We start from the raw sequence: 288358 nt of genomic DNA on the forward strand, positions 1-288358 counted from the left end.
GAGGTGGAGGTTGGGGCAGGAGAGTTGCTCTTGTAGGAGAGAGAGAAGGGGATTTTTGGGGTGGCACACCTGAGTAGCAGAGAGGGCCAAGCTCCACTGAAGATTTCATCCATGGTAACAGGAAGGATGTGGGCAAGAGTCAGGTAGGGAGGCATGTAAGGGGCTGGAATCTCGGGGTGGTAGGAGGCTCTTCTGATGAGTTTTCTCAGTGAAACAGGAAGTCAGGAGAGTTAGCTGAGAGTGAGGCCAGGGGAGCTGCCGTTGGGAACTGGCCATCTGGGGGACTGGGAGAGCAAAGGGCCCGGAGAAGCACCGAGTGATGGAAGCACGGAGGCTTCCCCTCGCTCCCAACCCCCACTCTGAGATCTGGGGCATGGATTTCAATGAGGCCAGCCAGCACGGTGGCATGCTTTTCTCTGGCCAAGTTCAGTTGCACACATGTGGGTATGAAGTAGGTGGAGAGTTGGATCCAACCAGCGCTGGGTCTGCCAAGGGAGTGCAATGGAACCAGAGTGGGCAACACAGTTGCCCTAGACCCTGCCCCCTCCCCCGAGGTCCCATATCCGTGTGATTCCCTGGCTTACAACCCTCAGGTCTGCACCCAGTGGTCCCTCCTCCAGGAAGTCCTTCTCAACTCTTCTCCATCCCTGTCCCCACCTGACGTGGCAGGGACTGTCTGTCTCCTCACTGTGATGCAAACCTCCCCAGGCTATGGGTCATTGGCCCTTCTGTTCATTGTTATGTCCCGGGAGCCAAGAACAGCACCTGGCACATGGTAGCACCCCTTCAAAATGCTTGGTAAATAAATGAAGGGGTCACATTAGAAAAGGGAGTACGGGCATTATCATCTACAGGTGGAAAAAAATGATTGGACTTAACCGTGACCTAGATTTGGAGAGACAAAGAAAGGAGGCCACGTTATTACTCTTGGGACTTTGTGTGTCACTACAAACCTTCTGTAGAGCTTGGTGATCACCTTGTACAAATATTTGATCAACATCATACATCCTCTATCTTGCTAGTCAAGAGTATGGCTAGATATAGATGTATGTGTGCATGTGTATTTGAATGTGTAAAGGATATTTGATTTAATAATATCTATTTGCGAGGACGCCGACTCGGGTGTCCGACTTTGGCTCAGTCGGGTGGGACACTCGGGTGTCCGTCTCACGGTTTGTGGGTTCGAGCCCCACATCCGGCTCTGTGCTGACAGCTCAGAGCCTGGAACCTGCTTCAGATTCTGTGTCTCTGCCCCTCCCCTGCTCATGCTCTGTCTTTCTCTGTCCTCAATAATAAATAAACGTTAAAAAAAATTAAAAAGAGTATCTGTTTGCAGAGTGCCTGGGTGGCTCAGTCGGTTGAGCGTCCAACTTCTGTTCAAGTCGTGATCTCACGGTCCGTGGGTTCGAGCCCCGCGTCGGGCTCTATGCTGACAGCTGGGAGCCTGGAGCCTGCTTTGGATTCTGTGTCTCCCTCTCTCTCTGCCCCTCCCCTGCTCATGCTCTGTCTCTCTCTTTCTCTCTGTCTCTCAAAAATAAATTTAAAAAAGAATACGTGTTTGCATGCATGCATGTATATTTCTTATATAGGTGTACATACAGAATTGTTGACAAAAAGGCATTCAAAAAACCCGAATCCAGGAGACTGCAGCAGGCTGTAAACGGTGCCCGGCCAGCCTGTGAATTACCAAGGGGCCCATGAGGCAAAGGGCCCCTGTTCTTTAGACAGAGCCCTGCTTATTTTGCAGTTAACTGAAAGGGCCTTTCTGTCGCTTTTGCTTGGCTACAGGGAATGTCCCTGCACACAATGCCGTGTGTGTCCCAAAGCTGGAGGGCCACTTCAGGGAGAACGCTGAAAAGAATCTTTATATTTCAGCTGAACAGATGGATGAAGACTTAAGAGCCCAGGTTCCTCTGGGCTCTCTCCATCCCACCAGGGCCCAGAACAGGCCAGGAAACCTTGGCCCCTCCCAGTCCGCTTCCCGGAACCCTGGCGGCTCCAGCCTTGAGTTGCACTGTGGAACTGGCCCGTGGATGGAGACAAACAGATGTGACGGAGGCCTTCTCCTGGTGCTTTGTGTCGTGACCGTCTGCCCTGGAAAGCGGCCCAGGCCAGACCCAGATATCTGGACCGTGACCTTGCCGTGTGTGCGCGGCCTCCGCCAGGCTCCTGGAACCCACTCTCCACTGGCCTCAGCCCCGCACCCAGGGCCTTGCGCCACACAGGAAGGCCCAGCTGCAGGCATGTGCCTGGCCGCAGGGCCCCACGTGGCTCCCGCACACCCACAGGGGAGGGGGGCTGCCCGCTGGCCCCGGCCCAACCCGGCCCGCGCCATCCGCTCTGAGAGGCCCAAAAAGATGTTCAGCGGGACACAGTGGACCGAAGTGCTTCTCTATGAATCCGCTCCGATTTCTGCTTGCTCTTTCGTATTTTTTAATAAGCGACACACGCATGTCGCTTCAGATTCAAAAGGTGTCCATGAGCGCGGAGTGAAAAGTGTGTGCCCTCCCCCCACAGAGCAATAGCCGGCCGGGGCCCCCTCCGGAGACAGCCACCGTCACATCACCAAAGTACACGGGCATGTCCATTTCTTTTTTGCTTGCCTTTTTGGTAACACACGAAGCACTTTTTTGCACTTAACGCTTTTTTGCACTTAACGATCCTCTGGGAGATCTTTCCCCATCATTTCACTCGCAGCTGCCTTGTTCTTTTTGAGGGCTGATATTTCACTCTCTGGGGAGGTCACAGATTTTTTAACCCATCCCTTATTCACAGGCCTCCAGGCTGCTTTCACACTTAGCAACGGCTGACTCACAAGCCATCTCCCACCCGTGCAAGCATCTCCACAGGGTAAACCCACGAGGCAGGCACGTTCTCGAACACTCCACTGGGCTGCTGGAAACGACTGGTTGCCTGGATCTCTTTCTTCCCTGACATCCTGGAAGGTCTGCCTCACTCTCCCCCGGTTGCCACCACGCTGGGGCCAGTGTGGGAGCCGCGCACGAGCCACGACAAGAACCGCGCTCGCTCACGTGTCACGGCGCCTCCTCTGTGCCCGCTCAGCGCCACCCTCTCCATCTACGGCTGTGACAGCTCATCAGAGAGGCTCCGTTATCCACCCCTTTGTGCTGGAGGGGAAACTGAGGCTGCCGCCCGCCACGTCCGAATGGGAACCACGCCTTCTGTTTCCAACACCACCGTGTGCCCACAAAGAGGCCGGACTGGACTGCAAACTCTGTGAGGGTGGAGATCGGGTCTGCCTCGGGTCCACCTTGGACCTTGCGCACCACTCAAGTACTGGATGAAGGGCTATTGTACCAGGCGATGGCAATGGTAGTAAGAGTTGCATCCATGGAGCTCCAAGAGGTGCCCAAGCGGCCTCATTTGATCTTTGCAACGGCTCTGCGATAAATCCCATTATCCTTTCCACTTTACACATGGAGACACAGAGGCTCACAGAGGTGCCCACGGCGGGCAAGCAGAGGGCCCGAGACCGAGTCCAAAACCGTCCCGAGAGACGGAAGAGCCAGAAAATGAGGGTGAGGTGAGTGGCGAGGGAGGCTGGAAGAGGAGAGAGGAGAGAACGTCTGGGAAATTGAAGCAGGAAGATGGAAAGGTGTCCGCGGGCCTTGCCACGTGGAGGTCATTGGCAGGGCCAGCTTCAGGCTCCTGGCTCAGGCCCGCACCTCTTTTATGTGGGTAATAAAGGAGTGGGAAACTCCAGACGGGCAGAGGACGTGGGGACATTTGCGCTACCTCCAAAAGGAAAAAGTGCTGGGGCGCCTGGGTGGTTCCGTCACATCAGCGTCCAACTTCGGCTCAGGTCATGATCTCCTGGTTCGTGGGTTCAAGCCCTGCATCAGGCTTTCTGCTGACCGTGTGGAGCCTGCGTGGGATTCTCTCTCTTTCTCTTTGCCCCTCCCCCATTCGTGCTTTCTCTCTCTCAAAAATAAAGAATTAAACTTTAAAAAAAAAAAAAGGAAAAAGGGCCTGGGACATCTTCATTCATCGGCATGGGCGGGTGCGAGGCACCTCCCAGCTGGAGGGTGGCCCGGGGAGGCCCCTCGATGCTGCCAGGGGGACTGGACCGAGGACCTGGGAGAGGTGACGGCCGCTCGGAGAATGTGAACCCTGGACGCAGGAGAGAAGAATGCCCTGCTTATTTTCACCTGCGTCACTTCACACCGACTTCATGCCCGCTCGGCCCCCTCCTTTAAGCTTCAGCCAAAAATGTAGCCTGAGGGCCAAAGCCCTGTGTCATGCTCAGTCAATCAGGCACAAGCAATCTATGCGGAACTCAACATGGGAAATACTGGGAAGTTCAAAATGCTCACAATTCCCAAAGCCTGTTTAAAAAAAAAAAAAAAATTCAGGGGCGCCTGGGTGACTCCGTCGGTTAAGCATCCGACTTCGGCTCAGGTCATGATCCCACAGTTCACGGGTTCGGGCCCCGCGTCGGGCTCTGTGCCGACAGCCCAGAGCCTGGAGCCTGCTTCGGATTCCGTGTCTCCCTCTCTCTCTGCCCTTCTCCCCCCACCCCTCTCAAAAATAAATAGACTTACAACAAACACCCAAAAACATGGAAAAAGCTTTGCTCCATGCCGTCCGAGAGCTGTGGACGGACCACAAGGCATAGCGGGCGTCCACGGGGCGCTCGCCACATCTGAGGGCTGCTTGGAGCCACTATTTTTTTTTTTTCCTTGTCAGAATAAATGGGCCTTTTGTGTTGAAAAAGATTTCATGGTTTGGTTTCCTCTGAGAACAGCTGACCCTCGTTGACATTAAAGCACCTCATTGAAACTCCCACTGCCATGGGCTGGCTGTCCTCGGGTGACCTCCACCCTAGGCAGCCCTGCAGGTCCAGGTGGGGACGGCTGCCTCCCCCCTGCACCCACCAACCACTTGGGAACTGGTCTAGGTGGGAACCCCGGGGTGCCCGGCAGGCCCCAGGATAGGCGGCAAGCTGACAGCAGGGTGAAGAGAGGACTGGGCGTCTGGAGCCTCTGGCGAGCCCTCCCCGCTCCTACTGTGGGGGGCGCAATAGCCTGGTGCCCAGATGCCACCCTCTGGACGCAGGTGCACCGAGGCCACCCATCCCGGCTGCTCCCAGGCCCTTTCCTGCGAGATCCACCCTCCCCCTGCAACAGGTGCTTTGACGTGAGGACCCCTCTGGACGGCAGTCTCCAGCAGGGCTCAGTCTGGGGGTTCTCCCGCCTTCCTTCATCTCCTTCCTATTTCCCCCCATAAGCCCCTCGCACATCCCATCTCAGCATTCGCGTCTCCGAGAATCCAAAAGAACACACCCGAAGCGTCTAGAAATCGATGGGAGCGTAGCAAACAGCCTGGGCGTTCACTGCCTGGAGGGTGAGGTCAGTCTTCTAGTCTCATGCCAGTGCCCGGCTGTAACTGGGGTCGTCACTCTGCCCCCTTCTGAAGAGACACGGACGCCCTCCCGAGAGGTGCACGGCGAGCCCCAGCCTGTATCAATCCCATCCCCCCGGGCGACTGTGTGTCCCCGTTATGGGTACCTCGGCGGGCTGGCCGTTCCCATGTTCAAGCGTGAGGCGACGGCGATACCTCACAAGGAGAAACCGAGAGCACTGGGGCACAGCGGGCGGTTCCTGCTCTTGACCTTGCTGACCCTAACCAGGGACTCTGGGTGCCATGAGGTCAGAGGGCAGGGAAGAGGGAGAGGAAGGAGGGTGCAGGGGTGGGGGGCAGCGGGGTCATTTTTACTATTTACCGAGAAACTGGTGCTGCCTTTTCTCAACGGGTCGTGAAGTCCCTGTCAGCTGAGGGGGGAGGGGGGTGTCTGCCAGACCCCTCCTCAAAGAGAGGCATGGGGGCCGCAGAAGTGGAAAACGGGCAGGAGGTTAGAGAGAGCAGCCAGGAAAGAAGGGCGGGAGGCCCGTGCCGGGTGGCAGTGTTCCCCCCAAAAGTCACGCCCTTCACGGAGCCGCACAGGGTGGCCTCGTTTGGAAACGGGGGTGTCTGCGGCCGTAACCAGTGAAGGTGAGGTCGCGTGGGAGTAGGGCAGCTCCAGGGTCCCGCAGGACCCGCGTCTTGATACAAAGAGACACAGAGACGCGGGAGGAGAAGGCTGCGTGACACTGGGCGGAGGTCTGTGTAATGCAGGTGCAAAAGCCAAGAAGAACGAAGAACGCGGACTCCCCAGGAGCTGCAGAGGCAAGGAAGGGCCCCCCTCCCCCTCCCTCTCCCCCTCCCCTTCTCCCCCTCCCCCTCCCCTGCCCCAGGAGCCTCCAGGAGGGAGCAGGGCCCCGCCCACACCTCGAGGTGGGACCTCTGGTCTCCAGAATGGTGACAGAAGGTGCCCTCTCTCTCTCAAAATAAATAAATACGCTTAAAAAATAAAAAGTAACCCAGGAGGGTGCTGTGGTGCAAGGGCACGGAGGTGCCCCCGCCCCCCGCAGGAACTGAAGGAGCGTGTGGCCGCTGGGGCAGGACCGAGGGTGCAGGAGGCAGCCCCCCAGGGGTTGGTCAGGGGTTCTGGACTTATTCCAGATTCAGGGAGGAACCCCCGCCAGTGAAACCTTCATCCCGGCTGGTTATTCTCACGAATGGATTTTATTTTATTTTATTTTTAAGTAATTACTGCACCCAACACAGGACCCCAACTTACATCCCTGAGGTCAAGAGTGGCATGTTTTGGGGACGCCCGGGTGACTCAGTCCCACTGAGCGTCTGACTCTTGGTTTCAGCTCAGGTCATGATCTCGCGGTCCCTGAGTTCAGGCCCCGCGTCGGGCTCCGTGCTGACGGCTCAGAGCCTGGAGCCTGCTTGGGAATCTGTGTCTCCCTCTCTGTCTGCCCCTCCCCCACTTGCACTGTCTCTCTCTCTCTCTCTCTCTCTCTCTCTCGGTCTCAGAAATAAATAAATATTAACATATTAAAAAAAAAAAAAAGAGCCACATGTTTTGCTGACAGAGCCAGCCAGGCGCCCCTCTCACAGATGGACTGCAAAATGGGGAGACACAGGGCGCCAGGGTGGTTCACTGGTTAAGCATCCATCTGAATCCTGATTTCGACTCAGGTCCTGATCTCACCGTTCGTGGGATCAAGTCCCTCGTCGGGGTCAGCGCTGCCAGCGTGGAGCCAGCTTGGGATTCTCTCTCTTCCTCTCTTTGTGCCCCTCGCCCTCACCTCTCTCTCTCTCAAAATAAACACATAAACATAAATAAATGAATAAATAAATAAATGGGGAGGCGGAAGGGCCTGGATAAGGCCCTGGTGAGGCACTGTCGTCCCCCGGGGAGCAGTGGGTCACTTGGGCTGAAAATGTGCCCCCCCACCCGCCCCCGTGTACGTACAGACCTCACACTAAGCCTGTACTGAAAAGCAGGCTCGCATCTGGATCCCAAATTGAGAGGAAAAGGAAGGAAAGCAGGGGGGGCAGGCATCCGAACCCAAGACGTCGGCGCTGAGGGGGGCACGGCGGCTCTGCGTGGATGCCCACACACCCCGGAGGGCCTGACTCCGGGGAGGTGTTTAGGGAAAAACCCTCTGTGGGGCTCGTCTCTCTCTCAGGGCCGCCCTGGGTCTCAGAGACCCGTTGCTCGTGTGTCTGTGGGTGTCTCTTCCTCGTCCGGACAGCGGGAGCCCGGGAGGAAGGCGGAAGGGGCAGGAAGGGGTGAGGGGAGGGGAGGGGAGGGGCAGGACAATGCAAAGCCCAGGTCATCCCAGCGACGACCCGTGACTCTTCATGAACCCCAAGCGGGGCAGATACAAAGAAAACCACATCTAAGCAGGTCCAGCTCAAACCACTGAAATACAGGGTTAAAGAGAAAATCTTGTTTTTAAGTTTATTTATTTACTCTGAGAGAGAGAGAGAGAGAGAGCAAGTGTGTGTGGGGGCAGGGGCAGAGAGAGAGGGAGAGAGAGAGAGACTCCCTAGCAGGTTCTGCACTGAATGTGTGGAGCTCGACGCGGGGCTCGAACTCAAGAACCGTGGGATCATGTCCTGAGCTCAAACCAAGAGTCAGACGCTTAACGGACTGAGCCGCCCAGGCGGCCCAGGGTTAAAGAGAAAATCTCAAAAAAATAGCCAAAGGCCAAAGGGCGTCTTCAGTGGGACAACAAAGGTGACTGATTTTCCTCAGAAACAAAGAACCAGACCTCAACGGAATATGGCGCCTAAAATGCTGAAGGGAAAACGTGTCAACCCAGAAGTCTCTAGCGAAAGTATAGGGAGAACATTTTCTTCACACAAAAGCTGAGAAAACCTGAGAATTTACTGCCAGTAGAACCACGATAAGAAACACTAAAGAAAATGCTTTAAGGCTAAAGGGAAATTATCTCAGATGAAAGGTCAGATCTCCAGGAAGAATCGAGAACACCAGAATTGGTATGTGTTTGGGTAAAAATAAAAGACAATTTTTTCTTAGAAAAAAATATTCTTTGGGGCGCCTGGGTGGCTCAGTCGGTGAAGTGTCCGACTTCGGCTCAGGTCATGATCTCACGGTCTGTGGGTTTGAGCCCCACGTCAGGCTCTGTGTTGACAGTTTAGAGCCTGGAGCCTGCTTCGGATTCTGTGTCTTTCTCTGTCTCTCTGTTCCTCCCCCACTCGTACTCTCCCTCTCCCTCTCTCTCTCAAAAGCAAATAAACATTAAAATAACCATTAAAAAATACAAAGAAATATAATAGATATATAACCTATTGGATGCTCATGATAACTGGGTAAACCATTCTGGGCAGACCATTACCATCCAACTTAAGGAAGATAAAGATACTCAGGCTTGGAGAGTCTAATGCTTTGCCCAAGGTCGCCAGGTAGGAGAAAGGTGCCCCAAAACTCAACCCAAGTTTTTAGACCCTCCGAGACTCTTCCATCATTCCAAGAGTCAAGAAACTTTCTCTGTACAGTGCCAGACAATAAATATTTTAGGTTCCGTGAGCCATAGAGTTTCTCCCACAGCTTCTCAACTCTGGGCAAAAGCAGCCACCGATAAACATATAGACGATTAAGCATGGCAGTGTTCCAATAAAACTTTATCTATAAAAACAGGTGGTGGGCCAGATTTGGCCAATGGGCCACAGTTGGGCAATCTCTGCATTATTCCACCATCCAGTGGTCTTTAGTTCTGGCCCACAGAGGATCGTTCTGATCCACAGCTAGGGTCTGGAACCACCGACATAGCCAATGGGCCATATTTGAGCCAAGACGGTTGTCCCCAACCCTCTCCCCTTCCTGACTCTCTTGGGTTCTGGCCCCAGCATTAGGGTAAGTAGAACACTTAGTTCCTTTTCATTCCTGCCTCAGGGGAGATATCCACGCAAAGGCCAGGGACTTCTGGGCCCTGATTTCTGCACCGTATGACGCTCCCTCAGCCTTCCTTCTTTCTAGACTTAAAATAAACCAAAGTGCTTCCTCTGGCGGCTTTCTCCACGTGGCCTTTTGCCTTGAAGCTGCCTCCCCCGCAGGCTTCCAGCCCTTGGGATCAGCCTGGTGCTTGCCCATCAAGACTTAAAACACACACCAACTATATTTGCAACATATAGGCCGCTGCGCTCCACCGATGCCGTGGGACTGACCCCCCAAACCCATCCTGTGGCGACCCAGGCACAAGGGGCCAGAACCAAAGCCTCAGCGGAGACGCTGCAGGAAACCCACTTGTTAGGCTGTCAAGAAATCCCCAGGCTGTCATCGAGGGCCGCACGTGAGTTTTCAGTTCACAAGACACCCCCAGGCTATTTTCAACAGTTTTCCCTCCCAGGGCGCCCATCTCACCTACCAGCTGGCGTCGCCGGGTCAGTTTGGTAATTAAGGACACAAACGTCTTGGCCGTGTTGTAGCCAGAGTGCTCAAGGTCAAAGAGCCCGCGGAGGGCCTGAGTCAGAACGCAGAGTTGTACTGCACCCCCAAGCCTCACCCAGAAGTCTGTAAACCACTTCTCCGCCCTTGGAATCACATCAGCGCTTTGGACCAATGTTGAAGGTCAGTGTTTGAGCTCATTCTGACCTGATGCTGAGGACACCGAAGCCGAGAGGCATTGGTAGGAAAGAATTTGCTTAGGGGCTGAGGGGCAAATCCACTGATCCCCTCTGTAACATATTTATATGAATGAGAAAAACTGCCTGCTCTGGGCAGTTATAGTCCTGCGGGCACAAGGCTTGTTCCCCCCGACTAGGTATCTTTGTGCAGTGTGCAACCTATACAACCATACCTGTAACCTTACAGAAGAGGCAGCCTAGGCATTTTAAACTCTTTCCACTCTCCTGGGGGGGGGGGGGTAGGGAAGCAGGCACCTTTGTGGCTTGTCTATAGGAGCATGCCGCCCCCCAGATGCACGGATTGTTAGGACATTACCAAACTGCCCACAGAAGCCTCTCCATGGGCCGTGCAGGCTGAGACACTCTTGCGAACCACTTTAGCAATCATACCCCGGTGGAACGGACGTGTTGCCAGGAACATGGGGAGCGGGGAGGGGAAGGGAGCTAGTATGTGCTAAGCACTTACTGTATACCAGAGCCCATTCATTCCCTGCCTCAGCCTGGTGGTACCCTGTGGAAAGGGAAAAATTGTGAGGAGGTAGATGGTACCCGATGCCACACTGGGTGGGTCACGACTGGCTTGTTTTGGTTTTGTATCTGGTGTTATACGTTTTCAAAAAAGGAAACATCTGAGGAAAGAGATTCAGAAAAGGCACACGTACTGAGCGCACAACACAAATAACTCACATAAAGTCTGCAGTCAGCACCCAGATCATGAAACAGAACTCAACAGCACCCACCTACGGCCACTTACTAGCTGGTGATCTTGGGTTACCTGACACCTCCCAGCCTCAGTCTGCTCGTCTGTGAAGTGGGGTCCTGCTTGTTAAGCCCCCCACAGTGTGAGGATTAAATGGGATCAAGCGTATCACTGTAAGGGTACTTGGCTAAGCTCTGAGCCTTTTTATACACACCAGAATCTTCATGACGATGTCAAGGTTGGAACTGTCACCGCATTGGCACAGGCGAGGAAACGGAGCCTCGGGAAGGTTAAGTCACCTGCCAAGTTCTCAGGGTCAGGAAATGGCAGAGCTGGGACTCTGACCAAGGGGTCTTGTCTCACCTGCCAGCCCGTTTGTCGAGCTCCGTGTCTGGCACGAAGGCAATGGTTAATCTGCAGCGGCCACTAGGAATGGTGTCCTGATTACGGTTACTGTGCTCTGATTACCAACACGGACGCCTCCCACCCTAGGTGGGTGCGGTCGGAGGAGGGAAGCCTGTGCCATTCGATGTCTCGGGTGACGGGGTCCCACCTGAACACTGGTGCGGATGGGGGACCTTCACGCGTAATGGTCCACTGTGACAGCTGCCTCAGGCACCTCCTTGACCGAAAGCTGTGACTCTGATCCATTGTCAAGACTAAACTGCCCTCCCCACAGCCCCCTCGTCACGTGGCTGTGAAGTCTGCCCTCTGTCAGGCAAAGATAAATGGCCTTATGCGTTTCGTGTGTGTGTGCTATATGTATGGGGTGTGTGTGTGTGCGTGTGTGTGTGTGTGTGTGTGTGTGTGTAGGTGGGGCGAGGCGGGGGGGGGTGAAGTGCAAATCTCCAGGACCACAACACAGCGACACATTCAGGGATGTGTCACATTTCCACTCTGAATGAACAAATGTGACCCTTCAGAAGCAGGAATCTGAAGAATTTCCCAGGTTTCCTGCAGGGCATCTGGAAAGCCTGCCTTTCTCTACCTTTCAAAATGTCCCACATCCTTCGGGGCGCCTGGGTGGCTCAGTCGGTTAAGCGCCCGACTTCGGCTCAGGTCATGATCTCACAGTCCATGAGTTCGAGCCCCGTGTTGGGCTCTGTGCTGACAGCTCGGAGCCTGAAGCCTGCTTCGGATTCTGTGTCTCCCTCTCTCTCTGCCCCTCCCCCACTTATTCTCTCTCTCTCTCTCTCTCTCAAATATAAACAAACATTAAAAAAACAAAAATTAAAAATGTCCCACATCCTCCAAACACTCACAGGGGAGATTTGGGGACCAATCAACCAAACTTTACAGTCATTTACGAGATGGCACGGGCAGGTTGCAATTTCATGCATTTCCGTGGAGTGAGGCCCTGACAGAGGGCAGAGCGGGCATCAGCTGGGCAGGGGAGGAGCGGGTCTGTGACTACAAGCAGTTTTGGAGCCACGGCTAGCAGCTCTCACGGATTTAGAAGGTAAACAGTGGTCACTCAGGAGATGCCTGTGAGTGCACGGGGTAGCAGATGGGGAAGATCTCGAAGATGCACACTGATGACCGAGAGTTTGGACGTGAAGACGGTGACGGAGGCAGCTGGCTGCCTCCACACACAGGTTCCCCTTCCCTCGTGCAGAGTTATGGCCAGGAAGGGGCTGCAGCTGGGACCATGCTTCCAAGATCCCCTGAGGCCAGGTGACCGCATTCTGGCCAGGAGAGAGAGGCCAGAAGAGATGTATGCCCCTTCCAGACCTGGCACGTAAAAATCTCCTTGGGAGGGGCGCGCCTGGGTGGCTCAGTCGGTTAAGCACCTGACTTTGGCTCACCTGACTCTTGATTTGGGTCCTGATCTCCCGGTTCGTGACTTCAAGCCCCGAGTCGGGCTCTGTGCTGACAGTGCAGAGCCTGCTTGGGATTCTCTCTATGCCTCGCCCTCTGCCCCTCCCCCCCCCCACACTCTGTCTCTCTGTCTCTCTCTCTCTCAAAATAAATAAATAAATGTAAACCACAACAAAAACCCTTCCTGTGAAACGCCAAACCTCTCTCTCCTCATCTGGATGTCAACGTCCAGAGCAACCTTGAAAGCCAGGAGTTGAACAGGACAGAGCCCGCATCGACCTGGGTCCCTCTGTCAAGCTGGAACAGAACGGAACGGAACAGAATGGAACAGAACTTCCTCCCCTGCTCCTTCTGCGGAGGATTAGATTTATGGGAATGAGGAATAAGGAGGTTTGCTGGGAGACCACGGGGGTTTAGGGGCTTAGGTGTCACAGTTACATTATCAGTTAGCTGACAACTAAAATGTTTCATTGCTAAAGATGAATCGAGATACTAACGGTCGGTCAAGGTACTTGTGCACCATGAAGGTGTTGCAGATAATAATGAAGTAACTGGTAGCTAAGTGGTCTAGTACATTCTCCAAGAGGGGAACTGGGAGATATACCATATTCACGAAGATGTCCGCACAGTGTCCATTATACCCTCTCCAGACCTCCCCTCGGCTTCCGGTCCGAGGAAGGGGAATCCCTCCCCAGGATGCCGTTCTCTCTGGGTTTTGCAGGCAGCTCGTGAGGGTGCAGCTGCAGGGGTGAGGTGGGTGAGTTCTCCTCTGCATGGGGCCAGGCCGGCCAAGCTCAGTACTCCCAGATGAGGTTCTTCTGTCGTGCGTGGAAAGGATGACCAGGGGAAGGCACTGTCCTCGGCTGCCATGAGGGCTGCCCAGGCCAACTCTCCTCATCTCCGTCCGTGAGATTTTCCCAGCAGTATGTGGCGTTGAGCCAAGCTGGCTCCCTGACTTCTAGGTCCCAGTGATGGCGCCCCACGGAGGCTCTGTCTGTCTCCCAGAGGTGATGGCCCTCTGGGACTGGTCAGTCCCAGGCTCAGAGAGAGCCCAGACCTCTCCCCGGGCACGCGCTCACCCAGGTGTGCACCCGCAGCGAACTGACCTTCCCAGCCACAGATCAGGACGTGCGGGTTTGGTAGGTTCTAGGGTGCTTGGGGGACAACTGGAGAGAAAACAGAAACCCGGGCCGTCATGGAAAATCCAGGAAGTGCGTGGGCCATTGGGAAGCGATTCGGTGGAAGAGTGTCAGAACCACAGCTCTGCCGTGTGCTCTGCGTAGAACGAGCAAGGCCCCTTCTGTGGTGAAGCACTTAGAACAGCGCCTGGCACGTGATTAGTTCCCAGTACAAGGTAAACATTATTGGTGCTGAAATCGAGGGATCACAGGCCGTGGGTCCCACGCACTGGGCGTCTGGCACAGGCGATGCTCTTCCGGAGGCCAACAAGAACTGAAATTCAAGCTCAGGGCTTGAGGCTGGGGGAGGTGAGTCATCAGTGTTGGGTCGCAGGCCAGCTGGGTGACTTCAGCAGGCCCGGCCACCACCTCCCGCCCAGGGCCTCACCATCCCTGCGCCCCTCCCTCCTGCGGGCCGGTCCAGAGACGGGGGAGACCAGGTCGATCCTTCCGGACGACTTTGGCCCCACCCTTGGATCTGGGGCCTCTGCCTCCAGGACTGGCCTTTCCCCTTCCCGCCCACCCTCGGGGGGCTCCCCTCTTGCTCACTGCCGGTCATCCCAGATTCCAATCTCCAGACTCACTGGCTTGGATGAGAGCCTTTGGCCGCCCACCCTCGGATGGTCGGACAGGGACCCAGCCCACGAAACAGATGTTTGCTGCTCCTTCTTTCCGCTCCTTTGTCTCGCAGGGAGAAAGGGGAGAGCAAACCCTTCCCATTTTGTCTACCCTGCGCCGTCCCTTGACCTTCTAGGGCGCGGTGGGGCTCGTCCATGGGGACGATTTACGTCCTGCGCTGAACTGGTTGCCAGAAGCGTCAGGCTTGTCCTACGAGGGAGGGGCGGGCGCTCTGAGCGGAATGGGCACAGATCGGAGTCTTCACTGCTCACGGTCACGGCCTCAAACAAGTCCCGGCCTGTTGGAGCCACAGTTTTGTCATCAGCGGAAGGGGGATGATAACGCCTTCCGGTTGGTCTTCTCCTCGGCCTTGAGGCCGGCAGCACTGCCCCGAGCCGCTTGGCACACTGGCACGAGGCGGGTCAGAGGCCGCTGGGCTTGTTCAGACTCCAGCCCGCATTCCACTCCTCTTGTGTGAGGCCGGCTGCTGTCTAGAGCCTGTCCTCACCCACAGACTCGCTGCTTCTCAGGCCTGGACGGTTGCCCCCTCTCCTCGTGGTGGTCCCCTTGGGTGCTCCACCCTGATGAGTCCTCTTCCAGGCTGGCGGGCTGCTCAGCTGTGCCCTTCTCCAGAGATTTCCCTGAGCTGACGGGAGCCCCCCCACCCACATGCCCAGGAAGTTATTTAGCACCACCACCCCCCAACACACAGCCCCCAGAAGTGACCCGCAGCCAGTGACGGACAGATTCAGGCACAAAAGCCCAGCCCCTTGTGCAAGGAAGGACAAGTCTGTGGGAGCAAGAGCTCCGGTTCAGAATTCTCCAGATAGACAGAGCAAGAACGAGCTGTACCTCCTCCCAAGACATCCCCCTTCTTGCCTCCCAGGCAGGCAGGTTGGTCTGTAGAGAGAGCATGAGCTGGGAACAGAAAGGCAGATGTGGGGCTGACTCTGGCTTTAACAGTCCCTAGTGGGTACGACTTAGGTAGTTCACTGTGCCTTTCTAGGCTTCTTATTTATAGGATGTGGGTTATTATGTCCACACCGTGGCTCCCAGGTGGGAATTCCGAATTCCAGAGCACCCGCAAAGCCCCCGGAATGGTGTTTGGGGCACAGCCCTGTAGCCGTGGCTGCCCCTTCCCTTCCCTCCCAGGAGGAGATAGGCTGAGGGGGACCGCCGGTGTGGGAGCCATGCCCTAACTCGGCCTTGGTCTGTGGTAGCCAACGCTGGCCCAGCAGGAGTGTTGGAGGCCAGCTGCGCGCTGTGGCCTGTCTGTGGGCCCTGGTGGCCTCATAACTCCTCTGCGACTCAGTTCAGGAGCCAAACCGCCTGTAAATGAAAACTTCTGACGCCCAGCTTTTGGTCTGGAGGCCATCTTGTCTGAGCACTGGCCTGCCAAGAGGCCCCCTAGGCCACGGAAGGCCTGCCAGGGTCTCTGGTGGACTTCTCCACGTGGCCCCAGACCTCCTCCATCTGACACCACTGGGCCATTGCTCCCAGCAGCCTCAGGCCACCGATCAGTAAACCCCAAACCAAGGAAGCTGACTCAGTAACAAAGACGGCTGCTCCAGTGAGTCAAGAGGTCGCCCCTAGCAAGTCACAGGCTCCCCTTCCAATAACTACTATCGAGGAAAAGTTGCAGAGGCCGCTCGTAACCTGCCGCTCTGGGCACCACAGGCAGGCCGCCCAAATCAGACTTGATCTAAGGGCTGAAGCGAGGCTCACGTGTACGGTCTCCAGCTCTTGGCTTTTTGTCCCTTGCTCCATTCCTTGCCATGTCACAGTCCTGTGTGCCTTGGGACAGAAGCGCATGGCCACAGTGGGGCCCGAAGAAGGTTGGGAGCTTCCCGGACCCTCGTCAGACTGTGCCCTGAGCTACCACTTAAGGAAAAGAGGGTGTCCAGCCCCAAAGAGGTATCACTGTCACCCAGATGGAGCTCCAAGAAACTAACCAGCATGCATGGGATCAGGGAAGCAGGTAATACTAAGGTTTCCGGACACGAGGTGAAAATACCATATAAAAGGCTGATTCTGCCAACAGGATTAAAATTCCTCCAAGTTTACTGCTTCAACCTTTTTCCTCAACAGGCCTGGCTTGCCTATTTTTTCTAAATGTTCCCTTTTTTTTCTGACCAAAGATAATCCCATTCTAGACCATGAGCCTATTCTTAGTCGGGCAAGATTACTCATAACAAGCCGCTCTCATTTATTGAGAGCTTATTATGTGCCGCGTGCTTTACACAATCTCCCTTTGTCCTCATACCCCAAGGCATTATTTTTACCCCTGTTTTATAGTTGAAGAAACAAAGGCTCAGAGACATTCCCATGGCTTGCCTAGATCACTGAGGTGGCAGGTGACCTGGTCTCTGGGACACACAGTCCCAGAACCTTGGTCTGGCTGGCTCCGGAGCCCACGCCCTCGGCTGCCACAGCAGTTCATCCGCTGAGAACAGGAGAGTTCCGTGAAGGGAATGTTAACTTTTGTCCTCAGTCTGCGAGATGAGAAGGAGCTTCCCACAGCTGCCCACGCGGAGTGACTGACTACAAACAGCAAGCTTACGGGGGCTGCTTTTTGCTTTGGATTCCACATCACATGACAAAGGGCCAATGTCTTCCTAACCGGGGTGCTCCCCAGTGGCAACTAGATACTGTGAGAGGAGGAAAAAAAAGAAAGAAAAATCAAGGGGTGGGGGGTAGGCCTTTAGCTCATCCGGATCTTCAAAAATTGTCCATTTTGATATCCCCCCCATTAATGAAAAACCCCACAGCCAATACAAGTTAGAAAATGAAAAAAAAAAATAAAAAAAAAAAAGGAAACAGAAGGAAAAAAATTACGTGTAGGACTCTTCAACCAGTGATTTGGGGGCAAATTTCCTTCGGTCTTTGTAAGGGTGGGAATTTAAAAACATCACGGTCAGGATCGCACCGCGTAAGTATACTGATTTATTCGTGAGAAAAATTTCATCATACATGTTTTTTAGAAACATCCTTGGCCTTACATCCTTTTATAAACCATGCTTTGTCTCCGGCTGCACCCAATTTTCCTTAACCAGCTCCCGGGGTGGGGGGTGTACTTAGGTTGGGACGAAGCATGTCTAAGTCGTTTCTCGGCTCATCTGTTGCTTTAGGGTCTCCGAGATCAGTTTCGTTTTCCTTGGCAAACCTAGGTGCCTACCGTAGTGGCACCTGCCGTGGGGCTTCCCGGCACCACTTTCCTTGTGGACAAACTCTCTTCACTCTGCCCCCTGACAGATAAAACCCTGCCATCGCCCCGTGAGCCTGGATCTCCCACTGGCTTGGCAACAACTTCTGCCTCCAGCCCCGTGGACCCCACACCGTGCCCTCGGACAGTCAGCCACTACCTGTCCCTGCATTGAGGCAGTTAAGAGAGCCCTGAGAGGCTTCCCCACCCCTCCTCCCTACCCCCAGGGATTAGCCTTTCGTTCCTTTCTTCCTCTATACCAACCATCTCAAGGAGTACCAACGGAGCTCTTGTTTTCAAAAGATTTATCCTCTTGGAGAAAAAGTTCTCCAAAGCCACAGTGGTTAGTGCAGCAGCCCTGAGGCTTTAATGGCCCATTGCTCTGGCCAGATTATGTGCAGATAAAGGACTTTCCCCACTACCCGTATCTTGTTGTTCAAGGCCACTCAGCTCACTTTGGGGCCAAACAGGACAACCAACCAAAACCACTCACTCCTCCCTCCCTCCCTGGATCAAATAAATATCTTCATCCACTCGCTTATATTTAACCCACAGGTGCTAGTCTGTGGAATGGGGCTGTGTCTACCCAAGTCAGCTCCGGGAACATCTCAAGTACCTGCTGGAGAGTTCTGGCCCCTGCTTCCCCTTCTTTCCCAGCTGTCCTCCTCCAGATGTTTTGGTCCTACACCAAACTCATCCCAGCGAAGCTGAAGATAGGGAGAGGAGGAACTAGTTAAATATTACGGTTCAAATCCACCGACTTAATCCAGTGGTTCTCAGGCTTTGCTGTCCATTAGAATCACCCATGCAGAAGCACCTGCGTGGCTCAGTCGGTTAAGCCTCCGACTTCGGTTCAGGTCATGATCTCGTGGTTCATGAGTTTGAGCCCCGCGTCGGGCTCTCTGCTGATATCTCAGAGCCTGGAGCCTGATTCTGTGTCTCCCTCTCTTTCTGTCCCTCCCCTGCTCTCTCTGTCTCAAAAATAAATAAACACTGAAAAAATAAATAAAAAAGAATCACCCATGCAGCTTCTAAGATTCCCTGATGCCCAAGTGCACCTTAGACCACTTAAATCAGAATTTCTGATTTAATGGGGACCAGAAACATATTCAGTTGAGCCACATTCAAGAACCAGTAACTTAACGGCTGTTACTCGTATCTCTGAATCAGTGTTGTCTCCCATGTCTGTAAGTCCTACACGTACCTCACTTTAGAACTTTCCATGTGGAGTCAGGCATACGGCCAAGGCTTCCGACGATGATAGAATACCTCAGTCTGTTCCTGATTAACTCCTAGAACTGGAATGTGGTGGCTATTCCAAGATCACACATATGTCCCAAAGTCGCACATGACAAACATTTTATTACGTTAAAAAAAAAGTCATCTGTTAGCTGTTCAACTGCAGGCTACCTCATCTGAGGTTACCTCAGAAAAATGGCATCAGAAAACGAATACAGATTTTCAGCATCACAAAATGGCCAGATTCTCCTCCATTTCCCCATTGAATGTTAATCAGTGGCTTTGGCCGCTTCTGCTCAGAGCACCCAATTGCTGACATCACATAGGACCCGGTTATCCTAATGACACCAACGATAGGGGTCCGTCCCCAGCCTCCTCCCCGGCTTCCAGACGGTGGCGGCCTGAACAAGAAGGCAACACCCGGTGGCTCTGGGCCACTCCTCCCCGGCGAGCTCACGCTTCTCACGATGGGCTCCGGGGGCCACATCGACGGCGGTGGCGGCATTTGGGGCCCACATAAGCAGACACCGCGCGGGGCTGCGGTCGGCCCTGCGATTGCTTCCATCTGAGGTCCCACCCGGCGTGGTCCTGCCTCACTGCGCAGCAAATGTCACACCCCGAGAGAGGGTAGGAAGTGGTGCTTCACCCCAGGAGGCGGGGACACCTGTAGAGGGACCCGCCCCGCTTGCCTTCTGGTTCCTAGCGGCTTCTGAAGACCGCAGCGTCCACGCCACATTCTGGGCATTTGGACACGACCCAAATGCCGTGCGTGGGTCCTCAGTTCGCCCTCCCGTTCCCGGGGTGTGTCGAAGGCTGTGCAGCTTCTGGGGGTCAGAAGCTCCCAGGCTGCTCGAGAGGCACACGCGCATTCTCACTTCTCTTCTCGCCTTCCTGCAAACACCCGGCAGTACCTCTGGTGGCTTCGCGCGGGGTCAGATGGCTTCCTCCACCTGCAGGGGCTGCCCCACCCCTCCGCCTTCGAGAGTCCTTCTGCTCTGCCCACACCCATCCCCACCCCTGCACCAGGCCCCGCCACAGAGGCTCACCACCCATACCCGTCCGTCAGAGGACGAGGGTGAGCGTTCAAGACATCCGTCGTTTCCCCACCCTGGGCCAGCGCCCCCCTACCCCTACCCCTTCCTCCTCCCTGCCGTCAGTCCTGCACCAGGAAGTTGATGAGGGCCGTTCTGGGGGAGAGGAACGCTTTCTTGATGCTTCGCCCCCGCAAGAGCCTGACACCCAGCTCGCTTTGGAGGACGAGTTCGTGGACTTTGTCCTGGTCCCGCGAGACTCGCTGGGGCACGGGGATTTTGCCGCAGGCTTTGTTGTTGATCTGAGGAGAGAAGCCGAGACAAGCGATGAGGAAAAGTCCTGAGAGTGGCAGGCGCCTTCCCCGCGGAGGGGTGGCGTCCGTGCCCAGCCTCCCAACACACCCAGACGGGCAGGGAGAGGCTGGGGGCCCCCGGCACCTGCGGCCAGTGCACCTGTGCTTCCCGAGCGTGGCCCCGTCCCAGCTGCGCAGGAAGTTAGGTCACACACCCTCAGCTGCTCCCCGGGGGAGGGGAAGGGCTGTGTCACCCAGGATTCTACCCAGGCCGCGGGTGGGCTGACTCGTGCGGAAGGCAGGCAACCTCCCTGTCATGGGCCTGGCTCCTGTGAAAAGGGGGCGCCCGGGCACGGCGACCGGGAACCTGGGCCCACATCACTTTAACTCTCCTTGCTGAGAAGGGGCCGGTACAGTTGCAGACGTCGGTGGGTATTCACTGAGGATTTTTCAACACGGACAAACTTCACATCAAGTATGAACTGATGTGGGCACGGGGGAAAGTGCTCTCATGGCCCTGGTGGCTTCTCAACAGCCATGCTTCAAATCCCCAAGCCCACTGCTCCCATAAGAACACTCGCTTCTTTCACTGATGCTCCTGTTTTTTTTTACCGGGAAAATGCAGTCACTGTATTATGAAAAGTTACCAGGAATAAGTCTCTGAAGTTTCGACCAAAGCCTATTAGGTGTCCCTAATCACCCGCCTCATTTTTTTCAGATTTATGTAGAACTTGGTGGCATTTTTCTTGGTTGCATCACCCTGTATCACTGTGCGGGAGCCAAATATGGTAAAATAGTACGTCCTGAAATGTTCTAAAATATGGTTCTTTTTGGGGGGGGTGCCTGGGATTGGTTCCATCCAGTGGCTCAGTCGGTTGAGCGTCCAACTCTTGGTTTTGGCTCAGGTCATAATCTCGAGGTTTGTGAGTTCGAGGCCAGCATTGGGCCCTGCACGCAGCACGGAGCCCGCTTGGGATTCTCTCGCCGCCCTTCCCCCGCCACTCGCAGGGTCTCTGTCTCTCTCAAAATAAATAAACTTAAAAATAAATAAACGAACAAATAATTAATTAAAAAACGTGGCTCTTTAAAAGAAGCGTGAGTCTAGGGGCGCCTGGGTGGCTCAGTCGGTTGAGCGTCCGACTTCGGCTCAGGTCATGATCTCGCGGTCCGTGGGATCGAGCCCCCCGTCGGGCTCTGTGCTGACAGCTCGGAGCCTGGAACCTGCTTCAGATTCCGTGTCTCCCTCTGTCTCTCTCTGTCCCTCCCCCACTCATGCTCTGTCTCTCACCATCTCAAAAATAAATAAACATTAAAAAAGAACAACTAAAAAGTGTGAGTCTCGGGGTTGGGGGTGGCTCAGCCGGGTTAAGCGTCCGCCTCTGGATTTCAGCTTCGGTCGTGATCTCGTGTTTTGAAGAGCTGGAGCTCTACATTGGGCTCCGTGCCGACAGTGTGGCACCTGCTTGGAATTCTCTCTCTCTGCCCCTCCCCCGCTCGCTCTCTTTCTCTCAGAACAAATAAACTTAAAAAATAAAAGTAAAATGAAAAAGCATGAGTCTCCTGGACGCAGGGTTTTGGTGTCCTAAAACGGCAGAGCTAGGGCTGCTGCTCAAAGGACTGTGCCCCCCACCACCCGCCTTCTCGTTTCTAAGCCATCGGGAGCTACCTTCTTCCACCGCCCTGTGCTTGCTTTGACCGAGACCTCCCACCCTGTCACACCAAAGCCGTGCCCCCCGTGAAGTCCTGGGGGCCCCGGACACGGCCTTCTCAGAACTTGGTAATGAGTCACACAGCTCCAGCTTCTGCTTCCGGATCTTACCCAGGGAAGAGGGGCCCGGGGCAAGCGAGAGAGTGAGTGCTTTTGCGCAGACAGACTCAGGCTTGATTCTCAGGCCTGGACTCACAAGCCGTGGGACCTTCAGTTTTCTCTTCTTTAAGGATGGAATCTTCCGGATTGTTGAGGAAGATCACCTGTCCGAAGGGACCAGCTCACTAAGCCTTACACCTCCTTACTCCCGGCCACGATGGAAGGGGCCGGTGTGGGATGTGCTCGGCACAATGACCCTACTTCCAGACCCAGGGCTTCCCTGGGGACCTGGGGGCTGGCCCCTCTGGTGAGGCCTGTCCAGGGAGCTGAATCATTCTTGTCCCCAGCTGGGCTGGGGAAGGGGGTCCCGTGACCTCAGGATGTGGCCGGGGAACCCAGCAGACCTTCCCACACGGCCCCAGGCACCCTCTCATGGCTTCTGGAGCCCTGGGACTCCCCTGAGTCGCCTTACCCAGGGCAGTCCCTTCGCGGCGGGTGGGTCTCTATCATGCTCCACCTCCTGGCATGAGGCACCAGTTAAATGGACAACAGATGCCCCCGGACTTGGCCTTCAAGGGCCCAAAGGGGAAGAAGCTCTCTTTGACTTTAGAAGAATCTTTTGGTCTCTGGTGGCTTCATAAGCTTCTGCCCCTCCATCTTTGCCACTGCCCCCCCCCACCTCCATCACCCACAGCCTCGGGCCGGGGCCTCGGCATTGTTCTCTTGGACTTTTCCAACTGAAAAGTTGGAAACCATGAGCACTGCCCTCGCCCCACCCGCGGCTGCTCACCGACACGGAGGCAGCCCCGCAACAGCGAAAAACAAGGAAAGTCCCCACCGACTGAGCTCTCGCTCTGTGCCAGGCGCTGGGCTACGCAATCCACCCGAGCAAACCTGCTTATCCTCCTGCAGCCTCATAAGGTACATGCAGGACCACTGCGTGCCCATTGTACGGATGGGAAAGCCGAGGCACAAGAGGTGAAGCCACCTGCCCGAGGCCCCACCCCACAAGTGGAGACGGGATGACCTCATGGATCCTCTCTCCCCCTGGTCAGCCCCCTGCCAGCCCCCGGCCCTGATGCCCTGCTTGTGCCTGTGCTCTAGCCCCCCTCCGTGGCTCACCGTCCCAATGTCCCTGAGGGCGCTCCCCCCTTTGCTTCTGCCGACCAGGCATCCTCTTCTGCACTAGGGAAATGCTGCTCCTCTTTACGGCCAAGGTCCCATGTCCCCTTCCGTCAATGTCCTGACTGAGCGAAGCGGTGATCCCGACACGAGCACCTAGCAAGCAGGACCGGCAGGAGCCTGTCATTTAGTCATTTATGTGACATGGGTAAAACAGGGCCCGCTCCAGGGCAGCTGTGTGGGGGTAAATGAGTCAGGATCTCGAAAGTTCTTCGGGCAGTGCCTGGCCCGTAGTCGGTGCTCACTGCTTGTTAGTGGGTTTTGTCACTAGTGTGTCCAGAAGCAAGCTAAGCGTCTCCTGGCGTCATCCGATCTAATTCTTTCAACAACTAGACAGAGCAGCCACTGTGTGGCCCCCATTTCGCCGTTGAGGAAACCGAGGCTTATGGAAGTATCTTGTAAGATGGAGACTTACGGGCAGGAGAGTCTCGTTCCCAAGCTCCATGTGTTAACCTTGAGTCTCCAGAAACTCCCTGTGTGTGTGTGTGTGTGTGTGTGTGTGTGTGTGTGTGTGTGTTTGTGTGTGTGTGTGGCATTTGTGTGCCCCCTAGACCGTCCCTCGTGGGCGCCACGCTGCATGGAGAGAAGGCGGTGCCCCTGGGCTCAGTATCCCTAGTGTTGGGCACGGCCCTGCATGCCGTGGGCACCAAGAACTCGAGCTGGACCGAATCACGCTGAATTACACTGCATGGTGCTCAGCTCCCATTTCCGGCCAGGGCGCCAGTCAAGATCGCATGGACACAGAACGCAGGCCTCCACAGGAGGTCTGTCACACGGCCCGGTGCCCCGAGCCCGAGGTGCTCAAGTTGGGTAGACCCGCAGGGAGTCCCATTTGCAAACATTTTAAACTCTGAGTTTTCATTTCAACGACAATCTGAAACCATTTCGCCAATTACCAAAACGAAATTTCTTTTCTGCAGTGATCAAAGTGGAATGATACTGCATAGGCTAAACCTCTAGTTCCTCAAGCTGGCATTTCTCAATGTGCGGAGGACGTGTTCTCAGGGGCCCATGAGATCTTTCTTATTTAAAAAAAATTTTTTTTTAATGTTTATTTATTTTCGAGAGAGAAAGAGAGCATAAGTGGGGGAGGGACAGAGAGAGGGGGAGACAAAGGATCCGAAGCAGGCTCCAGGCTCTGAGCTGTCAGCACAGAGCCCGACGCGGGGCTCGAGCTCACGGACCGCGAGATCATGACCTGAGCCAAAGTTGGACGCTTAACTGACTGAGCCACCCAGGCGCCCTGAGATCTTTCTTACAGACATTACTTAAAGTAAGAAACGGCTTCTCTGTGCCACAGAGCTGTTTTTGACTTTGAGAGTTTTGGAAGAAGCCCTCCAGACCAGGCCCATGTCCTCCTCTCCGTGGGGGAGGCAAAGCGGGGTCAGTGCGGAACCAAGCGCCAGGGGAGGTGGTGTGGAGACAGAGTGGCTTCCGAGGGGCTGAGCCTCCTGCATGAAGCCGTTTCTCCACACATCCACCCACCTGCTGGGCCCAGGGTTTGCACAGACACAGAAGGGCAGGGTTTGCACCTGCCTGGCAGACCGGGGCCCTGGGAGGCTGTGCTCTCCCTCAGCCCCTGGGTGATGTCTTCATGGCCTTTTTCACAATTTGCAGTAATATTTTTCTTTCCTTTTTCTCTTTCCTGTCTCTCCCACTCGGCTTACAGCTCTGTAGGTATTTGGGACCCTGTGTGTCCTGTTTGATTTGTATCCCCAGGGCCTAGCACTGTGCCTGATGGTAACGTGAGAACTACTGATGAATCAATAAACCTGGGCAAGGCGACCAACTTCTCTGATTTCTCCACTGCAAACACTGAGAATGGAAACGGCTACTTCACTGAGTGAGAAGAGTTTACTTCGATTTTGGATGTGAATGACCTGGCCCCATACGTGGTTCAGAGACGTGTGTGCTAAGAGGTCCCCCAGTTCAGCCACATCAGCTTACATATGTAACAATCATATAAAAGATAAACTATTAGAGTTACCTGCTCTATAAAAGGTTGAAATAAAAAATGTCTTTTATGTACCTACAATGATGCAATTTACCAAAGAAAAATTCCTTTTTTTTTTTTTAAGTAGGCTCTATGCCCAGCACGGAGCCCAATGTGGGGCTCAAACCCGCGACCCTGAGATCACGAGTTGGAGGCTCCACTGACTGAGTCACCGAGGCGTCCCCCCCTGCAAAAGAAATTTGATGTAGCCTTTCTGAAAGAGATTTTTCAGTGAGGTGCTCCTGTTCTGCCCACCTCCTCACTCTCACCCTCCTCCCTAAATGAACCAAGAGCAGCCGAACGAAACAGACAGAAGAGGAGACTGGAACACGGCTGGAGAACAAGACGATCAGAACCTGTAACGCAGGACAGGGTTCTATTTTCCACTTTCTAATCCCTGGAGGGCCCTGAGTATTTTATGCTCACAAGCTTTTGGTACGCGGTGACCTCAAAACTGAAGTGTGCAAAGCAAAGACGGGTGGGACGGTCAGGCTGAGGGCGGGGTAGGCTGGAAAGGCCCAGGCAGTGGCTGTGGGTCTCGCGCGGGGCCAGGAGACTCCCAGACTCTGGGGCTGCGGGAGAGACTCACCAGGACGGCCATCTCCACGACGTCGGGCTGCTGAAGGAACTGTGGGTCCACGGTCGGCCACGCCTGAAGCAGCACGCCGGCATCCCAGGCATAGTGGGCACACAGCTTCCCGGGTACCTGTTGCAGGCCTGCAATGCCAAGGCACAGAGGGTCACTGAACACGCAGGGCTCACGGCGGGGGGGGGGGAGTCGCTTTCGCCCGGGCACAGCCTGGCGTGGAGCTGCCTGAGGCTGCACTACGGCTTTTTCACAGCCTGCCAGGTGCCCCCCCACCTACTCTGGCCTGGGTTTATGGGTAGCCCCCCCAACTATTTTCAACAGCGCCCAGAGCTGTAAAGATGGGTGGACACGTGGTTCTAAAGTGTGCATTTTGGGAACAACAAGGCCGCTGATCTGCCTTAGTCTCTGCGGTTCTGTTGATGAAGGAATGTCTTTGTGCTCCTGAGAGCGGATCCCAAAATAACGAGCTGTGCTCGCTTCCTTTCCTGCCTGTGATTACTTGTGGTCCGCGAGGCCCTCCCGCCGGGTCCTTTTACTCATCATCACTGGAGCCCACATGCTGAGAACAGCACGGCGTTCCTTCTCGACCTTCTCAGAGGGATCTCAGCCTTCACACTCGACCTCTTCTCGAGAGGGGCTCCTGCCAAGGGCTGAACTGGAAAGAGCTGGCCTTGGCTCGGGTGGGTGGAACCCGAGGAGGCGGTGAGGAATCAAAGCCCACAAGTCTGCGTCCCAGAGCGCGTCGTGCTGCGGCCCCAAAGCAGGCACAGGCGGGCTCCACACCTGCAGGGTTGCCCGGGGACTTCAGCCGGGGGCTTCTGAGCAGGAAAGGCTTGGCCTGCAAAGTCGCTGCCGATCTCATGAGCACAAGAGAGGCCCCCAAACGTGCAGGAAAGACACGCGTCAGAAAGCAGATCCCTGGGCACTACCAGTGCGGCCGCACCCTGACCACCTCCTCGTCCTCCTGGAGGCGGGCCCTGGACGGGGGATGGCAGGGAACGTGGCGGCTTTCCTCACGCTGTGATTGGCTTTTCCGGGGGTGGCCCTTGCACACCTCCTCCTCGTCATTAGCCTTGAGCCCAGAAGATGCGTTTGAGGGAGGAGCCCATGCCTCAGCGAATGGTCTGAAGCCAGCTCTGACACAGAGGGAATGAATCCCACCAACACCAGTGTGCCAGGAGCCCTGTGTTGGGACCGACGACGTTTTATTTTCCCTGATGGCAAAAGTAATGCCCACTCCTGGCAGAAAAGGTCAGACTATAAAGAAGAAAATCATGTTCATCTGGACAGCATTTTTCAAGCTTCTTGTTTGGGAAGACAGTAATGTATTTAATGGCTAGGATATATGTAAACCAACCCCACCAAAACAACCCACTACCGTCAGGATCATGCTGTATATGGAGTTCTGTATTCCTTTTGTTTCACTACTTTAAAATCATAATTAATTAGAGGGGCGCCTGGGTGGCTCAGTTGGTTAAGCGGCCGACTTTGGCTCAGGTCATGATCTTGCGGTCCGTGAGTTCGAGCCCAGCGTTGGTCTCTGTGCTGACAGCTTGGAGCCTGGGGCCTCTTTTGGATTCTGTGTCTCCCTCTCTCTGACCCTCCCCCGTTCATGCTCTGTCTTTCTCGGTCTCAAAAATAAATAAACGTTAAAAAATTTTTTTTTAAATTAAAAAAAATAAAATCATAATTAATTAGAGAGCCTGGGTGGCTCAGTCCGTTAAGCGTCCGACTTCAGCTCAGGTCATGGTCTCACGGCTTGTGAATTTGAGGCCCGCGTCGGGCTCTGTGCTGACAGCTCAGAGCCCCCTTAAGATCTTCTGCCCTCCCTCTGTCTCTGCCCCTCCCCTGCACATGTGTGTGCTCCTTCTCTCTCGCTCTCAAAAGTAAATAAACATTTAAAGAATAAATAAAATAGTGATTAATTTCATGGGAAAGGATGGTATATAATAGCACACATAACACGACTCCAGTTTTAGTAAATGTTTATACGAACGGACAAAAGGTCACAGGGAATGGAACACAATACCAGCAGTGACTGTATCTTGGAGGTGGGAGCACAGGTGATCTTTCTTTCTTGAAAAATTTTTCCTTAACATTTGTTTATTTTTTGGGAGACAGAGACAGAGCGTGAGTGGGGGAGAGGCAGAGAGAGAGAGGGAGACACAGAAACCGAAGCAGGCTCCAGGCTCCGAAATGTCAGCACAGAGCCCAACGCGGGGCTCGAACTCAGGAACCACGGGATCATGACCTGAGCCGAAGTCGGATGCTTAACCGACTGAGCTCCCCAGGGGCCCTTTTTCTTTTAATGTGTTAAAGATTCTCTACCAAAAACACTGAATACTTCAGTAATTTGAAAGGGTATTTTGAAATCAAGGTTTCCCACACTGTGAGATCAGTTCAAGATTTTTCTTCTGTTTTTTTCTAATTTTTTTTGTCTTTTTATTTTTTTACCTTTTAAAATTTATTACTTATTTGAGAGAGACACAGACAGCACAAGTGGGGGAGGGGCAGAGAGAGAGAGAGGATCCCAAGCAGTCACAGCACTGTCAGCACAGGGCCGGGCGCGGGGCTCGAACTCGGGAAATTGTGAGACCGTGACCCGAGCCGAAACCAAGAGTCAGACGCTTAACTGGCTGAACCACCCAGGTGCCCCTCTTCTGGTTTCTTTGTAGGGTTTCTCTGTGTTCCCCGTTGAATCAGCTGTGCCTTCTTTTGTGGGTGACGTGAAAGAACATTACACGGTCAAGTTTCCAAACCTGGTTGGCAGAGTCAACCTCCCCTTCCCTATCGGTTTGTGATTTTTCTTTTACAATACCCTGTAGTCGGGATGGTTTCTGGATTCTCCAAAGCTCTTACAAGTAGCTCTCAAAGTGGCCGTCCGGGATTCGGTAGAGCTCGGCCAGAGCGTGGACCAACGTGCGGCTTCCTCGAGAGGGTTTCGCTCCTGAAAGAAACTGGTCGGCCTACCCCCCGGTGTGTGCGTAGAGGCAGAGGTGATCGACCTTGTAAGCTCAGGCTGCTTATCTCCTCGTGGGTTGTTCCCAGACCGGCCCCGGGTCCACGGCTCACTCTGGAGCGGCGCTGACCCATTCTACTCCGGGCACCTCTGTCGTGATTCTTGTGCTGGTATCGCGCACTTATGTGTTGCTTATTGTATGTTTCACTCTCTGGCACTCTTGCTGTAACCCCGTGCTGCCAGTCGGTCTGAGGGAAGTGAACGCCTGCCAGAGTCTGAGAATCGAGCAGCATCAAAGATGTATTCCTGGGGCCCAGCTGGCCCCTGTGCCCCGGGGTTCCAGCACTTGCCAATGGACCTACTCCATTCCTGACAGATGTGCGTTTTGGCCGAAGCCGAAAGGAGCTTCCTGCTTGTTCCTCAGAAGGGGTGCTATTATGACTCCTATCTAAATACAAGACAGAGGTCACAGGAGGGAGATAATCACGTCTTTATTTTAGCAGGCTGGCCCAGTCTACCTTGTCCTGTGACCCAGCTGCAGCGGGACGGATTCCAGACCCTCCACATGGTAATTGTACAGGATGCCTGGGAGATGAAAGGGCCTCGGACACAAATGTTCTGGGCAGAAGCTGTTACAAATTCCACAATAAAAAAAAAATGAGGAAGCCCAGCCTTCCTGGAGCGATCAGGATGCTTATTTATAGCAGCCTGGGTCCCTGCCAGGGTTTCCCTATAGACAGGGGTGGGGCCATCCTGCTCAGCGGGGAGGAACAGAAACTCCCGGCGGGTTCTAGGCCCTGTTTTTGCCTCTCTACTCTTTAGGGAGGTAAAAATACCCAACATTCGCATAGCAAAAACAATGGTTTCTTTACATGACACAGCCCGGGTCCGAGAGCTGGCCTCTGGGTTAGCACCTGGACAAAGTCTGAACACTTTGGGAAGTGTCAAGGCCGTGGAGCACAAGGCTACCATGCGGGGGCCGGCTGTTGCCTACGGCCCACCCCCTTCCGACCCCTCCTCTGGGAGAGCTGTCGTCACTGACCTTCCAGGCAAGTGACCGAAACAGCTGAACCGAGCCTCCTCTCATGCGCGGAGCACTGGCAAGGTCACCACGCCGGGAGCGAGTGCTGGGGCGGTCACGGTGTCTGTGGCCGGCGGCCTCTCTTGCTGGCCGTCACCAGGCTGGCTGCCACCCCGGCCCCGTGCTCTCACACACACGTAAGGGTGGGCTTGGGGACTCCATGGCCTCTGATCCCCCCCGAGCCTCATCCAGCCCTGGCGATTCCAAGGAAATGGACAGGATGTGATGCCGCTAGATTTTGGCTTTTGCCCACAGAAGGGGTCCTGCTGACTTTCTTTTGAAATAACGACGCTGACACGCACATGCGTATTCGTATGTAAAATGCCCTCAGACCACCAGTGAGAACTTACTCTCCTTTACAATGGACACAAACACACACACACACACACACACACACACACACACGATTTGTACGTTTGTAATTTTGTTGAAATTGAGGAACAAAACACATATGTGTGGCAAAATGCTACCCTACACTTTTTTACAGCCACTTTTACGAGGAAAAATGGATCCGTGGCGGCAGCCTGGGGCTTTGAGGGTTGCGAGTTACTTCGGAACGCCTAAGCGGGGGGGCACAGGGTCACCTTGCTGTGACCTCACAATTAAGGTGCTGATGAAAGACCTGAAGCCCCCACAAGGTAAAGCCTGAGGCAGGAGTCCAGACAGAAACCTCCCTGTGCAACCCTAAAAATGGCCAGAAGAACAGAAACAGAGAGCTTACCGCCACATTTTAAATAACTCGTAGTTTGGACAAGAGGCTAACCCCAAAGCAGCACAAAAAAATAGCAAAAGAAAAACCACCCAAATGACTTACAGAGCCTTCATAGGGTGGGACACAATGTGGCTGGTAAAAAAAAAGAATGGGTACGCCCGCCCGTAAGTGTCGATACAGAATGCCAACATCTGCATAGAAACAGATACACATTTCACGGACTACATGCATGGAGTTGTAGTGTCAGATTAAATTCTTTTTTTTGAAGCTTATTGATTTATTTTGAGAGAGAGCATGAGTGGAGGAGGGGCCGAGAGAGAAAGAGAAAGAGAGAGAGAGAGGGAGAGAGAGAGAATCCCAAGCAGGCTCTGCACTGTCAGCAAAGAGCCCATGTGGGGCTTGAACTCATGAACCGTGAGATCACGACCTGACCTCAACCGACTGAGACACCCAGGTGCCCCCTTGTGTTCTCCTTTTCATGGCCACCACGCCCTCGGCCCAGTCCCTAACCCCCTGGCAACCACTACTGTGTTTTCTCTCTCTATAAATTAGTTATTTTGAGAACGTTATGTATAAATGGACTCAGAGTATATAACCTTTTGAGACTGACTTTTTTCACCCAGCATAATCCCCTTGGGATCTATCCACACTGTTGCCGGTTAGAAAAGTCATTTTTCAGGATGATGAAATTAGATCTCCAACCGCAGTACCACCAAGAAGCTCCCTGGTGGGTGACCTTCTGCCTTTTTACTGTCCACCACCAAAGGAAACCTTGTGTCCTTCGTCTGGAAACCGTATCAGTGACTCCAAATACACAAAATTGCCCTAAGCGAGCAGCCACCACCCCTTGTCTGGATTAGGACAATACCCTATTATGGTGCACAAAAGAGAACTGTGTAAATTCAGACGTGGTGTCTTGAGCTTCTTAGATCCAAAACTTCAGGAAGGAAAAAAGATTTCCTCATCCTGTTACAGCTTTCGCCCACTGCCAAGACATTGGTTCTGTTTCCTACTGAAGGTCTTCACTGGCTCTTGAAGGGACTGGTAGGGGACTATTCAAGCTCCTCTGAAATGTTTCCTTTTTATCCACAGCGGTGGCGGCCATTCAGCCCACAGGGCTCCGGACCTCCCCTAGGGGACCGGTCTCAATTCTACCGCTCTCTGGGAGAGAACCTGTCCTGTGAAAATCTGCTTCTCTAGGGAACTCTGGGAAATGGCCATTTCTGACCATCCCGCCCCTTGCCGCGTTCCCTTTTATAGCCATTCTGAGTTACCTTCCAAAGATGCGGGAATGAAACCTGAAGCCAACGTGAAAGCTGAGTTTTCTGGAACAGACACGTGCGTGTGAAAACCGTGCAAAGCCTTGGCTCAAGAATGACCGGCGGTGTGAGATGGCAATAATGAAGCTCCTCGAGACACAGGGCTTCTGTCTGCAAAGGACTTCCCACACCTGGAGACGCTGGCCCTCTTTAGTTCTGGGAGGGCCGGGGAGGGGTCACATCTCCATTCTCTCCTGAGGGCACCTGACCCGCGCCTGTGAGTCAATGACCAGACTGCCACACCAGGTGCGGGGACTCCTCACTTGACTATGTTATGGCCCCAGCTGCTCATTCAGAGGGGGCCACACACACACACAGGGGGAGAGCCCGGAGACAAAGGCTTCCCATTACTTCTTTGAATTAAAAAAAAAAACAAAATTAGGGGGCACCTGGGTGGCTTAGTCGGTTGAGTCTGACTCTTGATTTCGGCTCCGGTCATGATCTCACGGTTCGTGGGTTTGAGCCCCGCGCGGAGCTCTGTGCTGACAGCACGGGGCCCAGTTGGGAGTCTCTCTCTCTCTCTCTCTCTCTCTCTCTCTCTTTCTCCTGCTCTTGTGTGCACACACACACTCTCTCTCTCGAAATAAATTAACAAACATTAAAAACAAAAACAAAAACACAATTAGTTGCCATGAATTTGTAAAGCTTGAGGGAAGACCTTAACTAGAAGGCCCTCGCCAGCTCTCCCACAGATGCCCCAGAACGGAGTGTGGCACATAATACATGCTCTATAAACCGACTGAATGAAACTCTGTAGCAAAACTAAGATTCAAGCTATACGTACTTGTAACACAGCTCACAAAAGCCACGTGTGCTGTGTAGGGAGAATCATGGAGCAAGGTCTAGAACAGGCCTTTCTATCCTAGTACTTTAGCATATGTCTGTTGAGGATCCTGTCGCATAGCTGAAGGACAGACTGGCAGGGCCACGCCCACGGTGCAAACTCGTATCCTAAGACCTGCTGGGTAGGGAGGGGGCCCTGGGGAGAGTAGATCTGGTCTGCCCCCTCCCCCTGGCAATGCAACTGAAGGGGCACCCAAGGAGGGGGTTTCAGCAAATCCCACTGACCTTACTCTTTTGTGGGAGAAATGAGATGAGGGAGGAAAACAGAGAATGCGGAACAAAGAAGATAAAAGAGACATGTATATTCCAGGATAAGAGGGAGTTTATTGCAAGTTAGATTGGTTTGCTTTAGAGCAAAGGAAGACTAGGAAAGAGTGAACAGCACGCCATTTAAAAACGTAATGTGGTCGCCAAGGCTAAATGAAAGAGCCAGGTTTCCTTCCCCAGGAGATAAGAAAAGGCTGCATAATACGGCAACAGCATAGCAGGGCCTGTACCAAACTCCCTTTGGGGCACTCTGTCTATTCCGCAAAGAACGGGCAAACGACTCATCCTTTATAGTCTAAGACAAGGCAAAACACAGAAGGAAACCAACACAATTCATCGGGTGAAGTCGGTGAAACCCTCATTTCTAAACCTGACCACGCCTACTGAGAAAGGCTGGTCTTCCTCAGGAGAATAACGGCCAGTTTCTAAATAAAACTCTAGCAGATAGAATTTAACGGTACATTAAAAGTCCACAACACCACGGTCAAGAGAAATCCATCCCAGGAGAGCTTAATATTAGGCAATCAATTAACTGGACCTAAGTCATATCAATGGGGCAGAGGGGGGAGTTAAAAGCAAATGATACAAACACCTTAACACTGGAAGAATGGATGTTAAGTAAAACACAGCTCCCACTCCTAATATCAGTTCTGGAAAACAAGGATGGAAAGCTGTTTCCTTAACATTATAGGGAATATCTATCCTCAACCCACAGCCAACATCAAGCCCAACAGGGAAACGTGAGTTTCCTTGCTTAAAAAAAAAATTTTTTTTTAATGTTTATTTATTTTTGAGAGACAGAGACAGAATGCGAGTGGGTTAGGGGCAGAGAGGGAGAGGGAGACACAGCATCACAAGCAGGCTCCAGGCTCCGAGCTGTCGGCACAGAACCCGATGCGGGGCTTGAACTCACAGACCATGAGATCATGACCTGAGTCGAAGTCGGATGTTTAGCTGATTGAGCCACCCAGGCGCCCCGCATTAGTTCCCTTTCCTTCTAGAAGTGAGACAGGGCTGTCTGGCACCAGCATTCTTGAACGACCTGTAGGGTTTTCTAAGCAGTACGTACACACACACGGAGACCTTTCTAACCGTTAGAAAGGAAGACAATGCTTATCCTTATTTGCTGATCACAGCATCCTAAAAAATCTAAGAGGATTTTAGCCCTTACACAACGTATGAGAAATTGGAAGGGAATCTGGGTCAGAGAATAAGTATGCAAATAAATTTTAAAAAATTACATGCCAGCCATTACCAGTCAAAAATTGTAAAAGAAAAAATATTCCAGTCACAAGAGCGTAGATAAAATACAAGAACAACGACAACAAAAACCCACTTGAGAATAATCTTAAGAAATGCATGGGACTGGGCACCTGGGTGGCTCAGTTGGTTAAACACCTGACTTCAGCTCAGGTGATGATCTCATGGTTGGTGAGTTCAAGCCCCACATCCCCTACATCAGGCTCTCTGCTGTCAGCGCATAGCTCACTTCAGATCCTCTGTCCTCCCCCCCGCCCCGCCTCCCGCCCTCTCTCTGCCCCTCTCCTGCTCTCTCAAAAACAAACATTTTAAAAAAAATTTTAAAAAAATGCATAGGAGTTACATGAAAAAAACTACAAAACTTGACTCAGCACAAAGGAAGTCTAGAATAAAGGGCCAGACAAGGGCAGGGGTGCCTGGCTGGCTCAGTCAGTAGAGCCTGTGACTCTTGATCTCAGGGTTGTGAGCTTGAGCCCCATGTTGGGTGGAGACATTACTTAAAAATAAAATTTAAAGAAAACGGGGGAGGGGAGGGACAGACCAGATGGAAGTCTGGAAGGGGTGAAAATGGGAGACCTTCCCAAATTAATTCTAGGTTTAGCCAAATTTCAATCAAGATCCAAGCATTTTAATAATAAAATCAGGGGCACCTGGGTGGCTCAGTCAGTTAAGCGTCCAACTTCAGCTCAGGTCATGATCTCATGGTTTGTGGGTTTGAGCCCTGCGTCGGGCTCCGTGCTGACACCTCAGAGCCTGGAGCCTGCCTCGGATTCTGTGTCTCCCTCTCTCTGCCCCTACCCCACTAGTGCTCTGTCTCTCTCTTTCTCAAATAAAGAGTTTAATGAATAAACATTAAGAGTTTAATGAATAAACTCAAATAGTTTAATGAATTAAAAATGTTTAATGAGTAAACATTAAAAAAATTATACCAGAGTTCTACTGAGAAGAAAAAACAGGTGAGAGGAGCTAAAAAAATTATGAAAAAGGAATGAAGGGAGGCTAGCCCACCAGATGTTAAAACTGTATGGAAAAATCCAATAATTAAATCAGTGAAACAGAACATATGCTTGAAAAACAGGCGTGGAGTGGAAACGGGGATAACTTTTCAGGAAAATAATCTGGCGACATACATCAAGAGTCTTAAAAACATTCCTAACCTTCCCGCTTCAAGGACATCCTGTGAAGCGGGAACACAGATTTATGCACAGAATTGTCCACAGTGGACGATGGGAACGAGTGTTAGACACGTGACTGGAACAGTTACCAAAGTTATGCCTGTGGACAATTAATGCAGTCATGAAAAACGTTTACGGGTTAAAAAAAAAAAAATCAAAATGTTGACAGATGTGTCTTGTTTTCAAACTGGAAATACTCGGAAGTGAATTTTTTGTTAACCCGGGGAACTCTCATTGGAGGAAGCCCGTGTAGAGGGTGGCCAACCTGTGCCACATACTCCGTCTTGAGTCCGTCCCCGCAGGCCACACTAGGCCTCTGACACTGAGGCCGAGGCCCGGGGGCCCGAGCCCCTCTAAGACTTAACCACCCACACTGGCCACGGAAGGCGTGCAGCCCTGATGCTCACCCCCGCGGCAGCCAAGGCTCAGCGAGGGTGTCACTCAGGATTTCCGGGGGACGGAGTGGGCCCAGGCGGGGCTGTTCCAGCATGCGGGATGAGTTCACCACAGAGGCACTGCAAAGTCCTTGCAAAACACCGGGAATCGTGATGGATGCTCTTGTCCGAGCAGCTTCGCCAGCGCTCCAGAGAATTTTTGGAAGCGGATCTGAAAATGCGTCTCGAAAGCCTTCGTAGTTTGGGGCGCCCGGTGGCTCAGTCGGTGGAGCATCCGGCTCCGGCTCAGGTCACCATCTCACGGTTTATGGGTTCGAGCCCCACGTCGGGCTCGCGGCTGTCAGCACAGGGCCCGCTTCCGATCCCCTGCCCCCCTCCCGCTTGCGCTCTCTCAAGGGGTATTTTATGTCCCTTCGGAGCAAGCATTATGTCTAGATATGTGTTGCAAGGAAATGATTTTGCATGTGGACACAAACATAGCTGTTCAACTTTTAAAACGATATTGTATAATTATAAGTGGTCTAAGTGTCCAAAAATCGAAAATGGGAACCCACGATGAACCTCACATACCACCTGAAGAGGTAATCCCGTATCAAAATTAACAAAAAATAGAGATGAGTACAAGGAAAAGAAAGAAATAACTACTGAAGGCAGCTTAGTGTGAAGAATGTTTAAATTATTTCTTTTTTAACGTTTTTTTTTTTTTTTTTTTTTTTGAGACAGGGAGACAGAGCATGAACAGGGGAAGGTCAGAGAGAGGGAGACCCAGAATCTGAAACAGGCTCCAGGCTCTGAGCTGTCAGCACAGAGCCCGACGCGGGGCTCGAACTCACGGACCGCGAGATCATGACCTGAGCCGAAGTCGGCCGCTTAACCGACTGAGCCACCCAGGTGCCCCTAAATTATTTCTTAAAAGGAGAGGACATAAGTGTTTCTAACGATAGCCTTTGAGAATGACCAATGGGCCCTGAAAAACGTTCTCATGGGGCTGCCTTACGAGAGGAAAAGTGCATGAGGTCCTACCTTAAGCTTTCATGTGAGGGCCAGGTCTTAACAGCAGAGGGCCACAGTCCCCCCCCGCTTGCCCGCACATCAGAATCACCGAGCAGGTGGTTAAAAACAGGCCCTCCAGTCACTCCCCAAGGCTCCAGAACTAGGACCTCCAAGGGGGGCGGGAGGGGCAGAGGCTTCTGCAGCTGATTCACCTGAGCCTCGGGCAGGGGGACACGCCTCGGTGCCCAGTTCAGCAATAATGGGCCGCTGGAGAGACTGAATCCCCGTCTAAGCGACTAAGGTTTAGATCCGCAACCATAATTCCAGGTGCCCTGCTCTCCATCCATAAAGTGGGACTAAACCCGAGTTTCCACCTTAAAAAGATAACATGGGGTCATGGTATAGGGAGAGCGGGATACTGAGTTGTGAGAGAGTGTCCCGTGGTGACGCCAATATTCCCATTCGTCTGGGCACAGAGTGCTGAAGCGGAGAAGTGTCCTCCCCTTTGGCGGGGGTGACCATGCAGAAGTCCCACCACTCCCACTACAAGACAGAGGGGTCCCAGGTACGGACGCCAAATGTCGGACCCCACGCCTGAGGACATCTGAGCCCCGGGTCGTGTTCAAGAAGAGGCTGGAGCACGTCCTGGTTAGCAGTAACGGGTCAGGCGAGGACACGCCCACCTACCTGCCCAGAGCTCCGAGGTGATGTGAGGGGCCATCGGGGCAGCCATCACGGTCAGGGCACACACAGCATCCTCGAACTCGGGGCTGTGGAGAACGACTCTCTGCGAGGCTTGCTGGGGAAGAGAAAAGAACAATGTGAGAACACCAAGGCACACAGAATAAGCCTGGGGAAGGAAGGCCATCCATGTATCTGAAGTCCAGAGACACAGGCAGGCAAGCAGCAACCCTCCTGGCCATCCGTTTGCTCTGGACGAAGAATGTCCCCCATCTAACCCTAGTATGACAAGGAGGGCAGCAGCAGCAACAGCAAAGACACCACTCTTAACTGAGCACGTACTACACCCTCAGTCTGAGGCTGACTCATTTGATTCCTACAGCTACCGCTGGGGGGCAGTGTTCTTTCCCCCACCTGGCGGATGAAGCAGCTAAGGGTCACGGAGGGAGAGTAACCTGCCCCCAGGTAGGTGGTTAACCAAGCAACGCAGCTCCCACGAGCATCCAGCTTTGTCTGAAATCAGAGTGCAACTCCTAGCTGCTCTGCTGGGTTTCCCAGGTGCTTCGGAGCCCATGAGACACGCACACGGGCTTGCTCACGGGTTTCGCAACGTGCAAATGTCTAGCACAGGGGTCCCTCTGCCCCCTCGGGGGTCTCAGGGGTCCTCCTTCTATTAAACAGCTTTGCCAGTTACTATAAACACCCAGTTTCTTCCTGCAGTGCAGCTAGCCAGGTGACCCAGCCACGCGCCCATCTAATTTACGGGGTACCTACCCTATGCTGGACTTTGGGGATAAAACATCCAGAAAGGTACAGTCTCTGCTCTCAAGGGGTTTACTATCAACTGGGGAGACAAGTGACAGAGGAATTAAGGGTGTCACAGGGTGCAGGGGAGGAACGGTGGTGAGCAAAGCAGAGTGTGAACTGGCGAGTGTGGTCCAAGGACGGCGGGGAAGGAAAGGGGCCATCCCGACGTGGCTGTGGGAAGGACATCACTGAGTTTCCCAGAGGCTGGCGGTTGTCAAGGCACGCTGGGCGAGTCCCGATAAAAACCAGCCTGGCGAGATGGTGGCACTCCAGTCTATGTTCACAAAACAATTGTGACAAAAACAATTTTGGTTTAATTTTATGAGGTTTGCTAAAATTAAAAGTAGGAAGCCCCCATGATATATATTTTGCTAGGTAGAGAGAGGCCAAAAATACTATACATTTAAAAAAAAAATTTAAGTTTATTTTGGAGAGAGAGAGCACGAATGGGGGAGGGACAGAGAGAGAGAGGGAGACACAGAATCCGAAACAGGCTCCAGGCTCTGAGCTGTCAGCACAGAGCCCGATGTGGGGCCTGAACCCACGAGACGAGAGATCATGACCTGAGCCTAAGTTGGATGCTTAACTGACTGAGCTACCCAGATGCCCCTCACAAAATACTGTACATTTAAAAAAATGTTTATATATTTATATGGAGGGCGGGGGCTTGTGTCGGGGAGGGGCAGAGAGGGAGAGAGAGAATCCTAAGCAGGCTCCAAGCTGTCAGCACAGAGCCCAATGCGGTGCTCGATCCCACAAACCGCGAGATCATGACCTGAGCTGAAATCGAGAGTTGGATGCTCAACCGAATGAGCCACCCACGTGCCCCTATACATTAAAAAAAAAAAAACATGCCTCTATGATCTTTGCAAAACAGCCTAAGAGATTGGAATCTAATTCCACGGGTGAGGGTACAGAGAGAGTCAACCAGAAGGGCTGTAGATGGAACGGTCAGCGAGTAGACATTTCATTTTTAATTTCTTTTTTCTATAATATTTGCCATTTTTTCCCAATTAAAAAAATCACACACACTCGGCAAAGAAAATTTCGGAAACGCGAAATCACTCATGTGTTGTCCAACCCAGAAGAAAACTGATGTATTTTATCCCGGTCTCCAAAAATGCAAAAATACGGGACTTTCCACATCTGCCCATATACCCTTTGGCTTGACTGGAGTTTTTATCACATAGACACTGTTGTATCGTGTGTTCTTCCTTGCTGTTGTATCGCGAACAGTTTCTGAAACTAAGTATTCCTGGAAAGCACAGTGTGAATGGCGGTGGTGTATTTCCTTCTCATTGATACGACCGGAGTCATTTCCGGATTTTCCCTTCTGAGGACAGCTGGGGTTCTATGTCTCCGTGACTGCGAGTCACTGGCCAGTGGGCACCCCTGAATCAAAGGACATAAACAACTGCAGGACTACTGACCTCAAAGTCAAAGCGCTTCCTGGAGAAGTTACATCAACCATGGCCACTGCTGATATGTAACACGGTCTCAGTGCCTTTGTAATAGCACAGACTTTTATGTTAAAAAGTCTCCGCAAATTTGATAGGCAAAAAAAAAAAAAAAAAATAGCACCGCGTTTTTAATTTGCATTTCACGATAATTAGTGAGGCAAATACTTTTTTCTGCCAAGTTTACAGGTTATTTCTATCTTACCTTCTGTGAATTACCTCCTTTCACATCCTTTGACCGCTTTTAGGTTAGGTATTTCATATTCGTATGTGAAGAGCTCTTTATATATTGAGAATCTTAAGCCTTATGTCCGATATTTTTGTTATAAAATGTTTTCCCCAGTTTTTAATCTACCTTTGAACGTGGCACGTTTTAACACACTAAAAGTGGTAAGTTTTATGCAGTCATGGATTTGTCACTAAACGACCAGACACGTCATCTAACCTCCCTGGGCGTCAGGTCCTCACAGGCAAACCATGGTTGGGGGGAGGGGGGGGCAGGAGGGAAGGGAGTCGTTGGGCCAGAAAATTTTTTTTTTAAGTTTATTTATTTTGAGAGAGAGAGAGAGAGAGAGAGAGAGAGAGAGAGCACGCAAGTGGGGGAAGGGGCAGAGAGAGAAAGGAAGAGAGAGGATCCCAAGCTGGCTCTGCACCATCAGCCCAGAGCCTGATGCAGGAGGGTTTGAACCCACAAACCGTGAGATCATGACGTGAGCCGAAGTCAGCCGCTTAACCGACTGGGCCACCCAGGTGTCCCCCTCCCTTTTTTTAAAGTTATTTTGGGCCCATCTTTAAGAACCTTCCAGCTCTAGGGGCGCCTGGGTGGCTTGGTCGGTTGAGCGTCCGACTTCGGCTCAGGTCATGATCTCGTGGTCTGTGAGTTCGAGCCCCGCGTCGGGCTCTGTGATGACTGCTCAGAGCCTGGAGCCTGTTTCAGATTCTGTGTCTCCCTCTCTCTCTGCACCTCCCCTGTTCATGCTCTGTCTCTCTCTGTGTCAAAAATAAATAAACGTTACAAAAAAAAATTAAAAAAAAAAAAGAACCTTCCAACCCTAAAACTAGGTTGTGACTATGGGGAAAAAAATGCTTCTTTAAGATAAGAGAGCCGCACCGAGGGGATGATACCACGGTGCTGCTCTCTGTCCACAACCCGGCACCCTGCAGGCCACCTCAGCATGTGGCGGGAAGCCACCTGCCTCCTGTGCTATCAGATGAGGACAAGAGGGCCACTTACCAGGAGGGCATTGCTGAATCCCATCAGCTGAGAGATTGCCGAGTTCAGTGAGAAGTCCTCTGTGAAATGGGCGGTCACCTACCGGTAAAAGTTGAATTATACACTTTCTTCAACATCTCTTTAAGCTTTCCACCAAAAACCAGCACAACACGACAATGACAAAACAGACGGATGACCCCAAAAATGTGACCTGCATGAAGCTTGCAAAGGTATTTACAAATGGATTCACTGTCTCGAATAATCACGATAATGTTTCATCGGCACAAAGATTTTTTAAATCGGGGTCAATGCCGTTTCCACTACTCAGCACGTCCCGCTCCCCCACATCTGGGCCGTGCTGGTCCTCGCAGTGGGGACTTTAAACGCTGCTAACGAGCCGAGCAGGAGGCAGGACCCGCTGATGAGGAGGCCTCAAAACAACAGCAGACCGGAGATGGGGTGAAGGATGTCACTCCTCTGTGGCTCCGTGACTTTCATTCACAATAAAGGTTATTAGGAGACAGGAGAAGGTGAGTTTTGCATTTTCAAATGTGGACTCAACATAAAAACACTAATAGGACTTGTCAGCTTCTTCCTGTTTGTGCGTTTTTCAATTTTGACCATGGCCAAGAATATAGAAAAACAACACATCTAAGGATGTTAAGAGTTTCCAACTTGTTTAGGTGACCCAGTTCTATGATCTGACAGAACCGAAGAATGTGCCAGATCCAGAGAGGAAATATGTGGTATGAAAACAATCATTCAGGCACCACTCACATCATGGGATTCAATTCCGTGAGCTCTGTTTCTCTGCACTAGAGAAGAGGGGACAGGAAAAAAGTTGAAGAAGTGTCACCAAATGAGACCATGCTGGACCCAGAGCCTCATGAAAACCCTGTACCTTCAATGTCATCAGTTACCAGAGTCCGGAAAAGTGACCTTGGCTGACTTTATAAGTTCAAATCAGCAATTCTAGAAAGGGAGAAAGAAAGAGATAAAGAGAGAAAAGAAAGGGAGAGAGAGAGAAAGAAAGAAAGAAAAAAAGAAGGGAGGGAGGAAGGGGAAGGAAGGAAGGAAGGAAGGAAGGAAGGAAGGAAGGAAGGAAGGGAGAGAGGGAAGGAAGGAAAGGAAAGGAAAGGAAAGGAAAGGAAAGGAAAGGAAAGGAAAGAAGGGAGGAAGGGAAGGGAAGGGAAGGGAAGGGAAGGGAAGGGAAGGGAAGGGAAGGGGGGAGAAAGGAAGGAAAGGGGGGAAGGAGGGAAGAAGGAAGGGAGGGAGAGAGGGAGGGAGGAAGGGAAGGAAGGAAGGAGGGAAGGAGGGAAGGAAGGAAAGAAGGAAGGAAGGAAGGGGAGAAGAGAAAAGAAAAGAAAAGAAAAGAAAAGAAAAGAAAAGAAAAGAAAAGAAAAGAAAAGAAAAGAAAAGAAAAACTTCAGCCTAAGGAGTATTTGGGGTGTCTCGTACCCACTAAAAAATGCCTTTGGATCTCCTAAATGCCTTCTTTCAAAGACATGTGACATTTCTTTCCACAAAGTTCTTAAAAAGGCAAATGCCACAGTGTTGTAGCAAACTTCTAGATAAAACATTTAAAGGGATTTGTTATCAGTGAAGCATCCTTTAAAATGAATTCAGGGGCGCCTGGCTGGCTCGGTCAGTAAAGCACGCAGCTCTTGATCCCGGGGTCGGGAGTTCAAGCCCCACGCTGGGTGTGGAGATTTCTTAAAAATAAAATCTTTAGAAAAGGAAAAATAAAATAACGGTGGCTTGGACAATAAAATATTATTCTCTAAGAAGGTAACACGAACAAATCACGTGTGTGCAAAAGTGAAGCCACAAGAGCTCCCACAGATGCCGTGTGACAAAGTGCCTGGGCGCCCAAGTCCCCCCTCTGCTGGGCGTCTAGCCTGGAGGAGCCCGGTCTCTGGGCCTCAGCTCTGCCTCCATCTGTGGAGTGAGGAGGCCAAAGAAAGGTCTCTTCGGGCCCCTTTCAACCTTGAACCTCTGTTTCCGTTCGCCTCGCGTGTACTGCATCATCAGCGCTCCTGCCCAGAATGAACCAGCATCCCCGGAAAGTTCCTCACCTCAGAGATGACCGAGTTCTTGTGCTCCCAGAGCTTCCTGCCCTCGGCTCTCTCCTCGTTACTCAGCACTTGGGGCCGGGGAAGTGTCCCAGAAGCCCTGGCCTCGATGAAGCGGGTCACCAAGGCCCACAGACGCTGTTGCCATCTTAGCACCCCGGGGAGGGCGTCAGCTGTTTCGAGCCGGGAAGCGAGAACGGGAAAGACACACGCACGAGTGACCCATCTAGTTGTGCCCCAGCCCAGAGTCGCACTTGTGCGTTGAACACACACTTCGCGGCGCCCTGACGGAGTGACCCGAGGGCAGGTTGCAGGGGCCACCCTGGCTTGCGGAGTCCGGGAACTCAGACCGGCACTGACTCCACCACATCCCAGAGCGCCAGGCGTTCAGAGCACCGGACAGCAGGGCCCCTCAGAGTGGCCACCGACGGCCCCCGGCCCACAACAAGCTCAGAAACCTGGGCCAGGCTGTGCCTCGGGGCCCAGCTGCCCCGCTTCAGAAGACCTGCGGTCACAAAGGTGTCCCCACAGAACCTAAGCCTCGGCACCTGCACTTCGTAGGTCCCGGTGATTCCAACGCACCCAGTTCCGGGACCGGCACCTGTGACTACTGCTCCAGACCACACGTATCACTGGAAACGGCTCACCGAGCAAGGCAGTGATGGGGGCGCCTGGGTGGCTCAGTTGGTTAAGCGTCTGACTTCGGCTCAGGTCATGATCTCGAGGTTCATGGGTTTGAGCCCCACATTGGGCTCTGTGCTGACAGCCCTGAGGCTGGAGCCTGCTTTGGATTCTGTCTCCCTCTCTCTCTGCCCCTCCCCCACTCGTTCTCTCGTTCTCTCTCTCTCTCCCCCCATCCCAAAAATATATATGTATTTTAAAAAGACAATGATCCAGCGCCTCTGATTTCTCCTTTCCAGAGCGCGTGGGGCAGGCCACAGGAAGAAAACTGAGTGACCACTGGACCGTTGATTCTGGGATAGCCAGATACCCTAGAAGATTCTACCTCATGCCCTTTCAGATCTAAACAGCTCTGGAGAGACAAATCTCCCCTAAGGGGGACGGGGCGGCGGCTGTGGGTGGTGAAGGAAGTCCCAGGTAACCCCAGGAGCAGGCCCCGGGCAGGGTTTTCTGGACTCATCCGCCAGAACAAACCTTTCAGGGCGGATCGAGAGGGGACTGACCTCCGTGGGCCACAGAGGGCCTCAGGGTTGCCTGGAAGCCAGCGTGGCTCCCAGGCAGCGTTCTCAGGAGGGGTCCTGGAGGAACCTGAGTCAGAACGCCACAGACTTGGCGGAGGCGGGTTCCTGGGCAACTCCCCCCCCCCCACCACTGATGCCGTCAGCGGGTCTGGGGCGAGGACTGGGAAGCTGCACTTGCTGCGAGCTCCTCCAGTGACTGTGAGGCCCGTCACCTCCGGGGACGCTGGTCTGAGGACGGTACAGGATGTCGGACAGACCGCTCCTCGCTTTACGGGGCGGATTCCTAGAACCCTCGCTGCTGTCTTCGGCCAAGACGTTTCTTTCCTCGAAACTCCTTGGGCGACCGAGGGCGAGGACACGGGAGGTGGGCCGGGAAGGGGCAGGGGACTTACACTTCACATCCCACAAGATATCCTTCTCGGGAGGGGCGGCGAAGAGGATGTACAGCCGGATGGTGTCGATGCCGTAACGCCCTACGACCTCCTGGGGGTCCACCCCGTTGTGTTTGGACTTGCTCATCTTCTCCCACGTCACCTCCACCGTCTCCTTCGTGTTTGCGTGAACAGGAACAGACCCTGGACACCAAAATCACACACGGGGACGGCACGTGAGGCTCGGAACGGGTTCCGCAACAGCACGTCCACTAAGAGCCATTAAAAGCGTCCACTTGAAGAATCCCACTCATTCACTCGACACGCCTCTTTCTCCTCTTTCTCTCCCTCTGCAACACATCGTAGAAAAAGGGAAGGGAAGGGAAGGGAAGGGGAAGGGAAGGGAAGGGAAGGGAAGGGAAGGGGAAGAGAAGGGGAAGGGGAAGGGGAAGGGGAAGGGGAAGGGAAGGGGAAGGGGAAGGGGAAGGGGACGGGGAAGGGGACGGGGAAGGGAAGGGGACGGGGACGGGGAAGGGAAGAGGAAGGGGAAGGGGAAGGGGAGGGGACGGGGAAGGGAAAGGGGAGGGGAGGGGAAGGGGAAGGGGAAGGGGACGGGGAAGGGGAAGGGGACGGGGATGGGGAGGGGGGAGGGGAAGGGGACGGGGAAGGGGGAGGGGGAGGGGAAGGGGAAGGGAAAGGAGAGGGGAAGGGGAAGGGGGAGGGGAGGGGGAGGGGAGGGGAGGGGGAGGGAGGGGGAGGGGGACGGGGACGGGGAGGGGGAGGGGAAGGGGACGGGGAAGGGGGAGGGGGAGGGGAAGGGGAAGGGAAAGGAGAGGGGAAGGGGAAGGGGGAGGGAGGGGGAGGGGAGGGGGAGGGGGAGGGGAGGGGGAGGGGGAGGGGAGGGGAGGGGGAGGGGGAGGGGAGGGGGAGGGGGAGGGGAGGGGGAGGGGGGAGGGGGAGGGGAGGGGGAGGGGAGGGGGAGGGGGAGGGGAGGGGGAGGGGAGGGGGAGGGGAAGGGGAAGGGGAGGGGGAGGGGAAGGGGAGGGGAGGGAAGGGAAGGGGAGGGGAAGGGGAAGGGGAGGGAAGGGAAGGGAAAGGAAAGGAAACAGAGGCCCGCACATTCTGCTGTCTCCTTCAAGGATTCGGAGTCTCCCCTGGAAGCCGGCAGCTGACCGGTCAGGGTCTCAAGAGCAGCAAAGCGCCCCGAGAGGTCACGTCAGTCACCGAAAACATGCTCTCGCACCATCGGGACCCGCAGGCTCACCTCACCGGGCTCTTGTATGCGGTGTGCCCTGTGGTGCCCGCCTGCCACGGCCTGCTGTCCGGGAGTGTCTCCTCCCCACCCACACACCACCGGGCCAGACAAGGCCTTACATGGCTAGGTTTGGATGAGGTGAGAGTGTGGCCGAGCCCTGGGGGCTGGGACAAGGAAGGACATCTGGGAAGGCTAAGGGCTCTCCCAGGAACCGCAACTAAGAGACAGAAGCTCCCGTTTCATTGTTGTTGGGCGCTGGAACCATAAAGTCCTAAGGAGATGGGGCAGGACGTGGCATCACGGGTCCCCGAGGTCACCTTGTAACCTGAAGTCAGGGGGAACAGAAGCCCAGCCTGGAGGAGGAGGGACAACAGGGCAGAAGAACAGAGAGGAGGAGGAAGAGCAAACAGGGGCGGGGAAGGAGAGAAGAGAAAATTCTAGGCCCGGCATCTGGGTGGCGCCTGGGGACTGCCTGCACGCGGCGAGGCCTGGCTGGAGCCCCTACAGCTGGCTTCGGGTGATATCCCTACGTCTTGTGTCCACCTGCCTTTGGGCGTGTTTCTGTTCCTTCTAGGCAAGCACTCCCAGACTCTGACCGCAACCAAAGTCCCAAGGGGCCGATGTGTGTACCCAAAAGCTAACTCCGCAGAAGCACGTCCATTAAGGAGAGGGAAGGCTGGCCTCGCTGACCCAAGTGTTTTTTCGAGGGGGCAAGTCCACGTGGGAAGGGAAAAGGAGCTCACAACACTGCCTGGCCCCATGACATCAGAGCAGAGGGAGACTGAAGTTGCTGTATCCAGGCTGCGGTGAGGCTCAGGGAACCACTGCTCCTTTTACCCTGCACGCCTCCTCCGGGCTTAGCTGCTCTTTCCAGCACTACTGTGCAACTTACGAAAGAGGCATCTATCCGGGCAGAACAGTTGAGAAGTTAGAAAAAGGTGCCCTCTCTTGGCAAATGTGGCCCTGAGGTATATGGTTTGGCAAGAGGCTGGATCTCGGGCCCTGCTCCCCCCCTAGGCTGGGTGCCTTTGAGCAGTGCACGAACTGCACAGCCGTACAACGGCAGCCCTGCCCATAACACAGAGAGCACTTCACTAACAACTGAAATTTATATGCCCCCTGGATTTGGCTTCTTTCTCCTCTGGTCCCTGTTGGAGAAATATTGTCAATTTCTTTTCAAGCTTTTTTTCTGTCCCACGGACCATTCCAAACCCTGATAAATTACTGCATAATTAGGTAATTCCGTTGATGGCTTCCACCTAAACCTTCTCTCTAGTGTTTGGTTTGGAAAGCTGCCTACCATTAGGGGGTTGTTGGGTTTACATGATCTCATCCATTGTGCACTGGGTTTTCTAAATGTAATGGCCAGAGTTCTGGGGTTTTCTCACAGTTGCCTCTCTGTCTCCCCAACCCCCCGCCCCTCCATTTTCTAACATGTCATTGATTTCAAGGGTATGCTGGGTGCACACGACATCCTCACCGTGCCACCTAAAGATCTGGCAAGGGGAACTACCCCTGAGGAAGAGTGAAAACACGGATGGCAGCAGAAAGCCTCGGGAGCACTGGAAGAAGAGGGAGGTCCGGCGATCGGGGAGAGGTGCTCCACAGGGAAGTGCTGGGTGGGGCTGCTCCGGGGTTCCGACACGTGCCTAGAGACCACCTAGAGAGAAACGCTGGGAGCGTCCCAGGCTTGGAAGAGTGTCTCTTGGCCCTGGGGACTCTGTCCCTGAGACGGGCTGTCAAACACAAGCAAGGGCATGAGGTGATGCCCGGGCTGACTCTGTTGTGTACAAATGAAAACCCTTCCAGAAGCGAACGGACTGTGGATGGGGCTGGGGCTGAGGAGCAGGTGGCCATCCCAGCCCCAGCCTTCAGAGGGCACTGGCCACCAGGCACAGCAGGCCTGGAGACCTGAGACCCACGGGGCCCTCTCCGGGATTTCCCACCCCACCGAGGCCCGGGCGAGCACCTGCCTTGTCAATGGCTCTCAGGCCTGGCCTCGTTCTCCCCGAGTACCTAGAAGGGACCGATGGGCCATTCTCACCTGTGAGATCTACTTCCTCTCTCTGTAGATATTGTCCAGACAGCAGGCGGAATGTCTGCCCCTTGATAAGGCCTTGGGCCAGCAGCTTATGAAAAGGCTCTCTGAGAAAAGATAAAGGGAAAAGAAATCGATTGGTAGGGATTTGAAGCATCCAGAAGACAGCAATAGAAGCCTTTCCGGCTGGTGGATAGAGACAACTGCTCTTCATAAAAGCAGGTAGTCTGGCCAATGCCACTTAGAAATCCAACTGGAGCAAACAGCTCCTTATAAAGAAGTGACTGAGAACATGAAGTCAGATCGGCAGGTGTTAGCTACTTTCCACTTGTCGAAGTGGAAAGAACACTGGGCTTCAGATTCAGAAGGCCTGGATTTGAATCTCTTTCCTCCTCAATGAATTCTATGAGCCAAGGCAAGTCCCTTACTTGTTCTTAACATCAGTTTGCTTATCTGAAAAGTGGAAACACTAAAAAATCTGTCAAAGGCTTGTTGGTAAGATTACAGTAAATGATTGCATGAAAATACTTGTAAATTTTATTTTATTTTTAAATTTGCTGCCGTTCTTTTTAAAAGAATTTTTTTAATGTTTATTTGTATTTGAGAGAGAGAAAGAGAAAGAGAGAGCACAAGCAGGGGAGGGGCAGAGAGAGAGGAAGACAGAATCCAAAAGGCTCTGAGCTGTCAGCACACAGCCCGACATGAGGCTTGAACCCATGAGCTGTGAGATCATGACCTGAGCCGAAGACCGACACTTAACTGACTGAGCCACCCAGGTACCCCAATACTTGGAAATTTTAAAGAACCACACTAATGTCAGCTACAGGCCGAGTCCGGCATCAGGAGGGGCTCGAGAGGACACAGGGAGGTTTAAGTCGGGGCTCTGCGCAAGCAGGCTGCTTTTCCATCAACCTTGTACACAGTGACCGCTTACATTCTTAAAAAAAAACCAACACTGACTCCTACAGATTAACCACGCATATAGACTTTCTGTTCAAACTCAAACATGAACCTCCTCTTTTTAGGCCTACCCCCCTCTGAGGAGGTGGTTGTTATTAATAGCATGGTAAATACACCTGGAAACGTCTGGAAACTTTTCTGAATGCCTATGTGTGTATATACATATATATAGTTTTGTATAATTTTGGCAGATTTAAATAGATCATAATTCACATATATGACTCTGGTATTTCATTTAACTATATGAATGGATTTTCCACAACAGTCCATAAAGACCTATCTCAGTTTTTTTTCCTTTTGTAATTGTTTTCTTTTTTTTTTGTTTTATTATTATTATTATTATTTATATAATTTATTGTCAAGTTGGCTAACATACAGTGTATATACAGCGTGCTCTAGGTTTTGGGGGGTAGATTCCCATGATTCATCGCTTACATACAACACCCAGCGCTCATCCCAACAAGTGCCCTCCTCGATGCCCATCACCTATCTCACCGCCCCCCACCCCCATCAACGCCCTGGAAAACAGTCTGGAGGTTCCTCAACAAATTAAAAATAGAACCTGCTACGACCCAGCAGTAGCGCTACTAGGAATTTATTCAAAGGATGCAGGAGTGCGGATTCATTAGGGCACACGTACCCCAATGTTTATAGCAGAGCTTTCATCAATAGTCAAATTATGGAAAGAGGCTCAGTTTTTTTTCAACGTTTATTTATTTTTGGGACAGAGAGAGACAGAGCATGAACGGGGGAGGGGCAGAGAGAGAGAGACACAGAATCGGAAACAGGCTCCAGGCTCCGAGCCATCAGCACGAGCCTGACGCGGGGCTCGAACTCACGGACCGCGAGATCCTGACCTGGCTGAAGTCGGACGCTTAACCGACTGCGCCACCCAGGTGCCCCAAGGCTCAGTTTTTTTAATGTTTATTTTTGAGAGAGAGAGAGAGAGAGAAAGAGGCGCGTGTGAGCGAGCAGGGGAGGGGCAGAGAGAGAGAGAGGGACAGAGGATCCGAAGCAGGCTCTGTGATAACAGCAGCAAGCCCAATGCAGGGCTCAAACTCCCAAACCATGAGATCATGACTTGGGCCGAAGTCAGGCACTCAACCGACTGAGCCACGCAGGCGCCCCCAGACCTATCTCGGTTTTAAACGGCTCTCTAGTAGTCTGCGGGGCCCATGGGTTATAATTTGTTTATAGTGCCCGTTTTCTAAAAAATGGTTTCAGTCACTTTCACTGGATGAATCCTGCAATATAAACTTTTTCTCGGAAGGGGACAAGGAGAGGCTGACCCTTACACTGAAATGACGGGGAAATGACGTGATTTCCGATTTGAAACGGTTTATTCTGAAGAATCCACCTGATCCGGTTGTAAAGCACAAGAGCAAGAGCTATTCCAAACTCCAAGAATGATTTGCGGAGACAAGTCCTGGTAACGCGTGCGCGTTTCGTGTCTGTTGAGAGGTAGGAACGTTTGGCGGGAGCCACGTTCTTCCCAAGCATCACCGGCAGCACGACGCACCTTTCAACAGACAAACCCATTGGTGCTTCAAGGTCACTGACGCGAGGCAGCTGCTATTTAGAAGTTCAAAAAAACCACACGACCTCAGAGGCCCAGCAGACTACAAGTGTTGTTCTGGCGTCGTAGGCAGGAGCTGGCTTGGTCAAGTTAACAGGACCCTTGTTTCTCACACAAGGCCGTGGGATTTCGGTGACCCGTGATACTGAGTAAGGCTGCTGGGCGGGCCCCTGGTTTGTATCTGTGTGGCCCTTGTCCAATGGCTGTGCGGACAAGTGCGGTTTAGGGGAAACGTGCCAGGGGATTCAGGGGGTAGCATGGGATAGACCGACCGGAAAAGAGATGAGGGCCAGTTTGGAAAAAGGGATTCTCAGCCTTCATATTTTAAAATCTTAGGAGTGTATATCGTGTATACACGCAGGCATACGCGAGGGTGGGGGTGGTGGTGAGGGATTTTCTTATCCTTTTTTTTTGCCCAACGCGGGCCTCGATTGCACAATGGTGAGATCGGACCCGGAATCAACAGCCGGACGCTCAACCAACCGAGCCACCCAGGCTCCCTGAGGTTTTTTCCACGGTGGAAAAGACCCACTATGCATAACATTCAAGTCGAATGTTACACAACTGTGCAAATTATTCAGTGTTATTATTGAGCGTCACAGGGGCCATCCGGCATGCTCCCATGTGAATTTGGAACAAACCCCACATGTGCACAGAAGTCATCATATCATTGTCCAGCCTCTAAAACCCATCTTCATAATAGACCCATTCGACTCAGAAGGCTGCCTTCCTCCCACCACGCTCATGACATTCCACCGGCAAAGTCACAATGGCAGAAGGGCATCCTTTGGTGCCACAGTTTACGTCCCATCAAGACTCCTAGGAAACAGGAGTCTTTTGTACAGAAAAACAGGACAAATTATTTAACAATCAAATGCCCTTGGATCTTACACCACATTTGAATAACTAAGCGCCTTGAAGGGAGAGCAGTTGTGTCTGCGGCTTCCCGGAACACCTGCACAAACGCCACAGGGACCTGTGTCCTCGGGCTACGCAGGCTTTATCCAGAGCAGGCTGGGGTTCTGATGCCCAAGGACCCACATCTGCATTCTCCTCAGGAAGCTCAGAGAACCGCACCCCACAGACTGAGCGCGGGGTTTCCTCTGCCATCAGCCCTGTTTACCTGCCTGGTGTCTCTGACACTTTAAACCCACTTGCTTGTTCCTCGCAGAGGTCATGCGCACACTTGGCTGTCCCCAGAACGGGTCACGCTCCCCAGGATCAGGTGCCCCCTGGCAGGAATGCTGTCTCAGCCTGCGTTCCCGGGGAAACCGGGACTCGCCCTGCACCTCTGAACTCAGGCATTCCGTTTTCTGGGTGGCCGCTTCTGTCCCCTGCACACGTCCCCAGGCCCTCGTTTGTATCCTGCGGCGTCTGGGACACACCACGTGAGAAGCGTGTCCGGGCTGTGCCGTGATTACAACGTAAAGACCAGTCCACATCCGGCCCTATGCCCATCACGGTAAGGACTTTTGCTCCCTTGGTCTTCCCCTCTGTCCCCGGCACTGAGTGCTGTGCCCAACAGGCAAGCTCAAAACAACAACAACAACAACAACAAAAGGAGACGTGGTGAAAACGTGGACGGGTGAATGAACGCATAAATATGCACATTCAGACAAAAGGACGGTGGGGCACAGGTGGAAGATGCGGGTGGCTGCTGTTGCTGGCTCTTGAAGGCATCTTTGCCTTCCATCCGATTCCAGGATTTTAACCCCATCCCATCCGCTCTGCGGCAACAGTTTTAAAACAAAATCAAGTCATATGGCCACTTTTTATCGGGCAGGTCAAGAAACAGACTGGACACAAACACATTCGAAAGCACCAGGCACACGGAGCCAGTATTCCCCAAGGAAGGGCTGCCCCCGCCAAGCTTCGCGGAGCATCGGTGGGGTCAACGGGGCCGATCTGCGCCTGCACTCAGGGTGCACCGGGTCACCTCTTAGGCTGGAACCTTCCTCAGATTAATTTTTCATGCTGCAGCCTCACAGGAAACAGAAACAAAACAAAAACAAACAGACCGTTGCTTTCTCTCCTCTGTGCCTGGTGCCAGTGGGATGAATTTCTGTTACTGTCTGCACGAGTTTTTGAGATTTTTCCTTTCCTTTCCCACTCTGAGTGCAACGGCTTTGGTAGCTCTTAGGGGAAATTAAAAATCAGGGTGGAAGGAGGGAGGGAATAATCTGGACCCCAAAGACAAAGCTGAGCAGTATGATGAAAATCCACAGAGCTTTTAGCCTCCAGAGGGGGCCGGGGGGGGGGGTGGGTGAGAACCCAGGAATCCTGTTCTGGCCTCTGCAGGTTATCAGGTGGCTCAATGCTGCCACCTTCTGGGAACGGACGGCACTGCACCTGCCAGCACGTGGCCCTACTTCCAGAAGCTCTTCGGGGCCCCATGGGTTCCAATTCTTCTTCTTCTTGTTTTTTTAAGTAAACTTCGAAATCAAGTGCCGCGCACATATCGAAAAGTACACGGATCCTGGGAGTAAAAGCTGATGAATCTTCACAACATAAGCACACCTGTGATGGCCACAGAGCGTCACCAACCTCCCAAAGGCCCCACCTCCCCACCGCGGTCACCACCAGCCTGGCCGCTGACACCATCGATTAGTTCTGCCTGTTTCAAAACCACTTCTAACCCTTTCCAGGTGAGGGCGAGGGATCCCAGGGGCCTGTACACATTGGAGGCTGTCCCCAGAGCTGGCCGTTGGCGGTGTGTCCGGTGTGGTCCTGGCAGCTGGGCCCGGCAGATACTAAATTTTATTATGTATTCAAGGAGGCTGCTCCTCTGCCCTCCTCCCGCGAGCCTCCTTCCGGTGCTGAGTTTATGGTGGGTGCTTGATATCGTTCACTGGTTTGAGCTAAATGAATGCCGTTTCCACCAGAGGAGAAATAAAGCTGCCAGCAGCAGAGGCAGGGACAACGTGGAGAGGGACACGAGGTGGAGGGAGAAAGGCCGATAAAGGGCAGGCACGGGACATTATGGCTCCCAGGTGGGGCCGTGACTTTTCTGCAGGGAGAGGCGCGGTGAGCGGTTTCAGACTCCATCCACTTAAGCTCGCAGGAAGGTGGGTGGGAGCAAGGGGACGAGTTGGGGGGCGGGGGTAGGGTCCCAAGAGCCCAAGAGCGTTTACACTGGATTTCACGGTGGAAGGGGCACTTCCCTGCTCATTCCCCGGGGTCCCCCCATCCCCCACTCTTCAGGGCTCCAGGGAATGATCCACAGGACTTTGGGAATCCGGTTCTCATTCTCGTGGCTGAAGCCGGTCACATCCACCCACAAGTAGTGTAGCTCGGAATGAGGAACCACACTTGTGTATTCACTCAACGTGTATTTGAGCCACAAACGGGTACAGAGCACTCTGCAGTTAGAAGGCTTACAGTAAAACGGTGGGCCAAGACATGCTCAGAAATAACCATCAACGCCATGAGGAGGACGCTCTAGTGTGATATGGAGGCGCGAGGTGCATGGGAATGAGGGACAAGGACGTCAAGGGCCCCACTGAGCTCGGAACCCGGTCCCGCGGGAGCAACGGTCACACCACCGCCAAGCTCATTACTCAGATTCACAGCCAGTGTAACGTATTCCCTACGTGCTCATTCATTCACTCGACAAATGGCACCAGGGACAAACTTGCAGAAGCAACTGAGTTACTCATGCATCACAGTGACCGTATACAGCCGAGGGCTTTATAAGGAAGTGAAAGACCTGAAACCACCCCCAAACCCCTTTGGCGTAGAAGCATCAAAGGTGGGCGTCACGCAGGGTCTCTGCCTGCGGGGGCCCGGCTGGTTTCACTGCCATGGAGGCAACGCCGCGCTCTTTGCTCTGTCCCCGCTCTCCTGCTGCGCCTTTAATACTACCCCTAGAGGGGCGCCTGGGTGGCTCAGTCAGTTGAGCATCCGACTCTTGATTTTGGCTCAGATCATGACCCCAGGGTCGTGGATTGAGCCCCATGTCAGGCTCCGTGCTAAGCGTGGAAACTGCTTAAGATTCTCTGTCTCCCCCTCTGCCCCCTCTCCCCTGCTTGCATTCTCTCTCTCTCTCTCTAAATAAATAATACAGTAAAAAAAAGAATTAAAAAAAAATACCACCCTGCGTTTGCTGCAGCATGCGTATGTGCGAGCAGAATGACAGGGAGTGATGTTCTCTTCGGTACTTCCTTGACGGCTGGTCATGGAAAGCCACCTTTGTGCCACCAAGGTGGGAAGGGGGGGGGGCAGGTGGAAGGGCAGAGTGGGGAGGGTCAGTAATTATTAGAATAAATAAGGAATTCCAGAACATGGATTGATAGGCTATTTTAAGTGCCCTTATAAAAAAAAAAAAAAAATGACTGTATGCAAAGGAATGTACTAACTGGGATGTGGCTAACAGAATCCCAGGATTCGTCAGAGCCCCAACTAGCCACCGCAGATGACATTTCACCTACTCAGGAGGCCCTGGACAGCCCGCTGCCCACTCCCTGGCCTGGTCAGCCGGCCCCTGTATAGATCTGGAAAGAAGAAAACAGAAAACCCTGGATTTCTGAAAACAATCTCTAACAACTTTTCAGACTGATTTTGCAAACTTCCTCTTCCTTGCCCTGTGCTGAGGGGCCGTCAGAATCACATAATTAGCCAGGGTCTGAGCATTAAGCAATAGCTCATTCTTAAAATACTACCATTTCTAGGGGCGCCTGGGTGGCTTGGTTGGTGAAGCGTCTGATTTGGGCTCAGGTCACCCATGATCTCCCCCCGCATCCGGCCCTCTGCTATCAGCATGGAGTCCGCTTCAGATCCTCTGTCCCGCTCGCTCTGCCCCTCCCCTGCCTGTACTCTCTTTCTTTCTCTCTCTCTCAAAAATAAACATTAAAAAAATACTACATTTCTATTTCTTAGCAACCAGCTAGCAGCATGGAAGGAGCCCTTACTGATATGGTGAAACCCAAGGTAAGTTTCTCTTCTCTTCCTTTTCCCCCAAGGCTCATTTCTGGTGTGATCAGAGAGACACATAAAAGCTTGGGGGACTCGGGGCGCCTGGGTGGCTCAGTCGGTTAAGCGGCTGACTTCAGCTCAGGTCATGATCTCGCGGTCCGTGAGTTCGAGCCCCGCGTCGGGCTCTGTGCTGACAGCTCAGAGCCTGGAGCCTGTTTTGGATTCTGTGTGTGTCTCTCTCTCTGACCCTCCCCCGTTCATGCTCTGTCTCTCTCTGTCTCAAAAATAAATAAACGTTAAAAAAAATTTAAAAAAAAAAAAAAAAAAAAAAGCTTGGGGGACTGGAGCCCGTGGCGTTCTCAGTGATCAGCAGGCCACTGTTCTTGGTTGACAACAAACCACAGGGAGAATGTCACTTCGGGGAACGTTGTGTCTCCCCAGAGTTGCAGTTAAGAGCAACAAAACCTGACAGGATTCCTGGGCCTACCGCCGTCCCTCACCACTGTCCCTTACAGAGGGAGAGACAGGCTTCCTTACTGCAGTTCAGGGATGAGCTGGGTACGTCCCTCTCTGCAGCGTGCCCCTGCGGCTTCCGTCCTGGGGACGTCCAGCCACAGCCAAAGCCCTCCCCTGGGTACTTCCTCCTGGGTACTTCCTCCCGGGTACTTCCCTGCTTCTGAATCTAGGCTGTAAATGACTGCTTTTTTTTTTTTTTTTTCATTCTTTTTTCCTATTATAAGGTTATACAATCACTGCAAAAACTCTGGAAAAAAAGCAGGAGTGCCTTAAAAAGTAAGAAAATCACCAATAAGTTCACCTTCCAGAGAAAACTAGTGTTAACATGTTGGCATAGTTTTTTCTAGTCTTTCCTCTTGCTCTGCGTATGTATATATATGCGTGTATACATTTAAATACAGAGATATAGCCAAATTGCATCTATGATTCTGTATCATGCTTTTTTTTTTTTTTCAGTTCTAGGTACTTCAGATGCATTTCTCCGTGTTACTAAACATTCCATGTAATATAATTTTAAAGGGGCTAAACTTTAGCCCCTTTGTACAGGGGCTAGACTTCATTCACTCTTTCTCAGAATGTGGGGGCGATAGGGCATATCTAAACATGTAGCTACTTGAAATAACACATGTACAGTTGGGTGCATAAGTTTGCATTTCTGATTATTCCCTTGGGCTAGGTTTCTAGAAGTACAATTAGTGTGTCCAAAAGTGTGAATGTTTCTAAGGCTCTCGTCGTATATCATGAAACTGCTTTTCGTAAAGGTTGTTCCAAACAGCCTTCCTGCAGCACAGGGGACGCTGTTCATCCCAGCCTCTCCGCTATACGGAAAATGGTGCCTCACTTCTGTTTCACTGTATTTCTTTGACTACCAGCGAGGGAAGCATTTTAGGGTAGGCCTCTTCATCATTTGCGTATCTTCTTTGGCAAATCTCCCGGGGACATTAATTCTGGCTTGATCAGTAACCTGGTATTTCTTTCTTTCTTTTTTTCTTTTTTTAATGTTTATTTATTTTTGAGACAGAGAGAGACAGAGCATGAGTAGAGGAGGGGCAGGGAGAGAGGGAGACACAGAATCTGAAGCAGGCTCCAGGCTCCAAGCTGTCAGCACAGAGCCCGACGCGGGGCTCGAACTCATGAGCTGTGAGATCATGACCTGAGCTGAAGTCGGCCATTTAACTGACTGAGCCACCCAGGCGCCCCAGTATTTCTGATGCACAACAGCACACGTGCTGTCCCATGTGGGGGCACACCCAGCTCGGAGGCCAGCTTCTGGTGGAGGGTAAAGAGATCCATGAAAAGCTCAGAGTACAGACCTAAATATGCAAGTGTGAAAGAGGGCCAGGACTCACTTAGAAAGCAGGAAAGAGTATTAGAACTACATAAGACTTTGTGGTAAGTTGATGAAACTTAGCCAGAATTACAGAGCGAATCCAGTGCTTAGAGTCGACAGAATTCCTTGCACGTGAGGCCCCTGAGAACCAAACAGGTTACGTGTCCACACGCGAGGTAGTGGCCCACATGGACATGAGACAGAGGCCTCGGGCTCCCAGGCTATCACTATTATATTCATTTGCTTGTTTGTTTATTTTTAAAGTAATCTTTACACCCACCATGGGGCTCAAACTTGCGACCCTAAGATCAAGAGTCACACGCTCCACCGATGGAGCCAGCCAGGTGCTCCTAGAGATAACTATCTTAGATGGTGGCCAGGGGGTTGAGAAATGAAAACAACAGGGAGTGGCAGTAGCCTCAAATCCCTCCCGGAAGGACAGGGCTAACCAAATGCTAACCAAGAGTAATACAGAAATAGACGTAGCAATCCCTGTCAAAAAAACACCAGCATTCTTCACAGAGCTAGAATAAACAATCCTACAATGTGTATGGAACCAGAAAAGGCCCCAAATAGCCAAAGCAATCCTGAAAAAGAAAACCAAAGCTGGAGGCCATCACAATTCTGGACTTTAAGAAGTATTACAAAGCTGTAATCAAGACAGTATTTGGTACCGACACAGAAACAGACATTCAGATCAATGGAACAGAATAGAGAACATAGAAATGGACCCACAAACGTATGGCCAACTCATCTCTGACAAAGCAGGAAAGAATAGCCAATGGAATAAAGACAGTCTCTTCAGCAAGTGGTACTGGGAAAACTGGACAGCGACATGCACAAGAATGAACCTGGACCACTTTCTTACACCAGACACAAAAATAAACTCAAAATGGATGAAAGACCTCAATGTAAGACAGGAAGCCATTAAAATCCTCGAGGAGAAAGCAGGCAAAAACCTCTTTGACCTTGGCCGCAGCAACTTCTTACTCAAAACGTCTCCAGAGGCAAGGGAAACAAAAGCAAACATGAACTATTGGGACCTCATCAAGATAAAAAGCTTGTGCACAGCAAAGGAAACAATCAGCAAAACTAAAAGCCAACTGATGGAATGGGAGAAGATATTTGCAGATGACAGATAAAGGGTTAGTATCCAAAATCTATAAAGAACTTATCAAACCCAACACGCAAAAAAACAAATAATCCAGTGAAGAAATGGGCAAAAGGTATGAATAGACGCTTCTCCAAAGAAGACATCCAGATGTCCAACTGACACATGAAAAAATGCTCCACAACACCCATCATCAGGGAAATTCAAATCAAAACCACAGTGAGATACCACCTCACACGTGTCAGAATAGCTAATATTAACAACTCAGGCAACAACAGATGTTGGCGAGGATGCGGAGAAAGGGGATCTCTTTTGCACTGCTGGTGGGAATACAAACTGGTGCACCTACTCTGGAAAACAGCATGGAGGTTCATCAAAAAATTAAAAATAGAACTTCCCTACGACCTAGCAATGGCACTACTAGGCATTTATCCACGGGATACAGGTGTGCTGTTTCGAAGGGACACATGTACCCCCATGTTTATAACAGCACCATCAACAATAGCCAAAATATGGAAAGAGCCCACATGTCCATCGATGGATGAATGGATAAAGAAGATGTGGGATACATATACAATGGAGTATTACTCGGCGATCAAAAAGAATGAAATCTTGCCATTTGCAACTACATGGATGGAACTGGAGGGTATTATGCTAAGCGAAATTAGAGAAAGACAAATATCATATGACTTCACTCATATGAGGAATTTAAGATACTAAACAGATGACTGTAAGGGGAGGGAAGCAAAAAGAATATAAAAACAGGGAGGGGTCAAAACAGAAGAGACTCTTAAATATGGAGAACAAACAGAGTGTTCCTGGAGGGGGTGTGGGAGGGGGGATGGGCTAAATGGGGAAGGGGCACTAAGGAATCTCCTCCTGAAATCAGTGTTGCACTATCTGCTAACTCACTTGGATGTAAATAAACAATAAGTAAATTTTTTAAAAAAGAAAGAATGAAAAAATAAAGTTCTGATTTAGATACGTGTCAGCAAAAACAGCTAATAAATAAAGAGACATAAATACACATGTGGTTGACAGGTCTGTTTTTCCTCCTAGGCCAGCTTGAAAAAGTTGTTTGAAGGTTTTCAAACATTCTGACTGGAGAATCCTGAATTTTACCACAGAAGGCGGGTGACTCTCATTTAATTTGAGGCTGACTGGTTTGTGGAGACACCCCTGATGAAAAGGCCATGTTCAGAGGCCGTCCTGGCCCCGATGTGATTTCACAGGAGAGTGACCCTAACAACTGCGTTGAGACACGGAGATAAGGGGAATTCCTGCAACTTCTTCAAGGTCAGATTTTGAGTACTTAAAATAAATGTCTCTTTTTTTGGCGGGGGGAGGGCATGGAATAGAATCTTACTATCTCGTAAAGAACTTTTAAAAACGCACACAAAATACTGCACAGATATATTTCGAAGTACACCGGACAGCTGTCCCTTAAGTCTGATGGAAAAGCAAGTTCCAGGGGTGTCTGGAGGCTCTGTGGGTTAGAAATTCATTTCAACAGACACCAAGTCCTACCCCAAACGGGACTTGACAATTACATCCGAACGCTGCAAACATTTTTTCTCCTCGAATATAGTTCTCAAACCACTGTACAGGAGTCATAAAAATAGCCAGGCCTTGTCTTATAGTTTAAAATAGTTAGCCATTGACTCACTTATTGGTTTGTTCACTGCTCCTGCAAATAACTTCAGAAGCACAAATGGGCCTTGGGGCCAGAAATCATTTATGGTCTTTGTTTCTAGACTTGCATCAGAAGGAAACGTTTCTCATGGTGTATTTTCTCTCTAGCCCAAGGAGGACACTTCCTTGTGGAAACATAAACTTCTTTCGTTTCATTTTTTTCTTTTAAGTAGGCTCCACGCCCAACATGGGGCTTGAACTCATGACCCAGAGATCAAGAGTCGCACGCTCGACCGAGTGAGCCAGCCAGGAGCCCCAAAAAGCATAAATTTTTATCTGTTTATATCAAGGGCTTAAACTCAATTTAAACAAATATCCACTGAGAATGTACAGTCTCTATGATACTGTCACAGCAACAGGACACAATTCCCATCCTCACGGGGAAGTTTTATCTGATGACGTAAAGAAGTTTCCACAGAGAAGAAATTCAAGGCAGAATGGGAAAAGTCTCAAGGCACAAACATTCCGACTGAGGCTTAATGCTGTTAATGTATTCACTGTCCTTCTGATGCAATCAGTTTATTTTGACACATGAAGGGCTCTGGGACTAATGAGAAGAAAATTATTTTCAGCATTTAATTTGATGTATAAACTAAATGCGTTTTCTGTACCATAGACTCTTAATCTGTGTGTGTGTGCACAGAGAGAGGGAGCAGGTCTGAGGGGGGGTGAAGGGAGGGGGCTTTCATAATGCTTCATTTTGCAGAAACTAGACTGTAGTCTGCGTTACTAGAGATATTTATTTATTTTTCATGTTTACTTGTTTTTGAGAGAGAGAGACAGAGCATGAGCAGGGGAGGGGCACAGAGAGAGACACACACAGAATATGAAGCAGGCTGCAGGCTCCGAGCTGTCAGCCCAGAGCTCAGTGCGGGGCTCGAACCCACGAACCATGAGATCACGACCTGAACCGAAGTTGGACACTCAACCGACTGACCCACCCAGGCACTCTACAAACAGATATGCTTAAGTCAAATATCCTTTATACATTCAAATACACACGCACACATACATCTATATATAGCCATGCTCTTGACTAGCAAGATAGAAGATATATGATGTAGGTCAGATATTTGTACAAGGCGATCGCCACGCTCTACAGAAGGTTTGCGGCGACGCACAAAGTTCTATTAACAGATTTTAAATAAGTTGGTCTTTTTTTTCCCCTTAGAGTCTATTCAGACATTTCTTTCCTTTCTCTTTTTTCTTTATTTATTTTTTGATTAAAAAAAATTTCTTTTCGTGTTTATTTATTTTTGAGAGAGACAGAGCATGAGCGGGGGAGGGGCAGAGAGAGGGGGAGACACAAAATCTGAAGCAGGACAGAGCTGGACGCGGGGCTTGAACTCACGAACCACGAGATCATGACGTGAGTCGAAGTTGGACGCTTAACTGAGCCACCCAGGAGCCCCTGAGATTTTTAAAGTGATATATTTTTTATATATCAAAATTTTAAAAACACATATCCTTTGACTCAGCATTTTCATGTCGGGACTTGGACTTACAGATATAAACCCAAATACCAGCTGAGAACACAGACAGTGAGAGTCACCTCTTTTTTTTTTGTAACAGCAATTGGAAAAATAGGTGATTGCTTACATAAATCACGGGAGATCCATTATGATGGGGTACTGTGCGTAAATTACAAAGGATGGGGGGTCGGCACATGCTGATGTAGAAGGATCACTAGGATATATTATTAAATCAAAAAAGCAAAAAGGCATGTGTGTAATATATGTCACGTTTTAAAAATAAGTCTATCAACAGAAACATGGAGGTAATGCAAAATGTTTTTCTGGAAGAGACCAAAAGAAGCCATTAACAGGTTGGGGGGAGCGGGGAGGGTGGCCTGCAGGGAGTGAGACTTCAATGTTCAGTTTCTGTGCAGTTAAGAAAAAAACTCTTAACCTTAGACATGCATTACTTTATTATTTTGTATTTTTAAGTTGTTAACATGGGTTATCTGGACAAAGAGATCATCAGATTTTTTCCCCCTTTTTTTCTCTGCAATTAAAAAATAGTCTAGGGGGTGCCTGGGTGGCTTAGTCGGTTAAGCGTCTGGCTCTTGATTTCAGCTTAGGCTGTGATCTCACGGGTTGTGAGTTCGAGCCCCAGGTCGGTCTCTGCACTGAGTAAGTGTGGAGCCCGCGTAGGATTCCCTCTGTCCCTGCCCCTCCCATGCATGAGTGTGCTCTCTCTCTCAAAACAAATAAATAAACATTAAAAACAAATAGCATAACAGATGCTAAATTAAAGACACAAAAAACAAAATACAACCGTAATTGAAAAAAACCCAGGAATTATGCTCCTGATGGTATGGCAGACAAAATAACCTAAATTATTGTCCTGCTGATAAATAAGTGAAAAAGCCAGACAAGTTATAAAAAAAGAGTTGTTTTAAAGGTGTCACTGAGCTGGTAAACTAAGAAATGAGGTTGAAATATCAAATAAAAGCTAATAGATGGACCTTCACTAAAGAGCATGAAAGATATTCTAAAATATATATTTCAGATAAAGGAAATGATTTCAGATGTTAAGGTCAGAGACATAAAAAGGAAGAGTGAGGGGGCACTTGGGTGGCTCAGTCGGTTGAGCGTCCGACTTCGGCTCAAGTCATGATCTCACAGTTGGTTAGTTCGAATCCCGCGTCAGGCTCTGGGCTGACAGCTCAGAGCCTGGAGCCTGCCTCAGATTCTGTGTCTCCCTCTCTCTCTGTGCCTCCCCTGCTCATGCTCTGTCTCTCTCTTGCTCAAAAATAAACATTTAAAAAATTTAAAAGAAAAAAAAGGAAGAGTGAGAAAAGCTATCAGTAAGTATCCAGACTCAGTGCAATTGCATTAAACTCCCAACAGATATTTTTGTGGAATGTGACAGGGTGAATCTAAAATTCATATGGAAGGGCAAAAGATTTGATCACAGCCAAGCTATTCCTAAAGAAAAAGAACAAAGTAGAAGGACTACCCTTACCAGACAGTAAGACTTGTAAAATCAAAATAAAGCCAATAAATAACGAGCACAGCAAAAAGCAAACGAACCAACAGACAGAATAAAGATCCTATAAACAGGCCCTTGTATATATACGCAGAAACATGACATTGATGGAGAGGCAACTAAAGATCAGCAAGGCAATGCGTGGACGGGTCCACTGAGGGCACTGAGACACTAAAAGCAACAAACAGCCCTAAAGGAAAAAAATCATTAAAATTTCCTGCATTAACTTCAGAGTTTCTACTCGTCAAAAGACACCATAAAAATTAGAGCAATTGAGACCCGGGAAAAAATAATTGCAATACATATAGCTGGAAAAGGATTAGCATCCAGAATATTTTCAAAGTTCCTACAGTCAATAGAAGACAACCCAGCAACGCATAAAGGACGCAGATAGGGATTCACCGGAAGGGAAAACACACCGGTCCCCTAGACACGTTGATAACTGCTAAGCTTCACTGAGTGTGCAATGTCTCTCATTTCAACCGTGACCCACAAACGGATCCATCACAGCCGCGCGGTAATGGGGACCTCATCTCTGCTCGCATGAGCACAGGTTTATGTGAGCAGTCTGAAAACAAGCAGGGTGTTCCTGAGTGAGGTTGGGCACGTGCATACCCCGCAGTTCAGGAGCTTGGCTCTTAGGGACACACGCCAGACACGTGCTGACACTGTATGTCAGCAAATACGTACCGGAACACTCACCGTCTGGCTTGGCTCATCGTTGCACAAAACACTCCACCGGCCACGAGTGGCGGATGGACACATAAAACGTGTTCTGCGCTGGAAATTCCACGCCACGTGAGCGAATACCACACAGCGGAGAAACAGAAACGCAACGTAACTCTGTGCACCAGTGTGGGTGAGCCCCCAAAAATGCTGAGCGAGGAAAGCGAGAGGGAATACACGAAATATGATTCTACACGTATAAAGCTCACACACAAGAAAACCAAAAAACACACACTGTTTCAAAACTACATACAGAGGTGATAAATTTATAAAGAGAAGAAAGTGAATAATGCAGGATAGGGGTTGGCCAGGGGAGGGGCGGTGAGTAGGGGCAGAGTAAGACTGGGTAGGGGACCCTGGGTGTTCTAAGGGACTGGAGTACTCTTTCTCAAACTGAGAAGGAGGGTGCAGCGATGTTCACTTTATTCTTTGAATTGTATAAGACATTATACAATATATACATACATATATCATATGTACATGCAATATTATATATACATATGTATACGTATATACATATACATATATATACATGACGTATATACATATACATATATATATATGATGTATTTCATGGGGGGGAAAGCGCACATATACCTTGCTGACCATAATGGGGAATAGGTTATAGGCCAATAGGAAGAAAATTTATCAATGGATTTACAATGGGATTCCCCAGCTTTAATCCATTATCTGCTTTTCCCAGAGTCATCTATCCAGGCAGGATTCAGTCAGGCTTAGAAAAAGAGCTTACATCGAGTGTGGCCAGATGATAAACACCACCTGAAACGAGACACTGTAAAAAGCCATGCAACATTATGAGCCGCTTGTCTCTGCCTCACAAGTAAACGGCTCAGTTACTTAACTCCGCTAAACAGACAAGAGCTGAGGGCAAGATTCTGTGCAAACCTGCAATCTCACAGGCTAGAAGTGAGACGAAGCAACAGAAATCGCACTTCACGTGGCGAAGGCTGACAGTGACCTCCGAAGTACACTTGAAAACCGGAAGTCTGCCACGACCTCCATTTACCTTGGTCCCCGGAAGAACTGGCACCTGCTTTCGGTCGTCGTTCACGGAACCAAGTTCTTTTGCAAAGGGGGATACATGCTCACCTGTGCTTGACCATGTTTTGATCATGGCAAAAATGACTGAAGAATCTCGCATAGAACAAGTGCATGACAGCGTGTTCCTTCCCTCCGATGTACAAATCCACAGGCATCCAGTAATCTGCCAAGGCGGCGTTAAAAGGGCTGGAAGAAAGAGAAACGGTCGTTTTTTAAAAACCCACTTTGCCACAATTACATAAATCAGACAGACCCACTGTAATCTGCATACGCTCTGAAACAGATTATGTCAGAGAAACACTTGTTTTCTTTTCAAAAATATTGTAAGAGAAAAACTTATCTACTAAAGGAAAGTCAGGTCCGTGTTAAATTCAGAAATTTATAAAAACTGTTTCAGAAGTTGCTGCTGACAATTTAACAAATGCCGATTTCCATATAAAATGGAGACAAGAGGAAAACATAGCAGCAAAAAAAGGTATTTCCGGGAAAGAGGTATTTCTGTAAAATGCATATTTGAATATGTGGATTTATGTTTTAGTTTTTATTCCGATAAGGCAATTGGGATGTGTGAGTTCTTACCAACAGGGGGCAGTATGGCATTTACGAGGAGATTAACAGGTAGACACTACATGTACATTTTAAAATAGGAATTCTATCTTACTTTTAAAAGCAGCGTTAAAACACAGATAGTCAGCGAGAGCCTGTATACGGTCTCCTGCGTGCAAGGAGCATAGTTAGGGTAACCATCACAAAATCGGGCCAACATCTCTCTCTCACCTAACAGATGCTATCAGTGACAAAGATCCTACACGAAAGGCCTCCTCATACTCCCTGGGGAGTAAAGAAAATACTACTTCCCTCTATTTTCTGGCTGGGACCCTGAAGGGGGGAGTCTGTGAGTATGCAGAGGTGTGTGCCGGTGTGCGTGTGTCGTGGGGAGGGGAGCAGAGCTGGCTGAGGACCTTTACCTTTTTTGAATGTTTATTTATCTTTGAGAGAGAGACACACACAGAGTGCAAGGGGCAGAGAGCAAGGGAGACACAGAATCCGAAGCAGGCTCCAGGCTCTGAGCTGTCAGCACAGAGCGAGACACAGGGCTCGGACCCACGAACCACGAGATCATGACCTGAGCTGAGGTCGGACGCTTAACTGACCAGAGCCACCCAGGCACCCCTGGCTGAGGACCTTTAACCCCAAGATAATGTGCTTCCTTGAGCTCATCCAATGAAGTAAACCTCTGCCTTCGGAGGATCTGTACTCCGTGGTTTCAAATATGGGTGAATTCTCTTCCCTACACCTCAAAGCAATTTTTTCCCCCAGCACAGACTCGGCTCAGGCCGCAAGACAGAGCCTGCCGCTCAGCAGGTAAACCTGGCCAACTGCCCGCATTCGCACCTTCATGCAGCCGGGTTTTCTCCAGTCACCGTGCCAGAATTCTGGTAAAACTCAAACAATTTTTGTTCTTTGTGAGTAACGGTTCCTCAGAAAAATCCAGCTGCCGATCCATGTGCCAGAAGAGAAAGGGAGGTCAAGGGTGAGACTCCTCGGGAACACGAGTGTGGGGTGCATTAAGACATGGAAAGTAGCCATTGACCCAGGATTTACCCCGGAAGCCAGGCGGTAAGCACTCAAGCTGTGCTAAAACTAGCAGCTGCATTTTTATGATGTGCTAAAGGGTGTTCCCAGATCGGGGGGCTGTGAAGGCCCCAGAGGCATCTCTCGCCAGTCAAGGGTCCGCGCTGATATAGAGCTTTCATCCTCTGTAAGAAGGTGTTCCTTGAAGCATTCTGACAGGTAGAGCCTGACGGCCCTGGCATTCTGAGCAGCTGCTACCGGATGGATGGTGCCAACAGCTCCTTCTAGAAGGAAGAGCCAGAAAAGGGGCCCTCTTCCCAGAGGGCATCGTGGCTTTGCCGGCTATGGTTTACTCAGGGTCCGCTCATTCCTGGATGGCCTGAACTCAAATTACAGACTGGCCATCTCGCAGGGCAGGACTCTGGCACGGGGAGGGCCAGAGCACCCACCTCACTGGAAATGTATTCTTTTGCAATGATGAAGGAAAAGGGGGGGGGGGGGGTGCGTTCTGATATGCAGACTACGGGGCTGGAGAGCAATGGTTCTCTTGAGGATGACAGCAGGCTGCCGAGGTCTTTGATGCATGGTGGGTGCGATCTTAAGTGCTCTGCGACAGCCTTCTTTCGCTCATTCTCTTTACCCTCTCTCCCTACGGCTCTTTCCCTTATTCATTTATTTCTCTTTGCCTAAGAAACACGCACAGGGCTGAAAACTCAGGCAGTACCACCGAGAGGTCTGCGATTTCAACACTGGTCTCCAGCCCCCTGCCTTCGTGAGCACCACCCCGCCTCCCCCTTAGCCACTTGGAATTCTTGTAGCCGTTTCTTCCGGCAATTTCACCCTTTACTGATTCATCGATTTTAGAAATTACCGAGTGTATGTGACCAGAGGCAATGCTCCCTAGCTCTCTCACACTCCCTACTTCCTTCCCTCCCATCATTACTTCCGGTTAAGTAAAACATTACATCTTAATAACCCTACAACGCGGTTCACCACAGGGCCAAGAAGGGTATTGTGACAGAATTTTCTTCCTTCGTCTGTTTTTTAATTTTTCTTGTACTTGGGGCTTGCTTGGCTGCGACGAATCTAATTTAATAATCTGACACACTCGCTTATGAGAGCCGGCGTCAAGGTGAGCAGTTGACTAGCGGCTTCCAGGCGTTGTGCCTTTGGGACCATTCAGTATCCCTACAGCCCCTGCTCTCCCAGAGGGAGGGGATGTAAGAAGTAAGGGAGAGGATTCAATACCAAATAAAAGCTGTGCTGTCTAGCTAACAGTAGGTTTACAACCTACTGCAAGTATATATCAGCCCCCCACCCCCACCCCATAATGGAGTCCAAACCCTTGGACACTTCACTTCCGGGTTCTTCTTCCCTTCTCTGTTTCTCAGGCTTATTTTTGCGGGCTTTGCAATGAGCATGCTCCAAAGAACAAAGAAGGGACTAAAAGTCTCTGTGTCACTTCAGAGAAAGTACGTTTGTTCCAATCAGAACTACTTTTTGCCTTACATGGGCATACGCCCCACCCCCAGTAAGGGGGTAACTTCTGTAGAACTCAGCCAATGAGGAACCAGGGGAGGGACTTGCCTCTGTAGTGCTCAGCCAATGAGGAACCAGGGGAGGGACTTGCAGGCTAGGAGATAAATTGTCTGCTGTGACCGCCCCCTAGCATGCCTTTCTATCAGACACCTGCTCTTGCAAAAACGCTGAACGTTGATTAAAGCCTCGCTTTATGGTGCTCCAAGTCTCCGAGTGCCTCCTTTGATTGGGTCAGTGGGCTTATTTCTCACTGACGGACTTGGGACTTTCTACTGGATAACCTTTGCTCGGGGCTTCCTGGCAGCCTGGCTAAGACTTTCTCAGAGCTGCACTGTGGACTGAGACTCTTCCGACGCAACCCTCCTTCCTTCCTCCCACTCACCTCTCGGGCATGGTACCCGCACTGTGGTCTATAAGGGCTCTCCCCACCGGCTCCTGCTCCCCTTTCCCCCCAACCTTTCAGGCGCTGCCCTCAGTAAATCTCTTGCACCTATGACTCTATCTTGGTGTCTGCTTCTTGGAGGACCCAAACTGACACATGCTGAAAGGATTCAGCAAGGCTTTACCTGTGAGCATTCTGCGGGTCGGTATATCTAAAGTAGTACCAAGCAGAATCAACAAAGGTATCCATTGTGTCTGTCTCTCTCTTGGCGGCTCCCTTGCACCTAAAAAATAAAGGAAGTTCATCAGTTTCTTTTAAAATTTTTAAATTTTAATGCAGTTTTTCCACCAGCTTTTGGGAAAGCGATGACAACTGAATACCAATTTAGAATGTCCCAAGAACAATGCTTCATCACGGATTGGTAATTCAGAGGATACTCTGCTTTTGTATTGTTCGGTACATGATGTTTTGAAGAAATTTACAAATAAAAATGTAAACCTTCACCAAGTAAAAGCGTTATTCTCCACTTGTCTGAATTTTACCTGGTAGAAAATCTAACAACCTAAGAGGATAAGCCCGGAGGGTCTCTTCTGCACGTTAACTTCTATTTTAGGCGTGTCAAGATTGCCTTCAGCCAATGCCTAGTTTATGATACTTGTGAAGGAAATCGACTTATAAAGAGAAGTTGAAAACCAAATGTAGATGTGCTAAAGAATAAACTTGGGTTTTCCCTATCTCTACTAGGGCCAGGGGTGCAGAATTCGAAACCTTGGGAAGAGAGGTCACCTTGGAGGTCCAAAGGCAGTGGCGTGCTGGGGCCACCTCTCATACCGGCTTGTGAGAATCAACTGTTCACACGTCTTCCCGGCTCGCTGACAAGTCATGTCGAGACAGTAGCCCGAACCTAGCCCTTGCAGAAGTACGTACACTATAGAAATTGGCAAACGCCACAAATCAGAAGCTCCCCTCCAACACACCCCCTGCTGAAGGATGGGATACAGAAGGGTAAAGATAGCCCTACCATTCAAGAAAGCAAATGAAGTGAGATCCTTGGAGTGTGAAGGGCTGAAAAGAAAAAGCAGTCCTCGAGATGGGGATGCCTGGGGAGGACTAAGGTTCCACAAGGGCCCAACGGCTGAACCAGTTCCGAAGCACGTGCCCAGTGTGATGGGCCCACGGAACCACACAAACCCGGTGCAAAAATCCTACAACTTGCAGGAACCCGAGAGAGGGCGCCCTTAGTCCGGCCTAGCCTAGGAAGGGCTCAGCCTCCCTGCCCCCACCCCCCGAAGACTCCTCCAGGCTTGGATCAGCAGTGATGGGTCGCGCCATTTATCACCAGCTGCGAACAGGGGCCCTTTGTGGCAGGGAGAAGGACTGCTGGAGAACACAGTTCTGACTCCAGGCTCTGCCTTTTGAGACACAGATGTAGGACCAACCACCCTTCTAAAATAGCCGCCCTTTTGGCAGTCGGAGTCCTTGGGGGTTCTTGGAGATTTTGAGGAGGGACGTGAGGAACCTCAAGAGGATCTGATGAATCTTCTGCTCATTTTGCATGCAAGGGCATGAGTCTGCTTTGAATTTAAAAATAGAAGAAGGCTTGCATTTAGAGCTTGCATCTGTGAAGCAGTTCATACTGCCTTTACAGATAGTACTGAAGGAGACAGCCATCACCACCACCACCCCCCCCACCCCCCAAGCTCCTGCTTATTAAATAGAAGCTGAGCAGAGAGACAGAAGCCCCGGATCTGGCGGGGCTCTGGGACTCACAGGGGCCTCCCTCTGGGGACAGCGGTGGGCCCTGGGGGCAGATGTTTAGGGGAGGGAGCCCGAGGGAATCCTGTTTCCTACCGCCCGGGGCTACTAGAAGCCGCCGAGCTCAACAGCACATCTCTAAATTAAAGCCAGATCTTTTTAGTTGGAAAGCAATCAACCAGAACGTAGACACTATTTGGGGAAATAATTACAACACAAAAATTCCTTATTCTCCCACACTATTAGTGCAGGTGTACAAGTCAGGAAGAAAATTCAGGGCTCAAGTGATCAAAGGAGGAATGTCCGCCTACAACTTGCCAGGTTGATTTTCTTTTTAGTGGTCACGTTGGACTTGAGGACACCAACATATTTTACGACCGACACGAAAAGCTGGTGATGTGGCCAGGCTACTTGGTAAGTGGGAGAGACAGGTGCTGGTGACAGTGACAATGGTATTGTCATTAGGAGCGCCAACGGTACTAACGAGGGCGGGGGTGGGTGGCAGGCAATGAGCCCAATGCTTCGCAGGCATTCTCTCATTTAATCCCGGGAACCCTGGGGATTATGAGGTAGGTACTACTCATGTCCCCATTCTGCAGTAACCGAGTAACTGAAGTCCAGACAGGTTAAGAAATCTGCCCAAGGTCTTGGAGCTCAAGAGTAAGGACTCCACACCTGTTGGACTCGGGCACCCGCGGTCCTTACCACTGGACACGCTGGTTCCGTGACTGTCAGCCCTAGATGCTCACTAGAATCGTCCAGGGAGCCTGGACCGATACCAAAGACCTGTGCTCTGACCTCCAGGAATCCACAGCCAGGGGAGGAAACCTTCTCCCCACCGCAAGGGCCCTGGGCTGCTGCAGCTGGTGCGCTGAAGGCCACCAGTGTCTCCGGCAGAGAGACCCTTTTGTCACCGCTTATCAATACAGAGGGTGTGCTGGCTTCTCCTGGAGCCCACGTTTCTACCCCAAAAAGACCCAGAGCTCCCTATGTTCCTGCCCACAAGCCTTATCTTAAAACCAGCTGGGTGAGGACCCAGGAGGACAGTGGTAACACGTCCATTCACTGACTGGTAAGGGTCACTGTGCAGGATTACATGTCTCAATTCTAGTCTCCCAAGTGGCCCTTCGAGGGGGTTTAGTTTCTGATAAGAAAACCGAAGCTCAGAGAAGTTAAGTGACTTTCCCAAGGCCGCATGGCTAGTTAGGAGGCAGGGCCAGGCCTTGGACCCGTTACTGTCCGACTCCCCAGCTTGGGCCTTGCAACTGCACTATGGTTCCCGGATTACCAACCTCGTAATTCAGCTCTGTACTGGCAGAGGACTACATTTTAACACCCTCATCGCGATCTGTAAGGCCCAGAAAAAAATGGCTTCTCCACAGAAGGAAGCAGGAAGATACACAGCCGGTACTCGTTACTTAGTTGTTTAATCAGCCGGTCTGGTATCACAAGAATCACATCTGAGATACGCCGGGGAACGGACGGTGAAACAATCCTACTTCCAAAACGAGCAGGTGTTTCAGTATATTAAAGAGCGAAACCCCTCAGCATACACACCCTCGTAGCTACCACGCTGCTACTTATGAGAAAATCTCCATTGTTACCAAGCCTCTAGGTGGGGAAACCAAGGCAGAGAGGAGACACCATTTTCTCTGCTTCCAAGAAGCTCTCTGGAATATGAAATGGGAGGAAGTGGCCTTTTACAAAGCTATGCTGAACACGTGCGGCTTTCCATCAACGGGACCAGGGGTTTCTGGCAAGGATGTGAATGGACACCCGCTGCTGCTTCTGGCTCAGAGAGGAGAGGAGAGGGTGCTCATCCCGGTGGCCAGGCCTCGGATTCCAGCCCCTTCTCTCCAACGTCCCGAAAGACCTAGCATATTCTTTCCAGTCTGGTCGAAGTGCAAGGGAGCAGAGAGTCTGAGACTCCAGCAGGGTGCTGGGGACCCCTTACCTCGGACAGGAGCAGTTCACCCAGTCCGAAGCCGTGGCCAGGGGGGAGCCTCCCTTGCCGGTAAAAGCTGTGATGTGGGGCAAGGTCACGGGCAAATCCTGCAGAGGCACCGGCACGGGGCCACAGGCCGGGCAGTGGACCATGGGGATGGGCGTGCCCCAGTACCGCTGTCGCGAGACCAGCCAGTCCTTCAGTTTGTCACTCGTCACGTCTCCACCGACTCTCTTCCTCCGGGCTTTCTGGGTCAAGGCTAGAAACGCATCCTGCCGGTTCATGCCTGTGAACTGCAAGGGGAAAGAGAGAAATCCTAGTCTTCCCTCCCCAGGGACAAGGTGTCACCACCCCCATGCCACCAGACTGCGATTTTCGTGTGTGGTCTGTGCAGGGCCATGTTGTGTCTTCACGAGCCCCGGGTGCCTCTATCTTTGTGGCCCCTTCCTCCCTAGGATAATACCAAAGACTGTATTTTATGGGGCACCTGGGTGGCACATCGGGTTAGGCGTCTGACTCTTGATCTCGGCTCAGGTCACGATCTCACGGTTCGTGAGTTCAAGCCCCGCGCTGGGCTCTGCACTGATGGTGTGGAGCCTACTTGGGAGTCTGTCTCTCTTTCTCTCGGCCCCTCCCCTGCTTGTGCTCTGTCTCTCAAAATAAACAAACTTGAAAAACATTTGTTAAAATTGCATTTTAGGAGTGTGTGGAATGAAAACGAATGAAATTTTGAAATCCTTAAAGTTCGCTTTTTCCCCTCTGGTTTTAAAAGAAGTGCAAACCTTGTTGAGGACCCCCTAAAAGCTCCGTCAGCCCCACGCCCTGTGTCCACTGTGTCTAACGGGGAAACCGGCTCCAGTTCCGCGGCTCTCCTCATCACCTGAGCCCCGAGATACTGCAGACATCAAATGCTTTGAGCTGCCAACAAAGAACTGCATGATATGCATTTCTAATGACCAGTCCCCTGTTGGGGGAAACATAATCTGGAAGAGAAAAGGTTCAATATCCTGAAGCCGAAGGCATTTCAGGCAAGGCAGGGGAACGAATCGGAGCCACAGCTGGAAGGACCAGAACCACTTCTTCTCTGTTTAAATGCTCTCGATTTAGAGACAGCGGAGTGAAACACAAGTAGAAAAGAGAGGGGCGCCCGGGGGGGGCGCAGTCGGTTAAGCGTCCGACTTCGGCTCGGCTCAGGATCTCCCAGTTCGTGGGTTCGAGCCCCGCGTCGGGCTCTGTGCTGATGGCTCGGAGCCTGGAGCCTGCTTGGGATTCTGTCTGTCTGTCTGTCTCTCTCTCTCTTTCTGCCCACCCCCCCCACCCCCCACTCACGTTCTATCTCTCCCTCTCTCAAAATTAAACATTAAAACAAATTTTTTCTAAGTTGAAAATAGAATTTCTCTTTTCCATCAATGGGGACCAGAACCAAACTAATGGTAAGAATGGAACCGGCATGGAATGCCAACGGGGGGCTTGGGGTACCCTGGAATCGGTTCACTGAAGACGGCCTGCATACCTACTATGTGCCAGGCTCCTGCCAGGCACTGGGGGCACGAAGACAATTATGCTCTGCCCCCCGCCTGCAAGGAGCTTACGAGCATGAGGCATATGCAGAAATACACGCAGCTGTTGATCAACAGCAGCCCCGTCCTTGGGGTCTGCAGGGTCTCCCGAAGAACACGCAGTGCTCGCGACCGCGGCAAGGCCCGCACTCCACGCTCCACACCCCCGCCATCACACGATGACGGGGCAAACGATCACAAGCTCTCTTGGAAGTCTACCTCCTCCACGTATCACTGTCTTTACATCCCAGAGGCTCACGGATGACAGGAGCCTCTCACCACCTGTTCTCCCTCCACCTGCCAAAAAGCATTTGTTGTCCTAGATATTCAGTCTAGAGCCTGGAGAGGGTTCAATGGACCACCTGAACCTATCCGAACAAGCCAGGGAGCATTCATTCACGTCAGTCCCATACTAAAGAGGGAGTATCTCTCTGGGCACTTCAGAAGCCTAATTTTGGCCACGAGTGCCTCCTTTCTTGCCCTGCTGAGACATCGAGGGCACCTTGGTTTTGGCTCTGCACCTCCTCCAGGGAGCCTGCCCCAACACGGTCGAAAAGAAGGTTTAAGGTTCCGTATCTGAGAGCATGACTCACATCTGGGGATACCGTTTACGAAGTGAAGGCACAAACACGAAGTCAGAAAATGTCACTCGCATAAGGAAAAAAAGTTGGCCACACTCTTATTCTTTGTATATGTCTATCTGTATACATATCTACAAATAGCCCATAGCCAGGGACTCCCAAACCTGAAAATCCCAGAATTCCAGGTCTAACTGAATCAGGATCACCCAGCCTGGGGCCAGTAAGCATCTCCTGGGCGACTCAGAGACACGGCCAGGGAGGCACTCACTAGGTGACACTGGCAGTTCCCAGACTCAGCTGCACAAGAGAATCACGTGGGGAGCTCTGAACACGCTTGATGTTCAATCCATGCCTCCCACCCCATAACCCTCAAATCAGAATTTCTGGGGTGGGACTCAAGCATCAGTAGTTTAAAACACTTTCCAGGTATTTCTGAAGGGCGGCCAAGTTTAAGAAACAGCGCTCTAAACCAGAAGAGTCAAACCTCAATAAGCACACAGATCTCATGGGGAATCTTATTAGACTCAGGGGGCTCTGAGAGGCTCCACATCTAGCAAGTGATGCCTGTGCGGCCGGTCCGGGGACCACACTTTGAATAGCAAGGTTCTGGGCCAGGGATCCTCAAAATATGGATCCTGGATCAGTAGTAGCAACAGAAGCACCTGAAACTTACTAGAAGTGCAAATTCTTGGGTTCTACCTGGGACCGCTGAGTCAGAAGCTGCCAGGCACTCTGGGTCCGAACAAGGCGCCCGTCGACTCTGGGGTGCGCTCAAGTTCGAGAAGCACCAGCTCTGCTGTTTCCCACTTAGCCCTCACCCTACCTCCTCCATCATACTCCCTGGCCTGGGGCAACTGCAAGGCTGAGGTCAAATCCTGCCAGACCTACCACCTGTCAAGAGATAACCTGGACCAAATGAATAAACGCGATTTAACTTCAGTGTTCATTTCCATAGGCGAGTTCAACTTGAGGGAGAAACAAGTCAATAATCTGGGGAGAACAGCCAATTTCAGTCACTCTCCCAGGGAATCAGTCTTCCCGGAAGGGGAGATTTTTTTTTTCCAGCAGGAGAGTCCCAGAATAGAATGACTACGATAACCACGAACCTAGGATTAGGCTTGATTTAGAGGTGACAAATTTCTAGATCTTGAAGAAAATGTTTTGTTTTCAAAGATTAAAAAACGAGGCTGCAAGACCATTAAGTGTAGGGATGAGTGAAATGGCAGGTTGTAATCTGCACCTGAAGGAAAACAGCTCATCAGATCCAGGCCAAGGTCATGATCTGAGAAGCTGTCAGGCCCGCGCCATGGGGAACCCACCTCAGCAGAGCAGCAGAGTCTCTCTGTGCCATCCGGCAAAGTCTCGATGACTTCGGAGTAGGGGAGGCCCAGGGTTTGGGCTAAGCTGGCGTCCTCTGGGCTGGTGCTGGGAATTCCTATTCAGAAGGGGAGAAGCATAGAACACCTTCTTTGCAAATGCTCAAGTCACAGAGATATCGACAGCACTAACACCCTCGGCTTTAGCTTCCCGAGGGAGACCCTCTTTTAGCTACAGAAGTTACAAAACCACGGCGCATTCCTCAGGAAAAAGGAGCACCGTCTTGGAGAAACCCACCCTCCTATTTCTTAAAGTCTTCATTCTGTGCTTCAAAAAGAGTTGTAATTCTGAAACACACGACTCGGGGTGCTTTGTGTCACCGAGACAGGGAAGCACAAGCATCTGGAGAAGCCTCTTGTCTGAATTCCCTCAGTGACCAAGGACCGTGGCATTCTCGCGAGACGCAGGGCACCCTGGCATTTCCGGGCACCCTGGAAAAAATCCACTCGGTCCGGAAGTGGAAAGCTGACAACTGTGTTTCTGCACGCTGGGCTCTGTTCCCAAAGGCAAAGGTACCTTCATTCCCAACAGAAATTTATTCTTCAACCCACATATGCCCTGGAGACGGAGTTGAGCATAAGTAAATCACTCATGCAGAGGGCCAAGGCCTACTATCGGCTTCAGCTATTCATACACACAAGCTTGCCCGTGGGTTCTCAATCCTGGCATTGCTGGCCTCCTGGACTTAGCTGTGAGGCTGTGCCGAGGACTGTAGGATATTGGGGAGCGTCCCTGGTCTCAGCCAGTAGCATTCCCCGAGTGTGACAGAAAATGACGGCAGAATTGCCAAACGTCCTCTGGTGGCCAAATCGCCCCTGGTTGAGAGCTCCTGCTGGAGGGTCAGCCGTGACACCTGCTAACGTCCCTGCAGACATGACGCGTCACGTGGCCACTGGGAGAGAAAACTAAGGGCAACACATACAGTGCTTTCGGTCACATTTCCACGGGCGACCTCCTTGGAACACCGCCCTACGAGGGTGATTTAATGTTTGGGAGACATGTCCTAAAGCTCCCTGGCGAGACGGAACGCTCCGTGGTGTGATGGAAAGTTCTGTGGTGTTCCGGCTGAGATTACTGACAAAAAGCACCTAACGAGGCAGACAAATGTTCAGAGTGGACTTGAAGGAAGGGTGAGGACAAATGGCAAGCAATAAATATTACTGGAAAGTGTCCATTTGTTACCCTCCCAAAGCATATGGTTTGGGGTAATGAGGAGAAATGTTTGAAAGGAGACACTGTGGTCAAAAAATTCATGTGACCACATAAAGAATGCCCTGGACCACAGTGTGGGTTATGTGGGGCTCAGCAGGATGTGAACTATTTTATTTTTAATCTTTATTTTTGAGAGAGAGAGAGAGACAGAGTGAGAACAGGGGAGAGGCAGAGAGAGAGGGAGACACGGAATCTGAAACAGGCTCCAGGCTCTGAGCTGCCAGCACACAGCCTGACGCGGGGTTTGAACTCATGAGCTGTGAGATCATGACCTGAGCCTAAGCCGGGCGCTTAACCGACTGAGCCACCCAGGTGCCCCGGACATGAACTACTTTGTAAAGTGCAGGTGAAATGGCAAAAACACCACTTTATCTCTTTTTTATTTCTATTGCTCTTCTTGGAAGGCAAGAAGCAGTAACTTAGAAAATGTTAATAATGTAACTGTGGGAATTCAAGACAACAGGAGAAATTATTTCCAGGCACATCTTAAAAAAAAAAAAAAAATCAGACTTTTTTTTTCTTTCAGAATTTTCAATACTGTGCCAGTAATTTGACTCAAAATACACCCCTCCCCTCACCCCCTGTAAAAGCAAAAAGCCACATCAACAAGAGGTCCTTTTATTGTTTATCTTGGCTGATTGTATTAATGAATCTTACTAATTATAAAATATGTAAGAGTAAATAGAGGGAATTATTTCCCTCAAGCAACACATTTTCCAGGTTCCAATGGTCAGAAGGGAATGGCCTGAATGCCTTAATATCCATTTTCTGTTTGGCTGGTTCTTCAAATCTCTTTGCCAAAAACCGATCTGGGAATTGGGAGGGAAAACGTGATGTTAATAAGAAATGCTATTTCTTCTGGGTGCCACGAAACTGAGAGTGGAAGGAACTTTCTCTGCAGATTCTTGGCACTTTGAGAGCGGCTGGGATCTGCAGCCAGAATACTGGAGAAGAGGGGCGCTCGGGCCCATCCAAAGGGCGGATTTTGCACGCGCTGTCATTAGTTTTCAGCCTGTGGTTCACCCCCGAGCCCCGCTAGCTGACGACACCTGAGGATGAGCGAGGGATGAGCGAGGCCGCAGGGGACATCCAACGCACAGTTCTAAATGCACCTCCAACCCTACTGCTGTGTCACGGTCCCTTCCCTGGAGGGCTCAAGTTCACCTCCCCCACAGACCTCTGCCAAAACCCAGCCCAATCCATCATGCGTGCTCAGAACCCCCATCCCCACAGTTGCTGTTGGTTCTAGGAGCTCCGAAATCAGATTTCATCTGAGCTGTATTATTCCCCGTACCATACGTATGCATCTCACAAACTAGCTCTACTGGCCGGATACTTTTTATTACTCTCAATAGCAACTAGCAAGGTGTGGACTCTTGGGTATATTTTCAAGATGTAGTTATTAAATAAGGGGTGTTTAAATGACGGGCATATCATTTTTTTCCAGAGGCAAAACAGACCATGGAGTCAGCAGGGAGCAATTGCAGTTGACCGCGACAGCCTGGGGTTTTGATCGGAAGCCTGCTAAGTATATTATCCTGATTATATTTTAATAGCTACTCACCTATTTTGGAATCCAGAGAGCCCTCAAAGTCAGCTTTGGCCAAGATAACGACAGGGGCCTCCCGCTGGGTGAGCATGTTCACGGCCGTCACGGGCGTGAGGCAGTCTGAAAATGAGAGCAAGTGACAGCTGGGGTACTCACACCATCTGAGTCTCAGAGGAGATAAGTGAGAAAAATAAGCACTGGGACTTCTGTGTCTTGTGCTAACGGTTTAAAAAAAATCTGTTCTCCGAAGTTATCAATGGATAATTCACACCAGTAGAAAGTCAAAAGGTGAAGCAAATGCACAAAAATGTTCATCTATGCTCACAACCAAAGAAGTGAAATGGCGTGTTTACTTTCCAGATGGTAAAAGATGTTCCCGCCACTCCTTTTTCCTTTTGAAAAGTACCTCAGGGGGCCCCTGGGTGGCTCAGCCGGTTAAGTGGCCAACTCTTGAGTTTTGGCTCAGGTCATGATCTTGCGGTTTGTGGGGTTGAGCCCCTCTTTCCCTCTCTCTCTGCTCCTCCACTGCTCATGTGCTCTCTCTCTCTCAAAAATAAATAAACATTAAAAAAAAAATACCTCAAATATACAGAAGAACAAGCAACACAAACATCTACGATGACTAGGAGATGTCTGGAATTCCAAATCCTTACACCTGAAAACGGAAGTGGATAAGAGAGTAGAGAATAACTAAGCAGAGAGCAGGAGAGATCCGGACATATAAAGACAGAACAGTTCTTCCCACTTACTCTTTCTCAGGAGACAGCAGAGGATGTGTTCCAGCAAAACAAAGGGGTAAATTAAGAAAGACACAGAAACGGGATCTAGGAAACAGAGGATCCAACAAAGGAAAGAGGGTCAGGAGACTCTCAGAACAAAGAGAGAGGGAAGCCCTAGGCAGCAGATGGGCAGCAGAGGCCTAGAGAGTGACCAGGTCAGGCCTGAGCAGGATAGAGGGCCCAAGAAGCATCTTCTGGGGGGAAAAGAGGGATCAATACATTTGATCTGACAGGTTGGAATGTGTAGAAAATTTGTATTGAGAGGAGTTTCAAAGAGCCTCTAGGAGGGTGTGGGAAGACTTAGAAATTCAAAGAACACAAAGCAGATGAAAAAAAAAAGAAGACATCATTAACTTCAGGCAAAACAGAAAGTACTACCAAAAGGAAAAAGTAACCATAGTGTCCTTGGCTCAGTTGTGAATGGTATTTATGTGGTCGTAACAAAACGCTTAATTTGGAATTATCCAAACAGTGTGCCATCTTAAATGAAGCTTGTTACAACTACCACAGCAGGGAGACAAGCCAATAATAGATGAATCTTCACTGACGATGTGCAGGAATGGAAGCATGAAGACGCAAACGCAGTCCCAAAGGAAGAAGGGATGAGGAGTGGTAAACAATTAGCGAGCTCACTTGCGCTTACAGCAACATGAGCAACTGACCGCAGTTATAATTTGTGAACTCTTACTACCTGTATTTGCCGTGTTTTAAGACTTTCTATAATTTATCTGAAATATGTTTTACAAACCCCAAAGTCAGAATATGCCCAGGAAGTAAGATTTATTTATTTATTTTTTTGATGTTTATTGTATCTTAGGGAGAGAGAGTGCGTGTATGTGTGCGAGCTGGGGAGGGGCGGGGTGGGGGGGTGGACAGCGGATCTGAAGTGGGCTCTGTGCTGACAGCAGACAGCCCGATGCAGGGCTCGAACTCACAAACCGTGAGGTCATGACCTGGGCCGAAATGAAGAGCTGGACGCTTCACTGACTGAGCCGCCCGGGCGCCCCTAGATTTATTCATTTCAAAGAGGGAAAGATAGGCTCTGTAGGCACCTAAACCGGCTCTTCTCACCTTTCACCTTGGCGGCAGGAGGTGGGGGGGGGGGTGAGGAAGCAAAGGGTGGGCTAGGGTGGGGACAGAGTGACACGCAACCCAAACGGGTCTCCAGGGCAGAGGTTCAGCACCCACGGTACCACAGCTGGGAGGCACCTGCTGCCCGAGCCGCCTAAGTGCTGCCATTTCCCAAAGGGGAGACCCGGGTTTCCGATTCCGTACTGCCCCTCCTCAAAGAAGACGTGCACACGCGTGAAGTCTGCGGTCACGAGAAAACGTGAGGAGGAGGACGGGAGATGAGGTGTGACAGTAAAAGTCGCAAGGTAATGTCGAGAACTGGTGAGCTGAGGGGAAGCAGGGGAGGCCCATTACCCAGACACAGGGAGGGCTGTACCAGAGAAACACGTGGGGCACAGGCTGACTCCGGACCTGCCTCTCCCTCCGACTCAGCAACAAAACACTTAGCTGGACGCTCGGCTGCACAGCTCACGACAGCACTGCTCCGCCTCCCTTCCACCGGTGTGGCCACGGGGTACGTGCCGAAGCGACTTCTAGGTCATGCTCTCAGAGGGAAGGAGCATGCCCTTCATTCTCCGCTGGTTACTTAACGCAATGCAGACGATGTGCTGAACGTCTCAGAGCACACAGGGAAGGCCAAGAGCCTTGAAGGGCACAGTGGGACGGCCGGAAGAGCCTTGGCCGTGACTGACTCATAAAGCAGACTTGTTATACTCGCTCTGAGATTCATGCGGGCAAGAAACAAACTTCTGTCTTTTTAAGTCACCGTGTTGTCAGGACTCTGTCATAGCCACCAAACTCCTAGCCTAAGTAACACACCTAAAAGGATTCCACGGGGCCGGGGAAGGAAGCTCCTGCTGTTGCTAACACTCTTTGACTTTGACTTTCATGTGATATACATATATTAATTGGATCTTACAAAACACTAATTAATTTTTAAAAAGAAAGATGGAGGGGCACCGGGGTGGCTTAGCCGGTGAAGCATCCAACTCTTGATTTTGGCTCAGGTCATGATCTCACAGTTTGTGAGTTCGAGCCCTGCGTCGGGCTCTGTGCTGACAGCTCAGAGCCTGCAGCCCGCTTTGGATTCTGTGTCTCCCTCCCTCTCCCTCCCTCTCAAGCCCCACCCCTGCTTGCTCTCTGTCTCTCAAAAATGAATAAATGTTAAAAATGCATATATTACAAAAACGTGACCACATGCAAAAGAATGAAGGTGGATCCTTACTTTTGCCATATACACAAATTAGCTCAAAAACGGACTAAAGACCTACATGGAAGATAGGAAGTGAAAAGACAACCCCCAGAACTGGAGAGCATCTTTGTAAATCATATATCTGATAAGAGACTTGTACCTAAAACATGTAAAGAACTGTTAAAATTCAACGACAGAAAGACAACTCAATTAAAAAATGGGCAGAGGATCTGAATAGACATTTCTCCAAAGAAGATACACAAATGGGGGCGCCCGGGTGGCTCGGCTGGTTGAACATCTGACTCTTGATTTTGGCTCAGGTCTTGATCCCAGGGTCATGGGTTCCAGCCCGTTATCGGGCTCCAAGCTGAGCATGGAGCCTGCTTGGGATTCTCTCTCTCTCTCTCTCTCTCTCTCTCTCTGCCCCTCCCCAACTTGCGTGCCCGCGTGCGTGTGTGCATGCACACACACACTCTCTCTCTCTTTCTCTCTCTCAAAAAAAAAAAAAAAACCAACATTAAAAAAGAGGGTACACAAATGGCCAATAAACATATGCAAAGATGCTCAGCAACGTCAGCCACTGGGTAGATGCAAATCAAAACCACAGTAAGACACCACTCCTACCCACTAGGATGATCATACTCAAAAAGAAGGACAGTAACAAGTGCTGGCAAAGCCATGGGGCAATCGGAGCCCTCATACGCTGCTGGTCGGAGCGTAAAACAGTGCAGCTGTTGCGGGAAAGTCTGACACTTCCTCGACTAGTGAAACACAGAACTACCATATGACCCAGTAATTCTACTCCTGGATACATATACGAGGAAATGAAAACATACGTCCACGCAGAAATCTGTACTTATGTGCACAGCGGCATCATTCATAGCAGCTAGAAAGTGGAACCGACATGTCCATCAACCGATGAACGGATGAGTACAATGCGTAACATTATCCTGAAATGAAAAAGGAATGGCGTACGGACACAGGCTACAACATGGATGAGCTTGAAAACATTACACTAAGTGAAAAGAAACCAGTCACAAAAGGACAAAGACCGCACGATTCCATTTATACAAAATGTCCGGAATCGGCAAATCTATGAAGCGAGTAGACTAGTGGCTGCCCAGGGCTGGGGGAAACTGTAGGATTGGGGGCAGCTGCTACGAGCTGTGGGATCTCTCTGGGGTGATGAAAATGTTCTAACACTGACGGACGGTTGTACAATTCTGTGGATAGACCAACAACCACGGGATTGTGCACTTGAAGGGTGAAACAATGAAAAAAGGAGGGAGGGGCGCCTGGGTGGCTCTGTCGGTTAAGCGTCCGACTTCGGCTCAGGTCATGATCTCATGGTGTGTGAGTTCGAGCCCCACATCGGGCTCTGTGCTGACAGCTCAGGGCCTGGAGCCTGCTTGGTCCTGTGTCTCTCTCTCTCTCTCTCTCTCTCTCTGCCCCTGCCCCGCTCACGCTCTGTCTCAAAAATAAACACGAAAAAAATTAAATTCAGGGTGAATTTCATGGCATGTGAATTATATCTCAACGAGGAAAAACAAATCAGTCTGTGAACTTAAGAACTGGCAGACCTGTAATGATTACAGACCAGCAACTTGCATGCTGTCCCTGGTCCAAACCTATTTCTTAGAAACAACAAAATCAAATAAAATCTGAAGCTCTCGACCAGGTCTAGAGCTCTCCGTCCTTCTCCTTGATCAGGCGCTGGCAACGCAAAGCAGGAAGACAAGGAAGCCACGGAGAAACCCCAAGTCACCGAAGCATTTCCTGCAGTGGCTCCCTAACTCCCAAACACATCAGTGCAAAGGAAATGTCCTGGGCAGAAAAGGTGCCCACTGCTCCCCAGGGCCCGCCGCTAAAGCCAGCAGGTCTTTCGCGCCCTCTGGCAAAAAAACAGGCAGATGGATTCCCTTCGGTGTTCAGCAAAGCGGGCTCCGTGCAGGGATACTCTGCGGAAAACAGGGCTGTGTGGTCACGTAAGTGTGAAACACGCCATCTGCTCTGCTCTCTTAGGCAGTCACAGTGTAGAGCAAAGGTTCCGTCCCCACACAGATACTAAGCAGAAAGAGGGGACGACGACAGCAAGTATGGAATGCTCCGGGGCTCCCGGGGAGGTGGGGCTCTTGCTCTCTGATGCTGTTGACAACAACAGCGTTCTGAGGAACCCTTTGGGGAGACCTCATTTACCCTTTGGGCAAAAACACGCATCACGTAGACCACTGGTGACTCAGCACTGAAATGTTTGGTTCCAAAGCCTCAGGGTTTGAATATTTTAATATTAGAAATGTAAGAAAAGGCGCCAGGAAAAGACGGAAAAGCTTCTAGAACTCTGGTGATGTTTCCCTATTGATGCTTTTTATGGTTTGTGGCTTCCATCAAGTCAGAGCTTACATAACACGACTTAAGTCAGAGGCGGTCAGCTGAGGGGAGGCGGCAACGTCAATGATGAAAATAAACTCAATTTCAAGAACTCTGGAGGGAAGCACCTGACTTTTTGCTCTCTTAAAGGAATCTATGCCAAATTATAGGAGGCTGAGTGGAACACGGTACTTTTCGTCAATGACATCAGCAACCCAGTCGGCCCGGCCAGGAATCAGGACGGCGTCCCCAAGCCTCTGCCCTCGCTGCCCTCCAGACACTTCTGGGAGCTGCTCCGGCCCCTCCATTCTGACCACCGCTCTTCTCCTGTCCTCACCGTCTCTTACCTGAACTCATGGCATGCCACTCCTCTGTCACCCAAGCATCACCCCATCCAAGTGTGTCGCCCTCCTCCTCCGAGCCCCTCGGGGCTCCTTCTGTACCCGCAGGGCCTCCGCAACCGCCCTGCCCGCTCCGCTGGGAAAGCCAAACTCACAACGGTCGAGTGTCCTTCCTTGAGTCACAGGACGGCTCTGGGACCAGAACCTTGGCCATCCTGTGCCAATGCAGGAGCTGACAGACAGAGACCCCCTTAGCGGCTGCAGGGACTCGTGTAGGAAAACGTCAACTCCTGCAGGGGATCCAGTGCGTCCAACTGAGTGCTGCCCTGGCTTTCAGTGGTCGCTAGTCACCCTCAAAACCGGACGGACGCTGGATGGAAAAAACAAGCCGCTCGCCTGATTTGAGCCGGCCGGCAATGGCAAATGACAACAGCGATGTGATGTTTGGGTTTAGAATGTAACCTCAGAGGCCAAAGAAGGCACAGAGCCATATTCGTGTGGTGACTTTAAGTGTGAGTTTTGGAAAAACCCTCATACCCAAGGCACCGCGCTGGCCTGACATCACTAGTGAACGCCACGCGTCAAAATCCAGAGACTTGACGCGCAAAATAACCTGGAGACTTGGAATACGTTGATATCTGCAAAGAGGCTATTACCACGCTGGAAATTAGAACTGGAACATTGAGCGCTGAGCGGAATGTTCCATTTGGAATTATTTCAGAGATTATTAAGAAGAGGTGAGAAGGAAGCTAGTGAACCATTCTTGGTTAAAATACGACGACGATCATGAAACAATGATCACGAAAACATCACTCTTTGCACCTGCTAAAATAGGTTCTTAATTTCTTACACATTAAAATGTCTGGAATTGATGCAGTGCCTCTCATGTCAGGAACGCCATCTCCTATATATACATTTTTTCAAAAATTTTTATTTTAGAGAGCATGCACGCATGAGCAGGGATAGGAACAAAGGGAGACAGAGAGAGAGAGAGAGAGAGGGAGACAGAATCTTAAGGGGGGGTCCATGCTCAGTGCCCAACCCAGGACTCGATCTCATGACTCTGAGATCATGACCTGAGCCGATACCAAGAGTCAGACACTTAGTGGACTGAGCCACCCAGGCACCCCTCCATCTTTTATAATACGTGATCTCATGAAGCCCCTGTTAATATGACCTCATTTTCATTCGTGTCACTAGATTAACCATAAGAAAACAAAATCCAAGAGCTAGATATTTACCTTTTTTTTTTGTCTTTTGATTTTAGATATCATTCAACCATCACAGCCCACAAAGAATCTCAAATTGCTCCTGAGAGTTAAAAACTCGGAGTTTTCCCTGTAAACGAACAGTTGAAAAGAACCCAGTGTTTCTTGTGAGTAGGTAGAAAGTAAACCAGAGAGAGCGACACTGGACCGAAATTTTAACACAAGTCTTGTTTTCCATTTTGATGTAACAAGAGATGACAGCAGATGAGATCCGTCTTGTGCCAGAGTGAATCGCACGTGCATCTGGCCCTCCTGTCGTGACCCCGCGGAAGAAGGCGGACCTGCGGTCCTCTGCGCGTCCCTGAGTGCTTAGCGCAGAGCAGGCTCTTCCTGAGTGCTCACTGATTTGACCCTGGCCTTATACTGGAAGTAACCAGTTAAGTCTCTATTCATTTTTGTTTTTTAAGTAGGCCCCATGCCCAGCATGGAGCTTAAACTCATGGCCCTGAGATTAAGAGTTGTGTGCTCTACTGACTGAGCGAGCCGGGTGCCCCAGCAATTATATCTCAAGCGAAGGGAGGTTGGGATGACATTGTCTACCTTTCCAGCCTGGAAATTTTTCATTCTGGTTATTTTAAGAATAGCAATGAAAACAAACACACAAACGAACAAACAGAAACTTGACGTCACCATGACTATCGTTTCTGTAGTCAAATAATTCAGACCCTGATAATTCAGACTGTGTGCTCTGGGTTGAAATTTAGTCTATGAAAAGAGAACAAGGATGAGATCTTTACAGAAATATTTACATTTCTCCAGAGACCTACTTCTTTTTTTTTTTTTTTCAACGTTTTTTTATTTATTTTTGGGACAGAGAGAGACAGAGCATGAACGGGGGAGGGGCAGAGAGAGAGGGAGACACAGAATCGGAAACAGGCTCCAGGCTCCGAGCCATCAGCCCAGAGCCTGACACGGGGCTCGAACTCACGGACCGCGAGATCGTGACCTGGCTGAAGTCGGACGCTTAACCGACTGCGCCACTCAGGCACCCCTGGAGACCTACTTCTAACAGATGGGGGACTTCCTTTCGCCTGCCCAGGGCCCGTACCGCCTTCCTCTAGTAAGAGCCTCCGAGTTTGTTGAGGGGGAGCTACCCCTCCTCACTGGTTATAGTCTTGGTGGTCTAACAAGGAATGTGTCTGCCCTTCCCTTGCCCGAGAAAAAGGCCAAGGGCCTCACTTACACCACTCAGACACCTTTCCCCGCAACAGAAATCTTGGACCAAGTGCCCCAGCACTGAGGGCGAGGTGGGAGCAGATTCACTCAGTCAGTGACGCTCGGCAGACTGTCAGCTCCAGCTGCCAAAACCCTCGGCTGCCCTGGGCCAAGTCTTCTTCCTGACTCGTTCCTGCCAGTCAGCAAGCTTCCCACAGCCTCCAGCTTGTTCCCTCTGTCCTCTGGGTTGGCCAGGGATGGATTCTGTTGCGTGCAACCACAGAATCCGGACTAACGCACAGGAACTCCCCAAATCCACACTGACCGATAGCACCTTCTGGGCCGATTCCAGGTCAGCCTGTCCCACAGACTGAAGGCGTGTACTGAGGACCGCTCTGCTCATCTGCCCAGATTACGGTGGGAATTCTTTAAAATATTAAAATGAACTTGTTGAAAATGGTTCCTCTGATTCACACTGGCTTCCTCCCTGTCGCCGTCATCAGGAGAGTTGTATTTGAGGACGGAATTGTACATTACGCGGGAGATTCGATTCCTATCAGAAAAGGGTTTTAAATCTAGATTATATTTAAAGAGAATTGAGCTTTTGGTCAGAAACTCAAGAAGCAGGGGCGGCCTGGGTGGCTCAGTTGGTTGAGTGTCCGACTCTTAGTTTCAGCTCAGGTCATGATCCCAGGGTGGTGGGATCGAGCCCTGCATCGGGCTACGTGTGGAGTATGGAGCCTGTTTGAGACCCTCCCAGTCTGCCTCCCCTCGCCCTTCCCGCCCCTCCCTTGCTCACGTGTACCCCCTCTCTCTCAAAAATAAATAAACATTAAAAAAAAAAATTTTAGGGACACCTGGGTGGCTCAATGAAGCATCCAAACTTGATTTCAGCTCAAGTTATGGTTTTGTGGTTCGCAGGTTCAAGCCCCCCATTGGGTTCTCTGCTAATGGTGTGGAGCCTGCCACGGGGCATTCTCTCTCCTCCGGCTCTCTGCCCCTACCCTTCTCTCTCTCAAAATAAATAAACCTAAAAAAATTAAAAATTTTTGACATTAAAATAAAATAAAATAGTACCAAGTCAGGCCCAGGTGAAGGGCAAATTACACAGGACGACGTATGTGAAAGGACCGTGAACCTGGGAAGCACTGTCCCTCAGGTGTAATCCCAGCGGTGGCCTGAACTTGCCAGCTAACCTTGGCCAGGGACGAGTGCCTTCCGAAAGGTTTCCTTCAGAGAGCTGTGCCCGTGCAGGAGTCTGTGGCTGGGAGAGATGGCGACGTGGGAGGTGCCGTAAATGGCCTCGGGGGTCGCCGTGTAGGCCGTCAGCTTTTCCCCCGTGACGCGCCCGTCCACCTGGCAAGTGAAAACAGAGTCATTCCATTCCCCAGTGCTCCTTCCGGGCTGCCATGCTCCCCGGCCACATCCCCTTCTCCCTCCCCTCCTGTCCCTCCCGAGCACTGGGGCCAATTTTTGGCTCCAGTCCCAGGCACGTGGGGCCCTGTGATGGCCCCTGGCAGGGGCAGAGACGGGCAGGAGAGGGGAGGATCGAGTTCCTCTTGGAGAAGCCCTCCCTGGTGCCCCCTGCCAGGCATGCTTGGCGGCCCCCGAGCGCAGGTGGTCAAAGCATGCTAGGAAAGAGCCCCCCCCCCCCCCCCCCCCGCCGTTCCCTGGCTCCTTTGCTCACGAATCAAAAATAACTATCAACACTATGTTGTTTCTGTCCTGACAAAGGGGCTATACTTTCCTCCAGGGCTTAAGGTAAAGGAAAAAAATTAAAGGCATCTTTTTTTTTTTTTTTCCTAATCTATTTAAGTCTTATGCCCATTTTATGATCTGATTAGTTGGGTTTTTTTTTTTTAATTTTATTTACTTATTTATTTATTTAGTGTTTGCTTTTTTTTTTTTTTTCAACGTTTATTTATTTTTGGGACAGAGAGAGACAGAGCATGAACGGGGGAGGGGCAGAGAGAGAGAGGGAGACACAGAATTGGAAACAGGCTCCAGGCTCTGAGCCATCAGCCCAGAGCCCGACGCGGGGCTCGAACTCCCGGACTGCGAGATCGTGACCTGGCTGAAGTCGGATGCTTAACCGACTACGTCACCCAGGCGCCCCAATGTTTGCTTATTTTTGAGAGAGACAGGGAAAGCACAAGTAGGGGAGGGGCAGAGAGAGTGACACACACACAGAATCTGAAGCGGCTTCAGGCCCTGAGCTGTCAGCACAGAGCCCGACGCGGGGCTCGAACCCACGGACCGTGAGATCATGACGTGAGGCGAAGTCACCTGCTTAACCGACTGAGCCAGCCAGGCGCCCCGAGGCATCTACTTTTCTACTCAAAAAAACAGTCACTGAGGCTAATACCATTTTGAAGAAGGAAGGAAAGGACAGCTGAGCTCATGACTGAGTGTTCCCAGGGCTGCTTAAATGCCTTTTAAGGAAGAGGCATACATTAGGCATCAACTGAATGCAAATTATATGACCTAGAGGGGACAGATGCTCCCCCCTTTACACGATCCTTCAAATGCGCTCACTGCACGCCAATGACATGCAAGTCGACACTATGGCCTGAGTGCCAGTCAGGTGTTACCTATGGAGCCAGGCCTGTCCCCTCTCCTGAGCCATCTCATTTTTAGGCGGGTCCAGGAATGGAGACAGAAACATTTTCATAAAAAAAATGCTGGGAAAGGGAGAGAATACGGAAGACATCCCATGTAAGCGGCCGAACGGCTCAGAGGCCCACGGCCTTCACCCTGGCTGAGGAGCAAAGGCCTTCGACACGGGGGCCAGACCCAGTCGAATGCACGGGACCCTCAAATGAGATGGCCCTGAGAGCTGGAACAAAAGTCGCAGCTGGACTGAAATTCAGAAATCTGACCACCTTCTCTGAAGAGTGCTAAGAGGATTTGGTCGTTTCAGGATTTGTTTTTCAAAGTCCCGGCTCTCTTATGGGGGGCTTCTCGTGTCTGCCATTGGGGTGAGGGGGACCACTTCCGTGGGGGAGATGGCACAGGGCAGCGTGAGCTCCACTCCGGGGACACCACTATGGCTGCCGGTAGGAAGACTCTAGAAAGGCAGGTCAATTTTGCGTCTTGGCTGCTGTCCCCTCCTCCAGATCTGGCCTAAGGTGAGGGATGAGTTTGGAGCTAAAGGAAAGAGCACAAAAGCTTTGAGCAGGAAAGAGACATCAGAAGAATTAAAAAACAAACACAGAACCCACCAGGTGAGACACGACAACATGACAACTATCTAGTCTGTAGGGACCACGAGGAAGAGGTTTGAGGGGCACCTTCCAGAGTAGGTGGGCCCTGAGTAGTGACCTTTGAGCAGCATTTCCACACAGGCCAGCTCTCTGGAACCCTGGGTAAGCCCCAGTCCTTACCAGCGTCAAGGGTGCCCAGTTCCGAGATGGCGGTAACCTTGGCTCTGTCGGCTTTTAACCTGCTTTGTGACATGAACCCCTTGGAGCCCTGGGCCCGCTGCTCGGGAAAATGCCCACACGACATGGCACATGTCATTTCCGGGAGCTCGTGGACCCGCAGAAAGCTCTGTATATCTGCGCTGTCCAGGAGGGTGGCCACTAGCAGTATGAGGCCATGGGGCACCTGGGAAGTGGCCAGTATTACTGAAAGTGTGAGAGCACAGATCTCAAAGACTTTGCACCAAAACCAGAATGTAAACTTAATCCCTCAAGAAACGTGTTACTGGTCACATTCTAAAGTGAGAATTTTCAGCACACAATGGGTTAAGTAGAAGCATGTGATCAGAGTCCGTTTCTGTTTCTTTGCGCTTTAAAAATGCGGCCACCACGAAGCCTGGGATTCTGCGTGCGCCCGGCAGTGTTTCTCCACGCGACAGGGCCGTGGCGCTGTCCCGAGCCGCTGATGGGCTCAGCGGCTTCTGAGACCGCAGAAGGGCATCTGGGAGCTTTAATGGATGGGGACACTATTGCCTGATCACCTTCAATGTGAAGTCCAGATGGCAGCCCACACAGTCCCCGATCCAGTGGGCCTGCATGCCTTTTATTCCATACCATTCTGGAAGGTCTGCCAGCGCGTCCTGCATGGCCTGTAGGGGCGACAGGAGGAAGGAAGGATTACTTCAGAGACAGCACACGATGGGGGGGTCTGGCTGAGGCAGGAAAAGCGCGACACCAACAGAGGCCCCGGATGCAGGGCCCTTCTTGTCCACCTGCCAATCCGAGGAGCTCGAGGAGCTCGGCAAGGGTCGGAAACAGACGCACTCAGCATGACTCAATTCAGTGAGATGGGTTTCACTGCTTTCTCTATTCGGAGGGGACCAAGGTTTCAAGGAAGGAAGGAAATTAAGGAAGAAAGACCTTAATTAACATCTTTGATGAATGTAGTGAGTGCGTTTTTCTCTCCCACCGTCTGGGAAGTACGCAAAACAAGTTCAAGTTTGTGAATTTTGAAACTCTAAGATAAGCAGCTCATGGGGATGGGCATTCTACAACTCACCTGTATCAGAAATAGAACACTATATATTACATCTCTGCATTAAAAGTATCAGCATAAAGGAAACCATCACACTGATTTGTGTAAATATTTGCTATTAGAAGTGTGTATCTAGGGGCGTCTGGGTGGCTCAGTCGGCTGAGCGTCCGACTTCGGCTCAGGGCATGATCTCGCAGTCCGTGAGTTCGAACCCCGCGTCGGGCTCTGTGCTGACAGCTGGGAGCCTGGAGCCTGCTTCAGATTCTGTGTCTCCCTCTCTCTCTGCCTCTGCCCTGCTGGCTTGCTCTCTCTCTCTCTCTCTCTCAAATATAAACATTAAAAATAAATAAATAGGGGCACCTGGGTGGCTCAGTCAATCATCCAACTTTGGCTCAGATCATGATCTCATGGTTCATGGGTTCGAGCCCTGCAGTGGGTTCTGTGCTGACAGCTCAGAGCCTGGAGCCTGCTTCGGATTCTGTGTCTCCCTCTCTCTCTGCCTCTCCCCTGCTGGCACTCTGTCTCTCTCTCTCTCTCGAAACTAAACATTAAAAATAAATAAATAGGGGCGCCTAGGTTGCTCAGTCAGTTAATCATCCAACTTTGGCTCAGGTCATGATCTCATGGTTCGTGGGTTTGAGCCCCACGTCAGGCTCTGTGCTGCCAGCACGGAGCCTGGAGCCTGCTTCGGATTCTGTATCTCCCTCTCTCTCTGCCACCCCCCTCCCCCCCAGCTCACACTCTGTCTCTCTCTCAAAAATAAACATTAAAAAAAAATTTTTTTAAAGAAGTGCGTATCTATTTTCACTGTTATTTGTTTTGTCTACTTTTACTCCTAAATGCCTATAAAAGGGAGGCTTTTCTATAAGTTACTCTCTATGGCTTCAACTACATGCTGTCCCTCAGCGTTTGATGATGAGACACATTCCTTCAACAGATGGGTTTAAAAGCAAATCACATACTTACATTGTGAAGAGTCTAACTTTATTTATTTATTTTTTTAATTTTTTTTTTCTTAACGTTTATTTATTTTTGAGATAGGGAGAGACAGAGCATGAACGGGGAGGGTCAGAGAGAGGGAGACACAGAATCCGAAGCAGGCTCCAGGCTCCTAGCTGCCAGCACAGAGCCCGATGTGGGGCTAGAACTCACAGACCACGAGATCATGACCTGAGCCGAAGTCGGCCGCTTAACCGACTGAGCCACCCAGGCGCCCCTTTATTTTATTTTTAAATGTGTATTTATTTTTGAGAGGAAGAGAGACAGAGAGAGAGACAGAGAGAGAGAGAGAGAGAGAGAGAGAGGCAGAGAGAATCCCAAGCAGGCTCCACACCATCAGTGCAGAGCCTGGCACAGGGCTCGAACTCACAAACTGTGAAAACACCACCTGAACTGAAATCAACAGACGTCTAATCGACTGAAACACACAAGCGCTGCCAAGAGTCCAAGTTTAAATTCTTAACTGTATTACGATTAATAAAGGCAACACAACAATGCTCTACTTGTCCAGTGTTTTGTAATTCATACGGTGCCTCTACACATCTCTTCCCACATACTCGGGGGTAGGGTAGCTCACTTTCAAATCAATGAACTTACGCTCAGAGAGCTTATACTTTCTGACGAGAGGCTGTAGGAGCAGACGAGCCAGAACTACAACCCACACTTACTAACATTCTTTCCCCTCCAGCACAGAGATTCGCACTCAGTCATGCGATAAACAACACAGGGCATTTCCTATACCCGTCATCTGGCTACCCATCCTGTGTCATCTATGTGATAGAGTCTGGAAGCTTCAAGATCCAGACATTTCTTCAGAGCCAGAAACTGTATATAATGGACCCCATCAAGCTGGCCAGCCATGCTTTCGTTCGTTTCTCTACTCCACCACAATGTATTAGCCACCCACCCCTCTACACCGGGACCCCATCTAGGCGCTGGGGGCCTGCGCACATGCAAAGCAGGACGTGCCAGAGTCTACCGTGAAGTCTAAACAATGCACGCACACAGCCTGCTGCTGGTAGTCGGGTAACTGATCAAAGTTCAATGCCAGATGCAATTAGCATCACGGAAGGTGAGACATGGGTCCTGGAGATGAGGCAAGGAAGCAGAAAAATTGCGGGAAGGAAAGGAAGAGAAGGAGCAGAGTGAGACACAGGGACAGATACGAGAAGAGGTGGGTGGATGAACCCCCTGAGAAGGAGAAGGAAAGTCACAGGAGTGAGTGAGGAAAGCAAGGCTCCAAAAAGGACAGACAGGGAGAGTGAAGGGGAATCTGAAAGCAGACAGGTAATGGAAAATGGAGCAGGTGAAGGAACGAAAGCTGGGGACGAGCAAATCCTACCGCGTATGGGGTGACAGGGTGTGTGCCCACAGCAGGGCGCAAGGAACAGCGAGTGCTGTTCTGGAACAGGGCTTACTGGCTGCTCAGTGACATGGTGAGCCTTCCTGCGGCAGGGCCATCAGTCTCGAGTGACAAGAAGGGGAAAGAGGAATAGAGGTCGACACTGACATGAAAACCGAAGTCAGACATGTGCGTGCCACACGGAAGGGGGAGAGCACCGGAAAGCCTCGGTGAGTTCAAGCTGTCCTTCGAACACGACAAGCGCACAAAGGCTTAATAGAGGCAGGCCCCCTTCCTTTCTGCCACCAATGAACCTAGTGATGATGGGACACTCAGCACGATCCTCAACGCCGAGACCCAACCACCCTGCTGGTGTTTGGAGGTCGTTTCCGACGACCGCTCCTAGGCTTCTCCCGTTTCTGGACTGTTCCTCGTGAAAGATGAAAAAAATACCTTTTAATAATGAAATGTAATCCAGCAGAAACTGTGCGTATTTTAACGCCCACCTGGTAATGTGGAAAGGAGATCCGTGAAAACCAAATAGCTGATAAAGAAGATACAGAAAAAGTGTAATAAGGTAAGTTTTAGAACTTGAGAGTTCCCGGTGATCTGTGCTTGGGACACTACAGGATGCTGATGACACTCTCTTGTACTAGGAACGCGTGCCCAATATCCTGGGACACGATCAAGGGCACCTAGAGCTGCTCGTTTTAAGTAGAATCAGGAGCAAATCAACCATGTTCAAATGGCATACATACATTCCAACTTCTTGTGATCATAGCCGGGGGGAGGTTTCCAGGGGAAATCTAAAATACTTAATAGTTCCGCATCAAGTTACGCATAAAGAGTGAACATTTGACAAGGTGGCAGAACTCTGGCTCCGACTGTTCATTATGCTTCAACTAAAGGGATGTGCTTTCAGGGGCACCTGGGTGGCTCAGTCGCGTGAGCATCCGACTCTCGGTTTGGGCTCAGGTTCGTGGTCTCACAGTTTCGTGAGTCTGACCCCTGCATCAGGCTCTGCACGGACAGCGTGGAGCCTGCTTGTGATTCTCTCTCTCTCCCTCTCTGTCTCTGCCCCTTCCCCACTCTATCTCTCTCAAAATAAATAAATAAACTTAAAAAAAAAAAAAAGGGACATGCTTTCAGTTTCTCAAAAACCACCCAGCCTGCCCTACGGCCTGGGCATGGGCAATGCTCCGGCCTGGCCCAGCCGCCCTGTCTAAAGCACCCCTTCATTTCTCCTTATTCCACTTCCCTCATCACCCATCTCTTCTTTGGTCTGCTTGCTTATTCCTTGACAGTTGGGCCTGTCCTCTGGATTGTAAGCTCCCAGAGAGCAAGGACCGGGCTCGTTTGGGTTCACCACCGGGTACACAGCACCCACAGCTCTTGGTGGGTAGTGGACCCTTTGAATCCATGAAAAATATGCATAACTGGGATATGGGCCTCCTGTCAAGGTAATATAGAGACCAGCCCCCTTTCCTCTGTTCCCCCTCCCCCCGAGAGTAAAGAGGAAGCCCGTCTCTAACAATCTGGAATAGCCAAGGCTCTCTGCTTTCAGGAGACCCGTCCCAGTGGCCATGCGGCCGATAGTGCACACGTGGCCTTATCCTCCCAGGGGCTTGGCACCATGAGCCTGGCTCTTCAAGGGGCCCTTTGGCAGCCTTTCAACTTCATTGGTGTCCCTTCCTTTTCCTCTCTTAGGGATCTCAAGAGGCCTCAATCCCATGACTAACGCAGCAAGCGTTCTAATCGAAGAGAAAGTTACAAAAGACCGCAAAAAAAAAAAAAAAATTGATATAAGATGTATCTTTAAAAAAATTTTTTTAATGTTTATTTTTGAGAGACAGAGTGAGAGAGGGACAGAGTGTGAGTGGGGTAGGGAGAGAGAGAGAGAGAGAGGGAGACACAGAATCCGAAGCAGGCTCCAGGCCCGGAGCTGTCAGCACAGAGCCTGACGCGGGGCTCGAACTCACGAACCATGAGGCAGGTCATGACCCGAGCCGAAGTCGGATGCTTCACCGACTGAGCCACCCAGGTGCCCCTGATACCAGATTCATCTTTAAATGTGACTTCTGGGGTGTCTAAAACTCACTGATGGTGATGGCTTGAGGAAGTATAAGATCCTGACTCATCAAAGCAAAGTTCAACCATAGGCCACGTGTAGTGTGCATGTATCCAGTTGGATAAGGATGCTTCGGGAACTGATTAACCATGCACATCACGGGCACAGATGAACGCTCCGCTGGCTGGAATACTGACCCGATGGAAAGGGCCTGTTTCCTGACGCTTTCAGATAAACAACGGTTTCCCCACCTCTCCCTTTCCTGACCGACATAAACGGAACACGAATTTGCACAGCTACGTATGTGCACATGGTTTGAGAAAGCTCAAAAGCAAGTGTTAGAAACCCGTAAGAGTTTCTGTTACTGCCAGCACAGACTTGAGACACGGAACGACTAGTTTTAGAATAACCCAGAGAGTAAGGTGAATTCCAGGATTCGGTCTTGGATCTACAGTCCTAAAGATGCATGAGAGAGAAAAACGAGTAAGTGGGTTAGAACTGCAGTGTATACTCCATCTAAAAGCAAGGTTCTCTGGGGCGCCTGGGTGGCCAAGTCGGTTAAGCGTCCGACTCTTGATTTCAGCTCAGGTCATGATCTCATGGCTCGTGAGTTCGAGCCCTGCCCCGGGCTCCGTGCTGAGCCTGCTTGGGATTCTCTCTCTCTCTCCCCCCCTCTCTCTTGCCCCTCCCCTGCTCATGCTCATTCTTTCTCTCCCTCAAAGATAAATAAATAAACTTAAAAAAATTTTTTTAAAGAAAAAAAAAATGAGGCTTTCCTAGAAGTCAGTTGTTTCAAAGTAACCAGCGGCTCTGGAAATTAGGAAATGGAATGTGGTATCTCAATTATGAATGAATCATGTACCAAAGATTCCACGTACCCATCAACTTCAATTACAAAATGGTCACCGAGCTCCTTCCTCTATGGAAGACATTGTGTTTGGTGTAATAAAAGGAGCCAGGGGCTCCAGAGGACACAGGAACATGTCACACTGCCCCATGAGTGTCCAATCAGCAAAACCCAGGAAACTCTATGGGCCACACAGCCTGGCTATTCAACTGGTAAATTATAAGAAAGAGAAAGGGATAAAGAGGCAAACCTGTAGACTAATACACTTAAAAGGCATCATCAGGGGCATCCGAGTGGCTCAGTCAGTTAAGCTTCTGACTTTGGCTCACGTCAGGTCTGACTTTGGCTCATGGTCTGTGAGTTCAAGCCCCGCATGGGGCTCTGTGATGACAGCTCGGAGCCTGGAGCCTGCTTCGGATTCTGGGTCTCCCTCCCGCTCTGCCCCTCCCCCACTGTCTCTCAAAAATGAATACACACTTAAAAATTTAAAAAAAAAAAAAAAGGCATCAAAAAAAAAAAGAAAGAAAAGAAAAGGGAGAGGGGCATCTGGGTGGCTCAGTCATTAAGCATCTGACTCTTGGTTTCGGCTCAAGTCATGATCTCATGGCTCATGGGATGGAGCCCCACATCAGGCTCTGTGCTGTCAGCACAGAGCCTGCTTGGGATTCTCTTTCTCCCTCTCTCTTCGCCCATCTCCCCCTCGTGCTGTCTCTGTCTCTCTCAAAATAAATAAATAAACTAAAAACAATGTTTTTTATTTAAACACATTTTTTTTAAAGGGAGGGTAAGAATAAAGCACAGAGTACAGGGAGGCACACGTGGATGACACAACTAGGGAAAATGGCGAGGAAGTGCCTATCCTAAAAGTCAGGGCAGTGGCTACTTGGGAGGCAGAGAAGGACATTTATTATTGGGAAGGGGCGTATGGGGAGGTCTTTGGGGTGCTGGCAAAATTCAGCATCTTGACCTCCAAAGGAGGCTGCTTTAAAATAAATGGATAAGCTATATACTTGTTTTATATGGTGATCTGCGTTTCGTGTTGCAATGGAAACGCAACAGCAAAACAACAAGTTACTAAGTCTGGCACTGCAGAAGTGGCAGCTGTAACCCCCAGGAGGCTCCCGGAGGGCAGGGCACAGGGGAACGCCAGCCTGTAAGCCCCGTGACTCAACTTCAGACTCCCTGGGCTTTCTGTACAACCCCCGCGTGGCCGGGCCCAGAGCCCAGGACTGTGCCTTGTGCTGGACAGGTGCTCATTAAATTCCCACGTCACTCCCTCCACTGGAGGGAGAAGCGGGCGAGCAGCACTGCAGGGCCAGGCCCCCGGCCACCAGGCAGGGGGGAGTAACCTCCAAGTAGCCTCCCATGGGCCGGGCGTTTCTACGATCGATGCCAAACTCCCTCTTCACAACAGCGCAGGTCCAGTGGTAGTATCTCCACCTCGCAGATGAGGATACAAGTCCCCAGGATCTTCCCCGGGTCACCCCGCAAGTCCGTCCCTTCCCACACCTGCTGTGGAATGACCACCTGGCCATCAACGCACTTAAGTGCAGCTCTCCCGTGTCCGGGTTTCACATAGTGTCCACTTACCATCCTCTAACTTTGAAGAGATGCCTATTACGACTCTGCCTGCTGTTATTATCTCATTTATTTTTTAAATTTTACTGCCGGAAAGAAGTCTCTGGTTATAGGGTCATAGGGCCGAGGATGTCACTAAAATTCCCTCTCTGCACAGATGAGGACACAGAGGCCTCCAGAGGCTTAGCAATCTGCCCATCCTCACTTAGCTAACTGCAGCCAGGACAAAAATTCTGGTCCTTAGTACATTCCTCGGCCCGCATTTAACTACGAAGCCTCTTCCTCAACTGTTCTCCCCAGTGGCACGGTGAATTTCTATTGCATCAGCTGCCCAGCACCCACAGGCTCTTCTTTCTTGGGGACAATCCGAGATGGTGAGTGCCACCAACTGTGGAAGCTTTTCCAGTCCCACTCTCCCCCTCTGTGCAAGCTAAACATTGATTGTAACCTATCACAGTCTCGGAACACTGTGGGGGGACCCAGAGGCACAGGGGCACTAGAAGGGAGAGGCAGGAGATTCTGGGACTCATAGGGGTCAGACCTTTTCCTGGGCACAATCTCAGCCCTGCCCTTTTTCTCCCTGATTCCTGCCAAAGCCGGCGTCTCCAGCCTTCCCACCCAAAGGTGAGTAACCTGATCCTCTTCTGATCAATTCCTTTGTGGCTGAAATTAACCGGAGCAACTTTAGGTGGTTTGCAACTGTGTTTCCTAACGAATACCAGTGGATTTAAAAAGTTTCAACATCTCCATAGTTATCTCTACCAGCGGATACTGTACTGTCTTGACACATCACCATAACAAAAGTATAAAATCTTGAATATAGTAATCACATATCATAAAACAATATATTAATAAACTAGTAATCAATCTTCTGGTGAAACTGCATGTTCTACAAAGCTTTCTAATTTATGGAACAATTTAGGGGGTTCTTAAATGCCTGCAAGCACCTAACCAGTGCATGATAAACTCTGAAAACGACCCACGGCTTTTCCTCTCCAATAATCAATAAATTCCATTTAACTTCCAAGCAAACGCGCATGTGGTCTCATGGGAGCTGGTGTCTTTCCATGTGGTAAGACCTACATTACATGATTTGAAGATCATCTCCGTATCCCATTCTATTCCTTCCTGCCACGGAAAATTCTGAGTTGACAGGTTCCAGTGGTGACTGCACGTGACACTCAGCCTTCCTCTGCATTACTGAGTCACTAGGATGTAAGTCCTTTCATCGTGTTTTTCTTCTAGATTGAATTGTCAAGGCTGAGATACTTTTGGAAGAGGTGCTTTGCTTGAAATATTCGAATCTCAGTGAGGACAAAAGGTTTGAATAGAATGAAATATGAAGGTTTTGATGTGCTAATTATGGGGGGGGGGGGGCGCCTGCTTAAAACCTTACCAAATCTATGAATATTTTTAAAAACCAGAAGAAATTTTAAAAATAAACCAAATGAAATCAACATCTTGAGAACAACCCAGCAAACCCCGTTTGGTTCCCGTTGGAAAACAAGCGCGTTACACGTCACTGATTTTTGATGAACGGGGATTTAGAGAACGCAGCCCAATGACCCCCAAGGACCTCTCCTGCATCCTGCCCCCCGCCCCCATCTCCACCAGATCAGGGACAATGTGGGGAGTGTTTTATACTATGCAGCTGTTCAATCCAAAGGGCTATTTTTGTTTCTCTGGGGTCTTTTGTTGAGTTCATGTACCCTTCCTTCTTTTGGGGGCAATTACGGTGGCAGTAGCTGGACTTCATCTTATGTCATGTCCTGTCCTTACATCTGGCAAACAGCTGGCAGTGCCTCCCTTCCCCACCTTGGCCAACCCCAATTTGTAGAAATCTTACAGGTTCGCAGAATCCCAAACCTAGGAAACTAGCAGGTTTTGAGACTCTTCTTAAAAGTGCTGTGAAATCACTTTTTTTTAAGTTTATTTATTTTGAGAGAGAGACGGAGTGAGTGAGGGAGGGGCAGGGAGAGAAGCCCATGCAGCCTCTGCACTGCCAGTGTGGAGCCTGACACAGGGCTCGAACCCACAAACTGTGAGATCATGACCTGAGCTCAAACCAAAAGTTAGACGCTTAACTGACTGAGCCACCCAGGTGCCCCAATATCATCTTTCCAATGAAATCAGAGGAAACCTGATATATATGTAAGAGCCGAATGCTGAACCATTCCAGGAGATGCCCTGCTCTCTCCTCCGAGCCCTCTCCATCAATACCAAGGCTTTGGCACAGTTTGGCCACCATTAATTTATTCAACTCCCATTAATAAATGAAAAAAAAAAATGGCTCATTCGACTAAGTCAATGGCAGACCCAAATAATGAATTATCCAGATATCGTTCTGGGCCCCTATACTGTTTTCAGGTATCTTTATTTTATTTTTATTTTTTTAATGTTTATTTTTATTTTTGACAGAAAGAGCACGCACGGGGCAGGGGCAGAGCCAGAATCCGAAGCAGGCTCCAGGCTCCGAGCTGTCAGCACAGAGCCCGACGCAGGGCTTGAACCCACACACCGTGAGATCATGACCTGAGCTGAAGTCGGCCGCTTAATCTACTGAGCTACCCAGGCACACCTCAGGTATCTTTATTTCATGAAACAAAAGGCAGCTTCTTCCAGCTGCAAAACCTAGGAATTAACCACATGAAGGAGCTTCTCATTCAGTTTTTATCAACAATGACTGTACTAATACTCACCTGAAGTCAAATGGTAACATTTCCCTGTGGTTATTACGTAGCATACATATAAGCACTGTTATTTGCAAAGGGCCCTTATGATCATTTCCACCAGGATGGTCTGAATGTACAGCCACCGTTGCCCCGTAGGTACACCATCGGAATGAAGATGCTTTGAGAAGCTGAAACACGACTGTGCCTTAGTGAATCTGAATAGGATCCAGAGTTTAAGAACGTGAACCAACAAGAGATGGGCTGACCTGCACATCCAATCAAAAAAGCTTCGAGGATACAAAGCACCATCGGAAATAAGAAAGACAAAGCTTAAACTGAAAGGGCTGGGGATGATAAGAGAATTAAACATGACATGTCTGATCGGACTCCTTCTGCAAAGCAGCAGAAATAATGCTGGGAATAAACCCACACTTCCCAAGAGAGGACAGTACATGAGCCAAAGCATTAAGCACAAGGTGCGACAGGACCAGAAATAAGAATTCCAGAAGAAACTGTTTTAAAAACATGATACACTAGGGGCGCCTGGGTGGCTCAGTCAGTTGAGCGTCTGACTTCGGCTCAGGTCATGATTTCAGTTCCTGAGTTCGAGCCCCGCGTCAGAATCTGCGCTGACAGCTCGGAGCCTGGAGCCTGCTTCGGATTCTGTGTCTCCCTCTCTCTCTGCTCCTCCCCTGCTCATGCTCTGTCTCTCTCTTTCTCTCAAAACAAATACATGTAATAATAAAAAAAATTGTTTTTAATAAAAACATGATACGTTTTATAAAACCTTTGTAAAAAAAATTTTTTTTAGGCAGAATGAGAAATAAAGTGCATTTATTAGCTACTAAGAGGGAGTTCAGAAACCAGAGCCCTGAGAGCTGGACACAGATTTGAGGGAGAAAGAAAGAGAAAGATTTAATAATAAGATTTAATTAAAACAGACACTTTTTAATAGTCTTAACACAGCCTACTTCTAAATCAGTGTGACCTGATTTAGCAATTATGTTTGAATTAGAATTTGTATTTATTTTTTTCTAAAACTTAATCTTGTTGCCCAGATTTCCTTATTCTTTTTCTGAAATCATTTCAAAGTAGTCCCTCCAAAGACACAGCATATATGAGTTGTAATAAAGGAAAATAGATTCTGAAGGCAGTAGGGTGTTCATAAAAAATCTAGATGTCCCCTCTAGAATATTCTAGAGGAATAAACGGTCCCACAGCCTAGCCCCCCTCTCCTGCTTTGACTCTGGCATGAGGTCGCACACGAGGATTTCTACATTGAAAGTTCACTTGGGGGCGCCTTGGGGGCTCAATTGGTTACGTTTGACTCTTGATTTTAGCTTAGGTCATGGTCTCACCTTTTGTGGGATCAAGCCACGTGGGCGTCCCTCTCCCCGTCCCCTGCTCACACTCTTTCTCTCAAATAAATCAACATTTAAAAAATAAATACATAAAAAGCTCATTTGGCATAATATTTACCTTGTTCACCTCCCTCTGATAGCTGTACTTTATAACCTCTCTTCTGAAATGTGATCTGTATTTCTAGCAAGATCCATTTGTCATGGTAAAACAGTGTTGCTATCCAGGAATCTTAATTCCAGCGAAGGTGTTGCTAACCCAGAAGGGAAACGATCATTTCTGAGCAAGATATCCTGCTGATGGTATGTGACTTGCCAACAAGGTGTGCATACCTGGGACCGCAGGGGTCGAAGGAAAAGAGGCCCCAAGCAGCCCACGCGTGTGCATCTCAGAGCCAAGTGAAAGAGGGACACCCCAAGTGCTATCAAACAGCCTCCAAGTGGCTGGAAAGAAGGAAGCGCCTTCCGGGTACAATCACCAGAGACGGCCACGTGGGAAAGGACGTGGGGAAGGAAATCAGCTGGTGTGGCGGCCACCAATTTGGCTAGTCTCTTCTTATCTAGGTATCCTCACATTAACTCAGGCCACACCTAGCCGTCTTCCCCCCCCCTCCCCCCTTTCAGGCCCAAGCAATGCACTTTTCTGACAGCGAAGCAGTTCTAATCACACGAAATTTCAAGGGTTGGTAACTACGGGTTCTGAAATGTCACCACCACGCCCCTAAGAATGCAGACGACGGAGGACAAACTCCCCCAATGACAGTCACCTGTCTGGACGAGGCTGCTTCTGATTCCCAGAGCCACTCAGGTGACCTCACTGCCCCTGGGTTGAGGGGCCAAAAGAGAGGCTGCCTTGCACCCCACGAGAGGGGGAGCAAGCAGGGAGACATCGCAGCGTACTCGGCCCAATCTGCGGCCCTGGGATACCCTTGCCTGAAAAGGCAGTTTTGTTCCGGGAAGGCAGAGTCTTGGGAGCAAGACTGAAAGCTTTTAACTGGTCTAATAAGGGGGGAAAAATGGGGACAGCGGTCCCAGGGAATATTCCATTAAATTACCTTCAAGTTGGAAGCCTGCCTATAAATTAAAAACTTGCAGGAAGATAAGACCATCCCTTCCAAGGCACTCAGGTCTACAGAAGATATGTAAATAAATGCTGACATAACCCTGCTATCAGGCTGTTCTGTTTTCTGACTACCAAAATGATAACAGTCATTATGGAAAATATGGAGACGGATGAAGAAAAATATCAGTTTCCCACAATCAATATAAACACCCAGGTCACGATTAATATTTTATTCCATATCTTTCCAATCCACTTATACCCTATCTTCCACTAATTCAAAGAAGCTCATTTTCCCCCACAAACTCTGCAGTGGGGACATATCTTACAACCAGTGGTGCCTCCGACACCATTTTTCTTTGTTAGCAGAACATAAAACGTACTGCCAATGCCGTGACGGCTGAAAAAACGTAGTTTCACACAGTTAAGATCATGCCATTAGTAAACTCTTTTTGAACTAGGAGAGTTCGCAATTTATCAGAGTTCGCAACTTCTTACAGCTGTCGACAGGATTAAATCTTCATTTCGAGCCAAGCTGACACTCAAAATTAGCCACCCTGGAATAGTAAACAAGATACAGGGAGAAACGGAAGGATACTGTGGAAAACCGCCTCCTTCTATTAAGAGGGACCCTTCTTTTGACTAACACAACAATACCGTATGACCACAGATGTGGCTGCCAACGCCTGCTTCCTTCAGAGCGCGGCAGTCACGGATCAGTGTCCCTGTTCTCCCAGCAGCTGGGCTCAGAAGGTCCAGGGGACGGACAGGACGTTGGGGCAGACAGAGATGGTGACAAAAAAGACACAGCTTCGGCTCAGAGGCCAGCAAGCCAATGCCAGCAAGAACAAACCAGAAAACCGCCGACCACGGCGCTTTCCGTCGCCTGGCCATCTGTGCCCTCTCCCTGTCCCCATTACAGTTCCTACTGTGCTCATGGCCGGCTTTCCCGCAACACATGCCCTCCTTCTGTACGGGGTGCTTGGAAGCGCCTTGCTTAAGAGCTGGCAGACCCGGGTCCCAGGAGGCTCAGGTTGGGCCCTGGCTTTCTTGGGCTTGGGGGCCTCAGTTATAAAATGAGGAATGGGCCGGGTCTGTAATTTTCCAGGACACCTGGAGCTGGCCACGAGTCCCCTGGGGGAGCGGGAGGAGGACGGGATGTACCATGCTTGAGGAAGCAACGCCTGATCCCTTTCATTTGTCTCTAGGTATCATATTGATTTTGTAATTTCAAAAGCATGAGGGTTTTTTGTTGGCATTTTTGTTTTTCAGATTAGGGCAGGGATTTAAAAAGCAAGGGAGAACGTGGGCTAAATGTGGGGGACCTGTGCACTGTTTGCTCAAGTTTCTTCCAGCTTTAAAATCCAAATGTCTCCCTGAGTTGATCAGTGAACTCCCCAGCCCTCCCTGGCACACCCAGGGACCACCCTCCACAATGAGGTGCTAAGAAATCTCTTTAGTCCCACGGGGTCCGGGCTAACACTTCAAGAAGGAAGGAGGTCTTTACCCGCCCAAAAGCACCTGGCCAGGAGCACAGAAAGCCCACTCAGGGTTTAAGGGCAATACATCATGTTCAGTTCTGCCTTCATTGTTTCCAAATCAGATTTACAATTTCTTTCATTGTCAATATAATCTAAGAAGTATATTACAGCTGACCCCTGAACACGGGTTTGAACTGCACTGGTCCATACAGCACAGCACCATAAAACGTATTTTCTCTTCCCTGTGATTTTCCTTTCTTCCTTAACATTTTCTCTTCTCTGGCTTACTTTATTGTAAGACTACTGTATATAACACAGACAACATACAAAATATGTGTTCATCAACTGACTATGTTATCTGTTAGGCCTCCGGTCAACAGTAGACTATTAGTAAAGTTTTTAGGGACTCCAAAGTCACCTGTGAATTTTCAACTGCATGGGGGAGGGGTCAGGGGCGCTGACCCTCGAGCCACCTTGTCCGAGGGTCAACGGTATTATTTCTCTCGTTCTCCCTTTGCAGTCATTCCTTCTATCTTAGAAACAAAACCCAAAAAACAACACAAACACAGAAGCTTCTGGCTTGCCGACCGTGCGTGCCAACCGGAAGCCTGTGTGTCTGCTTCACAAGTGCTTTGGAGACGCTGTGCAGGCAGGGGTGTCCTCAAGTCCCAGACGGGAGGGACACAGGGTGGGCGCGAGGCCCCAGGGCCAGGGGAAATGGGAGCTCACAGGGTACTGGGCTCATGGAGAGCACATACAGATGTGACCGGCCGCTGGCGGGGGGCCTTCTCGGGGTGAACACGAAGGCCCTGGGTTTAGGAGGAAGTCTAATTGCCAGTGTCACCCCGGCACGATCCAGAAACACTGTGGCTTCGCGAATCTGAGCCAGGGCCCTGCGCTGCACCGACTCTGGTGAACCCTTCCAAGCCCAAGTTCCCTCCAAGGCCTGCACAGAACCAACCAGCCACCCCACCCCCCGGAAGTGTCACTGTCACCCCTGGCTGTGGCTGTGGTGGGGACACAAGTCTCCTGATCCACTCCAGACAGCATGAGGCTTGCCCGGGGACCGCTGGGGAATTGTCAGCCTCTAGTCGTCTGCCTTCCTTTTGCCTCCGTTCCCCCACCTGCCCCGAGCCCTGCCCACCACCATCCCCAGAAGTACTTCTGAGGGACGCAGGGGGTGGCTTTCCCCGTAAGAAGGCCGACGATCGGAGTGCGGACAGGACAGCATGGAAGGTGGGGACTTGAGTTCACCTTACAGCTTAGGAGAGGAAAGATCCTGGAGAGGCGTGGAATACAGAGAACAGAGAGAAGTAAGAGATGTTACGTAAGAAGGAGCAGATTTAACAACGAATTGGTTTTGTGAGACAGGGTGTCAAAGCCAGATCCTGGGGACGAGAGCCGAGCCTGCGGTTTCCAGAAGAGACAGCCGGGGTCTGGGGGAGGACTCCAGCAGGAAGCTGGCGCTCAGGGTGTCCTGGGTGCTGCTGTCCAGGCTCCGGGGCCCAGAGCCTGCACGGCTCAGACACTGCTACCCACCACTTAGCAGCTGATAAAACATTTTTTTGAGGTGGACGCATAAGGCCACGCTCAGGCCTGGCTGACCACAGAGGAGCACGGTGGGATGACCCAATAATAGCTTGAAAGCCACGGGGCTCTTCAGAGAAAACCCCAGCATCATCGTTGAGTGTGGCCCCGGCTGGTGTCCTCTCAGCTTTTTATCCCAACGGCCTTGCAGAGAAGCTGACGGCTCATTAGATCTTTCTCACTTGTTCCTCCTGGTTCCCGGAAACTTCGCCTCTGCAGCCGGCCTCTAATCTGCGTCTACACCCGTGCCGTGAAGGCCCGGGCCGCACATACAGGAGGCGGCCCTGGTGCCGAGGGTCCCTCTCGGGGGCAGGGAGCAGGGTGCGGCCCAGATGCCAAACCCCACCGACCAGCCCCTTTGCAGAGCTCCCGGGGCAGAGCAGCACGGGGGTGACTTGGCTGGTGTCACGGACAGGCATCTTCTGGCGTCACCTGTGAGCCAGCCTCTTCTCTGGGGCTGACGGCAGATCTGAGGGCAGAAAGCCAGGCTTCCGGAAGACAGCCAAGTGCTTTCACAAGCATCTCAAGGCCTCAGGACTGGAACAAGGGTGCCCAGGGGTCCCCATTCCAGAGGGCAGGGGACCCTTAAGCACCCAGGGGCACATGCTGGAGACTGGAGCTTTGCACCTCGGCTCCTCTCTGGGGCGGTCTTTCTGCTCGGGTCTGCTCCCCGCTCCCCGCAAAGTTCCTGTTGTAAACCCCACCCCCCCTTCCTTCACCCCCTTGCCTCTCCGACCCCATATTTTTACTCTCTGCAGGCTCAAACGCAAACAGTGCGTTCTGGCAAAGGCACCTCCACCTTTCCCCGCAAGCTCACAGGTGAAATCGGGAGAGGAGGGGCACAAGGGGGCAGGGAGGTGGGGCCAGTCCCTCCCACTTCCCTTGATTTCGTGAAGGCTCATCGTTGCTCAGCCGCCTCTCGCCAGCAGAAATTCTACTTGGAAATACTTGTGAGACGTGAAGTTTCCTGCCCGTCGGGAAGGCGATCAAATGTTCCCCAACAGACATTTTGCACTTCCCGCCCTCCGTCACCTCTCGGAGCACAGGGCCAACGTGGGGCTCCTCCTCCTGGCCCCGATGTGCTCTCCTGCGTCAGCACAGTGATCCCAGGGAGCCGTGCCGGCTCAGTCTCAGACTGTCTCCCACACTGGCCTCCACGCCCCCTGCTAGCACCTAGCCCAGGTCTGGCCAGGCGCTCAGTAACATCGGGGGAAAGAACAAATAAATTCACGCTCCCTGAGAAGTGGAACAGACTGCCGGTTAAGAGCTCAAGCACCCGATTTTGAATCCCAGGGCCATTACTTATTACCAGTGGGAGCCTCAGTTTCTACGTCAGTAAAATGGGGATAACAGGCACACCGGCGCTCAAAGGAACAATGTGAGGGATAAGTAAGATGGGGAAGGTAAAAGCCTGAGCACCGATCAGATCGGGGGCAAAAGCAGGTAGGAAACGGGAGGGGGCACACAGACTTGCTTCATATTCTAGCAGCTGCCAGGTATCGCCTGGAAATGTGGAAAATATACCCACCAATGTGATGTGGTGGTTGACTAAGCACCATCAGGGCATGATTATGTCCAAAGAGGAACCTATGAACAGTGCCCCAGCGGCCGCGGGCCTGCGGGAGGCAGCGTCTGGGGGCTACAGGAGGCAGCCGCAGAAATCAAAACCACAAATCTATTAGACAAGTTCCAGTGGGAAGCCGGCTCTCGATTTGTCTCGCCTCCCAATTGTCACCCTGCTGGCAGGAACTGAGGCGATCGCTCCATCAGACCCCGAATCCCTTTTGCGTTCTGCGCGGAGGCCTGCAATCCTCCCTCCTCCCCCTGCTCTCCCCTCACGGTGCTGCCCACGAGATACCGCCCACACAGCTCTGCCCAGACTAATTCATGTGCCTTGGATACTCCTTCTGCCAGTTTTCTCAACATTTCACGAAGCAAACAGTCCTAGCAAGACCGGGTAGGGGCAAGGGGAGGAGGGGAGAAAAATCCAATAACATCACAGAACAGCCTTAATAAAGGACTTCGGCATTTCGGGGTTCCCAGTGATTTGCGCATCAGGCATCGTTTTCCAATCCGGAAGTTACATGAATGAGAGGAGGGCCCCTTCACAGCCACGCTCCCATGCAGACCGCCAGCCGTTCGGCACAGAGGCAGCCCCCAGCACAGCAAAACCAGTCACACATACAAAATTCTAAAGAAGACAATGTCAGGCACAGCTCACTGACCATCCCAGCACCCGCTGGCCATCCCCTTCCGTCAGGCAGCTTGACCAAAGAAGCTAAAAAGACTGAACCTGCTTTCCTTAGCTTCTGTTGAAGCTGGGGAGTAGCCACATGACATAACTGGGGCTAAAAGAACCTCAGTGGGATTTAGTTGGGGGAGTTGTGGGAAAGTTCTTGCTTTCCAGGTAACAGAAACAGTCACACTGCCCCCCTTCTGCTTCTCTCTGTCTTGCATGGAAATGTGATATCTGGAGCTGCAGCAGCCATCTTGCCACCAAGAGGTGTGATAAGGCAGGAAGGAAAAGGCTGAGAGAACCCCCAAGATGCCAACTCAGAGCCCTATCCTGGTTCAGTCCCAGCACCTTGGGCCTTTTTATATGGGAAAAATCAACTCCCATCTGTTTAAGACACCCATAGCTCAGGTTTTCAGTTACTTGCAGCTAAAAGCATTACCAGTTGATCTGAGACCTCATCCTTAATCTATATAGCACGATCTCCTTACTGATTCAACGCTATTTCTATCATACCAGGTTTTAAGGTAGATGTCTTATCACTTGATCCTTAAAGTTTCTTTCTTTCTTTTTTTTTTTTTTTAAGTTTATTTTTGAGAGAGAGAGCACACTGTTAGTGCAGAGACTGATGCAGGACTCGAACCCACGAACCGTGAGGTCATGACCCGAGCCAAAATCAAGAGTCGGATGCTTAACTGACTGAGCCACCCAGGTGCCCCTCATCTTTGAAGTTTCAAACCCACTTATCCGAGCACCTATTATTACTTGTACACCTCCACTCAACAGTCTCAGGGCCACTCCGACTCAAAGGGTCAGGACTACGTCTCTTCCAGACTCCCTACCGCAGTCAGTAGCTCAGTCATCTGCTTTGTGTCCAGGTCAGGGTCCTTCCTAATGACACCGTCTCCTACACACTGTCATCCAATAGGTAATGAAGTGCTGCAAATTTCACCATCTGAGTATTTTTCTAACCTACCCATCTCCCCCTACTACTCCCACCCATAGCCTAAGTCATACACACCTGGACTATTGTCATAGCCTCTTAGCAGGCCTGCCTGCATCCACACTGCCCTTTCCACAGTGAATTTAGAAAAACCACACATTTGACCGTGTCATTCCCTTTCTTAGAGTCCTTCCACGGTTTCCCATGGCCTCCATGATAAAGTCCAAACTCCTTAAGACCTAAAAGGACACGCCTGATCTGGCCCCTAACCCTCTCCAGCTTCTCCAGCCCTAGTTAGTCTTTCCTCCTGGCTCTCTGTTCCAGTAATACTGTCGTTCTTCCAGCTTCTCAACGTCATCAGATACATTTCTACTTTGGGGCCACCACGCATGATGTTCCCTTTGAAAGAGCTCCCCTCCAGCTTTAATGGCTTTGCTTTAACCCTTACTCATCCCTCTGGAGCCCAAACAGTGACTTTCTGTTTCAGATATTATGCTTTTCTGTTCTAGATTTCCAGTTCTTTTTTTTTTTTTTTTAATAGTTTCCATTTCTCTTCTGAGATTCACCATCTGTTCCCTCATTATGACCACCTTTTCCTTTAAGTCCCAGACCATTTATGTAACAGATGTCTCTGGCTTTCTCTCATAATTCCAACATCTGGGTCATCTCTGAATCTATTTCTACTGGGCTGTCCCCTCTCCCCTCCCCTTTTTCTTTCTTGATTGTGAGCCACAGTTTCCTGATTCTTTGCAGGGCTAGTACTTTTTTTTTTTTTTTAATTATTATTATATGTTGGACACACAAGTAAAAAACCAACCATGTAGGGAGTCGAGATCATATGGTCTCCTCTAAAGGTGTTGAGTTTTGTTCTGAGAGTTCCTTTTGAAACTGTCAGGCTTACTTCTATTTTTTATTAAGTTGAGTCTATTCTGATTTTGTCTTTGGTTCTAGGGGGTCATCCCTACTTCTCACATATGGCCTTTTGGGGCTCTCAACTCCATACTGCTGGCTGGGCCATAACCCCAAGATCTCTGAGCACCGTGCAGTCTGCTCGTGTCTCTGGTCTCCTCTCAATCTTGTTATAACCATTTTCTATTAGGCCTTATAGAGTCCTGCTTTGTGCACATGCAGCCCTCAGCAGAGGCCCTGCAGTGAACACAGATTTCTGCTCCCCCGCACCACTCTCACACCACACCCTGGTCTCCCGATTTTCAGGGAAAACGAAGTGCTGACCTCCAAAGACAGCTTTTTCAATAAACCTGTGCAGGAGTTCAGCGAGAACCAGGTGAATCACCATGGTAACTAACAATTTCCACTGAACAGTTGAAAACTCACAGCTGATGAGTTCAAGAATAATGTCCCTCGGTGAGATTATAACATTTTCAGCTGGAGGCAATGGTCAAAAAAAAAAAAAAAAGAGCTAATTAGATGGCCTTCCCACAATGCCTAGTACAGAGTCAGCTTGGGGTGACCTGGCTTCCCTCCCAGTAACACAGTGGAGTAGACAGGGGCTCCTATGGCCTGGGATGTTATACAAAGCAAGGTCCTCAGCTTTGTTTTTCCGTCTCTCAATATTCCTGGGTGCTTAAAAGGAGCAAGGCACTGTGTTAACAAGTTCTAATGGGTAGTTTTCCAAATCCATATGCTATTCTCTGCTACCTTCCGGATTAATTATAATGGGAAAACTGCCTCGTTTGAGACATGTCTTTTGAGTGAGAAAACTGGAGGTCACATATCCATATGGCACTGGTATTGTGAGTTGGTGTGCTGAAGTTCTAATTCAGCCAAGTTTTGCAGCGATCGGGGGTTATTTTTAACTTTGTGCTTTCTTTGCATATAAGAAGTACAGTATTGCGGGGGGGGGAGCGCCTGGATGGTTCAGTCGGTTAAGCATCCGACGCTTGATTTCAGCTCAGGTCACGATCTCAGTTCGTGGGACTGAGCTCCGCGTCGGGCTCTGTGCTGACAGCACGGAGCCCGCTTGGGATTCTCTCTCTCCCTCTCTCTGTCTGCCCCTCCCCTCCTCAAAATAAATAAACTTAAAAAAAAAAAAAAAAGGAAGTACAGTATTGGATCTGACCCAAAGTCCATTTCAGCCCACTATCCTGTCTCCGATAGAGCACCTCACGGGCTGCTACGGATGGAAAGAACTAGCCGTCTCGTGATGTCTTTAACTTTTTAAATCCTGTTTACGTCCAGTCTTGAGCCGAAAAATATGGAGATGATCTAACTGCCACGGGAAACATCCCTGATATGCTCTAGTCACTTGTCTCTGGAGTTTCCGGGAGCGATCCCTCAATCCCATATCCTGAAACTTGGTAACCTTGGAGGGGATCTTGCACGGAGTGGTTCTGGCATACCCAGAACGGGTTCTTCTGCTCAGGCTAGTGGTGATTTAATAAGCAGTCTCCCCCTTTCAATGGCTGGCTTTGCCTTGAATCCCCGACCGCATGAAAAGCCAAAAGGCACTTTAGAGACCACTTGGTCCCACCGTCTCCTTCTAATGATGAGAAAACAGAGCCTCCCGACTCACACCAGTTTATACTGTTAATCAGGGACACAGGAGTTAAAATCGGAGCTTTGGCTCCTGGCTTAGTTAATTTTCACTCTGGCTTTGCTTCCTGGAGACCATCTCTTCATGCCTTTTAGACTGTCTTCTCTGGACCCTCTGAAATGTCATTCTATCTGGAGGTTTTACTAGTACTATACCAATGAAGATGCCTTTTTTTTTTTCCTTTCTCGCTTTACAATTGCAAATAAAGTCATATGTTTTTTGGCCTGTATGGCAACACAATGATTGAGTGTTGAAAGGTCAGCAAATAACAGCCAACGATGACCTCCAGGGGCCATTCTGGAAGTACCCCTAAAACACTCAAATCCATCACCCTCTAAATGAGCGGTCCTGAGTCTCATGTGCCACACCTGTGGCTCTAAGAGCCCTTGCCAGAGTTCATCCTCAACAGCGAGTCTCTGTAATACCCAGAAGACCTTGGCATTGCCTCCCAACACATGCGGCACTAACTGGGGCACCTCCAGGCTGACACTCACCTTTGCATAAGCAGTTGTCTTAATAAACCACTGTCTGAGGTACTTCTGTTCCACCTTTGCTCCAGAACGCCACGAACAGCCATGCTCATCCACCTGCTCGTTGGCAAGCACCGTTTGATCCACTGGGTCCCAGTTGACCAAGGCCTGTTATAACCCATAAAACAAAATGGTAAAATCTGGTGAGCATCCTGAAGAGGGTCATTTTCAGCTTCTTACATGGGAGAAGACCCATAAGTGCGGTATCTCTGTATCTCTGCTCTGAGGCTTGAGGGCATCTCCTTGGAGTACTGCTCGGCAAGGAAACCCCTAGCAACCCATAACAAGGAAGAGCACCTCTATGCTTTCATCTTGGAACAGGCTCCGGAGCCTGGGAGTTGAGACGGCAGAAGAGTAGGGAGAGCCTAAGCGTGTCTCGTCCCTCGGATGCAGCTAGATGGTTAGCGAATCGTTCCGAACACCCGAGAATCAGTCAGAGGTCTGAGAGAACAAAAACTGCCAGTCTGCAGGTAAAAAAGCGACCACCTTGTGGAAGGTACGGCGTATGGAGAGTTGATCTGGGGGAGACAAAGCTACAAGTGTGGCAGCAGGGAGGAAGCCTGGTTACGGAGGCTACCGCAAAGTATTTTAAGCAGCAGAACACAAAACTTTAACTTTCAGAAGTCCGTTACGGTGGGGGGAGTGCCTGGCTTAAAGGCGCTCGGGTGGCAAAGCGGGAGGAATGCTAGGGTGACAGCAAGGTCTGAGGGTCCCCTGGTCACAAGAGGGATGGGTGGCACCAACATGCCATGCTGCTTCCAGGCACAGGAGTGGGGAACTGAGGCTGTTTAGGGTAGTAAGCAGGGGTTCTGGCTTTCTGCTGTTTTGACGTAAACTGAACTGCTACGCGGTCCTGTGGCCGCTTTCCTCACGCGAGCTGGCAAAAGCGTGGTGAGAGCCTCTCTCAGAGGCACAGAGCCCCACATCTGTGCTGTCAGCACAGAGCCTGCTTACATCCTCTGTTTCCCTCTCTCTCTCTGCCCCTCCCCTGCTCTCTCTCTCTCAAAAATAAACATTAAAAAAAATAACAAACATAAAGAATTGATAATAATAGCAGAGGGATTTAACATCCCACTTACAGCATGGACAGATCACCTAAGCGGAAAATCAATAAGGAAACAATGGCTTTGAATGACACACTGGACCAGATGGACTTAGATATATTCAGAGCATTTCATCCTGAAGCAGCAGAATAAACATCCTTTTTTTCTAAATGCTTATTTATTTATTTTGAGGGGGGAGGGGCAGAAAGAGAGAGAGGAAGAGAATCCCAAGCAGGCTCCGCACGGTTAGCCACAGAGCTCAATGCAGGGCTCGATCCCATTGATGGTAAGATCATGACCTGAGCCAAAATCAAGAGTTGGGCACTCAACTGACTGAGCCACCCAGGCACCCCGTGAAAACACATTCTTTCTGAGCACACATGGAACATTCTCCAGAATAGACCACACACGGGGTCACAAATTAACCCTCAACAGGTACAAAAAAGATCAAGATTATACCATGCATGTTTTCAGATCATATTGCTCTGAAACTTGAAGTCAACCACAAGAAAAAATTTGAAAAGTTCTCAAATACATGGAAGTTAAAGAACATCCTACTAAAGAATAAATGGGTTAACCAAGAAATTAAAGAAGAAATAAAAAAAATACATGGAAGCAAATGAAAATGAAAACACGACAGTCCAAACCCTTTGGGATGCAGCAAAGGCAGTCCTAAGAGGGAAGTATATTGCAATTCAGGTACATCTCAAGAAGTAAGAAAGGTCCCAAATACCTAACCTTATACCTAAAGGAGCTAGAAAAGGAACAAATAAAGCAAATAAAGCCTAAAGCCAGAAGAAGGGAAATAATAAAGATTAGAGCAGAAACAAATGATACTGAAACAACACCAACAACAACACCAACAACAAAAAACAGTAGAACAGATCAATGAAACTAAGAGCTGGTTCTCTGAATTAACAAATTGATGAACCTCTAGTCAGACTTCTCGAAAAGAGAAAGGACCCAAATAGATAAAATCATGAATGAAAGAGGAGACATCACAACCAACACCACAGAAATACAAACAACTGTAAGAGAATACTATGAAAAATTATATGCCAACAAACTGGGCAATCTGGAAGAAACAGACAAATTACTAGAAAGTCACAAACTACCATAACTGAAACAGGAAGAAATAAAAAATTTGAACAGACCCATAACCATCAAAGAAACTGAATCAGTAATCACAAATCTCCCAACAAACAAGAGACCTGGGCCAGATGGCTTCCCAGGGGAATTCTACCAGACATTTAAAGAAGAGTTAATACCTACTTTTCTCAAATAGAAGGAAAACTACCAAACTCATTCTACAAAGCCTTGATTCCAAAACCAAAGACCCCACAAAAAAGGAGAATTACAGGTCAATATCCCTGAGGAATATGGTTGTAAAAATTCTCAATAAAATACTACCAAATCGAATTCAACAGTACATGAAAAGAATTATTCACCATGATCAAGTGGGATTTATTCCTGGGCTGTAGGGCTTATTCAATATTCACAAATCAATCAACACGATACACCACATTAATAAAACAAACGACAAGAACTATACGATCCCGTCGATAGATGCAGAAAGAGCATTTGACAAAATACAGCATCCATTCTTTCTTTTTTTTTTTTTAATGTTTTTAATGTTTACTTATTTTTGAGAGACAGAGATAGAGCATGAGCGGGAGGGTGGGGCAGAGAGAGAGGGAGACACAGAATCCAAAGCGGGCTCTAGGCTCTGAGTTGTCAGCACAGAGTCCAACGTGGGGCTTGAACCCACGAACTATGAGATCATAACCTGAGCCAAAGTCAGATGCTTAACCAACTGAGCCACCCAGGTGCCCCATACAACATCCATTCTCGATTAAAACCTCAACAAAGTAGGGATAGATGGAACACACCTCAACATGATAAAGGCCATATAAGAAAGACCCATAGCTAATATCATCCTCAATGGGGAAAAACTGAGAGCCTTTCCCCTATAGTTAGGACCGGGACCAAGGATGTCCCCTCTCACCATTACTATTTAACGTAGTACTGAAAATCTTAACCTCAGCAATCAGACAACAAAAAGAAATAAAAGGCATCCAAATCGGAAAAGAAGAAGTCAAACTCTCACTATTTGCAGACAACATGATACTCTGTATAGAAAACCCAGAGGACTCCACCAAAACACTGCTAGAACTAATACACGAATTCAGCAAAGTGGCAGGATATAAAATCAATGTGCAGAAATCGGCTGCATTTCTATATACCAATAACGAAGCAGCAGAAAAAGAAATCAAGGAATCAATCCCATTTGCAATTGCACCAAAAACGGTAAGACACCTAGGAATAAACCTAACCAAAGAAGTAAAAGATATGTACTCTGAAAACTATAGAACCCTTATGAAAGAAATTAAAGAGGATACAAAGAAACGGAAAAGCATTCCATGCTCATGGATTAGAAGAACAAGCATTGTCAAAATTATTACTACCCAAAGCAATCTACGTATTTAATGCAATCCCTATCAAAATACCACCAGACTTTTTCACAGAGCTAGAACAAACAATCCTAAAATTTGTATGGAAGCACAAAAGACCCTGAATAGCCAAAGCAATCCTGAAAAAGAAAAACAAAACTGGAGGCATCATGATTCCGGATTCCAAGCTATCCTACAAAGTTGCAGTCATAAAGACAGTATGGTACTGGCATAAAAACAGACACATAGATCAATGGAACAGAAGAGAAAACCCAGAAATGGACCCACAACTATATGGCCAATTAATCTCTGACAAAGCAGGAAAGACTAGCCAAAGGAAAAAAAGACAGTCTCTTCAACAAATGGTGTTGGAGAAACTGGACAGCGACATACAGAAGAATGAAACTGGGCCACTTTCTTATACCATACGCAAAAATAAACTCAAAATGGATGACAGACTTAAATGTGAGACAGGAAACCATCAAAATCCTAGAGGAAAAAGCAGGCAAAAACCTCTTTGACCTCAGCCACAGCAACTTCTTACTAGACACGTTGCTGAAGGCAATGGAAACAAAAGCAAACATGAACTATTGGGACTTCAATAAGATAAAAAACTTCTGCACAGCAAAGGAAACAATCAACAAAACTAAAAGGCCGCCTACGGGATGGGAGAAGATATTTGCGAACAACATGACACAGGGTGAGTATCCAAAATCTATGAAGAACTTATCAAACTCAACACACAAAAAACAAATAACCCAGTTTAAGAAATGGGCAGAAGACATGAATAGACACTTTGCCAAAGAAGACATCCAGATGGCCAACAGACACATGAAAAGATGCTCAACATCACTCACCATCAGGGAAATACAAATCGAAACCACAGTGAGATGCCACCTCACATTTATCAGAATAGCCAAAATTAACAACACAGGAAACAACAGGTGTTGGTGAGGATGAGGAGAAAAGGGAACCCTCCTGCACTATTGGTGGGAATGCAAACTGGTGCAGCCACTCTGGAGAACAGTATGGAGGTTCCTCAAGAAACTGAAAATAGAACTAGCCTATGACCCAGCAGTTGCACTATTAGGTGTTTACCCAAAGGATACAAAAATAAGGATACAAAATGGTACATGCACCCCAATATTTATAGCAGCATTGTCAACAATAGCCAAACTATGGAGAGAGCCCAAATGTCCATCAACTGATGAATGGATCAAGAAGATGGGGTATATAATAATGTGGTATATAATGGAATATTATCCAGCTATCAAAAAAGAATGAAATTCTGCCACCTGCAATGATGTAGATGAAGCTAGAATGTATTATGCTAAGTGAAATAAGTCAGTCACAGAAATACAAATACCGTATGATTTCACTCGTGCAGAATTTAAGAAACAAAACAGATGAATATATGGGAAGGGAAAAGGAAGAGGAAAGAGGGAAACAAACCACAAGAGACTCTTAACAACAGAGAACAGGGTTGATGATGAGGGTTGATGGAAGAAGGTGGGTGGGAGACGGGCTAGATGGGTGATGGGTATTAAGGAGGATACTTGTGATGAGCACTGGGTGTCGTATGTAAGTGATGAATCACGGAATTCTACTCCTGAAACCAATACTGCACTGTATGTTAACTAAAATTGAAATTTAAAACCAGTATCCTTTTTATCATTTCATTATTTTTTAATGTTTATTTTTGAGAGAGAAAGAGACTGTGAGTGGGGGAGGGGCAGAGAGAGGGAGGGAGACACAGAATCCGAAGCAGGCTCCAGGCTCGGAGCTGTCAGCACAGGACCTAACGTGGGGCTCGAACCCACGAACCGTGAGATCATGACCTGAGCCAAAGTCAGACGCTTAACCGACTGAGCCACCCGGGTGCCCCCCAAAATATATCTTTAAAAAAAAAAAAAAAAAACAGGTTTGGGAGGAAGCCTGTGAGTATCTGTCTAATCAAGTTTGGTATCTTCTTGTGCCAAAAGATGAACCTATGTGATTGGAAATTTTAATAAACACAGGAAAAGAAAAAAACATGGTACCTGGAACTTCGTAGAATCAGGTTGTTTTAGGGGAAACAAATATATTTATTTGAATAGAAATAGCTAACATTTACTGACTGATTGCCATATGCTAGATGCTGTGCTTAAGGGCCAAACTAAGGTTGGCTCTTCCAATCCTGCACAACCACATTTGGAGGTAAGAATATTATCTTTATTATTTTTACTTGCAGCAAGAATTACTATCAAATGCCACTCACTGGGCGAGAGACCTTTGTGGTGTTAGTAGAAAACCTGCCCCTCATGCAGCACACTATCTACACTTGTGAGTTCATAGACCAGCCAGTGGAGGTAAGAATATTATTCCCCCCAGATTGCAGAGGAGGAAATTGAGGAAGAGAGAGATTAAATAACTTGCCTGAGGTCACGCAGTCAGTGACAGAGAAAGGGCAGGAACTCAGGTCTCTCAAAACTGTAAAACTTTTTTGCAACTTTTAAAAACTCCTGTTTACGTTCAAGTAGAACATACAGAGAGCAGTGTGGACAAATCTGAAGTGTACAACTCAACAAATTGTTATCATCACGCATTATCAAGATAAAGAACATTCCCAGCATCCCAGAAAATTCCGTGGTGCCTTCTCCCAAGTCAGTATCTGCCCCCGAAAGGTAACAATATTCCAAGATCTATGCCCATACACATGTCTGGCTCACTCTGAACCTGCAGTCTTAGCCACTATGAGGCTTCTCTCCAGACTTCTAATTAGTTCCTATCGTCATTTACAATAAATCCCTCTGCCGTCAAAGTTCACTCCTTTATGACGTTAAGGTAAATCATAATACAAAGAAGGCAATGAATACGGGGAGATGTGTCTGGGCACTGAAATACCCTGACTTGAGACACATTGTTTTCAAAAAACTTTTTATTTTTAATTTTTTTAATGTTTATTTATCTTGAGAGAGAGAGAGGGAGAGAGAGAGAGAGAGAGAGAGAGAGAGAGAGAGAGAAAATGAGTGGGGGAGGGGCAGAGAGAGAAGGAGACACAGAATCCAAAGCAGGCTCCAGGCTCTGAGCTGTCAGCACAGAGCTGGACGCAGGGCTAGAACTCAGGAACCGTGAGATCATGACCTGAGCCGAAGTCGGCCGCTTAACCGACTGGGCCACCCGGGGGGGCCCCTCAAAAATTTCTGAGAGAAATAAAATTTTACTAAGCAATTCTAAGACGAGATGATGCTGAGCATTGTCCGTTTCCCCCTCCAAATCCTCTTTCCACCGTGGTCTGCACCCCAGAAAGTTGACCTCTGCGGCGGCATTAACTTGGACCCTTGCCCTCCAGCTGTGCTCAACCAGTGGGAGGTGCCTCCGGGCGACTTCGCAGTCAGGCCTCCTCTAATGGTACCAAAGGCCACACCCTCTATCACAGAGGCCTCTGCTACTGTTCTTCCAGTCCTAGTATCGGCCCCCTCAGCCTGGGGTGGCAAAGGCTTCCCTCTGGTGCCAATGTCAGGTGTTTGATCACCCCTTGCTGGTTTCCCTAAACTCTACACAAAAACAGTCTTTTCATTACATCTTCTTCAATAACTGCTTTCCGGTGTATTCCCTATTTCCCACCACGACCGTGACTGATCCAGAGATATGTCTAAAAATTAGGAGTGGAGGACAGACTAACCCATCTGTGGGCTGTGCTTTGACAACTGAAACGTAGGGCATCCAGTTGAAAAGCTTAATAAGCCTGCAAAGCGTGGAGGCGGGATGGGAAAGATCTGTACGGAATGATTTGTCCTTCTCATTTCAGGGTCCGGAAAAATCTTGAATCCATAAATATAGAAAGACAAAATAGAGGACAAAAGTGCCTTAGACCTAAAAACTTTAGGCTGATAAAGTAAGGATGAGTATTATAGCTATTATTTCCTGTATTAGGGGCTAGAGAGAAGGGTACCACTTAAAATAAAAGACAAAAAAAACAACAAAAAAAAAGACCAAGTATTGTTTAGGAACATAGACAAGTCTTTCATGAACCGCCCCCAACCCGCAAAAGAGGCACAGCTAAAACTGTATAGAGAACAAAGGAAAAAAGCCCGGGGCACCTGGGCGGCTCAGTCAGTTAAGCATCTGACTCTAGGTTTCTGTTCAGGTCATGATCTCATGGTTCATGAGTTCAAGCCCCGCATCGGGCTCTGTGCTAACAGTGCAGAGCCTGCTGGGGATTCTCTCTCTCTCCCTCTCTCTCCGCCCCTCCCCTGCTCCCTCTGACTCTCTCTCTCTCTCAAAATAAATAAACTTAATTTTTTTTTTTTTTTTACTTAAAAAACAGAAAAAAGAAAAAAAGCCCTTCATGCAGCACTTCTGCATCCGGCCCCCAGCAAACCCCCAAGGAGACAGGAGAAGCAAACAGTACCACAGACTGCAAAAACAAACAGGACTTTATTTTCTTATCAACATTTCCCACATGGCCTGGCATCTCTCAGGCTCTAGGTTACAAAATGCAACGAGGGAGATGTGCTCCTAAGAGGCTTACACATTATCGTAAAACCCCGGTGTTGAATGAAAGACAAATAAATACAGGCAAAACGCAAAACCAATTTTCCCCCCAGTGAAAGTCTTGGGGGGAGAGCAGAAGCACCAAAGGAAATAAGATCTGAAATCGAAGAGGCATCAGCTGGGAGAACCCATTCGCATTTCTTCCCAGGACCACAAGCCAGCCCACCCACAGACCTGCAGGGCTCAGGCTCGGCCTTTCCACAGCTGGTCGACCCAGGGGTGGGCCACATGCAGGGCCGCTGGGGTCCTGGATGCACAGAACCTGCAGCCTTGTGAAGCCCTCAGGAACTACTTCCCAAATCCCTTTTATCGGGTCTCCATTCTTTTTTTTTTTTTTTTTTTTAATGTTTATTGTTATTTTTTTAATTTTTAAAAATCTTTATTTATTTTTGAGAGAAAGACAGAGTGCAAGCAGGGGAGGAACAGAGAAAAAGGGAGACACAAAATCCAAAGCAGGCTCCAGACTCTGAGCTGTCAGCACAGAGCCTGATGCGGGGATCGAACCCACAAACCGCGAGATCACGGCCTGAGCTGAGGTTGGAGGTGTCAACCACTGAGCCACCCAGGGGCCCTAGTGTTTATTTATTTTTGAGAGAGAGAAAGAGAGAGATAGAGTGTGAGCAGGGGCGGGGGACGGGCAGAGAGAGAGAGGGAGAGACACAGAACTCCAAGTGGGCTCCAGGCTCCGTGCTGTCAGCACAGAGCCGGACGCGGGGCTCGGAATCATGAACCGTGAGATCGTGACCTGGGCCGAAGTTAAGACACTTAGCTGACTGAGCCACCCAGATGCCCCTTGGGTCTCCACTCTTATAAACTGTCTCTATCATACAGCTTCCCTTGAAACCAGGATCTTCTCTTATCCAGCATTCCTGATTTTCACATCTTGAACATTTACTTGATGGACATCCGGGTTTGTAAGCAAGCACAGTCTGGCTACAATTACTATTGTTTCTGGACAACCTCCTTGACTATAGTCATTTCCTTCCCTTTTCCGGTTGGCCCTTCTGCTTGCTATCACCCCCTAAAAGTCAACTCTGTGTTCCTTTATAGTTAACTGGCCTTATTTGTAAAATACAGCCTGTACTTGTACTTTGAAATCAACCTTAAATCAATAAGTAATTAAATCAATACATGAAATCCTTAACACATCTGCAAACATGCTGAACTCTAACAGATCTTGCTCGCTGCTTCCCTCACTTAAATTATCTCGCAATGTCACAAAAGGAGCCGTTCCAGATCAGAGAATTTCCCCAGTTGATCAAGGGTTAAATACCAGAATTCCTATTTTTTTGTTCGTTTGTTTGTTTGAGTGATCTGTGGGAAGCTTTCAGAATGTCTTGTAGAAATGCACAACGTGGGGCACCTGGGTGGCTCAGGTCATGATCTGGCGGTTTCATGAGTTTGAGCCCCGCATCGGGCTCTGCATTGGCAGTGTGGAGCCTGCTTGGGATTCTCTCTCTCTCTCTCTCTCTCTCTCTCTCTCTCTCTCTCTCTGTTCCTCCCCAACCTGTGCTGTCTCTGTCTCTCTCAAAATAAACAAACTTAAAGACAATTTCTTTAAAATGCATACCGTGACCCAATCATAAACATCAATCGGCCATGTTCACAAGGATCGATTCTGGGCAATAACGGTGGGTGTCCCATCATTTTTGCCTCCTCCCCCCTCCCCTTCTTGGCCCGTGGGTTCTCAGAGGTGTGGGCAACTACGGGCTCCGTTGGAGATTCTTGGGGCAATTTCTCCTCGAATTCTCATGTATCATTTCTCCTCTCTGTGGCACGGCAGCTGCGTGATACCTGCTGCCCCAATGTGCCTCCTGTTCCAAACCTCCTGCTTTCTAATCTCCTCCTTCCCTTTACTAGGATGCTCCTTCCCTTTGCCCCTCCTGGGTCTTACCCTTCACACAGGGTGCCAGTCCCTTCTAGATCACATCCTCCATTAGCACCCTTCCGTCTCCTGACCCACACATCACTCCTCGGGCGCTTGGCTACTCTCCACTATTTCCCTTGCTTCTTTCTCCTCGGGCTCTGCTTTTACACTACCCAAAAACCTTTCCTGAGTGTGCTCTCAGGCAGCTTCAGGCTCCAGAAGGATGTTTTAGGGTATTGATTTTCTAAGGTCCATTAGCTTTTTTCCTGACCAAACGATGTGTAATTAAGGAACGCCACCTAGATCGCATGAAAAGGTTGAACTCTCAAAATCCATCTCGCTCCATTCCATCCAGGAGGGGCCGGGCCTGGGCTTGGACAGAGTCCGGAGAGGACGGTTTCTAAGGCTACCGGTTATTTACCGTCACCGCCTTCCAAAGCCACGAGGGGGCAGAGCGGGACAGGCTGCCCGTTGGTACAGTGTTTCCTTCAGTAGCTCCCCCACCACGAGGCCACACGGCAAACCCAGCGCAGGTGGGTGCCATCAGCACTGTCACCAGCCGCCTCCGAAATCACGGAGGAGGCCAAAGACAAACCCACAGATTAGGTGGCCTCCATAATTCCCCAGAATGCCCAAGCATAATACAGCACCCTCCCCGCTAACTGCATCCACCACATTTTTTTTTTTTTTTTAAACCAGAGAGGTGAAACTCACGTTCTGCCAAGCGGAGGTCTTTATATTCATATTTTTGGCTGGAAATATTTTTGTTTGGCAAGAGCAAGAAGAGATTCCTTTTGCAAAGGAAATGAGCATTTTGATGGATGGGGTGAGTCAAGAACAAAAGACTGCAACACTCCAGTTATGTTTAGTAATGCTCTGCTGAAACGCTTTCCCTAAATCTAAGCTCATTTGTGCAGCTTCTAAGCAGAACTGTCTTTAAGGGTTAAGGCTATTTCTTATTTCAAAAAAAGTTACAACAATGCCATTAGAGGAAAGGTATTAATATGCGGGTTGTTTTTGGCTAAATATGCTTTACAGAGTATGCTATGTGCAGGCTTTCTAAAGTCAATTAGCTTTCTGATGTTAATTTCAAAAGCTTGTATTTTGAAATAAACCCTAGGAATGGAACGCCAACGGACACCAAGATGTGTTAGGTGTTAAAGCCAATTTGAAAATAGCTTTCCAATAAAAGGAGACCCATGGAATAATACCCTGGATTGGGGCTAACACTGATCTTCAAACAATACAGCAAGTGTGCGTTTTTTGTATTCTATTTATGATTTTTTTCTTAAGATCATGACAATTTAGTGGACACAAAAAAAATCAATACACCAAAAGCCTTTCAGTCCACAACCAGCAACAAAACCACTATCTTTCTAAAAAAAATAAACATTAAGCAACTTTTCTTAAGTCTTTACTTTAAAAGAAATTAAATTGACCCAGGAGAGTCCACAGTGGTTGAACATCAGGATGGCCCAGTAGCACAAAATTCTCAGTCAACGCATCCCAAATGTTAATGGGGACTCAACACTTTCTCCGAAAAAGTACAATCTATTCAACAACATAGTATTTTAAAATAATCAACATTTTAATATTCTTAACTTAAAGATGGGAGCCGGGGTAGGGGCTGCCTACTTTGTACAATGGTTCTCCAAGTGTGACCTCTGGGGGTCCCTGTGGCCCTTTGCCAGGGATCTGCAGATCAAAACTCTTTTCGTTACAATAATAAGACCCTGTTTGCCTTTCTCCTTGTGTTCACATCTGCGACAATGGTGCAAGCGTGATGGTGGCTGAGACCTTCGGCCCTCAGCATGAATCAAGGTGGTGGCACCAGACTCTGCCAGCAGTCACTGGATCCTTCCCTACTGTGCACTCAGCAGAAAGGGGGGAAAGTCGGTTTCACTAATACTGTGCTTGACAAAGCCATAAAACGTATTCACATTCTTTTTGTTTTTAATTTTTAAATGTTTATTTTTGAGATGGAGACAGAGCATGAGCAGGGGAGCGGCAGAGAGAGAGGGAGACGCAGAATCCGAAGCAGACTCCCGGCTCCGAGCTGTCAGCACAGAGCCCGACGCGGGGCTCGAACTCATGAACTGTGAGATCATGACCTGAGCCGAGGTCCGACGCCCAGCCGCCTGAGCCACCCAGGTGCCCCCCTGTATTCACATTCTTAAATTTTAACACTTGAACACACGTCCTCTTGGTATTTTCTGCGACGCAATGGGACGCAGGCATAAGAAGTGCGGCCACACAAAGTGACAGTTGTCTCGGGGAAAAAGCACAGCCACAACTGTCTGAGTGGTGAACAGGAAGGAGTAGCCAGTTTTTTCAATAACTTGTGTTTCCATGTGAAAGAATGACTAACGATAAACTATGGTTATTGACACGTAGGAGTCTGACAAACGTTTTCTCAAAATTAAACAAAGCAAGCCTGTTGCGCCAAGGAAAACCACGGATGGTTTCTGCTGCCAGTGATACAATCTGAACTATGAAGTGAAAATCAGAATTTTAGAAAACTTGTATCCGGCCACCATGAACTTCACAGCTTCCTACCACTTAAAAACTCTTCTGATGATATTCCTGGGGGTGAAACATGTCAACATTTGGAAGATCTACGTCACTCACTACACCTACCGGTGTTTTCCAAGTGACCAATGTGTGATGTTACAAGAGTATGTGTGGGTAAAAAAATAAAATCCACCCAGCGTGCAGGACAGACGGATGCATCATAATGGAAGAGTACAAAAGTTCACTGATGTTTCAGATTTAACACCGCAACTCACCTTTAAGAAACCAATGCTTGTTGAGTTTGGGCGGAGTATCAAAAAAGAACATTCGTAATGACCTTAAACGGGTATTAAAATATTCCCCCGCTTTGAGCAGCTTCCACGCAGTTAGTTCTTCTGGTGTTTACCATCGTAACTTTAATAAAACTACACTTCAGTTTTGACAGATTATCTTTAGACGGTTCTATTGAGCCATGAAACAAGATACCCCGCATGGTCATTCAGCCCTCCTCCCACCCCCAACGCCTCTTCTCATTCTTGGGTCTTTGCTACCTTGACCTTTCATAGCTACCTTTCTAACTATAAGAAAATAGACGTACAGCTCTAGTTCCTGATCTATGCCTCCTTGTTATGAACCATAAAGGGACCACCTCACGCTGGCTTCTACTTCTCTTCCCCAGTTTCACCTCCTGATTTTGGTCAGCCATACGATGTTGATGTCGAGGTTTACGGCATTTTGGTTTTATTCTGAACTTCACCACGAGGCTTCTGCGTTGGTCTCCCTACCGACCCTAAAAACTGTTCAACTTCAAACAGAACACTTACGTAAGTTCTGTTCACCGCAAGACCCAGCTGTGTGATGTGACCGCAGAAAAGCAAATGTGATTCTATGTCATGAAATCCCTCTGGTCAGAGGAGAAGGACTCAAGCGTAAAGGGACAATGGATTTTCTACTTGTTACTTCTGAATTGGCTAGACCGGTGCAGCTGGTAGGTCATTCTGTTTCGATGGAAATGTTCCGTGTCTGTGCTGTCCAATACTAGCTTCCTAGCGCATGAACATGGCTGGTGACTGAGGACCGTTATTAATATTATTCCATCTGAATTACTTTAAGTATCAACAACCACACGCTGCTAGCAACTACTATACTGGAGAGTACAGCACCCGGCCACACTATGGCAGTGTTTCCCTCTCTCTCACCATCTGAGGCTTATCCACCATTACTGAGCCCCTGCAGTAAAAGCCCCTCCGTTTCTTGGGAAACCACGATGTGCAGGCACTATCATACAGCTGTTCTTTAAACAGAACCTCTGGGGGCGCCTGGGTGGCTCAGTCGGTTAGGCGTCCGACTTCGGCTCAGGTCATGATCTCGCGGTCCGTGAGTTCGAGCCCCGCGTCGGGCTCTGGGCTGATGGCTCAGAGCCTGGAGCCTGCTTCCGATTCTGTGTCTCCCTCTCTCTCTGCCCCTCCCCCGTTCATGCTCTGTCTCTCTCTGTCTCAAAAATAAATAAACGTTAAAAAAGTTTTAAAAAAATTTAAAAAATTTAAAAAAATCAACAGCACCTCTGATCTTCCCAAGGCCATGTGAGGGAGATGCTATCACCCCTTTTAGCAGATGACAAACCACAATTCCTGGAGTGAGGTCGCCCAGCCGGCACTCCTAGCTGAGCTAAGAGTAGAGAAACTTCCGCTCTTCCTATGCTCCCTGCATGATATCATTATCGGCACCAGATACTCTGCGGTAGAATTAAGAAGCCCCAGCCCCGTTCTGGAGGCACCATGCTAAGCCAGGCAGTAGTTACTCTCTGGGTCTGCTAAAAATTCCATGAACTTGAGGCAGTGCTCATTTTCATTGCTCCTGTGCAAACAGGGTCTGTATGTTAATTAACAACGATGTGCTCTAGTAAGACTGAGGAGATAAAAAAATTCTTTAATGCAGGTAACTTTGGATGCCTGGGTGGCTCAGTCATTAAGCACTGACTTCGGCTCAGGTCACGATCTCATAATTCGTGAGTTCGAGTCCCACGTCGGGTAGAGCACAAGCCCCACTTTGGGTAAAACACAAGCCCTGTTTCTCTCTCTTTCTCTCTCTCTCTCTCTGTCCCTCCTGGGATTCTCTCTCTCTGCCCCTCCTTACTCACTTATGCTCTCTTTTTCACAATAAATAAATAATAAAATTAAAATTAATTAAAATAAAATAAAATAAAATAAAATAAAATGCAGCTATCTTTAACTTACCTCCTTTTGATAGGCCAGTCCAGCCTCATAGAGTTTAATAAAGAGGTACTGAGTCCACTTGTAGTAATCTGGCAAACATGTAGTTATTTCCTGCCGAAGAGGAGGAAAAATCAGTCACAGGCCATTGTAAACATTCCCCCTCACATCAGTATCAACAGATGCGTTGGCCTCGCGATTCAATTTTGAAAAGCGATCACACCGCAAAAATATTCACCAACTTACATATTTTCTACCAATTCATAAAGTGAGGGAAGAAGCAATTCATTCTGGAAAGAAAGGAGTTGCTGAAACGCCGCCACCCCTACCTTTCCCAGGGTCAGTTTAATGAAAAGAAACTGAAAGTTTTCTGCACACCTCTCCCCCCTATCCATGCCAGTAACAGATGAGTTACATTGTATGAAATTGGGTATCACCATTTTTGTCAGCACGTATTTTGGGGATCGTGATGCTAATTCGTGAACACAGTTCATTTTAAAAGCAATCACAGAATTCAAGACGAATATCTGCCTGCTTCAGTAGGACGCTCATTTGAAAACAAATCTTGTGTTTCTACATATAACTGGGACCTGGAAGCTCCTTCAGGCTCATTTATATTCCGTGACTCAGGCTGTTGCCTGGTTTAGGAAGACCCATTAAAATCATTATTAGAAATTAAACTTAGTGAGAAATCACCTGGCTTGTATTTCCAAGCCTAAATCCAAGGTTCCAAAAATCTGTTTTCTGCCCTGAGAACACATTTGCTACAGAATCTTTAAAAACAAGTTACCGATTAACCAAGCTCTACGTTGATAAATTCAAGTAAGCGTAAAACCCTTACACTATACCACATTGTTTCTTTTCTAGTGCTCTTGAACTTCAAGAAAATAGCTAACATAGAAATGAATGCAGGGTAGGGCCAAATTGTTCCATTTGGGATGGACTACTGATACAAGGCATACTTCTATCAAAAGTGCATATAACTCCATCTTTCTTTGAATGAATGAATGAAGAGAGAGTTGAAAAAACTCAGGATGGGAGGGCCAGTGTGACAGGAACCTGGCAAGGTGTCAGCTAATCTCCTGGGACCCCCAATGGGCTATTTTTTCTCATGTAAGATTCCTGGGTCCTTTTATGTGCTAAAATAGCACAGTAAACTCTGAGAAAACAAGGAATTCAACTCTGATCACTCTTCCACTCCCAGTTGCAAGGCGGGTAGTGAATAACCCACTGGTGTAACGGCTTTGCTCACACTAGAGCTGTCCCCTGGTGGGCTGGCCCCATGCCATGCCAAGGCTGTGACCCACACAATACAGTCCCAAGGCCCTAGGACACCAGGTCTGCAGGGACATCATGCACAAAGCACTCTGCCAACTCCAGAATGGGACCAGCACACTATGGGAGGGCTTGTTCCCCCAAACCTCCAAATTCATCTGATATTTTATTATCTTTTGTCCACCCCGCCACCTGCCCACCCCAGACCTTGCAGGCGTGGCACACACAACCCATTTTCCTCAGTTTTCCAGACAAGCCACCTAAGAACTCCCATTTTCTAACAAAACCCAGGGCAGGAGCAATGTTCTAGTACGTTTCATTTTGCTCAGGTTGAGGCATCCCCAAAGCACTGTTGAATGAAAAATAAACTACACAGACGCCAAGAACGCTTGCGTGCTGAATCAAATTTGTATCCCTCATGTAGGTTTCACAAATTAAATTCAAATCACAATGGTCCACAAGATGAACTGGGGCAGGGGGCGGGTGGGGGGTGGGGGAACTGGGTAAAAATATTCCCAGACCTTGTTATTGTGAACGTCTTTTAAAATTCTTATCCATTAGTTTAAGGAAAGACATAAAGCAAATGTGACCAAGATAATGACAACTGTTACACTGAGGGAAACAGAGTTCTCTTTTCTCTATTAATTAATTAATTAGGGGAGAGTGGAAGCAAGGGAGGGGCTGAAAGAGGGGGACAGAAGATCCGAACCCGGCTCTGGGCTGACAGCAGTGAGCCGGATGTGGGGATCAAACTCATGAACCGTGAGATGATGACCTGAGCCGAAGTCGGACACTCAACTGCCTAAACTACCCAGACGCCCCTCTATTTTTCTATATATTTAAGTTTTTCATAATAGAATATCAAAATACTTCAAATGAATATATATACATATACATGTGTATGTACGTGTGTTATGTTCTCAGCCCCTGAATCTGCCTCCATGTTGAGAGAAAAATTAAACAGCAATGGAACATCATTATTATCTTCATCTTGGTTTATGGTTTTGAAAATTACTTTTACTAGAAAAAAAGATAATAGATCCAGTCGGGGGGGGGAAAAAGATCACTATCCAACCTAGCACTAGCCTTTCAGTCAGACGAGTAACGCAAGGCGTGTTCTCAGAAATGAGGGAAGGTGAGGTGAGGTGAGGCGAGGGATAAGGGACCCTGGGCCCCCTTCTTGCGCCCTTGGCCTCAAACTTGGCTCTGATCCATTTTATTTATATTGGGTTTCTGCGCATATTGTTTGAAAAACAAGTAACGTCTGCTGCTAAGCGTACAGCTTGAAAACCACTGCTCCAAGGACCATAATCCACTCCCGACAGTTGGATTTCAACACGTGTTCACCTCGTTCCCACTGTCCCCCCGCGTCGCCTGCCCAGAGGAGATCCTGAGGACAGGATATGCCCTCCTGCCCGTTTACTCCCATCTGCTGCCCACAGGGCCCGGCCGGCACCTTCAATAGCATGCACTCTGCTTGTGAAGAGACACCAGAACCAGCACTCACCAGGCTTCCCCAGGAGCCAGGCCCATGAGAACCACAAACATGCTGAACCCGGCTCAGAAACACATTTCCTGAGGGGCGCCGGGGTGGCTCAGCCGGTGAAGCGTCCGACTTCGGCTCAGGTCAAGATCTCGCGGTTCATGAGTTCGAGGCCACGTCGGGCTCTGTGTTCACAGCTCAGAGCCTGGAGCCTGCTTGGGATTCTGTGTCTCCCTCTCTCTCTGCCCCTCCCTCACTCGTGCTCTGTCTCTCTCTCAAAACTAAATATAAGAAGGAAAAAAAAAAAAAGAGAAATGCATTTCCTAAAAAAGTCACAGAACCCTTCTGGAACCTTTCTTGATTTGCTAATTTAAAAGACCCCGTCCCCCCCCCAAATCCCAGTAACTATTTCTGGGTGTCTGATGCCTCATCTCAGCGAAAATCATCAAAGACATCTTGATGGAATTAAACCGCTTTAAAAACTTTGACTTTGGCCAACCAGCTAGAAATTTCATGTTTGGGGAACTATTTACTTAAATCCCACTCCTGCAGACAAAGGTCTTCTGGGGGGGTTGGAGTTCAAGGGGATATAAAAGTCGACACCTTTATGTAGATCTATGTGGAGTACGGCTGAATTGCAGTTGTTAACAGCCCTTGCTTCCTTCCTTTTCCTAAGAAAAGAGTTGTCAACACAGACCATCCTCTCTTCAGGGACATCTGATAATGCCTGGAAACATCTCTGGCACTACTGTAGTGTGGTAGCAGGACCCTACAATGCACAAGACGGTCCCCAGAACAAAAACTTATTTAGCCCAGAAGGTCACCGGTACCAAGGGGAGAAACCCTGTGCAGGCAGATGAAGAGACAGTGAACAAAAGCAACTCTCGACTGGGCATTCCAGAAAGAGCCCTAAACGTGGAAACACAAGTAAATTAACTTGGCTTGCCCTCTCCAGCTGGTGGGAACGCATCTCTGTGAAGTACGTCTCGCAGGTACACGGGAATTATGCGGTGGGACCCAACTCCCCACCCTTCTACCAACGCCAAGACCAACAGGCAGAGAGACCTATCAAGTCTGCAACCCCGCTTTGTATGCAAAGTGCTACTCACCGGGAAGCGAGTGATTGATTCTGCGATCTAAATTTCAAATCACGTGGTATGCCTCCAAGTAGTTTTCTGACTTGGCAAATCTCACGTCATGACTTCATGTAATAAATTTCCTCTTTTGAAATTGGAGACGCAGACAGTTTTTCTTGATACAACATCAGTTTACCCCCTCCCACGAGACAGTTGCTGAATAGATAAGAGTTTAAATAAACGTCTGTTGGAATCTGGCCCCCCTCCAGGCCCAGCGTTGCCAGTGACCCCAAGGGGGAGCCCTGTGTCCATGGGCCTGTCAACCATAGATGCCCGCAAGCTGGGGGGGCGGTGCCAACCTGGTAAAAAACTCCCCCCCCCCCCCCCCGTGAGACCACCGGAGAGGTCAAGCGAAGGATGTTCACCGTGTTCCAAACCCCTTTTCGTTCCCCTGCTTTCCTCTGCCCTGTTTTCCAAACAAGCCAACACCCATGTTGCTGTAAACTCGTTTTTATAACAAAACCAAGTAATTCAAAGTTATAGCTCCAAAAACAGCTGCAATTCAACCATACTCCACATAGATCTACATAAAGGTGTTGACTTTTATATCCCCCTGAACTCCGGAAAGCACAATCTAGCTGTCAGGAGACTAAATTTATGAATCTAGGATCTCAACTGGACTCATTCCTCCATGCCACAATTTTCCATTTTACGATACCGGGTTTTTAGCATTAAAGTATTTTGCACATTCACAGCAAAACAGAGAGCCCAATGCAGGAGGTGTGCTCCCTCAGAACACAGGTGAGGCTCCGAACATCATCCTTTGGGGCGCCTGGGTGGCCCAGTCGGTTAAGCGTCCGACTTCAGCTCAGGTCAAGATCTCACGGTTCCTGAGTTCAAGGCCCATGTCGGGCTCTGTGCTGACAGCTCGGAGCCTGGAGCCTGCTTTGGATTCTGTGTCTCCCTCTCTCTCTGCCCCTCCCCTGCTCGCACTCGGTCTCTCTTTTTCTCTCTCTCTCTCGAAAATAAAAATAAATAAATAAGTAAACATTAAAAAAAATAAAAAATAAAAAAAGCAAACATCATCCTTTGAGGCCTGCCTCCCATACCTCACAAGGCGCACGAGTTAATAACAAAATCGGCCTTGCCAGGAGCTCCTGTTACACACTGATTTAGCCATGACGAAGCCTAAGAAGACTGGACCTACTTTCCCGTCTGTTCGTGACATACACCAGCTTTTGGTCTGTAAAGGAAGAATCCGGGCAGCCAGTCACCTTCCACGTACCTCACGGAAGGTCTCCTCAGGCTCACGCTGCTCACTACAAGTAGAGTCTGAGAGAGCCTGATCTACGGGAAAGACGTACCACTTGGAAGCCAACCGACTCGGGTTCGAGTCCTCATATCGACATTAGCTTTGTGACTCTAGCCAGGTGTCCCCGTCGAGAACACTGGGGTAACGGATCCCACCTGAGAGGACAAACGCAGTAATGTTTGCGGAGCGCGTGCTGGCCACGTGGGTGAGGTGGCCGATGCCACTTCCCTTGGCTTGGCCCAGGGCGTGTCGTGGAGCAGTGAGACTGGCCTCGCTATCACACGCTCAGAGGCGGGGGCCGCTGGGACAAGGCGAAAGGGAGAGTGGAGGACCTAAGTCACTGTCACTCACCATCGCTATCCCTTCCCGAATATCGGCCTTGTGACTAAAAAGAGGTGGCCTTTAAGAGGGGAAGGGCCAACACATGACCAGATGGAGTACTCCACACGTGGCCGTTTCCATCACCTCTAGGGCACATCCACCCCAGGCAGGGAGAGCCAGATAGGTCACCTCCCCAATGCCCCTCTGCTCCAGCAGGGTTTACTTGGGTCTCTGTTCCTTGGTCCCTTGGCGTCCCTGACAGACATCGGTCGCAGATCACAGAACAGCTGACATCACGCAAAGCCATCACGCATTGTCTGCCTTGCAACCTCAACTTATTCAGGGTAGCTATCAGGATCCAACAAATGAAACAAAAACCTAAGGCGGCATGTTCGTCCATCGTTTGGAGGCCACGTACGCTGGTAAGAAAGGCAAGCAACCACCACGCGTCACGCTTTCCAGCGACAAGGCATTTGCCACCTCTCCCCGGTCTGTGGGCCTCCTGCCTTCAAAACAATGAAGGCTGGAAATGGAGGACAGAGGGGCCCATGGCCCTTTTGAAAGACTGATCTTTCCTACCAGGCATTTTTGTCCTCTGGTCCTTATTGCAACGGAGCCAAGGGAAATGTATGGTAATGACCTCATCTTTTTTATTCCTTCTGTTTCTCCAGTTCTAGAGGGAAGGGGTTCTGAAAGTATAGCATAGCTCAAAGGCCAGAGGAACCAGCCTCAGGATTCATATTGTGCAGCTTAAGACAAAAAAAAAAAAAAAAATCCAGGCTGTATTAGATGTTCCTCACTGGTGCTGGTTCAAGGCTCCAGTCCACAGTTCCGTGCACCTGCCGTGCTGGCAAAAGGAAGAGGGGGGAAATCTGCCCAAGTGGGACATTAACAGCCACCCCTGTAATTAAGTCCACTAAACTTAGCACTGGTTCTTGAACTTGGCGGCACCGTGGGAAGGAGAGTAGCAGCTCCTGGTGCCTGGGTCCCACCCCTAACCCGGAAACTTCACGTGCAGCCGGGATTGAGAATCCCCACAAAGAGGTTCCCCCCCACCCCCAACACATCTCCCTCCAAAATGCTGCATGAGAGACAGGATCCAGTCCTGCCTTCCTGTCTTCACAGAATTTAATCAAGCGTCGACGGGAGCCAAGGGCACAATCGAGTCAATAGGAGATTTCTTTTTTTTTTTTAATGTTTATTATTTATTTTTGAGAGAGAGAGAAAGAGTGGGAGCACAGGAGGGGCAGAGTGAGAGAGGGAGACAAAGAATCCCAAGCAGGCCCCAAGCTGTCAGCACAGAGCCCGACGTGGGGCTTGAGCCCACAAACTATGAGATCATGACCTGAGCTGAAGTCGGATGCTTAACTGACTGCTGAGACACCCAGGTGCCCCTGGATAGGCGATTTCTAGCAAGGTCTCCAGTGTCCTTTTCTAAGAGGGATCTCTCCACCCGCCTGCCTGGATGCCCATCCTGCCCACAGCAGATACCCTCTGTTCTCAGTCAGTGCTTGCCCTCTCTGCCTTCCCAAGACAGACACAGTCGGGACACAATAAGAAATGACCACCTGAAACCCGCCTTTGTGACAACAGGCACGGCAACCAGATTGGGTAACTAGCTGCGCTCAATGGTCGGCTGCTCAAAAACATGTTGGACTCAGGGTGCCTCGGTGGCTTAGTTGGTTAAGCGTCTGACTTCAGCTCAGGTCATGATCTTGCGGTTCGTGAGTTCAAGCCCCGCGTCCAGCTCTGTGCTGACAGCTCAGAGACTGGAGCCTGCTTCGGATTCTGTGTCTCCCTCTCTCTCTGCCTCTCCCATGCTCATGCTCTGTCTCTCTCTGTCTCTCAATAATAAATAAACGTTAAAACATAAAAATAAAAAAAAGAGAAACGTTAAAAACATGTTGGACTTTCTGACAGCTCACTTCTCTGCACGGAGGAGAAACGCTTCTAGGAAGAAAGGCTGTGCCAAGCCAACAAGGGGAAGAGAGTGACAAGGAAGGTGCCCAAGTCCTCGCTTAGATGCTTCTAACAGGGACCTCAGGCAGGAGCGGGGCAGAGAAAGCGGATTCAGATGGCACAGCACAGCCCTGGCCGGGGGGGTGGGGTCTTACTTAGCACATGACAGGACACGTCTGTGCACAGCTCTGTGCTCCCCACACTGGTCTTTCCTCCTCCTCTCATCTCACTCCCCACGGCAGCTCTCTGAGGTGGGCGCTGTGCACGCTATTTTACACACTCGGCCAGGGCAGGGGGGCGGGGGGGGGGGGGACTGCCCAACTTGGTGGGGGGCGTGCAGAAGGGAAACTGAAACCCAGGCCTCTCGACTCAGAGGGACATCAGGGAGTGAAACGGCACCTTGAAAAGTACGGCCTGGCCTGCCTGGCTGTGCCTGGACGGACTTGAACACGCGCTCCCAGGAGGTCTGGGTAAAAGGGGGCGGAATGAGGGAATACGTAAGGAATCACATCAAGGAATCAGGGTGACTGTCCTTTCAGGAGTAACAACAGCGGGCAAGCATTTCCCTGGCCCTGACGGAGTACCGGACTCGGTCTGGGCCGTTCAGGAGCCCGTCGTTCGGTTCTCACTACGATGCCAGGAGTCAGTCTCTCTGGTTACCGCAGCAGGGGCCTGAGCCCCCTATTTCAAACTGCAGTTCACTCCTGGTCCTCGTGTCTGCCCTTGCCCTGTTCTACCTTTTTTCTTTTCATAGCACGTATGGCCTTTTTTTTTTTTTTTTAATGTTTATTTATTTATTTTGAGAGAGAGAGAGAGAGAGCAAGTGCACAAGCAGGGGGAGGGGCAGAGGGGGGTGGAGACAGAGAATCCCAAGCAGGCTCCACACCATCAGCACAGAGTCCGACGTGGGGCTTGATCCCGTGAACTGGGAGATCACGACCTGCGCTGAGTCGGATGATTAACTGATTGAGCCACCCTGGCGCCCCCACTTAAGACCTTCTATCATACTTCACTACTTATTTATTATGTTTATCACCCATTTTGTCTCCCCTCCTCCCCTGACCCCCAGGCCACTGGTTTCAAGGTTCCTCTGTGAAACAAAGAGTGTTGTCTTTTTCCCTCCCACTGATGTATTCCAAGCGCCTAGAACACTACCTGGGGCAGTGGATATTTAGTAAGTGGCTGTTGAGTGAGTAAAATAATCATCTTACAGACCAGAGAATGGAGACCCACAGTAACCCGTTTAAGGTGGCGTGGCTACAAGGAGGCAAAATGACGATGCAAACACGGGTCTACATGATTCAGTATCTGCACTGCTTCAAATGCTTTCTTCCTCTCAATGTCACCTTGACTTTTTATTTCATGTGTATTTATTATTGAGAGAGAGGGATACAGAGCGCGAATGGGGAACAGGCAGAGAGAGAGAGGGAGACAGAATCTGAAGGAGGCTCCAGGCTCTAAGCTGTCGGGACAGAGCCCGATATGGGGTTCGAACTCACAAACCGTGAGATCACAACCGAGCCAAAGTCGGACACTCAACCAACTGAGCCACCCAGGTACCCCTCAATGTCACCTTGACTTTTTTAACAAGACATTCATGACGAGTGTTTTCAAAGCAGGGAGAGCTATATGAACCAAACATGTTCCACATATATTTAAACTTGTGTTATAAATGTTTACATAAGATGTCTTTCTATCTGAATATCTGTACAAGGTGCACTAAAGCTAGAACAAATGAAATGGCTTAAATATTATATCCTTACATAAACTCGATGTAACGTTTAATGACATGAGAATATGATACTTGATACAAAATTGAGTGTATTTTATGGCTCCAATTATATAATGAAAAAAATAAAAAGAATACCAGGGGAAAAAAACGCCAACATAAACAGACATGGGGTTGTCTCAGGATGACACTGACCATGGGCGATGTTCTCAAAACTATAAACAGTTTTCTAAACTTCACCAATCTCAAGGGCGCCTGGGTGGCTCAGTCAGTTAAGCATCCAACTTCAGCTCAGGTCATGATCTCCCAGCTTGTGAGTTCAAGCCCCACATCGGGCTCTGTGCTGACAGCTCAGAGCCTGGAGCCTGCTTCAGATTCTGTGTCTCCCTCTCTCTCTGCCCCGCCCCTGCTTGTGCTCTGTTTCTCTCCCTCTCTCAAAAATAAATAAAGATTAAAATAATTTTTTCTTAATTTCACTGATTTCATACAGTGACTGTATATTACTTAGAATTAGCCTACAGGTTTAAAAAAATGTTTTTTAATCTTTATTTATTTTTGAGAGAGAGACAGAGCACGAATGGGGGAGGGGCAGACAGCGAGGGAAGTACAAAATCCGAAGAAGGCTCCAGGCTCTGAGCTGTCAGCACAGAGCCCAACACGGGGCTTGAACCGACGAACTGCGAAATCATGACCTGAGCCAGAGTCAGACAACACTCAACCGACTGAGCCACCCAGGCGCCCCTAGCCTACAATTTTACAGTTCTTGAGGAGACCTCCACTTTGGTGACAGCCTTACAAGGAAACCTGTGCCAGAGGACCCAGTTAAGCCACACCTGGATTCCTATCCCTCAGGAACTGTGAAGTAACTAATACTGTGTTAAGTTGCTATATTTGGGGACGGTTTGTTATGCGGCAATAGCTAACTAATACATTGGTATAAGGGGTCAATAACCGGACCAAATCCTGGGATGGACATGAGGACTAAATCAGAAAACACAGGTGACACACCAGCCAGACGCCCAGCACAAAGATGAGAACGTGGGTCCCCAAGCGCATCCAAGAATCACTGAGTCCCCCTCCCCACAGTGTGGGGGGACAATCGGTGGGCTTCCCAGGCCACGGGGAACGCCAGGGAGGCTTAGTGCCCTGTATTCTACCTGACTCTGAAATGCCAAGTATATATCCGTCCCTCTTTTAGGACCTAACCGACTTTTTGCCCCTATGAGTTTGGTCCTCGAGTTTTGTTCACTTTCCCAGACAGGCTGTCAGCTCCTGACGGCAGATGGAGGGTGCTATCCAGCAGGAGCATGGGGTTGGCAGGCTGAAGCCCGCAGTCTGAGCCCCGGACTCTGTCCATGGGTCTGCTGTGGACTCGCAGGTGACCCTGGACAAATGGCTCGTCCCCCTGGGTCTCACTTTCCTCATCTGGAAACTGTTGTGAGGATCAAGGTTATCTGAAAAGGGTCAGCTTGCCTTGCCAGTACTGTCTGGCTCAGGATGGGTGCCCAGCAGGTACTCTGTAAACCTTCATTACAGCAGGGCCCCTGGGTGACTCAACCAGTTAAGTGGTTAAGCATCTGACTCTTGATCTCCGCTCAGGTCAGGATCTCACAGTTCGTGAGTTAGAGCCCCGTGTTGGGCTGTGCGCTGACAGCTCGGGGCCTGCTTGAGCTATTCTCTCTCTCTCTCTCTCTCTCTCTCTCTGTGCCCCTCTCCCACCCACGCACACATGCGTGTGCTCTCTCACACTCTCAAAATAAATAAATAAACTTAAAAAAAACATCTTCATTAAAGCAACAAATATAACAAAATTCAGGTGGTCAAGTGTCACTATATTAAAAAAAAAAAAAAGAAAGAAAGAAAGCCTTGAGACAGAGCCCTTGCTAATTTTCTTAAACATAATAGGCTTTCTAAAAGAGTAGCATATTTATTCTTAGAAGCAGTCTGGTTTATTCATACTAAATTTTGCTAAGTATGGGTTCACACGAGAAATGCTCCAATTCCCACCACACGAAGTGCTCTAATAAGATACCTGCATGCAGAACCTTCCAACTTCAAAGGCAAAACAAACACACACACCATGTTTATTTCCATTAGCAACATCCACAATGTCAAACAAATGACGATTTAAAAACAAAAATTCCATTGAGATTGGTTTCTCAGCTCCCTGCTATATAAGGCTGGCTCTGAATTCTATGTTTTTTTCTCATTTGATCCACCCGTGAAAAACCATTCGCTAAGGGTCTCCGACCCAGCCCTTGTCCTAAGGGACTCGGTAATCGGCCAGAGCGACAGAGAGAAAATGGTGGGACAGAGAACAGAAGGGATGGATCTTCCACCCCACGGAGGTCCCATTTGTTCGTTCGCTCGCTGAATTATTCCACAGACGTTTACCGGGCACCGGCTACCCACCCGCACTGGGTTGGCGGCACGAAGCCCTCTCCTCCGTCGCTCAGAAGACTGGGGCCACCTACAGCGGGCCTCCTCATGGCCTGTCCTCCCTTAACACAAAGTGTCTCTCATACGTCATCCCCGCTCATTCCCATTTGCGTGGGGGGATAAGGGAGGCAGTCCGCCACCCACCCTCACTCCCTGCGCATCGTCCCTGCCAGCAGGTTCTGCTTGATTTCCATTCCTTCACCCGTTTCCCATCACCAGGGAAAGGCCGGGGGTCGTGTACAGGCCTGGCCGGTGGCTCCCCCTCCTCGGCTGCAGGGCCGCCCCTTCCTCCTTGCCAGACTGTTATTCCCCAAGACGCCCGCTGGCCACTCCCTCTCGTTCCTCTTCCTTCGACCATCTGTTCAATTCCACCTTTGCCCAGCCTCCACCTCTGGCCTCCCTTGCCTTCCCTGTTCTCCTCTCTGGTGCAGAGTTGAGGGAACAGGTGTTAATATCAGGGTAATTAATTAATCACGAACCTACCATTTGCCTAAGAGCTCATTTTTCGGGTAATTATGCTCCTTCATCGCAGGGCTCACTTTACACTGGAAATGAGCACTACATGAGAACTGGAGATGGCAAATGCTAGGTAGGCCCTGTGCTTTTCTAGAACACGCGTTTTACGTGGAAAGGTCGTGCTTTTCAAATCTAGGGCTGCGCTAAAGTCTCACGTAATCTGGAAGGCTCACATTCTTCGTGCTCTTGAGGCCAATTTAGGGAATGAGTATTAACGGAAGCAAAATCATGGTCTTTGCGGTTTTAAAGACAACTCGCACTGTCTTTCCGAACCGAAATCAGCTCGCTCAGTGAGCTCCTCTTCTAGCTTTTCTTGACCATTATTTTCTGAGCGCTATCATTTTCATGGGGAACCTGAATGCTGTCTCCCGACACAAACCACTCAAGGTCCTGACAACTACCCATAGTCGGGCGGACAAGAAGCAACAATTTGCTTAACTTCTGGGTAATTGTTCTTTGTCAGCCGACAAGGGTTCCGTGGTGGCGGTCTAACAATCCAGACAGCTTTTCTAACTAGCCAGTTGGGAACAGAAAGCCCTCCATTAAACTGCAGATGAGACTAATGGGTTTGAATTGCAATTTGTTACCCGTCTGCTTGGTCAGCTGCCAGAACTTCAACCATCCGAGCCAAACCAGCTCCCAACAACTGTTCCATTTTCCCCGGGACGAAAGAACATTAATTTTATCTGCAACGGTTTTGAAAATTTCAGGATTCACAGGACAGAGTTCATCTGAAAGGTATTTTGAGACATGGCTTCTCCAGGCTTCCTGAATAATAGGAAGGCTATTTGTTAGACACGGGCATGGGTCCAGAGAAAGAGGAAATATCAATTCATCAATTCCACGGATGCAGCACAGTGACGGCAGTGTGCAAAATGAGCTGTTCTGCTGCCCACCAGCTCCAGAAGCAATGAGCAGTAGCAGCCTGTCACAGCTTGACCCCTGTCACATGTGGCACAGACCAAGAAATAAAGCCATAAACTTAGAAAAAAATAGTGTAGCAAATTATCCTGAATACCTTTTAGTCCGATGATTTTTAAGGGAAGGGTAAGGGGCAGGGAAGCACAGATCAGAGTCTCACAGGAGGTGGGGAGATTTTTAACACTCCATACACCATCTCTTGTAGGAAGATGGCACGGATGTACTTTTCCCTATTCTTTTCACGAGGTACAACACCCTGCTCATTACATATATAAAACAAACATAAGACTCTGAAAACCGAAAAAGAGAAGGCAGAGCAGTTAAAGACCTTAGCACCCGAGGAATGACGCGGCGGGGAGCTCCGTGGATTGTCTTCATGCCTCGTAAGTCCCAGAATTGCAGCTGACTAAACCAGTAACCCAGAGCTGTCGGGGAGTGCCAAGCAAAAGTTTAAAAAATTTAAAATTAAAAAAAGAAACAGAGGAAAAACAAAAGCCCGCTCTCCCTAGCTGGAATACCAGGAAGAGACCACCCAGCAAGAAAGAAAATGTAGACAACAACTGCCCTACTCTAGCCAACACCACAGAAAAAAATGGCAGCCCCACCTGCACCAGCAGAGGCTTAGTGGGGAGCCTGGACTTACAATGTTGGGGGGCTACAGCAAGGCACCCCAAACTCTGTGGCAGGGTGGTGTCAGAGGAAGTTAGTAGAGAGCCGAGACTTCTACCCCTACTGGACATTAACGAACATTCCTCCTTGGCGGTGACAGTGGAGACCACAGAGGGTGTCTGGACTTCTACCCCAATCAGCAGTAATGAAGTATCCCTCCCTCTCCCTGAGGGCAGAGTGTCAGAGGAGTCAGGAAGACTCCTGGAGAGTCAGGAAGTCCATCCCCGCTCAGTGGTGTCAAGGCCACCCCTCCATGATGCCAATGGAGTCCATATGGGACAGTAACAATGTCTCCTTTCCCAGTCAGAGCAGTATCAGCAGGGGTCTAGTGGGGAGTCCATACTCCTAACCCTGCCTAGCTGGAACGAGGAGGTCCTCCTTCCCCAGGGTGTCAGTGAGGGCCACCTGGAGATCCTAGACTTCCACATCTACCTAGAAGTAGAGAGGCAGTGCCCCACCTTTCCCCACGGGAGCAGTACCAGAGAATATCCCTGTTAATATACAAGGTAAATAAGATCCAGGCTCTTAAAGGAATTCTTCAGGGGCACCTGGGTGGCTCAGTTGGTTAAGCGTCTGACTTTGGCTCAGGTCATGATCTCACGGTCCATGGTTTCAAGCCCCACATCAGGCTCTCTGCTGTCAGCACAGACATGAACAGACACTTCTCCAAAGAAGACATCCAGATGGCAAACAGACACATGGAAAAATGCACAACATCACTCATCACCAGGGAAACACAAATCAAAACCACAATGAGATACCACCTCACGCCTGTCAGAATGGCTAACATTAGCAACTCAGGCAACAACAGATGTTGGCGAGGATGCGGAGAAAGAGGATCTCTTTTGCACTGCTGGTGGGAATGCAAACTGGTGCAGCCACTCTGGAAAACAGTATGGAGGTTCCTCAAAAAACGAAAAATAGAACTACCCTACAACCCAGCAATTGCACTACTAGGTATTTACCCAAGGGATAGAGGTATGCTGTTTCGAAGGGACACGTGCACCCCAATGTTTATAGCAGTGCTATTGACAATGGCCAAAATATGGAAAGAGCCCAAATATCCATCGATGGATGAATGGGTAAAGAAGATGTGGTATATTTATACACACACACACATACACACATACACACAGCGGAGTATTACTCGGCAATCAAAAAGAATGAAATCTTGCCAATTTCAACTACGTGGATGGAACTAGAGGGTATTATGCTAAGTGAAATTAGTCAGAGAAAGACAAATATCAAATGACTTCACTCATATGAGGACTTTAAGACACAGAACATATGAACATAAGGGAAGGGAAGCAAAAATAATATAAAAACAGGGAGAGGGACAAAACATAAGAGACTCTTAAATATGGAGAACAAACTGAGGGTTGCTGGGGGGGTTATGGGAGGATGGGCTAAATGGGTAAGGGGTATTAAGGAATCTACTCCTGAAATCATTGTTGCACTATATGGTAACTAACTTGAATGTAAATTTAAAAAAATAAATTACATTAAAAAAATAATTTACCAAATGGAAATTTTAGGACTAGAAAATAAAAGAACTGAAATAAAAAGCTCAAAGGATGGGTTCACCATCAGAATGGAGGGGACATAGGAAAGAATCAATGAACTTGAAGACAGAACTTATCTAATCTGAACAAAAGAGAAATAACACACTGGAGAAAAATAAACAGAGCCTCCCTTCCCCGAGCCCTCAGAATGAACAGGGCCTGAGGGACATGTGGGAGGATAACAAAAGATCTAATATTCAAGTCATTGGCATCTCACAAATAGAGAAGAAAGAAAATGGAACTGAAAAAGTATTTTAGGAAATAATGGTTGAGATCTTCTCAAATTTAGAAAAACAACTTAAACCTCCATATTCAAGAAACTGAATGAAACTCCAAACAAGACAAATTCAAAGAAATCCACTCCAAAACAGATTATAATCAAATGTCTGAGAACTAAAGATAAGGAAGAAAACCTTGAAAGCAGCCTGACAGAAATACTGCATTACCTATATGGAGAAAACAATACACAAGACAGCAGATTTCTCATCTGAAACCATAGAGGCCAAAAAGAAATGGCACATTTTTCAAGTGCTGAAAGAACTGTCAACCTAGAATTGGATATCCAGTGAAATTATCCTTGAAGAACGAACGGGAAATCAAGACATGCTCACATTAAGAAAAATTAAGAGAATTTGTCATGAGCGAAACTACACTTAAAGAATGGTTGAAGGAAGTTCTTTGTGTAGAAAGAAAATGATAAAAAAGGGAATCTTGAAACATCAGGAATGAAGAACAAAGAAAAAAGCAAAAAGATGGGTAAATACAATAGACTTTCTCTTGAGTTTTCTGAATATATTATAAATGGGGAAGAGTAAAGGAAAGTAAGGTTTCTACATTTCATTCAAACTGGTAAAATGATCATACCAATGAACTGTGATACATTATACATGTTATATAACACCTAAAGCAACAACTAAAAAAGCTATACACGCTACACTAAAGACAAACAAAAAACTATAGATAAATCTAAGTGGAAATCTAAAAAACACTCAAGTAATTCATAGAAAGGCAGAAAAAGAAAACAGAGAAACAAAAAAATGGAAGAAACCAGAAAATAAACTGTCAGAATTGAGTCACAACATACCAATAATTACATTAAGTATAAATGGCGCAAATATACCAATTAAAAGAGTTTGGCAGAACTGGTTTTTAAAAACGAAACAACTGTATTCTGTTAAAAAGTACAATGAAAATCAAAGGATTGAAAAAGATATACCATGTAAAACTTGATCAAAAGAAAGGAAGAAAGGCTTTATTAATGTAAGATAAAATAGACTACGAAGAGTGGCGAGGGGCAAATGGGTGGCTCAGTCAGTTGAGTGTCTGACTCTTGATTTGGGCTCAAGGTCATGATCCCAGGGTCATGGGATCAAGCCCCACACTGGGCTCTGTGCTGACCATGGAGCCTGCTTAAGATTCTCTCTCTCTGCCCTTCCCCCACTCACACACTCTTTCTCTCTAAAAAGAGAGAGAGAGAGAAGAGTGACTATATTTTCAGTATATTTCACATACTTCAAAGTAAAATGTAAAGTGGAATTCAGAGCAAAGAAAATTAGCAGTGACAGAGACGGGCATCACACAATGATAAAAGGGCAAATCACCAAGAAGACATAGCAATCCTAAATGTATATGCACCAAACAGCAGAACTGTAAAATATGTGAAGAACTGCCAAAACCGAGAGGAGAATGGAAAAATCCACAATTATAGGTGAAGACTTCAATGCTCCTCTCAAAACAAATGACGGAATTCAACAGGAACTGGAAGAACTCATTATCATCCAACAGAACCTAATTGATATTTGCAGAACACTTTATCCAACAATAGCCAAATCCACATTATTATCAAAACAGATGCTAAGACAGATCATATTCTGGGCCCTAAAACAAACCTCTAGAACTGAAATCTGTGATATAATAAGAAATATATTTGTGGGGCGCCTGGGTGGCTCAGTCACTTAAGCGTCTGACTTCGGCTCAGGTCACGATCTCGCCGTCCGTGAGTTCGAGCCCCGCGTCGGGCTCTGTGCTGACTGCTCAGAGCCTGGAGCCTGTTTCAGATTCTGTGTCTTCCTCTCTCTCTGACCCTCCCCCGTTCATGCTCTGTGTCTCTCTGTCTCAAAAATAAATAAACGTTAAAAAAATTTTTTCTTTTTGAAAAAAAAAAAAAAGAAATATATTTGTAAAATATCTGTCCCCAGTGTTGGGACAAAGCTCCAAAAATCCTTAGAATTTCCTGATAGTTGTTTTGTTTTGTCATTTGTAGCATAAGGGAGTTTATGCTAATGAGGTGACTGGGAGGGGGAGGGGACCCTAGATAGCCTCAGGATGGGGAAGATAGAGGGCTAGGACTTTCAGCCATACAACCAACCTCTGGAAAGGAGAAGGGATGGGGGGAGCTGGAGATTAAGCTCCACAAAAACTCTTGAACAAGGAGGTCCCATGAGCTTCTGCGATGGTAAACATGCCAAAAGACTGGCCCATTCCAGTTCTATCAGGACAGAAACTCCTGTGGCTTGGACCCTTCTGCTCTCACACTGGCAGAATTCAGCAATGAAGCCATCCAGACTTTTCTTAGTTTGGAGACTTTTGATGACTGATTCAATCTCCTTCAGAGTCAGAGGTCTATTGAGATTTCCTACTTTTTGTGTGTGTTCAGTTTTGATAGGTTTTGTTTCTAGGACTTCATCCATTTCATCTGCATTATCCAATTTTAGTAATCAGAGTCTTTCTTTTTCTTTCTTAACCAATTCTTACCAAAGGTTTGTCAATTTTGTCAACCTTTTGGAAGACCCAACTTCTGGTTTTGTTGGTTTTCTCTCCTGTTTTTCTATTCTCTATTTCATTGATCTCCGCTCTGAACTGTATTATTTCCCTCCTTGCGCTAGCTTTGGATTTAGTTTGTTCTCCTTTGTCTACTTCCTTCAGTTGTACGTTTGACTGCTGATCTGCCATCTTTTTGATGTTTCTTTTTTTTTTTTTCTTCTTTTTTTTTTTCAACGTTTATTTATTTTGGGGACAGAGAGAGACAAAGCATGAGTGGGGGAGGGGCAGAGAGAGAGGGAGACACAGAATCGGAAACGGGCTCCAGGCTCCGAGCCATCAGCCCAGAGCCCAACGTGGGGCTCGAACTCACGGACCGCGAGATCATGACCTGGCTGAAGTCGGACGCTTAACCGACTGCGCCACCCAGGCGCCCCATCTTTTTCATGTTTCAATGTAAGCACGTGTAGCTATAAATGTCCCCCTGGGCGCTGCTTTTGGTGCATCCCAGAAGTATCGGTAGGTTGTGTTCCCTTGTTCATTTGTTTTGAAGTATTTTCTAATGTCTCTGTGGTTTCTTTGACTCACTGCTTGTTCAAGAATGTGTTGTTTAATTTCCTCTTGTGGCCGGAGAAAATACCTCGCATGATATTTATGTTTTAAAATCTACTGAGACTTGTAATGTGGTCAGTAGAATGTCCACTCCCTAACCCCTTGAACATGTGAACATGTTAGCTTAGTAGCTGAAAGAATTCTGCAGGTGCAGTTGAAATAGGAAGAGTATCCTAAATTATGCAGGTGAGCCCGATGGAATCACATGGGCTGGTAAAAGGCAGAGATCTTTCTTTGGCTGGAGTCAGAGACACAGCAAAAAGGGAAGTCAGAGGGACTGGAAGCATGAGAGGGACCCAATCACGTTGCGGGGGGAGCCACATGGAGGGAACAGGAGGAGTGTGGGCAACCTCAAAGAAGAAAACCCTGGTCCCCGGCTGATCACCAGCAAACGCATGAATACCTGGTCCTACGACCACCAAGGAAGTGGATTCAGTCAACACCCCGAATGAGGTAGGAAGCAGATTCCTCCTCACACCTGACACGGAACACAGGTCTGCAGACTCCTCACTGCTGGCCTCACTGAAACTGTGAGATAATACATTCGTGTTGTTTTAAGATGCTAAGTTTGTGGTCCTTTTCATGGTAGCAATAGAAAACCAATACAGGGGAACTGTCTGGGATAAAAATAGCAATGGGGGCACCTGCGTGGCTCAGTCAGTTGGGCACCCAGCTCTTGATTTCACCTCAGGTCACGATGTCGTGGTTCACGGGATCGAGCCCCGTGTCGGGCTCTGCACTGGCAGCACGGAGCCTGCTTGGGATTCTCTCTCTCCCTCTCTCTCTGCCCCTCCCTTGCTCACACACTGTCTCTGTCTCTCTCTCTAAAGAAACTTAGAAAATAAAAATAAAAAATAAATTAAAAAAAAAAAGAACCCCTACTACATGAGTTCATTTACGTAACTATTTAAAACACCTGTGTAGGTGGTAAAACTACATTGCAAACCAGGCAGTGACAGTCACAGATGTCAGAACAGTGGTTCCTGCAGCAGGAGAGACAAAGGTGTGAACAGAAAAGGGCACACAGGGGCGCCTGGGTGGCTCAGTCAATTAAACGTCTGACTACGGCTCAGGTCATGATCTCACAGCTCATGAATTCAAGCCCCACATGGAGCTCTGTGCTGACAACGTGGAGCCTGCTTCAGACTCTGTGTCTTCCTCTCTCTCTCTCTCTCTCTCTCTCTCGCTGCCCCTCCCCCAGCTCTCTCTCTCTCTCTCTCAGAAAATGAATAAAACACTTAAAAAAATTTTTTTAAAAAGAAAAGGGCACACAGAGAACTGGGTGTTGGCAGACTTTTAGTCTGTAACCTAGGTGGTCGCTCTACAAACATGTTTTATGCTCTATACATGTATAATATCGCACAATTAAAGAAGTTGTAAAAATACTTCCTGTATTTGCAAAAACATTGCCAGCTTTCCCATAGTTTGTTTTTATTATTCACTTACGCTCTACTTTATGCCAGAAATAATTGAAGGTAGGCCTGTATTTTGATTCCTAACTAATAAGGTTTGGGAGCACGGTCATTCCTAAGATCCTTTTTTCTGAACAGAAAAACAAAATCACAGATCTACTACATAAGAAACCCTGGCAGTGGGGCCCAGAAATCTGGGCTTAACAAGCTCTCTTGGTGATTCTGAGGCTCACAGAGTTTAATAACCACTAGATAAGTACACATATAAATAATCCTTGTTATTTCATGGAGTAACAATTTCACCTTTAAGATCTTCTAGATATTGCTTCCCAACACACTTAAAAGTCCAGTGTGTCCATACAACTACAGGCACTCATTGTATCCAAGGTTGTACCTGGCTGGTGTGCAAGACTGATCGGGAGGCCTGATTCAGATGTGGAGAGAAAGGTTTTTTGTGGGGTTTTTTTGTTTGTTTATTTATTTATTTTGAGAGAGAGACAGAGCTTGCCTGCGTGAGCAGAGGAGGGGCAGAGAGAGCGAGAGAGAGTGAACCCCAAGCGGGCTCTGCCCTGCGAGGGCATAGCCCAACAAGGGGCTTGGGGCTCGGCTCGGATCTCACGAACTGTCGAGATCATGACCTGGGCTGAAACCAAGAGCTGGATGCTTAACCGACTGAGTTACCCAGGCGCCCCTGTGGAGAGAAAGGTTTTGCACTCTTATTTTCTAAGGCATTTAGAGAGTGATTGAAGGGTCATCCCTTCAATAACCTTAAGAAACATTCCTTTGGAGAGAAGGTGGGGCTCAGAGGGGCAAGAGATCATGCCCACCACATGTGAACGGCAAGACCCGACACCAAGATCCAGGCCTCTGAAACCAGTGGGCAATTCCACTGCCATTGGCCAGAGTGTGCGTCCCTGACAGGGATGGCCTGCCTGGGCTCATGACCACCCGTGGGGACTCGATAAAACAAGCGACTTCCTTGAATAACTAAATTGACAGAGGGGCCCAGGAGACCTCCATCTATAGTCAGGGCCGGAGAGTCCAAAGACGCACAAGGAACATGGACTTGTAAGTGCCGGACTAGTGTGGCTCTGCAGGAGGTCAGAGGCTCGTGTGCCCCGTAGTCACACAGAGATGTGGTTCCCAACGTCGAGGTGACCGCAGTCCTGAGCACTAACCCTCAGGCCCCAGCACCAACGTCCCTGTAAACAGTAGGCACTGTAAGGGGAAATGCCAACCCTCAAAAGCTAAAGCAGAAACAGCCAGCCCCTTTGCCCTCCCACCCGGAGGAAAACCCCTGGAAAAAGGTGAATTTTCCCCCTCTGCCAGACAAGCGGCTTCACCTCTGGAAGGACTGGAAAGACTGGGAGAGTCACTTTGCGAGCCTGCGACACGTTGTCAAGGCAACCACGGCTCCAGGCTCCCGCTCTCGCAACGGGAAATCTTCCCAACCAGGGTTTCAAGACACTCACTTGCCCCCAAGTTCTTTTTGTTTTAAGCTATTCTTTCAATTCTTCTAAAATTAAAAAAAAAAAAAAAAAAAAAAAAAAACGTTAAAAATCTATCTTTCTGCTCATTATTTCCTGGAGTTTACTCCTCCCTATCAGATGTCCGGGTCCTCTACGTAAACAAAATGCCATGGTCAAGGGCCTGCAAGTAGACATAATTTTCACTTTGTGATCATACAAATCACGCTGCCTTTGGAAAGACACTCCTGCCGGGATGGTCCAAAGGGCTGGTGTGTTTTGCACAGAAAAGAGGGTGCCGCGATAACCACGTGGGGGTGGGGCAGAAACACAGCCGAACAAGCACCAGCAAGAGTGCAGGCAGACGAACGCCGGTGGAAACAAGAATTTACAAGGCAACCAGGGCAACGGGCCAAATGGCTGGAAACTCATGACGTGAGGGGGTTGTCCTTCATTGTTTCAGGCGTGACAACAGAAATGTGAAGAAAGAAAGAAAGAAAGAAAGAAAGAAAGAAAGAAAGAAAGAAAGAAAGAAAGAAAGAAAGAAAGGAGGGAAGAAAGGAGGAAAGAGCGAGCCCCTTCATCTTCTAGCAATAGATACTGAATTCTGAATTCTTTTTTTTTTTTTAATGTTTATTCATTTTTGAGAGACAGAGCATGAGCAGGGGAGGGGCAGAGAGAGAGAGAGAGAGAGAGAGAGAGAGAGAGGCACAGAATCCGAAGCGGGCTCCAGGCTCTGAGCTGTCAGCGCAGAGCCCGACGCGGGGCTCGAACTCACGAACTGTGAGATCATGACCTCAGTGGAAGTCAGACACTCAACTGACTGAGCCGCCCAAGCGCCCCTAGATACTGAATTCTTTACAGACAAAGTTATCTGACCTCTTGCTGGCTGCAAAGTAATTCAGAGCGGAGGGTAAGGATGAAATAAGACTGGTCACAAAACAGCTACTGTTGAAGCTGAGTGATGAACGCCTCGGGGTTCTCTATGCCACTCTGAGCGCAAGCTGGAATTTTTCCATAATAAAAAATATATAAAAAAAAGAGAGAGAGAGAGAGAGAGAAAGAGGAAAGAGAGAAGAGAGGAGGAGAGCATTGGAAAGGAAAGCAGGGAAGTCAAGGGAAGAGGTGAGAGCCAACAAGGGAGTGGAAAAAGGACAGTGAAAGTGGAGAAAGACGGAGAGACCAGTGCGCGGGGTGGAAATGCCATGGAAACCCCAGCAGCCCCCCTACTTTATGTAGGCTGTGCAGCGCTGACAGATAAAACATGCAAAAGCTTGAAGGCACCAAAAGCCTGTCCTGGTAAAAATTCTGATAGAGGGCAATTCGTTGGTGCCTCCTGTACCAGCCGGGAGACTCAGCCTGCCTTCCGGAAGCTGGGGAAGCACATTTGCATTTGTTTCAATGGATGACTTTTTTGTTTTTTAAGTTTATTTATTTTTGAGAGAGACAGAGACAATGTGAGTGGGGGAGGGGCAGAGAGAGAGAGAGAGAGAGAGAGAGAGAGAGAGAGAGAATCCCAAGCAGGCTCCCTGCCGCCAGCTAGAGAGCCCGATGTGGGCTCGAACCCACGAACTGTGAGATCATGACCTGAGCCAAAACCGTGAGTAGGACACTTAACCAACTGAGCCACCCAGGTGTCCCTCAATGGATGGCTTTCTTAGGGGGCAGTAATTCCCGAGTTGGCCTGGCCTGGCTGGGACTGATGGCCACAGCTGTCAGTCTTATTACTGGGCACAAACATTTACAGAAGACTGAACCCAGAAATACAAGAAGGAAATCAGACAAAGGAATTTAAAATCCAATGAAGATGAATGTAAATAAAACCTCCTAGGGGCGCCTCGGTGGCTCAGTTGGTTAAGCGACCGACTTCAGCTCAGGTCATGATCTCACGGTTTGTGGGTTTGAGCCTGCGTCGGGCTCTGTGCTGACAGCCTGGAGCCTGATTCAGATTCTGTCTCCCTCTCTCTCACTCCCGTTTGTGCGCTGTCTCTGTCTCTCTCTCTCAAAAATTAATAAAACATTTAAAAACAAAAACAATTCCTAGATCTCCACAGTAAAGAAACTCAGCAAGAATCAACTCTTGATTACCCCAGTAAAGGAGAATAAGAAAAGTTAATCCAAACACCATTTATGCCAAGTCCTAGAATACGTTTCTGTTTTGTCTTGTTTGGCTTTGATTTCACGTTGGAGTATGTTTGGGGATTGCTCAGCAAGCACCACAGTCAAATAATAAAGCCCTCCTCTGGCAGATCCCTGACTTTGGAATTACTTTGATTCCCATCTGGCTTGAACTTTTTCCTTCTTATACTTGTCTTGAGTTTGAAAGCAAATCCTAGGGACTGCCCCTAAAACAATTATCCAGGTGATTCCAGATCAAACTCGGGCCCCAAGGTCTACTGCGATCAAGATGTATGGCCAAGGACTGCTCTAGAACCAGCTGGGGCCTTAGGGCACTCATGAGAAGGGAGGGCACAGAAGTCAGAGACACACTCGCCTCTAACTGGGTTATTTGTCACAAGGAACTCACGGGGCCGTCCCCTAGGACCAGTTCATGACCACCGAGGCCATCCCCTGAACCCCCAAGAGGAGAATGCAGCCCACACCTTCTCCACAAGATGGCTGCCAGTCAGGCCACAAAGCACACCCCACAAAGAAGCACATCCCTGCCTTTCATTGCACAGTTTGGAATTTATTTCCTCTCTAGTCTTCCCCTAAGTAGCTGTTCAGCCATTCAAATTCGGCTTTTGGTTTCTTAGTTTCCTTTTTCTCAAGATGATCCAAGCTGTTTCGGGAATAACGTCTGAAAAAGCGAAACCCAGTGCTACATTAACAGCAAAGCCTGATTCTCATTCTGGCTCACCAGACATGCCTTGATTCCAGAAATGTATGTTTTGTTTTTTGTTTTTTTTTTTAATCCTGAGAATTAAGCGTCTTATGTAAGAATCCTGAGGATGTAGCTCAGGATCATTCCTCCAGGACATCTCACAAGGGAGACCATGCCCCTAGTTCAAGTTGGCTTTCTCCACCTGGCGGTGGAAGGTGACATTTCCCAGCAAGCTTATCTTTAAAATATCCTGTTTACTTGTCCCGTTAAATGTCCTGGTAATCTGCTGAATTATCCAGTTTTTATGAGACTTTGGGAATGTTACTCGTAAAGGCCACGGGTTTGCCTAGTCAATTAAATACACGCTTCCTCTCCTTCCTGACTTTGCTCCATATAACCAAACAGATTGTAACATTTAATCAAAAACCAGTGGGGGCGCCTGGGTGGCTCAGTCGGTTAAGCATCCAACTCTTGAGTTGGGCTCAAGTCGGGGTTCCTGAGATCAAGCCCCTGGGAGTCTCTGTCTCCCTCTCTCTCTGCCCCTCCCCTGCTCAAGTGCTCTCTCGTGCTCTCTCTCTCTCTCAAAATAAATACACTTAAAAAAAAAAAAAAAGCACTGGCGGGCTTCTGGGCAAGAGGGCATCAAGAACACAGGCATCTAAATGTGTTTCCATTACTCCCATTCAAATGACCAACAGAATATAAAGATGGGGGACAAGATGACTGCATCAGTACTGGAGACAACAGAAGGTGCCGCGGACTTGTGCCAAAAATGTTAAGGACTTTTGGCAGAAGGAACCAAACTGAAGAAAGGTACCAGAAGCCAAACAGCACAGCGCCCTCCATCCTTCAGAACCGACCGGGTTCTTGAGAAGCAGGGCTCTGCCACGTCTTACTTGAAAGGGCAAGGTCCTGGGGCGCCTGGGTGGCTCAGTCGGTTGAGCATCCGACTTCGGCTCAGGTCATGATCTCGCAATCTGTGAGTTCGAGCCCCATGTCAGGCTCTGTGCTGACAGCTCAGAGCCTGGAACCTGCTTCGGATTCTGTGTCTCCCTCTCTCTCTCTCTGCCCCTCCCCTGCTCATGCTCTGTGTGTGTGTCTCTCTCTCTGTCAAAAATAAACAAACATTAAAAAAAAAAAAATTTTTTTTTTAAAAGAAGTCAGGGTCAGGGGTATCTGGGATGTGTTTTACTCCTCCCAAGTGTGGTAAAGATCAGACCGAAGGGAAAGATGCACCAGGAAAGGTGGACTCCCCAGGCCCGGAAAGAAATGGATGATGCAGGGACTAGGAAAGAGCTTCCGCTCTCCCTCCCCTCAGGCTGATGGATCCCTAACTTGATGTATCAGTCCAGGTCACTCAGGAAATACAGGAGAAAATCCGTGAGGTGTCTATGAAGAGACTCTGAAACAGACAAGGAAAACACAGCATTCCTACTTGTTAAAAAGATTCAGCACAGGAAGCACACATCATAATTTTTTAAGAGCACTTCCTTATATTCTCAAAATTTCTGAACATACGTGGTCTGTGGAGATAAGATGGCAAAAGAAGAAGAAAATAAATCAAGGAAGAAGAGGCGTCAGAAAGGGAATGGGGGACGGAAGGAGATAAGACAAAATAAGACTGAATCCGAAAACACAACAGCAAAATCGGTATGTGCATTAGAAACCACACAAAGCAGATAGAGACCGAAATCAGCGATGCGGAAAGCAAACACGAGAAGTTCTTCCAAAAGGCAGGGAAGGACAAAGAGACCAGGGAAATGAGGGAAACAAGGCGACCGAGAGAGAGGACGCTGAGCAGAGCACTCGGCGACGGCCGGGCTTCTCGGGAACCGGAGGCCACAAGACCGCCGCAGGGAAAGACCCCCGGCTGCGGATCGAAAGGGCTCACTAAGCACCGGACCAAATTCAAGTGAAAAGACTAAAACTGGGGTACACTCTGGTGAAAACTGGAAACAGCAGGGGCAGAGACGGGAGGAATCCAACAGGCATCAAATGAGGGCACCACGATGACGACAAGTACCAACACACCGTGTGGGCTGGTCTCGGGCTTCCCCGCCAAAGGCCGGCGGGTCAGGTGGTCGCGGTGACATCAGTTAGTTCCACGTGGGACCAAGCGGCACAGAACGGCTCCTACTGCACCCACCCCAGGGACTGCAAGGAAACCTGGCGAAATCTGAGTACGATTCGTACTCTGGTTACAAGTTTCATGCCAGTGTCAGTTCCCTGGTTTTGATATTATATCGTAGTCCTACCAAATGTTATCACAGGGGGAAGCTGGGTGAACGGTATGTAGGCTCTCTTTGTACTATCATGGGAACTTCCTGTAAGTGTATAATCATTTAAAAAAAAAAAAAAAGATAGTACATCCGGCATCAAGGTCTACTACAGAAATTTGAAAGAAAAAAAAAATTCCATACCCCAATAAATTGCTGTTCCCAGATGAAAGAAAAGGAAAGTCATTCTCAAGTTATGAAGACAATGTATGAGGTCAGAAAAAGCACCAGTTGGAATTTTCCACAATTTCCAAATCCAAATTTTACAAATGGGCAGACATGCTCTGAAAGGGCTACTGATAGGGACTAAAACCCGTTAAATTTGAATAATTCAATTTGAATAATGATTATAAATGTGATCTTGAAATTAGAAGCAAATATCAAACATAAAGTTTAAGAAATAATCCACGATCAGGGTGCTGGGGTGGCTCGGTCAGTGAAGCGTCTGACTTGGGCTCAGGTCATGTTCTTGAGGTTTGTGAGTTCGAGCCCCACATCAGGCTCTGTGCTGACAGTGCAGAGCCTGCTTGGGATTCTCTCTCTCTCCCTCTATCTCTGCCCTTGTCCTACTCTCTCTCTCTCAAACTAAATAAACTAAAAAAAGTAATAATAATAATAATATATGATCACAAAATATATAAGAATAAATTAGGCCTAAAATCTCATATCAAAAAAAAAAAAACCCTCTGAAAAATAGGTTTTAGAAAGTAGGAAGTGTCACTGCCTGCTAAGTTCCTTAGCGTTTTATTTTTTATGTTGATACTAAACATAAAAAAAACAAAAACAAAAACAACTTAGGGGCCTCTGGGTAGCTCAGTCTGTTAAGCACCTGACTCTTGATTTCGGCTCAGGTCACGATCTCACGGTTTGTGACGGCAAGCTCTGGGTTGGGTTCTCTGCTGTCAGCACAGGGCCAGCTTCAGATCCTCTGTCTCCCTCTCTCTCTGCCCCCTCCCCTGCTCGAACTCTCTCTCAAAAGTAAACATTAAAAACTTAAAAAAAGAAAAAAATGGCGTCTGACCCTTGATTTGGGCTCAGGCTATGATCCCAGGGTCCTAGGATCAAGCCCAACATTGGGCTCTGCAATGAGCATGAAGTCTGCTTAAGATTCTCTCTCTCCCTCTCCCTCTCCCCCTCCTCTGCTAGTGTGCCCACACATTCACTCTCTCTAAAAAATAAAATAATAAAAACTTAAAGCTACCTTCTGGCAGAATAAAAAAAAGAATTCGTATTTTTTAAAAATTTCTAGAGGAAAAAAAGGAAACAAAATCCAGACTGTAGGACACCATAAAAAAAAAAAAAAAGACACTTAAAACTATGTTTGAACGGCATCTACAAGGGATGTACCAAAAGAATTCAACAAATAAGGGCTAAAAGTAAAAAAAAAATAAAATACAAAAGGAAAAAACATATCAAAGAAACAAACACAAGACAGTATAGATAGCACTGTTACATCAGACAATAAGAGGAAACCTCTGCCACCAAGTATTAAAACCAATCGTAAAGCAACTGTACTTAAAAACAGTTGAGTAATAAATATCATAAATGAGTCAAAAGAACAGAAACAGACTTAAGTATTATGACAGTATAAAAGAACTAAGTTATAGGAGGGGTTTCTGGGCGGCTTAGTCGGTTGGGCATCCGACTCCAGTTCAGGTCATGATCCCACCACTCATGAGTTCAAGCCCCGCGTCAGGCTCTGATTTCGATTCTGTCTCCCTCTCTCTCTGGCCCTCTCTTGCTCGTGTTGTCTCTTTCCCTCAAAAAGAAATAAACGTTAAAAAAAATAATAAAAAATAAAGAACTAAGTTACAATAAGGGTAGCCTTTGTTTGTGAGAGGGAAAGACAATACGAGCCGAGGAGAGGGAAAGAGGGAGTCTCAAGCAGGCTCTAAGCTCAGGACACAGCCTGAGGCAGGGCTCGATCCCACAACCCTGGGATCATGACCTGAGCTGAAATCAAGAGTCGGAGGCTCAACCTACTGAGTCGCCCAGGTGCCCCTAAAGGTAGCTTTTTATTTTTTTAATGTCTTTTAATTTTTTTTTAATTTATTTTTGAGAGAGAGACAGAGAGACAGAGTATGAGCAGGGGAGGGGCAGAGAGAGGGAGACACAGACTCTGAAGCAGGCTCTGGCCTCGGAGCTGTCAGCACAGAGCCTAACACAGGGCTTAAACCCACAAACTGTGAGATCCCGACCTGAGCCAGTCGGATGCTTCACCAACTGAGCCACCCAGGAGCCCCTAAAGGTAGCCTTTTAAATTAATGAGAAAAGGACTGTTTAGAAATAAAATAGAAGCAATTGTTGGTTATTTAGAAAAAAATATTCATTCCTTATCTTATATCCTATACTAACATAATTACAGCTGAGTTCAATGTAAAACTTAAACCATAAATGACTAAGAAGAAAATATTAATGTATTCATCTATCTCAAAGAAGTTCTTTCCAAGGACATATCTGTATGCTAATAATGATCTCACTATAAACAAAATGCAAGGCAAATGGCAAATGAGGAAAAATATCTGTAACAAAATAAAAATCATTACGAAAAGAACAAACACTCCTTACCTGTGTGGGCAAAAGACACGATCATATCATTCACACACACACACACACACACACACAAATTCAAACATCCATTAAACACATGGAAAAAAAAAAAAACAACCCAAAAAACCATAACTCCCTATCATTAATAATGAAAGAAATACAGATGAAAACATCTATGTAGTAACTTGAGAGTATAAATTTGTATGGTCTTCAAACCTTCAAATACCACAAGCCAAATTATACCTTTTAAGCTTCCGTTTAAATACCTATATGTCTTAAAACTTATCCATGCTTTTCTTTTCTTTTTTTTTTTTTTGAGAATTCACATTAAAGAAATAATAAAATGTGTGTACCAAGATTTCTGCCCCAGGAGTAGGGGGTGAACACAACAGTCAAATTGGGTCAGTGGACTGGCCAAGCCCTGCCACTTGGGTGGCCAGAACAAAATGATGTCAATAAAAGTATCTGCATTTTAGAGCTTTTCAGGAACCCAAAGAGATAATTATGGGTGCCTGGCCCATGGTAGGTGCCCATCAGACAGTGGTAGTGGTGGGGTGTATTTATCTGTAACACTGAACGATTGGTTCAAAATCCCTTATCTGAAATGCTCACAGTCAAACATGTCTCAGAATTAAGGCTTTTTGGGATATCAAAAAAAAAAAAAAAAAAAAAGGTCTAGGAGAGTACCTGGTAATCAACTATATTGCTATTTCTACAGGAAAACATAGGGATATCCATTCTAAGTGAGATAAACACCAGTTCGGGTCACGTTTTGCAATCAAATGAGTTAAAATTTTTCAGTTTTTAGAGCTTTCTGGACTTCAGATGTGACAAAAGGGATTGAGAACCCATATTTCTGATAGAAAAACATTAAAATCTATCTAAATGTTATGATATGATAATAAGGGACAGGTTGCATAAGTTATATAGTTGTAAGACGGGAAACCATACCACTTATAAAAAGTCACTTTTTCGAAGAATATTTCATAAAATGGGAAGATGTTCATGAATAGTAGGTTAAAAAAAAAAGGCAAGATAAAAATATGCATCATGAATTCCACTTTGCAAAAGTAAATGACATAGATGTTTATAATTCCAGAATAAAAGATGCAGGAACCATACCAGGATGTTAAATCAGCCGCACTGACTCTATGTTCTTCTTTAGACTTTTCTGTATTTTCTTTTTTCCTTTTTTCTCTTTTTTTTACTTTTCTGTATTTTCTAATCTTCTATGATAATCAGGAAAACAATCCACTACTATCCTGAACCCTTTACGGCTGATGTCCCTGTGCAGGACTAGAGGATTAACATCTCTGCCCTCAAGGAATCTAGAATCTCATCTCTGGAGAGCTCTGGGCAGGACTCATTAGAACTTGATTCGGCTCATCACCTTATCTAAAGCTAACAAAAATTAAAAATTAAATAAAAAATTTAAAAAGGACTGTTCAAATGTGTTCGACTTTTGCTTTTTTTCACTGTACTCACTGAATCTCAATTATTTAAGAAATTGTTGAAGGAGAAGGGAAAGATCGCGTTCAGGTTTGTTCCAGGCACTTCTCATGAAGAGGAGGGTGTGAACTTGAACTTGACAGGCTCAGCAAATGCAAACCTCAGTCATTTTGTGCAGCAAATAGATGCTAAGAGGGACGGTGACATTGGAAGGGTCCCTAGTGAAGGGGCAGGCAGGAATCAATCTTACCTAATAGACCATCCGTGTCTAAGGGGTGGGCGTTTGGCCAAAGGGTTGAAGGCCTCAGTTCCCAGTGACCTGGGTGTTCCTAACTAAGAGCTGGTGTTCCTAACATCCAGGTGGTCTTCATGAACTCCTCCCACATCTAGAATTCTCCATCGGTTTCATATACAGTTTGAAAGTATTTTACACCAAAATGCTGTTTGTGACAGATTGTTATGGCTTCTTATGAGACTCAATTTCAAACTTGGAACAAAGGTAAATAAATGGTTAATCAACTTAACACCTAATCACCTCAAAAAACCCGAGTGGGTTGATAGTTCATCATGTTTACATAGATTCCAATAGTCTTTTTCAATTATTGCAGAGAAGAGGAGAAATCCTTGAGTAAAGATTTTGACACACATAAATTCCAGCCGGCTGTGGCCTTAAATAAGAAGTTAACTCTCTTAGTTTAATCCCACAGAAAATTACTTGTTTGCAGGCAGATTATCCCCTGGGAATACTATTTTTTACTTGTGGGGTGCTAATCTTCCCTCCCTCCCTTGCCCTCTCCCAACCCAAAGAGGAGGAACATGAAGTAAGTGTGCATCGTCCCCTGTGCAACCACGAACTCTGTTAAAACAAAAACCTTCCAGGAGAAAGGGTGGACTTACCCTATCCCAGCTGAAGCACAGGCCCAGCTGATCAAGCTGCTTCCTCATGTGTTTAATATTGCTGTGAAACAAAGGGAAGGGGGTTAGGTTTTCAGAAGGGGGAAAGCCACAAACAAACTGCACTTTGGGAATGTGAAAGGAAGCAGCAGAAGTCTAGGTTATTCGAAAGGTTTCCAGGGGGCACCTAGGTGGCTCAGTCGGTCAAGCATCCGACTTCGACTCAGGTCACGATTTCACGGTCTGTGAGTTCGAGCCCCGCGTCGGCCTCTCTGCTCTCAGCACAGAGCTCGCTTTGGATCCTCTGTCCCCCTCTCTCTTTGCATCCCCCCCCAAATAAATAAACATTAGAAAAAATCTTTAAATTAGTTTAAAATCGACTGAAGAGAAAACCCCCTAGTGTACAAATTGTGGGAATCCAAAAGAAACCTGGTTTAGTGCTTATCAGTCAAAAGCTAAAATCAAAAACTGTCCAATAATTGGGATAGAAGGAAAGAAGTGAACTAATCAACTTTCGTATAATAGGAAATAAGGTAATATGTCTTTCTTTTCTCTAGGTGATCTCTGCTTAGCCAGCAATAGCTTATTTTATTTTGTTCTAGACATTTTGCAGAAAGTGCTTGCTATGGACAACGTTGGTGTCCCCCCGAAGTTCATAGGTTGAAACCTAACCTCCAAGGTGATGGTATTTAGAGATGAGGCCTTTGGCCGGTGATTGGGTCTTGTGGGCAGAGCCCCCGAGTGGGCTCAGTGCCTTACAAAAGAGACCCCAGAGAGCTTCTTTGCCCCTTCTGTCATGTGGGGACACAGAGAGAAGATAGCCATCTATGAACCAGGAGGGGGGTCCTCACAGACACCAAATCTGCGGGCACCTTGGTCTTGGACTTCCCAGCCTCCACAACTACAAGAAATAAACGTCTGCTGTGTATAAGCCACCCAGACCATGGTATTTTTGTTAAAGCAGCCGACTGACTAAGAGAGCGCTTAATCTTCACCCATTCCGATGAGGTAGGGGCTATGGCTATTGCTCTTTTACAGAGAGAGAAACTGAGCACAGAGCCCAACGTGGGGCTTAATCCCATGAACTGAGAGATCATGACCTGAGCCAAGATCAAGAGTCAGATGCTTAACCAACTGAGCCACCCAGGCACCCCCATTTTCTTAACTGCTATTTTCTAGTGGAGGGGTTGGTAAACTTCTTCTGTAAAGGGGCAGATGGGAAATGTTTTCAGCTTTGTGAGCCATATGGTCTGTCACAACTACTCAACTCTGCCCCTGTATCATGAAAGCAGCCACGGCAATATGTAAGCAAATGGGTATGGCTGTGTTCCAATAAAGCTTTATTTATAAAATCAGGCAGGGCCAAATGTGGCCCATGGATCATAACTCAACGATCATTGGTCTAGTTTACGTCAATTTGTTGCCATATTTGATCCACTCTATTTGATTACCTTCTCTTCCTTCTTTCATCATTCCCATTTAATCTGGAATTAACCATAATGGAAAAAGTGGGAACTGGGGGTTAGGAGAAAAAAGAGAAAAAAAAAAGGTATAGTGGACGCTTTTACAATGTAGCGTTGGGCAAGATAAAGTGAAGGGAGGTGAAAGACAGTGGACACAGGCCCTGGAACTGCCCTTCTACATCTCTAGAGGCATGGGGTATGGAAGGGCCGCCGATCTTTGTGAAAGAGGCTGATGGAGTGAGCCCAGAACATTCCACTGGGTTCTGGTACGAGGGATGGGCACTGCTGGTACGCATATATGTGGAAGCCTGAGGCACAGGTGGAATCGGGAGTGTGTCCCCCCCTTGGAGAAAGCCATACCCAAAATATATTGGCCATATATTTCTACATTGAATGCCTAAGTTCCTCTTGCTCTAGCACGGCGAAGGCAAAAATTAACAGAATTTTCAGAGAAAATTATAATGTGGGACTCAGATACAGCTCACACTACGGTCAAGAAGATGAGAAGCATTGTAGTCACTGAACAAACGCAACCCTCTCCTTCTTTTGCCTTCCAAATGCAAATCCTCAGGGGAAGAATAACTTTGCAAACAACAAAGCATCAGACGGAACACATCAATGAATACCCAAAACCTTCTTTGTCATTTCTCAGCAAAGAATACAGCAGGCTAAAAGCCAAACGCCAATATACATGACGCTGTTTAGCGCCTGGCAGACTGCAATGTTTTGTTTGCTTGGCTCTCTGTTTCTCACACCCAGATTAGTACACATGTTCAAGGTTTCTGTGTGTGTTTGCATACGCCTATAAATACATACCTTTGCGTCCAACTTTCTGGATGTAGATTCCGCTCGATTGCTGCATTTTCGGCAGGCAGTCCAAATGCATCCCATCCCATGGGGTTGATGACCTAGCACCCAGAAGAGAAACATCGGTCATGGCAGACTGCTAAAACCTCTATCAAAAAATAAATAAATAAATAAATAAATAAATAAATAAATAAATAAATAAATAAATAAATAAAACCTCTATCAGCATTGTCTTCTGGGCAATAAATAGGCGTTCTCTCCTACTAACATATCCCTTTCTGGATGATTCCAAACGATGCTTTTGAAAGCCAGTTGGCTACTACGAGGTATGCAGAGGAGAGAATTTAGAAGGTTATACACTGTGGTGCCAACAGCAATTTTCTCTGAGTGGACTATTTTTCGTGACTACTCTTTACTTCCTTCTTCTTCTGGTCTGTATTGTCTCTAATGAAACCACGCTGCCTTCCCGAAATTAGAGTTTCTTGTGATTTCAAAAGTATGTACATATAAAAATGTACAGGCCTTTAAAATGCTCCCCTCATATTAGTATCTTCCACTTAAGGAGCTGTGCTGTCCGATATGGTAGCCACTAGCCACGTGCCGTTGTATAAATTTAAACTTAAATTAGTTAAAATGAAAAATTCAGTTCCTCAGTCGCACCAGCCACCTCTCAAGGCTGCAGCAGCCACTTTGAATCACTTCCTGTGAGATGTTCCCATTCTCTGAAGAACAGGGAGGCCTAAAATCTTAGAGCTCAAAAAGGTTTCTGAGATAGGTCCTCTACCGCCGCCCCCCTTTACTTTGACAGTTTAAGTAACTGTGGCCCAGCGAGAGTGAGCAGCCTCCCTAGATCACACCAGGAGTGATTAACTACCTTAGGCCAGGATGGGCCAGTGAAGCATCCATTTCGGCAAATGGACAACCCGTTACGTAGCTCAGCTCGCAGCTTCCACACCAAGTTCCGTCAACCTGACTTACATGCTGTGAACAGGAACCATGGCTTGACACACGTACTGTGGTACCAAGGGACAGTCTTGCTTGTAATCATACAGACGACCTGAGCTTTTGTTCACACACATTTCCTCGGGACAGTGACCAATACTCGGAGGCATTTACTGCCACTACCTCATCACGCGTGAGCATCAAAACAGGACATTTTCCACGAGAGAAACAGGTCTGGTTTTCTTTTGTTAAAAAAAAAGTATCCCTCTGATATTTGGAGTAATGCATTTTCACCGTAAATAACTGGGTACGCAGAGAAAAAGATTCAGGAGAAAACAAAACTCACTTGTAACTCTACCATACGGCCATACATAACCAGTTAAATCTGGCAAATTTATACCCAATTTTTAGAGATCGGGATCATATTATTTACGTATGGGTTTTTTGTTTGTTTGTTTTAGCTCTTATTTCTTTCCCACCATGCACCTGGAGCTTTCTTCCATCTTTCTGTCTGGCACGAGAACTCTCTGAAGTGCACATGAGTATCGTCCATGACCATCTCTGCCTCGGGTCCTTAGGCACCCATGACTTGAAGTGTCCCAAACTGGACTCGTCTCCCCTCCCAGCCGCCAGATCTGTTCTCCCCCTAGCCCCACTTAACAGGGAGCAGGAAGAAAACAGGCATGCCCCTTCCAGGGAGCAGAGCCACTTGTCTTAGAGTCCCCATTCTGCTGGGCACATTACTTTTTAAATGGATTTTAGGAGTCTGCTGGAATCATTCCATCTAAAGACAAAGACCATGCACCTAACCCAAATCAGAGCCGCTCAAACCCCTCTGGCTAGTGAGTGGGAAATGCCTGGAGAGGCTCGCCCTTCAGGAGACTGTGTGGCCGGCGGGGTCCAGCCCCAAACCCAAGCCTGCCGTTCACTGGCAGTGGGACCCAAGGCACCTTACTTACTCCACTCGTGACTGAGAGCGGCCACCCCGCATCGTGGACGTGACGTGCCGTGTCAGCGGCACACCCAGCACGGTGCTCAGTACGGGCACCCCATACGTGGCAGCGCTGGCCATCGGCCACCTGCCACCTGGTCTTCAGCACCCACAACACTGCCCACCACTGGCTCCCCCGTCAAGACCTCAGCCGGTCTCTTTGGCCACATTTATCTGGATGGCTATGAGAGCAGGCGGGGAGACGCCTTGACCTCACCCACGTCCTCAGCCCTGTGCCTTCCTGAGCGTGGGCCGCTTGTGACAACCGTCTGTAGCACGCTGGTGTCGGGCACTAGAAGTTCTTAACCGAACCGAACAGACCGTGAGGTTCAGAGGGCCCGTCATCTATTTGGCCTGCTTTTCCATAAAAGGAAAAGTCATTCCTGCAAAATCAATGGCTCGTATCAGGTGCTTCGCTTGAAAGTAGCCCAATCGTTCCTGCCACGCGGGCCGAAGCCGGGGGAGTCGCCGGGTAGCCCACGAGGAGGCAGCCACCCGGGGCCCTGCCTCTGGCTGCGCCCGGCAGGGTCACATCGCCTCGTGGACCTGGCCACCCTGGGGGTGGTGGTGAGTCTGACCCACTCGCGTGTGCTTTCTGGAAGAGATTCAGGCTCGGGGAACACGTAGCCCTGCGGGCACCTCAGCTTGCTATCGCTCTGGGAGAGGCTGGTCTTGCGGCATCCCGCTGGGAAGCCCTGGATTTCCGGCCCGAGGTGACCCCACCGCCACCTTCGGTGCCTCCGTCCACACCCCTCCTGAGCTCAGTCTGAACCGGGTCCTTTCTTCCTCCTTAACTGGATGTTTCCCAAGGTACAACCGTAATACGAGCTTGTTTTGACAAATGAAACAATCGGGGCACCCTGGGGGCTCAGTGGGCTAAGCGTCCGACTTTGGCTCGGGTCATGATCTCACGGTTTGTGAGTTCGAGCCCCGCGTCGGGCTCTGTGCTGACAGCTCGGAGCCTGGAGCCTGCTTTGGATTCTGTCTCCTTCTCTCTCCGCCCCTCCCCGCTTGTGCTCTCTCCGTGTCTCAAAAAATAAATAAATGCAAAAAAAAAAAAAAAAATTTTTTTTTAACAAATGCAACGATACAACACGTGATACATCAAAAGCAAAGCTGACCCTCTCTCCCTGTGGCCCCGACCCCCATTCCCAACTCTTTGACTTACCTGAGAACACCACCAGCCTCTGAATCTTCCCACGTCGTTCTCATTCAAGCATAGATATACAAATATGTGTACACGTATATGGGAGCCAGATGGGTTATGTTTTTCGGAAATAGAACCTGATATACGCTATTTTATGAACTGCGTTTTTTTTTTCGTTTAACATATCATGCACAAAATATGTAAGTATGTGTGTGTGTGCGTGTAAGCACGTGTGTATGGCTTTTGAAAACATCCTGACATTCCCCCAGGAGTATCTGTTCTTTGAAGTTTTAGGAACCCGGCCAGACACAACCCAATCTCTTTGATCTTCCAGACCCGAGGTCTCCCTTCCTCTTGCTAAATGTGGCAGGCCCAAAATGCCTCATCCTCCCCCACAGCGGCCTCCCCTTCTGGAAACTGCTCCTCCTCTAACTTCACACAGTCCTGCTGGGGGCTGCCAGTCGCAAAATCCGTCCCTCCGGTTACCCGTGTCTGAACCCTTCTCGGGGCTTGTCTGTGGTCTGTAGTGCATGGGGGCAACAAAGACGGGGAGGGCAACAGCACACTCTTGACTCCTTTCTCCTTGGCCAGGAGGAACAAGGATACGAGCCCACGGCTCCTGGTGAGCCCACCTTCTGCCTGGAGGAGATGTCTGAGAAAGCACAGCTGGCGTGCACACTGAGACTGGGGACACAGGCAGCCTTCAAGGACCTGGTCCCCATCCCCATGGGCCTCTTCCTGCAACATTTCCCTTTGATTCTGTGAGACACATCAGGATCTGTAAAAACACACCCACCCCCTCCCACCCCCCATTTTTGGCTAAGCCGGTCTGACCTGGGTTGCAGTCCATGGTGGCCAAGAATCCTAAGTAAAACAAACACTCGTGAGGATATAGCTTTCTCTTTAGCACTGCTTAATCCATAGACGAAAAACATTCCCTTGTAACAACTGTTAAGCATCACAGCCTTTCCTCTCTTTTCCTTTAATTTTTAAAAAGAAAGAAGAGAGAGACAGAGATAGGGGAAGGAAGGAAGGAAGGAAGGAAGGAAGGAAGGAAGGAAGGAAGGAAGGAAAAGGAAGGAAGGGAGGAAGGGAGGAAAGGAGGGAGGGAGGGAGGGGGGGAGGGAGGGAGGGAGGGAGGGGGGGAGGGGGGAGGGAGGGAGGGAGGAAGGAAGGAAAAAAGAAAGGAAGGAAGGAGGGAGGGAGGGAGGAAAGGAAGGAAGAAGTCCCATTTTGGGGCTTTATGCTGGATTACTAGAAAGTTCTGCAATGCTTCCACGGATGACACAGGAGTGCACCTTCCAGCTGTGCTTCAATTCTTCCGAGGCTGCTTCACTGGCAGAAAAATGGAACTGTTGTGTAACTGTTCCACGAGAAAGGGGAAAACTTAATTACCACTTGGTTTCTTTGTTGGAACTGCCAAAATGGCACTGGTTCAAAGCTCCTGCCTATTAACATTCTGTTAGATGCTGTCCGTATTTTTAAATAAAGTCAATACAGAGACAGTCACAAAAACCAGTCTGGATTTACGTAATATTTTTCTATTTTTGTTTTCAGATGAAATTAGCATGAAAAGAGTCTTAGCCCACATGTTACCCAAGCTGTCTATGAAAATAAAGTTAGAAAATCTTAAAGCTTCTTAATATTTCATTCTTACCAAAGCCTGACAAAAAGCAAACGCCTGCCCTAGAATACAGCCCGCGGGAGGGCCTTTCCGCATCTTGAAGTCAGAACAGTTGCTTCCGCCACGGGCCAATCACTGGAATAAAGGTTCCGTGAGCCAACTCTCTATGGAAGAGGAAAGGGTCCCATCGCTCCGGTACCTGGGTTTCCAGAGACCCAGGGGCCAAGTGCAGAGCTCACTCTTGTGCTAGAGAGGATTCACTACCGTCAAGAGGGAACCGAGGGGGGACCTCGAACAAGATCATGAGATAACAGAGCCTGTCCCCTCCTTCCAGGCAGCAGATTCTATGTGCTGGTCAAATTGTTACAGCCCATCTATGTAAAGGACACGTGTCAGGTGATTTCTATGCCAGCCTCGTTCACCTCTTGGTCTCTTGGACACCACATCAAATACCTCCATTCCAGGTACGGGATGCCCGCTTTCTCGCCTGTGGTTTCCTATGGCCGAGACTATCTACAACGTTCACCGGGAGAACTCTAAACTCTCCTTTTTGGTTCTGAAATTCCTATTCCTTTCTATCACCATAACTTGGTTTATTTATTTTTTAAAAAATTTTTGTAAATGTTTATTTATTTCTGAGATAGAGTGCGAGCAGACGGGGCAGAGAGAGAGAGAGGGAGAGAGAGAATTCCAATGAGAGCTGTCAGCACAGAGCCCAATGCAGGGCTCCAACTCAAACCGTGAGATCATGACCTAAGCCAAAATCAAAAGCCGGATGCTTCACTGACTGAGCAACCCAGGCGCCCCATAACTTGGTTTAATCCTCCCACGGTTCCAATAAGTAACTATACCTACAGCTCACCCATGCCAACTAGGCAATTTGGCCTAAAAAACAAAGCCAACATCTGGATTTATAAGTTAGGGTCACCTGGGCTCTCTCAGTTCCCTGGGAGTTAATTCTTCTTGGATAGGAGTGCTTTCTTTTCTTTTTTAATTTTGTTTCTAATGTTTATTTATTTTTGAGACAGAGTGTGAGCCGGGGAGGGTCAGAGAGAGAGACAGAGAGACACAGAATCCGAAGCAGGCTCCAGGCTCTGAGCTGTCAGCACAGAACCCGGCACGGGGCTCAAACCCACAAGCCGAGAGATCAGGACCTGAGCCGAAGTCGGATGTTTAACCGACTGAAGCCTCCCAGGCGCCCCTGGACGGAGTGCTTTCTGCAAAAAAAAAAGAATAGAGACAAAGCCCTAGCAGCTCTAACTGGGAAATCTAGAAAATAAACTTCCAGTGTGTGAAAAAAAACATCATTTCCTGCCATTCTCCTAACAAACACTCTAAACTCTTCTCACTTTTAATTGACGCCAAGAGGCACAGCACAACATCCCCAAAACTTGGAAGGGCAGGACACCACCACCACCTCCAGACCAAAGGAACAAAGGTGGAAAGGGGAGGTGACAGCCGAAAGGCTGAGATCAGGTATAGAAACCGAAACAGGTGGGTCTGCCCAGATGGAACCAGATCGGTGAAGACGACACTAGAAATTCTCCGGCTTCTCCTTTCCTCCTGCGTGCCAGTCTTGCCAGTTTCTTTTCGTCCCCAACCAGCTGGAGGCCAGCTGACACCAGGGCTTGGGGGACGTGGTCTGCAGGGGTCATCGTGCTACGAAAAGCAAAGCAGGGGCTGGAGGTGACAGCGAACTGGCCACGGGCCGCCCAGGAACTCCAACAAGGCCACAAACCTACCATGACTTGGGGTATCAAAGGGGAGTCAGGGACAGCTACTGAAGAGGAGAAAACACAGGGGTCAGAGACCTGGCAACTCAGACCAGAGCTGGCCAGAAGGCAGGGCCTGGGAGCCGGGGCTAGGCCAGCCTCTGGTGTGGACGGGGCCACATGCCCATGGCTCACCGTGACAGGGCCTTCCGCCTCCCTCTGAACGGAGCCGTGGGCGTCTCAGGGTTGGCAGGCCGGATGGATGGCAAGAGGACTAGCAGAAAGGCATACAGGGGAGGGCACAGTTACATGCGACAACATAAGGCTCTCAAGGGACTTAGCCTGGAACATGCCAGAGATCACGGCCCAGAAGGGCCTGGTCAGGAGCGGGTGGTCAAAGGGGCCCACAACCTCATCTATGCTAGATTTCTTCTCTTTTTAATGTTTATTTATTTTTGAGAGAGAGACAGAGAGACAGAGATAGAGACAGAGTGTGAGTCGGGGAGGGACAGAGAGAGAGAGGGAGACACAGAATCCGAAGCAGGCTCTGGGCTCTAAGCTGCCAGCACAGAGCCCAACATGGGACTCAAACCCACGAGCTGTGAGATCACGACCGGAGCTGAAGTCGGACACTCAACCGACTGAGCCACCCAGGCGTCCCTGTATTTCTTCTTTTTCAAGGGGGTGGAAATATGGAATTGTATGTACAAGTTAAAAATACATTTTTTAAGAAGGAAAAAAAAAAACCAAGAACAGGCAAAGGAACGGTTCTTCCTCCGACACAGGAAGTAAGATCCAACCGAGGTAAGGAAACTTTTTAAGGTGGAACAGAAGGAAGCTGGGGCAGCTGGCCGCCTGCCTTCCGGACAGCAAGAGAATTAGCACAGTTGTTACTACAAAAGGGCCGGCCAATCCCCTCGGAAGGACCAGCTTTCTGGCCTTTTCGTCATGAAACAAAACTTCATATTTGAAACCAACCGAGCTTCTAACTGAGAGCAACCATGGTTACCGCTGCTCAAAAAAATTGCTATTTTCAGAGTGTCATAGTTTCCCTGGACTAGATTCAACACTTTATTTCCAAGAAATGAAGACACATACCATTTAATGTTGTTCAGCAGGTGTTAATAACCCCCCCATTTTTACACACCTGTGGAGCAAAACCAAGTGAATGCTCCAGAGTAAAAAAAAAATCCAAACGACGGTACCAGTACTGAGGCCCAGGGCAGACCTGCCCCGGGAAGGCGGATGAATCGGCCACTTTCTAATCAAGATACTGGACCAGCGATCATTCTTCCCTTCAAATCACACGGGAGGGGACAAGCCCTGGAAATCCGCTCTCTACTTCTTTAGAAGCTACAGAGATTCGAAAATTTGAAAACCGAAGGCCACGCGATGCCCCTCGGGGCGCTTCGTGAACACCCACGGCCCGGCCGGCAGACGGAAAACCAATGACACACGTGTAATTGTGCCCTTGCTCACAACTCCCCGCGCCTCCTCGCATTTGCGGGTCATCACATTAGGATCAGGCAGCTGTCAGGCCCAGAGCCTCCATTTTCCTCCTCCTCTACAGCAAACAGCAAAGAGGCCCAAGCAGGAAACCCGACGTGGGCAGCACCCGGAGGCCTCTGGCCTGAGACACAGGAGTCCAAGCCCAGGCCTGTGGGGGAGACCGGGCATCCTGATGCCTTCATCACTCTGCCTCTGTCCCAGAGGGTGCCAGGAGACCAGCCGGGGTGGGAGCTGGGTCGTTTTCTTTCCCAATCCTCTGTGCATACAACACATGAAAACACGACAAAATCGCCGTCTGTGCTAAGCTTTAAATGTGTCATCAGACGTTATATGAGTTTAAGAAGAAGCCAATTGGCAGGGCAGTCTTTTCTGATTTTTGAAAGAGAAGAACTGATCTCTGGCTTCAAGAAGCCCCTGCTAAAACATCCAAACGTCAGGACTAACTTATTCTCGCTACCATTAATTGGGTTACACGAGGAAACTGCACGACCGTTTTTCTCACGATCACCTCACGGGAACCCTGCCACAAATCTGTGAGGTGGGACGGGCGGGTGTCATCACCGCATTGACTAAAGCCCTCATTCCAGATCGATTCCTCACCTCCAAACCACCTGTCTCTCCATTTACAAAGTCCACGTCTAACCTGGGTGTGTCCGTGCCTTGTTAGCTCTTTGTGGCGTTAGCTTTCCCCAAGAGAAAGGTGATGGCCATGGCTTTTAGGCCTGTCTCCATGAATGAGGGAGAGCATGGGGGGGGGGGGTCACACCGACCCACCTGTCTCACCTCCTGTCTCATTTCTTCCCTCTATGCATGACTTACTTGCTACTATAAGAGGAAACCAAAGAAAAAGCTATTTTGAACTTCCCAAATCATCATTCTCACCCATTCTCACCCCCAAATCACAACTTGTGGTCTGGCCAGGCTCACAAAATCAAGGACAAACCACAGACTGGGAGAAGGCATCTGCACTGCGTTTAGCCAACAAAGAATCAATAATGCAGACCGTATAAGGCATTCTACAGAGGAACAGGAAAAAGACCAACAACCCAAGAGGAACTTGGCAAATAACGCGAGCAAGCCACTCGGAGAAGAAGAAAATTAAATACAACAAACATATGAAAATATCCCCGCCTCACTAGGACAGTACTCTGGAAAATGTAAATTAAAAACAAAATTAGATGCCGTTTCCCATATGACAAATTAGCACAGGCTAAAACGGCATTCATTGCTGGCCTCAACAGTTGGGAAAGTCATGTAGAAAGATGGAGTGAGGCGGGGGGGGGGGGGGGGGGGCGCCTGGCGGACTCAGTTGGTTAAACTTCCAACTTCCGCACAGGTCGTGATCTCGTGGTTCATGAGTTCAAGCCCCGCGTCGAACTATTAAACAGTATTAAACAGTAAGAAAGTAAGAAAGAAAGAATACCTATAATACACAACGCTTTCAGAAAACAGGAAGAAGGGAACATCCAGTTTGTTTTACGAGCCAGCATAACCCCGATAGCAAAACCAGATGAAGACATTAGAGAAGAAAATTACAGAGGCGTCTGGGCGGTTCGGTTGGTTGACAGCCAGGCGTCAGTTCAGGTCATGATCTCACGGTCCTTGGGTTTGAGCCGTGCGTCGGGCTCTGTGCTGATAGCTCAGAGCCTAGAGCCTGCTTCGGATTCTGTGTCCCCCCTACCTTTCTCTCTCTGCCCCTCCCCCGCTTGTGTGGCGCTCACACTCTCTCACTCTCTCTCTCTCTCAAAAATAAACAAACATTAAAAAATTTTCAAGAAGAAGAAAATTACAGAGCAGTACTCTCATGAACATAGGGAGATTAACCCATTACACACAGCAATACATGCATTAAAAAAATAATAATAACATTATGACCAAACGAACACAGGAACACAAGGCTGGTTTAAGATTTAAAAAACAATCAGTCGACGTATCACATTAACAGAACAAAAGGGAAAAACTATATTCCATCTCAATATACGCGGAAAAGGCATTTCACAAAAACCAACACCCAGTTACAATAAAAATTCTCAGCACACTAGGAGTCAAGGGGAACTTTCTCAACCTGATAACGAGTATGAGAAAGACAGAGTGGAGCAGGAAAATTTGTGGAATACACTGGAGGGGGAGGCCAAAATGCAGGAGGAGAGTCTGGAATGTGGGGTCTTGCGCCGGGAGTAGAGTGTGTTACAGAAGGAGAAATGCTCCACTGCATTGCAAAGCAAAATAATCAACATGTTAACAAGTTCCAGAAAAAGGCAGAGCTTACTGGGCTTTCCTTAGGCCCACTGACTGATGCTGAACCTAAGACTGATAGGTCTATTTAATACGATAGAAATCCCAGGGTTTAGAATAAAGCTGGCAGGGCACCTGGGTGGCTCAGTCAGTTAAGCATCTGACCTCGGCTCAGGTCATGAGCTCACGGTTCATGGGTTCGAGCCCCGCGTCGGGCTCTGGGCTGACAGCTCGGAGCCCGGAGCCTGCTTCGGGTTCTGTGTCTCCCTCTCTCCCCGCCCCTTCCCTGCTCATGCTCTGTGTGTGTCTCTCTCTTTCTCAAAAATAAATAAGCATTAAAAAAAAGAAGTAAAAAACAAAAAGAATAAAGCTGGCACTCAATGACTATATAGTGAATAAATGAATGAATACATATGTCAGACCCTGTTGTTATTCCTGATTAGATATTCCTTCCCTCCCTAGAGTGAGGACCATTGAACTTGACCTGAATCCTCCCCTGCTCCATCTCTGGAACTAGTCCTGACACTGGGAATGGATTTTAAAACAACAGGAAGCTCAACAGGTTTTCATGCTGTCGACAATTACAGCGAGATTTGTTTCTCTTTTGCCATATCCCTTAAAAACCGGCTGGACACGTTTTCACCAAGTTTGGAGTGCTAGACAGGATGATCTGACTTAAATATGGCTTATGAAAATTAACAAGGAGTTAATTTCAGCAGAACCTGGACGATGCCCCAAAAAGCTCATCATCTTAAACAGAACAACTGAAAGTCAGAAACAAAGCGAGCCCTAGATGCACCGTAAACCAAATAGCAAAGGGTGGTTTTAGGGGCGACCTGGGTGGTTCTGTCGGTTAAGTGTCCACTTTGGGTCGGGTCTTGATCTCACAGTTCATGAGATCGAGCCCTGTGTCAGGCTCTCTGCTGTCGGTGCAGAGCCTGCTTGGGATCCTCTGTCCCCACTTTCTCCCTCTCTCTCTCTCTCTCTCTCTCTCTCTCTCTCTCTCTCTCTCTCTCAAAAGTAAAAATAAACATAAAAAGAAAAGACTTTAAGTTTAAAATAAAAAAGTGGTATTAGGCACCCATCAAATCATAGGATGGGTAATACAAGCTGCAAGCAATGTTTTGCAGTTAAGCTGCTTCTGAAGATGTAACTGGGTGCAGTGTGCTCCAGGTCAAAGAGAGTAGGGTTCACTTATTACATGGCAGTGACTGACCTCCCAGAGTAAATCAAATCAATGTAAATAATAACCACATGGGACGCCTGGGTGGCTCAGTCAGTTAAGCGTCTGACTTTGGCTCAGGTCATGATCTCACATCTCAGCTGACAGCTCACAGCCTGGAGCCTCCTTCCAATTCTGAGTCTCCCTCTCTCTCTGCTCCTCCCCCGCTCACTCTGTCTCACTCTCAAAAATAAACAAAAACAAAATTTTCTTTTAAATTTTTTTAATGTTTTTATTTATTTTTGAGACAGAGAGAGACAGAGCATGAGCAAGGGAGGGGCAGAGAGAGAGAGGGAGACACAGAATCCGAAGCAGGCTCCAGGCTCTGAGCTGTCAGCACAGAGCCCAACGCAGGGCTCGAACTCACAGACTGTGAGATCATGACCTGAACTGAAGTCGGGTGCTTAACCGACTGAGCCACCCAGATGCCCCCCAAAAAATTTTTTTTAATAAAATAATAATCACAGCTAGCACTTATGAAGGGATTATTGTCATGTCACACACATGTACCATCTCATCTAACCCACACAACAACCCCATGAGGCAAGGGTTGCTGTTATCCCTACTTTAAAGATGAGGAAAGTAGGATTCAGAGCCATGAAATGACTTGTGCAAGGTCACTCAGCAAGAAGGTGGCGGAATGCGGTTCAAATGCAGGTTGTCCAGCTCCTGGATCCAGCCTGACTTGGCCTCCAGTTACTATAGGGGTCTCTGTTTTGTCTCTTGGGTCTGAGGAGCTCTGGGCCTGGAGCTCTGCCTTGGGCTTCCTCTGGAACATCTCATCCCATCCAAGGGAATCAGAATCCCACCTACACCCCCTCAACCACCTGTACCCTATCATAAATGCACAATTTTGCCATAAAAGCTTACACCTTCGGCAATTTACGTGCACTCGCTAATTGTTCAAAAAAAGCTGGCGTGTAAAAAATCCGTCAGATAAATCTAGTTAAAGAACCACAGCAAGAATCATTCAGCGAGAATGATACTTTAGGCAAACAGCCAGCTCACTCTGCACCGTCCCTTTCTAATAAACACAGCAGCGATGATGGAAAGCAACGTCTGGGGAAAATGACACCCGACAGAAACCAGGAAGACGAATACTTTTGACTATTAAAGTGGAACACTGATCTCTGCATCTGACACTATAAAGTTATGAACTCTTCAATTGACAAAGAGCCGTCATAACTTGACTTCCTTTTTAGGAATACCTCTTGCCAAAGTCAGTTCAGCATCAATTTTCAAACCAATTGTGACAACTGACGCGCGTACCTCTCTGAAATCGTGACAAAGAACTGGGAGGTGGCAGGTATGGGCCCCAGCAGGTTCATCACAGCAGCAGCCACTGGGAGTGCCAGTGAATGTTTAACAACTGCCTCTCTGGAGGAACAAGCCCAGATTTGGAGCACTTGCTGATTTCCAGGGTATGAATACTACCACCGTGGCTGGATTTCAAGCTACTGAGGTGACCAGTAAACACAGAGTTGGGCAGAGATGGGCACAGTGGGCTCTCAGGAGATGTTGTGAACAGGGTCCAGCCAGCCGCTCGCGATCGCCAATATTTATGGGTTACGTACTAAGTGCCAGGCATGCGCTAAGTGCTTCACAGCTATCCTCTTTGAATCCTTGTAACAGGCCAATGGGCAGGTACCGTTTTATTCTCATTTTACAGATGAGAGAAAACTAGGTCTTAGAGAGGCTGAGTAGCTAGTCAAAGGGCACACAGCTGGCAAGTGTTAAGAGCTGGCATTCGAATCCTGGCCATCTGGCTCAGTGGTCCATGTTGTCGACCCCTCTTTAACCCTGCCGCTCTGTAAGTGGTTAAAGAAGGTATCGCGATCATCCCCACCTCGTTCTACAGATGACACGTTGCTAAAGAGTAAAGAGTACGCTTTGGGGGTAACGGGCAATGGGGTAAAAGGGACTGACTCACAGCAGCCAAGGAAGGGCCTTTCTCTTCCTCTTCCGGTAAATTTAACCTTGTCCTTCAAAACCCATGCCAGACGTTTCCTCTTTAATGGAGCCTTTCCCAACTGTCCCAGAGGCACTGCTCCCCAGATAGCTTTTCCTTGCAAACATTTTAAGTTTTCCCTTGTAAGATAACCATGCTCATTAAAGAATATCAAAGGGAACAGCAAATATCAAATAGAAAGAGGAAAATCTCTTGTGGCCCCACTTCCTCCCCACAGCATTTGATCCATATTTGTTCTAGGGGATTCAGCACCCTACACGGTGACTATCTATTACGTGTTTCACTCTCACGGGACGGTGAACTTCTGAGAAGATGTCCCGTGTTACCAACATTTGCAGCTACATTTAGCCCCACCCCCACCCCCTCTCCGTCCTCATCCCTGCACAACACCAGACACGTGGCTGCCCCCATCCCCCGCACCGGCCCCATTAACCCAGATGCTTCATCATGTCTTCTGACGCAGAAAAGGAAACGCTAAGCTTCTGTGGTTATCTTCGAAGCTGTCGTAATCTTAACCAAAATCGGTTTTCTTTGTTTGCCTTGAACACACTGACAACGTTCTTGCCGTCCTCAGTGGGGCGGACGGGGGGGGGGGGGGGGGGCTGCCTTGCAGCAGGCATCCTTCCTTACCTGCATCCCTCTCATCTTCTGGAACCGTGCAATGGTGTCGCTGATGGTGTATACGCGCACGTGGCCCATGTGCAACTTTCCGGAAGGGTAAGGGAACATGGAAAGCACGTAAAACTTGGGCTTTGATTTCTGGGAAAGAATGACAAAGAATGACAGTGAGTATATCTTAAGCATTTACTGAGACCCTGCGTGCACACAGTAGTTTGGCACTGTACTCAAGGTAAATAACTTAACATTTTTTAAAGTTTCCTTAAAAAAACAAAAACAAAAACAAAAACTGGGGCACCTGGGTGGCTCAGTCAGTTAAGTGTCCGACTTCGGCTCGGGTCATGATCTGGCGGTTTGTGAGTTCCAGCCCCGCATTGGGCTCTGTGCTGACAGCTCAGAGCCTGGAGCCTGCTTCGGGTTGTGTGTCTCCCTCTCTCTGTGCCCCTCCCCAGCTCGTGCACGTGCCCGCACTCTCTCTCTCTCTCCCTCCCTCTCTCTCTCTCTCTCAAAAATAAACATTAAAAAAATTTTTTTAATATTCCCATAAACTGACAAACATGTCAAAAAACAAAATCCAAAGCCCAAGTTTAATAATTCTTTTTTTTTTTTTAACGTTTATTTATTCTTGAGACAGAGAGAAACAGAGCATGAATGGGGGAGGGGCAGAGAGAGAGGGAGACACAGAATCCGAAGCAGGCTCCAGGCTCTGAGCCATCAGCCCAGAGCCTGACGCGGGGCTCGAACTCACGGACCGCGAGATCATGACTCGGGCTGAAGTCGGATCCTCAACCGACTGAGCCACCCAGGCACCCCCAAAGCCCAAGTTTAAGCTAAACAATGTCCAAAATAATGCCAAACAACCCCAAAGTGCTAATTACCCATATATATTTTCAATCCTTTTTTCCCCTCTCTTTTAAAAGCTTCTCTTTTAAGACAGTTTCTGTCTAGGTCTTAAAGAACTTATGGTTTTCCAAATGAAGCTCTAAGACACATTTCCATGTAATTCAAGGACACGGTAGTTGAATCACACAGATGTGACATCTCAAAAAAAAAAAAAAAATGGAGCCCTTCCTAAATTCCCTGTCGTTGCATTCAGACTCAGAGTTAGCAGTTAGAGCAGGACTCCTGAGGCACCAGTTTGGGTCCTGGGTTTCTCTGCTGTACTGTGAACTCATCTTTCAACAGACAAAGTTGAAGTGAGAAAGTGATGAGAAAACCATAGACAACAAGGCAAGGCAGTTTCTGTCTTCCCAGGGGCGAGCTACAGCCAGCCTCACGCCAGGGTGAGAGAACCTTCTAGCTGCTGAAGACACGGCTTCATCGCGAGAAACAGAAAGAGCGTACGTGCATCTCAACGGAGTGAACACCAGTCACTTAACCGGTTCCTAGTTAGGGGTCCGTGTTTCAAGGGCACGGGCTGGGTTTCAGTCATCTCCCTCTCCCTAAACCCCCCTCCCCTCATTCTATCCGCCCCACCCCCCGCCTCCACTCCCAGCAGGAGCTTAATATCTGGCCTCCACAGAATACTTTAAAGGGCATTTTTTCCCAGCTACACGAATCCTGTCCAGGCGACGGAAGCATTCCCCCTACCCAGCCTACATCCATCCCCTCCTGGCAGGGCTCTCAGAAGAAAGGCAGAAGAGGTACCTGCTTCTGCTTGGTCTCTGAGGACGGGGCCCTTCTGATATTACCACTCTTTTATTTCTTTCTACCTTCTGTTTTTCTCCTTCTGTCCTTCCTCCCTTCCTCCAGCCCTGCTAGAGTTCTTCAAGGCTTTGCTTCTCCAAAAGTAATGAAAACAAATGCAAACCAGAATATTCGTGACCATTCCTTTGTGTACAGAGGTGGTCGTGGTATATTTGTTGCTACGTATTTGCATGGCTGATCATGGACACGGCCAGCTATAATCGGGGGAGCAGAGGAAACAAGAAATCAGGGTATTTCCAAATCTCACTTGACCCATTGCTTTAAAGTTCCTTCGGCAAAGAAGCTCAACCAACCTTTGACAGGGCCTCTCACGTATGGCAAAATAAACTAGAATTTTCTCTGTAAGGCCCATCCTCCAAAAACTACCAGTGAGTGGTAAGTCAAGCAGCCTGATGGAAGAAAAGGGAAAAGAGAATCCATAGGAGTCTGGATAACACCCAAACCAGAAAATCATGGAATGCTCAAGGGGCAACCACAATTGATTTCCATAAATCTGCTTTCCAGAAATTGATTTCCAGAAAGCTGCACACTGATCAGACTTGAACTGGAAACCGCAGATCCGTAACCCTCAGGAAAACCTCAGGAGACGGGCCCTGCGGTTTGGACCGTCTTTAAGAAGGAAAGTCACATGCAGTGCCTGGGTGGCTCAGGAGGTGGGGCGTCTGACTTCAGCTCAGATCATGATCTTGTAGCTCGTGAGTTCGAGCCCCGCGTTGGGCTCTGTGCTGGCAGCTCAGAGCCTGGAGCCTGCTTCGGATTCTGTGTCTCCCTCTCTCTCTCCTCCTCCCCTGCTTGCGCTCTGTCTCCCTCTCTCTCTCTCTCAAAAATAAATACATTAAAAAAAAAAAAAAAAAAGAAAGAAGAAGAAGGAAAGCGACAGGTAATCCTCTCAGTGTAAACCAGTCCCTCAAAGGAGGTGCCAGGCCTTACTCCGTCACTGGGTGCAGAAACAGAAGTAAGCAAACTGTCCACTCCATTCAAATCACACTGCTTCTCACAATGGATTAGGTTTATTGCCTTTTCTTTGGGAATATTTAGGGACTTGGGAAAACAGCTATTACAGAGTTCTTGAGGATCTGAAAAATCAATAAAATCCTTGATATAAACCATTTCTCATTTTTCCTTTTAAGTTTTTACATTAAGCCTATTTTTCTTTTATTATAACCACCTTGTCTTCATTTTAGTGATATTTATTTATTTTTATATTATGTTTATTTAACCCTCAATCTTGCCCCAAACATTTTCCACATACAGCCTCTTCCTGAGTGTCTCCTTTCTGGAGGTCTGTCCCACAAAGACTTAATTTATAGCAGAATTGAGCGATGCATTACATACCAACGAAGCCAAACCCCAAAACTGAGCTTACGGAAGGTATATAGAAAAGCAGTGCTAGCAAAAGTCTTTCATATTTATGACTATTTTTGTTTATTGCAGAAAAGGTATCCAGCTTATTTAGTGACCCTGCCTTTCGCTGTTCTGTGTGAATTAAGTCATTTTCCTCCGTGATAATGAAACGAGCTCTCTATCCTCTGGGGATGGCAAGAAGGAATTATGGGAGCGTATGGTATAACTAAGCAGGAATATGATTGAAAGGGAAATTTTCGTAATTATATAAAAGTGTAAGAATGTAAGCCTTTAAAAGAAATTAAGATCGCAAGCAATGGGAAGAGGATGGTTTTTATAAGTGGGACCTAATATTTTTGTCAGCTTCTGACGTCAGGAGAAAGAGAACTTCTGCCTCTTTATAGATTAAGTTCCAGAGCTGTTGCTGAGCCCAGAGGGGGCGGATAGAAGGACCCGGGAGCCCTCGTTCTGGCCCTGGCCTCTCTACTAGCTGTGAGACCTTGGGCAAATTCCTCTGCCTTTCTGGGCTCAGTTCGCACTCTGTGCATCAAAGGTGAGGCAACAGAAGGTCCCAGGCATGTATCTCAATAAATTACCAAACTTCCCCCTGAGCCTGTTTTCTTACCCTCCAAAAAATCCCCAGGGTTGTTTCAGGATTAAATGAGGTAATGAATGGAAAGATAGTGCCTGACATGGAGTAAAATCCTTATTAAGTGGAACTTCTTTTAATACTGAAGATCCTGACGATAATGGCAAGACATTCGTCTCCTAGACACTCACCTGGGGGTATTTCAAACATATCTTTTTTGATCTTTTTTTAAAAGTTTATTTATTTTTGAGAGATACAGAGAGAGAGAGAGTGCGCGCGTGCTCACGTGTGCAGGGGAGGGGCAGAGAGAGAGAGAGAGGGAGAGAGAGAATCTCAAGCAAGCTCCAAGTTGTCAGCACCCGGGCCTGACACGGGGCTCAAACCCACAAACTGTGAGATCATGACCTGAACCGAAACCAAGAGTCGGGTGTTTAACCGACTGAGCCACCCAGGTGTCCCTCAAATATATCTAAGACCAGAGTGAGGACAATTAAGCTTCAAAGTCCACTGACATCCAGGGGCGCCTAGTGGCTCAGTCGGTCAGGTGCCTGACTCTTGCTTTCAGCTCAGGTCATGATCTCACAGTTTCGTGAATTCGAGCCCCACAGCGGGCTCTGCACTGCCAGTGCAGAGCCTGCTTGAGAGTCTCTCTCTCTCCCCCTCACTCTCTGCCCCTCCCTCCCTCACTCTGTCTCTGTCTCTCTCAAAATAAATACATAAACTTGAATCCACCAACATCCGGTTGTGTTCTTTGTTCCCGACAAAGACACCACACATTTTTATCTTCTTGTGCCTTTTATTTATGTAACATTTCCGCTTGTAAAATGTGTTCGGCCACATCTGCTCATTTGGTTTTCAAAACAATTCTGTGAGATAAACCATGCGAAGAATCTGAGGATCGAAGAGGTTACGTGACAAGGCCGCGAGCATGCGGAGGTCTCGAGGCCGAGCCCGCAACACTGCCCAGGTTCCAGAGCCCGGGTTCCAGATCCATCATACAGCACCTTGTCCACCTGCCCACTCCCCATCCTAACCCTGAAAGGGTGCCACCAGGGGATCACCCACGATATCCCTTCAGCTACTTCTGCAATTATGGATACACAGTTTCTTGTGATCCACCTGATTTTTTTTTTTTAAACCACACAGTACTTAAGAAGAAGGAGGCGCCACAAAATCAGTAAGCTCCAACTTTAAAATGTGTGGAAGCCACTAAAGGATAATCTAAACCAAAAAGAAAAGCGAATTTTACTCTCCTCGTTCAGAAGCGAACTGCTCCCTAGTTCGTTTCCAAAATACATTTAGGCACGTGAGTCTGGTCGTGTTGATGTGAAGGTTCTTCGCGTCCTGACGAGGCGGAAGTCGGGCGTTCACGGTACAATCACGCGTTATACTCAAACCTTCTTTTTTATCGTTCCACTTGTTATCCACCGCACCTCTCTCTAACCAATGCCCGAAACCATCCTTCGCTTTAACACAAATAACTACCCCCGGCATGTTTCATAGTGATCACGCTCACGGAAGGAATGAGTCTAAAAAGAGTGAGGATCAGGAGATGGGAAACAGCCAAGTCTAGTCAAGAGCACTTTGGCGCAGTTGTATTTACTCACCTGCTTGCCTTTGGCCCCATCTCTTTAACTAGATGTAGAAGGTTTGTATCATTCGGTAACTATTACAAAGGGATGGTCACAATTTAAGAGTAAACGACCTTACGGCACTTGGCTCTGATCAGATTCACCATTTCACATAACAAATGACATCTCCCATTTGTTATTTTGACCAGCAGCAAGAGGTGAGGGTTACCACGTCCAAGAGGAATCCCCGAGAGGCTGGACTCCTAGACAAGGAGCCAGCCTCCAACACGACGCCCCCTGGAAACCGGCTACAACCAAACACTAGACACAATTACTCAAGTACGTTGCTGAGCTGATACATCCTGGGCGGAAGCCAAGGATTCACTACCTCACACATCTGTCACTGCAAGCCTGGGTCCCAGCCCCCCAGATCACACCAGAGAAGGGCTGGTACCTCCCAACCCATGATGGCTGGAGGCCAACATCATGCCAGGGGAGAGGAAGGTACTTCCCAGAATATGCAGATTAAACTTCCACAGGTGAGGGGCGCCTGGGGGGCTCAGTCGGTTAAGCATCCAACTTGGGCTCAGGTCATGATTGCACGGTCGGTGAGTTCGAGCACCACATCAGGCTCTGTGCCGACAGCTCGGAGCCTGGAGCCTGCTTCGGATTCTGTGTCTCCCTCTCTCTCTGCCCCTCCACTGCTTGTGTTCTGTCTCTCTGTTTCTCTCTCTCTCCCTCTCTCTCTCAACATAAACATAAACATTTAAAAAAAATTTTTTTTAAAGAATGCTTCCCATATTTAAAAAAATAACAATAATAATAAATGTTTTAAATAAGTTCTACAGGGGGTTCTTCCAGGGGTACTCCTGGAACCTCACATCTGACCCTGCTGGATCACCAGGTGCGCTGGCCCGCAATGGACCACGAAGAACCTAACACCTGCTAGGGCCTCACTCTCGATGAGTCCCCCCCCCCCCCCAAATGCTGCTCCAGAATGCCCAGTGTGGTGCTGCCTGCATGCACCTTGTGTGTAAGCACCACACAGAACGCCTTCTAAGCACTATCCTCGTCCGATCTCACTCAGCCCTCACAACCATCCTAGGAAGCAGGAGGACACTACTATTCGCACTGTCCCTGGTTGAGAAGAAACCTGAAGCACAGATTCAGTTGGTTCAAGGTCACACACTTAATACCTTATTTGAACTCGGGCGATCTGACTTCAGAATCCAAGTTCTTGGCTCCTCTTCTCTACCCCCTCAAAATCCCTCAGAATACTCACATCAGCTTCTGATATCTTGGAGGTTTCTTCTTTTATTCGTTTATGCCACCAATTCTCAACATCCTTCCTCGTCTGCAACGTGTACTCTTTCGTCCACGTCCCCGTGGCACTGTAAATACCTCTGGCACATCCCGGGATTACTCTCCTTCCTCTGCTGATGATATCTGGCCCACCATTTAGCTTGCTTTTCAGGAAACAGACATAGAAACCCAGTCTCCGCCAAGCAGAAGCCATTCTCCAGAAGGTGGGAAGGCCCTGAGAAAGAGGGCAGAAAGCTCTTTTAGGAACTGCCCAGAACTCTCTCCCATTCAGCACAGCCCAGCATTCCCTGCACATTCACATGCTTTCAACTTAGGCTCTTGATGGTTTCCTTCCCTGAAAATGTCACATTAGAACTCCAACTGAGTTGGGCTGCCTGGGTGGCTCAGTCAGTTGAGCGTCTGACTTTGGCTTAGGTTATGACCTCACGGTTCGTGGGTTCGAGCCCCACACTGGGCTCGCTGCTATCAGCATAGAGCCCGCTTCGGATCCTCTGTCCCTCTTTCTCTCTGTCCCTCTCCCACTCACGCTCTCTCCCTCAAAAAAAATTAAATATTAAAAAAAGAAAAGAAAAGAACGTCGACTGAGCTAAACACAAACTTTTAAATGGAAAATATAACATGGTCAACATTCCCAACACCAAACATACAAAACTCCCACAGGAACGAATGGAGACTACCTCCTGGGCCAGCTCCTGCCACAGCCTCACAGGGTGCACGGGAGGCCGAGGAGCGCCCACCCTCCTTTCCTTTAGGCCCAGCCCAGGGTCTGTCCAGCAGGCTTCCCGTCCCATCACCCAGGCTTCAGAAGAGCTCCGAGCACATCTTGGCTTGGGCTTAGGCTCAAATGTCAGAAGGGATCTGAACACCCACCTTCTAGCTCCAGAGTCCAGAGACTCGCAGCTATTATTAACATTTTTCATATGTATTGTAAGTTATATACACCCATAAGCTGAGCCAAGAAATAACTATTATTTGTAAGAGTGCTTATTCAGTTAGTTCTTCATTCATTTACTAAATATTTATCGAGTGCCACTAGGTCCACAGACTGTTCTAGGCACGGGGGATACAACGGTGAACAAAACCCAACTCTCTTCTTCCATGGCACTTACATACTAGTAAAGAACAGCAGATAAGAGAAAAACAAGTGAATATACATGGATAATAGCGGTGAGTGCTATGGTGTTTCTGGAATACAACCCACAGGTTGGGGTCCACCAGGACATCTGGCTGCAATTCAAAATTCAGCCGGAATGCTTCATTGGTCTCCTCCAAGGAGGTGAATTCCAAAAATGACTTCATGGAAGCATTTTCACGTTTTATCCCTGTCTAAGAGGTTGAGGTGACAGTTCGTCAAATATTTAAGATTTATGACTCAACAGCCTCACCTGCCTGCCTTCTTACATAACCGTGCAAAAAAAGCGCCAGAGTGAAGACACAAATGTAAAACCAAGAGAGAAATAAAGGAAGAACCTGACACTTGAAGCTGGTGTTAATTCTTTGATTCTCTCAACATTTTTTCCACACTTACGAGCGTCTGGCCTGTTTTCACACAGGTACTGGGTCACGAATGTTGCCAAGAGAGTCTATCATAGGCTTATACAAGTGGGTTTCACATTCCCGTAAAATGGCATCCCAGTGTTGGCATTTTACAAGATGGTCTGCCAAAGTTCTTGACAGACCAAGTCTCACTGTATTTAATACCTCTTGCTTCCTTGGGGGTCGAAGCAGAAAGACAACAAAAACAAAACAAAACCTATCCACGGGGCTTGGCTATTCTGAAATACGTAGATGTGACTAAAGATATTAGGGTGAACTGTATGAACATGGTTGAGTATCAGCAACTCCATATGACCAACCTAATATAGAGACGCTTTGTACAGTTAGGGTAACTGCATTTATTTTTAGGGGTTGGGTTTCTACATAATTAGAAGTATCTACAGGAGTCATGGATTTTACGGCTCCCTTGCTAAGGTATCATTTCCATATCTTTAACAAGCCAAAGACTTCCCAATCAGCAGAAGGCATAGATAGACGCCTGCCATTTCTCTCCTGGACTGCATTCCCTAACAACTCATAACGAAAGGGTTCTGGACTATTCTCCCCAACAGAAACAAGGGGAAACAACAAAACTATAAAAATACAAATGAATCTGGAGCGGCTGGGTGGCTCAGTCGGTTAAGGGTCTGACTCTTGATTTTGACTCAGGTCATGATCTCACGGTTTTCATGGGATCGAGCCCCGTGTCCAGCTCCATGATCACAGCACAGAGTCTGCTCAGGATTCTCTCTCTCCCTCTCCCTGCCCCTCCCACTCCCAAAATAAATAAGTAAACATTACAAAAATACAAATTAACCGGAACCGCAGTCTCACAAGTTTTTGGTTTCAATGCTTGTTAGCCATCGTGAGAAATGAAATCCCAAAGAGAGAAGACAGATCACCCATATGAGCCATACGAAGGGAGGTCATTCTTTCACCGAAAATTCTAATCCTGTCTCTGTAACTTACTCGTCATACACCAATCATAAACAACACATACAACACTCCCTGTCTACCCAATGAGAATAAGCTTTCTAAATATGTTTACAGGGGCGCCTGGGTGGCTCAGTCAGTTAAGCGTTTGACTTCAGCTCAGGTCATGATCTCATGGTTCGTGAGTTCGAGCCCCACGTCAGGCTCTGTGCTGACACCTCAGAGCCTGGAGCCTGCTTCAGATTCTGTGTCTCCCTCGCTCTCTGCCCCTTCACACTCTCTTTCTCTCTCTCAAGAATAAATAAACATAAAAAAAATTTAAATATGTTTACATAACACATGGCTCACTGACAACCTCTTCTATACATAAATCAATGGTATAGACTAGAGAATCCTGAAACTGATCTGGGCATTTAAAGAACTTAAAGTTCATAAGGAAAAAAGCACAAGTCGGTTAGAACTTGGAGCCCCATCTCAAAACCACAAACCAGTGTAAATCCCATAAAGATTAAAGAACTTTTTAAGTATCATAAAACAAGACAAAAATATAGATGAGTATCTAACACATCTTTACAAGGTGCAGGATGTTCTGTCCTGAGGACGAAAGCAATGGAAGAACTCACAAAACGTTAATAAATCTGACTCTAAAAATGTGCAATGTCAGTATCTCAAAAACACTGTGAACAAAAGTAGAAATCAAGCAATGAGCTGACGCAAAATCTTTGCCAAAACGGCAGTAACAAATGGTTATCCTACTCTATGAAGAGTTTACGTATGAAAAGAGAAACATTCAAAACCTCATTTAAAAAAATGGGCAAAGGAAAAACAGAAAGAGATGTAAATGTCTAATAAACATATGAGAAAGTTCAACTTTAGAACGAATCATAAAATGCAAATGAAAACAGCAAGAAAATATTTTTGCTTAACAGACTGGCAAAAACCTGCTAAATGAAAAATGGGCATTTCTATACACTGCTGCTGAAAATTTAAATGGGTTCCACCTCTCTGGGGAGCACGCGCGGTAATAACGCACTAAGACTCTTTAAGAAAAGTTCACGCCCAAAGTTAGGGGAATCCCCTAGACTCAGGGGGACATAGCATACAGTATACTCAGGGCTATGATATGGATAAAATAAAGGAAATTTTCTACTTTTAATGTTTGTGGGCCCTGCTCCTGGGCTCCCGGGGAAAGCTATACTCTAACATATACCAAGGTCAAAGTGATTCCGCGAAACCTCAAAGCATGGGCTTTATTTCTGCCTGAGCACACATCGCACATCTGCTTTATTTAAGAAATAACCAAAAAGGAGCATTCCAAACATAAGGAGAACTTCCCTGGTTCCCATAAGATTAAAGTTATACAGCCCTGCATTTACTAGAGGCGTAAGATAAGTTCTGCAACTTTCTAACATGTTCTTTGTCTAAGGATTTGTAACTTTTTATGTAAAAAAAAAGGAAAAAGTATATAACCCAATACCAAATGTTCCTTGCTAGAGCTTATATAACCCTACACCAAATGTTCCTTCACAGGAGCACTCTCTTTGTGAAGATTGTGTGTGCCAGCAGCTGTCCTAACTTGGCCTTGAATAAAACTCACTTCCTTTCTTTTAGAAATTCTAAAACGTTGGTTCAATTTGTCTTGACAATATACTACAGAACTTCCCGGAGCTCAGCAGGCCCTGCTCTCAGCCGCTCCACCACCAAAGTCCTAAAAAGGGCACTGCCTCTTCCTGACAAGGTGCGGCCATTTCATTAGAGGACTATGCTCATTCCATCAATGTGAAAGGTGTGGCTCACGCCTTGTATTTTCAATCAACCTGGCCTTTTCTTCCTTAGCTCTGTTTCATCCAGTTCCTTGCCTCGATGCTTGGAATCCTGTCTTTTCTTCCACACCCTTCCAAAATAACAATCCCCACTCCTCTGCGCCTCTTTAGAGTCGGTCCTGACCTCATCCTCACTTGGGGCATTTACGGTTGTTTTCTGAGAATGATGGAGGCACCAACAGATGGTCAGAGAAAAAGCCTAAGAACTGGACCCAAAACGACAATCACATATGGACAGAGAAACCTAAGGGAAGAGCAGTACAAGCAAAGAACAGCAGAACACATGGAAGAAGGGCAGGAGGGCATTTGTGTGCACCCCCCCCCCAAATGTGCAAGAATAGACCAGGGAAAGTGCATCTTAAAGAAAACAAATTTTGTGACCAAAAATACCGATTGTGGCTTCTGCAAGGACCCATTCCCTGTGGGGCCTCGGGCAAATTATCTCCTGTCGGGAATCTCATCTTCTAAGATAAGGAGGTAGACCCACAAGATCTCTGAAAACCTCCGAGCCTCAACATGCAGGGACAATAACCTCTGGGCCACGGAGATGTACCGGATGGCGTTTAGCTGAGTCCAAATCCCCAGGCCTGCAAGCAAAGACCCAGAGACGAATCGGGGCAGGGGAGCAGTAGCAAGGGAACTTGAGTACAAATCTACGTGTACATGTGTATTCATCTGGGAATGGGATAGGGTCCAGAGCTATCATCAGGGTCCATGGCTCAAAGAGTCTGAAGGCCGGGATCTCGGAGACTTACCCAGATCAGAAATTGCACGGCTCCAGAACCACCTAACCCAGCCCGCACCTTCCCTTCCTGCCCCTAGCAAGTCGGAACCTCCAGATCCGAGGGCAGACACCTCCTCGCCCGAGGTGTCTCGTCCCGCTGAGCCCGGGTCTGGACTTTACCTGCTCACAGGCCCTGGCCTGCGGCTCCTCACGCCTCAATTTCCACCTTTAAGCGAACACGGGCCGGCCAGTCACCATGGGCGCCGCCATGTTGGCAGAACAACAACTTTATCGGTAGCGGCTGGCGCAGACACAGACAGGCGGGGGCGGAGCCGGGGGAAGCGGAGCGGGGCCGGGGCCGAACTCCCGGCAGCCCGTGGGGCGGAGGCGTCGGCGCCGGCGGCCTCGGGCTCCGCCCCCCCGTTCCCGGGCACCGCCTCCTGACTCCAAGCCCCGCCCTCCGGCTCAGTAGTGCACCCCGTCTCTGGCGTCACCAAAACCAGATACCGGGGGCTCAGGTTACTCCAGTTGCTGCAGAGGAGTGAGGGACATCAGCTTAGTGGCCCCAGAATAAACTGGATGGCAGGTGGTGTAAAGAGCACTGGGAGAGTTCTGATGCCAGGGTTTGAATCCCAGCTTAGCTAAAATTGCCCGCTGGGCTTGGGTAGGTCCTTTGACCTCTTGATCCTTAAATGGTGGTTAAAGAGCTTTCCCCACCATATTCCGTGACTTTATAGCCCTGGGAAGGGAATTATCTGACCGTGATTAGGGCATAGGTGAGCTGGGAGTCAGGAAGGCAGGATTCCTGACCAACCACTTTCCTTGGAAGAGTTTTCTGTACCCCCAACCCAACCTCTCCCCCACCCCCCACCCGCAAGTGTTTCTTGCTACAAAGATGAATCCATGAATGAATTGTAAAGGACCAGTGGTGTTAAAATATGATTTTTAAAAGGGTAAAACCCACATAAAGGAGATTTTTGAAAACCGTATAGATCTGGGCAATCAGGAATACTGAAATGAGTTTGGTAATCGCGCAAAACTGGTGGTTATCCCACAGGACAAAAAAAAAAGTAATGTTCTGAGAACCATCTTTTTCTACAGGGCTGAAATCAAGTGCACCTCTTTCAAACAAGATTCAGCCCATTACTATCCATAATGGATAGTAATTCTACATTTTAACTTCTACTCTTACAGAGCAACAGAGGACCAGCAAAGGTACATACTCCTATATATACCCCCCAGACCAGCACTCCAGCCAAGGGATTCACAGGAATCTCTTCTGCCCATTTCCAAGTCTTTAACAACATTTCCTGACAGTTCAAAATCCAAATACTTTGCTATTCAAAGTGTAGTCTCCAGACTAGCATCAGCCTCGCCTTAGAACTTGCCAGAAATGTCAAATCTCAGGTTGCACCCAAATCTGCGGCATCAAAATCTGCATTTTAACAAGATCCCCCAGGGGATTTTTAGGCACACTGAAGTTTGAGACTCACTGCCTTAGAATGTGAGAGTTAGAAAGGATCTGGAGAACTCTCTAGACCAGCCTGCTCATTTTACAGATGAATCCACTGAGACCCTGCAGAACTGACAGTCTAGCTCAAGGTCATAAGCAAGTTAGTAGAAGGTTTGCTATTCACCCCTGGATCTCTAGCCTGCCAGAATAGTGCCCTTCCCACGTTGCAGAATGGAAGGTCATTAGGAGTTTGGACAGCTTCCAGTCCAAAGATTAGGACACTGAGGCCCAGGGATTGGATACAGCTTGCCTGCCTAAAGCCACACAGCCAGTTGACGACAGAGCCAGGATTCCAATCCAAATCTCCTGATCTCTCTACCCCTGATAGTAGATGCTTAATTTAAACTGATACCATGGAAGCGTTGACTCTCACATTAACATGCCACACTTAAAGCAATTTAGCCTTCAGGTATGTCATGTTGTATCCATATATAACCAGAGTGTCCTTTCTCTAATTTACCCAAAATGCTAAATTCTAAGTAGCCTCCACCCTTATGTTGGTTCAAAATCTCTTTCCTCTTATGAATTAAAGTTAACATTGACATTTCTAGGAGATTATTTCAAATAGAATTTTTCTAAAAGTCATTTGCTTTACTGGAAAGTTGCTATTTTTACATCAAAGAAGACAGTAGCATGAAAGTAAATCCCTTTTGCTCTTAAAGAGCTTGCTGCAAAGATACATTATTAAATGAAAGAGACAACTTGCTGGGCTGTGTAGAAAGTTACCCCACTTTTTATTTTTTAAAGAGGAAAGGAAATAAAAGAAATACATTTGTTAGTATACGCATGGAAAGAAATCTAGAAAAATATGTCGTAAACTATTTCCTGTGATGATCTGTAGGGACAGGGCGGTTCTATGGGCCTTCCTTCTTATGATAGATTTCTGTGTTCCTTTTGCATTTTCTATTTGCTTGTGTGGGAGGCTGAATAATGACTCCCAAAGATATCTAGGTCCTAATCCCCGGAACCTAGGAATGTCACCTTATATGACAAAAGAGACTTTGCAGATGTGATTAAATTAAGAGTCTTGAGATGAAAAGATTATCGTGGATTATCCTGGGGAGCCCTAAATGCCATCACAGGTGTGCTTATAAGAGAGAGGCAGAGGGAAGTTTGTGACAGAAGAGGAGATGTGAGCACTGAAACATAGAATATAGATTCTCCCATAGGATTCAGCAACTGTGTTTCTGGGCAGATACCCCCAAAGAATTGAAAGCAGGGTCTTAAAGAGATCATTGTACATCCATGGTCATAGAGGCATTAGTCACAGTAGCCAAAAGGTGGGAGCAACCCAAGTGTTTTTGAGTGACAAATGGACGAGATAAAATATGATATATACATACAGTGGAATATTATTCAGCCTGGAAAAGGAAGCAGATTCTGACACCTGCTACAATATGTTTGAACTTTGAAGACATTACGCTAAATGAAGCAAGCCACTTAAGGACACATAAGAAATAAATCACAGAAGGACAAGTGTTACATGATTCCATATATGATATGATACCGTATGAGGTACCTAGAGTAGTCATAGAGGCAGAAAGTAGTGGTTGCCAGCTGCTGAGGGTAGGGAAATGCAGAGTTTCTATTTAATGGGTACAAAGTTTCAGTTTGGGAAGATGAAAAAGTCCCAGAAGGATGGATGGTGGTAAATAGTTACGTAACAACATGAATTAACTGAATGCCACTGAGCCGGACACTTAAAAATGCTTCCAATGGTACGTTTTATGAATATTTTACCAGAACGAAAAAGAAAAAGAAAACATCCTCTCCCAGAACCTCCAGAGGGAGTGCTTCCCTGCTGACGACTTTGACCCAGTGAAACTGATGTTCAAGCCACCAAGTTTGTGGTGATCAGTTACAGCAGCCAGAGGGAGGTTCGTAGTTCAGCTTCTATGACTTCGTACGCAGAAAAAAATCAAGATCTTTTGTTAAATAAAGAGATTTGAGCTCCATCAGCGCAGCCTCCCTTCTGTACCCTCTGTTCATTTCCTTGCCCCCCCCCCTCCCCACCTTGCTCTGCCTTCTCTTTGTCTAATACAAAAGCTTACGTGTCAGGAATTTCCAGGAAGGAGAGTCTCCATTTCTCTGACCATTTCTTCCCCTTGGTGTAAAAACAAGACTATTCCTCTATCTTACCTCACGAGGTAAGGCAAATTTACTAGAAATGACCTAGAAGTGCAGGAGTCATAAATAATTCCGGCTTGACATTTATTTCCACGCTTTTGTGACCTTTCCAAAAATAAATCGCTGGGACAGCCGTGTAAATTCTTCCCTGAGCTGTCACGTGGCAGACATTGATTCAGGTCTTCTGGGAATGGCTTTCAGTCATCCATTATGGAGATTAAAGCAAACCCCAAGATTCTTGCTACTATAGGGATCGTTTTTTGGTAAAGAAAAAAAAAAATGCTCCAGCCCTGATAATTAAATCACTTACGGTGTAGATAGATAGGCTTCTCACCTACACTTCCCCGCGGCATCTGTTCCTCCCTCTTTGCTGACCGTGGCTCCTGGATGTCCCTCAAGAAAACCATCCCTTGCCCCAATTCTGAGCCATTTAGTCTTGTGGGCTTGACCTCTCATCCCTCAGGTCTGAGGTCTGGCTTAATCCAATCTGTTCATTCCGTCCCCTGACCATGGAGACAGTTCAGGCACGCACTTGACCTAAGCCAGAGTTCTCAGAGGGCAGCACAGAAGCCTTCTGCTGGGAACACTAGAACCTGGATTCTCTTTCTTGCTGTGTGGGAATAAAAACCTTAGGAGTTGCCTCAACCGTTCCAGAAGCACACAAGGAGAGCCCGCTAAGACTGGAGGCAGGAGAGGTAACGGGTCCTGTTGCCACAGAAGGATCTGCCGGGTCCAGCCCTGCCCGAGGCTCGCTCACCTTTCAACTTCCCATGCACAGGAGCCTGGGAGGCCCTTCGTTGTTCATGCCAATTCAACTGGGGTTTTCTATTTATTGTAACAGAAAGTATCCTGCTATACCCACCTACCCAACTGACAAGGACATGGCCCATTCTCCTTCCCTCCACATGGAATCGGTCTCCAGGTTTTGTTACCTTTGCCCTCGGGTAGATTTCCCCAGCCCTCCACTTTTGCCCGGCACAATCCCCCAGCGGAGGCTCCCCTCCCCTTTCACCTGGACCGTTGCAATAGTCTCTTTACCATGTCCTATTTATCTATCTGCCACTGTGGACAGCACACAGTGGGTATTCAGTACATGTCTTTTCAATGCAATCTTTTTTAAATTTTTTAAAAAAAATATTTACTTACTTTGAAAGAGAGAGAGAGAGGGTGAGCATGCAAGCATAGGAGGGGCAGAGAGAGAGGGAGAGAGAGAATCCCAAGGAGGCTCCACACCGTCAGTGCAGAGCCTGACATGGGGCTCAATCACACAAATCATGAGATCATGACCTGAGCCCAAAACAAGAGTGAGACACTCAACTGACTGAGCCACTCAGGCACTCCTTAAATGCAATCTTTTAAAATTGGCAAGTACATGGGGTGCCTGGGTGGCTCATTCGGTTGAGCATCCGACTTCAGCTCAGGTCATGATCTCACGCTCCCGTGAGTTCCAGCCCCACGTCGGGTTCTGTGCTGACAGCTCAGAGCCTGGATCCCGCTTCAGATTCTGTGTCTCCTTCTCTCTGCCCCTCCCCTGCTCATGCTCCGTCTCTCTCTGTCTCGAAAATAAATAAAAACATTAAGAATTTTTTTTTTAATTGGCAAGTATAGGGGCGCCTGGGTGGCTCAGTCGGTTGAACGTCCAACTTCAGCTCAGGTCATTATCTCATGGTTCGTGAGTTCGGGCCCCACATGGGGCTCTGTGCTGGCAGTGTGGAGCCTGCTTGGGATTCTCTCTCTCTCTCTCTCTCTCTCTCTCTCTCTCTCTCTCTCTCTTCCCTTCCCTGCTCTAGCTCTCTCTCTCTCAAAAATAAACTTGAAAAAAATAACAAAATCGGCAAGTATAGTCAATCCTCATTATTCACAGAGTCCATATTTGTGAATCTATCTCCTCCCTAAAATCTATGTGTAACATAAAATCTATGTGTAATCAGTACTCACGGTGCTTTTGTGTTATTCACAGACATACTCAGAGGTGTGAAAAATTTGAGTGCCCCCCTCCCAATCCCATGCACGTTCCCAGCTGAGGTGGATCAAGGTGACAATCTACCTCCCTGCTTCAGCTCTTGTCCTACAAAGAGGGCCCTTTTCCCAGGATGTTACGTGCCATGATTTTTGCATTTTTGTGCTCTTCGCTGGTGAGTTCACTGTCTCCAATAGCTCTGGACAGTAAGTGCTAAAGTGCTGGCTAGTGTCCCCGAGCACAATAAAGCTGGGATGTGTGTCTCATGGACAAAGTACGTGTGTGAGGCAACTTTCCTTCGGGCCCTAATTACAGGGCTGTGGGCCGTGAGTTCAGCGTCAATGAATCAACAACGTATATGAAACAGGGTGTCACTAAGCAGAAACCCACACACGAGAAATTGATCAGCTGACAAAAACTCGAGGACCAGAGGCTTTCAGGAACCTAACCCTGTATTTTCCTTAGGAGCAAAACTTCAGTCTTGGCCCATACAGTGCTCGGGTGACTTCTTAGAACAAAATTACCGTGAACGACATGAGTCCACTGTAGATGGAGAGCAAATGGGAGCGGCCTGGCCTTTGTGACGTCATAGTGAGTGGTCAAGAGCACGTGCCAGGGGCGGACACAGCCCGGCTTTGAACCTCAGCTCTGCGCTGCTTTCAAGATGAAGGACTGTGGGCGAGCTCCTCAGCCCCCCTGAGCCTCAGCTGCTCAGTCTGTAAAATGAGGATTATTGTGCCCACCTGTTAGGTTGCTCGGAGGATGAAAAATCTTTTAATGAGATTATTATGTAAAGTGCTTTGCCAAGTTCCAGACAGAGTATACAATCAACAAATGGCATTTGTTACTTTTATTGACTGTAAGGAGTTGGTCTATGCACACTGCTAAGTGCCAAGATAGTACAGGAAAGAAATAGATCTCCTGTCTATTACGGGCCCCCTTCAGGCGAGGAGGAAATGGCATGGAATGCGTGTGCACCGGTGATATTGCCACCAGAGAGCAAGCTCCTTGAGGACCAGAACTGAATCTTTAAAAAAAATAAAAATTGTTTTTGTTTTATTTATTGGAGAGAGAGAGACAGAGTAGGAGTGGAGGAGGAGCAGAGAGGGAGACACAGAATCCAAAGCAGGCTCCAGGCTCCGAGCTGTCAGCACAGAGCCCAAGGCGGGGCTCGAACTCGTGAACTGTGAGATCACAACCTGAACCGACGTCAGGAGCTTATCCAACTGAGGCACCCAGGCACCCCAGGACCGGAACTGAAGCTTGCGCACACCCTCAGTGACACCTTGCCAAAGGAATAAGCTCAGGAGGGAGGCAGATCCGGGGTAGCATTGTAGTGTAGTCACTCGCTGGCTGTGCGACCTTGGACAGATCCCCTACCCTTGCTTTTCCCGCCTTCAACAATAATGGCATTGGCTTTGCCCAGATGGTGTCACTATTAAGTACAACAACCCACGTAAAATGCCTCCCTTGGTGCCTGGCACATGGGGCTTTGGGTAAATGTTTTAGTTTCCTGGCCCTGCTGAGGCCAGCCGGCTTCCTTGATTATATCTCAGCTCATCCACTGACCCCTCACACCCTCGTCCTTGGCTCTAAATTCCCACTTTTCCTTGTTATAGTCACAGCTGAGCCTAGTCCCCCATCTGTATTGCAAAACCCCATTGCAGCGGTCCCTACATCTCTCACCAAAGTCCCCCTCATCATTTTAACAAGTGTCATGGATAATTCTTTAACAGTTCTTGCTGAGCTGAATGAAAGTCAAACGTAGCACTGAGGGGCCAAAGAACTCATGATAATCTTTCCAGAACCAGCACCAGAGAGGTCAGGAACTAAGAAACTGAGAAAATAGGAAACTAGGAAACTAAGATCAGATGTCTTTCTGAAGGTTGCCACAAAGCAGTCTTGACCTTGAGGGGCCTGGAGTAAAATCAACGTTTTCCTAGGTGCTTGATATTAAACAGCACCCATTTTGGTCATCCCTTCCAGGGTACATAGTCTGCTGAAAGTGACCTCTTTTGTTGACTTTTTAAATTTGGGGTTTCCCCCCATCAAAAAAGTGCCATTTATAATAGTGCTTGTGTGTTCATGAGAAAACCCATTTGGAGTGACTCACGCCACAATTATACTTGGACACAGAAGCAGACCTTGGGATTAAGTCTTTAATCTGTTCATTACAGGGGAGACAAAGAGTCCTTTCCGTTGCTGCAAATCTTCTTAGGCCTTGTGATTGCTTCTAGAAAAAGATAATCCTATTTGAAGAAATACTGAATGTATAAAACAGTACAGATGGTCCCTGACATACGATGGTTCTACTTATGATTTTTTGACTTGACAATGGTGAGAAAGTGATATGCATTCAGTAGAAAGTGTACTTTGAATTTTGAATGTTGATATTTTCCCGGGCTAGTGCTATGCAGTCTGGTCCTCTCACAGGATGCCGGGCAGGTGCAGTGACCACAGCTCCCAGTCAGCCCCGAGGTCATGAGGGTGAACAACCACCACACTGACAACCATCCTGCACCCCTACAACCTTCCCGTTTTTCACTTTCGGGACAGTATTCAATAAATCACATGAGCTATTCAGCACTATATAATCAAGTAGACTGTAGGCTCATGTAAGTGTTCTGAGCATGTTTAAATTCGGCCAGCCTAAGCTGTGGTGTTCAGTGGGTTAGGTGTACTACGTGCATTTCTGACTTGGGGCGCCCGGGTGGCTCAGGTGGTCAAGCGTCCGACTTTGGCTCAGGTCATGATCTCACAGATCGTGGGTTGGAGCCCCGTGTAGAGCCTGGAGCCTGCTTCACATTCTGTGTGTCTCTCTCTCCCTGCCCCTCCCCTACTTGTGCTTTTGTGCGCTCTCTCAAAAATAAATAAACAAACATTGAAAAATATTTAAAAAAATAAATAAATGCATTTTTCGACTTACAACATTTTCAACATGTGATGGGTTTCTTGAGACATAACCCCATAGTAAGTCCAGGAAGATCTGTACTGAATTTAATTTGCCTGGAATATACTCGAATTTGTTATTGCTGGTCTAAGAGTGGGCTATAGGGGACATGGATTTATTTGCAAATGCATGAAATGTATCTTGCCCATCTTTTGGTGGTTTCTGCAATTTTAATAAATAAATGTTAATAAGCTCTAGCACCTACACCTCTGGCTTCAATTTGGCCTTTAGTCATACCATCTTTTGGCATCTCTTGCATTCTTGTACAATTAACTAGCCCTTGAATTTATGTGCCTATGTCTTTTCCTCCCAAGTAGACAATAAATTAACTAAGCCAACAATCATACTCCTCTGATCGTTGATCAGCAATATAGTTTTATACACAGAGAACACAAGTTGTGTGTTACTCCCTAAGGTCCAGCTTAGTGTTTTACAGCCCAAGTTACACAGCAGACAAATAAGAGACAGTATAGGCCTCAGTTTCCCACTCTGCCCAATTTACGGGGTGTAGAGATCTTGTACATAAAGAATTAACAAGTGTCGCGCACATGCAGGGAGCCCGGGAACTGGTGGGCTGATATTAATGGTAACAACAATGCAGTTGCCCTCAATGGCCTGTAGTGGCTAGCAGGATTTGCTGACACGTCCTTCATCTCAAGTGGCTTCCCAATGGCTGCTGACAAACACACCCCAAGTAGAGAGGGTGGCAAACATATCTATCCTTGTCCTACTAGTCACCTTTCAGACCAAGCAGAATATGTGTCTGAGAAGCACCTAGAGTCCCTCCTTTCTAGCACCCTCTCTCCTCCCTCCTCATTCCGTGTAGACTTTTTTTACCCTTTGTGACCCTCCACCCACCCACAGAGTTTCTAAATCTACACGACAAACCACCCTTTCTCTCCCTAAGACTGACTGCCTTTTGTGGCAGAGTTTCATGTTCTTCTACTGAACGACCTCTCTCCTAGCAGGGTGGAAGATAAGAATGATAAAGGGAGATGAGGGACTGAAAATCCCGTTTGGCAAAACAACAACAACAAAATCACCACCACCATAAGCATCACCAACAGCACCATCATCCATCACCATCAGCATCACCATTACCATCAGCATCAACATCACCATCGGCCACCCATCACCACACCATCACCATGATCATCATCAATGAGCATCACCATCACCATCACCAGCAGCAGCAGCAGCATCTGAATTCTCTACCTGGAGCCCAGGGTGAAAGGAGGGCAGGGGGAAAGAAAGAGAAGCTCAGCCATGTTCAAGTGCTTGACAAGAGGCACAGAAGGAAGAGGAGAAGCAGAAGAAGACCAGAAGGAGAAAGAGGAGGAGAAGACTGAGGAGAAGGATGAGAAGGAGAAGAATGTAGAAGAGGAAGAGAGAGTGGTCTTGGGATGCGGCAGGCAATGAGATATTTATCATCCCTGGCCCTCAGCCCCAGGTAGGGAAATGCCGTTCTCTTGGGCACAAAGGGTTGAAAAGACAGGATGACCACCAAGATGTGGTTTATCAGCCAACCGGACTGTTCTGTAGCTGTTTAAATCTTGACCACCCTGGCCCCAGAAAGAGGAGGAGGATGCTAAGAGCTCTCAATTACAGGATCCTTGTTACTGGCCTGGTACTGCACCAAGCTGGGTGGCCGAAAGCAAACCATTTCACCTCTCTAATCTCCAGCTTTTTCATCTGTCAAGGGGGACAGGTGTGTGGCACCTTCCTCACAGATCTGTTGTAAGGACTGAACGAGAGAATGCATGGAAAGCCGTTGGCACAAGGTAATGGCAGCCCTTAGTACTGTATGTGAGGCTGCCCCTCCCAGGAGCTCAGGGCGGGGCAGGCAAGGCAACGTGGCCAGTGTGTAGATCCAGTAAAGGTGTAGGCTGCTTAGTACTGACAAATCGCAAAGAAGTATGTTTCCAATACTTTTCCCCTGGCTCAGTCCCCACATCATCCAGAAGGTATGAGACAGGGTTAGCTGAACCTCTGCTTGTCAAACATGTATGTGCGTATGGATCACCCAGGGATCAGAAAGTTTGGGGTGGGCCTGAGATGTTGCATCTCTAGCAGGCTCCCGGGAGATGCTGATGCTGTCAGCCCATGGCCTGCCCTGTGAGCACCAAGAGCTAACTGATATCTCTGGTGTAACACAGTCAGTTATAACATCAGAGCGATACAGAAGTAAAGACAAGAAACATGGCCACTGATACGCTTCCCAATACTTGCTTATTTTGTCAAATTTGGGAGCAAACGTCCACCTGAACGAGTGGGAAGCTTGCATAATAATACCTTAAGAAGAAGAAAGGAAGGGAGGGAGGAGGGAGGAAGGACACAAGGCAAGAAAGAAGGGAGAGGGGAGGGAGGGAGGAAAGAAGTGAAATGAAACGAAAACAAATGGCTTCTAAGGCCATACCGTAAGAGACAAGCTAATAGATTTTGCCAAATAGAAATTGGTCCTATTGGACTTACTTATAAATACATTTAAATTACATGAAATCAGCCAGCTGTTCATCAAACGGAGGTTGCCAAAGTGCTTGGGAAAGATTTTTTAAAGAATGTTAACAGCTCTCCACCTGAGTCTTGCTTACATGTTAAATTTGCTTAGCAGATCCGAAGGCAAAGACAAATCCCTCTCAAAATAACCAAGTTTCCTTCTGAATCGAACTAACCACACATGAACAATTCAATTCAACCCATCAATGCCTGAACAGCTTGTGCATACCAAGCACCATCTTCTGTCCTGCAGATAAGGAGAGAAAAAGACACTGGGAGCCTGGGTGGCTCCGTCAGTTAAGTGTCTGACTTCAGCTCAGGTCATGATCTCATGGTTCGTGGGTATGAGCCCAACGTTGGGCTCTGTGCTGACAGCTCAGAGCCTGGAGCCTGTTTCAGATTCTGTGTCTCCCTCTCTCTCTGCCCCTCCCCTGCTCGTGCTCTCTCTCTCTCAAAAATAAACATTAAAAAAATTTTTTTAAAGACACTAAACGCACATTCTCAAGAGCTCAGGGGTAATGGTGGAGACAGACAATTGAACCCTCCCCCTTCCCCTTAATCTGTGATGGCAGTAAGAATGGGGACTAAGGGGGTGCCTGGCTGGCTCAGTCGATGGAGCGTGCAATTCTTGATCTCGGAGTTGTGAGTTCAAGCCCCATGTTGGGTATAGAGATTACTTAAAAATAAAATCTTAAAAAAAAAGAATAGGGAGTATGGAACACATAGAGGATGGACATTTCCTTCAGCCTGGAGAGGAAGGAGAGTACAGGAAATAGAGATAGATCGGGGAAGACATCCTGGAGGAAGTGATTTGAGTGCCGTCTTGCTTGTGTGGTTGTAAAACAATCTTCTGGATGTCCATTCTTCACATTCTCAAAACTACATCTAGGAAGATGCAGGGCAAGAAAAGCAATTTCTGAAGTCCTCTGGCCTCCATGGTCAGGAACAGCTAGCTGCCTGGGAAGTCTTCAGTTCCTGGACTCTTTTGCCAACTCCTACCTCCCAAGGCCAGTAGGGGGCAGAGCCAGTAGCCCTGAGTGGAAAGAAGTCTCCAGGAATTGCCTTGAAATTACACTAATGTATTCATTAGCATCTCATTAGCATCCTTTGACAACAGTAAATAATTCATTGGTTCTGCTCTAGAATATCTAACGGAGTGGTCCAAACTCCTTTGCAGAAGGGGCAGGCCTAAGGAGCTGGGGGGAGGGCTGAACTGGGGCAGCAGCTCTCACACTGAGAAGTCTTCCTTCATGGGCCCACAGTGTCGCTCTGATGGAAGAGAACAAAGCAACACATCACTTTCCCTTCACCTGAGAAGACCCCCTTTTTCTCCCATAAATGAGACCCTCTGAAAGAAGGGGAAACTGACCAGGGTGACCCACTTTGAAAACAGAATAAAGATTTGCTGTCAGAAAGCTCACAACAAGCCCACATCAGCCTCCCCCCAGGCTACAGAGGTGCTATACAGAGAAAGATCCATCCCAAATTACCAGAAGTTCTACGATGCAGAGACCTTACAGCATCATTTGGCAAAGGGTTTCCCCAAAACTTATTGACCGTGGAACCATTATTTTAATTGCAGAGGACTTATTAATATTCATCAAATACTAGTGTTCCATGGAGCTGAGATGCAGTTTGAGTCCAAAGGCTGTCTGTTGGCAGAAGTCCTTCTCACTCAGGGAGGTCAGTCTTTGTTCTATAAAGGCCTTCAACTGATTGGACGAGACCCACCCACATCACAGAGGGGAATCTGCTTTAGTGAAAGTCCATTGATTTAATTGTTGATTTCAACCATAAAGCACTTTCACAGAAACATCCAGAATAACGTCTGACCAAATACCTGGGCACCATGACCCAACCAAGTTGACACATAACATTAACCAACACAGTGCCCGATTTGGTGTCATGTCACTCCATATGGTGTCGGCTAAGGAGCTCGCCTGGGGCTGGAGGAACCAAACCTTCCTAGATGACTCATTCACACAGCGGCGAGTCATTGCTGGCTGTGGGCTGGGAGCTCGGCTGGGCTGTTGGGGTGGAGATGGGGGACCGGGTTTCTCTCTCCACGGGCTTCTCCATGAGGCTGGAAGCCCATCTTCTCCCTCCAGCAAGATGACTGACTTCGAAAGCAGGCGTTCTAGGACACGTTAAACTCCACCCTCCAATTATCATTTTTTCCCCATGCAAAATACCTTCACCCCTGCAACTCACATCCCTTTACCACACCTGGCGCAAGGACCAGGGTCTCATCAGCCAAATAACGTTCAAGTGTGGATGAGGCTTGTCAGGTCCAGTTCAAAGATAGCGACAAAACATTCCACCCATGGGGAAGTGGGGTGGATGTCCCCTCCCTGGGAATCTGGGGCTGGGGAGCTCCATTGACCTTGTTGGTAAACAGAAGATGGCAAAACAATGCCATGGTGGCTGCTAGGCCTGGGCCTTAAAGAGACTGGTGCTTTCTGCTTTCTGCCTCTTGGAACACTTGCTCTGGGCCCAAAGCCATTGTGAAGTCCAACACCCCTGAGACCCCAATGCTAGAGCAGCCACAGATAGATAGATGTTCCAGTCTGTAGTGACTACTGAGCCCAGCCTTCCAGCCACCCCCAATGACGCCATCTTGGGCCCTCCAGATTAGCCGGAACACCAGATGTATGGCACTGAGTAACCTTCGTGGGCACCCCGAGGAATAGGTCTGCCCAGATTCCTGACCCACAGAATCATATATTAAAAAAATTGTTGTTTTAAGCCACAGCAATAGATAATAGGAACAAATGGCATTTTGACATCTTTTTTAGTTCAGAAGTTGATAAATTCTTTGTGTTTCATCACAGGAATCCCTTTTCTAATAAAATTTCACACAGAACCCTAATATGTAAAGAGGTATGAGGGAGCTACTTGAAGGAAGGATGGGGGTCTCGAACTCTCCATGATTTAAACTCCCTTGGCGCACCTGGGTGGCTCATTCGGTTAAGCATCGGACTTTAGCTCAGGTCACGATCTCGCTGTTCATGAGTTCGAGCCCCGGGTCAGGCTCTGTGCTGACAGCTCCGAGCCTGGAGCTTGCTTCTGATTCTGTGTCTCCCTCTCTCTCTGCCGCTCCCCCACTCATTCTCTCTCTCTCTCTCTCTCTCTCTCTCTCTCTCTCTCTCTGTCTCTTTCTCTCTCTCTCTCCCCTCCCTCTCCCTCTCTCTCTTTCAAAAATAAATAAAACATAAAATAATAAATAAATAAATAAACAAACAAACAAATAAATAAATAAATATAAAATAAACTCCCTCAATCCTCTTATCTCTGCCCCCTGGCTAAAGCACCTCTGGAAACACATAGAGACCTGAGAACACAATCAAAGACTGCAAATCTAGTCCTCTTTATTCTATAAAGACTGTATTTGAGGTTCAAGGGCTAAATGGTTTGCTTTACGTAAGCACGTCTCAAAATGCGGTCCCCAGATCACGAGCATCAACACCATCTGGAAATTTATGAGAAATGCAAATTGTCCAGCCATACCCCACATCTACCAAATCAGAAACGGGGGTGGGGGCCCAGCACCCTGTGCTTTAACAAGCCCTGTCGGGGATTCCTTCCACAAGCTCCAGTGTGAGAACCACTGCTCTGTACCACAGGGTGAGGTAATTACCAAGCACGTACCTTGACTTGATCAGATCTGGGTTTGAATTCCTGAACACTTCTTAGCTCGGTGATTTTCGGCAAGTTACTGACTGTCTCAGCCTCAGGTTCCCTCTCTGGAAAGAGAAGAGAGTAGTAACTACTGGTTAGGACCATCCCTCTGATGGTCCCAACCTTCTTGGGTGCTGGAAACAAAGAGAGGGCTCTAAGGTCCAGGTTGATGTGGTAACTGAGGCCATCTGGAAGAGGGAATGGTGGCCATTTCCCGAGTTGGGGTCATAGGTTTTCTTCTAAGCATCCTTGACTAGTTCTGAGAGCAGGAGAGACAATGAGGATACACAACCACTGGGATTTAATTTACACTGACCAGCTTCACCAGAATTTCAGAGAAGCCTCAGTGTCCAGCCCACAGGCTCAAGTCTGCCACTGCCATGCCCCTGTCTGCAGCCCCAGCCCAAGAGCCCTGTGCCTCTCCTGGGCTCCCCCTGGACCTGCCCGCATGATGAAGCAAGCCAGATCACAGTTGGTTCCGCCTCTAATGACTTAATCTGCCTATTTTTTCCTTCTTTCTCGCAATAATGTCAATACCAGAAGGAGGAGGTTGTCAGGGCAACCCGGAGTGGAGGTGGGAAGTCCATCCTTGACCTAAACCTTAAGTCTGTTTGGTTAAACACCCACTGAGTTCTTGGCTGCCTGGTCTCCTAGTAGCAAGAATGTAAAAATTCGACGTTTTCTGTTTTTCTCCTTTTTTTCTCTCCCTGTAATAATCTCTGTCTCTCCCCCACCTCTCTCTCTCTCTCTCTCTCTGTCTGTCTCTCTCTCTCTACCCCTCTCCTCTCTCTGCAGAGTCGGCCTGACCTGTGTGCATTCTCCTGAATTTATTGGCTTTACCTCCTTCTGTTTCTACGAACCAATATTGATACCTTTTTCTCCCTGACTTCATAGATCGAGACCCTCTGATACCCTGTCTGATCAGTATTGCTCACCCTACCCCACCCAGGGGCAGGAATTAGATGAGGCAGAGCACCAGGAGGGCCTGGGAGCAGGTGGCAGACACAGAAGTCAGGGCTGGTAGTGTTACTGTTTTATTAATTCCCGTCTTCCTGGCCTGTATTTTCTCCATTACAAAACGAACATGTTGGTCTCAGAGTTGCCATAATTGTGTTATGATACCATTTAAAATGATAAGGAAGAAGTCTGGAGAGAAAAAAAAATAGAATACAGAGATTATGTCTAAGGGATGAGATAACGATTTTTATATTTTTCTGTACTTCCTGAACTTTTTTTTTACAATGAGCATATATTACTATTTTTAACTTTCTTTTTGAAATAATTATAGATTTATAGGACGTTGCAAAAATAGTACAGAAAGGTCCCATGTACCCTCCACCCAGGCATGTATTACTTTTATAATAAAAAATAGAGATTTTTAAAAATTATCCCATATATATAAGAACCAACTTAAGAGCTCCCAATGGCCAGAGCGTCTGGGTGGCTCAGTCAATTAAACATCCAACTCTTGATTTCAGCTCAGATCATGATCTCATGGTTTGTGAGATCAAGCCCTGCATTGGGCTCTGTACTGTCAGCAAGGAGCCAATTTGGGATTCTGTCTCTCCCTCTCCATTGCCCCTCCCCTGCTCATGCTCTCTCTCCCTCTTTCTCTCTCTCTCTCTCAAAATAAATAAATAAACTTTTAAAAAACAAATAATTCCTGGGGCACCTGGGTGGCTCAGTCAGTTGAGCATCTGATTTCGGCTCAGGTCATAATCTCCCGGTTTGTGAGTTCGAGCCCCGTGTTGGGCTCTGTGCTGACAGCTCAGAGCCTGGAATATGCTTTGGATTCTATGTCTCCCTCTCTGTCTGTCCCTCCCCTAATTGCATTCTGTCTCTCTCTCTCTCTAAAAAATAAATAAACATTAAAAAATTTTTTTTAAAACAAAGAGTTCCCAATGGCCAAATCTGAGATAATTTGAGCAACGAATAATCATAGTAATGAATTATAACCCATAGGAAAAAAGAAAACACCCACAAGTCCACACTGATTAAGTAAATATCTGAATAAATAAATAGGAAGGGACAGTTCTACTTCAGGGCAGAATTTCAATTAATAAATGTAGAAGGAATGACAGAAACAGGAAACCAAGAGGCAAACAGCACAGCAATAACTGTTGCCCGAAAGTATCATCAATGGCTGCTAAAACCTGTGGGCCAATGAATGAGAAATGGATATTTCCATAGACTCAAGATAATTATTCAATACAAAGGGGAAAATAGAAATCAAGCAGACACCCATCACCTTAACCAAGGGATCAACGTCAACATTACCAGTAATGACATGTTGATATCACGCATCCCTGATAGCATTCACAATGTCACTTCTGGTATTCTTGTCCAAAAGGCATCACCTCAACCTAATCACAAGAAAACCTCAGACAAACGCAAATTGAGGGACATTCTACAAAAATGCTTGACCAGTACTCTTCAGAAGTGCCAAGGTCATAAAAGACAAGGCAAGACTGAGAACCTCTCCCAGATTAAAGGAGGTTAAGGAAACAAAAACTAAATGCAACATGGGGATTCTGGATTGGATTCTGAGGTAGTCAAAGGCGATTAGCAGAAAAACCAAGTGTATCAGTTAGGATTCTTAGCTGCAGGCAACAGAAACCAACCTCTGGCTAAACAAGATTTATCAGAAAAGAATCAGAGCTGGAAGGAAGAGCCTAGATTTGAACCTAAACAGATGGGCTCTGGAGGTCCAACTCCTACGTTTTGCTTCCTTCTGATGAACAAATGAGCCTTTAATGAGACGTTCTGTGTTCCAGGCACCAGAGATACAAAACTGAGCAGACTCAGTCCCTGAATATAATTGAAACCATGTTGGTATCCCCAGTCCTGAGCACAGTATCACTCCTGGAAGGTGTTTAATAAATGGCAGTTGCATGATTCAATGAACCAATGTGGCAGCTAGCCTCCAAGGCGGCTCCCAATGATCTCCCTTCCTGTTATTTACCCCTCAGGTAGTCCCCTCCTATGCTTTGGTACCAATATAATACGGTGGAAGAGATGGTCTATGATTTCTAGGGTTCGATCATTAAAGATATCGTGGCCTCAACCTCCTTTTCTAGGATCACTTGCTCTGGGGCAGCCAGCTGCCAAAGTCATGGACACTGGAGCAGTCCAGGTTCAATAGTGAGAAACGGACACCTCTTGCCAACAGCCATGTGAGGAGGGCCATTTTGGAAACAGATCCTTGAGTTCCAGTCAAGGCTTCAGGTGACTAAGTTCTGGCTGACATCCTGACATCAACATCCTGAGAGACCTCAAGCCAAAACCACCTAGCCAAACTGCTTCTGATTTCCTGACCTACCAAAACTTTGTAATAATAATCATTGTTGTTTTAGATAGTCAACTATCGGGGCAATTTGTTACCCAGCAATAGATAGCTAATACAATCAGTGAATGAGTGAATGTCAGACCTCCACTTTCCTTCCTATGTCCCCCGCTTACCACCACAGCACTGATGATATTTGGTTGTTCATACACCTGCATCACCTCGGTGCCCTGAGAACAAAGATGTTCCTTTTTTCTCTGGATCCCAATAGCCTTCTGCCATACCTGACATGTAGCAGTTGCTCAATAAATATTTGTTGAGTGAATCAGTGTGAAGAGACAAATGGAGTCCTAAACCCATCTTTATCCAGAGTTCCCCAGCAATCCTAAAAATATTGCCACTGGGGAGGAAGAAAAGGAATAGATTTTGAATAGGAACCCTGAAATCAGTAGGGTTGTTTTTTTTTCCACCTGACTTCCAATCACCCATGTTTTCCAAAAGTACTTGAAACAGGAGTGGAAGTGTTTGGTAAAGAGAGCAACACCCTCCCCACTACCCACTTGAGTTAAGGAATGGCCCCTTCTTCCAAGCCACAAAGGTATAAAGTGACACTTCACAGGTCACCTTGGTGGGCTGGCTTGTCACTATTTTGCAAGTACCACAATGTATAGAAATTAGCTATCTTCAAAATGTGCTTATTTTCATCTACTTGGAGAACTAACAAGCAGCCATTAAAAATGATAAGAACTATAGGGGCGTCCCCGGGGGGGGGGGGCGCTCAGTGGGTTAAGCGCCGACTTTTGCTCAGGTCATGACCTCGCCGTTCGTGAGTTCGAGCCCTGCATCAGGCTCTGTGCTGACAGCTGAGAGCCTGGAGCCTGCTTCAGATTCTATGTCTCCCTCTCTCTCTGCCCCTTCCCCACTCATTTTCTCTCTCTTTCTCTCTCTCAAAAATAAATGAACATTAAAAATATATATAAGAACGATTAATCAATATGGAAAATATATCACTTTTGGTGAGAAGAGCAAGAATGAAATTCCATGTGCATCACAAAGACTGTATAGCCCTGGAGGTGGCTGGGACAGTGATCCACATTATCGCTCCGGTTGTACAGAGAAAGAAGCGGAGGCCACGGATTAGAAACCCAATACTATGCCACAGAGCTAGAACCTGGGTCAAGCCCTCTGGCCTCCACGTTAATGGCCTGTCCATTATACCCTAGTGCGGCAATTCTCAAACTTCTTGTTCTCGGGACCCCCTTACACTGTTAAAAATCACCGAAGCCCCCGAAGAGCTTTTGTAAGCTCCAAGAGGACAGGGACAGGAATCAGCCTTTGCTCAGCTTTGTGGGCTCATCCCCTCGCCATTGAACACACACGCAGTAGGTGGTCAATTCTTGCAGCAGGATGAGAGAGAGGATGGGAGGGAAGGAAAGACCGCCCCAGGCCCAAAGTGGCCCCACCATCTCACCAGCGCCTCCTCCGGCAGCTGCCACCTGCCATAAGCCCCGCCCCTTCCGGAATGCCGGAAGTGACCAATAGTTAGAACCCGCAGATACTCATTGGCCCCGTGATAGAGCACTTACTACGTACCAGGGGCTTTTCTCTCACTTTCCATGGATGGTATTTACCCCTCAACAGGAGCAACCTATTTCTCGGATGCTATTATTTTTCTTTTTTAATTGTAGTTGACATATACTATTAAATTCGTTTCAGGTGTGCTACCTAGGGATTCGGCAATCACATGCATTATGAAATTCAGCTTATATTATTTTTACAGATGAGGAAACTTAGGCACACACAGAAAGGCTAAATACCCTGCCCACAGTTACAAGATGAGCGAAGAGTGGACCCAGGGTTCACTCCAGACTCCGCCGACTCAGCTGCAGCTCGGTGCTGCCTCTCGCGGTGGGAAAAGGGCTCACACAGCCGGGGGCATCTCAGTGGAGATGGATGAGGACTCGGCAAGGGGAAAAGAGCCAGGGAAGCGGCCTCTGGTCCACACTCACCGCTTCAATCACATGCAAATATACCCAAGTTCAGCGGGTGCACACGTTTAATCCACCCTGGAGGGGCAGGGACTGATGTGGAAGCATTCACCCATTTCCGTGGTGTAAACGTTTTCCTAGCCTGGCTGATTTCGAGAAACCAGTGGTTTAACACCCGGTTATGAAATCCCTGAGTATTTAACAAAGCACTCTTGGAAACCAGAATGAGCCGGCTCCAACACCCCACTGTACCAGCCAGTCCAGCAGCACTGACTTGGCCCCTTGGGTCCCCAGCAACACACAAGACACTAACCAAGCAACTGCCATGAGATGGACTATTGTCAATATCATTATACCAATGACAACACTGAGGCTCCACACAGATAATTTTCTCGGGGCTACAGAGCTGGAACGAAAGCGAGCAGGGAATCAAGTTCGAGTCTCTAAACCCACACCGGTCAGTATGGTAACCACGAGCCACATGTGACTATTGAACACTAGATGTGTGACTGGCCCAAGCTGAGATGCCGCTGAGAGCATAAAACACACACCAGGTTTCGAAGACTTTGTTAAAAGAAAGAAGAATGTAAAGGATCGCATTTATACACACACACACACACACACACACACACACACATATATATATACACATGTATACATATTTATATACACACACATATATATATACACATTTTTAAAAATTTTTTGTTAACGTTTATTTATTTTTGAGAGATAGACAGACCATGAGTGGGGACGGGCAGAGAGAGAGAGGGAGACACAGAATCTGAAGCTGGCTCCAGGCTGCGAGCTGTCAGCACGGAGCCTGAGGCAGGGCTTGAACCCACGAACTGTGAGATCATGACCTGAGCCGAAGTCAGACACTTAACTGACTGAGCCACCCAGGCGTCCCTTGTTTATGTATTTTTACATTGACCGTATGTTGAAATGATAATATTTGGGACAGGCGGAGTTAAATAAAATATATTCTTGAAATTAATTTCATTCTTTTCTAAAGTGGCCACGAGGAAATTATAAGTTAGGTGTTTAGCTCACATTATATTTCTAGGAGCATGACTCTAGACTCCTGGTCTAGTGCTCCCTCCCGCAGCACCAGGGACCCATAAATCAGGGACCCATAAATCCCTGCAGAGTCTTGTGTTCGAGAACGCATGTGCTCATGCCCATGCACACACACACACACACACACACACACACACACACACACACGATCCCTCTTGTGGACAGGACTGATCGCACTCTCTGTCTCCTCCCCACAAACACTCACCACTCACCCCTCACAGCCTCTCAGCGGCCATAAAGATACACAGCCCCCCTACCCAACCTGTCCGCAGAGCATCTGCCTGAGGACCTGACCCCCTCCAAACAACCTTGACACCTGGACGGAAATGCCGCCCTGGAGCACCTGCTGGGGGAGCCCCCCACGCACAGATCAGCATCACTCTGTCTGGCTGGGCGGTGGGCAGGGGGCAGTCAGCACCTCTCTCGCCAGCCTTAGTTTCTTTGGGGAGCCCTTCGAGGAAAGGATATTTACCTCCGTGCGGCAAAATTACTGTCCTTGGTAACAAGAGCGACGGCTCGGGTGTTGGAGAAGGAAATCGCTTCTTTTCAGACGCAGCTTTTTTCAGCTTTCTTCTTCCTGAATTTTCCAGCGTGCACTTTTCTCGACAGTGGTTGCCTATGACAAGAGGGGGCCAGATCAGAAGCCCACTGCTGCCGGCTTCTCAGAGGACTTGCCGGGGTGGGTGGGGAAAGCAGGAAAATCAACATGTTCTCTGTTGGCCTCCCCTCTGCCTCATTCACAAGCCTGCTTGTTCAGCACCCTGCTGGCTGTGCTCGGGCCTCACCGAGCCGCCCCGGTTCCCCAATTTTTAGGAGTCAGGCTGTTTCAAGTTCACAGCCGTTGGGCATCTCCAAAGGGTTTTGTTTTTTCTTTCCTTAAGTATCAAAACACAGACCTTCTGGCCCAGGTGACATTAATCTGACAATTACATGGAGGTAATTATCCAAATGCAGACTTTGGATTCTATAAACAGACACTGCCACAGCCCCCACTGTGGCCCAGCAGGACCCTGTTTACCGAGGTCTCAGCAACCTCCCCGGCACCCGTCACAACAGCCAGCGAGGGTTTATAAAGACTCATCACAAAACACAGATAGGCTCCGGAGATACAGCCTTCCCGCTTACAGTTGCTTAATTAGATGGAATGTTGCCTGTTGGATTCCAACCAGGTGAGCTTCCATAGACACATCTGACTACAGAGAAGTCTCTGGGCTGGCCGGGGCAGGACAAGGCTGAAGATTCTAGAAGCTGCGGTATGACAGGAGGAGGGCTGTGTTAGAAGTGATGGCCGGTCTCCTGAGTCACACTGCCATGACTTAGCTTTGAAACCTGAACACGTGGCTGTCCCTCTGGGCCTTCTTTCTTCCCTCAGTAAAATAAGATGGCGGTGGGTTGGCCTCCTGCAGGCTCTGCAAGATCAAGGTTGCAAGTAGCTGAAAACCCCAACTCAAACCCGTTTGTCATTTGTTCCTTCAGGGAACAAGAGGCAAAAGAGGGTGACCCTCAAGCAAGAGACAGTCTGCGTTCGGTGTCGTCAGAGGCCCAGGTTTCTTCTCTGCTGGCCACACTGCGTAGTGGCACCTTGTGACCACGCAGCCATTTCAGGTGTCACAGCCCAAGCCATCTCAGGGGCAAGAGAGACACGGCCTACCTCTCCTGCAGCCTCATTCCCAAAGGCTCCTCCCAGAGACCTCCCCTCTCACATCTCATTGGAGGAACGTGGTCACATGACCGCTCCTGAGCCAATCATTGGTCAGGGACACCGCGCCAGATGACTTAGAACGAGCCTGGATTTAAAACGAGTTACCCTCCAGGGCGCCTGGGTGGCTAGGTCGCTTGAGCTTCTGGCTCTGGCTCAGGTCATGACCTCACGGTTTGTGGGCTCGAGCCCCGGGTCGGGCTCTGTGCTGACAGCTTCACGCCTGCCTGGGATTTTCTCTCTCCCACCTCTCTCTCTGCTTCTCCTACCCCCCCCCCCCCCGCCCCAAATAAATAAATATTTTTTAAAGACTTTTTTTTTTTTTTAAGGAATGTATTGACTTCTATGAACTGAAAAGTTGAAGGGGAGATTTGAGCCCGCTCCATCAAGGGGATGGAATGGTATCTTTGGGGAGGGCTGGATCTTTCTCTCAACCCTTTCATTGCCAGCTCTGTGTCAGCTCCTTTCTCAAGCAAGCTCTTTCCCTCTCTCTACTCAGCAGATACGACCTTTGGCAACTAAAGGCTTACACGGTCGTCAGTACAGACTCTGTTCCGTGGAACACCTTAAGTGGAAGCCACGTTTCGGGAAGTTAGGTCTGACCATGGGTGGGCTGGTTGGGAGAAAAGAGAACAGAAATAGGGAGACCAGATGGGGGTGGGAATTGACAAGGAAGCTGAGTGGGGGCCAGCCGATCTGGTGACTAATTCTTTGCCGGGTCCTTCTAAGCAAAGGAGAGTCTTGGTCTCAAGTCCTGATCATGTCATTCAAGGTCTGGCCCCAACTTCCTTTTCTGACCGTCTCTCCTGGAGCTCATCAGCACATCCCCCCGTCTGTTTTCAGGCAGATCGTGAGAACACGCCTGATGACGCCCTGGTTCCACCTCTGCCACCCGTCCCTGCCTGTCTGCACAAGTGCACCTTCAACCGACCTTCAAGGTGCAAGCTCACCCCCTCCAGCTCACCCCCTCCTGACACCGCCCCCATAAAGGAGTTCCTCCTTCCTTGAACAAATGCACGACCCATTACTGTCCACTCCTGGAATCTGCACTTGTCTTCTCTACCCCCTCCCCACCACAACCCACCTCCAGACTTAGCGTCTCTACCCCCCCAGGAAGGATTGTCCCCAGAAGCAGGAGTTGAAGGAATTCCAGAGATCCAGTATCAAGTTACTCTGGTTGCCAGTTGAGCTCTGACCTTGCGTCCCAGTGTGATAACAGGGTTCCTAACTTGTGCCCTGCAACGACAATGGCATCCAACATTTCCAAGCACTGTCTGAGTGTCTGGCCCGTGTTACTTCACACAGAAACAACGTTAGTGTTTCTCCTGTCTTACAGAGGCGACTGAGTGAGGCACAGAGAAGTTAAGTAATCTGTCCCCATTCAAAGGAAAGACACAGACTCCACCTCTCATTGAGGAAGCGGCAAACTTTTAGAACAGCACATGGAACCAAACTGTTGTTGGAACCGTTTTTAGGAACACAGTCCACCACGCCATGCTTTCTCCTGTTTAAAAAAAAAAAAATTATTTTCAAATAGTTTTAGAATTGTGTAAGAGTCGCAAAGGTAGTAAAAAAAATTTTCGTATGCCCGCTGTCCGGGTCCTTCTGTTGTCAACATCTTACATAACCGGGAGACGTCTATTACGGCACATTTAGTCACAAGCGTCTCCTTAATTTCTGATCCGTGCAGTCTCTCGGTCTTTCCGTAACGTTCGTGGTCATGTTACTTGTGAAGAGAACCGGGTCAAGTGTGCACTCTCACTTCGCTAAACATCCACTCTCACATTGTGCTTCAATGCTGTAAGAAATTTATTTATTTATTTATTTATTTATTTATTTATTTAATGTTTATTGATTTTTGAGACAGAGGGAGGCAGAGCATGAGTGGCGGAGGGGCAGAGAGAGAGGGAGACACAGAATCCGAAGCAGGCTCCAGACTCTGAGCTGTCAGCACAGAACCCAATGCGCGGCTAGAACCCACAAACCTGAAGCGAAGTCGGAGGCTTAACCGAATGAGCCACCCAGGCGCCCCAAAATAACTGGAAGTTTTAAGGTTGGCATCACAAAGTAGCTATCATGTTGGATGCTTTTCCCACCATACACGACCTTATAGAGATTGAGACTTCCCCACCCAGGGATATGAGCCTCTTTCTTATCTGGAAAGTTATTCGTTGGCTAATCCGCGCCTCGGTTTCTACATCTGATAATAATGTAGATGTAGGGGGGGCTGGATGATCTCCAACCTCTCTGCCTCAGCTTCAAAAGTCGATTCCATAAAATAAATTTCGTTAACTTAAAATTTATTTTTTTGAGTCCTAGAGGTCAAATTTCTACCTTGATTTTAAGGCAATTAAACCACATGAAATCAGTTTCTTTTAAAGTCTGAAACCTAGGGGCTCCTGGGTGGCTCAGTTGGTTAAGCATCCGACTCTTGATTTCCGCTCAGGTCATGATCTCACAGTTTGTGAGTTCGAGCCCCACGCTGGGCTCCGTGCTGACAGCACAGAGCCGCTTGGGATCCTCTCCCCCTCTCTCTCTCTCTCTCTCTCTCTCTCTCTCTCTGCCCCTCCCCCACTCACACTCATGCTCTCTCTCTCCCCCCCAAAATAATAAACTTTAAAAAATTAAATAAATAAATAAAGTCTGAAACCTAAATTGCCTTCTGTCTCTGGGTATTCCCCTCCCCCCTCCCTCCCCCTCCAGACTCGGGGCTCTGGGAGGGCAGGGGTGAGGCTGAGCACTCAGAGCATTTCTGGCGGATGAATACAATCGCTTGCAGACGTGTCCCCTTGTGGCTCTGTTTCTACTACAAGTTCACGAACTCCTATAACTTCCAAGTACATTTTTTTCCGTCCCAAAAACTACAGTTCAGGAAACTGCAGTTTCCTCCAGGGAAACAACATGAGGTACTTATTTTCTTTAGCTCTTCCCACACTGTGCCTACTGTACCCACCTCGGGGGTGGGGGGGACACCCGAGAAATGCTGTGGAATGACTGGCTCTGGGTGCATCCCCCGCGAACGCATTTGCCATTTATTTAGTCAACAAATATTTATGGAACACCTAATACATGCCGGGGTGGGGGCGCTTCTCTCGGTGCTCAGCCCTGTTTTCTTCGGAATAGGATGGCCAGCCTCTCAGAGGAGGTGATGTGTGCACATGACTCTGAAAACCTCCCACCAGCTGATGGCTAAAGGTATCAGAAAGATAGAATGAGCTCTACGTGATACCAAAGCAATGCGCATCTGGGCTTAAGATATTTTATCCTGGCAAAATACCTTACTGGTTTTGCTTCATGTTGTTGGTTGGTCTCACGTTATTGTGTCTTGTTTTGTTTTATTCATTTTTGAGGGGGGGAGAGAGAGAGAGAGAGAGAGAGAACGGGAAAGGGGCAGAGAGAGGGGGAGAGAGAGATTCCCAAGCAGGCTCCAGGCTCTCAGTGCAGAGCCTGGCGTGGGGCTCGAACTCAGGAACTGTGAGATCATGACCTGAGCCAAAATGAAGAGTCAGACACGTAACAGACTGAGCCACCCAGACGCCCCCTGTTTTGTTGTGTTTTTGACTCAAGTGGCCTGTTCATGAAGAAAAGCCTGGGTGTGGGGACAGCCTAGAAATGACACATAATAAAGGCAAAATGAGGTGTGTGGGTTTAGATTCCTCTGACTTGAGAGTAGGATGCTTAGGCCCAGGGGCCACTGCAGGGCCAACCTTGCTTAGAGTTGCTCGCTCAGCTCTGCCTTCCTTGAAACAAAAGGATGTGATTTGGAAGTCACTAAACAGCAGGAGACCCGCCCCGCCCCCCCCCCCCCCAGTTCTTCTGGAAACTGAACTCCTCTTCCAGTGTGGCACCCCCCCTGCTCAAATGACCTGCCAAGCACACCCTGAAACAGCCTACCCTCCCTCAGGTTCTGGATGCATTTGGACACACCACGTTTCTGGATTCCCCAAGCTGGGGCCACTCCCATTGCACTGGTCCCTCTCTGTTAAAGAAAGAAACCCTTTTGCTTTCAAGTGGGATCCCACAGTCGAAGAAAAAAATAATCTATTGAACTTTGTGTCTTCCTTTGGTCTCTCGGTGAGACAGATTGGGGTTTTGATTCTTTCAAAATGAGAAGTTTGCCTTGTTCTGGAAGATCAGAGATCGAAGGAGTCTCTCTCTTTTTTCTCTTTGTTTTCCCTTTTGAAGCCCCAGGGGCACCGACTGTTGAGAGAGTTGTGTCTGCTCAGAACTCCCAGCATGGCGCCACCTCTCCCAGAAGCACAACCCAAGAACAGCCATCATGTGCCCCCCCATTGCTGGGTTCCAGCCCTTTCAGGGGGTGCCACTAAAATCCTCACCCAGGATAGGGCAATGCTGTGCCTGACAGATAAGAGGGGTTCTTCTTAACGGACCCCCAAAAGCCTGGGCTGTTTCATGGAAGGAGCCAGTAGTGAGCCAGTCTGTCCCTAAATTGCCCTGTGACCTTGAGCCGGTTGCTGAGCCTGTGGTTGACTGTAACACATGAGGCCGTGCCACACTGGACACACTGGTCCATATTCTTCAGACTGATGCTGACACAGCAAGAGATCACTAGGCTCCGGGTCCTGTATCGACCAAACTCGGTTGGCCCCGTCACAAAACACAGAGAAAGCATTTTTCTCTCCCCATGCACCAAGAGGCATGACACTTTTCTTGTTCCTCTGTGTGTGTGTGTGTGTGTGTGTGTGTGGCAGTGGGCCACTAAAAGAGTACTTTGTGGGATAAATGGAATGAATGAAGACGTGAAAGAATGTTCTGGAGGGGAGGGGCTGGGGATGAAAGATACATTGACAGACGCAGTAGGAGGTGCCTCGTGGGTCGACCTGTCTGCCTCCTGGCATCATTCCTTCCTTCTCCACTGCCCGGTTCTTTTGGAGAGCTCCCTCTTGCCCCTCTGCAGATGCTCTGGAGGGATAAAGGGCCAGCAAGTGTCCTGGGAGAGGCCAGCAACACTGCTTACTGGAAAGATGAAGAGTGGGCCCGGTGCCAGCCCGGGGTCGGTGGGAAGGGCCCCCTTAGGGCATCACTGCCCCGAAGAGACCCTTCATGTCTCTCTCCTGTCCAGATCCCCACAACTGCCCTGCTCCTGTCTTCCTGAGACGCAGAAGTTCAGCTTTGTCTTCAATTCTGTGTCACCCCACATCATTCCACCCAATGCGACTTCCATTTAAGTTAGCTAGATACTGAATTCTGTTGCTTGCAATCAAGGGATTCTAACTGTCATGGGCACTTCATGTCTTCTTCATGTTCCTCTTTTGCAACCTCTTCTAAAAACAAAAATGCGAGGAAGGGAGGAGGGAAATGAAAGAAAGGACAGGATGATGTTCGTGTTTTTAAGATTCGTTTCGGCCACAGAGCCATTTCCCCCTGATTAAATCGAAAGTGGCTTACCCAAGACAGAGGAAACAGGGCTCCTTGTTTCTTTCAGCTTCCTCCAGCCTGTAACCCATCGCTGGCCACCAGGTTCTGCCTCCTGAAAAGCAACCAAGGGGGTTGAATAGATTTCCCATCTAGCCTGGTGAATGGATCCCCGGAGCCACCCCTGCCCTCAGATCTGCCTCCTCAGATCCACAAATCTCAGCCACCACCTCCTCTGTGAATACTCCCATGTGAGAAAGTTCGGTCGCCTTGGGGAGACGGGGCCAGGAGAGAGGGGGAGTAACCGCAGCCCTTAGGGGGCACCGTCAGGGCTCCAGGCACAGCAGGGAGATTCACGTAGGTTTTCGTTAACACGCCAAACCCACAAGGTGGGTTCCGCTCCTATGAGTTTGCAGATGCGGAAACTCAGAAGCCAAGACACTGGCTGGAAGGCACACAGCTATCAGTGCGGAGCTGGGATTTGAATCCAGGTGCCTTGTGACCTAACGCAGGGAGACAGGCACCTAGAAGGCTCTCTGCCCTAGGGTACACAGCGCGCCTCTCCCTGCGCATGCGTGCCACCAGCCATCCCTGCCCCGCCCCTCATTCTTTTTTTTTCTTCTGTAGGCCTTTTGCTCCCTTCATCTTACCTTAAATCCTTCTCTTTCCGTCAACACATTAGCCTTTCCTAAAGTACTGAATGAAAGAACGAGGGACAAATGGAAGGAGTACAGTTTAAAGGTGAAGAATAAAGGGTCCATGGGGCGCCTGGGCGGCTCAGTCGGTTAAGCCTCCGACTTCCACTCGGGTCATGATCTCCGGGTTTAGAGTTTAAGCCCCACGTGGGGCTCTGCGCTGACCGCTCAGAGCCTGGAGGCTGCTTCAGATTCTGCGGCTCCCTCTCTCTCTGCCCCTCCCCACTCGTGCTCTGTCTCTCTCTCCCCCTCTCTCCCTCAAAAATGAATAAACATTTTTTTTAAAGTTAAAAAAAAAAAAGAATAGAGAGTCTGTCATCAGATGCCCTGGGTAAATCCCAACTCTACTGCTCATGAGCTGTGTGGCTTTGGGCAGGTCAGATAACCTCTCTGTGCCTCATTTCCCTCACCTGGAAAATAGGAGATAATAATATTACCTACCATGGGGGACAGCTGGGTGGCTCAGTTGGTTACACGTCCAACTCTTGATTTTGGCTTAGGTCATGATCTCCTGGTTCATGGGATCGAGTCCCGCATCTGGTTCTGCAGTGACAGGGTGGAGCCTGCTTGGGATTCTCTCTCTCTCCTTCTCTGCCCCTCTCCCCATTCACTCTTGCTCTCTCTCTCTCTCAAAATAAATAAATAAACATTTAAAAAAATATAATACCGACCATGGTAGATAGAATAGTGACCCCCAAAGTGTTCACATCCTAATCCCCTAATTCCTAGAATCTGTGAATGTGTCACATTATATTACAAAGGGGAAGTAATCAGCTGCCTTTAAAATAAAGAGAGTATTCTGGATTACCCAGAGGGGTCCAATGTAATCACAAGGGCCCTTAAATGTGGAAGAGGGAGGCAGGAAAGTCAGTCAATGCCACCGTGAGAAGGACTTGCCTGGCATTGGTGGCTTTGAAGATGGAAGAGGCCACCAGCCGTGGGACAAAGGCAGCCCCTGGAAGCCGGAACCGGCAAGAAAACTAATTCCCTGAAAAGCCTTCAGAAAAGAACACAGCCTGGCAGACGCCCCGGTTCTAGCCCAGCGAGACCCCTTTCGAACTTCTGACATCCAAAACTTCAAGGAAATGAAAATGGGTATTGTTTTAAGCTATTAAATTTGTGGTGATCGGTTACAGCAGCTGAGCGAAACTAACCCACCTAACTCAAAGGGTTGTTGTAAGGATTTTAAGAGAAGCTGCCTGAAGTGCGGGAATGTGGGAAGTTGGTTGGTGTGCAGAGGTGGGAGCTGTCCAGGGTGGTGCCGAGCTGTGCGCATTCCCTCCGACCGCCCCTGTCCACCCTCCCCTAAACAGAGAGCCCTGTACCTTCAGTGCCTTAATTACTCTGGAGCACTCCTTTATAATCACGCACCCGAACTCCCTTCATCATGCTGAATTCGGAATCGCACTTGAAGTGGCTCGTACAATGTCAGCCCTCTGATTAGCTTCTTTCCGAGCTCCAAAATGAGGCTAATCAGAGTGGAGGAAAGATCTTACCATGTGCCCTGGGTGGGAGGCGAGGGCAGGGGATCTCGCTATCGTAATTTTCTAATTAAGGCTTTAAGAGCTTTTAAAGAGCCGGCTCATATCACCCTGCAGGCCCGGGGCCCTCCTCCCCAACCCCTCCATAAACATGAGTTCTCAGACGGGCCTTTCCGGGATCGACTCAGCTGCCTTTAGCACCTCCGCCGCCCTGGCCTCTCCTCCCTCGAGATTATAACCCAGCTGTCAGTCTCTCTGGCCAGCCCCTGAGATTCGGATCAGACCCTCCTGTTGCATGGTCTGTGGAACCCCACGCCCTCTCCAAGATCTCGCGGATTTTCAAGTGGGGTCTGGTCTTCCCATGGCCACATCTGCCCAGAGATTTATAAGGAAGCTGATGAAGTTTAAACTCCAGAGCCACTCACCCGTGGGAGACCCTAGCACAGCGTTCACATGGTCATGTGCTTGGGTAAAATTGTCAACAGTTTGATATTTTTATATTCTTTTTCTTTAAGGGGATCCCCCTCCCGCAAGCTGTAGAAATTTCAGGTACCGTGAAATTGGGATCTGCCTCTGCACCTAGGTCCCTGGCTCTATGCCACCGGGCACTCGCCCCCACACAGAGGTCAGCCTTTTGTGTCCCCCCTCAAAGATGTCAAGGTGTTACTGAGTGTGATAGCCTTCTCTCAAGTAAGCGTGTGTGAGCATGTGCTGGCGATGCGAAGAAAGGGTTTATGACTTACAACTGGCCTGGGCTTTTCTTTCTAAGGTGGGAGTGAGCACACCCAAGAGCCTGGGGAGATAACGCGGTAATGAGGGTGCAGGGAGGAACCTGCAAGGGGAGGTGACTGGGAGAAAGGAGGGTAGCTGAGAGCCTTGGTTTAGTGACAACAACAGCAACAACAACAACAACGTGTGTTGGTTGAGATGGTGGTCCTAGGCCCATTTTTCTCCCAACCTTTGGAAATCCCCAGGACTTCTGTCCAGCTGAATAACACCCAGAAGGGGCCATTCCCTCCTTTGTGCCCACTTGGACCCTAACCAGTTGCTTTTGGCCTAATATTTTACCGCATGTTTCTGTTTTGCATCTGTCTCTGCCTCCACAGTCCTCTGCCTATTGATTCCAGGACAATATATTAATTTTTTCCCGTCCCTCCTCATTTAGCGTGGGCCCTGGAACAACAAATATTTCCTGAAGAAAAGTCCTACTTGCGGAAGAGTGACCATATTAGTGGTTATCCCACGGAGTAATTTCATAGTAATTTCATAGTAATTTCATAGTAATTGAATGAGATAATCATCTAAACTTCTTAGCACAGTTTGGCACAGAGGAAATAGTCAAGGAGTGTCCCTTGTTAATGTTCTTTTTAAGTTGATTTATGTATTTTTGACAGAGGGCCAACACGTGCGAGTGCACCAGTGGCGGAGGGGCAGAGAGGGAGAGAGAGAATCCCGAGGAGGCTCTGAGCCATCAGCACAGAGCCCTGGGAAACGGCGCTCCGGCCCCCATCCCACAAACCCTGAGATCGTGACCTGAAATCAGGAGTGTGACACCGGGGTGACTGAGCCACCCAGGCGCCCCACCTTGTTCACATTACTGAACGCATGAATGACCGGCTTTGGTTTCATTCATCAGCACAAGCCTTTTCATACGCTTGGAATTCCTTTCGCGTCCTTTTTCTTGCCGTCGGAACTAAAAGAAACGGCATGATAAAAGGAAAGAGGGAAAAGGGTGGAAATCACAGCCGGTCGACTGTAGGCAACTACCCAGTGGCTTTTTCCTTTGAAGTTTCCAGGGGCCTGAGAGTGACCGAAGGAGGCGCCACCCATCAGCGGGAGGCACGAATCCACCATCAGGGGACACTGCCTTCTCGTCTTCAGAAGAATCACAGCAGTTTTTAAGGACTAGCCGCGTGCTAAGGCTGTTCCCTACACCCGTGTTTAACCTTCACGGGAGCCCTAGAAAGGGAACCCTACTGGGTGGCAATGTGGAGCGAGAACGGAGAGACGGTTGCTGAGACTCGGGATGTATTTATAATCAGGGGGAAAGGACTATAAGAGGGGCTTCCGGGGAGAGAAACGCAGCTGGAGACCGCAGAGACGCGGCATCGAGGAGGCCGGGGAGAAGGGAATGGCAGCAAGTGGGGTGGAAAGGGTTGAGGAGGACCCAGAGGAGGACTAAGAAAGGCGGACAGGCTGACGGCGGAGGCTGAGAGACCCGGACGAGGTTTAGGAGCAGCTGTGCACGAAGTGGGGGGCACGGGCTGGGCCCCAGCGGTTTGACTGTAACCTGTTTGGGGGGGGGGGGTGTGGGGAGGACCCAGTAGAAGGAGCGGCCACGAGCGGGTACCAACCGGAACCGGAAAGGCTGAGGGGTTAGGCAGGGCAGAGGAGGCGTTGCCCCGGAAGCAGAAGTGTGGGGGAGAGGAGCAGGTCAGAGGCCCGCTGCCATCGTTCTTAAGGTCCTGATGCGCGTGGCCGTGGTGGGAAGGGATCCTGAGAGCCGACGCTGCAGCCTAATTTAGGGTGGGAGGAAGAGGAAACCAGGAAGAGGGAAGAAGGTTGTAGGGCAGAAGACTGGGCAGGAAGCCGTCTCCGAGCGCGGAGATCTGAGCTTGTTTATGGGCAGAAGGGAAGGGGTCAATGGAGTGGGAGAGAGAAGGGCAGCCACGGGAGGCTGACAGAGCCAAGTGTTGGAGGAAGTGCGGAGGAGAAGAGTCTGCAAGGCTGGACGACTTCCACCTCCACCCACAGAAAAGAAACAACCCCGAATAAACCCAGAAGAGCCACACGTGACCCTGGCATGGGTGGGGTTGCATTCCAATAAACAACAAGCCAACAGTTGAAAATAATTGAAAAACATCCTGCTAAATTCCTTCAGATCTTTCCCCAGACCTTTCAATGCCTCCCTCTCAGATCCCCAGACCTCTTTGAGACAGACACCATTGGGATCGGGTCTCGTTCTCGTTCCTTCGTCTTTCCTCCATCTCTCTTCCCAACCTTCTCTTCTTTCCTCCCTCCCTCTCCTCTCAGACTCTCGTATATAGATCAATCTGCCGCTCTGACTGCCTTAGTTTTTAATATCTATTCATCCAAATCTCATTGTTAGTCTTTCTTCTTTACCCGTTTCCTGGATTCTACAAAACGAAGGGTGCTGGCCCAGCAGCCCCAAATACCCCCTCCCTTAGAAGGAGCGGAATGCAACCCCTTCTGAGTTGAAGTCCTCTCTTAAAAAAAAAATCCCCACCAGAGGAGAAAGGGAAACAAAATGGGCAAAAGACACCATGAGGCAGCCACAGAGTCACAGGGGAAGACACGGGGGTAAAGATGGCACCACCCAGCAAAGCCTTCAGGCCCCACTGCAGGTCTAGGCTCCCACGTCTGGATAGATGTAATGAATCCAGGGCTTTGTGGCCCAACCTTTGTCCCGCGGGGCAACTAGAGAGGACTGATGGGAAAATGCCACCGACTTCACCTGGGTGTTGGGAGGCAAGGTGGATTGTAGGGTGCTTTTCAGACACACAATGTCTCCAAAATGCAGACACCACAGTGCGTGTAGGTTATCAGTAAAAGCCGCCTACACAGCTCGGGAAAATAAATAGATTCCCAGGCTGACTTGATTTTTGATAGGCATTGATCTTTGGCTTTATAATTAGTTGCAAGTTCTGCTCAATTCAAAAAGGCCAGCTGCTCTCCCGTGGAAACTTAGATTTTTGTTGGAGGAAAAGAGAAAGGTAAAAAAGCAGTCATTCTCAAAAAAATATTTCACATTAAGACGGCAACGTGTTTAGTCATCGTTTACAACGAATTCCTTTCGGTTCCAAAGTATTCTAATTATTTAGAATTTATGAGGACTTGAAGAACCATCTACACCATTCCAATTACCATGATGTGTCTGCCCTGAAAAGAGTTACATAATAGTAGTCTGAGTTTAGATGCTGGTATATAGTTAGCCTGCAAATGACTTCTGTTTCCATTATATCAAAGTTACCTACGCCGTTTTGGAAAATAGATTAACACTAGAGCTAGGAATGACTTCCAGGGTCTTGTGTCTGTCCCTCTGCCTTCTGGAAGATCTCTGACATCTGAAGTCAGTGATTGTTTCAGTCTGTTTTGGAACACCCTCAAGAGCCAGGATTTCAGTCTCTGGTTTTTAGTACCTCATCACTATTCCTACCAGGATGTTCTTTCCCAAGAACTTGATTTTCTCCAGCTGCAACTTAAGCCCCGGTCTGTGGAGAGCAGTAATGAACAATCGACGTGGTGTTTAAGCGCACATCTCCCCCAGGGTTAAGGCATCTCTGGGTGTGTTGGTTATTCTCTTTGCCTCTCCCCTCGTCTGTTCTCTGCCCTGCCCTGTGTACCACGAGGCGGGTCCTGAGGACTACGTCACCAGAAGTTTCCCTCGCCTTCCAAATTCTGGTTGGCTTGGCCAATGCAAGGCACTGGTAGAGATCTCCACTGAGGGGAGGAGAGGCAGAGAAGGTCTTCTCTGATGGCCCCTGCTTTTGCCTTGGCCAAGCCCATGGCCCCATGACCACAGCTTCTATGGGGTGGCCCTTCCTTTACAGCTCCAGCTCTCTCCGTGCTCCCAGAACACCTTTTCTTCCTTCTCACCCCTTCAGGTCCAGAGGGAGCAACAGCCCCCCTTTGTGGCTGTTTCCCATGTTTCCTTCACCTGCGCGAACTCCATAATAGCCCCATCACTGAAGTCTCTGGCACCACAAGGGCTGGATTCTGTTCCAGTCAGGACCCTGCCTGATGAACTGGGTGACAAAGTATTTTATGCCTCTTTAGAGCTCACAGCTGCTCATAGGAGTGAGCACTCGATCAGGTATCGCATTTCTACCATTTCCTCCCGAGATTACCTCAAAGGATCTGGGTTCCCAGTTGTTCTGAGGCCAGTGGGGCTTCTGGTGTCAAGGACAAATCATGCCGTGCCCACCACGAGAAAGTGCTGGAGCGGGAGAATGAATAGTCTAGTCTGCGGTCCAGCGCCAGAGGGGAGCTGACAGGGTAGACGATGCAGCCTGGCATCATCTGGCTGAATTACATGGTCGTTCTGTTGATGGTGAAGGACATTCACAGTGCAGGGTGGGGGCCGCAGGGACAGACTCTGACCACAGCCCCCCTGCCCTGTCTCCGGTGCCCTCACTCCTGTCATGCTGGGCTCCCCCCTCAGACCTCAGCCCAGCTGCCCCCCTCCTGCCCTTCACAGCTCCCCTTCTGGGGCTTTCTCATAACATAAAACAAGAAATGAGATAAAATGCCTCATGAGCAGCAGTGACGTGGCCCTGAGAAACGGTCCTGTGATCAGTGACAGCTTCTTCTCCTTCCGGACCTCAAGAGGCCCCATCTATAAAGAGAAGTCCTGCCCACCTCCCAGGGGCCAGCGGAGACTCGAATACTATGCACAAGAGCACTTTGGAAATTGTTTCTCTATAGAATCAGCTGTGGCATCATTGATCTCTTCTTCTCCCACTGGCATCCCACATCCAAGACGTCAGGAAATCCCGCCAGCCTGTCCTTCAGAAGGTACCTAGAATCCGGCCACTAGACCACTCACCACCTCCACACTGGTTTCCCTGCATCCGCTTTTGTCCTGTCCCCCAAGTCTGTTCTCTACCCAGCAGCCAGAGAAATGCTTCCAATCGTGAGTCCAAAACAGGTCAATACCCTCCGAAGGCTCTCCAGCCCACCCGGGCAAAACCCAGAGCCCTTTAAAGCCTTCCGCGAGGCCTCAGTGATCAGTGCCGCCCCTGACCTCGGCTCTGACTCTCCCCCCATCCACTCACACGGGCCACTCATGCTGCCCTCTAGCACCTTTGCCGTGCCAGGCAGGCCCCCTCAGGGCCTTTGCTCTCGCTGGTGCCTTAACCTGGAGCCCCACCACTGGTTCCATCCACCCCTTCAGCCCGCTGCTCCAAGGTCACCTTTGCGGCGAGGCCTTCCCTCACGACCACTGCACCTCCACTCTTGGGGGCCTGGGGTGGGTTCCTGTGTTCGGATCCGCACAAGGCAGTGTGTCCTCTGAACAAACCCCTGTGGCAGGAGCTGGAGCTCTTAATGAAAGTGGGGACAGTGGTGGTAAGGACCACCGGCCAATGCGGGCTTTCAATGGGCATTTAAAACTATGCATAGTCGCGGCACCTGGGTGGCTCCGTCAGGTGGGCGTCCGACTTCAGCTCAGGTCATGATCTCACGGCTTATGGGTTCGAGCCCCATGTTGGGTTCTGTGCTGAGAGCTCAGAGCCTGGGGCCTGCTTCGGATTCTTTGTCTCCCTCTCTCTCTCCGCTCCTCCCCCGCTCATGCTCTGTCTCTCTCTGTCTCTCAAAAATAAACATTAAAAAAAAATTTAAAAGCTATGCATAGTCTTATAAGCAAAAAAAAAAAAAAAAAAAAAAGCTGAAATAGGCCTAATGCTAATATTATTCTACAAGCGTCCTTCCACAAATGTTATATCTTTATCGTTTCCTGCCTCCTGTGACAATATGATAGCTTTGATGCAACAGTCCCTTACCAAAAAGAAAAGGTGACCACGAAAGGGCAAGCGGGAACAGGAGAGGGGTGGGCAGCAGAGCAGGAGTGGTACTCTCTGGAGGGTCCCCCCACGTTCACCGGTGAGACACGTGGGCCAGGAGTGGAGAGGAGGGAACACTGGCTAGTGGGGTGTTTTGTGCGGGAGGGAGGAAGACGGGCTGGGCCTTGCACCTGGGGGTAGTGTGTCCCTGGAAAGAAGGATATCAGGAGCAAAAGCAAGAGGTAGGACTGGGTGGGGTGTAGATGATGTCCATCAGAATAACAGGTGGCGGGGGGGGGGGTTGGGGGCAGCTGGAGAATCAGGAGCGGGACACCTGGCTCAGGAGTTCTGCCTCCAGCCTCAGTGTCCTGAGCCTCCCCGCCTCCCTCAGGCTCAGGGTGCAGCGCTGGGTGCTGGCAGGTGCTGCCCAACCCTCCCCCCCACTCCTGGAGCTGTCCTTGGAGCGCCCGTTGGGAATGGAGCGGGGACAGAACCCAGGCACCTGGAGTAGGTGACGATAAAGACAGAACAGCCCATGACCCTCTCTGGTGGCTGCTCCCCCCGCCCAGGAAGGCTTTGCCTGAACCAAATGACCCTACGGGCTCCTGGATGGCTCAGTCGGTTGAGGTTGAGCCTTCGACTTTGGCTCAGGTCATGATCCCACAGCTCATGGGTTCGAGCCCCACCTCGGGCTCTGTGCTGACAGCTCAGAGCCTTTTGGATTCTGTCTTCCTCTCTCTCTGCCCTTCCCCTGCTCATGCTCTGTCTCTGTCTCTCTCTCAAAATTAAATAAACATTTAAAAGATTTTTTTAAACTACTCTAAATGAGCCTAGAGGATTCAAACGTATGGTTCCCAGGCCGATGGGAACTCCAAGTGTCACAAAGGGACGCAGTCACCACGTGGCCGAGTGGGCCATGTGTGATTACGTGACTCTGGGCTTAAAATTGGACTCTGCCTCTCAGTGGCTGCGTCTGGGCATGGCCCTGGCCTCTCCAAAGGTCATGTCCTCATCTGTTCAGCAAGAGGGAAATCCTCAAAACTGCCTGATGCTGTGCATTTGCTGAAAGAGCCCATCAGGAACTCTGGGCCCAGCACCTCCGGGAGGAAATGCCTGGGGCCGTGGTCGTGGCTATTATGACGGCGGGGCGGGGGGGGGGGGGGGGGGGGGGGGGGGAGGGGGGGGGAGGGTCGCCAGGGCATGCTTCCCAGACGCTGACACCGTCTCTAACAGCAGAGGGGCACAGTCCAGTCACCAATCCAGAGGGGACAGGCTCCATTTCAAGAGATGTGCTTTAATGACGATAACCTACTTTTTTGGCGAGCGAAAGCGCCCCTCTAGACCTCATGGCTGGCTGCTTCGGGCTGTTCAAAGTGCTTCCACACCTCCGCTTTCCTGTCCTCGGCACCCACCGGAGGACAGACGAGGGAGGGAGGGACGCAGGAGTGGCAGCCCAGCCTGCCCCCGGTGTCCCTCAGTTGTAAGCTACGAGGATGAGTGGCCAAGGCCGGCAGCGTGGCATTGGCGGACCTGAGCCTCCCTGCCGCGACGAACGCAGCCTTCCCAGAGCCCAGCAGTGTGAGAGCTGGCCGTGGGCGGGGATGTCCTCCCGGCCCCCTGGGGCTGGTCCTGGCTCTGCTTCCTGCCTGGGCTTATCCTCCCACCACGAACGTCTCCCTGCTGAGCGGCAGAAGGCACCTGCACGGAGGCTACTCTCTCACAGGTCCCCTCCTGCTATCAGCACTGTGGCAACAAAGGCGCCTCCCGCCGCCAGGGCTCTCCCACCACCCGACTGGGAGCACTGCCCTGGCCGGGTCGGCCTCACCAGGATCCACAGAGCAAGCCCCGTCCCCCTTACAGGTGATCAAGCTGGTCTGCGGACCCGCGCCACCCAACCGCGGGTCCTTGCCCTCACTGTGGCCTGCCGGAGGCCCTTCCCCGAGTCCCCTCCGGCCCTGCCACACTTTTGGTCCTTGAGGACAGGACCCTGTGTTTGTTAACGCCGTAGCCACAGCACCTTACACGTAACAGGTGCTCAGGAAGGGTTTGCACAGCACACCTCGTGCCAGGTACTTCCCGCAGGTGGACAGCTCGCTGGTGGGGGGGGGGCGCTCGCGTGGGAGGCCAGGGCTCAGGGTGGGAGCAGCCAAGCAGGTGCGCGGGGCCAAGCTAGCGGGTTTGCATCCTGCCTCGGCTGCGTGACCCGGAGCAAGTGTTGTTGCTGTTCTTGTTTTTTATTTATTTATTTTTGAGAGAGAGAGAGAGAGAGAGAGAGAGAGAGAGAGAGAGAGAGAACATGAGTGGGGGAGGGGCAGAGAGAGAGGGAGACACAGAATCCGAAGCAGGCTCCAGGCTCTGAGCTGTCAGCACAGAGCCCAACGCGGGGCTCGAACCCACCAACCGTGAGACCATGAGACCATGACCTGAGTCTAAGTCAGACATTTAAGCAACCGAGCCACCCAGGCGCACCCCGGGGTCGTGAGTGTTTTAACGCTTCTGTGCCTCGATTTCCTCATCTGTAACATGGGAGAGATCAAACTATCTTTCCTTCTGGTACTTGAGAGAATTAAATGAGATAATACCAATAGAGTGACCAAACCATCCCGGTACAGAGCTGGTGCTCCATATGTGTTGACTGAGGATAGTTAATAATCTGGGTATGCTGCAGAAAAAAAGTTAAAAAAAAAAAAAAGAATATTTCATAAGAGCTATTATCATATGAATGCCCTGAAAAAGGATGGAAGTAGATGTTTTAAAATGCCACGAAGGGTTCCCTGTGGCTGGTGGGATTATGGATGCCTTTTGGTTTCTTTCACATTTTTTTCCTATAATGTTCAACTTTTTAAAAGTTTATTTACTTACTTTTAAATGTGTATTTACTCTTATTCTTGTGAGAGAGGGAGACAGAGCACAAGTGGGGGAGGGTCAGAGAGAGGGAGACACAGAATCTGAGGCAAGCTCCAGGCTCCGAGATGTCAGCACAGAGCCCGACGCGGGGCTCGAACTCACAAACCGCGAGATCGTGACCTGAGCTGGAGTCGGACGCTTAACCGACTGAGCCACCCAGGCGCCCCTATTTATTTATTTTGAGGGGGAGAGAGAGAGAGAGAGCACAAGTGGGGGAGGAACAGAGAGAGAGGGAGAGAGAGAGAATCCCAAGCAGGCCTCGTACTGTCAGCACAGAGCCCAATGCGTGGCTTGAGCTCACAAACCCTGAGATCATGACCTGAGCCAAAGGTGGGTGCTTAACCGACTGAGCCACCCAGGCGCCCCTTTTTCAACTCTTTTTTTTATAATGACCTTACAGAGAATCGCTTTTGAAATTAGATATTCTAAAAACTTGCTTTAAAATCACCTGGGACCTCTAACACCTCCCCCCACCCCCCATCCTGCATATGATTTTGGATTCTAAGGAAACAAGGAGACACCCCTGCTGTTTCCAATTGCCCAGGACTCAAAGGAACCTGGGGAGACATTTCATCTGGTGTAGCTCAGGCTACATTTCCCCAGCATTGTGCTTGTACACCCAGCTAGAAAATGAGACATCTTGTGTTTTGAGTGAATCTCTTCCATTAATCACCGGGGATACTCCAGGTCTATCCGGCAAAGTGATTGGTATAATTACAGCCTCCGTCTGCAAGGATAATGGCAGCAGTCAAGAACAGCGTGTGCGAAGCAAGCCTGAGTCTTCCCGGGGCTTGTAAAGATGTGATTGCATCCCTGTGCCACGGAAGCCAAAGGTGAGGGAAGGTCTGTGTGGCCCGGAGACCTCAGGTGGAGACGGAAGGGTTGGGATGGCGCCTGAGAGGGTTTCCCTAGGACTCTCCAGTCTGTGGGCAAAGGCAGTGTCACCTGGGGTACGTGACAAGGATCCCTAGGGTCCAGGAATGTCCTTAGGGACAGATCATTCAAGTGTGACAAGTGGTTTTTCCAGCCAGGTTCTGCGTCCTTTTGGCAAGCAAAAGCAGTTTGTACCCATCAAAGAGTTGTGACTGGTTCCGGAGCGTTGCCACGCACTTCACTCCAAAATGTGCAAATTCGCGGGGCGCCTGGGTGGCTCCGTCGGTTGAGCGTCCGACTTTGGGTCAGGTCATGATCTCACGGTCCACGAGTTGGAGCCCCGAGTCGGGTTCCGCGCTGACAGTGACAAGTCTGCTTGGGATTCTCTCTCTCTCCCCCTCTCTCCCTCCCCCTCCCCCAAACACACACACACTCTCTCTCTCTAAATAAATTTTAAAACTTTAAAAAAAAAAAAAAGATGTACACATTCTAAAGCCCAAATAAGCGGATGGAAAAATGACCAAGAAAACATTTCCATTCCCAGCCACTGGGTCATCTGCCCTGGCTGTTCCCGGCTTCTTGAGTAGCTGTGGGCTCCCTGCGGGCCTTTGGGCAATGCCGAGAAGACGAAACCAAGCCGGCTCTGGGAATCATAGAAAACCACCTCCTCCTGGCTGGTGGCGTCCGTGGTGTTAAGGGAACATGACTCCAGCACAGTTGAGGGAAGAAAACTTTCACAGGGGTTCCCACGAGCTATGGCCCCGCCTATAAATAATCACATAAAAATCAAACCGTTCTCTATTCAGTCTATCCCCCATAACAACCCTCATCCCCTAAGAAAAAGGGAAGCTATCAAGACAGAATGAGAGGCTTGATATTTCTCGGTGGGGGTTTTCTCAAGCCTCCAATCCGCCTTGGTGTTTGGCGTTTTGAAATGTACAACAGGCATCGGTTAGCCCCTAACAGTCCCCAGTGGATCCCACTGCCAGCGACGATCCTTAAACCCCTGCTTGTCCTGACCCAGCACCCGACCTCAAGATAGAATGAGCGTCAAAGTTACGTTAATCAGGGAAGCAAACTGGAGAGAGAGGAAGACTTGGAACTAAATCTACCCGATCGCACCGTAATCCCCAGAGGACAGGCACAGAGAGCCCTGAAACACGATGCCCCTGGTCCTGGGACGAGGGAAACGGCACGTTCAGAGAAGGGATTGGCCATCCTAAGTGCTAACCAGGGTGCGGTGGCTCACCGCTCTACGGGGTCACGGTGAAGCATCTGGCAGTGATCCCCGGTGGAGGAGGGAGAATTTCGAGCAAGGAAGGTGTGGACACGCTCGAGCGTCCGCGGCCCTGCCCCCGCTCTGCGCCTCTAATAGACAACCTTCCTTCTGAGCCGTGGCTTTCACGTCTGCCTTCGGGTCTGGCAGAGCCTCAGTTCTGGCCCCAATCAAACTCAGAACCGTACAGGGAAGGGGGGGGGGGGGGCAGGGAAATGTAGTTCTCAGAGTCAACGAGTTGTCACAATCCGGCCCAGGTTGCGGGGGTGACCCGTAGGATGTGGGCTCTGCAAAAGAGATGTGGGCTGATGGAGGACCGGAAAACGCCCGATCTGGAGGTCAGGGAGAGAAAAGCAGGAGGCCAAGGCGGGTTGGAAGCCCTGCGCCCCTCCATCTGTCTAGCAGAGCCTGCCCTGATCGCCTCATGAGAACCTTCCCCTCTTTTAAGGCAGTACAGGAAATAGGGCAGAAGAGGATGTCAGACAGGAAACTGAGCGCCTACAAAGCGAAGAAGGGCTGGGGAAGTGGGGACCCGGGGCCGCCCCTGAACCATGGGCTTCGAGTCCAGCCTCACGGATGAGACCTGGAGTCAGGACACTGCTGGGACTGCCCGCAGCCACGAAGATGCCGCCACCGTGAGCGCGGGGTCAGCCGCCAGCGGCCTCTGCCCTGTGTCCACCTCGCTGTGTCAGTTTGCCTGTGCTCCCCTAACAAAGCGCTTCAAGCTAGTGGCCTAAAAACAGACGTTCATTCTCCCCCAGTGATGGAGCCTTCAAGTCTGAAATCAGGATGTTGGTGGGGCCCTGCTCCCTCTGAAGCTCTCCGCCTCTCCCTAGCTCCCCGTGGTAGCTGCGGACCCTTGGTGTTTCTTGGCTCCCAGCTGCATGGCTCCAATCTCTGCCTCTGTTGTCTCACGGAGTCTCCCCGTGTGTCTTTGTCTTCACAAGGCATTTTCTTCTTCTGGCAAGGACACCTGTCACGTTGGATCGGGGCCCACCCTAGTGACGTCATCTTCACCCGATTACATCTGCAAAGACCCTATTTCCCAATAATGGCACGTTCGCCGGGTGCTGGAGGTTAGGCCTTCAGCGTCTTTTGCGGGAGCACCATGTGACCTGTAAAGCCCCCCAAGCGTGCGTGGGGGCAGCCCGTTAGCAGAACCTCGTTTGCATTCAGACCTCTAGCCGAGGAGTCTAGGAAACAGAGTTAGCCTCCAACTTCTCCAAATAGAGTGAAGGGCGTAGAAGGGGGCCCACCTAAGTGGCCAACATGGGCCTCTGTGCACGCGCCACGGGGTTCTGGCTGGAACAGAATGGAACAGGCTTGAACCTGGCCGTGCCCCTGCTGGTGCAGAGGCCTTGGGCTGGTTAATTACCCCTTCGCTGTAACCCTTGGCTTCCACATCTGTAAGTGGGGATAATGACAGTCACCATTTCTCAGGGTTTATGTGAGGATTAAGTCAGACAATGGATTCAAAGTCCCTAGGGCCAGGCACACAGCGAGCAGGCTACAGATGGTAAGTATTATTAAATTATCTAAATTATTAGTTTCATTCTGTGTCCGTCGTGGTAGGGAATCGGGTGAAACACAGAAGCGGGGATGAACTGTGTGTAAGGGTCCCTGGCATGTTTGGCATTTTATGAAAAATCAGAAACTCCAGGGATTTGAGCCAAAGTGTAAATTTCCTGATGTAAGGGTTTTCTTACTCAGAGCAATGGCCCATCAGAGAATCAAGAAGCTAAGGAATATATCTCTAGAGCAGATTTCTACAAGTCCTGTTTGTGATTACCGAACTTCAGTTGACACAGAAAAAGAAAAGGCAAGTGTCAGCTTATGTGTGGGTGTTGACTTACACGAGTACTGTTGCCTGTTTATATTCCTGAGAAAGAGAAGTAAAAGTCATGTCGACCATGTTTAGGGTTCAGATTCCAAATACGTTTTTAGTTTCAAAAGGCGCAAAGGAGGGGCGCCCGGGTGGCTCAGTCGGTTAAGCGTCCGACTTCGGCTCAGGTCACAATCTCACGGTCCGTGGGTTCGAGCCCCGCGTCGGGCTCTGTGCTGACAGCTCAGAACCTGGAGCCCGTTTCAGATTCTGTGTCTCCCTCTCTCTGACCCTCCCCTGTTCATGCTCTGTCTTTCTGTGTCTCAAAAATAAAATAAAAACATTAAAAAAAATTTTTTTAAAAGGCACAAAGGATTGGGGGGGCCTGGGCCGCTCAGTCAGTTAAGGGCTCGACTTTGCCTCGGGTAATGATCCCATGGTTCCTGGGTTCGAGCCATGCATCAGGCTCTGTGCTGACAGCTCAGAGCCTGGAGCCTGCTTTGAGTTCTGTGTCTCCCTCTCCCTCTCTCTCAAAAATAAATAGACGTTAAAAAAATAAAACAAAATAAAATGCACAATGGATGAAAGGAACTTTGTGATGGTCAGCATGACTTGGATGGAGACAGGTTCTGAATTCCACTGTTATTCAATCTGTCCAAATGAGATACAGCCACTGAGACAGAAATCAGACTTTCGTTCCACAGACTGGGCCATAGGGAAAATTGACCTATTAAAAATAAAATTGTACAACTCAATGATAAAAAAAAAAAAAAAAAGCACACAATCCAATACAAGAATAGGCAAAAGATTTGGACAGACTTTTCACCAGTGAAGATATATAAGCAAATGGCCAATGAGCACATGACAAGATACTCGTCATTAGTCATCAGGAAAACGCAAAGCAGAACCACAACCACACACGGCAACGTGGCTGTTAGAATGGGTAAAGCACACAACAACAGCAGACACTGAGAGCGCCAAGTGCTGACAAGGATGTGCAGCAATTTGAACCCCTGCACGTTGCTGGCGGGAACGCAGACCGGCATGGCCGCTCTGGGAAACTGTATGGCTGCGTCTTTTTTTTTTTTTTTTTTTTAACATTTATTTATTTTTGAGACAGGGAGAGACAGAGCATGAACAGGGGAGGGTCAGAGGAAGAGGGAGACATAGAATCTGAAACAGGCTCCAGGCTCTGAGCTGTCAGCACAGAGCCCGACGCGGGGCTCGAACCCACGGACCGCAAGATCGTGACGTGAGCCGAAGTCGGCCGCTTAACCGACTGAGCCACCCAGGCGCCCCATGGCTGCGTCTTTTTAAGGTAAACATAAATTGACCTTATGACCCAGCCATCCCGCTCCTAGATATCTACCTGGGGAATAAAAAATACATGTCCGCACAGAGATGTGTGCCTGAATGCGTACAACAGCTTTATTCATCACCACCCCAAACGGGAAGCAGCCAAGTGTTCATCAGCTGGTGACTGGAGGAATGAACTGTAGAGGGTGCGTATAATGGAATGCTGGTCAGCAATGAAAAGGAACAAGATAGCAACACATGGAACAACACAGGTGGATCTCAAAAACACTATGCGGGGGGAGGGCACCTGGGTGGCTCAGTTGGTTACGCGGCTGACTTCGGCTCAAGGCACAATTTCACGGTTTGTGAGTTCAAGCCCCGCATCAGGCTCTGCATTGACAGTGTGGGGAGGCTGCTCGGGATTCTCTCTCTCTCCCCCCCTCTCTCTGGCCCTCCTCCACTCATGCTTTCTCTCTCTCTCTCTCAACATAAGTAAATAAACTTAAAAAACAAACCAAAAACCCCCTCCACCATGCGAAAGGGAAACCAAAGTCAAACACAGAAGACTGTAGGTGAGAGTATTTACATGAAATTGTAGAAACGGCAAAACTGTGACAGAGAGCAGCCCAGCAGTGGCTCGACGCTGGTGGCGGGGTGGGAGCGCGTGCACAGGGGCACAGGGATTTCTTAGGGTGAAGGGTGGTTCTGGTCTGGCTCGTGATGGTGATGACGCGATCGTATACACTCACTCAGACTCACCAAACTGTATCTTTAACTGGGGGAACATTACGCAAATAACACACGAATGCAAAAGTAAGCGTTGAGTCCTGATGGGACAGCCGTGGGGAGACGAGCCGTTGAAGAGACATGACTGCTTCTGACGAACAGGGGTGGGACGAGGGAGTGGGAAAGGCTCGTCCATGTGATGCCAGAATCCAGTGACTTCTCCTTCGAGGCCAACCCATCGGTGACAACCCGGAAACGAGGACAGCCGCACCCTGTTCCAAGAGGGGCTGTTAATATCATATTCATAGTGGTTTTTTCATTATACGAGTTTAGTGCTTTTTATTGTCCTGTTGGTTTTTTTTTATCACAGCTGCAAAGGGAAGTGAGGACAGGTATTATATATCAAGGAGCAACTCAGAAGCAGGACAAAGCTAAAAGGAGAAAGCGTATGTGAAGCAGAGAGTTCACAGAAGACGCGGACAAACGGCACTGGCTGTATTTGTACGTGCCTGTTGTGGTTGTGGTCAGCAAAGTGGTGTGAGTCCGGGCTTCTGGCGTGGGAGAAACAAGCAGAAATCGCTGGGAACAGGATTACAGCAGTGGTTCCCCAGCCTTTCAGCCCCAGTGACTTCCATTTGTAACAGGTATTTTAGGAGGCTCTCCTGAATTTAGTAATCTACCCAGACACATGATTTTTTTTCAATAAACACAATGCCCCAATTGCAAAAGAAGCACGAGGAGGAGGAGGAGGAGGAGGAGGAGGAGGAGGAGGAGGAAGGGAAGGAGAAGGAAAAGAAGAAACACGGGGTGTTCATTTCAACGCGTAACTGCTTGAGCGTGATTATTCTAGAAAACACCATTGACCCAGAAGTGAATGCGGCTGTTCTGAGATGCAGACTGAGCAAGGGGAGTTGAATGGGCAACTCAAATGCCACCGATGACATTGCTGTTGGTGACATGGTTTTCCCAGATGGTGACCAGCACTTGGAAAAGTTCCAAACAAAACAGTATCAGTCAGGGCTCCAGACAATAAAAGGCAGCAAAAGCAAATAAGATCCTTGGTGGAGAGTTCAGTACAGATGCTATTTGCAAAGGTGAGGGCAGGGTGTAGGGGCCCTAGAGGGATGGTCTCTTAGCCTGGGACCAGGAAGGGTGTGTGTGTGTGTGTGTGTGTGTGTGTGTGTGTGAGTGTGTTGGTCCCCGAATCCTATTCCCAGAAGCTGCATCTGTCCTGGGGATGGCTCAGAGAGAGCATCTTGCCACTTTGGGACCAGGAGGGAGAAAACTGGAGAATAAACGACCGTGTTCCCTCTTTTTCGCTTTGTCCACAGCAGGTTTTTAACAGAGCTGTTTTCTCTTAAAAATGTTTAAAGAGAGCTTAAGTGATTTAAAGCATGCAGGTGAGTGGGAAAGAACAGTAACAGTAAATCGTTCAAGGTGGCCTCTGGAGCCCCTTCTGCCTCGGGCTGCTCTGTTTCTAATCAAAATCCCTGCTTCTGCTGTTCGGGTTCACGAAGGGCGGTGACCCTCCCAGCCCCTAGGCCTCATTCTGATCCCCTCCAGCTTGCCCGCCTCTCTTCTCCCAAGCCTAACTGCTGCGTTTTAAAGTTAATCCAGGACAAGGTGAGCTGAATGTGAGCTGGGATGCAGAGACGGGAAAATCCAGGAACAGCTGGGGGGGGGGGGGGCAAGGGACACCCCTCTGAGCCTCCCTCCACAGCCCAGCCATAGTGGCTCCGAGCCATCGAGGGCTGGGCCTCGGTATCCAAAGGGTCCCAAGACCAGCAATGTGTGGGTTTCTTGCCCCTCCCTTTGAGCCCATGTGTCTGCCACAGCCTTTTATAGAAAGAGAGTCAGCAATTCATTCCAGTACCTTCTATGGGGCAGACACGGCCGCAGGTGCCGGGGACCCCAGACAAATGGGGCAAGCCCGCACCTCCCCGGTATTCACAGTCCCGCTGAAGGCGAGAGACAAGTCGCTGGTGATCGCAACACAGAAAACTCAGGACCAAGGTGTAGAGAAGCCACTCCGGGAAGATAGAGGAAAAGAGCTCTCTCTGCACGCTATTTTTTTTTTTTTCCCAACGTTTATTTATTTTTGGGACAGAGAGAGACAGAGCATGAACGGGGGAGGGGCAGAGACAGAGGGAGACACAGAATCGGAAACAGGCTCCAGGCTCTGAGCCATCAGCCCAGAGCCCGACGCGGGGCTCGAACTCACGGACCGCGAGATCGTGACCTGGCTGAAGTTGGACGCTTAACCGACTGCGCCACCCAGGCGCCCCTGCACGCTATTTTTTAAAACAGAAAATTACCTTCTCTTTCCTTCCCATTAAAGAAGTTTTTTAAAAATATCCACCTGGGGGAGCCTGGCTGGGTCAGTCGGTAAAGCGTGAGACTGTTGATCTCAGGGCTGTGAGTTTGAGCCCCACGTTGCATGTAGAGATTGCTTAAAAATAAAAGCTTGGGGCACCTGGGTGGCTCAGCCGGTAAGTGTCCGACTCTTGGTTTTGGCTTAGGTCATGATCTCACAGTTCATGAGATCCAGCCCTGCATGGGATTCTCTCTCTTTCTCTCTCTCTCTCTGCCCCACCCCCCATTTACTTTCTCTCTCTCTCTCTCTCAAAATAAATAAATAAGCATAAAATAAAATGAAATGAAATGAAATAAAATAAAATAAAATAAAATCTTAAAATCAACCTGATAGGACACCGAGTTATTGGTCTGCCCGGGGTGTCCTCATGCCCCAGATCAGCCTGGACTGAGCCTTCTTCGGAGGCCTGCCTCTGCCTCTGCACACATCGCAGCTCCCACCCTCAGCAGCTTTCAGAGATGCAACCCTCTAAGCCAGGCATCCGGGACTGACTGACGGTGATTCTGGGGGTGGGGCTTTTGCAGATCAGGCCGCAGCAAACTGGGGAGCGCGTCTGTAGTTCGGCCAAGGGAAAAATCGAAAGGCAAATCCAAACAGGTCTGGACTCACCAGGAGCAGATGGAGAGAGGAGGATAAGTGGGAGGCGGGGAAGCAAGGTCAGGAGGAGCGCTGAGCGTCATCCTCGTGGCTTCGTACAGGGTCCCCTGTGGTCGTAGGAAGGCGACGCGTCCTGAGGGCTTACGGGGATCACCTGGGGGGTGCACATCTGCCAAGACAGCACGCACCCAGCCTCTGCTGCGGGCCTCCTGGGTGCCAGGCACTGTGTCAGGCTCTGTCTCCGCACCACAGACCCTGCTCTGCCCAGCAGGTCGTGGGCTCCGTCCCACGGAGAGAGCGGCTGGGAGTGAGCCCTGAGATGGCTTTTCATTTTACAACCAGATGAGAACAACAGACATGACACAGGCGTATTCTTCTTAAGATAGATTTTTTTAAAACCCTTCAGACAAGAAGTGACGGGTAAAATTCTACTAAAGAGAAACCCAACGGGCTAATGAGCACGAGGACGTACGCTCGGCTTCCTGAAATAATCAGGTATGAAACCTAAAATGAGTTACCTTTGTGTTTTCCCCTCTCAAAATATCTTTTAAAGAAAATTCTGGTTTGGTGCTGCTTTGGCAAAATGGGCAGGCTCGTACCTGACTGGCAGATGTAAAACCTATTCAACTGTGGCACCCTGTCGATGTGTGTCAAAAATCTTGTGATAATACTGGTCTAGTAAATTCCGTTTCGGAGGAGGACACATGAGGATTTGTGAACGAGGATGTTTATCCCATACGTAGAGGATGCAAGTTGGAAAGTCCCCAAATGCCCAACAAGAAAACTGATAAAATAATGAATCTCTCTCTCTCTTTCACCCACACACACATACCCACCTCCCTCCCCACACCCCCCCCACATACACCCACACACACATACACACACACATACACACACGTACACACACGTACACACACACGTACACACATCACCACACAGAGTGACTGTGAGCTTAATTTTGTTTTTAAATGTAATACTTACGTCTTTTCACTCTTGTTCCCTCTTTCTGTATACCCAGAGAACAGAAGAATGGCAAGATATGTACCAAAACATTTATTTGGGGGATGGTAGCATTATGGGCTATCTCTATTTCTTTTTATTTGTTTTAATTTTTTTCATGTTTATTTATTTTTGAGAGAGAGAGAGAGAGAGAGAGAGAAAGCAGGGGAGGGGCAGAGAGAGAGGGAGGCAGAATCCCAAGCAGGCTCCGTGCTGTTAGCATGGAGCCCGACGCGAGGCTCGAGCTCACGAACCGCGAGATCATGACCTGAGCCGAAACCAAGAGTCAAGACGCTTAACCGACTGAGCCACCCAGGTGCCCCTGTACTTCTTTAAAAACGTTTTTTCTCTACAACGATGCCGAATCGGTTTTATCATCCTAAAAAAAAATTATTTGAAAAACACGCGTGAAGTGTTCTTGCCTAAAATGAATCTAATCAAGACTTGAGCCCCAACTCCCGCTTGGCAGAAAAGAGAGAGAAACGAGTAAAATGACATCCCGAAGAAACAATTTGACAAACTCCAGAAGGTGGAACATTCTAGGACCAGTCGTCTCCAAAAATCAATATACTCAGAGACCAAAAAACTAGGGGAATCATTCTACATCATCAAAAACTAAACAGGCATAGCGACCGAATGCCATGCTCAAATTGACTGGGTGCTGACTCAGAACGAGGTCTTCGAGACGTGGTAGGAGCACTTGGGGGAAGTGATATAGGAGTTTGTGTTTTGGTTTTCCCTTGGCCAAACCACAGACGTGCTGCCGGGTTGGCCACTGTGGGATCTGCAAGAGCGCCACCCCGAGAATCCCATCGGGTGCTCCCAGAAGCCATCACGGCATGCTCCTAAACCTAAGAGGAATTCTGCACAACTCCGAAATAGCACATTCTTCTCCATTTTACATGAAATACCTACCCAAAAACTATCTGGGGGGCCTGGAGGGCTCAGCCGGTTAAGCATCTGACTCTGGATTTCAGGTCAGGTCATGATCTCGAGGTTCGTGGCATGGAGCCCTGTGTCAGGCTCTGCACTGTCAGTGCACAGCCTGCTTGAGATTCTCTCTCTCCCCCTCCCCCACTCTTGTTCTCTCTCTTTCTCGCTCTCTCTCAAAATAAATAATTTTTTTAATGTATGAAAAATAAAGCAAACTATCTGAAGTCAGTTCTGATAACTGAACTTTCAGTAGGTACCACTTATGAAACGGTAGGTTCTTGGCTTTGACTGCGCAGTAATTTCTCCTGTGGCTCCCATCCAATGGGGACAAGGTAAAATGCTGAAGATGGCCTGGAGGGGGACCAAACAGACACCCAGCACCGTCCCCCGCTCCCTGGCACCCGACATCACCCAGGTCCATCCTGAGCCCCCAGGGAGGTGGGGGTTTCTAAATCATAAAAGGTAAGACTCTCTTGGTCAAGAGCCTAGAATTTCTCAACAAATGGCCAGTTTCGCCTCAGTAGATTTTGTTATTTGGTTCAAAAGCTTCCAGGTAAGGGCAAAGGGACAAGAATATCTGTTAATAATTGTCCCTGAAGTTTATACAGCAGCCAACAATTTACAGGATTCTTTTGCAGACATATCACCGTTAAAAGACTCCGAATCTTCCAAGTGGGTAGCCAGCCGTTCCCTTCAATCCTGGAGTATGTTCTGCTGGCGAGAATTTTTGCTGGTTTCTGTTTTCCTCTTTGGTACAGGAGTGGGGGTGAGTGGGGAACCCACAAGTCTATATGGTGGGTGAAGTAAGGAATTGTTACCCCATTTTACAGACTTTATAAAATAGAAGTATACAGGGGGCGCCTGGGTGGCTCAGTCAGTTAAGCGTCTGACTCTTGATTTTGGCTCAGGTCATGATGTCACAGTTCGTGGGATCGAGCCCCGTGTCGGGCCCTGCACAGAAAGTGAGGCGCCTGCTTGAGATTCTCTCTCTCCTCTCTGTCTGCCCCTCCCTCTGCTCACACACTCTCTCTCAAAGTAAATAAATGAATTTTTTAAAAAAGGAAACATCCCGGGGCGCCTGAGTGGCTCAGTCGGTTGAGCGGCCGACTTCGGCTCAGGTCATGATCTCGCGGTCCGTGAGTTCAAGCCCCGCATCGGGCTCTGTGCTGACAGCTCAGAGCCTGGAGCCTGTTTCAGAATCTGTGTCTCCCTCTCTCTGACCCTCCCCTGTTCATGCTCTGTCTCTCCCTGTCTCAAAAATAAATAAAACGTTAAAAATTTAAAAAAAGAAACATCCCTCTAAAATATATATTTAAGCATACAAATATATAATGTAAAATATGCAAATATGTATTTATACATAATAACATGCACTTACATGTTTATAAAATATAAATATAAAATATAGGAGACTGAGACTCCTGGCAAAATACCACCTACAGAGCCCTCAGAGCTCTCGAGGCTCAACTTGCTGCTATCTGCTTCAAGGGAGGCCCCTGTCCCAGAGCATCAAGGCCAAGGGTGCCATGTTCATGGGATCTGGGGGGTCCGGTTTAAGGTAGGTCTTCAACTGTGAGGAACAGATTGAGATTGAGCTGAGGTTTTTTTTGGTTTTTTTTTTTTTTAATGTTTATTTTTGAGACAGAGCATGAGCGAGGGAGGGGCAGAGAGAGAGGGAGACACAGAATCCAAAGCAGGCTCCAGGCTCCGAGCTGTCAGCACAGAGCCCGATGCGGGGCTCGAACTCGTCAACCACAAGATCATGACCTGAGACGAAGTCGGACACTCAACCGACTGAGCCACCCAGGCGCCCCGAGTTTTTGATGTAATACTTGAGGATTGGGGGATACAGAGCAAGGAAGGTTTCGAATGGAGTTTAAGAGTAAACAGCTGTGTGATAAGCCCCACTGAGCAATTACTGCTCGGAGGGAGAGGCTCCTGACCCTAGCGAAGGCTAGTAGCCAGATAAATAAAAGTTCAGAGGCAGGCATCTTCAGAATAATCAAAATTATTGCCAGGAGGCAAATAATAAAACTATTTGTAACTGTATCATCCTGGGTGGGAATTTCCTGCAGAGAGGGGAAGGAGTTGATCTTTATGTGCACAGTCTTAGAATGTCACCCTGTTAGCCTGTGGGGCTGCAGGGAGCTTCAGGCTCTGGGACTAGTGACTTCCCAAGGTCTGCTGGAAGTTGACTTAAGTCTTCAGATTCAGGCTGAGCTCACCTTGCTCAGACTTTGCCTGAAAAGCCCTCCCAACGGAGTTCAAGCAGGCTCTGCACAAATGCCCTCTCAGGACTATGGCGGCCCCAGGACAGGTATTGGGGTGACGGCACAGGGCAGAGTGGCAGGGGAGGGGGCTCCTGGCCCTGGAGTGGGCCAGCCGCAGGGATACCGTACTGGCTTATATAGCATCCCCCGAAAATTCAGGTCAACTTAGACCTTACTTGGAAATAGGGTCTTTATGGATACAATTAGTTAAAATGAGGTCATACGGGATTAGGGTGGGCCCTAAATCCAGTGACTAATGTCCTTCTGAAAGGCTTATGTGAAGAAGGGAAGAAGTCCCTGTGATGATAGGGACAGCGATTACAGTGATCTGGTGTCTCACCAGAAGCTATGAAGAGGCAAGGGAGGATTCTTCCCTGGGACCATCAGAGGGAGTTTGGGACACCTTGATTTTGGACATCCAGCCTCCCTCCCCCTACTCTGTCAAGTACAGCACACACCCTCTGAATGGGAAACTGGGGCCCTCGGGTGGGATGCGTGGCCTCCCTAGGGCTCTGAGGGGGTGGGGAAATGAGGGCTGAGGACCGCTGCCCAGGTCATTGCTTTTCTGGCAATCTGGCCACTTGGCCAACATTCAACGAAGGACCCTTTAAAAAAAATTCTGGAGAATTCAAAACGCAACACCACTCCCCACAGTGCCCCCCTCCCCGCCATTCTCCCCTCCAGAGGGGACAGCCTCATGCCCGGTCAGGACTGCACAGGAAAGGGACAGAACACGTGAAAGGGCAGAGCCCAGGGTCCTCCTCCTGGTCGGGCGGGTGGGCATGGCCACGGCGACAGCCTGTCTGCGAGGACAGGCGCACTTAGAAATCTGGGTCACGTCAGAAGCCTCCCCACAGGAGCCGGCAGCTGTTTCAGAGACCTGCACCCGCCAGCCTGAAAAGAGCTTGGTCCTTTTCCCCGTGAGACACAAGGTTTAGCAATCACGGATCTGGCAAATAATGAATTTGGTATCCGCTGCAGTGACACCTGCTGGGAACCAAGAGACAAAGGACGTGGGGTCCTGCCCTCCAGGGAACCGTGGGTGAGAAATAGCTGGGCTTTGAAGGGCGCCTGGGTGTCTCGGTCGGTTGAGCCTCCCACTTCAGCTCAGGTCATGATCTCACAGTTCGTGAGTTCAGGCCCCACATCAGGCTCCCTGCTGTCAGGGGAGAATCCTGTTCAGATCCTGTCTCCCTCTCTCTGCCCCTCCCCTCCTCACGCTGTCTCAAAAAAAAAAAAAAAAAAAAAAAAAAAAAGCTAGGCTTTGAACGCTTGAGTTTCCCAAATGGGTCCTTACATACCCCTTTCCCTCATCTTGCTGATGGGAAACCTGAAATCCGGGGAGGGTGGTTTGCCCCGGCCCGGGGGAGAGGCTCTGGGGGAATCTCACCATTGACAGGAACCAGAGTTCAGTTCCAGGATCCAGGCTCCTTCCTCTGGGGCAATGGTTTGTCTCCAGGGGCAGAGGTGGGAGCAGCAGGTGGTGGGGAAGGCAATGGGAACCCAGGGGTCAACGTTCCCAGTTGAGCCTTGGCTGGTGGAGGGAGGAGACTGTGGAGGCCCCACCGTAAGCAGCAAGATGGAAATCTGACGGCTCCAAGCACCTGTGGGGTGCGTGTGGGGTGGGAGAGCACAGGACCTCAAAAGCAGTCTTCTGACACTATCTCCAAAGATGTAATAGTGACAGATTGAAAACACGATCCATTCCTCATGACTTGAGAGCTGTAGGTCTAATCTGTTACCACAGAACTATCATGGGGTTGGGGGGAGGGGTTAGGGGGGGTCAAGGGTAGGGCTTCAAAAGCCCTGAGGCTGGGTCCCAACCCTAGAGATTCTGTCACCGCTGGCCAGGTGGGGCCTGGGTCTGGGGTGTCAGAGCTCCCAGGGAGTTCTGAGGGTGACCACTATGGGAGGCCCCTGCTTTAGAGATTCCCAAGTTTTCAAAAATCCTGTACTGGTATTTCCCCTCCTTTGAAGAACCATACAAGGAACCTGGGGATTTGTAGGCAGGACATGCTGTTAGCATCGGACCATGCAGAGGCCCACCCAGGTCTGGATGAGGGGAGCAGACTCAAGGGACACGGGGCAGATGTGTTTTGTGTGTGCTTCAATTTGGGGATAATTTACATATCATAGAATTGACCCTTTGAAGTTGACAGCTTTATGACCGTTTTGACAGATGCCTATAATCCTGTGACCATCAACCACAATCAAGAAATAGAAAGTTCTAGGGCGCCTGGGTGGCTCAGTTGGTTAAGCATCCAGCTTCGGCTCAACTTATGGTCTCACGGATCGTGAGTTCGAGTTGTGCATCCGGGTCTGTGCTGACAGCTCAGAGCCTGGAGCCCGCTTCAGATTCTGTGTCTCCCTCTCTCTCTCTCTCTCTCTCTCTCTCTCTGCTCCTCCCTCCCTCACGCTGTCTCTCTCTCTCTCTCTCAAAAGTAAATAAACATTAAAAAATTTTAATAAAAAAGAAAGATATAGAAAGCTCTATCCCTGGGGCGCCTCGGTGGCTCAGTCGGTTGAGCATCTGACTCTTGATTTCAGCCTAGGTTATGATCCCAAGGTCATGGGATCGAGCTCCACATCAGGCTGTGTGTTGACAGACTGGAGCCTGCATGGAGAGGCTTGGGAGCCTCTCTCTCTGCCCTTCCCCTGCTCTCTCTCTCTCTCAAAAATAAATACATAAGACATTTAAAAAATTAAATAAAAATATTAAAAATTTAAAAAAAAAACCTCTATCCCCAGGAAACAGTCTCGAGAGACAATTTTGAATCAGTTCCAGGGGCCTGATTGGGGATAGAGGTTCCAAACCCTCACCCCCAAACTCTCTGCCCCTCTGAAAGTTGTGAGTCTGCAAGCACCTATTTCTGGCCCAGGCGACTTTCCCGATGGTTGGAAGTAATTATTCCCCAAGGGCCCGGCTCTGCCTCGTTAGAGCTTCTGTTGAAAAAGCCAGGTTGCTAATGTCGCTCTTCTGGCTTCAGAGTCCAATTTTCCAGGCCTGTACATCAGGCACAGTCGATACCTCCTACGATCGCTAGGGCCACTTCTGGTGGCGGAAAAATGCTCACCGGCTGCCCAGAGCGATTACAAGTGCGTTCCTCACGCAGCTGTCCCCGGCTGCCGAGAAAACATTTAATTGGTGTGGAGGTCGCAGGATCCTCTCCCAATTAGGGTCCCGTCCTGCCAGCTGCCATCTGCACCGGGGACAATCCGGACCGGGCTTCCTCGTAGGACACACGGTCGTCTGCTCTGGGGAACAGCCACACAGTCCTTCAGCGATTGCCTGGCCCCTTTCAAAAGGCAGACTGTCCTGTAGTCTGGGGCTCTCGTCTTTGCCTCCGGGTCAATTATCTGGGAATCAGGATGGAATGAGAAGAATAAGAATCTTTCATAAACAGGGAGCACTGCGTGTGTGGACGTGACAGTTAACAAAATGTTCCCGTTAGGGAGGATCTTTGAGAAAGTGGGGAGGGCCAGGGTGGGGCTCAGGCCGCAGGGTGAAGTCGATGAAATGCCCACTCACGCGGAGCCTCCCCCAGGAAGCAGTCCCGTAAATGCCCAACGTCTGCTGTGCTCCCCCCGGGCCCTGGAACGACTCCAGTAAAGGCAGAGCCTCCCAGACGGCCCGGGGCTGGGTGTCTTCAAAGGGGGGCTCCGCGGCCGAGGCCGCAGTGGAGACAGTTCGTCCGGACCCCTGCTCCCCCCTCAACAGACTCGGATTTCGTTTTCTGTGAAGGTTGGCTTGTAGGCCACCCTCTGTTTCCAGGGCAGCTCTGGGTTCACAGTAAACTCAAGAGGCAAGTACAGGGGTTCCCCACTTGCCCCCGTCCCCCCGTACACGCACAGCCTCCTTATCAACATCCCCCACCAGAATGCGACACTTGTTGCAGTAACCGATGACCCAAGAGTGACACGTCGCAGTCCCCCGCAGGCCACGGTTCACATCAGGGCTCGCCCTTGCTGTTGTGCTTTTGCTGCGGGTTTGGACAAATGTACGATGACACGTGTCCATCATCACAGCATCGCCCAGAGTAGTCTCGCTGCCCTAAAAATCCCCCGTGCTCGTCCCTCCCCGCCCAACTCCTGGCGACCACGGATCTTACTGTCTCCACGGCTTTGTCTTTTCCTGAATGTCATGTAGTTGGACTCATGTGTGTGTCGGCTTTTCAGATCAGCTTCTTTCACTGAGTAAAATGCATGTAAGTTTCCCCGGTGTCTTTTCACAGCTTGATAGCTCACGTCCTTTTAGCACTGACCTTCCACGGTCTGGACGGACCACAGTTTACTCATCCATTCACCTCCCGAAGGATATCTCGGGGGCTTTCAACTTTTGGCAATTATGAATAGAGCTGCTGTAAACATCTGTGTGCAGGTTTTTGTGTGGGACCAACATACTCTTTTTTCCCTAGAGCGGGGAGACGGAGACCCTCTCCCCCAGCCCTGGCCCCAGGCCCAGAGCTCCTGGGCATTACAGCCCCCCGAACCACCCTCCCTGCAGACGAAATCTGAAGGTGCTCTCATTAGGCCTGGGGCTGCCTAATCGCCTCCCGATTCAGAGAATCCTTGAGTCGAAAGCAAACAACACTGGCTGAGATCATTGTGCTATTTGTCCACAGCTCCCAGGGAGACAAGCAGCGCTCCGGTGACAATGAGGTCCCCTCCCCCCTCTCTTGAGTCCCTGCTGGGGCTCCCCCACCCGCTGCAAACCCAGTCCCACCGAAACCTGCATGCCCTTCAACAGCGCAGATGACACCTTGTCCACAAAGCTGTCCCTGAGCGCCCCACTGGGAAACAATGTCTCTTCTCCTCACTCCCTTGCAAATAGCCTTCTTTTTTATACATTTTTAATCTTTTATTTATTTTTGAGAGAGACAGCGAGCAAGCGGGGGAGGAGCCAAGAGAGAGGGAGACACAACGTCCGAAGCAGCCTCCAGGCTCTGAGCTGTCAGCAACGCGGGGCTCGAACTCAAACCGGGAGATCGTGACCCGAGCTGAAATCGGATGCTTCGCCACCTCAGCCACCCAGGCGCCCCTTAAATAGCCTTCTCATTCTAGAACCATTTTAGATTCATAGGGAAGTTCAAAGACGGTAGATGAGAGCTCCCATAACATGCCACACCCGGGTCCCTGACGTTGACATCTTATGTTGCCATGGTACATTTGTCAACACTAAGAAGCCAACATGGGTACAGTAAACTTCAGTCCTCATTCAGCTTTCATTAGTTTTTCTTGAATGTCCTTTTTCTGTCTCAGGATCCCCTCCCGGGTGCCATATTACATTCAGTTGTCTTAGGCTCCTCTGATAAACGACAGTTCCTCAAAAACAGTTCCTTGTTTTTGATGATCTCGACAGTTTGGTCAATTCAGTAATTGTCTTTTTGGTTTTGGGGCTTTTTTGAGAGCGAGAGAGAGAGCGAGGGAGACAGACAGTATGAGTGGGGGAGGTGCAGAGAGAGAGGGGGACCCAGCATCCCAAGCAGGCTCCTTGTTGACAGCAGAGCGCCCGATGTGGAACTCAAACCCGCGAACCGTGAGATCACGACTTGAGCCGAAATCGGACACTTAACCGACGGAGCCACCGAAGAGCCCCTAGTCAGGAGTCTTGAAGAAAGTCCCTTGGTTTGGGATTGTTGGACGTTGTCTCCTCGTGCACAGATGGGGCTATAAGTTTCCGGGAGGAAGGGCATGGGGGGAAGGCGCCTCCCCGCCCCCCCCATCATTACATCTTGGTCTTTGTTTTGCTGCCACATTCTCCTGGCCTCCCTTCCCGCTGAATGTCTGGCCCAGTCTGTCCTCCACAGAGCGCATCACAAAAAGTACCCACCTGCTTAGGTGCCCACCTGACCGTAAGACGCCTGAGTGGATGCCGCGTGCCGGGCATCGTCCTAGTCCTCAGGTCCATAAGATGCCACTAGAGAATAGGAATAACGATATCAAGTAACTTCCCCTGGGCCCTTGGGTCCCGGAGCAGGGAAGACCATCAGGAACGCGGAAGGTCTTCCATGATCAGGTTGGTCTCTCTCTGGTTCCCGCCCTTTGCTGGTGGGCGTTCTCTGCACAGATGGCATGTGTGGGCCCTCATGATGTGTGTTCTGCCTCAACTTGGCCTCTTGTTACTGAGATGCCCTCAGAGAGGGACAGCTGGGCTTCCGATCCAGAGGGAAGTCACAGCACACACACCATCCCCCCACCCCAACTACAAACGTGAGATTCAATCGGGTGCTGGGTGTGAATGATTGCGTAGCTGGAGGAGGCAGACGGCGGCTCACGAGGCGGGAGGGGGGGGACTGGATAAATCCCTTTAATGCCCTGGGCGTGCCTGCCATGCCTCCTCCCTATAAGTAACTCCAAATAAAAATCACAAAGCACAAAATGTCTACGTATGTTGAAATTACAGTAACGTCTCATTTATCTGGTTGCCATTGTTCTGCATAGGTTTGTCGATAATAAATTTTCCCCCTTCCTTCGGCTTCGCTACCCCACTGTGAAGCCAGGCTTAGTTGGGGTGATGGGGGGGGTCCCTTCATTTCTCACTGCCTCCCCAGCTCCTCTCCTCTGGTGTCCTCGAGGTCAGGAAGCCCTCATCCTCCTCTAGCTCATCCACCGGGCCCACAGAGCCTCTTCGACCATTGAGACGAATTGTTTTGCAATCCCCGCTCTCAGGAAGGTCTTGAACACTTTCCCTCCTTGAGAACAGAAGAGCTAGTGTTCAACCCCCCCACCCCCGCCACCCACAGCCGGGGGGTCCTTCACTGAAGATTTCTGAAGCTCAGATGCTTCAGACAAGGCATGACCAAGAAGCCACAAGGATGCCACAGCCCATCCAAGACAGCACGGGGCATTCAGAATCAGCCGGAGACCCACGGACCAGTCCACAGCGTCACTTGACTCCCGCGATGAAGTCCGGCCCCCACTTCTCCTTCATTCACGCCCTCAGCCACAGTGTGAGGGAGCCTCTTCTGCTGGCGCCCGAGACCATCTCTTCCCCGAGACTCCACTCAAGACAGCGTGTCCATAGCTTGGCCATGATGGGAGTGATTATCCCAGAGCATTCGGCAAGCCCTATGACCCAGGGCTCCTCTCCCCAGAGCTGGTGGCTAAACACACTCTGCCTTGAGGCCAGGTTTCCCTGGCACCACGGCTCTTCTCCAAAAATCCAGATCAGTGGGGGCTGCCCTGCCCCGAAATGCTCCACAGAAACCCCCTTCCTTCTACAGATCTACTACGTCCAGAGTCAAAGCCTCCGGTGTCCTTCCCAGCTGTGTGTCTTGGGGCAAATCTCTGGGCTTCTGCGGCCCTCTGGTCGCTCACCCGTGAAACAGGGACAGTACTATGCATCCCTTAGGCAAGTGGCATCTCACTGGGCTTTAGAATGGGCCTGTGCCTCTATAATAAGTGACCCGTGGACCATGTGGATTCTCTGCCTCTCTCCAGTGGAGGGCAAAGGTCTTCCCCTCCCTCACCACCGGCTCCTCAGGTGGGGCTCTGCCCTGTGGACGCTGGGTCTAGGGGAGGAGTCCATCAAGGGAGGGACAGGGGGAGAGGTCTGCCCTGGGAGCACGCAGTAAGGGAGTGCATTATCTGTAGAGAATTAAAAAACAAACACACAAACAAAAAACCACAGGGCAACTGGGTGACTCAGTCGGTTAAGTGTCCGACTTCAACTCACGTCATGATCTCACCGTCCGTGAGTTCAAACCCCACGTCGGGCTCTCTGCTGTCAGCATAGAGCCTGCTTGGGATCCTCTGTTCCCCACCCCCTCTCTTTGCCCCTCCTCCCCCTCACTCTCTCCCTTTCTCAAAAATAAGTGAACGTGTTTTAAAAAGAGAGAATTTTAAAAGAATGCGAAGACCGACTGCAAGTCAGTCTGTTTTTAAAAATCACCCTGTGCCAATTATTCCAAGAAACATCGGTGATAAGACTCCTCCCCTCTCAGATGGGGGAAACGCTCCCACCTCCCCTCCCCTGTGGCAGGCCTCTGCTGGCAGCCGGCCACTGTGGGTGTTCAACAGTTAAGGGAGGGACCTGGTTACAGGGAGGCTTTGGACACTCACAATCACGGCCCCTCGGGTCTCTCGTTGCCCCCGACAGACACCTGCTCTCTGGTGTTCTGGGAAAATCCGTAGCATTTTCCTGCCTTGGGATCTGTGGTAGATTTTCAACTTTTGCAGCCTGGCCCGTCAAGTCACGGAGTCATTAATTTCTTCTTCAATCTGGGCTGGGGCGGGACTTGCTTTGGCCAATAGAACGCAGCGGGAGTGATGGTGTGCAAGCTCCCACTAGGTGTCGAGAGTCCCGGCAAGCTTCCACTCTCCCTCGCAGGGCCCCGGTGCCGCCCAAAGCCCAGGCTAGTCGGGGGGGGGGGGGGGGGGGGGGGGGGGGGGAGGGGGCGGTGACAGCACACAAGGTTCTGTCACCCGCATCACCCCAGCCCCGCCAGCCAATGCCAGGGCCAGGAGTGAGGCCATCCTAGACCAGCCACCCCCCAGAGCACCTGCCAGCGGACTGCAGACCCATGAGCAAGCCCGGCCGAGATCGGCCACGCCTGGTCCAGACGCTTACGACCGTCCGGCCGATCAGAGGATTCAGACACCATAATAAACGTTGGTGTTTGAAGCTCCTAAGCATTGGGGTGGGTTTTTTATGCAGCCACGGACACAGTGTCTTTGCTCGTGCTGGTCACCTCCGTGCCTTTCGCCATGGCTGCATGAAGAAATTCTGCCTCTCCAGGGGTGCCTGGGTGGCTCAGTCGACTGAGCGTCCGACTCTTGATTTCAGCTCTGGTCATGATCTCACGGGGCGTGAGCTCAGGCCCCACATCGGGCTCTCCACTGACAGGGTGAAGCCTGCCTGGGATTCTCTCTCTGCCCCCTCTCTCTGCCCCTCCCCTGCTCGTGCTCTCTAGCTCTCTCAAAACAAATGAATAAACATTAAAAAGAAAAAAAAAAAAGAAAGAAATTCTACCTGTCCCTCAAGGCACTTCTTTCCTACAAACTGCTCCCCCCCCCCCCCCGGATTTCTCAGGTTGGAATTCATTTTCTGTTCCCACAGCTCTTGGCTCCTCGGCTTCTCTGGTTATGGCAATTTCCTTCACCTTGGATGTATCTGCACACCAGCCCTCCGTGAGGAAGAATACTGGGCCTTGATGGTCACTGTAACCTCCCCAGTACCGGAGAGGCAGTGACCTTGAGGTTCCCAAATTCAACAGCACAGAGGCCACCTGCAGACCGCGCCCACTGTCTGAGACTCTGATTCATCAGGTCTGGGGTGGGGCCCGGAAATCTGTATGCTTAACAAATACCCCAGGGTATTCAGATGTAGGGAGGGTGTGGGCGGTGCTGAGACCAATCGGATAGCTTGGACATGTCCACGCACTAAACGCAGGAGGGACTTTCCGACCCTGAAAGTGGGGCCGAGTGACTTGCCCAAGGTCACGAGGAGGGAGAGTGATAAAGCCAGGATTCAGACCCCGTTCCAGAAAACTGTGCACATACTCTGTACACATTCTCTGGGAAGGAGAACCCACCATACCGGTCACTTGTACAACCCCAAACTCTGACGTGTTACTAACTCTGACGTTAGCCACTGTGGGCTTTCTTCCCGTAAAGATCAATGATTTGGGGAAAACATGCGAACACGCACAAGCACATGCGCGCGGGCACGTTTAAACAGCTGTTTCACGGGACACCTGGGTGGTCGGTTAAGCCTCAGACTTCAGCTCAGGTCATGATCTCACGGTTCGTGGGTTCGAGCCCCGCGTCGGGGCTCTGTACTGACAGCTCGGAGTCCGGAGCCTGCTTCGGATTCTGCGTCTCCCTCTCTCTCTGTGTCTCCCCCACTCGCATCTCCCTCTCTCTCTCTCTCTCTCACAAAATAAATAAACATTCAATGGGGCACCTGGGTGGCTCAGTTGGTTGAGCGGCCGACTTCGGCTCAGGTCATGATCTCGCAGTCCGTGAGTCCGAGCCCCGCGTTGGGCTCTGTACTGACAGTTCGGAGCCCGGAGCCTGCTTCGGATTCTGAGTCTCCCTCTCTCTCTGCGCCTCCCCCACTCGCATCTCTCTTTCTCTCTCACACACACAAAATAAGTAAACATTAAACAGCTGTTGCTCGAGGAATCGCTGCCAGCGGACGGCCCTCTCCTACTCAGCCCTACTCCCGTGCTGCATCGGGAAGATGTTGGACTAACTCGCAGATGTCACCGGCCTCAGCCCCGGTGAAGCATCGCCTCCTGCCCAGACACTGAGCCGTACAGAGAGCTCAAGTTCCGAGTCTGCCTTCCTCTTCCCCGTGTCCCCGGTGAGATGGCTTGGATGAGGTCTCAGCAGGAGCCAGGGGTGGAAGTAACGGACAACCACCCAAATGAGGACAAGCAGAGGCTATTTATGCAGAGTTTTCTGTAGCAAGGGGGTCGGCCACCACCACCTGCCTTTGGCACAGACCCACGGGCAGGCGGCAGAACGGGAAGCTTTGTAGAGAGAACGAGAAGGATCCAGGTGTGTCCCGAGTGGAGGCCGTGGGCCCCGGGGAGCTGGAGGCGGGCTAACCGGAAGCAGAGACATCCCAGGTGATTGGTTAGGGGAGCGTATTTGGCCTCCTGTCCTTGGTCCTCCATTGGAAGGGGGACACACATAGGGAAGCTGGCAGATACTGATTACACAGGGGCTGTGGGTTCGTTTCCTGGATTAGTACTGGCTGCATGTTGGGGTCAGGGTCTCTATTTTTACCTATGGTCCACTCATATCCATTTGTATATTTAGTGACACACAGAATTCAAGTCCCAGCATATTTCTCCCTGCCATTCGGCCCTGTCCTCACTTCCCGCAGAGCAATCCACGGTCGCAGTCCCGCAGAACAATGTCACAGTCTCCACGGCGTGTGACATATGCCTTCCCCCCACCTCCCCCAGTCTCTTGGCAGCCAGAGGACACAGCTGAGCGGAGCTCGAGCAAAAACTGCCACCTCTTTGGGGGGCCCCAGAAAAGAGCTCTGCTCCCCTTCGTGTCCCCACCCGTCATCCGAGATGTCTGTTGGAGGAAAATCCACCCTCTGAGTCACCTGGAACCCCTGTCACCCCCATTTCCTCCAACACAGATCAGATACAGTCAATGACCTTTACATGTTCATTCTGGGGGCTCTGAGGAGGGTGATTTTGCACGAAGGACCCCTCTTGACGCCACTAATTGTGGAGTAAACAGACTTCCAAGGGACATCCTACCTTCCGGCTCCTTTTCACGGCTTCCTTTTCATCTTCCGTGCTGCTCATGCAAAGAGGCTGGGAGTCATCCTTGTGACTCCCTGCTCGCCGCCCACGCTCGGTGCAAACTCTTCCCCAAGTCCTTTCAATGCAACCTCCAGGATCTTCCTCAGTTCTGTCCAGATCCCAACGCTCCCATCCCCCGCCACCCCCACCCTAACGCCAGCACGTCCCTACGAGGCTCCCGGGTTAATGGAAGTGAGCCCAAGCTACCAAACTCTGTTTGAGAAAGAATTACACAGGAGTATATTTTTCTTGCAAAGAGGTAAGAGGGCATGATTAATGGTTCGCCTCAGGGCTTCGGAAAGACACCCCACAAGTGCTTATTTTTAGAAAACGAAGATGCCATTTTACTTTTGTCTTGTTTTGTCTCTGCTTTCTTTAGAGTTGACCTACAGTGAGATATTTGCTTCGGGTGTACAACATAGCGTTCTGGCAATTCCATACGTTACGCGACGCTGGTGGTGAGAAGGATGCCATTTTAAATCTTATTACCGGGGCAACCGGTTAGAACCAGAGATGCGTTAGAGGTTGGAGGTCACGGTTGAAGCTGCAACTCCATCTCTAAAACCCAGGCCGCTTAGAGAAGACCTTGTCAGAAACAGCATTTGCGAAGACAGTTAAGGTTTGTTTGTTTGCTTTAAGTTTATTTAACTTATTTATGCAGACGAAGTGAGAGAGAGAGAGAACCCCAAGCAGGCTTCGTCAACACAGAGTCGGATGCGGGGCTCGAACTCATCAACGCCAAGATCATGACCTGAGCCAAAATCAAGAGTTGGGCGCCACCCAGGCGGCCCCGCGAAGACGGTGGTAAGATGGAAAAGAGCATCCGCTTTTCTACAGCTGCAAGGAAGGAGGTCACTTTTTTTTTTTCATCGCGATGAGATCTTTCACCAGTGGTTAGAAGGACGTGCAGTTTCGAGATCAAGCCCTAGAACTTGACTGGCAAACGTCAGAAGAGTTTGCCCAAGGACCTCAAAACTTGGGGGAAAACAAATGGCAGAGAGAGGTCACGGACACCGGGGGATGCGGTGCGGGTGTGAAGTGTGGCCTCTGAGCCCTGCTTCCCCTGCTCCCCCTCTGGCTGGCTCCCCACTCGGCAGCCAGAGGCCAGCTGTGAGCCCCCCACCCCACCCCCGTCTCTGTGTCCCTCCTCTGCTTAAACACATCACTTGCCTGTGCGACCCACCGCCTGTTGAGTAAAGACTTTGCCCAGCTGGGGATGGTGAGGGTCTGTACATCCCTTCCGCCCCGTCCCCACCCCTCCAGCTGACTTTCCTGTCCCCGTCCTTGGGCGTGCCAGCCTCCTGGTCTTCCTTCACCACTTGGAGGAGAACCACCTGCCAATCAGGACCATTTCCTTTAGATTTCTGATGGATGGAAATTAGTTCCTACCATGTTCAAGCCCGCACTACGTTGTTCGGATCATTTGTTCCGACAGCTAACATGACCTTAACTGGCCAACCAGGGTATTCGATCAACAGCTCTCAAGAGTCTCTTTTCTGCTTCTGAAGATGAGGATTACATTACCCACCTCTGGGGTCATTAGAGGACAGAGGACGGTGTGAAACTCCCAGCGTGGGGCTAGCTCCGTGACAGTGGAGCTCAGGCATAAGAAGGTGGAGGTGTCAGAGATTCAGAACCACATTTCGGGATAACAGAGAGCAAGAGAGAAACGCAGTTGCCTCTGATAATAACGATCTCTCGGATGTAATGGGTGGTGATTGCATCAGAGCCTGGTAGAGAAATTGAAAGAAAAAGAAAAACACCGTAGTAGAATGTCAGGCTTTGGAGTGGGACAGGACTAAATCTGAGTTCCCACTTTACCACTTGCAAAGTTGCGTGTCTGTGACCAGTCTTCAGTTCTTCAAGCTTCGGTTTGCCCGTGAAGATACCAACCGACTGACCGTATGGGGAGGAAGTCCGAGTACAGTAATGAGGACTTTTGGCTGCAGGCAACAGAATCTGTTCTAACTAAGGAATTTATTCAGGAGACTGGAAAATCTACAGAACTATTTATTACGCGGGCTGAGGAAATTGGCTCTGAGCCAAGCTTCCTTCAACAGCTACCAGGACCACGCTGCTGAACGAACTGGTCTACCAAAAGGGCTGTTCCTTTGCCCCGTCGGGAAGCTGCAGGATCCAGAAGCAGCTGACTCAAGAAGCATGCCACCTCTAGCCCAGCCCGTGCCAGGAAAACAGACGCCTTGTACCCTGCCCCTCTCTCTGCTCAAGTGACTCAGTTGCAGATCAAAGCCTCACGCGAGATCATCTGGTGCACGGGACTTACATCACGTCTGGAAACTAGCTGTTCGGTGGTCTGGAAAACGTCTAGCTTTCTAGTCTTTATAGTATAAGAAGTTACTTGAGAAAGAGGCCGGAAAAAGTGTCGAGTGAGCCAATACCTCCGTGGAAAACGTTTATGAACGCAGCCTCTGGCACCGCTCGACACATCTTAACGAGAGATAGCATAGTTAAGGGCCAAAACTCTGTAGCCACGCAGTCTGGGTTCAAATCCCTTCTCCCCCACTATTACTGTGTCAAGTTACTTCCCCTCTCTGTGTCTCAGCTTACACGGTTAGGCTAATTACAATAGGTCGTGCACCTTGCAGGCTCGTTGTGGATGTTAGATGACTGCGTAATTGCTTCCAAGTATCTGGTTCACGAGGCACTACCAGCCCACTCTCTGTCCTGGTCTTCATGACTCAAATGCAAAGAGTAATTGCATTTGCTAGAGTGACACCACGTGGGCATCCAAACTTTCCAGACTTCACCTCTCACTTGAACATCTCCTTCCTTTCCTCAAATGCTACTGAGCCAAAGAGCCTGATGATAGGGGCGCCTGGGTGGCTCAGTCGGTGGAGCGTCCGCCTCTCGGCTTTGGCTCAGGTCACGATCTCCCGGTTTTGTGCGTTCAAGCCCCATACCGGGCTCTGTGCTGGCAGCGCGGAGCCTGCGTGGGATTCTCTGTCTCCCTCTCTGTCTGCCCCTTCGCCCACTCACGCTGTCTCTGTCTCTCTCGAAATAAATAAACTTTATTTATTTATGATGGTGATAATAAATAGTCACAGCTGGTGATAATAAATAGTCACAGCCGGGGCATCCATGAGTTGCTGTATTTGTTGCACTGTGTTTGTTATCACAACAACATCGCTTTGGAGATCGGTATTGTCATCCTGAGTTTAAAAATTAGGAAGCTGAGGTTCAGGGATATTAAATGAATTGCCCAAGGTCAGTTGTTAGTGTCAGATTTACTACTGAAAGCCAGCCCCCTGCTCATGGCTGTAACATACCTCCCTTCCTTTTTATGCTTTCCCTCGTTCAGGTGGAGCAGAGCTGGGCTCTCCTTGTAGCTCAGTCCTGTTCTCTGATTCACGGAGTGCAGCAGCAAGTAAGAAAAGGTCCTTGCCCTACAGGAGACTGCGGTCAATCAGGGAGACCTATAGACAGACAGTTAAAGCATGATCCATGCAATGGGGAGTGCGAACAAGGTACAGAAATAATACAAAAGAACCCTAGATTAACTAGGGCTTCAGACAAGAGCTTCAGGGAGGAGGTGAAAGCTGGGGGCGGGGGAGGTTTACAAACGCTAAAGTTGGGGCAGAAAGCAGAACAGGAGGAAAAGACATACCCAGAGAGGGCAGCATGTGCAAAGGCACGGAGGCAGGAAAAGCAGCATGGGGTGTCCAGGCAATGACCAGGAGATCTATGTTTCGGACATACAAGGAACGGCAGAAAACAGGGTTAGCAAGGATGGCGAGGAGCCTTAAAAAAGCTACACTACGGCACTGAAGAAGCAGGGAAGAGTAAAGGGTCTTAAGTAGCTGAAGCTCAGGGTATGACTTGCATTTGAGAACAATTCCTGTTTCATGGGCAGGTCGCAGTACAAGTGAAAATGTGAGGCCCCTTGTTCAAAAAGCAGGAGAGAAGTGTTGTTAAAAGTACTGGCATATGAAGTTTTTTCTTTCAAAATGTTTTATCACAGGGCGCCTGGGTGGCTCAGTCGGTTTACAGCATCCGACTCTTGATTTCGGCTCAGGTCATGGTCCCAGGATCGTGGGGTCGAGCCCCGCATCGGGCTCCACACTGAGCGTGGAGCCTGCTTGAGATTCTCTCTCTCATGCTCTGCCCCTCTCCCTGGCTCATACTGTCTTTCTAAAACTAGAATTGATAAACATTAAAATACTTCATTACTTATAAAACGCGAGTTTTGTTTTTCTACCTTCCATTGTATTGATTTGTGTTCTAATCCTTGTTTTCTTCCTTTGGCTTGCTTCTGATACAGGTTGCTTTAGTTTTTCTAATTTCCTGAGATTGAAGGTTAAGCTACTGATTTGTGATTTCTTCTTCTTCTTCTTCTTTTTAATGTGGGCATTTACAGCTGTAAATATCCCGGTGAGCACTGTTTTAGCTTATCTCATCAGTCTGGGGATGTCATGTTTTTGTTTTCATTCAACTCAAAGTATTTTCTCATTTCCCCTGTGAGTTCTTCTTTTTCCCCCATTGGTTACTTCGGAAACCGATGTGGAAGTTTAATTTCCCTGTGTTTGGGAACTTCTCAACTTGCTTTCTGTTGATTTCATTCTTACTGACTTTGAATTTGATTGCATTGTGGTTGGAGAATGTACTTTGTATGGTTTCATGCTTTTAAATTGATCAAGACTTGGGGCACCTGGGTGGCTCAGTTGGTTAAGCATCTATCTGACTTCAGCTCAGGTCATGATCTCATGGTTCATGAGTTTGAGCCCCGCATCGGGCTCTGTGCTGACAGCTCAGAGCCTGGAGCCTGCTTCGGATTCTGGGTCTCCCCCTCCGTCTGCCCCTCCCCTGCTCACGCTTTGTCTGTCTGTCTCTCTCTCTCTCTCAAAAATAAAGAAACATTAAAAAAATTAAATTGATCAAGACTTGCTTTGTAAATCAGCATGTGGTCTATCCTGGGGGATGTTCCATTTGTGCTTGAGAACAACGTACATCCTGAGTGGAGCATTCTGGAGATGCCTGTTAGATCTGGTGGTTTCTGATGCTGTTCAAGTCTTTTTATCCTTGCTGGTCTTCTGCCTAGTTGTTGCATCCATTATTGAAAGTGGAGCATCGAGCGGCGCCTGGCTGGCTCAGTTGGTAGAACACGTGACTCTCGATCTCAGAATCATGGATTTGAGCCCCATGTTGGGTGTGGAGCCTACCTGAAAAAGAAAGAAAGAAAAGAAAAGAAAGAAAGTGGAGTATTGAAATTTGTAAGCATTACTGTTGAGTGTTGTATTTCTCCCTTCAATTTAGTTGGTTCTTCCTTCAAGTATTTTAGGGCTCTGTTGTTAGGTGCATATATAATGATAATTGTTATGTCTTCCTGATGGATTGACCCTTTTATCATTGTAAAATATCCATATTTAACCCTAGTAACATGTGTGTTTGAGTCTGATACTTGTAGGACCACTCCAGCTCTCTTATGGTTGCCATTTGCATGCTATAGCCTTTTCCATTCTTTTACTTTTCATCTACTTGTATCTTTGAATCTAAAGTGCTTTCTCAGAGAACAGACACCCACAGGTGGTAGGGTGGGAACACAGTGGGCTTCAGAGGTAGTATTCAGTCCGAAGATTTAAATCCTGCCTCTGGAAACTGAATAACTTTTGTTATGCTTCTTCGCTTATGTGAGACCCAGTCTTTTTACCTAAAACTTAGGGATAATGATGCTTACTCTTGGGAACCGTGAGATGGTATGCATGAAGCCCGTGGCAACATTCCTGGTACCTAAAAGAGGATCAACAAAAATTGAGGGCAATGGCAACGAGCAGTTCCAAGCTGCAGACCCAGACAGTGCTGGAGGATCCTTCAAACTTTTTGAAGGAGGCCTTTAGAGGCATCCTAAAGCAACTCATCTCTTTTTCCGTCTAGAAATTCAGAGATTGGTCTTCAAAAGCTCTGCAGCATAATCCTGATTCTCCTGAGCATCTCTCTGTCTGTCCTCTACACACAAAGCCACCTGCTGTCTCTGCTCTCGCCCCCGTGTCCCCACCCCCACTGATGCTCCTCTCCAGTTTGACACAAGGCTTGATGAAAAGATGAGAGTCTCCTTTGTGGACATGAGAATTTTGTTCCGACAAAAGCTGGCAGAATCCTCCTTGGATGTGTTGACAGCATTTTTATCACCTAGACATCCTCTAAAAAACTTGAACATGCCTAGCTTTTAATTGCCTTTCCCACCCACACAGAAGCTCTTTGGAGCATTAATCTGGGCTGTTTAGTACTTTCTGATTGCAACTCTACTGATGTAAACAGAACCACAGCTCTTTGTCAAGATGAGAGGAGACTTGAAATTTCTTGTTCTTCTCTGGTAGGAATTTCTCAAGAATCTATCACCAAAGAGCCCATCCACTTCATAATTATACGGGATATACAAATATCACAAAGAAGAGCTCAAACTACAAAGATGAGGCCAGAAATAGAAGAAGAGGGGAGGGAGGAAAAGCTTATGGGAAAAATAGCTGTGGGATGGGACAATGCCAATGTCCTCCTAAATAAGAGGAGGGTTGAAGGGAGCAAGCATGCATGTTGTGCATGGCCTGTGCATCAGCCACTGGGTCACCGCGAACTGCAATCAAGGAGACACTGACCCAAGCTAATACCACCCACACAGGTGGCTGAGAGAGAGAGAGGCCATTTGCAGCCACATTGGCAACTCTTGTAGGGACGGAAAATGTCACATTCTCCTTGTCACAATTATGCCAGGGTACAGTCATCATGCTTGTGGTGGGAACAGACTTTCCTCATATTGAGATGGGACTTGCCTCTGGGGGGAACAAGGTCAATGCTCGCCTTGGTGACGTTGCTTGCTCCTTGGATAACCCAGGGGGAGGATCAGCTGTGGCTATCATGGGTAGGAAGTTGAATGGAATCAGAGTCCCCACCATCATCCTCAGCAAAGGGGCCAGAGAACATCAGTGAGCTCCCGGCCAAACCCTAGGTGCCCACGTTTACACAAGAGATGGAGGGAGCCTTTCCCCATTGGCATGCAGGGGCAGCACCAAGGGAGAAGAGCCATGCCTGGAAGTAACTGACACACCAGCCCACACCACCCCGAATACAGTCCTAACCACACACTTGTGAAACAAGCACGTCATCCTCACCCCCGTTTCCCTACCTTCCATGGACCTGGCTGCATTCTGATCTCCTACTGTCGGTGTTCTAGAGCTCAGTGAGAGGAGTGAACTGTTTGAGGGGTATGGTGGGGCTCTGGACGCTTGAAAGAAAGCCTTTGAGGGTGAAGTGAAGAAGGGTTTAGAGGAAAAAAAGAGGAGAGAGAGATTCCACATGGGAAATGTACCTCTTACTCATTAGTTTCTTTAGGACCTCATGCACTCAGAGTTCAGTTGATCAAGTTCAATAGGCCAGCTTTAGTCATGGATCCATGCAAGGCGTCTCTTTGGTTTGTTTCATTTTTTAATCTTCAAATCCATAATCTATCCTGTACAACCTGCTGCCTTTGCAGACAGGATGCAAACAGTAGATGTCTACTGGAGGCAATCATTGAAGTTCATGGATTCCTCACCACACCTTCAGAAGGACTTTTTGCTCTAATGCTTATTAGATGCTGTGAACCCAGCAGCTCTCTGATAGACTCCTGCACCAGTTTCCCACCTCCTCCACAAAAAAAAAAAAAAAAAAAAAAAAACCCTCATAAACCCCAGTCCTATCCCCTCATTGTTCTTTGAACTACACAGAGACTGGGATGGTGATTATGGCAGTAACAATCACAACGACTAATAAGAACGCCCCATGTGCTACTAAATAACTTCCATATATTCCATTTTCACAATAATCTCAAAACTCAATGGGATATTTCTATCCCGTTGCACAAACCAAGAAGCCAGTGCGTAACGATTAACCTGCTCAAGGATTTTCACTCAAGTGTGTCTGCTTCTAAAACCCATCTTAAGCTCCAGAGAATGCTGGCGACAATGGATGAGCTAGAGTGTACATGCAGAGAGCAGAGACAGCAGGAACTCACTTCTTTTTGTCCCCTAGAGCGCCAAACACAGGGCTTCTCACATCATAGGAACTTGTATGTTTAGTAAGCTGAGTTGAATTATGTGGCTCACCTGCCTGGATTCTTCCCCAGGACAATGAAACATGAGTTTCAAGAGCTGCAGCGGCACGTATCTGAGGTTCTTGAATGAGGGAGGTGGGTGGATTATTCAGAGTTTGTTGCAAAATATCTAGTAGGCAGCTTAGGCCTTATATGTATTTAGAGCAAAAGCATGCAATTGTGCTACGTGCTGATTTGCGTTCTTTCTGCCATATTTATACTGCAACACCTGTAATTTTCAGATCTAAAGAGACTTCTCTCTGACTCCTCGAGTGTTCTCACAGACCAACAACAGTAAGTCTAACCACGTTGAAACTGTCTATTTTGAGAAGTTAATGAGTTTAAGCTCCTTGTCTTCCACTGGTTTGGCAGGTGCATTATTATTATTTTGTAGTCTCTAGATGATCTCAGCAAAGAGTCCAGTTAGACACCAAATGTAGTCTTTTTTTAATGTTTACTTATTTTGAGAGAGACGGAGTGTGAGCAAGGGAGGGGCAGAGAGAGACGGAGAGAGAGAGAATCCCAAGCAGGCCCCGGGCTGTCAGTGCGAGCCCAACGCAGGACTCGATCCCACGAACCATGAGATCATGACCTGAGCCTAAATGCAGAGTCAGACACTTAACCAACTGCGTCACCCAGGCATCCCAACACCAAACCTGGTCTTGATGGGAACTCCGGTTCTAAGGTTTAGGGTGTTCGTTTTACGTTATTACTAAGGTTCTGGGATAAACTGGAGAAGTGGACGGGAATCGACCATCAGGAACTTTGGGAGCAGGGGAGTCCTGGACCTCACCTTTCACATGAGAAGATCAGGAACAGGGCACAGAGAGAATGGAAAGCATCCTGAAGGAATAGCTTGGTAGATATATCGCCAAGGAGAGTAAAACATGGTAGGGGTCACATGACAGAACTGGAACTCTCCAGGTCAGGATCTGTGTGCAGCACGTCTGGGTTCCCCGCAGTGTGTTGTGACCCACCCTTGTCAGAGCACCGGGGATGGCTCTGAGCTCCACTGAAACATGAACCTGTTGTTTAGGTTGCCCTGATCCCATTGCCCTCCTTCTGGAATCCTCACTCCACATTTCCTATGGAATCTCATCCCGTACACTTATTAATCATTGGCTTAAGTGGGACTCATCCTGCATTGGCCATGTGACCCAAGTCTGGCCCATGAGAGCCCTGCATCCCTCGGCCACTTAACTGATTCAGGGTCACCTTCCACTTTCAGGCTTAGAACTACAGAGTCTTTGGGTGGCCACCATGGGGCCAGATGATGAACTGCAGAACGGCAGGGGTGGGGGGCAGGGGGAACAAGTCCCTGTGAGGTGAACTCTGACCAAGCGAACAAGTAATTGAAAGAGCCAAATAGACTAACCTGCACTCCTTCCTGTCTTCCATGGGTGACTGTAAATGGTAGCTCTTCCCTGCAATCCTTTGGAGAAGTCCCATGTGCTGAACAAACGCGCCTACTAGGTTACCTGCTCTGTCCCTTCTCAGCCTCTCGAGGTCGTATCCGGTGCGATAACGAGTTGCGCCATGTTGTTTTCTCTCTTTTCTTCCCCACCGCCCCCTTCCTCGTCGCTCTCGCCACTCCGGCCTCGCCATTTCTCAAATAACATCCATGATTTCATCTTTGCTCCAGCCTTGCTTTCCAGGGAACCCGGAAACCCTCTTCATTACCTCGTTTGGTATTTAGCCAGGTGTTTGATCAAGTCCCGGCTTTCCAAATCCTTAAGGGATCTGGAAGTGATCCCTCTTCCTCTTCCCAGAGGAAGGAGGACCACAACGTGTACTCAATTTTCGTATCAGTCACACAAAATTTTTAAAAAAGGAAACGAGGTAGGGGCGCCTGGGTGGCTCAGTAGGTTAAGTGTTCGACTTCAGCTTAGGTCATGATCTCGCGGTTCCTGAGTTCTAGCCCCGCATCGGGTTCTGTGCTGACAGCTCAGAGCCTGGAACTTGCTTTGGCTTCTGTGTCTCCCTCTCTCTCTCTGCCCCTTGCCTGCTCACACACTCTCTCTCTCTCTCTCTCAAAAATAAACAATTAAAAAAACTAAAAAAAAAAAAAAAAAAAAGGAAATGAGGCAGCAAAGCAATGTAAAATCTTATAGCTACTCACTGAAACCTTTCTCTGTAAGGCAGTATTATCACCCCATTTCGCAGGTGACAAAACTGAGACTCAGAGATGTTTCAGAACTTAAGGGATGGAACTGGAACTCATTTCTCAGTTTCTGAATTCTCATTCACTTCTGGTACCTCTCGGGACCAGGTCTTAAATCCCCTACCGAGTGAAAGCTGCCGGGAGAGAGCAAGGGGGTCTCCTTGCCTGTGGCCAGCATGTACTTGGGCAGAATTTGGTACAAGTAAGATGGCTGCAGGCCCCACCTGTGCTGAGCCCTTCCTCTCTTCTGCTCCAAGATCTGAACCTCAGCCTTGAATGTCCTCCATGGGAAAAATGGCGCCACGTCAACTCTTCCCAGGGGTCTGTCAGAGCAAGAACCCAGAGTGTTTGCAGGCTTATGGAAGGGCTCACAAAACTGAAATCCAGTTTTCTCTCTCTCACAACCCGCTCCTTTTTGACAATAGATTAGCAGGCTGTCCTTTGTTGCCTCTTCTCTTCCTTGGTACCCCATTGACTTCTGATCATTTCACTGTCAGCTCTAGGCAAGAGAGGAGAGACGCCACACCAGTTTGCTATTTATAGATGTTGCTGTTAAAGTTCTCACAGGAGAGAGATGCTTGCCTTATGTGTGAATTTCTTTATCCCACTGCTACTCGGGAGTTTGGTCCCAGACCAGCAGCATTAGCGGCATCTGGGAATTTGTTAAAAATGCAGAATCTCAGGTCTTACTTCCGACCCACTAGACCACAATCTCTGTTGGGGGGGTCCAGGAATCTGTGTTTTCATAGCCACTCCAGGGGACTCTCATGTGCGTTAAAGTGGGAAAATCACTGCTTTCACCAATTTCCCTCTTCCCCCTCCTGAGTACAAATACTGAGGATTGGTTAAATTGCCCACATGGCTCCATATGACAGTCAGAGAGGCAGCTTGTAGGGCGGACAGCAATGGACCCTGGAATCCAGCAGAGAGGACCTCACTCCTCTCTCCCTCTATCTGTCTGACTGTGACCGTGAACTGATCTTACAGAGCCTCGGACTCCTTATTGATAACATGGAGATGATCAGAACCACTTTACAGAATTATTGTAAACATTAAAGGAGACACTGAGATGCTAGGAGCCCAACAGATGCTTATCGTGGTGGTAAATCCTCATCATCACCATCTCCCCTGTAGTGCTGAGTGTGGGGTATGTTTTAAACACTTGCTATGTCTTTGGGCTACCCGGCACATTTGGGGTGGGGGGGGCATGATTTTATTATATCTTACTTCTTTTCATTTTCTCCCAGTATCTTTTGAACTCCACTGCTAATTTGGGGAAATAACCAGCGGTGACAGTTAGTTTTACGTGTCACCTTGGCTAGGCTCTGGTACTCAGTTATTCAATCGAACGTTTATCGAGGCATCACTGTGGAGGTAGTTTACAGACGTGCTTAACATCTAGAATCAGTTGACCTTAAGTAAAGGAGATTATCTTTGATAGAATGAGTGATCCTCACCTAGTCAACGGAAAGTCCTTAAAAGCAAAACTGAAGTTTCGCTGAGGAGGAAAAACTTCTACGTCAAGACTGCTGTACCAGCACATGCCTGGAAGTTTCCAGCCTGCTAGACCGCCCCAAGGATTTCAGACTTGCCAGTCCCCACAATCACATAAGCCAATGCTTTCAGATAAATCTCATATTCCAGCCTTCTGAATTCTGCCCATAGAGGGTAAAACTCAGAAATCTCAGTTCCCCAGCCTCCTTTGCTGCTGAGGCACAGGCACACAACCTCTATGCCAACTCTTGGACTCATCTGTCTGAGATTTGATTTCAGAAATGAGCCATAGAAAGAAGGAGGCTACATCCAGAACCATCCACAGGATGGTGGCGGGGGCATCTGGCTTTCAGGGTCAGTAACCACGGGAGCCATGGGTACATGGGTACACCAAGAAGTTGCCTCGGTGGTGGGTGGGGATTCCTTGAATGCCAGAGGCGGTGATGTCCTTAGCAGGTCAATTCTGCATTGTGATTCTGGAAGTTGAACCTTGAGCGTGATTCTCTAGCCTTCCTGACACTGGTGGGAGCTACAGTAATGTGTTTTTAATAAACACCTTTTCGATTTAGTCAGGGTCAGCTTTTCACCATCAGACACCTGGCCTATCCAGACATTGGGACCAGAAGTTGTTGCCAGCTACAGAACCTTGGGGAGGAAAGTGACTTTGACTATCTGACCCAGGAATGGCACTGGAGAGCCAGCCAGCGTGAAGGAATGAGACCTGGCGGTCCAAGCCACGAGTCTTAAAAACGGTGACCTCAGTCATTTCCTGGGGTCGCCCTGAAGAACACACTGAAGACAAAGTTCACAGGGATCTGACTGTGCTGCCATTAAATGGTATGAAAAGTGTGAGGAATTCGGGGCCAGTGGGGATAACCCATCTGCTTCTCGCTACACTGGACAGCTTGACAAGAGGAGCACCAAACCCTACTACCCTGCCCTTATTAGAACAGTGTTCTCTTCCTTCCTCGTATGGAGACGCTCTCCCTGCCCTACTTTTGAGGCCCTGGAATGCCCACCCACCGAAGTTACTCTGTTGGGGAACTCCAAATCTCTCCAAGTCCCCTTCACCCTCTGCCACCCCCGAAGATTGTCTTAAGACCTATAAGGAGAATCAGACCCCAACAGTCACAGAAGGCCAACCACAAAATCAAACCTGGGAAGAAAAGTCATCCACATTAAAAGAATTGCAAGAAGTTGCTAACTTATGCCAGAAAGAAGCAGGGAGGCGTGTGTGGAAATTAACTCGGAAGACCAGGGAGGGAGGACCATCATGTGAATAGGCTGCATTTGTCAATAGGAGTGCTCTGACCAGAGATTTTGTGTTTGACGGGCTATCTTGAGCAATGGGTTGCAGTTCTAATCACTCTTTGCAATTGATCGATTGACTTAATCCTGGATTCGTTGACAGCCAACATAAGACGGAGTTCCAGAAATCCCATGGCATAATGTCGGACAACTCCTAAGCCTGGTTGCACATTAGAAGCACCCAAGGTGCTTTTCAAAATAGTGAGGCCATGGTTGCCGCCCAGACCAATTAAATCGGAATCCCTGTGGATCTGGCCCAGCCATCAGTATTTTTTCAGAGCTCCTCAGCTGATTAAAATGTATACCCAAGGTTTTGAAGCTCTGATGTAGAGGAAAGAGCTATAAATGTTGGACTGGATTAATTCTACAAGATCTGCTTACTTATTCCCTAATTATGCACCTTGAAAGGACCCTGAAGATACTCTCCTTGCCAAGGGTATTGAGAATTACATTCGTAAGGAAAGAATCAGAGACTTTGGAAGGTGCCACTGTCACTCTTACCTGAGTAAGATTGGATGTGCTAGTGGGAGAGACTGCATTAAAATGGGCTCCCTAATGTCAGGGGGGTTGAAAGGATACAGAGCTGGCACCAGCTACTAGAAGATGCTTCAGGGTTACAGCAGTCAGCAGAGAGGCTGGGGTACCACTCAGGGTAGTGTGACCAAAGAGATTTTTGGAGTAGCCAAGCGATCGTGGGGTCTATGGATTCAAATAGGCTGGCAGCTACGATCCTATTTGACATTATAACCCCAAACTTTTAGCTTGGCCAACTGGAGCTTAACTTGAGCCACCGGAGAAGTTCCCAGGTCTGAGTTATTTAGAAGACTCAGGGCCCCTTGATAATGTGATAATATCAAAAGCATGTGCATTATATGGGGCGCCTGGTGGCTTAGTCGGTTAAGCACCAACCTCAGCTCAGGTCACGATCTCACGATTCGTGGGTTCGAGCCCCATGTCAGGCTCTCTGTTGACAGCTCAGAGCCTGGAGCCTGCTTCAGTTTCTGTGTGTGTGTCTCTCTCTCTCTACCCCGCTCACACTCTGACTCTCGCTCTCTCTCTCAAATGTAAATAAACATTAAAAAATAAAAGAAAGAAAGGCATGTACATTATGTTTTATACCTTATTACTGTCTTCTTCCGGTTGCACTGGACAGTTTAGTGAGAAAGGCACTAAGCTCCATTAATGCCCTCTTGCCAGAAAGTACCTCACCTAAAGAGGTTACTTTCATGCCAAAATCCAAACCTCAAGTCCCCCACGTGCTTTGCAGTCACCACTTCCCAGAGGGACCTGTGGTCATTCCCCAGAATAACTATGTTCTGGGAAAAGGGAAATCATCAGACCATTTGAGGAGAATTGGACACCTACTCTGAGGGACCCAGGACTCCACGATGGTTTTTCGGAACCAGAAAGAACCAGTCCGTCCCAGTCAGCCTGCTGATATCTTACACACTTCTATCTTGGCACATAATGGTTAATTTCCCAGTTCCTGAGTACATAGTTGGAATACACATATTTATCAAGAAGAAGAATCCCCACACTGACTCTCCGACCTTTGATGCAAGGTAATTGTAGTAAGAAGGGCCATGAGGGAGGTCCCAGAGCTTCTCCTGCTTTCCAAAATTATGAACCAAAAAACAAGTCTACGTCTATGAGAGGATTAACAAAATCAGTTAATATGAATTAAAAATTAATATTAAAAAATTGAAACATGTGGAAGATGTAGGGGTATTGATTCTATTGTATCCCCCATTTAACTCACCAACTTAACAACGAATTTACAGATTTAAAAATGGGTCTTGGATGGGGCGCCTGGGTGGCGCAGTCGGTTAAGTGTCCGACTTCAGCCAGGTCACGATTTTGCGGTCCGGGAGTTCGAGCCCCGCGTCGGGCTCTGGGCTGACGGCTCAACGCGGGGCTCTGGGCTGACGGCTCAGAGCCTGGAGCCTGTTTCCGATTCTGTGTCTCCCTCTCTCTCTGCCCCTCCCCCGTTCATGCTCTGTCTCTCTCTGTCCCAAAAATAAATAAACGTTGAAAAAAAAAATTTTTTTTAAATAAATAAAAAATAAAAATGGGTCTTGGATAAAGACAGGTTATCATAAGCTTAGTTAGGAGAGGACCCCAACTGTAACTACTGTTCAAACATAGATCTTTAATCAGCCAATAAACATAGTTTCTGGAACTGTAGCTGTTCATCTAGTGGGGGGAAAATGTTCCCTATCCTAATAAACAGAGAAAAACCAGAAGTGGTTTGTTTTCACTTGGCAGGGACAGCAGTCTACCTTCATCATTTGCCTCAGGGCTGTGTCAACTTTCTCGCTCTGGAACATAATTTAGTCTACAGGGATCTTGCTTGTTTTGCCATCCTGCAAGACATCATATGCTCCACTAATAATATCATGCTTCTAGAATCTAAAAAAGCAGGAGGTAGATAGTGTTCCAGAGGCTTTGCTGACACATGCATGCCAGAAGGTGAGAGAGAAATCTCATGAGAGTACTAGATCCTGACACCTGGGTGAAGTTTCTGGGGATACGGTAATCTGGGAAATGATGCAACAGCTCCTTTGAGGTGAAAGGCAAGTAGTTGTACCCAACACTAAGAACAAGGCATAATATTCATTGGGCTTCATTTTGTTTAGGAGGAAATATGCTACGATGGGATGCGTTTCTCCAACTTATTAACCAAGTGACCCAAAAGGCTACCAGCTTTGAGTGAGGCCCAGGGCAAGAATCGGCTCTCCAGCTAATGCCAGCTGTGTGTAAGAAGCTCGGTGTCTCTTAGAGCTAATGGCCCAGGAGATCCAACCTTGCTCACCCTGGGTGTGGTGGACCGCGATGCCACGTAAAGCATCAACCAATAGGATAATTCTAGTGCAAGCCCAAGAGCTTAAGAGAAGAACCAAGTCGTCCTCCCAGACAACCATTTGCCTTTTGAGAAACAATACTTGTCTTGCTTCTGAGCTTTAGTAGAGACCGAACGCGTGACTGAATGGCACCAAGTATCATTATGTCTGAACTTCCCATGAATAATTGGATATTATCTGTTATACCAAGCTGTAAAAGTAGGCACAGTGGGCGTGGTGGCTTTTGAAGGACAATAAGAAGGAAAAACGCCCAGAGGAAAGAACTTCAAGTTATCTACTTTTCCTGGAAGGAAAGACGGCCAGGGGAATGCATCCATCTCGATCCCTGGTCTATGGCTAATGGTTTGGCTAATTGGCCAGAAATTCAGAAGGGACAACAGTAGAGGATCAGTGTCAAGCAAATTCGTTGGGGGGAGGTGTTGGAATGGGCCTCTTAGAATGGGTGAGGTGTGTGGTGATGTTGTGTCTCATGTGAATAGTTGAAAAAGGCTCTTCTGGGGAGGAGGCTTTCAAAAGCAAGATGGCTAATCTGACTATGGCTATCAATCACCTATGCCACCCTACTGGGCTCTCAGACAAAGGGACCGTATTGGTGCCAACACAGATCATACGTGAGATCGACAACAGAGACTCCTTCTCACCAAGCTAACCTGGCTACTGCCACTACTGTTTCCCTACTTGCCAGCAGCAAAAACCATTGCTGGGCACCTGATATGGCACCTACTCGACCAGAATAGCCAGGTGCCCCATGGTAGGTTGTTTGCGCTGGCCCCCTTCCATCTTGAAGGGGACAATGATTTGCCCTCAGGTAACAAAAGCCCACTCTGGATTTGAATTTGCCTTCCATGTTTCTTCCAGCGACATCATCAGTACACTTACTGAATGCCCCCACAACGAGGTGTTCCACACCACACCGCATCCCAGCAAGGAATTTATTTTAGAGTGAAAGAAATAAGGATGCAAGACGGAAAATACGGCATTCGCTGGTCTTACAGGTTAAAACGTTTAATAAAGACTCAGTGACAGTGTTGGCTGGAGAAATCCCCTTGCAAGGTTGGGCTGCTGATCTATTGATTGAGTCTATGCTTTGCGCTAGAAACCAGCATACGGGGCTGGGTGTTGCACAAGCAGAACACATGGCTCTAGGCAACCAGGTGGGTAGTCGGATGGCATCTCTTGTTACGACACCTAACCACCCACTTGCAAATGCTTTTATTTCCTACGTATTGGTTGTTCTGTATTTATTTTCCCAGACTACCCTCCCACTTCCTGCCCTGCTACAGCCCTTCAGACTGTCTCTCTGGGCCTCCCACACTAGATAGTCTCTGGATCAGCCAAGGGACAGCACAAGCAGCTCAGTGGAAGCCAGAGGAAAGAGGGAGCAGCGTAATTCTTCCCCACTCTCTCCAAGCTTTGGTGTTATATCTGCTCAGGGCTACTTTTCCCCACAATATGGCTGTTGCCTGGTGATCGCATCTGAGCTCCACGCTCCCTGGGCTCAGGTATACCCTTTCCTCCCCTCACCCCTTCAAGCCAAGGGGTGGTACCTGCTTTCTGCTCTGTGTTAGTCTCTGTGTGTCTCGACATCCTGCATCAGGCCCCCTAACCCTACCTTCCTTCTATAACTGGTTCCCCACCAAAGTCTCTTCCCTTTCTAAATCAAGGGAGTTGAACTCAGTTTCTTGCTGGAGTCCTGATGGATATATTATTTCTGCCACTGCTCTCTGTTGGCTTTGAGGGCTTACGCCCAAGAAGGAAGACGAGAGAATGGTGCCATTGTATTGAGGACCACGGCTGCCACCTGTCCATGTCAATGCCTTCGTGCCACTTGGTGAACAGGCATAAAGAGGGTTGGCAGTAGGCTGCAGTGACAGGTGCTGTTATATAAATAACAGGCCTGGGAGCAATACTGCCTACATGACAGGGAGGGGAACACCTGGTGAAGTCAGGCCCAGTATTTAAAACAAAAAAAGGTAATGGAAGGCTTCGACACCCCCACCCAAGGAAGACCACAAGGACTCCGCTTCCTCAAAAGTCGCGGTTTGGGGCACCTCACTCGCTGGGGTCAAGAACTCTGTCCGGTTGAGATGCCGCTAAAGAGAAAGGGCATCGGCGTGGAATCGGCGCTAGAGGGAGGACGGCAAAGACACCAACGAAGGCGCCTGAACGTGGTCGGCGACAACAAAGGCTGCAGCGGCCACCCACGTTTCCTTCCCTGCGTGTGTCTCACTTCTTTTTTTTTTCCCTTTACCTATTCCGCTACTGTTTCTGTCACTTATCCCATGGGTAACGGAGGATCAGAATGGCACTCTCAGGGGACTCAGAGGAGGAAGAGGTATTACCCGGAAGGAATATGGCTTCGGAACCGGATGCAGTGGCTGACGTCGGTTTGAACTGACTGCCTGACCTCTAGATTTGTCGTTCTATAGAGAATGATTCTTCCTTATTCTTTTTTTAATGTTTATTTATGCTTGAGAGAGAGAAAAGAGCAGGCATGGGGCAGAGAAAGAGGGAGACACGGAATCTGAAGCAGCCTCCAGGCTCTGAGCTGTCAGCCCAGAGCCCTACCCGGGGATTGAACTCACGAGCCCCGAGATCATGACCTGAGCCAAAGGGGGACGCTTAACCCACTGAGCCACCCAGGCACCCCTAATGTTCCCTTCCTCTTTAAGCTACTTGAAGCTCAGAACGTTGCTGAAGACCAAACCCATTTCGGCTGATACACGTGTGCTCTGCGAAAGGAGTGTTCTTGTACACGTTCTACTTAGCACAGTGCTTGGCAGTGTGCCCTCCCCACTCCCAAACTTCCACCGGGGACCCTAATACAAGGTGGGTTGTGGTCACTGCTGTCAGCTCTGCCATGGACGGGGTCGGCGGGGGCTACAGTGCAAAGAGGGGCTTCCCAGTGGTGACGGCCAGGGGTGGATGTGTAGCCTGGTCACGGGGAAGACTCATGCTGTGGGGCAGACCTCTGGGGCAGCCAAGGTCAACCTGCAGTGTGGACCAAGTGAGCCGTCTTGGGCACCAGCCCTGAGAGACGGGGTGTGGAGAGTGGCAGCTGAGCAGGTAAGGGGGTAGGGCGGTCACTTACGTTTATGCTTTTACTTCTTCCCCTGTCGTAGGGATGGCCCCATGCACGGAAAATCAGACGCAAAGCCAGATAAAGAGAAACGAGTTGACGCCATTAACTGGCTTCCCCCTGCCCTTGGGGCAGATAGAAAATAATGCTTTGCTAGGAGCCAAGGGCTTGACTTCAAATGCTTTGATCAAATTTGATTTTCAAGACAGATGAGAAATGGTGCCTCGGTTAGAGGCAGCCGGTGTCCCACCGAGCTGCTCCTTACCTGGCCAGTGCACCTGTCCCCCAGCGCTGTGAGTGGGGGGCGCCTGATGGCTCACAGCCGTTCCCTTCTCCAGAGAGTCATCTCCGACCTGGGGAGCCACCTCCCCCAGGAAAGCCTGGGAGGCTCTGCCCTCCCAGAGGCAGCCCACAGCTAGCGGGGACTAATATGCGTGTGTAGAGGCCAAAGGCCTTAAGGTGGAGAAATTCATGCCTCCAAGTTCTACTGAGACAAGACTTCAGCTGAACCCTCACGTTTGCCCGGCTTCCTCCCTGTCCCATCCTGATTCCCCTGCCCCCTCATGGCCTCCAGTAAACCCCTGTCCAAGGCAATGTCTCTGTGGCTGTCAGATGCAGGGGGCTCTGCAGAACAGAACTTGTGGCTGGAAATAGGCTGCCGCCCTGACCTCTTGTCAACGTTTCTGCCTGGTCGGCTCTGTGGGTGTTTGGGAAGACTGGTAACCTGGTTTGATAACCAGGCCGAAGGCCCAGAGAAAATCCAGCGTAAACCCGCCCGCTGCCAGCCTCGCTCAGACCACTCTCCCCCAAGTCTGGAGAAGCCGGGTGAGCTCATTAGGTCCATCTGCGACACCTTCCAGCACCTTCGAGTGAGTATTTTTAACTACATGGCACCTACTGTCTCCCTGGGTACCTTGAGTGAGGTCTATGAGTCACCTGCAGCATGGGCGAGATGTGCCAAAGGGCATCATCGTTATATTTAGCTGGGACTTTTTTTTTTTAATATTAAGGTGGGCAGAAAAAAAAATTCAGCTTCATGGTTCCAGCGTGTGCTGTGCAACTCAGAGCCAGGAACCCCGGGGGCCAGAGCGCCCTGGCTGGGGTGGCTCCTGTTGTCGAAGACCAGCAGACCCCGGGGCAGGTGGAGGACAAAAACAGGTGGCTCCATGCAGTTCTGGGGGAGGCAGGGGGGTCACCGTGGGCGTTCAAAGTGCAGGGAACGTCTCCAGGGTAAATGCGTAGGAGAGCAGAAAGGGCTGGCATCTGGGGGTCTGAAGACCATCCTTCAGGTCCTAGCTTTGACCTTTACTCATTACATTTCCTCGAGCCACGTACCCTTCCTCTTCCCACTTGCTTTTCCTTTCCCGTAAAATAAAAATAATGCCCGCCCCCCAGGGTCTCTGGAGAGTGTCACGGGAGGGGGGGGGAGTAGGCGAAAGGGGCTTTATAAACTGTAAAGTGCTGGGCGGAACGGCAGCTGTGAGGGGAGTGACTAAAAGAGGCAGCTGGCAGGCTCCAGGATTCCCTCCCCCACCGAGGCAGGGCTGGATGACCAGCAGGCCTGGGAAAACTCCCTCCCCGCTGCCCTGGGAGAGGAAGATCCTGGGGGTGGGGTGGGGGGGAGGAAGGACTTTTGTCATGGCAATTGGCTCTCAAGAGCTCCCCCGTGAAGGGGATGTTTAGGGGTGTTTGATGCTGTTTCGGTGTGGGCAGCTGCATGCTCAGATGGGTTGGAGTCGATCTACCTACGTGCTGATGGTGGAAAAGATGAATTCCGGGCCTGCTCCGCTGTCGAGATCCCGCTCTGTGACCGCACAGTCTCAAACACGCTGCCTGCCAGCAAAGCGTGGACGCCGACCGCCTTCGGCAGCGGGAGGGGGGGGGGCGCCGGGGAGCCGCTCCCGGGCGCTCTGGTCTCACACTTCCCTTCTCGAAGCTGGCTGCTGGAGGAGAGAATTTCGCCCGTCTCGCGCACCGCACCGTCAGTAAGTGAGAAGGTGTTTGCATTTCTCAAGTCCTGTGAATCACGCCGGGGAGGTGGACCCAAAGCAATCCTTTCTTTCGGTGAGCTCTCAGAGACCTGGGTTTCACGTGTAGCCTCCTCCGGGGACCCGGCCTCATGCTAGGGACGCGGGCAGGGTTTCAATAGGTAGCTCTCCGGTTCCTACTCACAAACCACGAGGCAGCGAGAACTGGCCGGGGAGTTAAAGGGACCCTGGCCAGGTTACTTAACCTGTCTGCGACTGCTTTCTTCATCTCGAAAGTGGGAGTTCCAAAGATCGTTATAAGGATGAAATGAGAAAACAGATAAGTAGGTGGTACATGATCAGGCACAGAGAACCATTTATGACAATGTCGTTGGGGAATATTGAACCTTTAAATGAGGTAGCTGGTTTCCCCAAAATGTCCCTCCTGCCACCAATGGCCATGCCTCTCGGTGTACATCCCCTTAGATCAGAGGAAGAAGCCTTGAAGCATCCATGACTGAGTCTCTTGGAAAGTCTACCTCGGAGACAGTTGCCCCCAGAACCTGGCCACAAGAAGCCCCCGAGTCACGTGGAGAGGCCATGTGTGGGCACGCAGATTGACAGCCGCAGCCGAGCTCCCAGCCAGCAGCCTGAACCAACCACCAGCCGTGAGCATGAGCCATCTTGAAGACCCCAGTCACCATCTGACAGCAATGGTTTGAGAGACTCCAAGTAGGAACTGCTCAGCTGAGCCCAATTCAACCCACAGACTAGCGAGTGATAAGAAATCGTCGTTTAAGCCACTCGATTTCACAGCGTTTGGTTATATGGGTAACCCTGGTGGTCCAGCAGCCCTGGCCAGAGGGGACAGGGGCAGAGTGTGGACACCTGAGTCCACGGTGCCCAGCCCACAGGAGGAGAGCTGGGGGCAGGTTTTAGAGAAGGGGGAGAGGTAGGGCAAATACCCCTAAATAATTCCACCATACCCTGAAAATTGTTTGACTGTAAGCGTCTGGTGGGCCAGTATCTTCCACTGCTAACTGGAAAGGTGATCTAGAAGCTGTAATCAGTAAGCATTTTCTTTACTGTTTGTTTATTTTAGAGGGAGAGAGCGTGTGCATGCAAGCAGGGAGAGGGGCAGAGAGAGAGAGAGACACACACACACAGAATCTGAAGCAGGCTCCAGACTCTGAGCACAGAGCCCGACGCGGGGCTCGAGCCCACAAACCACCGTGAGATCACAACCTGAGCCAAAGTCGGATGCTCAACCGACTGAGCCACCCAGGTGCCCCAGCAAGCATTTTGATGGAAAAGTTGAAGTTTTGCTGAAAAGAAAAGAGCCTGCTTGTCGGGCGGCAGCCCTTTCCTCTGGGCAGAACAAGGAAACAGCCAGTTACCAGCTCAGGGCTTAGCATAGGCTAAGTCATTTCCCCGCATGCCAGGCACATGAGATGGGCATTATTAACCCATTTCATGTATGGTGAGAAGGGCTCAGAATAAGCCACCCGGCTACTCACAGTGCTTTCTTTGCTAAGAAAGAGGCCACAAGAGAACCCATGAGCAACCAATGCCCAGGCTTAGTTAAAAACAAACAAACAAAAAAACAAGCCTGAATCTCTCCCAATAATTAAATAATACTTTACAGCATCCACAGTTCTGTCCCTAAGACTTGAGCAGAGGAGAACCATGGACTGGAAGACGTTGAGGGCAGGATGTTCCTGGCATCTACTTCTTTGATGGAAGCTTCTGGATTGTTGAGTTAACCTCGAGCCACCCAGTGGCCCATAGGAATCATTGGAGTGAATTCGCATAGAATGCATCCCGATAACAGATCAAGCCATCCTCTGGGTGCTGAGGAGGGCCAGCTGGGAGCAGATAGGGGGGCACGGGCTGCTCTGGCTGGTGACAGTAGGCCAAGAGAAGCAGCTTTCTCCAGACAACCCCACCCCCCCACCCCCCGCGGCCCCCTGCTCTCCAGAGAGGAGTGCATTGGCTTTCCTGCTTGCTACTCTCAAAGAGTAGGTACCTCGTTCAGTCCAAACTCTGCCACATACTGGTGATGTAGCCTTGTGTGACCCTGATGTCCCTGTGCCTCAGTTTCCCTATCTGTAAAGCATAGTTAGTGCCTGTCCGAAACAGTGGTTATAAAGATACACATAGCAGGCACTCGGTGAAGGTTTACTATAGCCCATAACCTAAAACCTACCCCCAAAAACGTCCGAATGAAAAAGGAAGAGGGGTGGTTGCTACCATAGGAAAGGGTCAGCAAATGACAGTGCGGCACCTCAGAGAACGAGGCCACCATTTAAAAAAAATAGGAAGCGATGAAAGCCGTTAGTAACCGAGAAAAATGCGCGGAAGAGTGAGAAACAGGATCCACACTTGTATGTTAGATTTGTACCGGGGACAACAGAAGAGAAGGAAATACATCCCTTGGCCCTAGCGGTGGGAGTAGGAAAGTGGGATATGAACTACTGTAACCCTTCTCTGTAATGGGATTTACATTTTTATTAAAAAAAAATTTTTTTTCATGTCCCCAGGCGTCCCCAAACCAGAGAAACAAGTCAAGGGTCACAGGAGCAGCAATATCGTTCCCTTGGCTTTGGCTCCTACCAGGTGGGTGGACTGGTGGTGGCGCTCACACAGCCACAGTGTGACGTATGTTGAAGCGCCACTGACGCCCCAGGCACAGAATGCTGAAATCGATTAATAATGTCTGCCATGGGAGCAGAAGCAGAAGTAGCAGTAGGTAGGCTCTGTATCTGTCATCCTCGACCTGGAGACTCCAATTTGCCGATGACTTTGTTTTAACTGAGATGTAATCGGCACACAGCAAGGTGCAATGATCTTAGGTGTTCGGCTCGATAGATTTTGACAGTTGTCTATACTCTTGGAACCGGCACCCAAAACAAGGTACAGAACATTTTCATCAGCCCGGCAAGTTCCCTCATGTCCCCCGAGTAACTTTCTCCACCCCCAGCCACATGTCGATTTCCACCCCCACAGATTAGTTTTGGACTGTCCTTGAATTACACAGTGACGACCGTGGATTCTTTTGCTTAGCGTAACGCCTGGGAGGTTCATTCTCCCTATCGCATACACCATTAGTTGTCTCTTGTAACTTGCTGAATGTATTTCATGACACGGAAAATTTCTTTCTCTATAGTCTCACGTTGATGGGCATTTGAGTTGTTTTCAGACTGGGGCTTTATAAATAAAATTGTTTACAAACATTCATACGCAGATCGTTTTGTGGACATGGTTTCTTTTTGGGGGAGGATTGGTAAATGTCTGAGAATGGAACCGTTGGATCACAGGGTAGTTGTAGATACGTTTACCTTTATAAGAACCTGTCAAACCATTTTCCAAAGTGGTTCTACCATTTTGCCTCCCCCCCCCCCCCCAGCAGGTGGTACCATTCTGAGGTGAGCCAGCCGGTGGCATGAAATGGTTTCTCTGGGTGGTTTCAGTTTCATTTCCCTGATGACTCAAAAACTTGAGACCCGTTTCGTATGCTTAATGGCCACTTGTACAGCTTCGTTTGTTAAGGGCTCCTGTGTGTCATTTACCAAGTATTAAAACGGTTTCATCCTTAAAAGGAAGTGTATGGGAAGCTCCTCTGTGGGCTCGGATCTATCTGGCTTCTGTATCGAGGATCGTTCGTTGTTTGGTTGCTATGGAATTCAGAAATTCCCATGCCCATCTGGATTTCTCACCTCTAGTAACCCAGTGCTTTTTTTCTTCCTATTTATCTGGCCCACTGAGCTCTCTGCCTCAGGACCTTGCTCTTACTCTGCCTTGAGGAGCTGCCGTTTTGATTTCTGCCTGCCATCCTGCCACATGGCCCTGGGTGCCCTATGGCTTGGTTACCGTCTCATAGGTCCAGCCGTGGCTGGTCCAGCCCTGCCCCCCCTCCCAGCATCCCCTGTCTCAGAGCTGGGCATCTGGACGTGTCCAGTCTGGGAAGTCCGGGGGTTCAATGGTATCGATTCAACACCCATGAGTGGCAGCTGCTAAAGAGACAGGGTGACCCAGTTGTCTGGCTGTCACGCTTGTTTTACCCCTGATTTAAGTACTTTGTGGCTACTTTCGTCCAAACTGAAAAAAAAGAAAAAGAAAACAATTTGTCACTGCTCTCTGTGGGGAAAAAAAGAATGCTGGCAACGGTGAGTAGAATTGCCACCCTCTCCTCTTCTCACAAAAGCCTATTGTCTCTACATCCTGTCACTTTTCCCAACACCCTCCCTATGCATTATTTCCTAATTACAATCAATATCTTAGTTGTAAAGGAGCCTTAATCATGGGAATAGAACTTGCATCTCTCTGGCTGCGTTTACCAGGTCAAGTTCAGGGCACAATCTCCTGCTGGGTGGTTCATGGGCAAATGAATAAAAGTCAGTTAATAACCAGGGCTTCTCCTACCTTGGCCCCAGCTGCCTGGCATGTCCAGGCTGGAAAGACGATGGACACAGCTGGCAGAGTACCAAGCCCCCAAGCTGTGGGCGGGTCTCCACAAACCTGCTTGTTGATCTGTTTCTAGGATGCATGAGGTTGGGTGTGCTGTGGTGTGGCTTAGACTCAGCTTTGTCAAGAACCTGGCCGCGACTTGGGCTGGCTCTTGCTCTCTTCCACCCAATGTTCACCTCTGTAAAATGGCGGGACCAATGCCCGCCTTGTCTATTAAGCATTCAACAAATAAAACTGAGCCCTGTGCCAGGTGCTGGGGACAGCACTTGAACAGACAGAGGCCATCTCTGGCTTCACGGAGCTGGCGCCCTGGTTGGGGAGTCAGACATTAGACTCAGGAAGTTACACGTGATGTGTGCTCTGATGGAGAAGTACAGAGAACGACGGGAGCCCAGAGGATGGGCACACAGAACAGGTGCAGAAGGTCAGGGAGGACCCCATCTAAGCAGCCCCCGAAAGAAAGTGGGAACTGATCAGCCGAGGAGCTATGAGAAGAACATTCGGGGCTGGGAAGCACGTGTGTGGAGGAAGGACCTCAGCAAGAGAGGTGCAGAGTGTGTTAAAGAAGTTAAAAGACTTTCAGCCGACTGAGCCTGGAAGGCACAGAGGGCAGAGGAAAAGGGGGTGCTGGAGAGAACTGAGACTTTGAGACCAACGGAGCAGAGGCCATTGCCCCTACTACATCCTGTTCAAATTCCTGACCCAGAGACCCCATGAACATAATAATAAGTGCTTCTTGCGTGTCACCAAGCTTTGGAGCAATATATTATGAAGCAAGGGGAGCAAAGTATGTAGGTTATTTTCAAGAAGTTCAGAGGAGAACAAGTTATTCTAACGAAGTTCAGGAAGTTAAAGAGAGCAAAGGACTTGTAATGCTCACAAAGCATTCATCCCGCCTGCCCTATGTCCCAAGCATTCACGGTGGTGTCCCAAAGGGCCATCAAACTTCAGCTTGGTACAGACACGAAGTCTAATTTTAACGATGTTTCTCTCACAGATACCAGAGAATCCAACGTAGGCCCTGACAACTCATCAAAGTCTCTGCTCTCCACTCTCTAGTACCCTAAAACTCCTGCAACTTTCTCACTCTTCTGCTCCAACAGAACTCTCTCCTCCAGGCTACCCTCTCCCGCCATCTTGGTCTCCTGAATTCCTCTCTACGAATGCATTTCCACCCAACATGCTCCTTTTACATTGTGTAGTCCCGTGGTGCCACAGCAGCTTTCGGAATTCTTATGATGCCATGGTTCCTTTTCTGTTGATAATCGGCCCATGTATTTTTTATTTTTTTAATGTTTATTTATTTTTGGGAGAGAGAGAGAGAGAGAGAGGGCGAGTGGGGGAGGAGCAGAGAGAGAGGGAGACACAGAATCCGAAGCAGGCGCCAGGCTCCAAGCTGTCAGCACAGAGCCCGACGAGGGGCTCGAACTCATGAATCATGAGATCATGACCTGAGCCGAAGTCGGATGTTAACCGACTGAGCCACCCAGGTGCCCCTAGCCCATATATTTTTGCTTTCGATCTTTAAAGCTGGAGAAGGGAAAAAACAACCTAAGAAAAAATGGAATCTGTAGAGTCCTCTATCTATAAGGTCATTGAACTTGTAATTAAAGGGGCAAAAAATGCCTTATTAGGAGAAAACTGCAGGCTTACTGGTGAATTCTAGCAAACATTTAAGGAAGAAATATTAACCTTACATAAAGCCTTTCAAAAAATAGAGGAGGAGAGATTTCATTTCATGAGGCTAACGTGGTTCTAATATCAAAAGCTGACCAAAGACATTATGAAAGAAATACAGACCAATATCCCTCATGAGCCTAGACACAAAAATCCTTAATAAAATATTGCTAAATGAAATCCAACAAAATATAAAAGGAAAAGATATCACGGCCATGTGGAGTTTAGCCCAGGAATGCAAGATTTATTTCACATTCAAAAAGAAATCAATGCAGGGGCACCTGGGTGGCTCCGTTGGTTAGGCATCCGACTTCGGCTCAGGTCGTGATCTCATGGCTCATGAGTTCGAGCCCCGCGTCGGGCTCTGTGCTGACAGCTCAGAGCCTGGCGCCTGCTTCGGATTCTGTGTCTCCCTCTCGCTCTGCCCCTCCCCTGCTCATGCTCTGTCTCTGTCTCTCAAAAATAAATAAACATTGAAAAAAAATCAAAAAAATAAGAAGTAATCAATGCATGTATTAGTTATCTACTGCTGCATAAAGAGATCACCCCCAAAATTTGGCAATGAACCTTTATTTTCTCATTATGTCTGTGGGTGCAGAATCCAGGTGCTCTTTAACCGGGTTCTCTGGCACCGGGTCTCTGACGAGGCTACAGTCAAGGGATTAGCCACGATGGTAGTCTCATCTGAAGATCTGGGAAAGGATTTGCTTCCAAAATCACCCATGTGGTTATTAGCAAGATTCCAATCCTTGTGGGCTGTTGGACTCAAGCCCTCAGTTCTTCTCCAGTTATTGGCCTAAGGCCTCCCTCCGTTCCATGCCGTGTGGACATCTCCACAGTTAGCTCACGATATGGCACCTGGCTTTCCTCAGAGCCATACGTGAGAGAGGTCACCCAAGATAGAAGCCCCAGTCTTGGAGAGGGAATTACACAAAGGCGTGAGTACCAAGAGGAGGGGGCTTCTGGGGGCCATCTTAGAAGCTACCAATCACATTGTAATTCACCCCATTAACAGAATAAAAGAGAGGAAATACGCGATCGGCTCATTAATGAAGAAAAACTATTTGACAAAATTCAATACTCACTTATAATAAAGACTTTCAGCAAATGATGACTAGAAGGCAACTTGCTCAACTTGATAACGGGCATCCATGCAAAACCTAAAGTTTACATGGTATTTAGTGATGAAAAAGAAATACTTTCCCCCCTAGGACCAAGAACGAGGCAAGGATATTAACTTGTACCCGTTCTATTCACCACTGTTTTAGAAGTCAGAGCAACTTCAATAAAGCAAGAAAAGTCAAAAGGCATAAACACTGGACAGGAAGAAGTAAATGCACCTCTAGGTGTAAACAATATGATTGTGTATATAGAAAATCCTGAGGGATCTTTGAAAAATTACTAAAATGTATAAGTGAGTTTAGCAAAGCCACAGAATGCAAGGTCAATATATAAGAATCAATTTTATTTGGAGGCGCCTGGGTGGCTCAGTAGGTTAAAACATCCAACTTTGGCTCTGATCGTCATCTCACAATATGTGAGTTTGAACCCCACATCAGGCTCTCTGCTTGTCAGCACAGACCCTACCTCGGGTCCTCTGTCTGCCTCTCCTGTGCTTATGCGCCCACCTCTCTCTCTCTCTCTCAAAAATAAACATTAAAAAAAATTGTACTTATATATGCTGTCACAAATAACTGGAAAATAAATAATTTTAGGACACCATTTATAATAGTATCAAAAACACATAAAATATTTAGGAATAAATTTAATGAAAGATGTGAGAGACCTCTGCCAAAAAACTACAAAAAAAAAATTCCTAGCAAATGAAAGACGACTGGACTAAAGGAGAAAAGGAATCACATGCTCATTTCAATAAAAGCAGAAACAAATCACTTAATAAATAAATTTCAACTCCTATTTATGATCAAAAATCTATTTTAGGGGTGCCTGGGTGGCTCAGTCAGTTAAGCATCTGACTTCAGCTCAGGTCATGATCTTACAGTTTGTGGGTTCAACCCCCACATCAGGCTCTGTGCTGACAGCTCAGAGCCTGGCCCCTGCTTTGGATTCCGTGTCTCCCTCTCTCTCTGCCCCTCCTTCACTCTCTCTCTCTCTCTCTCTCTCTGTCTCTCTCAAAATAAATAAATGAACTTAAAAAAATTATTTAAAAAAATCTATTTTAGAAAATTGGGGTAAAAGGGAAGCCCCTTACATATAGCTGCCAAAAACATACAGTAAACGTTCAGTTATGTACTGCTGGATGATAAACTCCCCCAAAGCATCATGGCTTACAACCACAAAGAGGGTAGACTTCTCATGATTCTCTGGGTTCTGTGAATATGTGCAGTGTTCAAAGCCGATCTGTTGTTCTTCTGCTCTGCACTAGCTGGGGTCGCTCACACACCCGCATCCAGATGGTAGCTCGGTGGGGTAGGAAGGTCCCAGAAGGCTTCACTCTGAAGGAGTCTGGTACCTCGGGCTCCTCTGCATGCTTGTCCTTCCCCATGTGGCTTCTCATTCAGTCATCTATCTGGAGCATCTTTACAGCATGACGCAGCCTCCTAAATACGGGGCCCGGAGCCCGCACAATGTCACTTCTGCCACATTTCCTTGGTCAAAGCAAGTCCCAGCCTCTCCACGGCGTCAAGCGGAGGGGAAAATAAACCTAGCGCTTGGTGGAAAGGGTGGACGTATGTATGGGGCGGGCAGATGCGATATTGTGATTTATAATAAGAAATATACATGCGGGGGGCGCCGGGGCGGCTCAGTCCGTTAAGCATCCAAACTCATGATTTCGGCTCAGGTCCTGTTCTCACAGTTCATGAGATTGAGCCCTGCTTGGAGCTCTGAGATGACAGCACGGAGTCTGCTTAGGATTCTCTCTCTCCCTCTCTCTCTTTCTGCCCCTCCCCTGTTCACTCTCTCCTTTTCAAAATAAATAAGCATTAAAAGAAAGAAAAGAAAGAAAGAAAGAAGAAAGAAAGAAAAAGATAGGTTTGGTCTTTGTCCTTGTTTCTGGCCCAGAGACCAAAAACTCTTGGAATTTCCTAAGTGCTGAGAGCTACAAAGGTGTCTTTTGTTATATTAATGAGGTGACTTTAGGACCGCACCTAAGAATGGGGGCTGGTTGCCAAGAGAAACAACCGCAGGATTAGAAGGTTGACACTTTCAGCCCCCACCCCCCCACCCCCACCCTGACCTCCAGGGAGGGGAGAGACGCTGGAGGCTGAATCAATGGCCAGTGATGTAATCAGTCATGCCTATGCAGTGAAGCCTCCATAAAACCCCCCAAAGGACAGGGTTCAGGGAGCTTCCAGGCCGGCGAACCAGAAAGATTGCACTTGCTGTCCTGCCGGGGCCCCAAACTCCACAAGGGCAGAAACCGCTTAGTCTGGGACCTCACTCTGATTATCTCTTCATCTGCCTGTTGATTCGTATCCTTTAATGCCCTTTATAATAAGGCAGTAATTTAGTGGGCAGACGGGTCTCCTGAGTTCTGGGAGCTGCCCTAGCAAATTAACCCAAGTCGAGCGAGGAAGGGGCCGTGGGAAACTCCAACCTGGACTTTCTGTCGGCACCTGCAGTGGAGGCAGCCTGGGAGGACCAAACCCTCACCTGTGGAATCTCTGCCTACATAGTGTCAGACCAGACTTGAACTGTGGGACTCCTCAGCGGGTGCGGGGGAATTGCTTGTGCGTGTGGGGATCGCCCCCTTTCCCACACGTTGAGACTTCAGAACCCCTCAGCGGCAACTGGTGCTGTCCATCTTTGAAAGTGATCTGCCACAATTAACATGGATGAAAGATGAACGAGAAAATGAGCCGTCCCTTCCCATATCCATCCCATTAAGGCAAGGAGGGAACTGAACTCCGCACTCCTGTCTCCCGTAAGCAGAGCATAACCTGAGACAGGATGTTTACGTATTTCCCGGTCCGTATAAACTCCCGTGTGGCATTAGCTTAACGTAAAAACGGCTGACCCCCTGTAGCATCTCCCCCTAGGGCCCTCTGGGTTCCTGCCGGCCCCTCCTGCCCTCTTCTCCCACTCAGTTTATTACCCAAACTTGAGGCTAGGCTCCCTCATTTGTGGGCGAGGAGGCTATTTCCAACACGTCCACATTACGGGCCCCCCAGAAATGAGCCAATAGTAGTAAAAAGTCACCAGTCCAAGGGAATTGTTTTTGAGAGCTGGGACGCTTCCCACGGAGCCCTAAAGTTTTATCCCACTGACAGCTCCACATCCCCCATTCGAAAGGCAAGGGCCGGGTTAAATCCAATTATGATGTGGAGCGCGGAGCCTCAGGCTTCAATAGCTGCTCTTTGGTTTGACCTGAATCCCCTGACCATCCTTTTGTAGCTCTGGGGTTAAAAGATAATCGGGGTTTCGTGCCATCTGATACACTTCAAGCCCCTTGCTGATAACAAGCCAGGAGCACACAGTATAAACAGGCTAACAGGAGGTGAGTCTGGAAGCGCCTTCTTTCATATATAAAAGGACAGAGCCTGGTCCAGGAACCCCAGTGACTCAGAGCCATGGCACAAACCGATGCAGGGGGTTCTGTCCACGTATAGGATTTTTCTTCCTTAAAAGGTGGTGGATAAAAAGGAACAAACTAGCAATATTTCCTGGAATTTGGAGCCCAGGCAATGCGTCAGTGTTTTTTATCCCGGGCATTCTGGAGAAAGACACAATTAGCGGACTCTCGGTCCCGGATGAGAGGAGGAGCTGCTGTGTGAGTCCTGCCTGCCCACAGCATTTCAGATGTCAGAGACTGGCCACACCAATTTCCATATATTTCGTTGCAGAGAATGCGTGTAAGCCTCAGTGCCCACGGCTTTCAGAACGTCCCCATTCCTTCCCTGCTAGAAGAGAGAAACAACGCATCATTTGAGAGCTGAAGAGATGCTTAAGATCACAGTCCCTCATTAACAAGGGAGCTAATAGAAGCCCAGAGAAGTACAGGGACTCACCTGAGGTCACACAGCTAATTAGAAACAGAGCAACAACTACAAGGCAGGTCTCCAGTCTCCTAGTGACAGAACTTGCGCACCCCTAAATATAAGTGGACACCCACTAACACACTGCCATGTACGAGGGCACAGGGAATTTGATAAACATGAGCTTAAGTATACAGGCTCTAGAAATGTGCTGCCCATACGTATGTGCTTGAATCGTGGCTAGTGTGATTAAGGAACTGGGTTTTGAATTTTACTGAACTTGATCCATTTAATCATAAATGTCAAAACTGCTGTTTGATTCTGCTACTGGGAAACTTTCGGTCTATTTGGAACAACCTGGGTATCTATATCTAAGTTTTTCAATGTAAATTTTACGAAATATAAATGCAGATGAAGCATTTCCAAGGAAATCATAGTGATTGAATTGAGACGTGCTGTAAGTATAAAGGTCACCTTGGCTTTCAAAGACTTAGTATTAAAGAATGTAAAAGACCTCATTAGTAATTCATAGACTGAGGGGCGCCTGGTTCTTGATCTCGGGGTTTTAAGTTCAAGCCCCACGTTCGATGCAGAGACTGCTTAAAAATACAAAATCTTTAAAAAAAAAAAAAGTAATTCGTAGATTGATGGCATGTTGAGATAATCTTTGGATACATTGGGTTAAATAAAATATACTAATTTTACCTGCTTTTTACTTTTTAACTGCAGCGACTAAAACATTAAAACTGCATATGTGGCTTGTATTATACTTCTACTGGGCAGTCTAGGATCACATTTAAATCCCTGCCCCACTATATCACCAGCTCTGTGGCCTTAAGCAAATTCTTGGGTAGCTTTGAGTGAGAAGAGATTGTCTTCTCTGAACACTGAGAGAGAAAGGTGTGAGGATTTCTGTCCCCTTTCTTCTCCTGTTTCTGTACCTCACTGTGCGAGGACACAGCGTCTGGGGTGATGGCAGCCATTTTTGACAATGGGAAGAAACGTGCCCAATATGCAAAGCATGGTAAGGAACACACAAGGGAAGAAAGGGTCAGGGTCCTTGATGCAGGACGGAATGGTTGAACTGGCCCTGGAGTTGCCAACCATGAAGCGTCTCATCAAGCAGGGCAACAGATTCCTTCATTATTTAAGTCACAATTCTTGCAGACGAAAGCACGTGCTACAACAGATGTGTAAAATCACTGTGCAATGAGGCACCTTGGGGCTAAGATAAGAGCATGTAGATGCCACCGTGATGTCCAAGGCAAAGGTGGGTCAATTCCAGCTAGGTTAGAGCAGCTGGAAACCAGAATATTTCAGTGGGGCTGGAGAACAGTACGGCATCTCTCAGCAAAGATGACAGAGGGACAGAAACCAGAGAGACAGGCAGGAGTCCAGGTGAGCTCATGCTTGGTTTCGGCGAGGACAGGACGGCTCTGTCTGCTACAGGGCAGGGACCGTAACTCGCCATTGCCTGACACTTTCTTAGGAGCAAAGACAACTTTCCTGGAGACACCCAGCAAACTTCCTCTCGCTTCCCAATGGCCAAAAGGGGGTCATGTGTCCTTAACTAAGCACTCATTGGGAAGGATGCAGGTTATCAAATGAGGATCTATCCTGGAAGCTGGAGACAGGATCATCTTCTTCAGAGTCACGTGAGGCAGAGGTAGATACTAAGAAAAAAATAAAGTTTTGTTGAAAGGGAAGACGGTATCTTCATGTAGCAACATGGATGGAACTGGAGAGTGTTGTGCTAAGTGAAATAAGTCATACAGAGAAAGACAGATACCATATGTTTTCACTTTTATGTGGATCCTGAGAAACTTAACAGGAACCCATGGGGGAGGGGAAGGGGAAAAAAAAAACAAAGTTAGAGAGGGAGGGAGCCAAGCCATAAGAGACTCTTAAAAACTGAGAATAGACTGAGGGTTGATGGGGGTGGGAGGGAGGGGAAAGTGGGCGATGGGCATTGAGGAGGGCACCTGTCGGGATGAGCACTGGGTGTTGTATGGAAACCAATTTGACAATAAATTTCATTAAAAAAAAAAAAAAAAGGAAGAAGGTAGGGGGCGCCTGGGTGGCTCAGTCGGTTAAGCATCCAACTTCATCTCAGGTCATGATCTCGCGGTCTGTGAGTTCGAGCCCCGTGTCAGGCTCTGTGCTGACAGCTTGGAGCCTGGAGCCTGTTTCAGATTCTGTGTCTCCCTCTCTCTCTGACCCTCCCCCGTACATGCTCTGTCTCTGTCAAAAATAAAGATTTTTTAAAATATAAAAAAAAAAAGATTCTCTCCCTCTCTCTCTTTTTCTCTCTCTCCTTCTGCCCCTCTCCCCTACTCACCTTCTCTCTCTAAAAATAAAAAAAATAAAAAAGAAGGTAAAAATGAATGTATCTTCTACAACACATCTAATAAATGGAAATAATATTGCCCAGGATATCACAAACAGGGTACTTGTAAATAGCAAACGAAAGGATTAACTATTCTTTTAAAGCTCTGTAGAACGTAAAAGCTAGAGAATGAACAACGACAGGCCCAGAGGAGACCCTCTGGGGACATCACCCCGCTAAGATTGGACATTGGCCCAAAGCCTGCCTTTTGGTTGGATTTAAATGTCCCCTTTGCGTCACTGGAATGGCATGTGAGTAGGTGACCTCGAGCTCCCTATTAAACTGTCTCCACCTTGGGTCCACCTTGCCCTGATTTCATTGAAATCCAAGAATATAGAGCCTTGGAGGCTGTGGCTATTTCAATTTTCAGCCGTTGGAAAGTTTTTCTTCTTCTTGAGATTTCACAAAATTCTGGGTTCTGGCTTGAATCCATTACCTTTCCCAGTGTTCTCAGAAGGGAATTACTAATTTTTCTTGAGAAACATTTCTCTGCCTCCAGTTTGCAAGCCTCACGCAGGCCAGAATGAGCCATCAGACGCGTCTCTTCTCTCACTCCATGTTTTAAAGCCGGCCTAGCCCTCGCTTGCAGGGGGTGGTCGCACCTTCTAGACAATCAGTCCCAGCGGTTCATCTTCATGGTTGTGGCCTCTGAAGGTCCCGGACTAGTTTCCAGAAAAGAGAGGCCCAGCTGGCCCATAGAATATTAGATGATGTCACTGTTTTTCTCTGGCCAAGCTCAGATGGGCGCATTTTGACTGACGCTTGTGAAAGTCACATATACTCTTTCCGTGGCAGCTTTCAATTATGGTGGTGAAGATGATGTTAAAGAGAAAACCGTGGGGCCATGATGGAGCCACTTAAGTTAAAGCCCAGTGTCACTAAACCAAGAATTACCACCTAGCCTAACTGCAGTTTCAGTGCCCTCAGGAATGCAACCCTTTACCAGACACACTGGAATTTCTTGCAGGCAATCGTCTGGGAGACCCCTGCTCCCTTAGGAGGTCAATCTTGCCAAAACAATGCATCCTGTGTTGTTGTTGTGTTTTTAATGGTTTCTCTCTGCCTTCGAAAGTTTTTCCTCTCCTAGAGCTCCCCTCTACTTGCTAGATGGGCTGCTGCCCCATTCATGACTCATTTAATAAAGCCAGTTGGCTCATCAAATGTACTTGGTTGGATTGCTTTTTGTTTTTCATTTTTAACAATGATGACATTTCATTGACCCATCGCCATGTGCCCATTGCGATGCTAAATGGCTTAACTGCCTTATGTTGTTTACGGCTCCCAGGAAACTGGTGGGTTTGGTATTATTAATATTATCTCCCATTTTATAGATCCAAAAAGAGGGTCAGAGATACTAAGCAACTTTCCCCAGGCCACCTGTTTGCCCTCCTTCCCCTCCTCACCCCCACCCCCTGTCATCACAACAATATTGGTCAAGAGGGGCCTGGGATGTCTCCGGAGGAGATTAGAGAAGTGACCTCTGCCCTGGGTCTGGGCTTAACTCAACATCTTGTAGCAAATGCATCATGTGTTTCCTACGTGGAGTCAGCCAGGACCTTCTCTACCCAGACCCATAACCCACGACTAAGATCATAACCCTTGACCAAATTTTAGTCAGGCTCCTGTGAATCCGCTTCCTAACAAGACCTTGACTTTGGACTTCTTGTGTCCATCATCGCATGACCCAATTTTAGCAAGAATGCAATCAAGTCCTTTTAGCCAGACTCCCCCCATCCTCAACTCCTAACCGCCCTTGATCCTTGAGCAAATTCCTGGTCTGATAAGGGGTTGGCTGATCGTCCTGACCTGCCTTCAGCAAGGATCATATTAGGCCAGTGTAGCAAGGAATTACGCTACACTTTTAGTATTTTTCCACCCACCGACCCCCTCCAGCTTGCTCCTCGGCTGTAAGTCCCCACTCCTCCTGGTTGTATTCAGAGTGGAGCCCAGTTTCTCTCTCCCCGACTGCCAGAGCCCCTGGCACTTCTCCCTCTGAATAAAGTCTGCCTTACCATCTTCAACAAGTGTCAGAATAATTTTTTCTGTCGCACCCTCCAGGTCAACTCTGAGGGCAGAAAAGGCCAAAATGATCTAAATTGAACCATCAGAACCTCTGGGGTGGGACTCCAGCGTCAATATTTTTTAAAGCTCTCCAGGTGGTCCCAATGTGCAGCCAGGGTTGAGAACCTGTAATCTAAGACAAAAGGAAAGGCAAGATGGTCCTGTTTCATCAAAACCTAGTTAGTGATTCCTTCCTAATGCTCTGTCTGTAACATGGGCCATTTTCCAGGACCCTACAGCATTAAGAAACCTTAGCATGCACAAGGCTAAGGGCCAAGGACAATTAATCCAATTACAAAAGACTTCACTGGAAGATTTCCCAAAATTACAAGCATCCCCAACAGTAAGCCTATCATTTGCTTTACGGGACTCAAGATTATCATCTTCCTTTCAGAATGTACCTGTGGGATTCCTTTCTATCAGGCACAAAAACAAGGCAAAGCAGATCTATGCTGTTACAGGTCTGGAGAAGGCTACTCCAGCTGAGCAGTGATGGGAAGGAGGCAGAAGGGCCCTCTCGGGGGACCTGGTCACATTCTCTTGTCTTCACCTGCGTGTCTTCACCTTGCATGGGCCTGCTCAGCTCTGAGTATGTTCGCTTTGAATTTATTTTTATTTACTTATTTTGGAGGGGGGAGGGGCAGAGAGAGAGAGAGGGAGCAAGAGAATCCCAAGCAGGCTCCGAGCTGTCAGCGCAGAGCCCGACGCGGGGCTCGAACTCATAAGCCGTGAGATCATGACCTGAGCCGAAGTTGGACGCTTCACCGACTGAGCCAGCCGGGCGCCCTTGGGTACGTTTGCTTTCGTCAAAAGTTTACAAGTTGAACAGGTATGGGCCTAACGCATTTCAAGCTAGGAAGCAGGCAGGAATGTGAACACGCACACGTACGCACACACGCACAGACACGCACACACTCCCACATCTGTGCCTCTACTCTAGGCCCACACCAACAGAATATTCTACTCAACCTATCTTTGTTTGCTGCATTCTTCAGGGCCCCGGAACACTGCGATAAAAATAATTCCTTTTAGCATGGTAATTTATTGCCACAATCAGCTTCTCAGCATTGTTTGCAAAATTACCCTTTCAGGAACCACTAGCAACGGGAACTGCCAGAACCCAGCCCTCTCTCCCGCTGACTGGGGTAGCTTGGAGGCCAGGACAGTCTGTCCTGCACAGTCTGGGTTCAGGCTCTTTTCACCTTCTTGCCAAAGGAAATTAAGTGGCCCCCTAACAAGCCTAAAATACTCCCCCTGACTTCGCCCCGGCAAATTTTCCAAGACAGTGGTGGCATTTTGCTGGGGTGGTACCTCCTTTAGAAGGCCTGGGGCAGTGGTTGTGGATGTCCAGGGAGGGGGGTTTGGGGTCAGAAGGGCCTGGTAATCCGAGTTCCTTGGCTAATAAATGAGCACTGTGGCCCTGGCCAGGTGTCTCTCTCGGCATCTGTGCTTTCTCACCTGCAAACTGGGAATGGAAATAGGTCGTGGGATTGGTGGAGGCAAAGCAGTTGTCGCGTGGGTGTGGCTGGTGTCCCGTTAGTCCTTGTCCCCTCCCATACCCTTCCCTGCGCCTCTACAGTTGCTCCTGGGAGCTCTTCTGTGATGCAATGACTTGCACTCAGATGAAACATTTGCTTCTGGAAAGCCTGACCCAAGATGGCAAGAGGCATCCTGCATCTTGGATATGGTCTCTGGAGTCCCCTACAGCTCCTCACACAGGGCATATCCGAGACAGAATTGTCTTCCCCCATGGTCTGGGTCCATCACCCAAGCCCCGGACCTGCTAATC

General features: G+C 48.9%; 1 protein-coding gene across 11 annotated transcripts; it reads right to left on the bottom strand.

The window, feature by feature from the left end:
- Nucleotides 1–18866: 18866 nt before the first annotated feature.
- On the bottom strand, nt 18867–200690 carry LARS2 (leucyl-tRNA synthetase 2, mitochondrial). Of its 11 annotated transcripts, XR_008297170.1 has the most exons (22): nt 200596–200684; nt 180845–181099; nt 174364–174492; nt 160392–160483; nt 158116–158176; nt 126632–126721; nt 111952–112095; nt 90242–90349; nt 87477–87636; nt 78123–78227; nt 75289–75404; nt 71839–72122; nt 68314–68412; nt 64682–64819; nt 47765–47865; nt 44487–44669; nt 42896–43065; nt 40842–40919; nt 37350–37461; nt 25659–25786; nt 23017–23172; nt 19959–20096 (listed from the first exon to the last, which is right to left on the bottom strand). XR_008297170.1 is itself a non-coding variant. In XM_053219548.1 (21 exons), the coding sequence occupies exons 2-21, from the start codon at nt 181076–181078 to the stop codon at nt 19894–19896; spliced, it is 2721 nt and encodes a 906-aa protein (XP_053075523.1). In that variant the 5' UTR covers nt 181079–181099; nt 200596–200690; the 3' UTR covers nt 18867–19893. The 11 variants fall into 11 exon arrangements, 7 of the variants coding, with proteins under 7 accessions (XP_053075523.1, XP_053075518.1, XP_053075522.1 ...); XM_053219548.1 differs by lacking the exon at nt 42896–43065 and having other exon boundaries at nt 18867–20096; nt 200596–200690; XM_053219543.1 differs by lacking the exon at nt 23017–23172 and having other exon boundaries at nt 18867–20096; nt 200596–200682.
- Between the last annotated feature and the right edge of the window lie 87668 nt (nt 200691–288358).

The sequence above is a fragment of the Acinonyx jubatus genome, chromosome A2 (genome assembly GCF_027475565.1).
Source record: "Acinonyx jubatus isolate Ajub_Pintada_27869175 chromosome A2, VMU_Ajub_asm_v1.0, whole genome shotgun sequence".
NCBI lineage: Eukaryota > Metazoa > Chordata > Mammalia > Carnivora > Felidae > Acinonyx > Acinonyx jubatus.

Excerpts from the sequence above, each read along its gene's own strand:
- LARS2 (XM_053219548.1), bottom strand. The coding sequence starts at position 181,078 with ATGGCTTCTGCTTGGCGGAGACTGGGTTTCTATGTCTGTTTCCTGAAA. Across the intron at positions 158,177-160,391 it reads CCAGAAAGTTGGACGCAAAG|CAATATTAAACACATGAGGA; the intron begins GTATGTATTTAT and ends TTTGTTTCACAG. Across the intron at positions 68,413-71,838 it reads GTGAACTGCTCCTGTCCGAG|GTGCAAGGGAGCCGCCAAGA; the intron begins GTAAGGGGTCCC and ends TTTATTTTTTAG.